Source organism: Lissotriton helveticus, chromosome 2_1, assembly GCF_964261635.1.
Source record: "Lissotriton helveticus chromosome 2_1, aLisHel1.1, whole genome shotgun sequence".
NCBI lineage: Eukaryota > Metazoa > Chordata > Amphibia > Caudata > Salamandridae > Lissotriton > Lissotriton helveticus.
Genome location: NC_136059.1, coordinates 2,125,122,143 through 2,125,410,500, shown reverse-complemented (window position 1 = coordinate 2,125,410,500; position 288,358 = coordinate 2,125,122,143). Strand labels below are relative to the sequence as shown.

Genomic DNA, 288,358 nt, shown 5'->3' with positions numbered 1-288,358 from the left:
CACTGTCTTTCCTCGGGTAAACCTTGAAATCCAGGACCTTATCCCAGTGTCTAAGTTCAACCAGTATGTAATCAATGAGGGAATTTTGCCATTCTCTATCAAAGGTTGATAGACCCGGTCTATCTGATTTTGTCCTCCCGTTGCAAGCCCTCAAAGACAATGAGAGGGAAAAAGAATTTACTTGAAGAACCAGCGGCGTCAATGCTCTAACAGGTACTATCTGTGGTTCTGGGATACGCCAATACTGGTCCTCGTTGGCTACTCCATCTAAATCTGCGCTGCTAAGAGGCTCAAATTGGCAGTTAAAATCACCACCTACTATTAAGACAACTATTGGGTCGAGGGTCGTGATGAACTGCCTTAATGGGTCAGTGGTTCCAGATTCATGCAAACTCTGCATAGGTCTCGAATAAATGTTAAGTAGGGCAATTTGTGTGAAATCTGGAAGCGTTAAAAGAACGCATTGAACATCGTGTGAGTTAGTTGCTATATGGGCTGCTTTGGCACCCAAGTGTGTACCCACCCAGGTGCTTAAACCCCCCGATTGTCTACCCCTGCCCCATGATGTAGCCAGTATATTAAAAGTGGCAAAACCGGCAATTGAGGTCTCTTCCAGTGCCCACATCTCCTGCATTAAGCAAATGTCACACTTTTCTATAAACAGTCCCCACTCCGGGGAAGATAATTTGCTTTTAATTCCCGCCAAATTCCAGGAGAGAATTTTAATGTTACCACCCGTTACCCTAGCCCTTGTTACACCTAATACCCTCGTGCAGCTGGTTTCCCCAGCATTGGAGGTTTTACCAGATTCTTCCTCTCTAGTGCGCATTGTCCACTTACCCCCCTGGGTTTTTTCCTGAACCCCTCCCTTTACCAATTTAGATGAAACACTGCCAACACTACCTGTATGGCGGGGGATTGAGCTCCACAATATACGGCCACATAGCCACTCCCCGTAGCCTGCCCCGCATTAGCCCTTGGTGCCACCCTGCCATCTGCACCCTCTTGTTGGGTATTCATTGGGATAACATTTACCTCAACATTGGATCCCACTCTAGCTACTCTTGAGCCCTGGCCATCAATCGTTGGGAGTGTAGGCGATCTGATCCCAAGCCATCAATCCACTTGATCTAGGGTACTAAATCTATTGCTTTGGGGAAACGTTGCAAGTATAGGGGTAAATGTATTTGCACCCTTCCAATTTACTGCCCCCACTTGGTCTCTATGGCGAAACATATCCTGGACCTCAATTTCGGCTGCGATTAGGCTGTGGAGCAGGATAAAAGTAGGATAGGTGTAGGGATTGAATTTGCGTATCAGACCGTGCTGGAGCCCAGTTGAAATATATTCCACAGCACGGCTGTTCCTAAAATTAATTATTACGCAATCTCCCTGGATAGTTTTTTGCCTAGGCCCCACCCAATCTACTCATCTTGCAAACAAAATTTCGCCAGGGACCTGTAAGGGGAGTGGCCTATTGAGGTTGAGCCACTGCATGCATTTATTTTTGAGCTCATTATAATCCTCTTTTTTCCCCTGGCTCAAAGCTGGGACCCCTGCAAGCACCACCACATATGGTAATGACCCTGGGGGTAGATCTATACGTGGTAGAGCTTTTATTAATCCTTCTTGGGGCATATTTCTGCTTGCTCGCAGTTGTTGATTCTCAAGCCCACTCACCCCCCCAGTCACCCCCTCCTAATTAAGCCATAATTATTCGTTACAACAATATCCCTTGGTCTGGCTGGAGGGTCCTTAGGTGGTACCACCAAAAGAGCTGGATCAGGTATATTATTACTAGTAGGCAGGGCATATTGTATACCATCTCCGTTATGTTGCAACCTATCAAGGTTTCCATTCGCCCCTGTATCCTGTAAACCATCCTGCACCTCAGCGGATTCGTGCAATGAATCTAGGTGGAGGAGTATGTTTTCTATCATGGTAAGTCTTTCATAGATAGGGAGACAAGTCTTTGTAAAGATAAGTTCCAATTTGGCCCAAAAAACAGCTCCCAGCTCAATAGGACTCACATCACTGAAGCTCGTTGTAGGTATAGCCGCTTGTGCAGTGAGCGGGCTTGCAACTGGGCTGTTTAGAGTTCTTGTACTTTGTCCTTCCCCCTCATTATTCCGTTTTTGGATTTTCGCTTTCCTATTTTTCAGAGGGGCACCCCCGCGCTTACTTTTAGCAACCGGATCTACTACAGGATTTGTGGCCTCCAGTTTGGAACTCTGTTTAGATCGTGTTTTTGGCCTGGGGATCAGCGATACTAGCTGTTCGTGGTTGGGGTCAGATGTGCTTCGATAGGCCGGAGCAGCATCCGTAATATCAGAGGATATGTGTGAATCTTCAGTGGCTTGTAATAGATTACTCCCATTGCCGTTATCTCTTATCACGGCAGCCTCAATCCCATGTTGGTGGTTAGGCGACACTGCATGTACCAACATACCTAGAGAGGACCGCTTATCAAAGGCAGGCTCCAGCGAAAGCCTTCTTTAAGTCAATTCTATTTTGCGGGCAAGCACGGATGATGCCCTCGTGAGGAATTGATCCAGGGTGACCACTAATGTCCCGCCAGGAATGGACTTTCTCCTGTTTGCTGCCTTGGAGGTAGTCATGACAGTGTTGGAAGGTAAGGCAGCTACTTCAGCTCTTACTTATAACATTTGTAATGTATAGAATGTCATTCTATCCAGCTGCCAATGAAGATATTTGTGCACTAACCTGATTAGGAGATGTTAGGGGGGGTAGCCCCATCCCGTCCTCAACCGGCCTCTTCCGGGCTCAAACGGGCCCGCCCTTGGCCCGGGCTTTGCCCGGCGGGCGCCTGCGCGCGTCCCACGATGCGGGAGCCTTGCTGGGTGAAGTACTAATTGGAGGAGGAGCCAAGCGGGCGTGCACAGGTGTGTTGTCTCCCAGGGCTCCTGGACCTTGGAGTCCCCTTCTGCACCTTCAAACAACCAGAAAAAGTCTCCCTCTGCGAGCGGCTCCCGCGAGAGGTAATGAGGCAAGTGGGCGGGTGAGCACAGGTGTGTTGTCTCCCGGGGCTCCTGGACCTTGGAGTCCCCTTCTGCACCTTCAAACAACCAGCAAAAGTCTCCCTCTGTGAGCGGCTCCCGCAAAGCGGGGGCCGCGAGAGGTAATGAGGCAAGTGGGCAGGCAAGCACAGGTGTGTTGTCTCCCGGGGCTTCTGGATCATTTTACGAATCCCAAATTACGATATTTTGCGCTTTGCAGTTTGAGATTCGCAAATCGGGATGTATTTAAACAATTGCTAACGTTTAGCAATTTCCTAAAAATCGCAAAAAAATCTCAGAAACATGTTTTGCGATTACTTAATTGCGAAAATCACAAATTAAGAAATCGCAAAGGCGGGAATCTGCAATACAGGTGCAGCCTAATGACATCACAACCAGGAAGTGGGAGTGATTTGCTGCACCTGATTGCCTGAGCCACAGTCAGAGGCTGTTTGGAGAGTGTGAGGAGTCAGTACAGCAGAGAAACAACCCCAATGGCGTCCCAGAAGCAACATGAGGGGAAGGAGGGTGAAAAGAGGAAGAGAAAACACATTCTTTGACAAGGAGCAGGAGGTGCTCATAGAGGAGAAGGTTTGTAGTCATGAGCTCCTCTTTTGGAAAAAGGCACTGCGTGTCCCTGAGTCTAGGAAAAGAAAGATTTGGCTGGACATTCAAGAAAAAGTCAATGCTGTGGGTGTGACTCATTGCACTGTGGAAGAACTGCGAAAGAGGTGGTATGACATGCGGCAGAGGTCGAAGGAGAGGGTGGCAGCCAGACTGAAGGAGGCGAACAAGACCGGGGGAGGATCATCCGCAGCAGAACAGCCAACACCCCATGAGGAGCTGGTAGAGTCAACTCTCCTGCCTGAAAGCGTCAGTGGCGTGGCTGAGATCAGCAGCTCCGACCCGGCAACCAGCAGCCAAGGTAAGATGCATGCCAAATATATCTGCACAGAACCCCCATCTCATGCACACTTTCAAGATTGCACAAAATAGAAACAACATATGTCACTCCGGTCCACTTCTTACAGCACACCCAGCAATGCATCATAGAGACTAGTTAGATGTATGATAGTGTGTCCATGACACATAGGAAATCAAATGCAGCATGTGGTTCAGTCATAAGGGAATACGACAGTGTCAGAAGTTAGCCAAGACAAATTGTAGAAACTTTTGAGTGCAAAATGCAGACAATGACACAAATGTATGTATTCCCCTTTACATCCAAAGCACAATCCAGGGCACTTGATGACAGTGCAGAGGGAGATGACTTTGCAAATCCTGAGGACCAGGCTGATGATGGGGACACAAGTGGAGATACAGAGGACACAACAATCATGCGCAGGAAGCACACACATGTGCCCCCACTACCTCCATTTGAGGATGACATAGAGGCCAGAAGAGAGGACAGTGAGCAGAGAGATGCAAGGCAGGGTGGGGCAGGAAACCCCACAAATGAGTGCGCTAGGAATCGAAAGATGCAGGTCAAGGCCCAGGACCAGCACTGCCACCGATGAGGAGCACAGAGTTTTTGCAGGTCTTGAAAACAGCATGCTTCAAGTACAGCGCCAGCAACAGAAATCATTGCGCTCCATTAACAGGCCGCTCAACACACTCAACAAAAATCAGCGCTACATGGGGGAGGGCATTATGGCCATGGAAGGTGCCATACGTGACCTCGATGACACTCTGAAGCAAAACCAAGACGCCAGGGACAGGGTTGCCCAATGTGCGAAATCACGGCTGCATAGCTACACAAAGGCGGTGAACCGCCTGTGCACCACCACCAGCAACTTGACCCATCGCAGCATTACCATACAAGTAGAAATGTCACACTGCTGCCAGGACATTGCAAGAGGCGTGGAACAGGTCACCAGTGCAGTTGAGCAAATGCAGATGGCTAACTCCGGTGACACAGCACTCATGGTCTCTGGGGAGAATAGGAGACATCAAGTAGGAGTAGCAACACTCCAACATTGCCAGAAGCAAGAAGGCGCCGTGGCAGACAGGGTGCAGTACTTAGGTACCCAATGGAGGGATTTCAGCCTGGAGACCGACCAGCAACAATCCGTCACAGGAGGAGGTGAGCTGCACAGTGAACTTGTTGCGTCAATGGGTGATGCAACCCATTAATACATATTGAACACTTTTTGGTGAACTACCTGCACTGTGTGCATAACATGTGCTTGGTACAGCAACAGTGAATGTGTGAGAACCATGAATAAACACAGCACTGATTCCAATCAATATTTTGCCTCATGTCATCCTTACTCACCTAGAAGTAGTTTTGTGTGATCTCAGCCCATCTCTGACGTCCGGACAGCTGCCCCAACTCCTGATGCTGATCTGCCAGAGGGAGCAGGGCAATCGTCATCCGATGTGTCTGTATCGCTAACATCAATTGTGGTCCCTTTCCTCAAGGCCATGTTATGGAGCATTGCACATCTTGGCATAATTTTACAGCAAATCTCAGGGCTGTGTTGCAGTGCTCCTCTGCTTTTATGCAGGCACCGGAACCGGCTCTTTAGGATTCCAACCTCTGCTATGACCCCTTGAAAACTCCCTGAGGCAAGGAGGTGCAGGGAGCACAGGACCTGCACATGGGTGGGAATTGTTTGGGTCTTGCGTGTTGGGTGATCTAAATAGGGCTTCAGCTCCTCAATCAGGTCCAAGATGGTCTGTGGGTGCAGCCTGTACTTGTCATGGATCTCCTATTCAGTTTGCTGGAACAGACTGATGCGCAGCCTGGAGATACTTTCCTGTCTCATTCTCCTCTGTGCAAGAACCCGAATATGCAGCCTCCTGGCTATCACATATAGTGTTGCCATTGTGGAAGGATCTGTTACATTGTGGGCTGGTTTAAGTACCTTGCACCTGGTTACCACCTGCATGCAATTGATGTTAATTGCGATTCCTTATTTTGCGAATTTGTGGATTTCGCAAATTGCGATTTTTTCATACATTTCCTTGGGATTTCTTAAATTGTGATTTCCTTTTTACGTTTTTCACAAACTGAGAAAATCGCTATTTAGGAATTTGCAAAGAAATGTTTGCGATTTTTTCGTTTGAACTGCGAATGTGTCTCATACATCTCGAATAGTGAATTTTTAATCGCAAACGCCGTTTTTAGCGATTCGCAGCATTCGCGACAAAAATTTGTTTCATACATATGCCCCTTAATGTTGCGTTACTATCCTTTTCTTTTTCTTTTCACACGTAGTGTGGCAACGCTCATATGCCTTAGCAGAGAAGCCGCCCCTGCCTGCATCTTGCATAAAGCTTTATTTCTAGAGACCCCTAACTACCTTTCCCAAGGGATAACCATCTTAGGTAGTCCATGGTTCCTCAGAAGTAAGGAATATCTGCTCTGTAAAAGTCCAGGATTTAAGAAAACTCAATTACTTACACAGTCATTCTGAGGAAGTTCCCCAAATGTCTGTAACAACATTCCACCAGTTATCAGAAACTGTTTAGACATCTTCCAAAAGAAACTAACCCAATGTCAATTTCAGAAATGATTGCTTCTCTATACATTGCTAAGTGTACGTAATGACTTTGCACTTTATTAGAATGATACTCACCCGCACTCGTTTATGAATTACCTTAGCGTGCCGCTATAGTTGTCTGGTATATGTTTAAATGTGTTAATAGTACCTTTTGGCACATTTAATTTCTTCTGTCTCTTTATGTGTATATAAATTCCCATATTACCATTTATATTTGAAATCTTATGTTCCTTTACTATGTTAAGCTCTCAGACACCCTCAGGTCACGATCACAATGTATAAAAACATTTCATAAATAATAAATACAACTGCACACTAGATGGACGCTCCAGTAGAACTTTGCCTTAATTCTGAAGTACAATCCATACATTTTATCGTATGACATTTTATGTGCTATGGCAGGACCTCCACCCTACCACCCACCCCCTCCTCGCGACATATTTACAAGCCCCTTGAAAACCGGAGCATTCATTTATTTTAACGCTCCAGTGGCGCACAGTTCAGGTCCAGATCTGCAAGGCTACGCAAACCCACCTTGGATGGCTTTTCATGGCCTTGTAGATAAGGTGTAAGGCCACGCTGCACAAGTTCCTGAGTAGCTTTACATTGCAAAGGGGAGGCAAGACATGGGTGTTGCTGTGGGTGTTCACAGACAATACCCATGGATTTTACCACTGCCCCAGTTTTACAACATAGCGTGGATCTAGGGCAGCTCCAGAAATGTATGCCCCCCCATAGTAGGTGCAACGAGGAGAAATGTTTACATTTCACATGGTTTTTCCTCTTTCAATGTGTGCTGCATTCGGCAGCACACATAGAGGAATATTCACAATACCCCAGTGGCACTTTAGCACCACCGGAGCATAACTTTTATGTTGTTCCTGAGGTGCAATGTACCGGCCCATATTACAAAGCCACGCAAAGCCACCCTGTGTGGCTATAAAATGCCTTGTAAATATGGAGTAAGGCATTTACTCTGCATGGAAGGGATGTTCCATGGGTGTTGCTGTGGGTGTTTCCATGCAAAATCCATGGTTTTTGACACTGCCCCAGATTTACAATATGGCATAAATCTGGGGCAGCGCCAAAACTAATGCCTTCCCAAAGCAGGCATGTTTTCCTCTTTCCACGTGTACTGCAGACATAGAAAGAGTAAAGCATCTCCTTTGATTGTTTTAGTGCAGGAAGGTGCCCCTTCCTGCACAAAACCAATCATACCATCAGGGTCACACGCTGATGGGACGAGCAGTGTGCGACCTCATTCGGACATACTGTTTATACAGGCTCCCTTGAGCCGGTGGAGGTGACGACCTCAAGACAACGCACCTGCGCGCCTTAAGAGGTATCTGGACCTACGAATATTTTCGGCAGCCCACGCAGCAACCCCGTGCACACGCCTAATCCCTGCTGATGAGCGTTAATGAACGCGAAACACGTGTCCAGGGATGGCAAGCACATCAGTGAATACCCTCAAGACTCAAGACTTGGGTAGAAGCGCACCTGCTGATACCGACCACATCGACCATCATGCTCCGGGGTCACACGCTGATGGGACGAGCAGTGTGCGACCTCATTCGGACATACTATTTATACAGGCTCCCTTGAGCCGGTGGAGGTGACGACCTCGAGACAACGCACCTGCGCGCCTTAAGAGGTATCTGAACCTACGAATATTTTCGGCAGCCCACGCAGCAACCCCGTGCACACGCCTAATCCCTGCTGATGAGCGTTAATGAATGCGAAACACGTGCACAGGGATGGCAAGCACACCAGTGAATACCCTCAAGACTCAAGACTTGGGTAGAAGCGCACCCACTGATACCGACCACATCGACCATCATGCTCCGGGGTCACACGCTGATGGGACGAGCAGTGTGCGACCTCATTCGGACATACTGTTTATACAGGCTCCCTTGAGCCGGTGGAGGTGACGACCTCGAGACAACGCACCTGCGCGCCTTAAGAGGTATCTGGACCTACGAATATTTTCGGCAGCCCACGCAGCAACCCCGTGCACACGCCTAATCCCTGCTGATGAGCGTTAATGAACGCGAAACACGTGTCCAGGGATGGCAAGCACACCAGTGAATACCCTCAAGACTCAAGACTTGGGTAGAAGCGCACCCGCTGATACCGACCACATCGACCATCATGCTCCGGGGTCACACGCTGATGGGACGAGCAGTGTGCGACCTCATTCGGACATACTATTTATACAGGCTCCCTTGAGCCGGTGGAGGTGACGACCTCGAGACAATGCACCTGCGCGCCTTAAGAGGTATCTGGACCTACGAATATTTTCGGCAGCCCACGCAGCAACCCCGTGCACACGCCTAATCCCTGCTGATGAGCGTTAATGAACGCGAAACACGTGTTCAGGGATGGCAAGCACACCAGTGAATACCCTCAAGACTCAAGACTTGGGTAGAAGCGCAGCCGCTGAAACCGACCACATCGACCATCATGCTCCGGGGTCACACGCTGATGGGACGAGCAGTGTGCAACCTCATTCGGACATACTATTTATACAGGCTCCCTTGAGCCGGTGGAGGTGACGACCTCGAGACAACGCACCTGCGCGCCTTAAGAGGTATCTGGACCTACGAATATTTTCGGCAGCCCACGCAGCAACCCCGTGTACATGCCTAATCCCTGCTGATGAGCGTTAATGAACGCGAAACACGTGTCCAGGGATGGCAAGCACAACAGTGAATACCCTCAAGACTCAAGACTTGGGTAGAAGCGCACCCGCTGACACCGACCACATCGAACATCATGCTCCGGGGTCACACGCTGATGGGACGAGCAGTGTGCGACCTCATTCGGACATACTATTTATACAGGCTCCCTTGAGCCGGTGGAGGTGACGACCTCGAGACAACGCAACTGCGCGCCTTAAGAGGTATCTGGACCTACGAATATTTTCGGCAGCCGACCCAGCAACCCCGTGCACACGCCTAATCCCTGCTGATGAGCGTTAATGAACGCGAAACACGTGTCCAGGGATGGCAAGCACACCAGTGAATACCCTCAAGACTAAAGACTTGGGTAGAAGCGCACCCGCTGATACCGACCACATCGACCATCATGCTCCGGGGTCACACGCTGATGGGATGAGCAGTGTGCGACCTCATTTGGACATACTATTTATACGGGCTCCCTTGAGCCGGTGGAGGTGACGACCTCGAGACAACGTACCTGCGAGCCTTAAGAGGTATCTGGACCTACGAATATTTTCGGCAGCCCACGCAGCAACCCCGTGCACACGCCTAATCCCTGCTGATGAGCGTTAATGAACGCGAAACACGTGTCCAGGGATGGCAAGTACACCAGTGAATACCCTCAAGACTCAAGACTTGGGTAGAAGCGCACCCGCTGATATCCACCACATCGACCATCATGCTCCGGGGTCAGACGCTGATGGGACGAGCAGTGTGCGACCTCATTCGGACATACTATTTATACAGGCTCCCTTGAGCCGGTGGAGGTGACGACCTCGAGACAACGCACCTGCGCGCCTTAAGAGGTATCTGGACCTACGAATATTTTCGGCAGCCCACGCAGCAGCCCCGTGCACACGCCTAATCCCTGCTGATGAGCGTTAATGAACGCGAAACACATGTCCAGGGATGGCAAGCACACCAGTGAATACCCTCAAGACTCAAGACTTGGGTAGAAGCGCACCCGCTGATACCGACCACATCGACCATCATGCTCCGGGGTCACACGCTGATGGGACGAGCAGTGTGCGACCTCATTCAGACATACTATTTATACAGGCTCCCTTGAGCCGGTGGAGGTGACGACCTCGAGACAACGCACCTGCGCGCCTTAGGAGGTATCTGGACCTACGAATATTTTCGGCAGCCCACGCAGCAACCCCGTGCACACGCCTAATCCCTGCTGATGAGCATTAATGAACGCAAAACACGTGTCCAGGGATGGCAAGCACACCAGTGAATACCCTCAAGACTCAAGACTTGGGTAGAAGCGCACCCGCTGATACCAACCACATCGACCATCATGCTCCGGAGTCACATGCTGATGGGACGAGCAGTGTGAGACCTCATTCGGACATACTATTTATACAGGCTCCCTTGAGCCGGTGGAGGTGACGACCTCGAGACAATGCACCTGCGCGCCTTAAGAGGTATCTGGACCTACGAATATTTTCGACAGCCCACGCAGCAACCCCGTGCACACGCCTAATCCCTGCTGATGAGCGTTAATGAACACGAAACACGTGTCCAGGGATGGCAAGCACACCAGTGAATATCCTCAAGACTCAAGACTTGGGTAGAAGCGCACCCGCTGATACCGACCACATCGACCATTATGCTCCGGGGTCACACGCTGATGGGACGAGCAGTGTGCGACCTCATTCGGACATACTATTTATACAGGCTCCCTTGAGCCGGTGGAGGTGACGACCTCGAGACAATGCACCTGCGCGCCTTAAGAGGTATCTGGACCTACGAATATTTTCGGCAGCCCACGCAGCAACCCCGTGCACACGCCTAATCCCTGCTGATGAGCGTTAATGAACGCGAAACACATGTCCAGGGATGGCAAGCACACCAGTGAATACCCTCAAGACTCAAGACTTGGGTAGAAGCGCACCCGCTGATACCGACCACATCGACCATCATGCTCCGGGGTCACACGGTGATGGGACGAGCAGTGTGCGACCTCATTCCGACATACTATTTATACAGGCTCCCTTGAGCCGGTGGAGGTGACGACCTCGAGACAACGCACCTGCGCGCCTTAAGAGGTAATTGGACCTACGAATATTTTCGGCAGCCCACGCAGCAACCCCGTGCACACGCCTAATCCCTGCTGATGAGCGTTAATGAACGCGAAACACGTGTCCAGGGATGGCAAGCACAACAGTGAATACCCTCAAGACTCAAGACTTGGGTAGAAGCGCACCCGCTGACACCGACCACATCGAACATCATGCTCCGGGGTCACACGCTGATGGGACGAGCAGTGTGCGACCTCATTCGGACATACTATTTATACAGGCTCCCTTGAGCCGGTGGAGGTGACGACCTCGAGACAACGCAACTGCGCGCCTTAAGAGGTATCTGGACCTACGAATATTTTCGGCAGCCGACCCAGCAACCCCGTGCACACGCCTAATCCCTGCTGATGAGCGTTAATGAACGCGAAACACGTGTCCAGGGATGGCAAGCACACCAGTGAATACCCTCAAGACTAAAGACTTGGGTAGAAGCGCACCCGCTGATACCGACCACATCGACCATCATGCTCCGGGGTCACACGCTGATGGGATGAGCAGTGTGCGACCTCATTTGGACATACTATTTATACGGGCTCCCTTGAGCCGGTGGAGGTGACGACCTCGAGACAACGTACCTGCGAGCCTTAAGAGGTATCTGGACCTACGAATATTTTCGGCAGCCCACGCAGCAACCCCGTGCACACGCCTAATCCCTGCTGATGAGCGTTAATGAACGCGAAACACGTGTCCAGGGATGGCAAGTACACCAGTGAATACCCTCAAGACTCAAGACTTGGGTAGAAGCGCACCCGCTGATATCCACCACATCGACCATCATGCTCCGGGGTCAGACGCTGATGGGACGAGCAGTGTGCGACCTCATTCGGACATACTATTTATACAGGCTCCCTTGAGCCGGTGGAGGTGACGACCTCGAGACAACGCACCTGCGCGCCTTAAGAGGTATCTGGACCTACGAATATTTTCGGCAGCCCACGCAGCAGCCCCGTGCACACGCCTAATCCCTGCTGATGAGCGTTAATGAACGCGAAACACATGTCCAGGGATGGCAAGCACACCAGTGAATACCCTCAAGACTCAAGACTTGGGTAGAAGCGCACCCGCTGATACCGACCACATCGACCATCATGCTCCGGGGTCACACGCTGATGGGACGAGCAGTGTGCGACCTCATTCAGACATACTATTTATACAGGCTCCCTTGAGCCGGTGGAGGTGACGACCTCGAGACAACGCACCTGCGCGCCTTAGGAGGTATCTGGACCTACGAATATTTTCGGCAGCCCACGCAGCAACCCCGTGCACACGCCTAATCCCTGCTGATGAGCATTAATGAACGCAAAACACGTGTCCAGGGATGGCAAGCACACCAGTGAATACCCTCAAGACTCAAGACTTGGGTAGAAGCGCACCCGCTGATACCAACCACATCGACCATCATGCTCCGGAGTCACATGCTGATGGGACGAGCAGTGTGAGACCTCATTCGGACATACTATTTATACAGGCTCCCTTGAGCCGGTGGAGGTGACGACCTCGAGACAATGCACCTGCGCGCCTTAAGAGGTATCTGGACCTACGAATATTTTCGACAGCCCACGCAGCAACCCCGTGCACACGCCTAATCCCTGCTGATGAGCGTTAATGAACACGAAACACGTGTCCAGGGATGGCAAGCACACCAGTGAATATCCTCAAGACTCAAGACTTGGGTAGAAGCGCACCCGCTGATACCGACCACATCGACCATTATGCTCCGGGGTCACACGCTGATGGGACGAGCAGTGTGCGACCTCATTCGGACATACTATTTATACAGGCTCCCTTGAGCCGGTGGAGGTGACGACCTCGAGACAATGCACCTGCGCGCCTTAAGAGGTATCTGGACCTACGAATATTTTCGGCAGCCCACGCAGCAACCCCGTGCACACGCCTAATCCCTGCTGATGAGCGTTAATGAACGCGAAACACATGTCCAGGGATGGCAAGCACACCAGTGAATACCCTCAAGACTCAAGACTTGGGTAGAAGCGCACCCGCTGATACCGACCACATCGACCATCATGCTCCGGGGTCACACGGTGATGGGACGAGCAGTGTGCGACCTCATTCCGACATACTATTTATACAGGCTCCCTTGAGCCGGTGGAGGTGACGACCTCGAGACAACGCACCTGCGCGCCTTAAGAGGTAATTGGACCTACGAATATTTTCGGCAGCCCACGCAGCAACCCCGTGCACACGCCTAATCCCTGCTGATGAGCGTTAATGAACGCGAAACACGTGTCCAGGGATGGCAAGCACAACAGTGAATACCCTCAAGACTCAAGACTTGGGTAGAAGCACACCCGCTGACACCGACCACATCGAACATCATGCTCCGGGGTCACACGCTGATGGGACGAGCAGTGTGCGACCTCATTCGGACATACTATTTATACAGGCTCCCTTGAGCCGGTGGAGGTGACGACCTCGAGACAACGCAACTGCGCGCCTTAAGAGGTATCTGGACCTACGAATATTTTCGGCAGCCGACCCAGCAACCCCGTGCACACGCCTAATCCCTGCTGATGAGCGTTAATGAACGCGAAACACGTGTCCAGGGATGGCAAGCACACCAGTGAATACCCTCAAGACTAAAGACTTGGGTAGAAGCGCACCCGCTGATACCGACCACATCGACCATCATGCTCCGGGGTCACACGCTGATGGGATGAGCAGTGTGCGACCTCATTTGGACATACTATTTATACGGGCTCCCTTGAGCCGGTGGAGGTGACGACCTCGAGACAACGTACCTGCGAGCCTTAAGAGGTATCTGGACCTACGAATATTTTCGGCAGCCCACGCAGCAACCCCGTGCACACGCCTAATCCCTGCTGATGAGCGTTAATGAACGCGAAACACGTGTCCAGGGATGGCAAGTACACCAGTGAATACCCTCAAGACTCAAGACTTGGGTAGAAGCGCACCCGCTGATATCCACCACATCGACCATCATGCTCCGGGGTCAGACGCTGATGGGACGAGCAGTGTGCGACCTCATTCGGACATACTATTTATACAGGCTCCCTTGAGCCGGTGGAGGTGACGACCTCGAGACAACGCACCTGCGCGCCTTAAGAGGTATCTGGACCTACGAATATTTTCGGCAGCCCACGCAGCAGCCCCGTGCACACGCCTAATCCCTGCTGATGAGCGTTAATGAACGCGAAACACATGTCCAGGGATGGCAAGCACACCAGTGAATACCCTCAAGACTCAAGACTTGGGTAGAAGCGCACCCGCTGATACCGACCACATCGACCATCATGCTCCGGGGTCACACGCTGATGGGACGAGCAGTGTGCGACCTCATTCAGACATACTATTTATACAGGCTCCCTTGAGCCGGTGGAGGTGACGACCTCGAGACAACGCACCTGCGCGCCTTAGGAGGTATCTGGACCTACGAATATTTTCGGCAGCCCACGCAGCAACCCCGTGCACACGCCTAATCCCTGCTGATGAGCATTAATGAACGCAAAACACGTGTCCAGGGATGGCAAGCACACCAGTGAATACCCTCAAGACTCAAGACTTGGGTAGAAGCGCACCCGCTGATACCAACCACATCGACCATCATGCTCCGGAGTCACATGCTGATGGGACGAGCAGTGTGAGACCTCATTCGGACATACTATTTATACAGGCTCCCTTGAGCCGGTGGAGGTGACGACCTCGAGACAATGCACCTGCGCGCCTTAAGAGGTATCTGGACCTACGAATATTTTCGACAGCCCACGCAGCAACCCCGTGCACACGCCTAATCCCTGCTGATGAGCGTTAATGAACACGAAACACGTGTCCAGGGATGGCAAGCACACCAGTGAATATCCTCAAGACTCAAGACTTGGGTAGAAGCGCACCCGCTGATACCGACCACATCGACCATTATGCTCCGGGGTCACACGCTGATGGGACGAGCAGTGTGCGACCTCATTCGGACATACTATTTATACAGGCTCCCTTGAGCCGGTGGAGGTGACGACCTCGAGACAATGCACCTGCGCGCCTTAAGAGGTATCTGGACCTACGAATATTTTCGGCAGCCCACGCAGCAACCCCGTGCACACGCCTAATCCCTGCTGATGAGCGTTAATGAACGCGAAACACATGTCCAGGGATGGCAAGCACACCAGTGAATACCCTCAAGACTCAAGACTTGGGTAGAAGCGCACCCGCTGATACCGACCACATCGACCATCATGCTCCGGGGTCACACGGTGATGGGACGAGCAGTGTGCGACCTCATTCCGACATACTATTTATACAGGCTCCCTTGAGCCGGTGGAGGTGACGACCTCGAGACAACGCACCTGCGCGCCTTAAGAGGTAATTGGACCTACGAATATTTTCGGCAGCCCACGCAGCAACCCCGTGCACACGCCTAATCCCTGCTGATGAGCGTTAATGAACGCGAAACACGTGCCCAGGGACGGCAAGCACACCAGTGAATATCCTCAAGACTCAAGACTTGGGTAGAAGCGCACCCGCTGATACCGACCACATCGACCATTATGCTCCGGGGTCACACGCTGATGGGACGAGCAGTGTGCGACCTCATTCGGACATACTATTTATACAGGCTCCCTTGAGCCGGTGGAGGTGACGACCTCGAGACAATGCACCTGCGCGCCTTAAGAGGTATCTGGACCTACGAATATTTTCGGCAGCCCACGCAGCAACCCCGTGCACACGCCTAATCCCTGCTGATGAGCGTTAATGAACGCGAAACACATGTCCAGGGATGGCAAGCACACCAGTGAATACCCTCAAGACTCAAGACTTGGGTAGAAGCGCACCCGCTGATACCGACCACATCGACCATCATGCTCCGGGGTCACACGCTGATGGGACGCGCAGTGTGCGACCTCATTCCGACATACTATTTATACAGGCTCCCTTGAGCCGGTGGAGGTGACGACCTCGAGACAACGCACCTGCGTGCCTTAAGAGGTAATTGGACCTACGAATATTTTCGGCAGCCCACGCAGCAACCCCGTGCACACGCCTAATCCCTGCTGATGAGCGTTAATGAACGCGAAACACGTGTCCAGGGATGGTGAGCACACCAGTGAATACCCTCAAGACTCAAGACTTGGGTAGAAGCGCACCCGCTGATACCTACCACATCGACCATCATGCTCCGGGGTCACACGCTGATGGGACGAGCAGTGTGCGACCTCATTCGGACATACTATTTATACAGGCTCCCTTGAGCCGGTGGAGGTGACGACCTCGAGACAACGCACCTGCGCGCCTTAAGAGGTATCTGGACCTACGAATATTTTCGGCAGCCCACGCAGCAACCCCGTGCACACGCCTAATCCCTGCTGATGAGCGTTAATGAACGCGAAACACGTGTCCAGGGATGGCAAGCACACCAGTGAATACACTCAAGACTCAAGACTTGGGTAGAAGCGCACCCGCTGATACCGACCACATCGACCATCATGCTCCGGGGTCACACGCTGATGGGACGAGCAGTGTGCGACCTCATTCGGACATACTACTTATACAGGCTCCCTTGAGCCGGTGGAGGTGACGACCTCGAGACAATGCACCTGCACGCCTTAAGAGGTATCTGGCACTACGAATATTTTCGGCAGCCCACGCAGCAACCCCGTGCACGCGCCTAATCCCTGCTGATGAGCGTTAATGAACGCGAAACACGTGCCCAGGGATGGCAAGCACACCAGTGAATACCCTCAAGACTCAAGACTTGGGTAGAAGCGCACCCACTGATACCGACCACATCGACCATCATGCTCCGGGGTCACACGCTGATGGGACGAGCAGTGTGCGACCTCATTCGGACATACTATTTATACAGGCTCCCTTGAGCCGTTGGAGGTGACGACCTCGAGACAACGCACCTGCGCGCCTTAAGAGGTATCTGGACCTACGAATATTTTCGGCAGCCCACGCAGCAACCCCGTGCACACGTCTAATCCCTGCTGATGAGCGTTAATGAACGCGAAACACGTGTCCAGGGATGGCAAGCACACCAGTGAATACCCTCAAGACTCAAGACTTGGGTAGAAGCACACCCGCTGATACCAACCACATCGACCATCATGCTCCGGGGTCACACGCTGATGGGACGAGCAGTGTGCGACCTCATTCGGACATACTATTTATACAGGCTCCCTTGAGCCGGTGGAGGTGACGACCTCGAGACAACGCACCTGCGCGCCTTAAGAGGTATCTGGACCTACGAATATTTTCGGCAGCCCACGCAGCAACCCCGTGCACACGCCTAATCCCTGCTGATGAGCGTTAATGAACGTGAAACACGTGTCCAAGGATGGCAAGCACACCAGTGAACACCCTCAAGACTCAAGATTTGGGTAGAAGCGCACCCGCTGATACCGACCACATCGACCATCATGCTCCGGGGTCACACGCTGATGGGACGAGCAGTGTGCAACCTCATTCGGACATACTATTTATACAGGCTCCCTTGAGCCGGTGGAGGTGACGACCTCGAGACAACGCACCTGCGCGCCTTAAGAGGTATCTGGACCTACGAATATTTTCGGCAGCCCACGCAGCAACCCCGTGTACATGCCTAATCCCTGCTGATGAGCGTTAATGAACGCGAAACACGTGTCCAGGGATGGCAAGCACACCAGTGAATACCCTCAAGACTCAAGACTTGGGTAGAAGCGCACCCGCTGACACCGACCACATCGAACATCATGCTCCGGGGTCACACGCTGATGGGACGAGCAGTGTGCGACCTCATTCGGACATACTATTTATACAGGCTCCCTTGAGCCGGTGGAGGTGACGACCTCGAGACAACGCACCTGCGCGCCTTAAGAGGTATCTGGACCTACGAATATTGTCGGCAGCCGACCCAGCAACCCCGTGCACACGCCTAATCCCTGCTGATGAGCGTTAATGAACGCGAAACACGTGTCCAGGGATGGCAAGCACACCAGTGAATACCCTCAAGACTAAAGACTTGGGTAGAAGCGCACCCGCTGATACCGACCACATCGACCATCATGCTCCGGGGTCACACGCTGATGGGATGAGCAGTGTGCGACCTCATTTGGACATACTATTTATACGGGCTCCCTTGAGCCGGTGGAGGTGACGACCTCGAGACAACGTACCTGCGAGCCTTAAGAGGTATCTGGACCTACGAATATTTTCGGCAGCCCACGCAGCAACCCGGTGCACACGCCTAATCCCTGCTGATGAGCGTTAATGAACGCAAAACACGTGTCCAGGGATGGCAAGTACACCAGTGAATACCCTCAAGACTCAAGACTTGGGTAGAAGCGCACCCGCTGATATCCACCACATCGACCATCATGCTCCGGGGTCAGACGCTGATGGGACGAGCAGTGTGCGACCTCATTCGGACATACTATTTATACAGGCTCCCTTGAGCCGGTGGAGGTGACGACCTCGAGACAACGCACCTGCGCGCCTTAAGAGGTATCTGGACCTACGAATATTTTCGGCAGCCCACGCAGCAGCCCCGTGCACACGCCTAATCCCTGCTGTTGAGCGTTAATGAACGCGAAACACATGTCCAGGGATGGCAAGCACACCAGTGAATACCCTCAAGACTCAAGACTTGGGTAGAAGCGCACCCGCTGATACCGACCACATCGACCATCATGCTCAGGGGTCACACGCTGATGGGACGAGCAGTGTGCGACCTCATTCAGACATACTATTTATACAGGCTCCCTTGAGCCGGTGGAGGTGACGACCTCGAGACAACGCACCTGCGCGCCTTAGGAGGTATCTGGACCTACGAATATTTTCGGCAGCCCACGCAGCAACCCCGTGCACACGCTTAATCCCTGCTGATGAGCATTAATGAACGCGAAACACGTGTCCAGGGATGGCAAGCACACCAGTGAATACCCTCAAGACTCAAGACTTGGGTAGAAGCGCACCCGCTGATACCAACCACATCGACCATCATGCTCCGGAGTCACATGCTGATGGGACGAGCAGTGTGCGACCTCATTCGGACATACTATTTATACAGGCTCCCTTGAGCCGGTGGAGGTGACGACCTCGAGACAATGCACCTGCGCGCCTTAAGAGGTATCTGGACCTACGAATATTTTCGGCAGCCCACGCAGCAACCCCGTGCACACGCCTAATCCCTGCTGATGAGCGTTAATGAACACGAAACACGTGTCCAGGGATGGCAAGCACACCAGTGAATATCCTCAAGACTCAAGACTTGGGTAGAAGCGCACCCGCTGATACCGACCACATCGACCATTATGCTCCGGGGTCACACGCTGATGGGACGAGCAGTGTGCGACCTCATTCGGACATACTATTTATACAGGCTCCCTTGAGCCGGTGGAGGTGAGGACCTCGAGACAATGCACCTGCGCGCCTTAAGAGGTATCTGGACCTACGAATATTTTCGGCAGCCCACGCAGCAACCCCGTGCACACGCCTAATCCCTGCTGATGAGCGTTAATGAACGCGAAACACATGTCCAGGGATGGCAAGCACACCAGTGAATACCCTCAAGACTCAAGACTTGGGTAGAAGCGCACCCGCTGATACCGACCACATCGACCATCATGCTCCGGGGTCACACGGTGATGGGACGAGCAGTGTGCGACCTCATTCCGACATACTATTTATACAGGCTCCCTTGAGCCGGTGGAGGTGACGACCTCGAGACAACGCACCTGCGCGCCTTAAGAGGTAATTGGACCTACGAATATTTTCGGCAGCCCACGCAGCAACCCCGTGCACACGCCTAATCCCTGCTGATGAGCGTTAATGAACGCGAAACACGTGCCCAGGGACGGCAAGCACACCAGTGAATATCCTCAAGACTCAAGACTTGGGTAGAAGCGCACCCGCTGATACCGACCACATCGACCATTATGCTCCGGGGTCACACGCTGATGGGACGAGCAGTGTGCGACCTCATTCGGACATACTATTTATACAGGCTCCCTTGAGCCGGTGGAGGTGACGACCTCGAGACAATGCACCTGCGCGCCTTAAGAGGTATCTGGACCTACGAATATTTTCGGCAGCCCACGCAGCAACCCCGTGCACACGCCTAATCCCTGCTGATGAGCGTTAATGAACGCGAAACACATGTCCAGGGATGGCAAGCACACCAGTGAATACCCTCAAGACTCAAGACTTGGGTAGAAGCGCACCCGCTGATACCGACCACATCGACCATCATGCTCCGGGGTCACACGCTGATGGGACGAGCAGTGTGCGACCTCATTCCGACATACTATTTATACAGGCTCCCTTGAGCCGGTGGAGGTGACGACCTCGAGACAACGCACCTGCGCGCCTTAAGAGGTAATTGGACCTACGAATATTTTCGGCAGCCCACGCAGCAACCCCGTGCACACGCCTAATCCCTGCTGATGAGCGTTAATGAACGCGAAACACGTGTCCAGGGATGGTGAGCACACCAGTGAATACCCTCAAGACTCAAGACTTGGGTAGAAGCGCACCCACTGATACCTACCACATCGACCATCATGCTCCGGGGTCACACGCTGATGGGACGAGCAGTGTGCGACCTCATTCGGACATACTATTTATACAGGCTCCCTTGAGCCGGTGGAGGTGACGACCTCGAGACAACGCACCTGCGCGCCTTAAGAGGTATCTGGACCTACGAATATTTTCGGCAGCCCACGCAGCAACCCCGTGCACACGCCTAATCCCTGCTGATGAGCGTTAATGAACGCGAAACACGTGTCCAGGGATGGCAAGCACACCAGTGAATACACTCAAGACTCAAGACTTGGGTAGAAGCGCACCCGCTGATACCGACCACATCGACCATCATGCTCCGGGGTCACACGCTGATGGGACGAGCAGTGTGCGACCTCATTCGGACATACTACTTATACAGGCTCCCTTGAGCCGGTGGAGGTGACGACCTCGAGACAATGCACCTGCACGCCTTAAGAGGTATCTGGCCCTACGAATATTTTCGGCAGCCCACGCAGCAACCCCGTGCACGCGCCTAATCCCTGCTGATGAGCCTTAATGAACGCGAAACACGTGCCCAGGGATGGCAAGCACACCAGTGAATACCCTCAAGACTCAAGACTTGGGTAGAAGCGCACCCACTGATACCGACCACATCGACCATCATGCTCCGGGGTCACACGCTGATGGGACGAGCAGTGTGCGACCTCATTCGGACATACTATTTATACAGGCTCCCTTGAGCCGTTGGAGGTGACGACCTCGAGACAACGCACCTGCGCGCCTTAAGAGGTATCTGGACCTACGAATATTTTCGGCAGCCCACGCAGCAACCCCGTGCACACGTCTAATCCCTGCTGATGAGCGTTAATGAACGCGAAACACGTGTCCAGGGATGGCAAGCACACCAGTGAATACCCTCAAGACTCAAGACTTGGGTAGAAGCACACCCGCTGATACCAACCACATCGACCATCATGCTCCGGGGTCACACGCTGATGGGACGAGCAGTGTGCGACCTCATTCGGACATACTATTTATACAGGCTCCCTTGAGCCGGTGGAGGTGACGACCTCGAGACAACGCACCTGCGCGCCTTAAGAGGTATCTGGACCTACGAATATTTTCGGCAGCCCACGCAGCAACCCCGTGCACACGCCTAATCCCTGCTGATGAGCGTTAATGAACGTGAAACACGTGTCCAAGGATGGCAAGCACACCAGTGAACACCCTCAAGACTCAAGACTTGGGTAGAAGCGCACCCGCTGATACCGACCACATCGACCATCATGCTCCGGGGTCACACGCTGATGGGACGAGCAGTGTGCGACCTCATTCGGACATACTATTTATACAGGCTCCCTTGAGCCGGTGGAGGTGACGACCTCGAGACAACGCACCTGCGCGCCTTAAGAGGTATCTGGACCTACGAATATTTTCGGCAGCCCACGCAGCAACCCCGTGCACACGCCTAATCCCTGCTGATGAGCGTTAATGAACGCGAAACACATGTCCAGGCATGGCAAGCACACCAGTGAATACACTCAAGACTCAAGACTTGGGTAGAAGCGCACCCGCTGATACCGACCACATTGACCATCATGCTCCGGAGTCACACGCTGATGGGACGAGCAGTGTGCGACCTCATTCGGACATACTATTTATACAGGCTCCCTTGAGCCGGTGGAGGTGTTGACCTCGAGACAACGCACCTGCGCGCCTTAAGCGGTAATTGGACCTACGAATATTTTCGGCAGCCCACGCAGCAACCCCGTGCACACGCCTAATCCCTGCTGATGAGCATTAATGAACGCGAAACACGTGTCCAGGGATGGTGAGCACACCAGTGAATACCCTCAAGACTCAGGACTTGGGTAGAAGCGCACCTGCTGATACCGACCACATCGACCATCATGCTCCGGGGTCACACGCTGATGGGACGAGCAGTGTGCGACCTCATTCGGACATACTATTTATATAGGCTCCCTTGAGCCGGTGGAGGTGACGACCTCGAGACAACGCACCTGCGCGCCTTAAGAGGTATCTGGACCTACGAATATTTTCAGCAGCCCACGCAGCAACCCCGTGCACACGCCTAATCCCTGCTGATGAGCGTTAATGAACACGAAACACGTGTCCAGGGATGGCAAGCACACCAGTGAATACCCTCAAGACTCAAGACTTGGGTAGAAGAGCACCCGCTGATACCGACCACATCGACCATCATGCTCCGGGGTCACACGCTGATGGGACGAGCAGTGTGCGACCTCATTCGGACATACTATTTATACAGGCTCCCTTGAGCCGGTGTAGGTGACGACCTCGAGTCAATGCACCTGCGCGCCTTAAGAGGTATCTGGACCTACGAATATTTTCGGCAGCCCACGCAGCAACCCCGTGCACAGCCTAATCCCTGCTGATGAGCGTTAATGAACGCGAAACACGTGCCCAGGGATGGCAAGCACACCAGTGAATACCCTCAAGACTCAAGACTTGGGTAGAAGCGCACCCACTGATACCGACCACATCGACCATCATGCTTCGGGGTCACACGCTGATGGGACGAGCAGTGTGCGACCTCATTCGGACATACTATTTATACAGGCTCCCTTGAGCCGGTGGAGGTGACGACCTCGAGACAACGCACCTGCCCGCCTTAAGAGGTATCTGGACCTACGAATATTTTCGTCAGCCCACGCAGCAACCCCGTGCACACGTCTAATCCCTGCTGATGAGCGTTAATGAACGCGAAACACGTGTCCAGGGATGGCAAGCACACTAGTGAATACCCTCAAGACTCAAGACTTGGGTAGAAGCACACCCGCTGATACCAACCACATCGACCATCATGCGCCGGGGTCACACGCTGATGGGACGAGCAGTGTGCGACCTCATTCGGACATACTATTTATACAGGCTCCCTTGAGCCGGTGGAAGTGATGACCTCGAGACAACGCACCTGTGCGCCTTAAGAGGTATCTGGACCTACGAATATTTTCGACAGCCCACGCAGCAACCCCGTGCACACGCCTAATCCCTGCTGATGAGCGTTAATGAACGCGAAACACGTGTCCAGGGATGGCAAGCACACCAGTGAATACCCTCAAGACTCAAGACTTGGGTAGAAGCGCACCCGCTGATACCGACCACATCGACCATCATGCTCCGGGGTCACACGCTGATGGGACGAGCAGTGTGCGACCTCATTCGGACATACTATTTATACAGGCTCCCTTGAGCCGGTGGAGGTGACGACTTCGAGACAACGCACCTGCGCGCCTTAAGAGGTATCTGGACCTACGAATATTTTCGGCAGCCCACGCAGCAACCCCGTGCACACGCCTAATCCCTGCTGATGAGCGTTAATGAACGCGAAACACGTGTCCAGGGATGGCAAGCACACCAGTGAATACCCTCAAGACTCAAGACTTGGGTAGAAGCGCACCCGCTGATACCGACCACATCGACCATCATGCCCCGGGGTCACACGCTGATGGGACGAGCAGTGTGCGACCTCATTCGGACATACTATTTATACAGGCTCCCTTGAGCCGGTGGAGGTGACGACCTCGAGACAACGCACCTGCGCGCCTTAAGAGGTAATTGGACCTACGAATATTTTCGGCAGCCCACGCAGCAACCCCGTGCACACGCCTAATCCCTGCTGATGAGCGTTAATGAACGCGAAACACGTGTCCAGGGATGGTGAGCACACCAGTGAATACCCTCAAGACTCAAGACTTGGGTAGAAGCGCACCCGCTGATACCGACCACATCGACCATCATGCTCCGGGGTCACACGCTGATGGGACGAGCAGTGTGCGACCTCATTCGGACATACTATTTATACAGGCTCCCTTGAGCCGGTGGAGGTGACGACCTCGAGACAACACACCTGCGCGCCTTAAGAGGTATCTGGACTTACGAATATTTTCGGCAGCCCACGCAGCAACCCCGTGCACACGCCTAATCCCTGCTGATGAGCGTTAATGAACGCGAAACACGTGTCCAGGGATGGCAAGCACACCAGTGAATACCCTCAAGACTCAAGACTTGGGTAGAAGCGCACCCGCTGATACCGACCACATCGACCATCATGCTCCGGGGTCACACGCTGAATGGACGAGCAGTGTGCGACCTCATTCGGACATACTACTTATACAGGCTCCCTTGAGCCGGTGGAGGTGACGACCTCGAGACAATGCACCTGCGCGCCTTAAGAGGTATCTGGACCTACGAATATTTTTGGCAGCCCACGCAGCAACCCCGTGCACACGTCTAATCCCTGCTGATGAGCGTTAATGAACGCGAAACACGTGTCCAGGGATGGCAAGCACACCAGTGAATACCCTCAAGACTCAAGACTTGGGTAGAAGCACACCCGCTGATACCAACCACATCGACCATCATGCTCCGGGGTCACACGCTGATGGGACGAGCAGTGTGCGACCTCATTCGGACATACTATTTATACAGGCTCCCTTGAGCCGGTGGAGGTGACGACCTCGAGAAAACGCACCTGCGCGCCTTAAGAGGTATCTGGACCTACGAATATTTTCGGCAGCCCACGCAGCAACCCCGTGCACACGCCTAATCCCTGCTGATGAGCGTTAATGAACGCGAAACACGTGTCCAAGGATGGCAAGCACACCAGTGAATACCCTCAAGACTCAAGACTTGGGTAGAAGCGCACCCGCTGATACCGACCACATCGACCATCATGCTCCCGGGTCACACGCTGATGGGACGAGCAGTGTGCGACCTCATTCGGACATACTATTTATACAGGCTCCCTTGAGCCGGTGGAGGTGACGACCTCGAGACAACGCACCTGCGCGCCTTAAGAGGTATCTGGACCTACGAATATTTTCGGCAGCCCACGCAGCAACCCCGTGCACACGCCTAATCCCTGCTGATGAGCGTTAATGAACACGAAACACATGTCCAGGGATGGCAAGCACACCAGTGAATACCCTCAAGACTCAAGACTTGGGTAGAAGCGCACCCGCTGATACCGACCACATCGACCATCATGCTCCGGGGTCACACGCTGATGGGACGAGCAGTGTGCGACCTCATTCGGACATACTATTTATACAGGCTCCCTTGAGCCGGTGGAGGTGACGACCTCGAGACAACACACCTGCGCGCCTTAAGAGGTAATTGGACCTACGAATATTTTCGGCAGCCCACGCAGCAACCCCGTGCACACGCCTAATCCCTGCTGATGAGCATTAATGAACGCGAAACACGTGTCCAGGGATGGTGAGCACACCAGTGAATACCCTCAAGACTCAGGACTTGGGTAGAAGCGCACCCGCTGATACCGACCACATCGACCATCATGCTCCGGGGTCACACGCTGATGGGACGAGCAGTGTGCGACCTCATTCGGACATACTATTTATACAGGCTCCCTTGAGCCGGTGGAGGTGACGACCTCGAGACAACGCACCTGCGCGCCTTAAGAGGTAATTGGACCTACGAATATTTTCGGCAGCCCACGCAGCAACCCCGTGCACACGCCTTATCCCTGCTGATGAGCATTAATGAACGCGAAACACGTGTCCAGGGATGGTGAGCACACCAGTGAATACCCTCAAGACTCAGGACTTGGGTAGAAGCGCACCCGCTGATACCGACCACATCGACCATCATGCTCTGGGGTCACACGCTGATGGGACGAGCAGAGTGCGACCTCATTCGGACATACTATTTATATAGGCTCCCTTGAGCCGGTGGAGGTGACGACCTCGAGACAACGCACCTGCGCGCCTTAAGAGGTATCTGGACCTACGAATATTTTCGGCAGCCCACGCAGCAACCCCGTGCACACGCCTAATCCCTGCTGATGAGCGTTAATGAACGCGAAACACATGTCCAGGGATGGCAAGCACACCAGTGAATACCCTCAAGACTCAAGACTTGGGTAGAAGCGCACCCGCTGATATCGACCACATCGACCATCATGCTCCGGGGTCACACGCTGATGGGACGAGCACTGTGCGACCTCATTCGGACTTACTATTTATACAGGCTCCCTTGAGCCGGTGGAGGTGACGACCTCGAGACAATGCACCTGCGCGCCTTAAGAGGTATCTGGACCTACGAATATTTTCGGCAGCCCACGCAGCAACCCCGTGCACACGCCTAATCCCTGCTGATGAGCGTTAATGAACGCGAAACACGTGCCCAGGGATGGCAAGCACACCAGTGAATACCCTCAAGACTCAAGACTTGGGTAGAAGCGCACCCACTGATACCAACCACATCGACCATCATGCTCCGGGGTCACACGCTGATGGGACGAGCAGTGTGCGACCTCATTCGGACATACTATTTATACAGGCTCCCTTAAGCCGGTGGAGGTGACGACCTCGAGACAACGCACCTGCCCGCCTTAAGAGGTATCTGGACCTGCGAATATTTTTGGCAGCCCACGCAGCAACCCCGTGCACACGTCTAATCCCTGCTGATGAGCGTTAATGAACGCGAAACACGTGTCCAGGGATGGCAAGCACACCAGTGAATACCCTCAAGACTCAAGACTTGGGTAGAAGCACACCCGCTGATACCAACCACATCGACCATCATGCTCCGGGGTCACACGCTGATGGGACGAGCAGTGTGCGACCTCATTCGGACATACTATTTATACAGGCTCCCTTGAGCCGGTGGAAGTGATGACCTCGAGACAACGCACCTGTGCGCCTTAAGAGGTATCTGGACCTACGAATATTTTTGACAGCCCGCGCAGCAACCCCGTGCACACGCCTAATCCCTGCTGATGAGCGTTAATGAATGCGAAACACGTGTCCAGGGATGGCAAGCACACCAGTGAATACCCTCAAGACTCAAGACTTGGGTAGAAGCGCACCCGCTGATACCGACCACATCGACCATCATGCTCCGGGGTCACACGCTGATGGGACGAGCAGTGTGCGGCCTCATTCGGACATACTATTTATACAGGCTCCCTTGAGCCGGTGGAGGTGACGACTTTGAGACAACGCACCTGCGCGCCTTAAGAGGTATCTGGACCTACGAATATTTTCGGCAGCCCACGCAGCAACCCCGTGCACACGCCTAATCCCTGCTGATGAGCGTTAAAGAATGCGAAACACGTGTCCAGGGATGGCAAGCACACCAGTGAATACCCTCAAGACTCAAGACTTGGGTAGAAGCGCACCCGCTGATACCGACCACATCGACCATCATGCTCCGGGGTCACACGCTGATGGGACGAGCAGTGTGCGACCTCATTCGGACATACTATTTATACAGGCTCCCTTGAGCCGGTGGAGGTGACGACCTCGAGACAACGCACCTGCGCGCCTTAAGAGGTATCTGGACCTACGAATATTTTCGGCAGCCCACGCAGCAACCACGTGCACACGCCTAATCCCTGCTGATGAGCGTTATTGAACGCGAAACACGTGTCCAGGGATGGCAAGCACACCAGTGAATACCCTCAAGACTCAAGACTTGGGTAGAAGCGCACCCGCTGATACCGACCACATCGACCATCATGCTCCGGGGTCACACGCTGATGGGACGAGCAGTGTGCGACCTCATTCGGACATACTATTTATACAGGCTCCCTTGAGCCGGTGGAGGTGATGACCTCGAGACAATGCACCTGCGCGCCTTAAGAGGTATCTGGACCTACGAATATTTTCGGCAGCCCACGCAGCAACCCCATGCACACGCCTAATCCCTGCTGATGAGCGTTAATGAACGCGAAACACGTGCCCAGGGATGGCAAGCACACCAGTGAATACCCTCAAGATTCAAGACTTGGGTAGAAGCGCACCCTCTGATACCGACCACATCGACCATCATGCTCCGGGGTCACACGCTGATGGGACGAGCAGTGTGCGACCTCATTCGGACATACTATTTATACAGGCTCCCTTGAGCCGGTGGAAGTGATGACCTCGAGACAACGCACCTGCGCGCCTTAAGAGGTATCTGGACCTACGAATATTTTCGTCAGCCCACGCAGCAACCCCGTGCACACGCCTAATCCCTGCTGATGAGCGTTAATGAACGCGAAACACGTGTCCAGGGATGGCAAGCCCACCAGTGAATACCCTCAAGACTCAAGACTTGGGTAGAAGCGCACCCGCTGATACCGACCACATCGACCATCCTGCTCCGGGGTCACACGCTGATGGGACGAGCAGTGTGCGACCTCAATCGGACATACTATTTATACAGGCTCCTTTGAGCCGGTGGAGGTGACGACTTCGAGACAACGCACCTGCGCGCCTTAAGAGGTTTCTGGAACTACGAATATTTTCGGCAGCCCACGCAGCAACCCCGTGCACACGCCTAATCCCTGCTGATGAGCGTTAATGAACGCGAAACACGTGTCCAGGGATGGCAAGCACACCAGTGAATACCCTCAAGACTCAAGACTTGGGTAGAAGCGCACCCGCTGATACCGACCACATCGACCATCATGCTCCGGGGTCACACGCTGATGGGACAAGCAGTGTGCGACCTCATTCGGACATACTATTTATACAGGCTCCCTTGAGCCGGTGGAGGTGACGACCTCGAGACAACGCACCTGCGCGCCTTAAGAGGTATCTGGACCTACGAATATTTTCAGCAGCCCTCGCAGCAACCCCGTGCACATGCCTAATCCATGCTGATGAGCATTAATGAACGCGAAACACGTGTCCAGGGATGGCAAGCACACCAGTGAATACCCTCAAGACTCAAGACTTGGGTAGAAGCGCACCCGCTGATACTGACCACATCGACCATCATGCTCCGGGGTCACACGCTGATGGGACGAGCAGTGTGCGACCTCATTCCGACATACTATTTATACAGGCTCCCTTGAGCCGGTGGAGGTGACGACCTCGAGACAACGCACCTGCGAGTCTTAAGAGGTATCTGGACCTACGAATATTTTCGGCAGCCCACGCACCAACCCCGTGCACACGCGTAATCCGTGCTGATGAGCGTTAATGAACGCGAAACACGTGTCCAGGGATGGCAAGCACACCAGTGAATACCCTCAAGACTCAAGACTTGGATAGAAGCGCACCCGCTGATACCGACCACATCGACCATCATGCTCCGGGGTCACACGCTGATGGGACGAGCAGTGTGCGACCTCATTCGGACATGCTATTTATACAGGCTCCCTTGAGCCGGTGGAGGTGACGACCTCGAGACAACGCACCTGCGCGCCTTAAGAGGTATCTGGACCAACGAATATTTTCGGCAGCCCACGCAGCAACCCCGTGCACACGCCTAATCCCTGCTGATGAGCGTTAATGAACGCGAAACACGTGTCCAGGGATGGCAAGCACACCAGTGAATACCCTCAAGACTCAAGACTTGGGTAGAAGCGCACCCGCTGATACCGACCACATCGACCATCATGCTCCTTGGTCACACGCTGATGGGACGAGCAGTGTGCGACCTCATTCGGACATACTATTTATACAGGCTCCCTTGAGCCGGTGGAGGTGACGACCTCGAGACAATGCACCTGCGCGCCTTAAGAGGTATCTGGACCTACGAATATTTTCGGCAGCCCACGCAGCAAACCCGTGCACACGCCTAATCCCTGCTGATGAGCGTTAATGAATGCGAAACACGTGTCCAGGGATGGCAAGCACACCAGTGAATACCCTCAAGACTCAAGACTTGGGTAGAAGCGCACCCGCTGATACCGACCACATCGACCATCATGCTCCGGGGTCACACGCTGATGGGACGAGCAGTGTGCGACCTCATTCGGACATACTATTTATACAGGCTCCCTTGAGCCGGTGGAGGTGACGACCTCGAGACAACGCACCTGCGTGCCATAAGAGGTATCTGGACCTACGAATATTTTCGGCAGCCCACGCAGCAACCCCGTGCACACGCCTAATCCCTGCTGATGAGCGTTAAAGAACGCGAAACACGTGTCCAGGGATGGCAAGCACACCAGTGAATACCCTCAAGACTCAAGACTTGGGTAGAAGCGCACCCGCTGATACCGACCACATCGACCATCATGCTCCGGGGTCACACGCTGATGGGACGAGCAGTGTGCAACATCATTCGGACATACTATTTATACAGGCTCCCTAGAGCCGGTGGAGGTGACGACCTCGAGACAACGCACCTGCGCCTTAAGAGGTATCTGGACCTACGAATATTTTCGGCAGCCCACGCAGCAACCCCGTGCACACGCCTAATCCCTGCTGATGAGCGTTAATGAACGCGAAACACGTGTCCAGGGATGGCAAGCACACCAGTGAATACCCTCAAGACTCAAGACTTGGGTAGAAGCGCACCCGCTGATACCGACCACATCGACCATCATGCTTCGGGGTCACACGCTGATGGGATGAGCAGTGTGCGACCACATTCGGACATACTATTTATACAGGCTCCCTTGAGCCGGTGGAGGTGACGACCTCGAGACAACGCACCTGCGCTCCTTAAGAGGTATCTGGACCTACGAATATTTTCGGCAGCCCACGCAGCAACCCCGTGCACACGCCTAATCCCTGCTGATGAGCGTTAATGAACGTGAAACACGTGTCCAGGGATGGCAAGCACACCAGTGAATACCCTCAGGACTCAAGACTTGGGTAGAAGCGCACCCGCTGATACCGACCACATCGACCATCATGCTCCGGGGTCACACGCTGATGGGACGAGCAGTGTGCGACCTTATTTGGACACACTATTTATACAGGCTCCCTTGAGCCGGTGGAGGTGACGACCTCGAGACAACGCACCTGCGCGCCTTAAGAGGTATCTGGACCTACGGATATTTTCGGCAGCCCACGCAACAACCCTGTGCACACGCCTAATCCCTGCTGATAAGCGTTAATGAACGCGAAACATGTGTCCAGGGATGGCAAGCACACCAGTGAATACCCTCAAGACTCAAGACTTGGGTAGAAGCGCACCCACTGATACCGACCACAGTGACCATCATGCTCCGGGGTCACACGCTGATGGGACGAGCAGTGTGCGACCTCATTCGGACATACTATTTATACAGGCTACCTTGAGCCGGTGGAGGTGACGACCTCGAGACAACGCACCTGTGCGCCTTAAGAGGTATCTGGACCTACGAATATTTTCGGCAGCCCACGCAGCAACCCCGTGCACACGTCTAATCCCTGCTGATGAGCGTTAATGAACGCGAAACACGTGTCCAGGGATGGCAAGCACACCAGTGAATACCCTCAAGACTCAAGACTTGGGTAGAAGCACACTCGCTGATACCAACCACATCGACCATCATGCTCCAGGGTCACACGCTGATGGGACGAGCAGTGTGCGACCTCATTCGGACATACTATTTATACAGGCTCCCTTGGGCCGGTGGAAGTGATGACCTCGAGACAACGCACCTGCGCGCCTTAAGAGGTATCTGGACCTACGAATATTTTCGGCAGCCCATGCAGCAACCCCGTGCACACGCCTAATCCCTGCTGATGAGCGTTAATGAACGCGAAACACGTGTCCAGGGATGGCAAGCACAGCAGTGAATACCCTCAAGACTCAAGACTTGGGTAGAAGCGCACCCGCTGATACCGACCACATCGACCATCATGCTCCGGGGTCACACGCTGATGGGACGAGCAGTGTGCGACCTCATTCGGACATACTATTTATACAGGCTCCCTTGAGCCGGTGGAGGTGACGACCTCGAGACAACGCACCTGCGCGCCTTAAGAGGTATCTGGACCTACGAATATTTTCGGCAGCCCACGCAGCAACCCCGTGCACACGCCTAATCCCTGCTGATGAGCGTTAATGAACGCGAAACACATGTCCAGGCATGGCAAGCACACCAGTGAATACACTCAAGACTCAAGACTTGGGTAGAAGCGCACCCGCTGATACCGACCACATTGACCATCATGCTCCGGAGTCACACGCTGATGGGACGAGCAGTGTGCGACCTCATTCGGACATACTATTTATACAGGCTCCCTTGAGCCGGTGGAGGTGTTGACCTCGAGACAACGCACCTGCGCGCCTTAAGCGGTAATTGGACCTACGAATATTTTCGGCAGCCCACGCAGCAACCCCGTGCACACGCCTAATCCCTGCTGATGAGCATTAATGAACGCGAAACACGTGTCCAGGGATGGTGAGCACACCAGTGAATACCCTCAAGACTCAGGACTTGGGTAGAAGCGCACCTGCTGATACCGACCACATCGACCATCATGCTCCGGGGTCACACGCTGATGGGACGAGCAGTGTGCGACCTCATTCGGACATACTATTTATATAGGCTCCCTTGAGCCGGTGGAGGTGACGACCTCGAGACAACGCACCTGCGCGCCTTAAGAGGTATCTGGACCTACGAATATTTTCGGCAGCCCACGCAGCAACCCCGTGCACACGCCTAATCCCTGCTGATGAGCGTTAATGAACACGAAACACGTGTCCAGGGATGGCAAGCACACCAGTGAATACCCTCAAGACTCAAGACTTGGGTAGAAGAGCACCCGCTGATACCGACCACATCGACCATCATGCTCCGGGGTCACACGTGATGGGACGAGCAGTGTGCGACCTCATTCGGACATACTATTTATACAGGCTCCCTTGAGCCGGTGGAGGTGACGACCTCGAGTCAATGCACCTGCGCGCCTTAAGAGGTATCTGGACCTACGAATATTTTCGGCAGCCCACGCAGCAACCCCGTGCACAGCCTAATCCCTGCTGATGAGCGTTAATGAACGCGAAACACGTGCCCAGGGATGGCAAGCACACCAGTGAATACCCTCAAGACTCAAGACTTGGGTAGAAGCGCACCCACTGATACCGACCACATCGACCATCATGCTTCGGGGTCACACGCTGATGGGACGAGCAGTGTGCGACCTCATTCGGACATACTATTTATACAGGCTCCCTTGAGCCGGTGGAGGTGACGACCTCGAGACAACGCACCTGCCCGCCTTAAGAGGTATCTGGACCTACGAATATTTTCGTCAGCCCACGCAGCAACCCCGTGCACACGTCTAATCCCTGCTGATGAGCGTTAATGAACGCGAAACACGTGTCCAGGGATGGCAAGCACACTAGTGAATACCTTCAAGACTCAAGACTTGGGTAGAAGCACACCCGCTGATAGCAACCACATCGACCATCATGCGCCGGGGTCACACGCTGATGGGACGAGCAGTGTGCGACCTCATTCGGACATACTATTTATACAGGCTCCCTTGAGCCGGTGGTAGTGATGACCTCGAGACAACGCACCTGTGCGCCTTAAGAGGTATCTGGACCTACGAATATTTTCGACAGCCCACGCAGCAACCCCGTGCACACGCCTAATCCCTGCTGATGAGCGTTAATGAACGCGAAACACGTGTCCAGGGATGGCAAGCACACCAGTGAATACCCTCAAGACTCAAGACTTGGGTAGAAGCGCACCCGCTGATACCGACCACATCGACCATCATGCTCCGGGGTCACACGCTGATGGGACGAGCAGTGTGCGACCTCATTCGGACATACTATTTATACAGGCTCCCTTGAGCCGGTGGAGGTGACGACTTCGAGACAACGCACCTGCGCGCCTTAAGAGGTATCTGGACCTACGAATATTTTCGGCAGCCCACGCAGCAACCCCGTGCACACGCCTAATCCCTGCTGATGAGCGTTAATGAACGCGAAACACGTGTCCAGGGATGGCAAGCACACCAGTGAATACCCTCAAGACTCAAGACTTGGGTAGAAGCGCACCCGCTGATACCGACCACATCGACCATCATGCCCCGGGGTCACACGCTGATGGGACGAGCAGTGTGCGACCTCATTCGGACATACTATTTATACAGGCTCCCTTGAGCCGGTGGAGGTGACGACCTCGAGACAACGCACCTGCGCGCCTTAAGAGGTAATTGGACCTACGAATATTTTCGGCAGCCCACGCAGCAACCCCGTGCACACGCCTAATCCCTGCTGATGAGCGTTAATGAACGCGAAACACGTGTCCAGGGATGGTGAGCACACCAGTGAATACCCTCAAGACTCAAGACTTGGGTAGAAGCGCACCCGCTGATACCGACCACATCGACCATCATGCTCCGGGGTCACACGCTGATGGGACGAGCAGTGTGCGACCTCATTCGGACATACTATTTATACAGGCTCCCTTGAGCCGGTGGAGGTGACGACCTCGAGACAACACACCTGCGCGCCTTAAGAGGTATCTGGACCTACGAATATTTTCGGCAGCCCACGCAGCAACCCCGTGCACACGCCTAATCCCTGCTGATGAGCGTTAATGAACGCGAAACACGTGTCCAGGGATGGCAAGCACACCAGTGAATACCCTCAAGACTCAAGACTTGGGTAGAAGCGCACCCGCTGATACCGACCACATCGACCATCATGCTCCGGGGTCACACGCTGAATGGACGAGCAGTATGCGACCTCATTCGGACATACTACTTATACAGGCTCCCTTGAGCCGGTGGAGGTGACGACCTCGAGACAATGCACCTGCGCGCCTTAAGAGGTATCTGGACCTACGAATATTTTTGGCAGCCCACGCAGCAACCCCGTGCACACGTCTAATCCCTGCTGATGAGCGTTAATGAACGCGAAACACGTGTCCAGGGATGGCAAGCACACCAGTGAATACCCTCAAGACTCAAGACTTGGGTAGAAGCACACCCGCTGATACCAACCACATCGACCATCATGCTCCGGGGTCACACGCTGATGGGACGAGCAGTGTGCGACCTCATTCGGACATACTATTTATACAGGCTCCCTTGAGCCGGTGGAGGTGACGACCTCGAGAAAACGCACCTGCGCGCCTTAAGAGGTATCTGGACCTACGAATATTTTCGGCAGCCCACGCAGCAACCCCATGCACACGCCTAATCCCTGCTGATGAGCGTTAATGAACGCGAAACACGTGTCCAAGGATGGCAAGCACACCAGTGAATACCCTCAAGACTCAAGACTTGGGTAGAAGCGCACCCGCTGATACCGACCACATCGACCATCATGCTCCCGGGTCACACGCTGATGGGACGAGCAGTGTGCGACCTCATTCGGACATACTATTTATACAGGCTCCCTTGAGCCGGTGGAGGTGACGACCTCGAGACAACGCACCTGCGCGCCTTAAGAGGTATCTGGACCTACGAATATTTTCGGCAGCCCACGCAGCAACCCCGTGCACACGCCTAATCCCTGCTGATGAGCGTTAATGAACACGAAACACATGTCCAGGGATGGCAAGCACACCAGTGAATACCCTCAAGACTCAAGACTTGGGTAGAAGCGCACCCGCTGATATCGACCACATCGACCATCATGCTCCGGGGTCACACGCTGATGGGACGAGCAGTGTGCGACCTCATTCGGACATACTATTTATACAGGCTCCCTTGAGCCGGTGGAGGTGACGACCTCGAGACAACACACCTGCGCGCCTTAAGAGGTAATTGGACCTACGAATATTTTCGGCAGCCCACGCAGCAACCCCGTGCACACGCCTAATCCCTGCTGATGAGCATTAATGAACGCGAAACACGTGTCCAGGGATGGTGAGCACACCAGTGAATACCCTCAAGACTCAGGACTTGGGTAGAAGCGCACCCGCTGATACCGACCACATCGACCATCATGCTCCGGGGTCACACGCTGATGGGACGAGCAGTGTGCGACCTCATTCGGACATACTATTTATACAGGCTCCCTTAAGCCGGTGGAGGTGACGACCTCGAGACAACGCAGCTGCGCGCCTTAAGAGGTAATTGGACCTACGAATATTTTCGGCAGCCCACGCAGCAACCCCGTGCACACGCCTTATCCCTGCTGATGAGCATTAATGAACGCGAAACACGTGTCCAGGGATGGTGAGCACACCAGTGAATACCCTCAAGACTCAGGACTTGGGTAGAAGCGCACCCGCTGATACCGACCACATCGACCATCATGCTCTGGGGTCACACGCTGATGGGACGAGCAGAGTGCGACCTCATTCGGACATACTATTTATATAGGCTCCCTTGAGCCGGTGGAGGTGACGACCTCGAGACAACGCACCTGCGCGCCTTAAGAGGTATCTGGACCTACGAATATTTTCGGCAGCCCACGCAGCAACCCCGTGCACACGCCTAATCCCTGCTGATGAGCGTTAATGAACGCGAAACACGTGTCCAGGGATGGCAAGCACACCAGTGAATACCCTCAAGACTCAAGACTTGGGTAGAAGCGCACCCGCTGATATCGACCACATCGACCATCATGCTCCGGGGTCACACGCTGATGGGACGAGCACTGTGCGACCTCATTCGGACTTACTATTTATACAGGCTCCCTTGAGCCGGTGGAGGTGACGACCTCGAGACAATGCACCTGCGCGCCTTAAGAGGTATCTGGACCTACGAATATTTTCGACAGCCCACGCAGCAACCCCGTGCACACGCCTAATCCCTGCTGATGAGCGTTAATGAACGCGAAACACGTGCCCAGGGATGGCAAGCACACCAGTGAATACCCTCAAGACTCAAGACTTGGGTAGAAGCGCACCCACTGATACCAACCACATCGACCATCATGCTCCGGGGTCACACGCTGATGGGACGAGCAGTGTGCGACCTCATTCGGACATACTATTTATACAGGCTCCCTTAAGCCGGTGGAGGTGACGACCTCGAGACAACGCACCTGCCCGCCTTAAGAGGTATCTGGACCTACGAATATTTTTGGCAGCCCACGCAGCAACCCCGTGCACACGTCTAATCCCTGCTGATGAGCGTTAATGAACGCGAAACACGTGTCCAGGGATGGCAAGCACACCAGTGAATACCCTCAAGACTCAAGACTTGGGTAGAAGCACACCCGCTGATACCAACCACATCGACCATCATGCTCCGGGGTCACACGCTGATGGGACGAGCAGTGTGCGACCTCATTCGGACATACTATTTATACAGGCTCCCTTGAGCCGGTGGAAGTGATGACCTCGAGACAACGCACCTGTGCGCCTTAAGAGGTATCTGGACCTACGAATATTTTTGACAGCCCGCGCAGCAACCCCGTGCACACGCCTAATCCCTGCTGATGAGCGTTAATGAATGCGAAACACGTGTCCAGGGATGGCAAGCACACCAGTGAATACCCTCAAGACTCAAGACTTGGGTAGAAGCGCACCCGCTGATACCGACCACATCGACCATCATGCTCCGGGGTCACACGCTGATGGGACGAGCAGTGTGCGGCCTCATTCGGACATACTATTTATACAGGCTCCCTTGAGCCGGTGGAGGTGACGACTTCGAGACAACGCACCTGCGCGCCTTAAGAGGTATCTGGACCTACGAATATTTTCGGCAGCCCACGCAGCAACCCCGTGCACACGCCTAATCCCTGCTGATGAGCGTTAAAGAATGCGAAACACGTGTCCAGGGATGGCAAGCACACCAGTGAATACCCTCAAGACTCAAGACTTGGGTAGAAGCGCACCCGCTGATACCGACCACATCGACCATCATGCTCCGGGGTCACACGCTGATGGGACGAGCAGTGTGCGACCTCATTCGGACATACTATTTATACAGGCTCCCTTGAGCCGGTGGAGGTGACGACCTCGAGACAACGCACCTGCGCGCCTTAAGAGGTATCTGGACCTACGAATATTTTCGGCAGCCCACGCAGCAACCACGTGCACACGCCTAATCCCTGCTGATGAGCGTTATTGAACGCGAAACACGTGTCCAGGGATGGCAAGCACACCAGTGAATACCCTCAAGACTCAAGACTTGGGTAGAAGCGCACCCGCTGATACCGACCACATCGACCATCATGCTCCGGGGTCACACGCTGATGGGACGAGCAGTGTGCGACCTCATTCGGACATACTATTTATACAGGCTCCCTTGAGCCGGTGGAGGTGATGACCTCGAGACAATGCACCTGCGCGCCTTAAGAGGTATCTGGACCTACGAATATTTTCGGCAGCCCACGCAGCAACCCCATGCACACGCCTAATCCCTGCTGATGAGCGTTAATGAACGCGAAACACGTGCCCAGGGATGGCAAGCACACCAGTGAATACCCTCAAGATTCAAGACTTGGGTAGAAGCGCACCCTCTGATACCGACCACATCGACCATCATGCTCCGGGGTCACACGCTGATGGGACGAGCAGTGTGCGACCTCATTCGGACATACTATTTATACAGGCTCCCTTGAGCCGGTGGAAGTGATGACCTCGAGACAACGCACCTGCGCGCCTTAAGAGGTATCTGGACCTACGAATATTTTCGTCAGCCCACGCAGCAACCCCGTGCACACGCCTAATCCCTGCTGATGAGCGTTAATGAACGCGAAACACGTGTCCAGGGATGGCAAGCCCACCAGTGAATACCCTCAAGACTCAAGACTTGGGTAGAAGCGCACCCGCTGATACCGACCACATCGACCATCCTGCTCCGGGGTCACACGCTGATGGGACGAGCAGTGTGCGACCTCAATCGGACATACTATTTATACAGGCTCCTTTGAGCCGGTGGAGGTGACGACTTCGAGACAACGCACCTGCGCGCCTTAAGAGGTATCTGGACCTACGAATATTTTCGGCAGCCCATGCAGCAACCCCGTGCACACGCCTAATCTCTGCTGATGAGCGTTAATGAACGCGAAACACCTGTCCTGGGATGGCAAGCACACCAGTGAATACCCTCAAGACTCAAGACTTGGGTAGAAGCGCACCCGCTGATAACGACCAAATCGACTATCATGCTCCGGGGTCACACGCTGATGGGACGAGCAGTGTGCGACCTCATTCGGACATACTATTTATACAGGCTCCCTTGAGCCGGTGGAGGTGACGACCTTGAGACAACGCACCTGCGCGCCTTAAGAGGTTTCTGGAACTACGAATATTTTCGGCAGCCCACGCAGCAACCCCGTGCACACGCCTAATCCCTGCTGATGAGCGTTAATGAACGCGAAACACGTGTCCAGGGATGGCAAGCACACCAGTGAATACCCTCAAGACTCAAGACTTGGGTAGAAGCGCACCCGCTGATACCGACCACATCGACCATCATGCTCCGGGGTCACACGCTGATGGGACAAGCAGTGTGCGACCTCATTCGGACATACTATTTATACAGGCTCCCTTGAGCCGGTGGAGGTGACGACCTCGAGACAACGCACCTGCGCGCCTTAAGAGGTATCTGGACCTACGAATATTTTCAGCAGCCCTCGCAGCAACCCCGTGCACATGCCTAATCCATGCTGATGAGCATTAATGAACGCGAAACACGTGTCCAGGGATGGCAAGCACACCAGTGAATACCCTCAAGACTCAAGACTTGGGTAGAAGCGCACCCGCTGATACTGACCACATCGACCATCATGCTCCGGGGTCACACGCTGATGGGACGAGCAGTGTGCGACCTCATTCCGACATACTATTTATACAGGCTCCCTTGAGCCGGTGGAGGTGACGACCTCGAGACAACGCACCTGCGAGTCTTAAGAGGTATCTGGACCTACGAATATTTTCGGCAGCCCACGCACCAACCCCGTGCACACGCGTAATCCGTGCTGATGAGCGTTAATGAACGCGAAACACGTGTCCAGGGATGGCAAGCACACCAGTGAATACCCTCAAGACTCAAGACTTGGATAGAAGCGCACCCGCTGATACCGACCACATCGACCATCATGCTCCGGGGTCACATGCTGATGGGACGAGCAGTGTGCGACCTCATTCGGACATGCTATTTATACAGGCTCCCTTGAGCCGGTGGAGGTGACGACCTCGAGACAACGCACCTGCGCGCCTTAAAAGGTATCTGGACCAACGAATATTTTCGGCAGCCCACGCAGCAACCCCGTGCACACGCCTAATCCCTGCTGATGAGCGTTAATGAACGCGAAACACGTGTCCAGGGATGGCAAGCACACCAGTGAATACCCTCAAGACTCAAGACTTGGGTAGAAGCGCACCCGCTGATACCGACCACATCGACCATCATGCTCCTTGGTCACACGCTGATGGGACGAGCAGTGTGCGACCTCATTCGGACATACTATTTATACAGGCTCCCTTGAGCCGGTGGAGGTGACGACCTCGAGACAATGCACCTGCGCGCCTTAAGAGGTATCTGGACCTACGAATATTTTCGGCAGCCCACGCAGCAAACCCGTGCACACGCCTAATCCCTGCTGATGAGCGTTAATGAATGCGAAACACGTGTCCAGGGATGGCAAGCACACCAGTGAATACCCTCAAGACTCAAGACTTGGGTAGAAGCGCACCCGCTGATACCGACCACATCGACCATCATGCTCCGGGGTCACACGCTGATGGGACGAGCAGTGTGCGACCTCATTCGGACATACTATTTATACAGGCTCCCTTGAGCCGGTGGAGGTGACGACCTCGAGACAACGCACCTGCGTGCCTTAAGAGGTATCTGGACCTACGAATATTTTCGGCAGCCCACGCAGCAACCCCGTGCACACGCCTAATCCCTGCTGATGAGCGTTAAAGAACGCGAAACACGTGTCCAGGGATGGCAAGCACACCAGTGAATACCCTCAAGACTCAAGACTTGGGTAGAAGCGCACCCGCTGATACCGACCACATCGACCATCATGCTCCGGGGTCACACGCTGATGGGACGAGCAGTGTGCAACATCATTCGGACATACTATTTATACAGGCTCCCTAGAGCCGGTGGAGGTGACGACCTCGAGACAACGCACCTGCGCCTTAAGAGGTATCTGGACCTACGAATATTTTCGGCAGCCCACGCAGCAACCCCGTGCACACGCCTAATCCCTGCTGATGAGCGTTAATGAACGCGAAACACGTGTCCAGGGATGGCAAGCACACCAGTGAATACCCTCAAGACTCAAGACTTGGGTAGAAGCGCACCCGCTGATACCGACCACATCGACCATCATGCTTCGGGGTCACACGCTGATGGGATGAGCAGTGTGCGACCACATTCGGACATACTATTTATACAGGCTCCCTTGAGCCGGTGGAGGTGACGACCTCGAGACAACGCACCTGCGCTCCTTAAGAGGTATCTGGACCTACGAATATTTTCGGCAGCCCACGCAGCAACCCCGTGCACACGCCTAATCCCTGCTGATGAGTGTTAATGAACGCAAAACACGTGTCCAGGGATGGTAAGCACACCAGTGAATACCCTCAAGACTCAAGACTTGGGTAGAAGCGCACCCGCTGATACCGAGCACATCCACCATCATGCTCCGGGGTCACACGCTGATGGGACGAGCAATGTGCGACCTCATTCGGATATACTATTTATACAGGCTCCCTTGAGCCGGTGGAGGTGACGACCTCGAGACAACGCACCTGCGCGCCTTAAGAGGTATCTGGACCTACGAATATTTTCGGCAGCCCACGCAGCAACCCCGTACACACGCCTAATCCCTGCTGATGAGCGTTAATGAACGTGAAACACGTGTCCAGGGATGGCAAGCACACCAGTGAATACCCTCAGGACTCAAGACTTGGGTAGAAGCGCACCCGCTGATACCGACCACATCGACCATCATGCTCCGGGGTCACACGCTGATGGGACGAGCAGTGTGCGACCTTATTTGGACACACTATTTATACAGGCTCCCTTGAGCCGGTGGAGGTGACGACCTCGAGACAACGCACCTGCGCGCCTTAAGAGGTATCTGGACCTACGAATATTTTCGGCAGCCCACGCAGCAACCCCGTGCACACGCCTAATCCCTGATGATGAGGGTTAATGACCGCGAAACACGTGTCCAGGGATGGCAAGCACACCAGTGAATACCCTCAAGACTCAAGACTTGGGTAGAAGCGCACACGCTGATACTGACCACATCGACCATCATGCTCTGGGGTCACACGCTGATGGGACGAGCAGTGTGCGACCTCATTCGGACATACTATTTATACAGGCTCCCTTGAGCCGGTGGAGGTGACGACCTCGAGACAACGCACCTGCGCGCCTTAAGAGGTATCTGGACCTACGGATATTTTCGGCAGCCCACGCAACAACCCTGTGCACACGCCTAATCCCTGCTGATAAGCGTTAATGAACGCGAAACATGTGTCCAGGGATGGCAAGCACACCAGTGAATACCCTCAAGACTCAAGACTTGGGTAGAAGCGCACCCACTGATACCGACCACAGTGACCATCATGCTCCGGGGTCACACGCTGATGGGACGAGCAGTGTGCGACCTCATTCGGACATACTATTTATACAGGCTACCTTGAGCCGGTGGAGGTGACGACCTCGAGACAACGCACCTGTGCGCCTTAAGAGGTATCTGGACCTACGAATATTTTCGGCAGCCCACGCAGCAACCCCGTGCACACGTCTAATCCCTGCTGATGAGCGTTAATGAACGCGAAACACGTGTCCAGGGATGGCAAGCACACCAGTGAATACCCTCAAGACTCAAGACTTGGGTAGAAGCACACTCGCTGATACCAACCACATCGACCATCATGCTCCAGGGTCACACGCTGATGGGACGAGCAGTGTGCGACCTCATTCGGACATACTATTTATACAGGCTCCCTTGGGCCGGTGGAAGTGATGACCTCGAGACAACGCACCTGCGCGCCTTAAGAGGTATCTGGACCTACGAATATTTTCGGCAGCCCATGCAGCAACCCCGTGCACACGCCTAATCCCTGCTGATGAGCGTTAATGAACGCGAAACACGTGTCCAGGGATGGCAAGCACAGCAGTGAATACCCTCAAGACTCAAGACTTGGGTAGAAGCGCACCCGCTGATACCGACCACATCGACCATCATGCTCCGGGGTCACACGCTGATGGGACGAGCAGTGTGCGACCTCATTCCGACATACTATTTATACAGGCTCCCTTGAGCCGGTGGAGGTGACGACCTCGAGACAACGCACCTGCGAGTCTTAAGAGGTATCTGGACCTACGAATATTTTCGGCAGCCCACGCACCAACCCCGTGCACACGCAAAATCCGTGCTGATGAGCGTTAATGAACGCGAAACACGTGTCCAGGGATGGCAAGCACACCAGTGAATACCCTCAAGACTCAAGACTTGGGTAGAAGCGCACCCGCTGATACCGACCACATCGACCATCATGCTCCCGGGTCACACGCTGATGGGACGAGCAGTGTGCGACCTCATTCGGACATACTATTTATACAGGCTCCCTTGAGCCGGTGGAGGTGACGACCTCGAGACAACGCACCTGCGCGCCTTAAGAGGTATCTGGACCTACGAATATTTTCGGCAGCCCACGCAGCAACCCCGTGCACACGCCTAATCCCTGCTGATGAGTGTTAATGAACGCGAAACACGTGTCCAGAGATGGCAAGCACACCAGTGAATACCCTCAAGACTTGGGTAGAAGCGCACCCGCTGATACCGACCACATCGACCATCATGCTCCCGGGTCACACGCTGATGGGACGAGCAGTGTGCGACCTCATTCGGACATACTATTTATACAGGCTCCCTTGAGCCGGTGGAGGTGACGACCTCGAGACAACGCACCTGCGCGCCTTAAGAGGTATCTGGACCTACGAATATTTTCGGCAGCCCACGCAGCAACCCCGTGCACACGCCTAATCCCTGCTGATGAGCATTAATGAACGCGAAACACGTGTCCAGGGATGGCAAGCACACCAGTGAATACCCTCAAGACTCAAGACTTGGGTAGAAGCGCACCCGCTGATGCCGACCACATCGACCATCATGCTCCTTGGTCACACGCTGATGGGACGAGCAGTGTGCGACCTCATTCGGACATACTATTTATACAGGCTCCCTTGAGCCGGTGGAGGTGACGACCTCGAGACAATGCACCTGCGCGCCTTAAGAGGTATCTGGACCTACGAATATTTTCGGCAGCCCACGCAGCAACCCCGTGCACACACCTAATCCCTGCTGATGAGCGTTAATGAACGCGAAACACGTGTCCAGGGATGGCAAGCACACCAGTGAATACCCTCAAGACTTGGGTAGAAGCGCACCCGCTGATACCGACCACATCGACCATCATGCTCCGGGGTCACACGCTGATGGGACGAGCAGTGTGCAACCTCATTCGGACATACTATTTATACAGGCTCCCTTGAGGTGGAGGTGACGACCTCGAGACAACGCACCTGCGCGCCTTAAGAGGTATCTGGACCTACGAATATTTTTGGCAGCCCACGCAGCAACCCCGTGCACACGTGTAATCCCTGCTGATGAGCGTTAATGAACGCGAAACACGTGTCCAGGGATGGCAAGCACACCAGTGAATACCCTCAAGACTCAAGACTTGGGTAGAAGCACACCCGCTGATACCAACCACATCGACCATCATGCTCCGGGGTCACACGCTGATGGGACGAGCAGTGTGCGACCTCATTCGGACATACTATTTATACAGGCTCCCTTGAGCCGGTGGAAGTGATGACCTCGAGACAACGCACCTGCGTGCCTTAAGAGGTATCTGGACCTACGAATATTTTCGGCAGCCCACGCAGCAACCCCGTGCACATGCCTAATCCCTGCTGATGAGCATTAATGAACGTGAAACACGTGTCCAGTGATGGCAAGCACACCAGTGAATACCCTCAAGACTCAAGACTTGGGTAGAAGCGCACCCGCTGATACCGACCACATCGACCATCATGCTCCGGGGTCACACGCTGATGGGACGAGCAGTGTGCGACCTCATTCGGACATACTATTTATACAGGCTCCCTTGAGCCGGTGGAGGTGACGACCTCGAGACAACGCACCTGCGCGCCTTAAGAGGTATCTGGACCTACGAATATTTTCGGCAGCCCACGCAGCAACCCCGTGCACACGCCTAATCCCTGCTGATGAGCGTTAATGAACATGAAACATGTGTCCAGGGATGGCAAGCACACCAGTGAATACCCTCAAGACTCAAGACTTGGGTAGAAGCGCACCCGCTGATACCGACCACATCGACCATCATGCTCTTGGGTCACACGCTGATGGGACGAGCAGTGTGCGACCTTATTCGGACACACTATTTATACAGGCTCCCTTGAGCCGGTGGAGGTGACGACCTCGAGACAACTCACCTGCGCGCCTTAAGAGGTATCTGGACCTACGAATATTTTTGGCAGCCCACGCAGCAACCCCGTGCACACGCCTAATCCCTGCTGATGAGGGTTAATGACCGTGAAACACGTGTCCAGGGATGGCAAGCACACCAGTGAATACCCTCAAGACTCAAGACTTGGGTAGAAGCGCACCCGCTGATACCGACCACATCGACCATCATGCTCCGGGGTCACACGCTGATGGGACGAGCAGTGTGCGACCTCATTCGTACATACTATTTATACAGGCTCCCTTGAGCCGGTGGAAGTGATGACCTCGAGACAACGCACCTGCGTGCCTTAAGAGGTATCTGGACCTACGAATATTTTCGGCAGCCCGCGCAGCAACCCCGTGCACACGCCTAATCCCTGCTGATGAGCGTTAATGAACGCGAAACACGTGTCCAGGGATGGCAAGCACAGCAGTGAATACCCTCAAGACTCAAGACTTGGGTAGAAGCGCACCCGCTGATACCGACCACATCGACCATCATGCTCCGGGGTCACACGCTGATGGGACGAGCAGTTTGCGACCTCATTCGGACATACTATTTATACAGGCTCCCTTGAGCCGGTGGAGGTGACGACCTCGAGACAACGCACCTGCGCGCCGTAAGAGGTATCTGGACCTACGAATATTTTCGGCAGCCCACGCAGCAACCCCGTGCACACGCCTAATCCCTGCTGATGAGCGTTAATGAACGCGAAACACGTGTCCAGGGATGGCAAGCACACCAGTGAATACCCTCAAGACTCAAGACTTGGGTAGAAGCGCACCCGCTGATACCGACCACATAGACCATCATGCTCCGGGGTCACACGCTGATGGGACGAGCAGTGTACGACCTCATTCGGACATACTAATTATACAGGCTCCCTTGAGCCGGTGGAGGTGACGACCTCGAGACAACGCACCTGCTCGCCTTAAGACGTATCTGGACCTATGAATATTTTCGGCAGCCCACGCAGCAACCCCGTGCACACGACTAATCCCTGCTGATGAGCGTTAATGAACGCGAAACACGTGTCCAGGGATGGCAAGCACACCAGTGAATACCCTCAAGACTCAAGACTTGAGTAGAGGCGCACCCGCTGATACCGACCACATCGACCATCATGCTCCGGGGTCACACGCTGATGGGACGAGCAGTGTGCGACCTCATTCGGACATACTATTTATACAGGCTCCCTTGAGCCGGTGGAAGTGATGACCTCGAGACAACGCACCTGCGTGCCTTAAGAGGTATCTGGACCTACGAATATTTTCGGCAGCCCACGCAGCAAACCCGTGCACATGCCTAATACCTGCTGATGAGCATTAATGAATGTGAAACACGTGTCCAGGGATGGCAAGCACACCAGTGAATACCCTCAAGACTCAAGACTTGGGTAGAAGCGCACCCGCTGATACCGACCACATCGACCATCATGCTCCGGGGTCACACGCTGATGGGATGAGCAGTGTGCGACCTCATTCGGACATACTATTTATACAGGCTCCCTTGAGCCGGTGGAGGTGACGACCTCGAGACAACGCACCTGCGCGCCTTAAGAGGTATCTGGACCTACGAATATTTTCGGCAGCCCACGCAGCAACCCCGTGCACACGCCTAATCCCTGCTGATGAGCGTTAAAGAACGTGAAACATGTGTCCAGGGATGGCAAGCACACCAGTGAATACCCTCAAGACTCAAGACTTGGGTAGAAGCGCACCCGCTGATACCGACCACATCGACCATCATGCTCGAGGGTCACACGCTGATGGGACGAGCAGTGTGCGACCTTATTCGGACACACTATTTATACAGGCTCCCTTGAGCCGGTGGAGGTGACGACCTCGAGACAACGCACCTGCGCGCCTTAAGAGGTATCTGGACCTACGAATATTTTTGGCAGCCCACGCAGCAACCCCGTGCACACGCCTAATCCCTGCTGATGAGGGTTAATGACCGTGAAACACGTGTCCAGGGATGGCAAGCACACCAGTGAATACCCTCAAGACTCAAGACTTGGGTAGAAGCGCACCCGCTGATACCGACCACATCGACCATCATGCTCCGGGGTCACACGCTGATGGGACGAGCAGTGTGCGACCTCATTCGGACATACTATTTATACAGGCTCCCTTGAGCCGGTGGAGGTGACGACCTCGAGACAACGCACCTGCGCGCCTTAAGAGGTATCTGGACCTACGGATATTTTCGGCAGCCCACGCAACAACCCCGTGCACACGCCTAATCCCTGCTGATAAGCGTTAATGAACGCGAAACATGTGTCCAGGGATGGCAAGCACACCAGTGAATACCCTCAAGACTCAAGACTTGGGTAGAAGCGCACCCACTGATACCGACCACAGTGACCATCATGCTCCGGGGTCACACGCTGATGGGACGAGCAGTGTGCGACCTCATTCGGACATACTATTTATACAGGCTCCCTTGAGCCGGTGGAGGTGACGACCTCGAGACAACGCACCTGTGCGCCTTAAGAGGTATCTGGACCTACGAATATTTTCGGCAGCCCACGCAGCAACCCCGTGCACACGTGTAATCCCTGCTGATGAGCGTTAATGAACGCGAAACACGTGTCCAGGGATGGCAAGCACACCAGTGAATACCCTCAAGACTCAAGACTTGGGTAGAAGCACACCCGCTGATACCAACCACATCGACCATCATGCTCCGGGGTCACACGCTGATGGGACGAGCAGTGTGCGACCTCATTCGGACATACTATTTATACAGGCTCCCTTGAGCCGGTGGAAGTGATGACCTCGAGACAACGCACCTGCGTGCCTTAAGAGGTGTCTGGACCTACGAATATTTTCGGCAGCCCACGCAGCAACCCCGTGCACATGCCTAATCCCTGCTGATGAGCATTAATGAACGTGAAACACGTGTCCAGGGATTGCAAGCACACCAGTGAATACCCTCAAGACTCAAGACTTGGGTAGAAGCGCACCCGCTGATACCGACCACATTGACCATCATGCTCCGGGGTCACACGCTGATGGGACGAGCAGTGTGCGACCTCATTCGGACATACTATTTATATAGGCTCCCTTGAGCCGGTGGAAGTGATGACCTCAAGACAACGCACCTGCGTGCCTTAAGAGGTATCTGGACCTACGAATATTTTCGGCAGCCCACGCATCAACCCGGTGCACACGCCTAATCCCAGCTGATGAGCGTTAATGAACGCGAAACACGTGTCCAGGGATGGCAAGCACAGCAGTGAATACCCTCAAGACTCAAGACTTGAGTAGAAGCGCACCCGCTGATACCGACCACATCGACCATCATGCTCCGGGGTCACACGCTGATGGGACGAGCAGTTTGCGACCTCATTCGGACATACTATTTATACAGGCTCCCTTGAGCCGGTGGAGGTGACGACCTTGAGACAACGCACCTGCGCGCCGTTAGAGGTATCTGGACCTACGAATATTTTCGGCAGCCCACGCAGCAACCCCGTGCACAAGCCTAATCCCTGCTGATGAGCGTTAATGAACGCGAAACACGTGTCCAGGGATGGCAAGCACACCAGTGAATACCCTCAAGACTCAAGACTTGGGTAGAAGCGCACCCGCTGATACCGACCACATAGACCATCATGCTCCGGGGTCACACGCTGATGGGACGAGCAGTGTACGACCTCATTCGGACATACTATTTATACAGGCTCCCTTGAGCCGGTGGAGGTTACGACCTCGATACAACGCACCTGCGCGCCTTAAGACGTATCTGGACCTATGAATATTTTCGGCAGCCCACGCAGCAACCCCGTGCACACGCCTAATCCCTGCTGATGAGCGTTAATGAACGCGAAACACGTGTCCAGGGATGGCAAGCACACCAGTGAATACCCTCAAGACTCAAGACTTGGGTAGAGGCGCACCCGCTGATACCGACCACATCGACCATCATGCTCCGGGGTCACACGCTGATGGGACGAGCAGTGTGCAACCTCATTCGGACATACTATTTATACAGGCTCCCTTGAGCCGGTGGAGGTGACGACCTCGAGACAACGCACCTGCGCGCCTTAAGAGGTATCTGGACCTACGAATATTTTCGGCAGCCCAGGCAGCAACCCCGTGCACACGCCTAATCCCTGCTGATGAGCGTTAATGAACGCGAAACATGTGTCCAGGGATGGCAAGCACACCAGTGAATACCCTCAAGACTCAAGACTTGGGTAGAAGCGCACCCGCTGATACCGACCACATCGACCATCATGCTCCGGGGTCACACACTGATGGGACGAGCAGTGTGCAACCTCATTCGGACATACTATTTATACAGGCTCCCTTGAGCCAGTGGAGGTGACGACCTCGAGACAACGCACCTGCGCGCCTTAAGAGGTATCTGGACCTACGAATATTTTCGGCAGCCCAAGCAGCGACCCCGTGCACACGCCTAATCCCTGCTGATGAGCGTTAATGAACGCAAAACACGTGTCCAGGGATGGCAAGCACACCAGTGAATACCCTCAAGACTCAAGACTTGGGTAGAAGCGCACCCGCTGATACCGACCACATCGACCATCATGCTTCGGCGTCACACGCTGATGGGATGAGCAGTGTGCGACCTCATTCGGACATACTATTTATACAGGCTCCCTTGAGCCGGTGGAGTTGACGACCTCGAGACAACGCACCTGCGCGCCTTAAGAGGTATCTGGACCTACGAATATTTTCGGCAGCCCACGCAGCAACCCCGTGCACACGCCTAATCCCTGCTGATGAGCGTTAATGAACGTGAAACATGTGTCCAGGGATGGCAAGCACACCAGTGAATACCCTCAAGACTCAAGACTTGGGTAGAAGCGCACCCGCTGATACCGACCACATTGACCATCATGCTCCGGGGTCACACGCTGATGGGACGAGCAGTGTGCGACCTCATTCGGACATACTATTTATATAGGCTCCCTTGAGCCGGTGGAAGTGATGACCTCGAGACAACGCACCTGCGTGCCTTAAGAGGTATCTGGACCTACGAATATTTTCGGCAGCCCACGCATCAACCCCGTGCACATGCCTAATCCCTGCTGATGAGCATTAATGAACGTGAAACACGTGTCCAGGGATGGCAAGCACACCAGTGAATACCCTCAAGACTCAAGACTTGGGTAGAAGCGCACCCGCTGATACCGACCACATTGACCATCATGCTCCGGGGTCACACGCTGATGGGACGAGCAGTGTGCGACCTCATTCGGACATACTATTTATATAGGCTCCCTTGAGTCGGTGGAAGTGATGACCTCGAGACAACGCACCTGCGTGCCTTAAGAGGTATCTGGACCTACGAATATTTTCGGCAGCCCACGCATCAACCCGGTGCACACGCCTAATCCCAGCTGATGAGCGTTAATGAACGCGAAACACGTGTCCAGGGATGGCAAGCACAGCAGTGAATACCCTCAAGACTCAAGACTTGAGTAGAAGCGCACCCGCTGATACCGACCACATCGACCATCATGCTCCGGGGTCACACGCTGATGGGACGAGCAGTTTGCGACCTCATTCGGACATACTATTTATACAGGCTCCCTTGAGCCGGTGGAGGTGACGACCTTGAGACAACGCACCTGCGCGCCGTTAGAGGTATCTGGACCTACGAATATTTTCGGCAGCCCACGCAGCAACCCCGTGCACAAGCCTAATCCCTGCTGATGAGCGTTAATGAACGCGAAACACGTGTCCAGGGATGGCAAGCACACCAGTGAATACCCTCAAGACTCAAGACTTGGGTAGAAGCGCACCCGCTGATACCGACCACATAGACCATCATGCTCCGGGGTCACACGCTGATGGGACGAGCAGTGTACGACCTCATTCGGACATACTATTTATACAGGCTCCCTTGAGCCGGTGGAGGTTACGACCTCGAGACAACGCACCTGCGCGCCTTAAGACGTATCTGGACCTATGAATATTTTCGGCAGCCCACGCAGCAACCCCGTGCACACGCCTAATCCCTGCTGATGAGCGTTAATGAACGCGAAACACGTGTCCAGGGATGGCAAGCACACCAGTGAATACCCTCAAGACTCAAGACTTGGGTAGAGGCGCACCCGCTGATACCGACCACATCGACCATCATGCTCCGGGGTCACACGCTGATGGGACGAGCAGTGTGCGACCTCATTCGGACATACTATTTATACAGGCTCCCTTGAGCCGGTGGAGGTGACGACCTCGAGACAACGCACCTGCGCGCCTTAAGAGGTATCTGGACCTACGAATATTTTCGGCAGCCCAGGCAGCAACCCCGTGCACACGCCTAATCCCTGCTGATGAGCGTTAATGAACGCGAAACATGTGTCCAGGGATGGCAAGCACACCAGTGAATACCCTCAAGACTCAAGACTTGGGTAGAAGCGCACCCGCTGATACCGACCACATCGACCATCATGCTCCGGGGTCACACACTGATGGGACGAGCAGTGTGCAACCTCATTCGGACATACTATTTATACAGGCTCCCTTGAGCCAGTGGAGGTGACGACCTCGAGACAACGCACCTGCGCGCCTTAAGAGGTATCTGGACCTACGAATATTTTCGGCAGCCCAAGCAGCGACCCCGTGCACACGCCTAATCCCTGCTGATGAGCGTTAATGAACGCAAAACACGTGTCCAGGGATGGCAAGCACACCAGTGAATACCCTCAAGACTCAAGACTTGGGTAGAAGCGCACCCGCTGATACCGACCACATCGACCATCATGCTTCGGCGTCACACGCTGATGGGATGAGCAGTGTGCGACCTCATTCGGACATACTATTTATACAGGCTCCCTTGAGCCGGTGGAGTTGACGACCTCGAGACAACGCACCTGCGCGCCTTAAGAGGTATCTGGACCTACGAATATTTTCGGCAGCCCACGCAGCAACCCCGTGCACACGCCTAATCCCTGCTGATGAGCGTTAATGAACGTGAAACATGTGTCCAGGGATGGCAAGCACACCAGTGAATACCCTCAAGACTCAAGACTTGGGTAGAAGCGCACCCGCTGATACCGACCACATCGACCATCATGCTCCGGGGTCACACGCTGATGGGACGAGCAGTGTGCGACCTTATTCGGACACACTATTTATACAGGCTCCCTTGAGCCGGTGGAGGTGACGACCTCGAGACAACGCACCTGCGCGCCTTAAGAGGTATCAGGACCTACGAATATTTTTGGCAGCCCACGCAGCAACCCCGTGCACACGCCTAATCCCTGCTGATGAGGGTTAATGACTGTGAAACACGTGTCCAGGGATGGCAAGCACACCAGTGAATACCCTCAAGACTCAAGACTTGGGTAGAAGCACACCCGCTGATACCAACCACATCGACCATCATGCTCCGGGGTCACACACTGATGGGACGAGCAGTGTGCGACCTCATTCGGACATACTATTTATATAGGGTCCCTTGAGCCGGTGGAAGTGATGACCTCGAGACAACGCACCTGCGTGCCTTAAGAGGTATCTGGACCTACGAATATTTTCGGCAGCCCACGCAGCAACCCGGTGCACACGCCTAATCCCAGCTGATGAGCGTTAATGAACGCGAAACACGTGTCCAGGGATGGCAAGCACAGCAGTGAATACCCTCAAGACTCAAGACTTGGGTAGAAGCGCACCCGCTGATACCGACCACATCGACCATCATGCTCCGGGGTCACACGCTGATGGGACGAGCAGTTTGCGACCTCATTCGGACATACTATTTATACAGGCTCCCTTGAGCCGGTGGAGGTGACGACCTTGAGACAACGCACCTGCGCGCCGTTAGAGGTATCTGGACCTACGAATATTTTCGGCAGCCCACGCAGCAACCCCGTGCACAAGCCTAATCCCTGCTGATGAGCGTTAATGAACGCGAAACACGTGTCCAGGGATGGCAAGCACACCAGTGAATACCCTCAAGACTCAAGACTTGGGTAGAAGCGCACCCGCTGATACCGACCACATAGACCATCATGCTCCGGGGTCACACGCTGATGGGACGAGCAGTGTACGACCTCATTCGGGCATACTATTTATACAGGCTCCCTTGAGCCGGTGGAGGTGACGACCTCGAGACAACGCACCTGCGCGCCTTAAGACGTATCTGGACCTATGAATATTTTCGGCAGCCCACGCAGCAACCCCGTGCACACGCCTAATCCCTGCTGATGAGCGTTAATGAACGCGAAACACGTGTCCAGGGATGGCAAGCACACCAGTGAATACCCTCAAGACTCAAGACTTGGGTAGAGGCGCACCCGCTGATACCGACCACACCGACCATCATGCTCCGGGGTCACACGCTGATGGGACGAGCAGTGTGCGACCTCATTCGGACATACTATTTATACAGGCTCCCTTGAGCCGGTGGAGGTGACGACCTCGAGACAACGCACCTGCGCGCCTTAAGAGGTATCTGGACCTACGAATATTTTCGGCAGCCCAGGCAGCAACCCCGTGCACACGCCTAATCCCTGCTGATGAGCGTTAATGAACGCGAAACATGTGTCCAGGGATGGCAAGCACACCAGTGAATACCCTCAAGACTCAAGACTTGGGTAGAAGCGCACCCGCTGATACCGACCACATCGACCATCATGCTCCGGGGTCACACACTGATGGGACGAGCAGTGTGCAACCTCATTCGGACATACTATTTATACAGGCTCCCTTGAGCCAGTGGAGGTGACGACCTCGAGACAACGCACCTGCGCGCCTTAAGAGGTATCTGGACCTACGAATATTTTCGGCAGCCCAAGCAGCGACCCCGTGCACACGCCTAATCCCTGCTGATGAGCGTTAATGAACGCGAAACCCGTGTCCAGGGATGGCAAGCACACCAGTGAATACCCTCAAGACTCAAGACTTGGGTAGAAGCGCACCCGCTGATACCGACCACATCGACCATCATACTTCGGCGTCACACGCTGATGGGATGAGCAGTGTGCGACCTCATTCGGACATACTATTTATACAGGCTCCCTTGAGCCGGTGGAGTTGACGACCTCGAGACAACGCACCTGCGCGCCTTAAGAGGTATCTGGACCTACGAATATTTTCGGCAGCCCACGCAGCAACCCCGTGCACACGCCTAATCCCTGCTGATGAGCGTTAATGAACGTGAAACATGTGTCCAGGGATGGCAAGCACACCAGTGAATACCCTCAAGACTCAAGACTTGGGTAGAAGCGCACCCGCTGATACCGACCACATCGACCATCATGCTCCGGGGTCACACGCTGATGGGACGAGCAGTGTGCGACCTTATTCGGACACACTATTTATACAGGCTCCCTTGAGCCGGTGGAGGTGACGACCTCGAGACAACGCACCTGCGCGCCTTAAGAGGTATCAGGACCTACGAATATTTTTGGCAGCCCACGCAGCAACCCCGTGCACGCGCCTAATCCCTGCTGATGAGGGTTAATGACCGTGAAACACGTGTCCAGGGATGGCAAGCACACCAGTGAATACCCTCAAGACTCAAGACTTGGGTAGAAGCGCACCCGCTGATACCGACCACATCGACCATCATGCTCCGTGGTCACACGCTGATGGGACGAGCAGTGTGCGACCTCATTCGGACATACTATTTATACAGGCTCCCTTGAGCCGGTGGAGGTGACGACCTCGAGACAACGCACCTGCGCGCCTTAAGCGGTATCTGGACCTACGGATATTTTCGGCAGCCCACGCAACAACCCCGTGCACACGCCTAATCCCTGCTGATAAGTGTTAATGAACGCGAAACATGTGTCCAGGGATGGCAAGCACACCAGTGAATACCCTCAAGACTCAAGACTTGGGTAGAAGCGCACCCACTGATACCGACCACAGTGACCATCATGCTCCGGGGTCACACGCTGATGGGACGAGCAGTGTGCGACCTCATTCGGACATACTATTTATACAGGCTCCCTTGAGCCGGTGGAGGTGACGACCTCGAGACAACGCACCTGTGCGCCTTAAGAGGTATCTGGACCTACGAATATTTTCGGCAGCCCACGCAGCAACCCCGTGCACACGTGTAATCCCTGCTGATGAGCGTTAATGAACGCGAAACACGTGTCCAGGGATGGCAAGCACACCAGTGAATACCCTCAAGATTCAAGACTTGGGTAGAAGCACACCCGCTGATACCAACCACATCGACCATCATGCTCCGGGGTCACACGCTGATGGGACGAGCAGTGTGCGACCTCATTCGGACATACTATTTATACAGGCTCCCTTGAGCCGGTGGAAGTGATGACCTCGAGACAACGCACCTGCGTGCCTTAAGAGGTATCTGGACCTACGAATATTTTCGGCAGCCCACGCAGCAACCCCGTGCACATGCCTAATCCCTGCTGATGAGCATTAATGAACGTGAAACACGTGTCCAGGGATGGCAAGCACACCAGTGAATACCCTCAAGACTCAAGACTTGGGTAGAAGCGCACCCGCTGATACCGACCACATCGACCATCATGCTCCGGGGTCACACGCTGATGGGACGAGCAGTGTGCGACCTCATTCGGACATACTATTTATACAGGCTCCCTTGAGCCGGTGGAGGTGACGACCTCGAGACAACGCACCTGCGCGCCTTAAAAGGTATCTGGACCTACGAATATTTTCGGCAGCCCACGCAGCAACCCCGTGCACACGCCTAATCCCTGCTGATGAGCGTTAATGAATGTGAAACATGTGTCCAGGGATGGCAAGCACACCAGTGAATACCCTCAAGACTCAAGACTTGGGTAGAAGCGCACCCGCTGATACCGACCACATCGACCATCATGCTCCGGGGTCACACGCTGATGGGACGAGCAGTGTGCGACCTTATTCGGACACACTATTTATACAGGCTCCCTTGAGCCGGTGGAGGTGACGACCTCGAGACAACGCACCTGCGCGCCTTAAGAGGTATCTGGACCTACGAATATTTTTGGCAGCCCACGCAGCAACCCCGTGCACACGCCTAATCCCTGCTGATGAGGGTTAATGACCGTGAAACACGTGTCCAGGGATGGCAAGCACACCAGTGAATACCCTCAAGACTCAAGACTTGGGTAGAAGCGCACCCGCTGATACCGACCACATCGACCATCATGCTCCGGGGTCACACGCTGATGGGACGAGCAGTGTGCGACCTCATTCGGACATACTATTTATACAGGCTCCCTTGAGCCGGTGGAGGTGACGACCTCGAGAAAAAACGCACCTGCGCGCCTTAAGAGGTATCTGGACCTACGGATATTTTCGGCAGCCCACGCAACAACCCCGTGCACACGCCTAATCCCTGCTGATAAGCGTTAATGAACGCGAAACATGTGTCCAGGGATGGCAAGCACACCAGTGAATACCCTCAAGACTCAAGACTTGGGTAGAAGCGCACCCACTGATACCGACCACAGTGACCATCATGCTCCGGGGTCACACGCTGATGGGACGAGCAGTGTGCGACCTCATTCGGACATACTAATTATACAGGCTCCCTTGAGCCGGTGGAGGTGATGACCTCGAGACAACGCACCTGTGCGCCTTAAGAGGTATCTGGACCTACGAATATTTTCGGCAGCCCACGCAGCAACCCCGTGCACACGTGTAATCCCTGCTGATGAGCGTTAATGAACGCGAAACACGTGTCCAGGGATGGCAAGCACACCAGTGAATACCCTCAAGACTCAAGACTTGGGTAGAAGCACACCCGCTGATACCAACCACATCGACCATCATGCTCCGGTGTCACACGCTGATGGAACGAGCAGTGTGCGACCTCATTCGGACATACTATTTATACAGGCTCCCTTGAGCCGGTGGAGGTGACGACCTCGAGACAATGCACCTGCGCGCCTTAAGACGTATCTGGACCTATGAATATTTTCGGCAGCCCACGCAGCAACCCCGTGCACACGCCTAATCCCTGCTGATGAGCGTTAATGAACGCGAAACACGTGTCCAGGGATGGCAAGCACACCAGTGAATACCCTCAAGACTCAAGACTTGGGTAGAGGCGCACCCGCTGATACCGACCACATCGACCATCATGCTCCGGGGTCACACGCTGATGGGACGAGCAGTGTGCGACCTCATTCGGACATACTATTTATACAGGCTCCCTTGAGCCGGTGGAGGTGACGACCTCGAGACAACGCACCTGCGCGCCTTAAGAGGTATCTGGACCTACGAATATTTTCGGCAGCCCAGGCAGCAACCCCGTGCACACGCCTAATCCCTGCTGATGAGCGTTAATGAACGCGAAACATGTGTCCAGGGATGGCAAGCACACTAGCGAATACCCTCAAGACTCAAGACTTGGGTAGAAGCGCACCCACTGATACCGACCACAGTGACCATCATGCTCCGGGGTCACACGCTGATGGGACGAGCAGTGTGCGACCTCATTCGGACATACTATTTATACAGGCTCCCTTGAGCCGGTGGAGGTGACGACCTCGAGACAACGCACCTGTGCGCCTTAAGAGGTATCTGGACCTACGAATATTTTCGGCAGCCCATGCAGCAACCCCGTGCACACGTGTAATCCCTGCTGATGAGCATTAATGAACGCGAAACACGTGTCCAGGGATGGCAAGCACACCAGTGAATACCCTCAAGACTCAAGACTTGGGTAGAAGCACACCCGCTGATACCAACCACATCGACCATCATGCTCCGGGGTCACACGCTGATGGGACGAGCAGTGTGCGACCTCATTCGGACATACTATTTATACAGGCTCCCTTGAGCCGGTGGAAGTGATGACCTCGAGACAACGCACCTGCGCGCCTTAAAAGGTATCTGGACCTACGAATATTTTCGGCAGCCCACGCAGCAACCCCGTGCACATGCCTAATCCCTGCTGATGAGCATTAATGAACGTGAAACACGTGTCCAGGGATGGCAAGCACACCAGTGAATACCCTCAAGACTCAAGACTTGGGTAGAAGCGCACCCGCTGATACCGACCACATCGACCATCATGCTCCGGGGTCACACGCTGATGGGACGAGCAGTGTGCGACCTTATTCGGACACACTATTTATACAGGCTCCCTTGAGCCGGTGGAGGTGACGACCTCGAGACAACGCACCTGCGCGCCTTAAGAGGTATCTGGACCTACGAATATTTTTGGCAGCCCACGCAGCAACCCCGTGCACACGCCTAATCCCTGCTGATGAGGGTTAATGACCGTGAAACACGTGTCCAGGGATGGCAAGCACACCAGTGAATACCCTCAAGACTCAAGACTTGGGTAGAAGCGCACCCGCTGATACCGACCACATCGACCATCATGCTCCGGGGTCACACGCTGATGGGACGAGCAGTGTGCGACCTCATTCGGACATACTATTTATACAGGCTCCCTTGAGCCGGTGGAGGTGACGACCTCGAGACAACGCACCTGCGCGCCTTAAGAGGTATCTGGACCTACGGATATTTTCGGCAGCCCACGCAACAACCCCGTGCACACGCCTAATCCCTGCTGATAAGCGTTAATGAACGCGAAACATGTGTCCAGGGATGGCAAGCACACCAGTGAATACCCTCAAGACTCAAGACTTGGGTAGAAGCGCACCCACTGATACCGACCACAGTGACCATCATGCTCCGGGGTCACACGCTGATGGGACGAGCAGTGTGCGACCTCATTCGGACATACTATTTATACAGGCTCCCTTGAGCCGGTGGAGGTGATGACCTCGAGACAACGCACCTGTGCGCCTTAAGAGGTATCTGGACCTACGAATATTTTCGGCAGCCCACGCAGCAACCCCGTGCACACGTGTAATCCCTGCTGATGAGCGTTAATGAACGCGAAACACGTGTCCAGGGATGGCAATCACACCAGTGAATACCCTCAAGACTCAAGACTTGGGTAGAAGCACACCCGCTGATACCAACCACATCGACCATCATGCTCCGGTGTCACACGCTGATGGAACGAGCAGTGTGCGACCTCATTCGGACATACTATTTATACAGGCTCCCTTGAGCCGGTGGAAGTGATGACCTCGAGACAACGCACCTGCGTGCCTTAAGAGGTATCTGGACCTACGAATATTTTCGGCAGCCCACGCAGCAACCCCGTGCACACGCCTAATCCCTGCTGATGAGCGTTAATGAACGCGAAACACGTGCCCAGGGATGGCAAGCACAGCAGTGAATACCCTCAAGACTCAAGACTTGGGTAGAAGCGCACCCGCTGATACCGACCACATCGACCATCATGCTCTGGGGTCACACGCTGATGGGACGAGCAGTTTGCGACCTCATTCGGACATACTATTTATACAGGCTCCCTTGAGCCGGTGGAGGTGACGACCTCGAGACAACGCACCTGCGCGCCGTAAGAGGTATCTGGACCTACGAATATTTTCGGCAGCCCACGCAGCAACCCCGTGCACACGCCTAATCCCTGCTGATGAGCGTTAATGAACGCGAAACACGTGTCCAGGGATGGCAAGCACACCAGTGAATACCCTCAAGACTCAAGACTTGGGTAGAAGCGCACCCGCTGATACCGACCACATAGACCATCATGCTCCGGGGTCACACGCTGATGGGACGAGCAGTGTACGACCTCATTCGGACATACTATTTATACAGGCTCCCTTGAGCCGGTGGAGGTGATGACCTCGAGACAACGCACCTGCGCGCCTTAAGACGTATCTGGACCTATGAATATTTTCGGCAGCCTACGCAGCAACCCCGTGCACACGCCTAATCCCTGCTGATGAGCGTTAATGAACGCGAAACACGTGTCCAGGGATGGCAAGCACACCAGTGAATACCCTCAAGACTCAAGACTTGGGTAGAGGGGCACCCGCTGATACCGACCACATCGACCATCATGCTCCGGGGTCACACGCTGATGGGACGAGCAGTGTGCGACCTCATTCGGACATACTATTTATACAGGCTCCCTTGAGCCGGTGGAGGTGACGACCTCGAGACAACGCACCTGCGCGCCTTAAGAGGTATCTGGACCTACGAATATTTTCGGCAGCCCAGGCAGCAACCCCGTGCACACGCCTAATCCCTGCTGATGAGCGTTAATGAACGCGAAACATGTGTCCAGGGATGGCAAGCACACCAGTGAATACCCTCAAGACTCAAGACTTGGGTAGAAGCGCACCCGCTGATACCGACCACATCGACCATCATGCTCCGGGGTCACACACTGATGGGACGAGCAGTGTGCAACCTCATTCGGACATACTATTTATACAGGCTCCCTTGAGCCAGTGGAGGTGACGACCTCGAGACAACGCACCTGCGCGCCTTAAGAGGTATCTGGACCTACGAATATTTTCGGCAGCCCAAGCAGCGACCCCGTGCACACGCCTAATCCCTGCTGATGAGCGTTAATGAACGCGAAACACGTGTCCAGGGATGGCAAGCACACCAGTGAATACCCTCAAGACTCAAGACTTTGGTAGAAGCGCACCCGCTGATACCGACCACATCGACCATCATGCTCCGGGGTCACACGCTGATGGGACGAGCAGTGTGCGACCTCATTCGGACATACTATTTATACAGGCTCCCTTGAGCCGGTGGAGGTGACGACCTCGAGACAACGCACCTGCGAGTCTTAAGAGGTATCTAGACCTACGAATATTTTCGGCAGCCCACGCAGCAACCCCGTGCACACGCCTAATCCGTGCTGATGAGCGTTAATGAACGCGAAACACGTGTCCAGGGATGGCAAGCACACCAGTGAATACCCTCAAGACTCAAGACTTGGGTAGAAGCGCACCCGCTGATACCGACCACATCGACCATCATGCTCCGGGGTCACACACTGATGGGACGAGCAGTGTGCAACCTCATTCGGACATACTATTTATACAGGCTCCCTTGAGCCAGTGGAGGTGACGACCTCGAGACAACGCACCTGCGCGCCTTAAGAGGTATCTGGACCTACGAATATTTTCGGCAGCCCAAGCAGTGACCCCGTGCACACGCCTAATCCCTGCTGATGAGCGTTAATGAACGCGAAACACGTGTCCAGGGATGGCAAGCACACCAGTGAATACCCTCAAGACTCAAGACTTTGGTAGAAGCGCACCCGCTGATACCGACCACATCGACCATCATGCTCCGGGGTCACACGCTGATGGGACGAGCAGTGTGCGACCTCATTCGGACATACTATTTATACAGGCTCCCTTGAGCCGGTGGAGGTGACGACCTCGAGACAACGCACCTGCGAGTCTTAAGAGGTATCTAGACCTACGAATATTTTCGGCAGCCCACACAGCAACCCCGTGCACACGCCTAATCCGTGCTGATGAGCGTTAATGAACGTGAAACACGTGTCCAGGGATGGCAAGCACACCAGTGAATACACTCAAGACTCAAGACTTGGGTAGAAGCGCACCCGCTGATACCGACCACATCGAACATCATGCTCCGGGGTCACACGCTGATGGGACGAGCAGAGTGCGACCTCATTCGGACATACTATTTATACAGGCTCCCTTGAGCCGGTGGAGGTGACGACCTCGAGACAATGCACCTGCGCGCCTTAAGAGGTATCTGGACCTACGAATATTTTCGGCAGCCCACGCAGCAACCCCGTGCACATGCCTAATCCGTGCTGATGAGCGTTAAGGAACGCGAAACACGTGTCCAGGGATGGCAAGCACACCAGTGAATACCCTCAAGACTCAAGACTTGGGCAGAAGCGCACCCGCTGATACCGACCACATCGACCACCATGCTCCGGGGTCACACGCTGATGGGACGAGCAGTGTGCGACCTCATTCGGACATACTATCTATACAGGCTCCCTTGAGCCGGTGGAGGTGACGACCTCGAGACAACGCACCTGCGCGCCTTAAGAGGTATCTGGACCTACGAATATTTTCGGCAGCCCACGCAGTAACCCCGTGCACACGCCTAATCCCTGCTGATGAGCGTTAATGAACGCGAAACACGAGTCTAGGGATGGCAAGCACACCAGTGAATACCCTCAAGACTCAAGACTTGGGTAGAAGCGCACCCGCTGATACCGACCACATCGACCATCATGCTCCGGGGTCACACGCTGATGGGACGAGCAGAGTGCGACCTCATTCGGACATACTATTTATACAGGCTCCCTTGAGCCGGTGGAGGTGACGACCTCGAGACAATGCACCTGCGCGCCTTAAGAGGTATCTGGACCTACGAATATTTTCGGCAGCCCACGCAGCAACCCCGTGCACATGCCTAATCCGTGCTGATGAGCGTTAATGAACGCGAAACACGTGTCCAGGGATGGCAAGCACAGCAGTGAATACCCTCAAGACTCAAAACTTGGGTAGAAGCGCACCCGCTGATACCGACCACATCGACCATCATGCTCCGGGGTCACACGCTGATGGGACGAGCAATTTGCGACCTCATTCAGACATACTATTTATACAGGCTCCCTTGAGCCGGTGGAGGTGACGACCTTGAGACAACGCACCTGCGCGCCGTAAGAGGTATCTGGACCTACGAATATTTTCGGCAGCCCACGCAGCAACCCCGTGCACACGCCTAATCCCTGCTGATGAGCGTTAATGAACGCGAAACACGTGTCCAGGGATGGCAAGCACACCAGTGAATACCCTCAAGACTCAAGACTTGGGTAGAAGCGCACCCGCTGATACCGACCAAATAGACCATCATGCTCCGGGGTCACACGCTGATGGGACGAGCAGTGTACGACCTCATTCGGACATACTATTTATACAGGTTCCCTTGAGCCGGTGGAGGTGACGACCTCGAGACAACGCACCTGCGCGCCTTAAGAGGTATCTGGACCTACGAATATTTTCGGCAGCCTACGCAGCAACCCCGTGCACACGCCTAATCCCTGCTGATGAGCGTTAATGAACGCGAAACACGTGTCCAGGGATGGCAAGCACACCAGTGAATACCCTCAAGACTCAAGACTTGGGTAGAAACGCACCCGCTGATACCGACCACATCGACCATCATGCTCCGGGGTCACACGCTGATGGGACGAGCAGTGTGCGACCTCATTCGGACATACTATTTATACAGGCTCCCTTGAGCCGGTGGAGGTGACGACCTCGAGACAACGCACCTGCGCGCCTTAAGAGGTATCTGGACTTACGAATATTTTCGGCAGCCCAGGCAGCAACCCCGTGCACACGCCTAATCCCTGCTGATGAGCGTTAATGAACGCAAAACATGTGTCCAGGGATGGCAAGCACACCAGTGAATACCCTCAAGACTCAAGACTTGGGTAGAAGCGCACCCGCTGATACCGACCACATCGACCATCATGCTCCGGGGTCACACGCTGATGGGACGAGCAGTGTGCAACCTCATTCGGACATACTATTTATACAGGCTCCCTTGAGCCAGTGGAGGTGACGACCTCGAGACAACGCACCTGCGCGCCTTAAGAGGTATCTGGACCTACGAATATTTTCGGCAGCCCAAGCAGCGACCCCGTGCACACGCCTAATCCCTGCTGATGAGCGTTAATGAACGTGAAACACGTGTCCAGGGATGGCAAGCACACCAGTGAATACCCTCAAGACTCAAGACTTGGGTAGAGGCGCACCCGCTGATACCGACCACATCGACCATCATGCTCCGGGGTCACACGCTGATGGGACGAGCAGTGTGCGACCTCATTCGGACATACTATTTATACAGGCTCCCTTGAGCCGGTGGAGGTGACGACCTCGAGACAACGCACCTGCGCGCCTTAAGAGGTATCTGGACCTACGAATATTTTCGGCAGCCCAGGCAGCAACCCCGTGCACACGCCTAATCCCTGCTGATGAGCGTTAATGAACGCGAAACACGTGTCCAGGGATGGCAAGCACACCAGTGAATACCCTCAAGACTCAAGACTTGGGTAGAAGCGCACCCGCTGATACCGACCACATAGACCATCATGCTCCGGGGTCACACGCTGATGGGACGAGCAGTGTACGACCTCATTCGGACATACTATTTATACAGGCTCCCTTGAGCCGGTGGAGGTGATGACCTCGAGACAACGCACCTGCGCGCCTTAAGACGTATCTGGACCTATGAATATTTTCGGCAGCCCACGCAGCAACCCCGTGCACACGCCTAATCCCTGCTGATGAGCGTTAATGAACGCGAAACACGTGTCCAGGGATGGCAAGCACACCAGTGAATACCCTCAAGACTCAAGACTTGGGTAGAGGGGCACCCGCTGATACCGACCACATCGACCATCATGCTCCGGGGTCACACGCTGATGGGACGAGCAGTGTGCGACCTCATTCGGACATACTATTTATACAGGCTCCCTTGAGCCGGTGGAGGTGACGACCTCGAGACAACGCACCTGCGCGCCTTAAGAGGTATCTGGACCTACGAATATTTTCGGCAGCCCAGGCAGCAACCCCGTGCACACGCCTAATCCCTGCTGATGAGCGTTAATGAACGCGAAACATGTGTCCAGGGATGGCAAGCACACCAGTGAATACCCTCAAGACTCAAGACTTGGGTAGAAGCGCACCCGCTGATACCGACCACATCGACCATCATGCTCCGGGGTCACACACTGATGGGACGAGCAGTGTGCAACCTCATTCGGACATACTATTTATACAGGCTCCCTTGAGCCAGTGGAGGTGACGACCTCGAGACAACGCACCTGCGCGCCTTAAGAGGTATCTGGACCTACGAATATTTTCGGCAGCCCAAGCAGCGACCCCGTGCACACGCCTAATCCCTGCTGATGAGCGTTAATGAACGCGAAACACGTGTCCAGGGATGGCAAGCACACCAGTGAATACCCTCAAGACTCAAGACTTTGGTAGAAGCGCACCCGCTGATACCGACCACATCGACCATCATGCTCCGGGGTCACACGCTGATGGGACGAGCAGTGTGCGACCTCATTCGGACATACTATTTATACAGGCTCCCTTGAGCCGGTGGAGGTGACGACCTCGAGACAACGCACCTGCGAGTCTTAAGAGGTATCTAGACCTACGAATATTTTCGGCAGCCCACGCAGCAACCCCGTGCACACGCCTAATCCGTGCTGATGAGCGTTAATGAACGCGAAACACGTGTCCAGGGATGGCAAGCACACCAGTGAATACCCTCAAGACTCAAGACTTGGGTAGAAGCGCACCCGCTGATACCGACCACATCGACCATCATGCTCCGGGGTCACACACTGATGGGACGAGCAGTGTGCAACCTCATTCGGACATACTATTTATACAGGCTCCCTTGAGCCAGTGGAGGTGACGACCTCGAGACAACGCACCTGCGCGCCTTAAGAGGTATCTGGACCTACGAATATTTTCGGCAGCCCAAGCAGTGACCCCGTGCACACGCCTAATCCCTGCTGATGAGCGTTAATGAACGCGAAACACGTGTCCAGGGATGGCAAGCACACCAGTGAATACCCTCAAGACTCAAGACTTTGGTAGAAGCGCACCCGCTGATACCGACCACATCGACCATCATGCTCCGGGGTCACACGCTGATGGGACGAGCAGTGTGCGACCTCATTCGGACATACTATTTATACAGGCTCCCTTGAGCCGGTGGAGGTGACGACCTCGAGACAACGCACCTGCGAGTCTTAAGAGGTATCTAGACCTACGAATATTTTCGGCAGCCCACACAGCAACCCCGTGCACACGCCTAATCCGTGCTGATGAGCGTTAATGAACGTGAAACACGTGTCCAGGGATGGCAAGCACACCAGTGAATACACTCAAGACTCAAGACTTGGGTAGAAGCGCACCCGCTGATACCGACCACATCGAACATCATGCTCCGGGGTCACACGCTGATGGGACGAGCAGAGTGCGACCTCATTCGGACATACTATTTATACAGGCTCCCTTGAGCCGGTGGAGGTGACGACCTCGAGACAATGCACCTGCGCGCCTTAAGAGGTATCTGGACCTACGAATATTTTCGGCAGCCCACGCAGCAACCCCGTGCACATGCCTAATCCGTGCTGATGAGCGTTAAGGAACGCGAAACACGTGTCCAGGGATGGCAAGCACACCAGTGAATACCCTCAAGACTCAAGACTTGGGCAGAAGCGCACCCGCTGATACCGACCACATCGACCACCATGCTCCGGGGTCACACGCTGATGGGACGAGCAGTGTGCGACCTCATTCGGACATACTATCTATACAGGCTCCCTTGAGCCGGTGGAGGTGACGACCTCGAGACAACGCACCTGCGCGCCTTAAGAGGTATCTGGACCTACGAATATTTTCGGCAGCCCACGCAGTAACCCCGTGCACACGCCTAATCCCTGCTGATGAGCGTTAATGAACGCGAAACACGAGTCTAGGGATGGCAAGCACACCAGTGAATACCCTCAAGACTCAAGACTTGGGTAGAAGCGCACCCGCTGATACCGACCACATCGACCATCATGCTCCGGGGTCACACGCTGATGGGACGAGCAGAGTGCGACCTCATTCGGACATACTATTTATACAGGCTCCCTTGAGCCGGTGGAGGTGACGACCTCGAGACAATGCACCTGCGCGCCTTAAGAGGTATCTGGACCTACGAATATTTTCGGCAGCCCACGCAGCAACCCCGTGCACATGCCTAATCCGTGCTGATGAGCGTTAATGAACGCGAAACACGTGTCCAGGGATGGCAAGCACAGCAGTGAATACCCTCAAGACTCAAAACTTGGGTAGAAGCGCACCCGCTGATACCGACCACATCGACCATCATGCTCCGGGGTCACACGCTGATGGGACGAGCAATTTGCGACCTCATTCAGACATACTATTTATACAGGCTCCCTTGAGCCGGTGGAGGTGACGACCTTGAGACAACGCACCTGCGCGCCGTAAGAGGTATCTGGACCTACGAATATTTTCGGCAGCCCACGCAGCAACCCCGTGCACACGCCTAATCCCTGCTGATGAGCGTTAATGAACGCGAAACACGTGTCCAGGGATGGCAAGCACACCAGTGAATACCCTCAAGACTCAAGACTTGGGTAGAAGCGCACCCGCTGATACCGACCAAATAGACCATCATGCTCCGGGGTCACACGCTGATGGGACGAGCAGTGTACGACCTCATTCGGACATACTATTTATACAGGTTCCCTTGAGCCGGTGGAGGTGACGACCTCGAGACAACGCACCTGCGCGCCTTAAGAGGTATCTGGACCTACGAATATTTTCGGCAGCCTACGCAGCAACCCCGTGCACACGCCTAATCCCTGCTGATGAGCGTTAATGAACGCGAAACACGTGTCCAGGGATGGCAAGCACACCAGTGAATACCCTCAAGACTCAAGACTTGGGTAGAAACGCACCCGCTGATACCGACCACATCGACCATCATGCTCCGGGGTCACACGCTGATGGGACGAGCAGTGTGCGACCTCATTCGGACATACTATTTATACAGGCTCCCTTGAGCCGGTGGAGGTGACGACCTCGAGACAACGCACCTGCGCGCCTTAAGAGGTATCTGGACTTACGAATATTTTCGGCAGCCCAGGCAGCAACCCCGTGCACACGCCTAATCCCTGCTGATGAGCGTTAATGAACGCAAAACATGTGTCCAGGGATGGCAAGCACACCAGTGAATACCCTCAAGACTCAAGACTTGGGTAGAAGCGCACCCGCTGATACCGACCACATCGACCATCATGCTCCGGGGTCACACGCTGATGGGACGAGCAGTGTGCAACCTCATTCGGACATACTATTTATACAGGCTCCCTTGAGCCAGTGGAGGTGACGACCTCGAGACAACGCACCTGCGCGCCTTAAGAGGTATCTGGACCTACGAATATTTTCGGCAGCCCAAGCAGCGACCCCGTGCACACGCCTAATCCCTGCTGATGAGCGTTAATGAACGTGAAACACGTGTCCAGGGATGGCAAGCACACCAGTGAATACCCTCAAGACTCAAGACTTGGGTAGAGGCGCACCCGCTGATACCGACCACATCGACCATCATGCTCCGGGGTCACACGCTGATGGGACGAGCAGTGTGCGACCTCATTCGGACATACTATTTATACAGGCTCCCTTGAGCCGGTGGAGGTGACGACCTCGAGACAACGCACCTGCGCGCCTTAAGAGGTATCTGGACCTACGAATATTTTCGGCAGCCCAGGCAGCAACCCCGTGCACACGCCTAATCCCTGCTGATGAGCGTTAATGAACGCGAAACATGTGTCCAGGGATGGCAAGCACACCAGTGAATACCCTCAAGACTCAAGACTTGGGTAGAAGCGCACCCGCTGATACCGACCACATCGACCATCATGCTCCGGGGTCACACACTGATGGGACGAGCAGTGTGCAACCTCATTCGGACATACTATTTATACAGGCTCCCTTGAGCCAGTGGAGGTGACGACCTCGAGACAACGCACCTGCGCGCCTTAAGAGGTATCTGGACCTACGAATATTTTCGGCAGCCCAAGCAGCGACCCCGTGCACACGCCTAATCCCTGCTGATGAGCGTTAATGAACGCGAAACACGTGTCCAGGGATGGCAAGCACACCAGTGAATACCCTCAAGACTCAAGACTTGGGTAGAAGCGCACCCGCTGATACCGACCACATCGACCATCATGCTTCGGCGTCACACGCTGATGGGATGAGCAGTGTGCGACCTCATTCGGACATACTATTTATACAGGCTCCCTTGAGCCGGTGGAGTTGACGACCTCGAGACAACGCACCTGCGCACCTTAAGAGGTATCTGGACCTACGAATATTTTCGGCAGCCCACGCAGCAACCCCGTGCACACGCCTAATCCCTGCTGATGAGCGTTAATGAACGTGAAACATGTGTCCAGGGATGGCAAGCACACCAGTGAATACCCTCAAGACTCAAGACTTGGGTAGAAGCGCACCCGCTGATACCGACCACATCGACCATCATGCTCCGGGGTCACACGCTGATGGGACGAGCAGTGTGCGACCTTATTCGGACACACTATTTATACAGGCTCCCTTGAGCCGGTGGAGGTGACGACCTCGAGACAACGCACCTGCACGCCTTAAGAGGTATCTGGACCTACGAATATTTTTGGCAGCCCACGCAGCAACCCCGTGCACACGCCTAATCCCTGCTGATGAGGGTTAATGACCGTGAAACACGTGTCCAGGGATGGCAAGCACACCAGTGAATACCCTCAAGACTCAAGACTTGGGTAGAAGCGCACCCGCTGATACGACCACATCGACCATCATGCTCCGGGGTCACACGCTGATGGGACGAGCAGTGTGCGACCTCATTCGGACATACTATTTATACAGGCTCCCTTGAGCCGGTGGAGGTGACGACCTCGACACAACGCACCTGCGCGCCTTAAGCGGTATCTGGACCTACGGATATTTTCGGCAGCCCACGCAACAACCCCGTGCACACGCCTAATCCCTGCTGATAAGCGTTAATGAACGCGAAACATGTGTCCAGGGATGGCAAGCACACCAGTGAATACCCTCAAGACTCAAGACTTGGGTAGAAGCGCACCCACTGATACCGACCACAGTGACCATCATGCTCCGGGGTCACACGCTGATGGGACGAGCAGTGTGCGACCTCATTCGGACATACTATTTATACAGGCTCCCTTGAGCCGGTGGAGGTGACGACCTCGAGACAACGCACCTGTGCGCCTTAAGAGGTATCTGGACCTACGAATATTTTCGGCAGCCCACGCAGCAACCCCGTGCACACGTGTAATCCCTGCTGATGAGCGTTAATGAACGCGAAACACGTGTCCAAGGATGGCAAGCACACCAGTGAATACCCTCAAGACTCAAGACTTGGGTAGAAGCACACCCGCTGATACCAACCACATCGACCATCATGCTCCGGGGTCACACGCTGATGGGACGAGCAGTGTGCGACCTCATTCGGACATACTATTTATACAGGCTCCCTTGAGCCGGTGGAAGTGATGACCTCGAGACAACGCACCTGCGTGCCTTAAGAGGTATCTGGACCTACGAATATTTTCGGCAGCCCACGCAGCAACCCCGTGCACATGCCTAATCCCTGCTGATGAGCATTAATGAACGTGAAACACGTGTCCAGGGATGGCAAGCACACCAGTGAATACCCTCAAGACTCAAGACTTGGGTAGAAGCGCACCCGCTGATACCGACCACATCGACCATCATGCTCCGGGGTCACACGCTGATGGGACGAGCAGTGTGCGACCTCATTCGGACATACTATTTATACAGGCTCCCTTGAGCCGGTGGAGGTGACGACCTCGAGACAACGCACCTGCGCGCCTTAAGAGGTATCTGGACCTACGAATATTTTCGGCAGCCCACGCAGCAACCCCGTGCACACGCCTAATCCCTGCTGATGAGCGTTAATGAATGTGAAACATGTGTCCAGGGATGGCAAGCACACCAGTGAATACCCTCAAGACTCAAGACTTGGGTAGAAGCGCACCCGCTGATACCGACCACATCGACCATCATGCTCCGGGGTCACACGCTGATGGGACGAGCAGTGTGCGACCTTATTCGGACACACTATTTATACAGGCTCCCTTGAGCCGGTGGAGGTGACGACCTCGAGACAACGCACCTGCGTGCCTTAAGAGGTATCTGGACCTACGTATATTTTTGGCAGCCCACGCAGCAACCCTGTGCACACGCCTAATCCCTGCTGATGAGGGTTAATGACCGTGAAACACGTGTCCAGGGATGGCAAGCACACCAGTGAATACCCTCAAGACTCAAGACTTGGGTAGAAGCGCACCCGCTGATACCGACCACATCGACCATCATGCTCCGGGGTCACACGCTGATGGGACGAGCAGTGTGCGACCTCATTCGGACATACTATTTATACAGGCTCCCTTGAGCCGGTGGAGGTGACGACCTCGAGACAACGCACCTGCGCGCCTTAAGAGGTATCTGGACCTACGGATATTTTCGGCAGCCCACGCAACAACCCCGTGCACACGCCTAATCCCTGCTGATAAGCGTTAATGAACGCGAAACATGTGTCCAGGGATGGCAAGCACACCAGTGAATACCCTCAAGACTCAAGACTTGGGTAGAAGCGCACCCACTGATACCGACCACAGTGACCATCATGCTCCGGGGTCACACGCTGATGGGACGAGCAGTGTGCGACCTCATTCGGACATACTATTTATACAGGCTCCCTTGAGCCGGTGGAGGTGACGAACTCGAGACAACGCACCTGTGCGCCTTAAGAGGTATCTGGACCTACGAATATTTTCGGCAGCCCACGCAGCAACCCCGTGCACACGTGTAATCCCTGCTGATTAGCGTTAATGAACGCGAAACACGTGTCCAGGGATGGCAAGCACACCAGTGAATACCCTCAAGACTCAAGACTTGGGTAGAAGCACACCCGCTGATACCAACCACATCGACCATCATGCTCCGGTGTCACACGCTGATGGAACGAGCAGTGTGCGACCTCATTCGGACATACTATTTATACAGGCTCCCTTGAGCCGGTGGAAGTGATGACCTCGAGACAACGCACCTGCGTGCCTTAAGAGGTATCTGGACCTACGAATATTTTCGGCAGCCCACGCAGCAACCCCGTGCACACGCCTAATCCCTGCTGATGAGCGTTAATGAACGCGAAACACGTGCCCAGGGATGGCAAGCACAGCAGTGAATACCCTCAAGACTCAAGACTTGGGTAGAAGCGCACCCGCTGATACCGACCACATCGACCATCATGCTCCGGGGTCACACGCTGATGGGACGAGCAGTTTGCGACCTCATTCGGACATACTATTTATACAGGCTCCCTTGAGCCGGTGGAGGTGACGACCTCGAGACAACGCACCTGCGCGCCGTAAGAGGTATCTGGACCTACGAATATTTTCGGCAGCCCACGCAGCAACCCCGTGCACATGCCTAATCCCTGCTGATGAGCGTTAATGAACGCGAAACACGTGTCCAGGGATGGCAAGCACACCAGTGAATACCCTCAAGACTCAAGACTTGGGTAGAAGCGCACCCGCTGATACCGACCACATAGACCATCATGCTCGGGGGTCACACGCTGATGGGACGAGCAGTGTACGACCTCATTCGGACATACTATTTATACAGGCTCCCTTGAGCCGGTGGAGGTGACGACCTCGAGACAACGCACCTGCGCGCCTTAAGACGTATCTGGACCTATGAATATTTTCGGCAGCCCACGCAGCAACCCCGTGCACACGCCTAATCCCTGCTGATGAGCGTTAATGAACGCGAAACACGTGTCCAGGGATGGCAAGCACACCAGTGAATACCCTCAAGACTCAAGACTTGGGTAGAGGCGCACCCGCTGATACCGACCACATCGACCATCATGCTCCGGGGTCACACGCTGATGGGACGAGCAATTTGCGACCTCATTCAGACATACTATTTATACAGGCTCCCTTGAGCCGGTGGAGGTGACGACCTTGAGACAACGCACCTGCGCGCCGTAAGAGGTATCTGGACCTACGAATATTTTCGGCAGCCCACGCAGCAACCCCGTGCACACGCCTAATCCCTGCTGATGAGCGTTAATGAACGCGAAACACGTGTCCAGGGATGGCAAGCACACCAGTGAATACCCTCAAGACTCAAGACTTGGGTAGAAGCGCACCCGCTGATACCGACCACATAGACCATCATGCTCCGGGGTCACACGCTGATGGGACGAGCAGTGTACGACCTCATTCGGACATACTATTTATACAGGTTCCCTTGAGCCGGTGGAGGTGACGACCTCGAGACAACGCACCTGCGCGCCTTAAGAGGTATCTGGACTTACGAATATTTTCGGCAGCCCAGGCAGCAACCCCGTGCACACGCCTAATCCCTGCTGATGAGCGTTAATGAACGCAAAACATGTGTCCAGGGATGGCAAGCACACCAGTGAATACCCTCAAGACTCAAGACTTGGGTAGAAGCGCACCCGCTGATACCGACCACATCGACCATCATGCTCCGGGGTCACACGCTGATGGGACGAGCAGTGTGCAACCTCATTCGGACATACTATTTATACAGGCTCCCTTGAGCCAGTGGAGGTGACGACCTCGAGACAACGCACCTGCGCGCCTTAAGAGGTATCTGGACCTACGAATATTTTCGGCAGCCCAAGCAGCGACCCCGTGCACACGCCTAATCCCTGCTGATGAGCGTTAATGAACGTGAAACACGTGTCCAGGGATGGCAAGCACACCAGTGAATACCCTCAAGACTCAAGACTTGGGTAGAGGCGCACCCGCTGATACCGACCACATCGACCATCATGCTCCGGGGTCACACGCTGATGGGACGAGCAGTGTGCGACCTCATTCGGACATACTATTTATACAGGCTCCCTTGAGCCGGTGGAGGTGACGACCTCGAGACAACGCACCTGCGCGCCTTAAGAGGTATCTGGACCTACGAATATTTTCGGCAGCCCAGGCAGCAACCCCGTGCACACGCCTAATCCCTGCTGATGAGCGTTAATGAACGCGAAACATGTGTCCAGGGATGGCAAGCACACCAGTGAATACCCTCAAGACTCAAGACTTGGGTAGAAGCGCACCCGCTGATACCGACCACATCGACCATCATGCTCCGGGGTCACACACTGATGGGACGAGCAGTGTGCAACCTCATTCGGACATACTATTTATACAGGCTCCCTTGAGCCAGTGGAGGTGACGACCTCGAGACAACGCACCTGCGCGCCTTAAGAGGTATCTGGACCTACGAATATTTTCGGCAGCCCAAGCAGCGACCCCGTGCACACGCCTAATCCCTGCTGATGAGCGTTAATGAACGCGAAACACGTGTCCAGGGATGGCAAGCACACCAGTGAATACCCTCAAGACTCAAGACTTGGGTAGAAGCGCACCCGCTGATACCGACCACATCGACCATCATGCTTCGGCGTCACACGCTGATGGGATGAGCAGTGTGCGACCTCATTCGGACATACTATTTATACAGGCTCCCTTGAGCCGGTGGAGTTGACGACCTCGAGACAACGCACCTGCGCGCCTTAAGAGGTATCTGGACCTACGAATATTTTCGGCAGCCCACGCAGCAACCCCGTGCACACGCCTAATCCCTGCTGATGAGCGTTAATGAACGTGAAACATGTGTCCAGGGATGGCAAGCACACCAGTGAATACCCTCAAGACTCAAGACTTGGGTAGAAGCGCACCCGCTGATACCGACCACATCGACCATCATGCTCCGGGGTCACACGCTGATGGGACGAGCAGTGTGCGACCTTATTCGGACACACTATTTATACAGGCTCCCTTGAGCCGGTGGAGGTGACGACCTCGAGACAACGCACCTGCGCGCCTTAAGAGGTATCTGGACCTACGAATATTTTTGGCAGCCCACGCAGCAACCCCGTGCACACGCCTAATCCCTGCTGATGAGGGTTAATGACCGTGAAACACGTGTCCAGGGATGGCAAGCACACCAGTGAATACCCTCAAGACTCAAGACTTGGGTAGAAGCGCACCCGCTGATACGACCACATCGATCATCATGCTCCGGGGTCACACGCTGATGGGACGAGCAGTGTGCGACCTCATTCGGACATACTATTTATACAGGCTCCCTTGAGCCGGTGGAGGTGACGACCTCGAGACAACGCACCTGCGCGCCTTAAGCGGTATCTGGACCTACGGATATTTTCGGCAGCCCACGCAACAACCCCGTGCACACGCCTAATCCCTGCTGATAAGCGTTAATGAACGCGAAACATGTGTCCAGGGATGGCAAGCACACCAGTGAATACCCTCAAGACTCAAGACTTGGGTAGAAGCGCACCCACTGATACCGACCACAGTGACCATCATGCTCCGGGGTCACACGCTGATGGGACGAGCAGTGTGCGACCTCATTCGGACATACTATTTATACAGGCTCCCTTGAGCCGGTGGAGGTGACGACCTCGAGACAACGCACCTGTGCGCCTTAAGAGGTATCTGGACCTACGAATATTTTCGGCAGCCCACGCAGCAACCCCGTGCACACGTGTAATCCCTGCTGATGAGCGTTAATGAACGCGAAACACGTGTCCAGGGATGGCAAGCACACCAGTGAATACCCTCAAGACTCAAGACTTGGGTAGAAGCACACCCGCTGATACCAACCACATCGACCATCATGCTCCGGGGTCACACGCTGATGGGACGAGCAGTGTGCGACCTCATTCGGACATACTATTTATACAGGCTCCCTTGAGCCGGTGGAAGTGATGACCTCGAGACAACGCACCTGCGTGCCTTAAGAGGTATCTGGACCTACGAATATTTTCGGCAGCCCACGCAGCAACCCCGTGCACATGCCTAATCCCTGCTGATGAGCATTAATGAGCGTGAAACACGTGTCCAGGGATGGCAAGCACACCAGTGAATACCCTCAAGACTCAAGACTTGGGTAGAAGCGCACCCGCTGATACCGACCACATCGACCATCATGCTCCGGGGTCACACGCTGATGGGACGAGCAGTGTGCGACCTCATTCGGACATACTATTTATACAGGCTCCCTTGAGCCGGTGGAGGTGACGACCTCGAGACAACGCACCTGCGCACCTTAAGAGGTATCTGGACCTACGAATATTTTCGGCAGCCCACGCAGCAACCCCGTGCACACGCCTAATCCCTGCTGATGAGCGTTAATGAATGTGAAACATGTGTCCAGGGATGGCAAGCACACCAGTGAATACCCTCAAGACTCAAGACTTGGGTAGAAGCGCACCCGCTGATACCGACCACATCGACCATCATGCTCCGGGGTCACACGCTGATGGGACGAGCAGTGTGCGACCTTATTCGGACACACTATTTATACAGGCTCCCTTGAGCCGGTGGAGGTGACGACCTCGAGACAACGCACCTGCGCGCCTTAAGAGGTATCTGGACCTACGTATATTTTTGGCAGCCCACGCAGCAACCCCGTGCACACGCCTAATCCCTGCTGATGAGGGTTAATGACCGTGAAACACGTGTCCAGGGATGGCAAGCACACCAGTGAATACCCTCAAGACTCAAGACTTGGGTAGAAGCGCACCCGCTGATACCGACCACATCGACCATCATGCTCCGGGGTCACACGCTGATGGGACGAGCAGTGTGCGACCTCATTCGGACATACTATTTATACAGGCTCCCTTGAGCCGGTGGAGGTGACGACCTCGAGACAACGCACCTGCGCGCCTTAAGAGGTATCTGGACCTACGGATATTTTCGGCAGCCCACGCAACAACCCCGTGCACACGCCTAATCCCTGCTGATAAGCGTTAATGAACGCGAAACATGTGTCCAGGGATGGCAAGCACACCAGTGAATACCCTCAAGACTCAAGACTTGGGTAGAAGCGCACCCACTGATACCGACCACAGTGACCATCATGCTCCGGGGTCACACGCTGATGGGACGAGCAGTGTGCGACCTCATTCGGACATACTATTTATACAGGCTCCCTTGAGCCGGTGGAGGTGACGACCTCGAGACAACGCACCTGTGCGCCTTAAGAGGTATCTGGACCTACGAATATTTTCGGCAGCCCACGCAGCAACCCCGTGCACACATGTATTCCCTGCTGATTAGCGTTAATGAACGCGAAACACTTGTCCAGGGATGGCAATCACACCAGTGAATACCCTCAAGACTCAAGACTTGGGTAGAAGCACACCCGCTGATACCAACCACATCGACCATCATGCTCCGGTGTCACACGCTGATGGAACGAGCAGTGTGCGACCTCATTCGGACATACTATTTATACAGGCTCCCTTGAGCCGGTGGAAGTGATGACCTCGAGACAACGCACCTGCGTGCCTTAAGAGGTATCTGGACCTACGAATATTTTCGGCAGCCCACGCAGCAACCCCGTGCACACGCCTAATCCCTGCTGATGAGCGTTAATGAACGCGAAACACGTGCCCAGGGATGGCAAGCACAGCAGTGAATACCCTCAAGACTCAAGACTTGGGTAGAAGCGCACCCGCTGATACCGACCACATCGACCATCATGCTCCGGGGTCACACGCTGATGGGACGAGCAGTTTGCGACCTCATTCGGACATACTATTTATACAGGCTCCCTTGAGCCGGTGGAGGTGACGACCTCGAGACAACGCACCTGCGCGCCGTAAGAGGTATCTGGACCTACGAATATTTTCGGCAGCCCACGCAGCAACCCCGTGCACACGCCTAATCCCTGCTGATGAGCGTTAATGAACGCGAAACACGTGTCCAGGGATGGCAAGCACACCAGTGAATACCCTCAAGACTCAAGACTTGGGTAGAAGCGCACCCGCTGATACCGACCACATAGACCATCATGCTCCGGGGTCACACGCTGATGGGACGAGCAGTGTACGACCTCATTCGGACATACTATTTATACAGGCTCCCTTGAGCCGGTGGAGGTGACGACCTCGAGACAACGCACCTGCGCGCCTTAAGACGTATCTGGACCTATGAATATTTTCGGCAGCCCACGCAGCAACCCCGTGCACACGCCTAATCCCTGCTGATGAGCGTTAATGAACGCGAAACACGTGTCCAGGGATGGCAAGCACACCAGTGAATACCCTCAAGACTCAAGACTTGGGTAGAGGCGCACCCGCTGATACCGACCACATCGACCATCATGCTCCGGGGTCACACGCTGATGGGACGAGCAGTGTGCGACCTCATTCGGACATACTATTTATACAGGCTCCCTTGAGCCGGTGGAGGTGACGACCTCGAGACAACGCACCTGCGCGCCTTAAGAGGTATCTGGACCTACGAATATTTTCGGCAGCCCAGGCAGCAACCCCGTGCACACGCCTAATCCCTGCTGATGAGCGTTAATGAACGCGAAACATGTGTCCAGGGATGGCAAGCACACCAGTGAATACCCTCAAGACTCAAGACTTGGGTAGAAGCGCACCCGCTGATACCGACCACATCGACCATCATGCTCCGGGGTCACACACTGATGGGACGAGCAGTGTGCAACCTCATTCGGACATACTATTTATACAGGCTCCCTTGAGCCAGTGGAGGTGACGACCTCGAGACAACGCACCTGCGCGCCTTAAGAGGTATCTGGACCTACGAATATTTTCGGCAGCCCAAGCAGTGACCCCGTGCACACGCCTAATCCCTGCTGATGAGCGTTAATGAACGCGAAACACGTGTCCAGGGATGGCAAGCACACCAGTGAATACCCTCAAGACTCAAGACTTTGGTAGAAGCGCACCCGCTGATACCGACCACATCGACCATCATGCTCCGGGGTCACACGCTGATGGGACGAGCAGTGTGCGACCTCATTCGGACATACTATTTATACAGGCTCCCTTGAGCCGGTGGAGGTGACGACCTCGAGACAACGCACCTGCGAGTCTTAAGAGGTATCTAGACCTACGAATATTTTCGGCAGCCCACGCAGCAACCCCGTGCACACGCCTAATCCGTGCTGATGAGCGTTAATGAACGCGAAACACGTGTCCAGGGATGGCAAGCACACCAGTGAATACCCTCAAGACTCAAGACTTGGGCAGAAGCGCACCCGCTGATACCGACCACATCGACCACCATGCTCCGGGGTCACACGCTGATGGGACGAGCAGTGTGCGACCTCATTCGGACATACTATTTATACAGGCTCCCTTGAGCCGGTGGAGGTGACGACCTCGAGACAACGCACCTGCGCGCCTTAAGAGGTATCTGGACCTACGAATATTTTCGGCAGCCCACGCAGCAACCCCGTGCACATGCCTAATCCGTGCTGATGAGCGTTAATGAACGCGAAACACGTGTCCAGGGATGGCAAGCACACCAGTGAATACCCTCAAGACTCAAGACTTGGGCAGAAGCGCACCCGCTGATACCGACCACATCGACCACCATGCTCCGGGGTCACACGCTGATGGGACGAGCAGTGTGCGACCTCATTCGGACATACTATTTATACAGGCTCCCTTGAGCCGGTGGAGGTGACGACCTCGAGACAACGCACCTGCGCGCCTTAAGAGGTATCTGGACCTACGAATATTTTCGGCAGCCCACGCAGCAACCCCGTGCACACGCCTAATCCCTGCTGATGACCGTTAATGAACGCGAAACACGAGTCTAGGGATGGCAAGCACACCAGTGAATACCCTCAAAACTCAAGACTTGGGTAGAAGCGCACCCGCTGATACCGACCACATCGACCATCATGCTCCGGGGTCACACGCTGATGGGACGAGCAGAGTGCGACCTCATTCGGACATACTATTTATACAGGCTCCCTTGAGCCGGTGGAGGTGACGACCTCGAGACAATGCACCTGCGCGCCTTAAGAGGTATCTGGACCTACGAATATTTTCGGCAGCCCACGCAGCAACCCCGTGCACATGCCTAATCCGTGCTGATGAGCGTTAATGAACGCGAAACACGTGTCCAGGGATGGCAAGCACAGCAGTGAATACCCTCAAGACTCAAAACTTGGGTAGAAGCGCACCCGCTGATACCGACCACATCGACCATCATGCTCCGGGGTCACACGCTGATGGGACGAGCAATTTGCGACCTCATTCAGACATACTATTTATACAGGCTCCCTTGAGCCGGTGGAGGTGATGACCTTGAGACAACGCACCTGCGCGCCGTAAGAGGTATCTGGACCTACGAATATTTTCGGCAGCCCACGCAGCAACCCCGTGCACACGCCTAATCCCTGCTGATGAACGTTAATGAACGCGAAACACGTGTCCAGGGATGGCAAGCACACCAGTGAATACCCTCAAGACTCAAGACTTGGGTAGAAGCGCACCCGCTGATACCGACCACATAGACCATCATGCTCCGGGGTCACACGCTGATGGGACGAGCAGTGTACGACCTCATTCGGACATACTATTTATACAGGTTCCCTTGAGCCGGTGAAGGTGACGACCTCGAGACAACGCACCTGCGCGCCTTAAGAGGTATCTGGACCTACGAATATTTTCGGCAGCCCAAGCAGCGACCCCGTGCACACGCCTAATCCCTGCTGATGAGCGTTAATGAACGTGAAACACGTGTCCAGGGATGGCAAGCACACCAGTGAATACCCTCAAGACTCAAGACTTGGGTAGAAGCGCACCCGCTGATACCGACCACATCGACCATCATGCTCCGGGGTCACACGCTGATGGGACGAGCAGTGTGCGACCTCATTCGGACATACTATTTATACAGGCTCCCTTGAGCCGGTGGAGGTGACGACCTCGAGACAACGCACCTGCGAGTCTTAAGAGGTATCTGGACCTACGAATATTTTCGGCAGCCCACGCAGCAACCCCGTGCACACGCCTAATCCGTGCTGATGAGTGTTAATGAAAGCGAAACACGTGTCCAGGGATGGCAAGCACACCAGTGAATACCCTCAAGACTCAAGACTTGGGTAGAAGCGCACCCGCTGATACCGACCACATCGACCATCATGCTCCGGGGTCACACGCTGATGGGACGAGCAGTGTGCGACCTCATTCGGACATACTATTTATACAGGCTCCCTTGAGCCGGTGGAGGTGACGACCTCGAGACAACCCACCTGCGCGCCTTAAGAGGTATCTGGACCTACGAATATTTTCGGCAGCCCACGCAGCAACCCCGTGCACATGCCTAATCCCTGCTGATGAGCGTTAATGAACGCGAAACATGTGTCCAGGGATGGCAAGCACACCAGTGAATACCCTCAAGACTCAAGACTTGGGCAGAAGCGCACCCGCTGATACCGACCACATCGAACATCATGCTCCGGGGTCACACGCTGATGGGACGAGCAGTGTGCGACCTCATTCGGACATACTATTTATACAGGCTCCCTTGAGCCGGTGGAGGTGACGACCTCGAGACAACGCACCTGCGCGCCTTAAGAAGTATCTGGACCTACGAATATTTTCGGCAGCCCACGCAGCAACCCCGTGCACACGCCTAATCCCTGCTGATGAGCGTTAATGAACGCGAAACACAAGTCCAGGGATGGCAAGCACACCAGTGAATACCCTCAAGACTCAAGACTTGGGTAGAAGCGCACCCGCTGATACCGACCACATCGACCATCATGCTACGGGGTCACACGCTGATGGGACGAGCAGAGTGCGACCTCATTTGGACATACTATTTATACAGGCTCCCTTGAGCCGGTGGAGGTGACGACCTCGAGACAATGCACCTGCGCGCCTTAAGAGGTATCTGGACCTACGAATATTTTCGGCAGCCCACGCAGCAACCCCATGCACACGCCTAATCCCTGCTGATGAGCGTTAATGAACGCGAAACACGTGTCCAGGGATGGCAAGCACACCAGTGAATACCCTCAAGACTCAAGACTTGGGTAGAAGCGCACCCCCTGATACCGACCACATCGACCATCATGCTCCGGGGTCACACGCTGATGGGACGAGCAGTGTGCGACCTTATTCGGACATACTATTTATACAGGCTCCCTTGAGCCGGTGGAGGTGACGACCTCGAGACAACGCACCTGCGCGCCTTAAGAGGTATCTGGACCTACGAATATTTTCGGCAGCCCACGCAGCAACCCCGTGCACACGCCTAATCCCTTCTGATGAGCGTTAATGAACGCGAAACAAGTGTCCAGGGATGGCAAGCACACCAGTGAATACCCTCAAGACTCAAGACTTGGGTAGAAGCGCACACGCTGATACCGACTACATCGACCATCATGCTCCGGGGTCACACGCTGATGGGACGAGCAGTGTGCGACCTCATTCGGACATACTATTTATACAGGCTCCCTTGAGCTGGTGGAGGTGACGACCTCGAGACAACGCACCTGCGCGCCTTAAGAGGTATCTGGACCTACGAATATTTTCGGCAGCCCAAGCAGCGACCCCGTGCACACGCCTAATCCCTGCTGATGAGCGTTAATGAACGCGAAACACGTGTCCAGGGATGGCAAGCACACCAGTGAATACCCTCAAGACTCAAGACTTTGGTAGAAGCGCACCCGCTGATACCGACCACATCGACCATCATGCTCCGGGGTCACACGCTGATGGGACGAGCAGTGTGCGACCTCATTCGGACATACTATTTATACAGGCTCCCTTGAGCCGGTGGAGGTGACGACCTCGAGACAACGCACCTGCGAGTCTTAAGAGGTATCTAGACCTACGAATATTTTCGGCAGCCCACGCAGCAACCCCGTGCACACGCCTAATCCGTGCTGATGAGCGTTAATGAACGCGAAACACGTGTCCAGGGATGGCAAGCACACCAGTGAATACCCTCAAGACTCAAGACTTGGGCAGAAGCGCACCCGCTGATACCGACCACATCGACCACCATGCTCCGGGGTCACACGCTGATGGGACGAGCAGTGTGCGACCTCATTCGGACATACTATTTATACAGGCTCCCTTGAGCCGGTGGAGGTGACGACCTCGAGACAACGCACCTGCGCGCCTTAAGAGGTATCTGGACCTACGAATATTTTCGGCAGCCCACGCAGCAACCCCGTGCACATGCCTAATCCGTGCTGATGAGCGTTAATGAACGCGAAACACGTGTCCAGGGATGGCAAGCACACCAGTGAATACCCTCAAGACTCAAGACTTGGGCAGAAGCGCACCCGCTGATACCGACCACATCGACCACCATGCTCCGGGGTCACACGCTGATGGGACGAGCAGTGTGCGACCTCATTCGGACATACTATTTATACAGGCTCCCTTGAGCCGGTGGAGGTGACGACCTCGAGACAACGCACCTGCGCGCCTTAAGAGGTATCTGGACCTACGAATATTTTCGGCAGCCCACGCAGCAACCCCGTGCACACGCCTAATCCCTGCTGATGACCGTTAATGAACGCGAAACACGAGTCTAGGGATGGCAAGCACACCAGTGAATACCCTCAAAACTCAAGACTTGGGTAGAAGCGCACCCGCTGATACCGACCACATCGACCATCATGCTCCGGGGTCACACGCTGATGGGACGAGCAGAGTGCGACCTCATTCGGACATACTATTTATACAGGCTCCCTTGAGCCGGTGGAGGTGACGACCTCGAGACAATGCACCTGCGCGCCTTAAGAGGTATCTGGACCTACGAATATTTTCGGCAGCCCACGCAGCAACCCCGTGCACATGCCTAATCCGTGCTGATGAGCGTTAATGAACGCGAAACACGTGTCCAGGGATGGCAAGCACAGCAGTGAATACCCTCAAGACTCAAAACTTGGGTAGAAGCGCACCCGCTGATACCGACCACATCGACCATCATGCTCCGGGGTCACACGCTGATGGGACGAGCAATTTGCGACCTCATTCAGACATACTATTTATACAGGCTCCCTTGAGCCGGTGGAGGTGATGACCTTGAGACAACGCACCTGCGCGCCGTAAGAGGTATCTGGACCTACGAATATTTTCGGCAGCCCACGCAGCAACCCCGTGCACACGCCTAATCCCTGCTGATGAACGTTAATGAACGCGAAACACGTGTCCAGGGATGGCAAGCACACCAGTGAATACCCTCAAGACTCAAGACTTGGGTAGAAGCGCACCCGCTGATACCGACCACATAGACCATCATGCTCCGGGGTCACACGCTGATGGGACGAGCAGTGTACGACCTCATTCGGACATACTATTTATACAGGTTCCCTTGAGCCGGTGAAGGTGACGACCTCGAGACAACGCACCTGCGCGCCTTAAGAGGTATCTGGACCTACGAATATTTTCGGCAGCCCAAGCAGCGACCCCGTGCACACGCCTAATCCCTGCTGATGAGCGTTAATGAACGTGAAACACGTGTCCAGGGATGGCAAGCACACCAGTGAATACCCTCAAGACTCAAGACTTGGGTAGAAGCGCACCCGCTGATACCGACCACATCGACCATCATGCTCCGGGGTCACACGCTGATGGGACGAGCAGTGTGCGACCTCATTCGGACATACTATTTATACAGGCTCCCTTGAGCCGGTGGAGGTGACGACCTCGAGACAACGCACCTGCGAGTCTTAAGAGGTATCTGGACCTACGAATATTTTCGGCAGCCCACGCAGCAACCCCGTGCACACGCCTAATCCGTGCTGATGAGTGTTAATGAAAGCGAAACACGTGTCCAGGGATGGCAAGCACACCAGTGAATACCCTCAAGACTCAAGACTTGGGTAGAAGCGCACCCGCTGATACCGACCACATCGACCATCATGCTCCGGGGTCACACGCTGATGGGACGAGCAGTGTGCGACCTCATTCGGACATACTATTTATACAGGCTCCCTTGAGCCGGTGGAGGTGACGACCTCGAGACAACCCACCTGCGCGCCTTAAGAGGTATCTGGACCTACGAATATTTTCGGCAGCCCACGCAGCAACCCCGTGCACATGCCTAATCCCTGCTGATGAGCGTTAATGAACGCGAAACATGTGTCCAGGGATGGCAAGCACACCAGTGAATACCCTCAAGACTCAAGACTTGGGCAGAAGCGCACCCGCTGATACCGACCACATCGAACATCATGCTCCGGGGTCACACGCTGATGGGACGAGCAGTGTGCGACCTCATTCGGACATACTATTTATACAGGCTCCCTTGAGCCGGTGGAGGTGACGACCTCGAGACAACGCACCTGCGCGCCTTAAGAAGTATCTGGACCTACGAATATTTTCGGCAGCCCACGCAGCAACCCCGTGCACACGCCTAATCCCTGCTGATGAGCGTTAATGAACGCGAAACACAAGTCCAGGGATGGCAAGCACACCAGTGAATACCCTCAAGACTCAAGACTTGGGTAGAAGCGCACCCGCTGATACCGACCACATCGACCATCATGCTACGGGGTCACACGCTGATGGGACGAGCAGAGTGCGACCTCATTTGGACATACTATTTATACAGGCTCCCTTGAGCCGGTGGAGGTGACGACCTCGAGACAATGCACCTGCGCGCCTTAAGAGGTATCTGGACCTACGAATATTTTCGGCAGCCCACGCAGCAACCCCATGCACACGCCTAATCCCTGCTGATGAGCGTTAATGAACGCGAAACACGTGTCCAGGGATGGCAAGCACACCAGTGAATACCCTCAAGACTCAAGACTTGGGTAGAAGCGCACCCCCTGATACCGACCACATCGACCATCATGCTCCGGGGTCACACGCTGATGGGACGAGCAGTGTGCGACCTTATTCGGACATACTATTTATACAGGCTCCCTTGAGCCGGTGGAGGTGACGACCTCGAGACAACGCACCTGCGCGCCTTAAGAGGTATCTGGACCTACGAATATTTTCGGCAGCCCACGCAGCAACCCCGTGCACACGCCTAATCCCTTCTGATGAGCGTTAATGAACGCGAAACAAGTGTCCAGGGATGGCAAGCACACCAGTGAATACCCTCAAGACTCAAGACTTGGGTAGAAGCGCACACGCTGATACCGACTACATCGACCATCATGCTCCGGGGTCACACGCTGATGGGACGAGCAGTGTGCGACCTCATTCGGACATACTATTTATACAGGCTCCCTTGAGCTGGTGGAGGTGACGACCTCGAGACAACGCACCTGCGCGCCTTAAGAGGTATCTGGACCTACGAATATTTTCGGCAGCCCACGCAGCAACCCCGTGCACACGCCTAATCCCTGCTGATGAGCGTTTCTTTTGACATAGGGCAGTGCAGCTAGCAGGTTTGCAGAGCTGCTCAATGGGAAAATATTGTAAATATGTCCCACAGAACGAAGAAATTGTGCAAGGGAGCCTGAGTTAGCATACTGCTACAACCTTTGTGCCAGTGCTTGTTGAAAGGAGAGGAATGCACTGTATCTTGTAAATAGGGTGCATTTCTGTCCTTTGGAGTAGGCGTAAGCCAGCGCAGCAAAATGACCTGTAGCTCTGCCCTACGCAAATTCATTGAAATATGCCCCTCTGTGTCTCTGCTGAGATCAGGCAGCGGAACTCCCCCAGAAACAGACACATTATTTAAATTATTTCAAACTCCAGTAGGGCCTATAAAAAGACAGCACACCTCTCAACTTTGGTTTACAGGTCGACCCGACCGTTGTCCCAGAAACAGGGACCTGTATTTAAAATTAACAAAAGCATAGGGACACCGGGATAGTTTTCTCAAAACAGGGACTGTCCAGGGAAATCCGGGAAGTCTGATCATCCCAGCCCTAGTGCAAACAGGGAAACATAAGCATGCACAGCTCATATGTCAGCACATATACACAGCTGCAGAGCTGGCTATCCATCTCATGTTGCATACCTCACCTCTGTCCACCATAAATCAGACCTTTAATCTGGTCTGCACACATTTTGCATGCTAACATTTGGAAACTCAGACATATAACCATAATGTAGCAACTACAAGTTCCAGAAGGCAAAGTTTTCTTGAAAAAGTTCCAGGAATGGCTGCATGTGTTCCTCATTACACGCACCAATTTACATTTGATCCTGGTTTGTGCTGCAGACGCAGTCTCAAGAATTCGACTCTTTGTCAAAAATAATTTGCTTTTAGTTCATAAGAATTGTATTATTTTGTTTAACGTAAACAAATAACACAGTTTGTGAAATAAATGATTTCCTTCGGAGATAAACAGGCGTCTAATGGCTTGGCTGTCCAACTTCAAGCGTCTGTGTTTATGTTTTCGGCTGACAGAGAACTGGAGCCAGGCATTACATCATTTTGAATTGGACAGAGCGATGTACGGCTTCTTGCCCATAAAAAGCAAGTGCCTTGATATGTATGCCATGAAAAGGCGCTATCTACGAAGGCTTTACCAATGAGAACACATGCTGTGGGGAAAATGTCACGTAGAAGCCAAAACGAAAAAAATCCGCAGCATGAAACTGAGATTATACAGCATAGCCAGCAACTCCATTTCCTAATCATCTGCAGTTTGTGCTATATTGATTCATTTTATTGTCTGGTATGTTGTTGTGTTATTTTACGCAAGAATATGGAATTGTGCGGCATTTGCAGTTTGCTTTATTTCTTGTAGGGCTCTCGCCAGCTGAGAAAGCTCCTTTATTTCTCGTTGGATGGCCTACTACACCTGTCGGCACTAAATAAAATGTTCCCTGCACTTGACAATTGCTGTTTTCGTTGTAAACACCAGGGCTAGGGGGGTTGGCTACACATCTTTTATTCCTGCCCTGGATTAAGCCCCTTTTGGTTTAAATTAGTATCAGTCTTCAATGCGGCTTTGGGGATACCAATCGAAATAGATCCAGCTTTGCTACTCTTCGGTTTCTTACATATCAGAAACAGAGGTTCTTGGCAAATGCTTGATCTCTGATCTCTGATTTGGCAATAGTGGCACACTTGTAGGATTCCACTTTGTTAAGAATGGCTGTGCAAAATGACCAGAACTAAGCACTTCGATGAAGCCTGCGCCAAAGGCGTTGTCGGTTTAAAGGGATTTTTAGTGCCTCCTGGCAGCATTTGCACTCAGTTATAAATCAGGGCTCTGCGATCTAGTTCAGTTCAGTACAGCTTTAGATCTTGTTAAGCTTTACTGTCAGTTGGCTAGGGCTGCCAACTGTCCTGTAATAGTTTCTATGTTAATACGTATTAGGATCATGTGGGATGGTGACAATCGCTCTCTTTATGAGCCTGCTGAAGCACTTTATAATATTTTCAGGTAATCATTGTACTGTATCTTATCTAACTCTCATGCACTTTGTTCCAATATATGGCTATTTTAGCGTCGTTATTTAATCCTCTCGTTATTTTATTGACTTTGCACTGTATGGTACCTCTAAGAAATACTAGAAATGAAAATGTTTCTATTTTTACTTATATGCACCTGTTTAGGGAATCTTAATAATGCATCTCTGAGTTTTAGCTATAATTAAATGTATACCCATATATACCTCATTGTATATTCATATTCATATGAATTTTGATTGTTGATTGTAATATTTCGGATCTGCTCAAATAAAAATATTTTAAAAGAGAGAGAATGCTCCTTCCGATTTTTTCTGCACTGTTCGCTTTTCATCGCAGGCGATGCTCCAGAACGCCTGTGCTGTATTGTAGTATTGCAGTTTGACAATACTAAAGTACAGTACCGTGAGCCGTATACACAGCTACTGAGGGGGTTTTAAATGTTAAAGGTACTTCTAATATCTTTACGATCAATTTCATGTTCTATGCAGGAAAGGTGGACATATCTGCATACCTGGACAGAACTCCGATTAGAATAGAATTGACAAAGAGTATTCACCTGAGCTGAGTCACACAAATATTTCACAAACATGGGGGGATATTTGCAAGAATTGTCGCTTCGCATAATTTTTTTTACAGCTGCCATATACGCCAAATCCTAATCACATGCTAGCGCTGAACATCACTGTTAGATGTGGGGGTCTCAAGTTGGCAGAGGTAGGTACCAATGTCCAAATAGGGACTCTTGCTTCGAGGCTAGGGTAAGGGGGATACACTCTTTAGATAACCCCTGCTCACCCCCTTGGTAGCTTGGCACGAGCAGACAAGCTTATCAAAGGCAATGTGTAAAGTATTTGTACCAACACTCACAGTAACACAATGAAAACACCACAAATGGACTCCACACCAGTTTAGAAAAATAAAGTATCTTTATCTAAACTACACAAGACCAAAACGACAAAAATCTAACATACACTGTTCCAAAATAAGTCTTTAAAAAGAGTTCAAAGGGTTGCACCAAATAATCCACAGTTGCGTCACTTTTTAGTCCAAAGTGCCTGTAGGTGCGACAAAAGTTCCTAGCGGCAACTGCAGCGTCGAAAAACAAGCGATACGTCATTCCTGAGGCCCTGGGGAGGGGATGCAACAATCCCGCTGCACGCAGCGGGCGTGTTATGACTAATCCGGTCTGTATGGGGAGCGATGCGATACCTTGTATGGATTCCGGGCCACAGGTTTCTCCGGTAGAAGCGTCTCCCAAAGGCACGATGCGACGATCTTCGGTGCGGCGGCGATGCGCGGTGCATCATTGATCGTCTGTCACGGTCCCTCGATGTGTTGACACTGCGACGATGTTCGCAGCGACGGGTTGCGGTCCGCAAGCAAGCGGTGCAGCGGTTTCTCACAGCGACGACAGGCTCTGCGACGATACTCGCAGCAACAGGAATCTTCCCACACTGGGGCGATGCGCTCCGCAAGCGAACGATGCGTCGGTTCTTGCAGCGTCAAAAGGCGCAGCGACGATCTTCGCGGCGAAGGGAATTCACTCGCACTGTCGACAATGCGCTCCACGAGCGATGCGTGCAAATTGTAGATCTTCTTTTCTTCTTGCCAGCGCCCCAAACAGCAGGCAGCAACCTCCATAGGCCCCACAAATGGATCAAGCACTCTAGGCAGGTCAGAACTCACACATCAGAGTTCAGGGGGGAATCTGGGGGTAAAGTCCTTTTGTTCCTGTGACTTCCTAACAGGAGGCCAGCTCTTCTCAGGCCCTTGGAGATCCTTTTAAGCAAGGGGACACAGCAACAGCAAAGTCCTTCCCCTCTCCTTGGCAGAAAAGCAACTGCAGGTCAGCCTTACAGCAGGTCAGTCCTTCTTCTTTAGTCTTCCAGCTTTCTCCTTGGCAGAGGTTCCTTCTTGATTCCAGGATGATCTAATTTTCTGAAGTCTGGGTAGCCGTTTTTATACCAATATTCTCTTTGTTCTCTGAGGGCAGAGAGGCCTTGGCCTAGTCCAAACCAGTTCTGGTCAGTCCTGTAGCACTTTGTTTACCTGACTCCTTCTTTCCTTCGAGAGAGAGGGGCAGGGTCGTCAGCCACTCAGCAGGAGGTGGAGCCAGCATTGTGGAAGGCAGGCACAGCCCTATTCAGGCCCAGGTGCTATACCCTCCCACCACTCAAGATGCAGATTAAGCTATTCAGCCCGGGATGACTAACTCAGCCTCTGGGAGCCACCATAGCCCCTGTCACTCTCAGACCAGACAGTCAATTCACAAACAGGCCAAGGCACACAGAAAGGTCAGACAAGAAAACAGCCACTTTCTGAAAGTGCTGTTTTCAAACACAGGATTTAAAAACCATCCCTCCTAAAAGATGGCTTATTACATTCTGAGTTCAGGGATACCAGACTTTAATTTTCAATCTTGCTCCTAGGGGAAGATATGCAGGTAAACATTATACACAGCATTCCCCATTATAGCCTATGGGCAAGATAGCCTTTCAATAATGAAAAACGAAATTGGCAGTATTTCACTATCAGAACATGTTACCTACACTAGTACATGCTCTACCTTTCACCTACACTGCACCCTGCCCAGGGGGGTACCTTGGGCCTTCCATAGGGATGTCCAATCTGTACAGAAAGGGAAGGGTTAGGCCTGGCCAGTGGGGACACTGGTCAGGTCAGTATAGCAGTTAGCAACAGCACACAGGCACTGTGGTGGCAGGTCTGAGACACCATTTTAGGGCTACTCATGCGGGTGGCACAATCAGTGCTGCAGGCCCACTAGTAGCATTTGAATCACCAGCCTTGGAACACTCAGTGCACTTTACTAGGGACCTACTGGTAAAACAAATATGCCAATCATGGATAACCAATCACAATAGTAATTTATACAGAGAGCAAATGCACTTTAGCACTGATCAGCAGTGGTAAAATGGCCAGAGTCCTATTGCCAACAACCACAGGTCAGAAACAACAAGGGAGGAAGAAGCAAAAAGTTTGGGGATAACCCTGCAAAAAGGGCCATTTCCAACAATCACTTTTCTACGTCTAGCATGACCCTTTATGCCATGAGGGTTTTGTATTGTTCCTATAGGGTGCCATTTGGGAGACGGGTAAGTTTAGCCTCACCGGGTGCTGCAGTGCCATTTGAGTGGAGGGAAGCGGAACTCACCTGGCTCTAAGAGCTCACTTCCAGTTAGTGCACTTCCCATTAATTGCACCATTGGACGGGACCCACAGCGGTTGAAGCTGCTGGTAGGGCATGGGAACCCAGAGTTGCATATGGTGTTAATATTGTAGCACTTAACTGGTGATTGCTTTTTAAAACAATTTCATCTTTTTAAACCTTTAGTTACCTTTGCACCGTGGGGGTTTTGTATTGTTCCTAAAGGCTGCCATTTGCTGGGACTTGAGTCTCCGCCTACGCGGTCTGCCGTGGCTTTCCGTTTGAGCAGAAGTAAGCAGAACTCACCTGCCTCTCGGAGTGCACTTCCGGCTGGGTTAACAGACTAGTACACTTTCCATAAATTGCACCAATGGGCCGGACGTGCATTGAATGTGTGCAGCAGGTGCGCCGCTGGCACCCCGAAGGTGCGCCGTTCTGCACTCATCCCCATCTGGACCGCACCTAGTGCCAGAAACCCTTGCTCTCCCTATCGAAAATATTCACAGTCCTGAAGATGTACTAAAGAACAACTTCCTGCCCTGCAAGGGAATGAGAAAAATGAGTGCACACACCCCATGAATTTTAAAACACTAACCAAGGAGGGTAGGTTTACTTGTACTGGCTGCAACCATCAATGTAGATCCTCTAAATCAGTTAGCCCTCAAGTTTTGACCCCTTCCCTCTTTCAAAGCCAATGTGGGATGACCCACACAGGGTTCCTGATTAGCATCAGATCTCTAATTAAAAACAAAATCGAATTCTCCGAATTCATCTCCCAACAAATGCCAGATTGGGTATTTATCACAGAAACCTGGGCCAAGGAATCATCAGACCTGACCTGGTTGAAGCAGTCCGACAGAATTATAATCTTTCGAGATTAAATAGATTAGGGAAAAGTGGAGGTGGGCTAGCAATCATTTAAAAGGATTCTTTTTCTGCCATATAAAAGCCCTGTCAACAGCCTCGGGCGTTTGGGGAGCATTATCCTACACTATTAAAATGTCCTCAACAGAGTCTTTTGCAGGAATTTTAATTTATCGACCACCGGGAATCAGATCCGCCTTTATCACAGAGTTCACTGACCACATAGTGCCTTATCTGTGTAAATGTAATTTTACCTTACTGGGAGATTTTAATTATCATATTGATAATGCCTCCTGCAAGGTTTCACAAACATTCAAAGAGGTTATGTTGAGTTGTGGTTACTTGCAATCAGTAAACTCTGCCACCCAATGTGCTGGACATATTTTGGATTGCATTTTTACCAACGATCAGTGTATTAGGATAGGGAAATTCCTCCCTCAGTCATGGTCAGATCATCAATGCTATACCATTTTCTTTAATGCTTCCAATAACTAAAAAAGTTGACATAAATGAAAACAATAAAATGTTCAAAAGAAACTTTAAAAACATCAATAAGGAAACCTTCTCTCAGGCCCCAATTCAAAAACAATGAACAGAATGTAGTGACCCCAATCAGGTGGCTATAGCATATTCCAACTGGTTAGGTGCAGCAGTTGACTCTCTGGCGCCTCTCAAATAAATGTTTGTGAGTAGAAAATAAACACTTCCCCTGGTTCTCAGAAAAACTCAAGCTATTTAAGCAATCCTGACATCACCAAGAACGCATCTGGCATAAACAATATGACATATCGAGAAAAAAACGCATGAAGTTAAGCTGGCAGAAAATCAGCCATTAGAGCAGAAAAAGCAGGTTTTTATACTCAGATGACATTGTCTCTCTTCAGACTGATTGATAATTCATCAGCGCCCTCCTCCTCGGGCCATCATGAGAGCACACAAGCTTCCTGTGATGTATGGTTGATTATTTTCACTCTAGAACTGCTAAAAGGTACTCCTCTTTGGAGAAGAGTAATGCCATGGCCCCCAACGAGGACCAAAATACTAACCCCTCAGCTATTAGCCTCCCAAGCTTTTGGGAAGCGACCACTGCCTTTCCGCCTTTCTTCCCCTCTTGAATGAACAGACCGACCATCTTCTGAAAGGGTTTAAATCTGGCTCCCTTCTAGAGGCATGCTCCCCAAAGTTGATGAGGCTCGGCAGGTAAATTATTGTTGTCCATCTAACAGAGACTCTGAACTTAGCCATTCACTTGTTTGGAAAACAGTGGTCATTAAGCTTCTATTAAAAAAATACAATCTTGATCCCAAAGACTTTAACAATTATCAACCAATTTCCTCACACAAATGAGTGCATATTTGGAGCAACATCATCTACTGGATCCTTCCCAGTATGTATTCAGAACTTGCCATGGAGCAGAAACTGCTTTAATAACTGCAATTAATAATATATGCATTATGGTTGATGCTGGACAAACCGTTTTGTTGATCTTTTTGGATTTGTCCTCAGCTTTTGATGCCATCTCCCCCAACAAGTTGATCAATCAGCTACATCAAATAGGGGTCTCTGGATGTGCATTGAAGCTTCTGGCCTCCTTCTTGACTGACAGATCACAAAAGGTTAAGATGGCTCAATTCAGGTTAGACTTGATTCTAAACTGTTGTGGAGTCCCTAAGGGGTCCACCTTAAGCCCCACACTATTTAATATATATGTTTCTCCACTGGCATCATTGATTAGATCTCATGGGCTGGAGGTAATATCCTATGTAGATGACACACAGATTATTGTGTCCATCACACAATACATAGAAGCCTCAGCCCCCAATTTTAATAACTGTATGAAGTCGGTCCAACTCTGGATAAATCTGCAAGAAACCTTGGTGTCATAGTTGACACCAGTCTGTCTTTCAACCTCCAGGTTAATAAGGCTGTATCCTCTTGCATTATAAGGACCCTCAGAGAGATATTCCCATTTATTTTCCTTGGCGCACGGAAGCAAGCTGCTCTATCACTAATTATATCAAAGTTGGATTATTGTAACACCCTTCTTTTAGAATCTAACAGGGCCAACATCAATAAATTCCAGCTGGTTCAGAATGTGACAGCAAAACTGGTACTAGGCATTCCTCAATACCATTCAATCTCCGCTGCCATCAAGAATGTGTATTGGCATTCAGCGCAAAAAATAATTTTATTTAAAGCCTTGTGTATTGTGCACATGGCACCACACACTTCAGGACTAGAGGGAATCAGGAATATCTACCACCGGTTTGTCCCTATCAGAAAATTGCGATCAGCCAATACAAATCGTCTGGTTGGTCCAAGATACAGAAGGTCCCGATGGGGAGGAAGAGCTTTCTAGGTCGCAGCGGCCAAGCTTTGGAACACTCTTCCTTTACCCATTTCCAGCTTAGAGTTACATCTTCCTTTTCGCAAGTTCTTGAAGACCTGGCTCTTTGCCTTGGAAATGTGATCTTTCATACTCTGCTCCCACCAGTTAGCCGTAATTGCTTTAGTGCCTAGATGCCCTAGGGTATTTGTTTGGCCTATATAAATTATTAATTTATTCATTCAATAAGAGGTTGTATGCCAAGGATCATCAAAGGCACCCCACTATTTTGACCCTTCACAAACCACAGGATAATTGCACACGTTGTAAGATGGTAAATGACAGCTTTGCAAACGCCTTGCACGACACTCCATTTATGTAAGGAATTGGTACTGTAATGCGTATTTAAAACTGAAAATGACACATGCCTGTAGCGAGCCTACCTCCTTTGGAGCACATGTGCTGCTTTGGAGCACATGTGCAGTGCCAGCCATTTAATCACATGAAGGGACATAATTTAGAGAGAGTTGCTGAGCTCCTATGTAACGCCTTCATTGGTAAAGCTGTGCTCCGACAGTTTGAAAAAGCAGAGCTGCACCTTATGTACAAGAATGTTACCCACCCCTGCATTACCCCTAGTGCAGGCCCAAATGAATCTGCGTAGGGCCAGCCAGAGTAGGCACCGTAGTGCTATTTTGCTAGGGTGCCTGCGCTGCAGGGGCAATTGTTCATCTGCAGGAAGGGACACCTTCGTCACACAAGCAATTTGTGCAGGAGGTATGCTATATATATATGTGTGCAGCAGTAAGCAGCACACATGGAGATATAAAAATACAAGGGGAAATATTACATTTCTCATGGTATCTCCTGATTCAGACCAGGTATTTCCTGGTGGATTTGTTGGCACAGCCCCATACCATGTGAAGATGGGACAGCATCATACAGCAGTGGGTGTTGTGGTGTAACACCCACTGCAACACACATTTCACACCTATTGCACGCAAAGTGCTGTGTGAGTAGGGGCCCTATTTACATGCTGGTGTTAAGCCACGTTAAGTGGCATAACATTCTCTTGTAAATAAGGTGAAGGACTGAACTCCACAACATCTGAAAAAGTTATTTACTGATGACGTTGACTCTTTGTAAATGTTCCCCTAAGTTTCAGTACATGCATTTCAATATATGTCAACTCCATGCTTACCAGAAATGCATTTCACTCATTTATGGTAATAGTGAAAATAGTGATGGTCTCATTGTAACACAGAAACGACTGGTTCGCAAATATGTAAATGCCCTATAGCCATGGTATATCTTAATAATTTATTTTGCCCAAGACAAGTTAGTACAAAATATCATGGTGACCCTTTTTTCATGGTCCCTAACAGTTAAAACGTAACATGAGACACATCACATTGCAGTTACAACTATGGACTTACGTATAGGTCCACCAACTGTAATGCCAATATATTCCAGCATGTTTGGCTCCCTGCCCCCAAGATATTGCCAACAATGTTGCAGTTTTTGGGTCTCCCTGTCCACATCATGGACCCTCAAGATCTGCTGCTGGATTTTCTCCCATCAGCTTTTCCACACCTTAACAGGGTACCCTTGGATAACTCGGCCACCAGCTTCAAGCAAGTTATATGTTATGTTATACTATAATGCCTATGTAGAGTGCACGGATACTCAGGAGTGTCCCGGCACTGGAAGCTAACTTGAAAACAGAGAATCTGAGATTAGTACGCTTAGTTAAATAGTAGGGTCTTTTTGGGCAGGTAGTGCACCACCAGCCACTGAAAAGTGTCCAACTTCCTGGAGTTCATGTGTCTAGACACTTTGGGCTTGGCAGTATCCCACCCACTTAAAAATGATTTAATCTAACTAAACCCCTAAAACCCAAAATACAGACTACTCCAAAAGTCAAACACCCAAGTCGTAACAGTAGACTTGACAATAAACTACACAAAATAAACAAACAATTGGACACAATAGCCACAACTGGGACAGCAGACTCCACAAACTCCAAACTACACTCTCCTGCTCCACCCACACCACCATTCCCAAGCACAGACAGATAAACTGTGAGTAAATGTGAAAGTAACTTTGCAGTTTCTGATTTCCTGCTTGCAATATCCATTACATCACTTCCTTTGCACCATTACATCATTTTGTATGGGGATGCAGGATGTTTTCAGGCGATGAGTGCATTTTTTTCACGCTATCGCACTTTACCTCTATTGAATTAGAGGGCTTGCTATGTTTTTCACTGTAGATATTTTGCGTATGCAACAGAGTGTCTTTGCTTGGGAATGCGGCGGGTAAAATCATTCCTGCTGATGTATCTAGCTTGGTTAATTTCAGCGCTAGGGAAGACATTTATAGCAATTATTTATTCTGATGTGCTATTGATGTTCCTAATGACAGTGCATGCTGTGTTCTATATGATATGTGTTGTAATGTTGCCACTGTTAGCTCATTTATGAAATGTGTGTAAATAATCATATACATGTGTGTGATCATCTGTGTCATGGTTCTTAAAATTGATTCATGCTCAAACACATTTGTTAGCCTTTTGCACACTTTTTCATAGGTAGTATGCGTGGCTGTTATTTTATGCCTACCAATCAGTATGTATGTGGTTCCATAGATGATGCAAGAGACAACTAATGCAATGGCCACACCTTAATACATTTAAGACAACTCTGTGCAAGGGCAAATAGGTACATATAGCACTTTGGAGGCCTTAGGTAGTAGTGTCCAACTATTGCCTGCACACAAATGCAAGGGTGTGTATGGATGGGGCTATGTGAATGATTGCATGAGTACCATATGTATACAAAGGCCATATCCCACACAAAAGTGACAGTGTGGACATTTGTGGGCACCAAGACCATTATTATTGGCGATTGTGGTATGGTTTATCACCATGAATGCCTTAGATACTATTGGATGACAGTATGTCCACTTACATGTCTTCATATCTACAGAATGCAACAAGACAGTGTATCTTGTGCATTGCATTGGGAGTACAAATGCAACACAATGGCATAGGCAATGTTTAATAGTTAGCATTCGTCAAGGTTAATGGAGCTAAATATCTGATTGTGACATGTCTACAAATGTTTATGAATGTCATATCTTAACTGTAGTTGTGTAAGTGTGTTTCCATGCACATCCTATGTGGGATACTGCAATGTACTCCTAATAAAGTGGACTCTACCGCTAAGCACAGGCATCAGATTGAAGACACAGCAAGCATCAGGAGTAGCACACACACAGCTGTTGCCCACCATCTATGTGGCGACATCAAAAACATAGTAGCTCCCAATGGTTACCCATCTGCATCTTGTAGTTGGCATGCACTAAATATTTTCTGATACTGGAAGATCTTATAATTTGTATTATATACTCTGCTAGGTGACTAGTCTGTGTGGCAGACATAAGTTCAACAAATATTGTATGCATGAAGTGTAGTGTGCAAATAGGATAAACATGCTTACCAGGTGTTAGTGCTGTGAATGTTTATTCATAGACAGAGGCATGTTTGTCACTATACAACATTTTGTGCATGACTTTTGTTAAATGTTAGTCAGAGAAGAAATGAGTGATGATACTATCCCTATGCCTTGTTGCTGATGAAGTTGCAGGTTGCATCGGCCCCTCTTCTCTTTCCTCCCCATCATCCAGCATTTCTGGTTCCACATTGTCCTCTGGCGAAGGCACATTTGTCCTGACACATATGTTGTTCAGAATGCAGCATACCTTGATTACCTTGCAAACCATGGGTGAGGAGTATAGTAATCGACCCCCAGATGCATCAAGACAGCGGAATCATGACTTGAGGACACCAAAAGTCAGCTCCACAAAAGACCAGGTGCGACCCAGAGCTTGATTGTATGTCATCTATGCTTGGGTTTGTGGATTTCTTCACCGGTGTCATTACCAAATGGCATCAGTGAATTCGCTTGGTCAGCTGAGAGAAAGAAAATAGGTGTTACATTAGTCAGCACTCATGATGAGGGTGAAAAGTACATTAGTCGCCATTGTGGCCTATGCCAGCTTTCTACATTCACCTTGCACACGGTCATGTACATGGAAAGAAAATGCGTCATTTACATGCAAGTGACAATTTGTAATGGCAAATGAGGAACAACGCAGCCAAGTGAGGTGTCCTCTGTGATGCCTCCATTTCTTGATATTCAGCTAGTTGGCAATGCCTTGTAGGCTTGGATTAGTCACCGATGACAATGTTTACTTTGGCATTTATTAGGCAATTGACTGACAAGATTTTGGCATGGGTACCATGCCTAAATTTAAACCTTTATCTTTACAATTACATGACAAATGACAGTAGCTGTTGGAGTCTTTTCCTTCTGGCACCTAGCTTTTTTACATTTTTGATAACATCTACATTTTATTATGTGTCAGGCATGGGAATGAAAGTGGATGTACGTGAACATGTGGCATGTTAATCTACACATGGTAGTGCACAGAGTCCACTGTGGGGACACTATACAGAAGTTAGTATATGTGTTGTGAGCTTGAACAGAACAGTTGAACACGTAGACTGCTTATACTACAATGCAAGGCATGTTGCTAGACAGTGTAGGCCACAGCTTTGACAGGAATCAGTATCCATTCATTGTGTGTCTGTGCTAGCAGATGCAGTGAAGCTTTTCACCATGATACTCATGACATGCCCTTAGAAACGTTGTTGTTTGCTGGATATCGTTTGTGCATGAGGGGTCACCTTGCTGACCAGTCTGGGAGCTTGGATGAGAACAGTAGTGATCTTGGCAAAACACTTTTTAACCTGTTATGAACATTGGTTGTGATGTGATGCTGCATTGTTGATGCAAACTATTGTGGTGTTTATGTATGGCCAAGTTTCTTTCTCAATATCACAGAAGTGTGATATATCTTCTCTCTTCTTGCCCATGGCAATGACTTGTAGTATGCAGGCTTCACACTGAGAATGCTTTGCTTTCCCAATGTCTATTTGTGCCTAATCATCATCATAACTTTATTTCAATCATAAAAATCCTAAAAAATTGATGGAAAAAAGACAAGTTAAGATGCATAAAAACATAAAAGCGTAAAAAAGATACAAATCTTCTATATATACAGATAAAAAATACAATAAAAAGGTTTCATACAAGAAATTTGTAGCCTTTGATCCATAAAGCTTGCCAATATTTGGCCAAACCGAAGACTATTACTCTGCGAGTATCTGAGGCTAAATTTCTCAGTACATCAAGGTAATGGCCTGGGCTGACAAGCCTACACAGGGGAATTATCCACTTACCCCTCAGGATTTTATAATGGTAACAAAAAATAACAAATGCACTATGGATTTGGGGCTTTCTTTACTAGCTGGACATTTCTCATCAGTGGGACCATTTGAACACCACTTATTAAAAATAGTTTGGTGGGAAGAGATGTGTACCTAAATTGAAGACATTATTTACGTGCAAGGGGTGGAACAATTTCATCACTGGTTTCCTCAAACAACGGAATAGGTTTAAAGTTCATAAATTCCTGGGTCAGAGTGTCCACTTGTTTAGTTACATTTTTCACTAAGATATACTCTTAGTAGAGAGTTTTTACTCTGCTCTTTGGTATTAAGGACAGCTTCTCAGGGTTGGACCAATAAACCTCCATCCCTAATTTCCTCAATAGGTCTCCCAAGGTTCTAAACCAAGGGGTGGTAGTTACCTGGGACTGTTTCAGAAGTCCCATGAATGCAACTCGGTAAGGAGCAAGCTCCTCAGTAGACCACAGATGATGCCAAAACATTAGGTGCTTGTAATCCAACTTATGTTGTGGTAAATTAATATTACTTTGTCCCTGCAGTGACAAGGCACTAAGAAATATTTTCAGTGATGCAGGCCTAGCTGTGCTATGTACCAAAGTACTGATTAGAATACTGGCACTATTATCTTGGAAATGGGATAAGCTAAAAAAATCAGGAAACCACTATTTTTAATAGTTATTAAAAATCATATTCATTTGTGAAGTTGGATTTTAAATATGTATAAAGGATAAGTAGATTTTAGAAATGTACGTTTTACCTGCCTGTAGTTCCTGAATGGTAATTTGCATAAACTTTCCAGCTTCTCCCAACCTATACTGAGCCTGGGACTAGGTGTGAAAGAGATGTGGAATTACTCACAGTAGAACATAATAGGCAGACTTGAATGGGTAGAGATGACTCCTCTGACCTTAATAGAATATGCTGTGAGGAGCATGTCTGCTGTCTGTTGACACCACAGTGTCAACTCCTGCGCAGCAGTTCAGTCTGGAGTACGTGTAAATGCATAGTACCCTTAAAAGGGAGCAAACAGGATGCCCGGACATTTCTTGTGTATCCCCTGCCTGATTGCTGAAAGACCCTGCTTGTATCCTACTAGAGGCCTGTATCTGGGTTTGCTGTGAATGCGGTGCCTGCTTCATACTGTATTTTAGCATCAGATGTAGAAGGACACTAGTGAATACCATAGTACACTCCCCTACACACCTACAACCATCAGAGCCCAAGTTTATTGTGGCCGAAGACTTTTGCCATCTTGAAAATGACATGACATGTGTCTTTTTTGAAATATTTGTAGTAAGGCAAACAGGAGCTACTGAACATTTAGTAGAGTGCCACAGGGAACTTTTATCCCAAGAGTTAGAGAGTGCCAAGGATTCATCCCCACCCAGTAGCTGGTGAGTGGCCTAAATGTGGCATCCCAAGTCACTCCATCAGAAAACTGCTGGACTTGCACAACTATACCAGGCAGACTGCACCTGCTGCACTCTGTATCTTTGACCGGTTAGAAGGACCTAAGGAGGTTAGACCACCCTCCCAATTTAAATCCAAAGACAACTCTCTAATGATCGTAAGGCTGATCCCTGGATGACTACAGAAACATAAAAAAGGTGAAGAGGGCATTCCTGTAAAGAATCTGAGTTCACCAGTGAAAACTGGACATGTACTGAACCTTGTTGCTGCAATCTCTTCCTGACACCAGGAGATTCTCTTAGTGCTCCATGGAGGTCTTTGGGGCCCTGGAAATATATTGTCCTGTGGTTGTGCTAAATAAGTTTGGGAACTTTCAAAAACGTTTTCTTCAGAGCATTAGAGCTTCACTGGGACCAACTGTAATAAGTGTTTTGACCGGCAGTTCCACAGAGTCTCATTGAATTTTTCTCTTATGTGGAGAAAAGGTTTTACCTCAGAAAATTTTCAGATTGAGACATAGACATTTTTTCGAACTTCCCTTTTTCCAGGCCCAAGCGAGGCCATCCTACTTGGTCTATCCATCAATCAATCAATACCATTTGTAGAGCGCACTACATACCCACAAGGGTTCCAAGGCCCTGAGGGGGGGAGGGGGTGCTGTTACTACTGGTTGAACAGCCAAGTCTTGAGTTGTCTTCTGAAGGTTAGAAGGTCTTCGGTTTGGCGTAGGATGAGGGGGAGGCTGTTCCAGGTTGTGACGGCGCGGTGGGAGAAGGATCTGCCTCCGGCTGTGGCTCTACGGTGTGGTACTGAAAATTCTGGACCCGTGTTAAAAACATCGTCGTATCATGACGATTATTGTATCAGCAGACCGAGAATGACGAGTATACTATATGCGAGTATTTTTGTCGCATTCGAGCGACAACATCAATATGAAACTAGAGATTTCGTTCTGAACCCTTGGGTTCCATTTTGTATGTGGCAGCCATTTTGTGGTTGCCCTCACATAGGCCGACGACTAAGGCCGAATGAGTCTTTTTAAACACGTACACCTTTAGCTGACTTCTGTGTGACCTGGGCAAGTTGACTCCATTGCCCGAAGCCAAACCTGTTCGGTCAGTCCCTTCCCCAGTGGCCGAACGAGATTAGGATCAAAGCACAGCCTAACATAAGCCTTTCATTGCACACAACTATGCCTAATCTTACACACACCTGTCTCTGTTTCTTGCTTTATGACCTGCTTTACGATGAGGAGGTGCCCGATTTTATTAGGGGTCCGTCGATATCTGATGAAAAGTGCAGGCCTTGCCGGGTAATTGATTGTGGGCTGGACAAACTGAAGTATGGGCGTGTCATCATGACTCTGCTTTTTCTTTGTCGTGAAAATATGTGAATGGTCAACTGTAAAATATGGAATGTTTGCCTGAAGCATAATATTTTGTATAAACAGGGACGGCTGGCTTTGTAAGATTGAGCAGTCTCCTGAGAACATGCACCGTGTTGTACTTCTAGGATACCTGTTACTGGCTGCAGCCAATAAATCTGATCTTTGACGTCACCAAAAAGTCTCTGCGTTTCTGTAGTCTGAGACAGGAGAATCCGGAGTCTTCGGGTGTGTCCCCTGGCACCGCTGGGTTCTAAAGAACCCTGTACTTCATTTGGCGCCCAACGTTGGGCGATTTCAGCGGTACCGGTCCAAGCCTGAGGTTCGTGAGGAGCTTCGTGTGAAATTCTGGAGGAAGGCCAACCACTTCATCGACCCCTGCACGTCGTTTGTGGTCCGAAAGTCTTTGCTGCGAGGTTCCCCGCTTTCCGACGGCTACGAAGGACTGCTGCCCTGACTATCGCCCTGTCTTGGACCCTTTGACGATTTGCAGAGCGAGATGATAGACGAGTCTTCTGGTGACGTCATCGATACCTCAGTTAAGTATGAGTGGAGCGTCTCCCAGTCCTTAGTTTTGGTTCTTAGTTTTTGGGTATCCCCTTGGGATCTTTGATTTGGAACTTTCAAGTACCAAAGCCGAGGGACTCGTGTATTCACGAGACTATCGTATTCGATAATCCTTTGAAGTTTGAAGCTAGACTAGTGAGCGAAGATGTCTGGTCTTAGCAGACTTGGAAATTTGTTTTGTTGTGGTCGAAATAGGGATTCCCGATTGGAGGACTCGTGTCCGGTTCCTCCGATTGGAACTCCAACCTATGAGCTATATGTGAAGCACGGCGTGGGCCCCATCACGTATAATGAAGTATGGATCCGATACACCCGGAAAGATGGTGTCCTGAAGTGGCCCCACTATGGTAGCTACGACACCGAGATTTTAGATAATCTAGAAGTTAGACTTTTCAAGAAGAATGTCCGGCCGGCGATGTTTGACTCTTTCCGCCTATGGCGAAAGGAAGCCAAACAAAAAGAAATTAAATTAGCGAAGAAAAATAAAAGGGAAAAGGGTATCTCGATAATGCAAACTGCTATGCAGTATAAAGATAACGAAGAAGAACAAGCAAGTGAGCAGTTGCACAGGCAACGAAAAATGGCGAATGATAAAACCTACCCAGTTTTGTCTCCCCTCCAGCAAGATGTAGCGAAGGAACTTGAGAAAGATCCTTTAATGTCACAGTTGTTGAGTTCGCCACCTCCCTATGCGCAGAGTGCTACGGCACCTCCGCAACATTTAGTTGTGCAACCTCCGGTTGTTGTGCCTCAAATTCTTCCACAGCCAGCACTTCCACAGCCGCCAGCTCCTCTTCAGTTGGCTCTTACTGCTATGGCGCCGCCTCCTCAAGGGCCGCCAACTTTGATACCTGCTCCGCCTTTACATCCTACAACTTTTTCGCCTGTTCTCGCTGATTCTTCTGTTCCTGCTCCTACATTACCCTTTTCTCAATCTGCTTTATCTCGACTTCTCCTTCTGTTCGACAGAGAATGACGGATACCGTTACCAGTCTTTTGTCTCCTTTCTTTTGGTCATTACCCCTGTTTCAGAGCGTAAACAGTTGCGTAGTCAACTGCCTGATTCTAGAGAGCGGGAGGTATTGGGTCATATGGCGCATAAATGGGTTACTCGCCCTCTAAAATATGACGTAGATTCTGTCATGCATGTCTTCCATTAATGGGAAGCCCCGAAGCAAAGATATGTTTTTGATAAGATGTGTACTTTCCTTCGTGAGGAATGGGAAGATGGTGATTTGGGACAGACTCCGCCTGAGTTGTCCCGTGTACAGTCCGAGTTTGCAAAGGGAACTATAGTGGGTTCCGATGTTGAGAAAGCGGTTGCGACATTGTTGTCGTTTAGAAGAGAGGACACTTCTCAGTCGTTGTTTGAGCCTGATCCCTCTGTTAGGAGGAAAGCGCGACAATATCCAATGAGAGAGGTTCCTCCGGTATGGAAGGATGAAATATCTGCTGGTGCAAATAATAACCCCCCAGCTGTGCCAGCACATTTTCAGCGTGTTTGGGTACATGTTCCATGGAAGCGAGCTGAAGTTTTGGCTCTTAAGCAGACCTTACCTGACCCCCGTAAAAATCCTGCAGGGTATTATAAGGAATTATCACAGACTGCAGACTCATGTATAATGAACTTAGCTGATATAGACATGTTGTTTGGAAATGTGGTTCCACAGCCTTTATGGGGTTTGATTCGTCACACGGATCATGCGCAAGAATTAGGCGACACATGGGCTAATATTAACGCTGCAAATGACAGACAAGTAGGCGGTGCTAAACCTGAGCCTTTAGTAGCAGAACTCCCTGGTAAGATCGTTACTTACATGGAACTTTAATGCCTGCGATGCGTGTGAATTGGTATAAATTGTCTGCATGTAAGCAGAAGAAAGATGAAACAGTGTCTGATTTCTTCACTAGGTTTGAAGAGACGTTTATCGACCATAGTGGTCAAGATATGAGCACCGAAGGTGGTCAACGGTTGTTCGTTGATAAGTTTGTGCACAACCTGCTTCCCGAGCTGTGTAAGAAGTTGAAAGATGCAGAGAGTTCTTGGGCCGTTTCCTCCTCAGCACAGATATTGGCTACTGCACAGTATTATGAAAATAGAGATAAGGATGAGAAGGAAAGAGCAGACAAGAAAACTAAAGAATTGAAGACAAAGGTTCTTTTACAGCAGGCGTATCCGCCTCGTAGTAACCAGCGTGATTATCAGCAGCCTCAGCAGTTTCAGAGAAACTCGCAAAGGTTCGAGTATCCTCAACAGCGTTTCCCTGTAGGTCCTAATCAATGTGCATATTGTAAAGAGGAGGGTCATTTTAAGAGTAGCTGCCCTGCGTTGTTACAGCGCATGAATGGTGTTTCTAGCGCAAGAGGTCGAGGTGTTCAACAAACACCTAGAGGTAGAGGACGTGGAGGTTTCCCCCAGAACGCGCGTCCATTTCCTCCTCAAAATTCAATGAATAGTTTTGATCAGAAGAATAACGCGTCTGGTAGAACGACTCAGTACTATGCTGATGACTACTATGCAGAAGATGATAATATGGAAGGTGATGATTGCTAGGACAACCATGGACAAAGAGAGGTAGTTGTTTCAGTTCCAGTAGATCAGAGTGGACCTTATGTTGAAGTGATTACATCAGGTGTGTCAGAGCCTTTTCTGTTGGATACTGGTGCTATGAAGAGTACTATTATGAACTCTAAACTCCCTGGCGCACCTTTGTCTAGCGAGACGAACGTTTCAGTAGGTTTATCTGGCACCCCGGTTAGGAACCCGATTTCTAGTCCTATGTCCCTTTCTGTTGGACCTTGTGAATTCGAAGCACCCCTTATTCTGACGACAGGTTGTGGTGAGAACTTGTTGGGATTGGATCTGTTGAAAAGATTATATGCAACATTGCATTGCTCTCCTTCAGGAGTACAACTTACACTAGGTAAGAAAGTGGTCTCCCCAATGTATTTGTCGAAGGATAAACTTCTGGCAGAATTGGCATCTCTTCCTGATTCTATTTGGGCTACTGGTCCTAATGATGTGGGTCTTTTCGAAATACCGCCATATGTCGTGACATTGAAAGCAAATGTTAAAATGCCACGAATTCCCCAGTATAAGATCTCTCATGAAGGTGAAAAGGCGTTATTAGCGATCATTTATGATTTGATTGAAAAAGATGTGGTTGAAGAAACAAGAGGTAATGTTTGCAATAGTCCTGTTTTACCTGTCTTAAAACGCACTGACTCTTCTCAGCCTCCCGTCTACCGATTTGTGATCGATCTTAGAGAGGTGAATAAGATCGTTGTGCCACAATTCCCTGTTGTCCCTGACATCACCGCCTTATTAACTATGATTCCGGCTTCAGCCACGTGGTTTTCGGTGATTGATTTGAAGAATGCTTTCTTCAGCATCCCGATCGCCAAGGAGAGTAGGGATATTTTCGGCTTCTGTTTAGGAGGTCGAAGCTTCCGGTTCAAGCGCGCTCCTCAAGGCTATTGTGAGAGTCCGTCGATCTATAGTCAGGCTTTGAAAACACAGGTTGATAAGATTGTTTTACCAGATGGTGCTACACTTATTCAGTACGTTGACGATTTGTTAATCGCTGCAGATACTGAAGAGATTTGTAAAGAAGCTACCTTATCGTTGTTGCGTCATTTGTCTGCTTTGCATCACAAAGTGTCTCTTTCAAAATTACAGTATTGTCGACAAGAAGTGACCTACTTAGGTCATCTCTTATCAAAGGAAAGAAGGAAATTGACCCCAGAGAGAATTCAGGCGATCACGAAAATAAGTGTGCCAGTTACACAGAGAGAAGTGCGTGCTTTCTTGGGTATCACGTCATATTGCAGACAATGGATACCGAATTTTTCTTTGCTGGCCAAACCGCTAGTGACATTGACCTGTAAAGACACGCCAAATCCCCTTCCGTGGTCTGAAGATTGTCAGAAAAGTTTTTCAGAATTACGTAATGCGTTGTGTTCGTCTCCTGTGTTGGGTACCCCCAACTACAGTAAGCCTTTTATACTATATGTCCATGAGAAAGAAGGTTGCGCGTTGTCGGTGTTGACACAGTCTTTTGGGGACAAGCAGCATCCATGTGCGTATTTCTTGTCGACTTTGGATCCGGTAGCTAGAGCTTTGCCGAGTTGTTTGAGAGCTACTGCGGCAGCAGCTGTTTCTATTCGACAGTCTGCTGGTTTGGTGATGAACAATACGTTGATCGTAATGGTTCCACATGCAGTGGACACTTTGCTAAACAGGACCAAGACACAGCACTTAACTAGTGCTCGATTGTCTGGTTATGAGTTGACACTTTTAGCGAGCCATGTAAACATAAAAAGATGCAACACGTTGAATCCAGCTACGTTGTTGCCGATTGTGGCAGAAACAGATGTTCCTGAACAGCATGATTGCTTTCTTAGGACAGAGGAAGAAACGAAAGGGAGAGTAGATCTTAGGGACACTCCTCTTGTGAAGTGTGATGGAACTTTATGGGTGGATGGTTCATGCTTCAAGCTTCCGAATGGTGATACGACTGCGGCATATGCTGTTACGACTTTGCATACGATTGTTGAAGCTGCACGTATCCCACACAATTCAGCTCAAGCAGCAGAGTTGATTGCACTTACGAGAGCGTGTGTGTTATCAAAAGGAATGAAAGTGACCATATATACTGACAGCCAGTATGCGTTTGGCGTGGCTCATAGTTTTGGACGATTGTGGAAAGAACGTGGATTTCTGACTTCGCATGGAACCAAGATACAGCATGGTCAGTTGGTGAATGAACACCTTGAGTCACTTACTTTGCCGTTGTGAGTCGCGATTGTGAAATGCAGTGCACAGAAGAAGGTTACTGACGACGTTGGTTTGCTGATGAAGTCGCAAAAGAAACAGCAAGGGATGTGATGAGTCGAATGTATGTTGCAGGCCCTGCAAGATGGGTTGGTGACGTGGGAATGTGTGAAGATACGATAGAGAGTGTGAAGTCTATTCAAGCTGAAGCTACAGAGAAGGAGTTGAATGTCTGGAGAGAGAGTACGGGTAAATTGGATGCAAATGGTTGTTGTGTTGAATTGTCAGAGCATCAGCGATGGTTGTTACCCGATGCGTACGTGCTTGCAGTGGTTACAATGGCGCATGGAAGGGCTCACATCAGTGTGAAAGGGATCTGTAAGTTGTTGGCTCCAGTATGGCAAAATGCTGGAATTCCCAAGTATGCAGAGAATGTGGTCAAGAATTGCATGGTTTGTCTGAAATACAATCATGGTAGGGGAACTCCAACTCCAGCTGGTCATTTTGCACCTCCAACGTATCCGTTCGAGGTTTTGCAGCTAGATTTCATCCACATGGAGAGGTGCAACAACTTGAAATACGTACTCGTTGTTGTTTGTGCCTTTTCGAGATGGATAGAAGCATATCCCCTGAAAGACAACACTGCCTTATCCACAGCTAAAGCCCTTGTCAAAGAGTTTTTCCCTAGGTTCAGCTTGCCGAGAATAGTCTGGAGTGATAATGGGAGTGAATTTGTGGGCCGAGTGATAAAGAGAGTATATGAAGGGCTAGGTATACGCCAAAAGTTCCACGCTGCAAATCACCCCCAATCAGCTGGTCTAGTGGAGTGCTATAATGGCACCCTCAAACTTAAACTGGCCAAAATACAAGCAAGCTCTGGTCTTAAATGGCCTGATGCTCTACCATTAGCACTTCTATCGACAAGAATGACTGTGCATTCGCGAGTGGGACTTAGTCCATACGAAATCGTGTTTGGCTGCCCGGCCAACATATGGGGAGTGCCTAGGCCGACGAAATTCAGTGAGATTGAACACCCTGTACTGCTTGATTACTTATATGATTTGACGGCTAAATTGCGTGTTTTACACCAACAGGTTCACGATACTCTGCCTCAGGTCTCTGAAGATCCAGGTCATATCATCGATCCTGGTTCATGGGTCTTAGTTAAAAATGTCCAGCGGACAAGAAATTATCAGTCCCGTTGGACCGGCCCCCACCTAGTCGTCTTGTCAACGAGATCAGCCATGCGAGTGGAAGGAAAAAGGAACTGGATCCACGGCGTACACTGTAAGAGGGTCCCTTTGCCTCTGCCGTACGACCGGTGGGTCCAGGAGGGAATTGCTGACTCTGAGACTGAGACTGTGCCTCGTTTTCTGCCTTTCAGCGATGCACGTGTAAAAGGAACAAGTTCTGAACGTGAAAGTGACAATATCTTGCAAGAAGCTGTGTCACCCTCCATTCGATTGGACACTACCGAGCCTGAACTTTTGTTCCAAGACCAGACATTATCTGGAAAAAGCCATTATAATCTGAGGCCAAGAACTATGACAAATACATTTTTTTCTTTGCTATTTTTGAAAGTGCAGCTCTCTCATCTGAGAAACTTTTTTATTTTTGTTTTTCGAACCACCATCCGGGTTCAGCTGTAGGGTCACGGGCGACAAGTCTTTGGAGTGCAAGCCAAAGACACAAGGTCGATGGTTCTGGTTGGTTCTTGGACGTTTCCCTTGGACTGACAGGCGCATTCCTTAGCACGGAACACCCTACCTCCGCGAGCAGCAACGTTAGAGGATGGAGTTTTTCGAGATGGAGAGACCTGCCAAAGAGATGAACTTTAAAGCCAAAATCAGACCCCCCAGGATATAGCGGCATGGATTAGCAAATTTAGCGGCACAAAAATGGGAATTTAGCGGCACAAATATGGAAATTTAGCGGCAATTTTGCGGCATTTTATTTGGACATTTTTCCTACAACAAACACAGATATCTTCGTTTTTTTAGTTATTTAACAACATGAAGCTATGTATGTATACTAATGTAAGCATTCCTCCATAGAAACACTCTTGATTGTGGGTTTAAGTAATTCCCTTTTCCTACAGCTTGAGGCCCGCATAAGGCTCGAGTGCCCCCTTCTACATGGGCATGCCATCAATATTTATATATAGGTACCCACCCTCACGTGCCCGCGCTCGTCAAACCGGGCGCCTTGGAGTACAGTACTCGAGGTGCTACAAAGCAAAAATACTTTATGGCCCCAACACGTCGCACATCTTTACAGGCCCACGGATGGGCTTGGGTGTCATAACTTTCCTTCCGGTCCGTTTCCGATGAAATTCTGAGTTTTCCGTGTTTTGGCTTGCCTGGAAACATGGAGGCACGTTTGCATCATATTTCAAAGACAGAACAAAATATAAGTAGGTAGCTTTCCAAATTAAAACACCAAGGGGCAGATTTATGAAGGCCTTGCGCCGCCGGTGCGTCATTTTTAACATGGGAAAAAGTGACGCACCGGCGGCGCAAGGCCTTCATAAATCTGCCCCCAGGTGATCGTATTCTTTGATTGTAGAAAATGTTGGGGGAGAGGATGTGGCATAACGGCAAGAGCTGCCCATGTTGGAACAGGTGAACCAGGTTCGAGTTTCGGCATCTGCTCAACATCCTGTGATTCAGGGCACATAACTTAATCTCTCCATCCCTACCCAATTTTTTTTTTTTTTTTAACGAAACTGGTGATCACTTATAGCGTTCTACTTCTAATATCTTCGGTCGTGGTCGCGATATATTAAAAAAACAGCAAAAGAAGAGGGAAAAGACGATGGGGAGAAATACTGAGTTATTAAATGATAGAAAGACACACTAAAAGGGTAGAGCATGATCGAGTGACTGTCAGCGGATGATAACGAAAAGAGATTGGAAGTCGTATTGAGAAAAGCTGCGAAAAGCTGGAAAGAAGAATAAGATGCAGAGGGAGGGGGTTCGGAGTGCTCAGCACTCTCCTCCCTCACTGCACACACAGAGGCACGAACAATCCCACCACACCTCCCAAAATAGCCCTTCTCAAAATAAGGAAAAAAACAGCAGCAGCTTTTTTATTTCAAAGAGTAAACACGGAGGCTGCGGGGGTCTGGAGGTTATGGTTCTTAATCAACCCCGCGCACACTTCCCTCCGTAAAATAAACCAGAAATGCATCCCTGGAGCCCATCCAAGAGTTAACCCTCGCAGGCCCACGCATCTGTTTAATGCCCCATTAAGCCCTGAAAGTTATTCTTTTGTTAGTGCTTCTGTGTCCTTCCCGCCCGCCCAATAAACAATGTAAGTCAGACCCCCTCAGGATATAGGCGGCTTTTGTAAAAATGCCGCGATTCCTACAAAAGTGCCGATTTCGCGGGCACTTCTGTAAAAATCGCGGCATTTTTACTAAAGTGCCAATTTCGCGGCAAATCGCGAAATCGCGAAATCGCGATATCCTGGAGGGTCTGCAAAATGTGTATAATGACTAGAAAACGTTTTCTGATATTATGCATTTTCATGTTGTTTAGTGTAATGATGTTTTTAATAGGATATGTTTTATTTTCCTTTCGAGTGATGTTTGCACCCACTACACAGCCCATACCTCCATATACTGTTTCCTCGCATTCTTTTCACCCTCTACCTGAACATGAGACCGTTAGGAGAATAGAGTTTATTAATAACTCCTTCGTTCAGCTATTGCACCAACACCAATTAGTAGTGAACACGACTAACTGTAGGGTGTATGGTCTTATGCCCCATACAACTGAAAAAGTTATTCCTTACCTGGTCCTGCCTTTCAGCCATAATGGTTCTGTATGGGCATACAGAACAATGTTCATCTACGCTCGTGAAGTCCACCCCCATACTCGCAAAGGTTCGAGTATCCTCAACAGCGTTTCCCTGTAGGTCCTAATCAATGTGCATATTGTAAAGAGGAGGGTCATTTTAAGAGTAGCTGCCCTGCGTTGTTACAGCGCATGAATGGTGTTTCTAGCGCAAGAGGTCGAGGTGTTCAACAAACACCTAGAGGTAGAGGACGTGGAGGTTTCCCCCAGAACGCGCGTCCATTTCCTCCTCAAAATTCAATGAATAGTTTTGATCAGAAGAATAACGCGTCTGGTAGAACGACTCAGTACTATGCTGATGACTACTATGCAGAAGATGATAATATGGAAGGTGATGATTGCTAGGACAACCATGGACAAAGAGAGGTAGTTGTTTCAGTTCCAGTAGATCAGAGTGGACCTTATGTTGAAGTGATTACATCAGGTGTGTCAGAGCCTTTTCTGTTGGATACTGGTGCTATGAAGAGTACTATTATGCACTCTAAACTCCCTGGCGCACCTTTGTCTAGCGAGACGAACGTTTCAGTAGGTTTTTCTGGCACCCCGGTTAGGAACCCGATTTCTAGTCCTATGTCCCTTTCTGTTGGACCTTGTGAATTCGAAGCACCCCTTATTCTGACGACAGGTTGTGGTGAGAACTTGTTGGGATTGGATCTGTTGAAAAGATTATATGCAACATTGCATTGCTCTCCTTCAGGAGTACAACTTACACTAGGTAAGAAAGTGGTCTCCCCAATGTATTTGTCGAAGGATAAACTTCTGGCAGAATTGGCATCTCTTCCTGATTCTATTTGGGCTACTGGTCCTAATGATGTGGGTCTTTTCGAAATACCGCCATATGTCGTGACATTGAAAGCAAATGTTAAAATGCCACAAATTCCCCAGTATAAGATCTCTCATGAAGGTGAAAAGGCGTTATTAGCGATCATTTATGATTTGATTGAAAAAGATGTGGTTGAAGAAACAAGAGGTAATGTTTGCAATAGTCCTGTTTTACCTGTCTTAAAACGCACTGACTCTTCTCAGCCTCCCGTCTACCGATTTGTGATCGATCTTAGAGAGGTGAATAAGATCGTTGTGCCACAATTCCCTGTTGTCCCTGACATCACCGCCTTATTAACTATGATTCCGGCTTCAGCCACGTGGTTTTCGGTGATTGATTTGAAGAATGCTTTCTTCAGCATCCCGATCGCCAAGGAGAGTAGGGATATTTTCGGCTTCTGTTTAGGAGGTCGAAGCTTCCGGTTCAAGCGCGCTCCTCAAGGCTATTGTGAGAGTCCGTCGATCTATAGTCAGGCTTTGAAAACACAGGTTGATAAGATTGTTTTACCAGATGGTGCTACACTTATTCAGTACGTTGACGATTTGTTAATCGCTGCAGATACTGAAGAGATTTGTAAAGAAGCTACCTTATCGTTGTTGCGTCATTTGTCTGCTTTGCATCACAAAGTGTCTCTTTCAAAATTACAGTATTGTCGACAAGAAGTGACCTACTTAGGTCATCTCTTATCAAAGGAAAGAAGGAAATTGACCCCAGAGAGAATTCAGGCGATCACGAAAATAAGTGTGCCAGTTACACAGAGAGAAGTGCGTGCTTTCTTGGGTATCACGTCATATTGCAGACAATGGATACCGAATTTTTCTTTGCTGGCCAAACCGCTAGTGACATTGACCTGTAAAGACACGCCAAATCCCCTTCCGTGGTCTGAAGATTGTCAGAAAAGTTTTTCAGAATTACGTAATGCGTTGTGTTCGTCTCCTGTGTTGGGTACCCCCAACTACAGTAAGCCTTTTATACTATATGTCCATGAGAAAGAAGGTTGCGCGTTGTCGGTGTTGACACAGTCTTTTGGGGACAAGCAGCATCCATGTGCGTATTTCTTGTCGACTTTGGATCCGGTAGCTAGAGCTTTGCCGAGTTGTTTGAGAGCTACTGCGGCAGCAGCTGTTTCTATTCGACAGTCTGCTGGTTTGGTGATGAACAATACGTTGATCGTAATGGTTCCACATGCAGTGGACACTTTGCTAAACAGGACCAAGACACAGCACTTAACTAGTGCTCGATTGTCTGGTTATGAGTTGACACTTTTAGCGAGCCATGTAAACATAAAAAGATGCAACACGTTGAATCCAGCTACGTTGTTGCCGATTGTGGCAGAAACAGATGTTCCTGAACAGCATGATTGCTTTCTTAGGACAGAGGAAGAAACGAAAGGGAGAGTAGATCTTAGGGACACTCCTCTTGTGAAGTGTGATGGAACTTTATGGGTGGATGGTTCATGCTTCAAGCTTCCGAATGGTGATACGACTGCGGCATATGCTGTTACGACTTTGCATACGATTGTTGAAGCTGCACGTATCCCACACAATTCAGCTCAAGCAGCAGAGTTGATTGCACTTACGAGAGCGTGTGTGTTATCAAAAGGAATGAAAGTGACCATATATACTGACAGCCAGTATGCGTTTGGCGTGGCTCATAGTTTTGGACGATTGTGGAAAGAACGTGGATTTCTGACTTCGCATGGAACCAAGATACAGCATGGTCAGTTGGTGAATGAACACCTTGAGTCACTTACTTTGCCGTTGTGAGTCGCGATTGTGAAATGCAGTGCACAGAAGAAGGTTACTGACGACGTTGGTTTGCTGATGAAGTCGCAAAAGAAACAGCAAGGGATGTGATGAGTCGAATGTATGTTGCAGGCCCTGCAAGATGGGTTGGTGACGTGGGAATGTGTGAAGATACGATAGAGAGTGTGAAGTCTATTCAAGCTGAAGCTACAGAGAAGGAGTTGAATGTCTGGAGAGAGAGTACGGGTAAATTGGATGCAAATGGTTGTTGTGTTGAATTGTCAGAGCATCAGCGATGGTTGTTACCCGATGCGTACGTGCTTGCAGTGGTTACAATGGCGCATGGAAGGGCTCACATCAGTGTGAAAGGGATCTGTAAGTTGTTGGCTCCAGTATGGCAAAATGCTGGAATTCCCAAGTATGCAGAGAATGTGGTCAAGAATTGCATGGTTTGTCTGAAATACAATCATGGTAGGGGAACTCCAACTCCAGCTGGTCATTTTGCACCTCCAACGTATCCGTTCGAGGTTTTGCAGCTAGATTTCATCCACATGGAGAGGTGCAACAACTTGAAATACGTACTCGTTGTTGTTTGTGCCTTTTCGAGATGGATAGAAGCATATCCCCTGAAAGACAACACTGCCTTATCCACAGCTAAAGCCCTTGTCAAAGAGTTTTTCCCTAGGTTCAGCTTGCCGAGAATAGTCTGGAGTGATAATGGGAGTGAATTTGTGGGCCGAGTGATAAAGAGAGTATATGAAGGGCTAGGTATACGCCAAAAGTTCCACGCTGCAAATCACCCCCAATCAGCTGGTCTAGTGGAGTGCTATAATGGCACCCTCAAACTTAAACTGGCCAAAATACAAGCAAGCTCTGGTCTTAAATGGCCTGATGCTCTACCATTAGCACTTCTATCGACAAGAATGACTGTGCATTCGCGAGTGGGACTTAGTCCATACGAAATCGTGTTTGGCTGCCCGGCCAACATATGGGGAGTGCCTAGGCCGACGAAATTCAGTGAGATTGAACACCCTGTACTGCTTGATTACTTATATGATTTGACGGCTAAATTGCGTGTTTTACACCAACAGGTTCACGATACTCTGCCTCAGGTCTCTGAAGATCCAGGTCATATCATCGATCCTGGTTCATGGGTCTTAGTTAAAAATGTCCAGCGGACAAGAAATTATCAGTCCCGTTGGACCGGCCCCCACCTAGTCGTCTTGTCAACGAGATCAGCCATGCGAGTGGAAGGAAAAAGGAACTGGATCCACGGCGTACACTGTAAGAGGGTCCCTTTGCCTCTGCCGTACGACCGGTGGGTCCAGGAGGGAATTGCTGACTCTGAGACTGAGACTGTGCCTCGTTTTCTGCCTTTCAGCGATGCACGTGTAAAAGGAACAAGTTCTGAACGTGAAAGTGACAATATCTTGCAAGAAGCTGTGTCACCCTCCATTCGATTGGACACTACCGAGCCTGAACTTTTGTTCCAAGACCAGACATTATCTGGAAAAAGCCATTATAATCTGAGGCCAAGAACTATGACAAATACATTTTTTTCTTTGCTATTTTTGAAAGTGCAGCTCTCTCATCTGAGAAACTTTTTTATTTTTGTTTTTCGAACCACCATCCGGGTTCAGCTGTAGGGTCACGGGCGACAAGTCTTTGGAGTGCAAGCCAAAGACACAAGGTCGATGGTTCTGGTTGGTTCTTGGACGTTTCCCTTGGACTGACAGGCGCATTCCTTAGCACGGAACACCCTACCTCCGCGAGCAGCAACGTTAGAGGATGGAGTTTTTCGAGATGGAGAGACCTGCCAAAGAGATGAACTTTAAAGCCAAAATCAGACCCCCCAGGATATAGCGGCATGGATTAGCAAATTTAGCGGCACAAAAATGGGAATTTAGCGGCACAAATATGGAAATTTAGCGGCAATTTTGCGGCATTTTATTTGGACATTTTTCCTACAACAAACACAGATATCTTCGTTTTTTTAGTTATTTAACAACATGAAGCTATGTATGTATACTAATGTAAGCATTCCTCCATAGAAACACTCTTGATTGTGGGTTTAAGTAATTCCCTTTTCCTACAGCTTGAGGCCCGCATAAGGCTCGAGTGCCCCCTTCTACATGGGCATGCCATCAATATTTATATATAGGTACCCACCCTCACGTGCCCGCGCTCGTCAAACCGGGCGCCTTGGAGTACAGTACTCGAGGTGCTACAAAGCAAAAATACTTTATGGCCCCAACACGTCGCACATCTTTACAGGCCCACGGATGGGCTTGGGTGTCATAACTTTCCTTCCGGTCCGTTTCCGATGAAATTCTGAGTTTTCCGTGTTTTGGCTTGCCTGGAAACATGGAGGCACGTTTGCATCATATTTCAAAGACAGAACAAAATATAAGTAGGTAGCTTTCCAAATTAAAACACCAAGGGGCAGATTTATGAAGGCCTTGCGCCGCCGGTGCGTCATTTTTAACATGGGAAAAAGTGACGCACCGGCGGCGCAAGGCCTTCATAAATCTGCCCCCAGGTGATCGTATTCTTTGATTGTAGAAAATGTTGGGGGAGAGGATGTGGCATAACGGCAAGAGCTGCCCATGTTGGAACAGGTGAACCAGGTTCGAGTTTCGGCATCTGCTCAACATCCTGTGATTCAGGGCACATAACTTAATCTCTCCATCCCTACCCAATTTATTTTTTTTTTTTAACGAAACTGGTGATCACTTATAGCGTTCTACTTCTAATATCTTCGGTCGTGGTCGCGATATATTAAAAAAACAGCAAAAGAAGAGGGAAAAGACGATGGGGAGAAATACTGAGTTATTAAATGATAGAAAGACACACTAAAAGGGTAGAGCATGATCGAGTGACTGTCAGCGGATGATAACGAAAAGAGATTGGAAGTCGTATTGAGAAAAGCTGCGAAAAGCTGGAAAGAAGAATAAGATGCAGAGGGAGGGGGTTCGGAGTGCTCAGCACTCTCCTCCCTCACTGCACACACAGAGGCACGAACAATCCCACCACACCTCCCAAAATAGCCCTTCTCAAAATAAGGAAAAAAACAGCAGCAGCTTTTTTATTTCAAAGAGTAAACACGGAGGCTGCGGGGGTCTGGAGGTTATGGTTCTTAATCAACCCCGCGCACACTTCCCTCCGTAAAATAAACCAGAAATGCATCCCTGGAGCCCATCCAAGAGTTAACCCTCGCAGGCCCACGCATCTGTTTAATGCCCCATTAAGCCCTGAAAGTTATTCTTTTGTTAGTGCTTCTGTGTCCTTCCCGCCCGCCCAATAAACAATGTAAGTCAGACCCCCTCAGGATATAGGCGGCTTTTGTAAAAATGCCGCGATTCCTACAAAAGTGCCGATTTCGCGGGCACTTCTGTAAAAATCGCGGCATTTTTACTAAAGTGCCAATTTCGCGGCAAATCGCGAAATCGCGAAATCGCGATATCCTGTAGGGTCTGCAAAATGTGTATAATGACTAGAAAACGTTTTCTGATATTATGCATTTTCATGTTGTTTAGTGTAATGATGTTTTTAATAGGATATGTTTTATTTTCCTTTCGAGTGATGTTTGCACCCACTACACAGCCCATACCTCCATATACTGTTTCCTCGCATTCTTTTCACCCTCTACCTGAACATGAGACCGTTAGGAGAATAGAGTTTATTAATAACTCCTTCGTTCAGCTATTGCACCAACACCAATTAGTAGTGAACACGACTAACTGTAGGGTGTATGGTCTTATGCCCCATACAACTGAAAAAGTTATTCCTTACCTGGTCCTGCCTTTCAGCCATAATGGTTCTGTATGGGCATACAGAACAATGTTCATCTACGCTCGTGAAGTCCACCCCCTACGTTCTGTAAAAGATAATCAAAAGAATAGTGCTCTAGTTAAGGGTATAGTAGACATGATTGGAGAAGCTACCTCCTATGAGACTACCCCGAGAGATGAGACACTAGCGTATATTGGATGGAACGTAACCGGATATGGAGTTACTCTGAGTGAGAACCAGCAAGCAAAAAGATCCTCCCCGATTTGGATTGTACCCTATCAGGGTCACCTATGTCTGCAAGGTAATGGCAAGAATCCAAGAGCTCAGTTAGAAAAGAGTACCTGCACGGAGACATATGTTTTTGCATCTCAGAATTCCCCTTCGTTCCTAGCAGCTAAGGGTACCTATTTCATCTGTCATGATAGAGCCTACACATGGTTGCCCCCTGACTTCTCGGGCACATGTTTTGTTTCGTTCCTGTTGCCTCCCACCTACACAGCTGCGGCAGATTACCACAAGACAAGGATAGTTAGAGGTGTTTTCAGTAAAGAAGACACTGCAGGACAAGAATTGGGAGACTTCTTTAAGGGGTTTCTGCCGTTCTGGCGACCAATGGTTAACAGCAGGAAAATAAGGCAATTGACGAGGGTGGTTGAGTCCACCGTAGTTGAAACTGCCGGTGCCCTTAGTAACTTGACTGCTGAGCTCCAGTCGGATCGTCTTATGACTCTTCAGAACAGGGTTGCACTAGATGTCATACTTGCAGACCGAGGTGGGGTATGTACAGTGATCCAATCCAGTTGCTGTGTTTTCATTCCAGATAACGCTCCGACAGTGTACCAGGCCAAACTACATAAGATCTCTGAATCTATTCATGTGGATAAAGGAGATTGGTCGTTAATGGGATGGTTCTGGGAACTAATATCCGCCTGGGGATGGAAGATTCTGATGGTCATTGGGATGATTTTAGCCATTCTTTTCCTGTTCTGTCTCTGCGTACAGTGTGTTCCGGCTATATGTGGCCTCTGTGCTGCATTATATGTAAGGAAACCTGTATCGAGGGATGAGCTAAGTAATAGGATGATGCTTCGGCAACATCTCAATATATGAATATAGACCTGGACTCAGATTAGCGTGAGTGTAGGTTAATTGCCTATGTAAGGGTAAAAGGAGGTCTGTGGTACTGAAAATTCTGGACCCGTGTTATAAACATCGTCGTATCATGACGATTATGGTATCAGCAGACCGAGAATGACGAGTATATTATATGCGAGTATTTTCGTCGCATTCGAGCGACGACATCAATATGAAACTAGAGATTTCGTTCTGAACCCTCGGGTTCCATTTTGTATGTGGCAGCCATTTTCTGGTTGCCCTCACATAGGCCGATGACTAAGGCCGAATGAGTCTTTTTGAACACGTACACCTTTAGCTGACTTCTGTCTGACCTGGGCAAGTTGACTCCATTGCCCGAAGCCAAACCTGTTCGGTCAGTCCCTTCCCCAGTGGCCGAACGAGATTAGGATCAAAGCACAGCCTAACGTAAGCCTTTCATTGCACACAACTATGCCTAATCTTACACACACCTGTCTCTGTTTCTTGCTTTATGACCTGCTTTACGATGAGCAGGTGCCCGATTTTATTAGGGGTCCATCCGATATCTGATGAAAAGTGCGGGCCTTGCCGGGTAATTGATTGTGGGCTGTACAAACTGAAATATGGGCTTGTCATCATGACTCTGCTATTTCTTTGCCGTGAAAATATGTGAATGGTCAACTGTAAAATAAGGAATGTTTGCCTGAAGCATAATATTTTGTATAAACAGGGACCGCTGGCTTTGTAAGATTGAGCAGTCTCCTGAGAACATACACCGTGTTGTACTTCTAGGATACCTGTTACTGGCAGCAGCCTATAAATCTGATCTTTGACGTCACCAAAAATTCTCTGCGTTTCTGTAGTCTGAGACAGGAGCATCCGGAGTCTTCGGGTGTGTCCCCTGGCACCGCTGGGTTCTAAAGAACCCGGTACTTCAACGGATGCGTGGGACAGTGGCCAGGGAGAGGTCTGGGGAGCAGAGTTTCCTGTTGGGTGCGTAGAAGGAGAGTCGACTGTTGAGGTAGGCCGGGCCGTTCTTGTGCAGTGCCTTGTGTGCGTGGATCAGGAGCTTGAAGGAGATTCTTTTGTCGACAGGGAGCCAGTGCAAGTTCCTGAGGTGGGGGGTGATGTGGTCGTGGCGCGGGACGTTGAGGATCAGGCGTGTAGAGGCATTCTGGATTCTTTGCAGTCTGTTGATGAGCTTGGTCGGTGTGGCAGCGTAGAGGGCGTTTCCGTAGTCGAGCCTCCTGATGACTAGGGCCTGGGTGACTGTTTTCCTTGTGTCCGTCGGATTCCATCTGTATATCTTGCGGAGCATACGGAGGGTGTTGAAGCAGATGGAGGAGACAGCATTGACTTGTTTGTTCATGGTGAGCTTCGAGTCGAGTATGACTCCCAGGTTGCGTGCGTGGTTGGTGGGTGCGGGGCTGTCCCCAGTGATGCGGCCCACCAGGAGTCTTCCCATGCTGAGGGGTTGGGCCCAAGGATGAGGATCTCCATCTTTTCTGTGTTCAGCTTAAGGTGACTGTCCTCCATCCATTCGGCAATGGACTTCATTCCCTGGTGGAGGTTGGATTTGGCGGTGAGGGGGTCCTTGGTAAGGGAGAGGATCAGTTGCGTGTCATCAGCGCAGGAGATTATGTTGAATCTGAACTGTGCTACATCGCGGTCTGCCTCAAATTGCAAATTCATATCTCTGGTTCCATTTCTTGGCAATATCTGTCAATTAGGTGTAATTTTGCTTTTTATCTTGTTGTCTCCTATTTGTGAATTGGAGTGGAGTTTTATGGAGTTGTGTTTTTAATTTTTAATTCTTTTAGTACATTTAAATGATTTCTGAACTTTTTCTCAGTTAAGCCTGTCTGCTCTATGCCATAGCTATTAGGGGTTGAGCTCAGGTTTAAACTACTGAAACCTTTGACTCGGCCTCATATGTTAGTGACTTGAGGAGGACTATCATCCACCTCAATTATTTAATCACTTTCTCACACCTCTTCTCTTGGCCCAGCTTTCACTACCTGGGCACAGCAGAAAGATAAATCAAATGGGCTATGGTGAAGTCAAAGCACTTACAAGCAATACTCAGAGTAGCTATAAATTTGTGAAATTGCATTTTAAAGCAGGAATGCAGGGACATGTATTAAAATACATTAAGACAGACCCCAATATGTGGTACTTAGCAGGGCTGGCTGTGAGGACACTTCATTTAGAGAAAGTAATGGCACTAGTTAATGCCTCCTCCAGCCTAATCTAGATCATTAAGACTGCCAGATGATAAGATGGCAACAGTGATGAAGCGTACGTTGAGGAAATCTTTCCTACTCTAACTCTAACTTTAACTGACTTTACTATGACAGTGTAAAACCTGCAATGTCAGGCATTTAGTGCATTTGGCATTGACACCTTCTAGTCTAGGTTAACACTCTTGGTTGTTTTTCATCTCTGTCCATCATCTTTTGCACTCTTTGTAAATCTGATGCAAGCTGGTCAAATGATAATTTAGAAATAATGCTGGCATTGTGTACTACTGATGAAATATTTATCGATTTATTGGGAACAGATAATCGCATCCTTGACCCATTCCAAGATTGCCAGTTCATCCTCTAGACGGTCTTTATTTTCGAAGGCCAGGAATGCTTTACTGAGACTTTACAGCACTCACACAGAATGAAAAATTCTCCCAATCAAAGATGTCACCCATTGTCTCTGACTTGCCTTCATCTTCAAATCAGGCTTTAATGTCAAAGGCTCGAATGGATTCTTCAATAGAACTTTCTAGCTCTCACATGGAATGGAACCTCTTCCTAACAGAGGCGTTTTAAGGCATGGGTAAAGTCGGCACTTGCTCAGGGCCTCCAACATTAAGAGGCCTCCTGATAAAGTGAGTGGGATAGCTGAAATTCCTGCCATAATAATGGTGCTCAGAAACAAAAACTCCTTTTCTAATTTGATAGTCAAGCATGTTTAATCGAAACTTAGGGTCACATTTACTAAGGGTAAAGTAACCCACCCGCAAAAGTTATTTTGCACTGGAAAGGTGATCTTTTCTCAGTGCAAATAGTGATTTGCACTGCATTGAACCACTTTGGGTCATTGGACCATTACTTTGGGGTAACTTGAGGTGGATTGCAGCAAGGATCGATAGATTATGAGGCAAACCTCCATATACTAAAATAGCCAAACCGGGTTTTGCATAAAAAATAACACCTCTTCGAAGCAGTTGCTAACATAGAGAAGGTTTTTTTTCTGCAAACATTCAACACATTACGTGTGCTGCTCTGTAAAGCACATATACAAAGTTTGGAATGTTCAAGATTTCGTCTAGGCCTAGCATTTTGTACTGGAAGGGTATGATTCCAGTACAAATCCTCATACCTTTGCACCATAGTGTGAAGGTTGGACACTAGCTCAGTGGGGCTGAGCAGCAGTGGAATATTTTAAATAACTATGGTCCTACACTTCTTTCTCTCCCTTGCTCAACTCAATGCAGGAACTTTGGTTTCTGCCCTGCTCTAAAAAACAAATTGGCTCCATAGTGTGCATGCTTGCCCTGCCAGCCTTTACCCTCACACTTTCTGGCATGTGATGGCAAAAAAATCAAACAATTATACTTGTTTGATTTCTCTCTCCTTACATCACCTCACCTCTTCTACCTTAATCATCTCTCTTTACCTCCCTATATAGGTCTCTATGTACCTTCAACCTCTCTCTCTAGCTCAGCTATCTCAACCTTGTCTTTGTCTACCTCACCTCTATCTAAATATACACAATATACGTTACTCACCTTCTCTCTTTATATATATATATATATATATATATATATATATATATATATATATATATATATATATATATATATATATATATATATCTATGTAGCCATATAACATATTACCCACTGGCGGTCACCAGTAAGTAGTTAAATTAGGACCATATTTCATGTGCTTATAACTTTGGCGTCCTTTGATGAATCTTGATGAAATTTTCTAAAAAGTTTCTCTTTTCCATTCAGCTGCTATCTTGAAAGTTTGGGGCTATTTGGTCAAGGCGGGATGAGAAAAAAGGGGGGTCCCAATACGTGTTTTCTCCATGCAATTTCCATAGGAAACTTTAGGCAAGGCTACAGGTCAAACTGCGGAACGGAATTACGCCAAATTTGGGAGGGATAAATGTATTCGTCCAAAAAGCACGCTTTTGTTTAATGAGGTAAAAGCGTTCAGTAGTTTTTAAGAAATATCAAATTTTACAGATATTGATATTTGAGAATTCTGACATCTGATTGGCGGTGGCGTTACGAGCACGAGCTTGCGGCTTATTGGCTGTGAACGGTTGAAATTAGGAAGTGTTGGCAGCCATTTTGTGACTCAGTTGAAAGGAGTAGGGGGAGCTAAACTGAGAGCATATTTTCTGTAAATTCACATTATCTTTCTCAGTCATGTGAGAATGAAGTCTGACATTCTCAGTAAAACATGAACATCCAACAAGGGCAGAGACTGTCAGTTGATTCCTTTGTGGTCTACTGCAGCTTCCCAGAGTGTTCTAAAGAACAACTAGAGCGCTAACAGTCCTACTTATGACAAACGTATTGCACACCTGAAGCCATCTTGATTGGAATAAAGTGGTAACTCTTAAAACATTTATTTAGAAAGGAACAAAATTAGGGGGTTCATTTTGCCATAGAAAGCATGATTAGTGCTGCAGAAAGAAAAATGAGGGCACATTTTGAGTGACTTCTCAAATCCTCTTCTATTTCATTAAACACGTCTGACATGCAGACTGAAACATGCTCTTTAAATTCCAGCAGCAGACTTCCCTGGTGAGCAGTAGCTTTACTACAATGATCTAATAAGCAACTAGAGTGCTAACATTCTGAATTTATGACAAACGTGTGACACATCTGAATGCCTTCTTGACGGAATCAAAGTAAAAAACTGAAAGTATTTCCTACTGAGGAGACTGTAGTAAATTAGGAAATTAGGAAACTTCATAACAAATAAGTCTACCAAGATGGCCACCAGAGACAAAAGAGCCCAAATGTAGCACAAATATCACCCAGATGTAGCCCAATGACAGAATGTCCCAGAGTGCTCTAAAGAACAACTAGAGCTCTAACAGTCTTACGTATGACAAAGGTATGGCACACCTGAAGCCATCTTGATTGGAATAAAGTGGTAACACTTAAAACATTTATTTAAAAAGGAACACAATTAGGGGGTTCATTTTGACATAGAAATTATGGTTAGTGCTGCAGAATGAAAAATTAGGGCACATTTTGACTTCTCAAATCCTCTTCTATTTCATTAAAAAATTCTGGCCTGCATACTCAAACATGCACTTTAAATACCAGGAGCAGATTTCCCTGGTGAGCAGTAGCTTTACTACAGTGATCTAATGAGCAACTAGAGTGCTAACATTCAGAATTTATGGCAGATGTGTGACATATCTGAATACCTTCTTGATGGAATCAAAGTAAAAAACTGAAAGCATTTCCTACTGAGGAGACTGCAGTAAATGAGGAAATTAGGAAACTTCATAACAAATAAATCTCCCAAGATGGCCACCAGAGACAAAAGAGCCCAAATGTAGCACAAATATCACCCAGATGTAACCCACATGTAGCCCAATGACAACAGTGTGCAAAACCCTTTTTCTGGTGATTGTTCAGTTTTATATAGTCCAGACTTGTCAGGTATTGGAGTGCTCTACATGGGCATTGGTTACATCACACAAGAAAAAATTAATTTTGGTTGTAGACATGGGGAGATTAGGGGCTAGATGTAGGTAATTCTATTTTACCGATTCATAAATACCGAATTTTACCGATTCGGTATTTATGAATCGGTAAAATAGAAGGGGGGAGATTTAGGTAAATTCGGTAGTTGAATTACCGAATCTGTAAAAATCGGTATTTACCGAATCAGTAAATACCGATTCGGTAATGCCCAATGATTCCTATGGGCCTTGAAGCCCATAGGAATCAATGGGCATTACCGAATCGGTATTTACCGATTCGGTAAATACCGATTTTGCAAGGGTGCAGGGGGTGTCACTTTGACACCCTCTAGCACCCCGAATACAGGCATGTGTGCCATGTGGCACACAGACATGCCCTAAGGGCATGTCTGTCTGTCACATGGCATAGGTGTGCATGCACACATGTGCATGCACACCTGGATTCGGTATTTTACCACCCAACTAAATTGGGTGGTAAAATACCGAATCGGTAAGGCCTTTGGGACTCAGAAGAGTCCCACCTACATTTGGATTTACCGAATCGGTAAAATTACCGATTCGGTATTTTACAGAATCGGTAAATTTACCGATTCTGTAAAATAAATGCACCCACATGTCAATTATTAAATACCGGTCGGTAATGGCCGAAATCGCTCCTACATCTGGCCCTAAGTGATTTGACCCGAATCACAGAATGTCGAGCTGAAGCAAAAACTCCAACCTGGTTACCCAGTTGCAAAGTCTGCATCTCAAGTAACATCACATCCTCTCCCCTAAGTGCAAAATTTAAACAAGTGCTCAACTGGATAAAAAAACATAAACATAACAAATATTTTAAAAGTGCTTTGTCGCTATTTGAATACTCAGAAAAGATGTCCTCATTTTAATTTTTTTAGAGCACTAACCATAATTGTGATGCAAATAAGACTCTCTCATATATGTAATTTCCAAAGGAAATGCTCTGGGTATTACGGTTTTGATTACTTCAGGTGTTCCACACTTTTGTAGTAAATATAGAATGTGAGCAATCTAGTTGTTCATTAGGATACTGTTGAGAGGCAGAGGCCAGGGGCACGGAATCTGAAAATTGAAGGCAGATAGTAGGGTGCAGAGGCAGCAATTTGACCACACTGGGCAGGCAGGAAGGGCTGTGGCAGCACAACAGACTATGGAGGGCAGTGGAAAGGGGGGCAGGGGCAACATACCAACAATACAGGACTGGCAAGAGAGGCTGTTGCAATACATTAGACCATTGTGGGCAGAAGGAAGAGGCAGTGGTAGTACAACCATACATGCCAATTGACTCGATTCAGCCAGGATATGTCCAATGTTTTTAATCCCAAATGGACTTGATTTGATCTGTCTCCTGTCTATAATCTCCTCTTTTTCAATGTTAGTCAAAGGGGAAAATCAATACCCTAGTTTGTTTTCAAAATCTCCCTCCTACCAAGTGTTCAAAATGTTAGCAAGTATGGTACATTGGATCATGGAAGGCAGGAGGAATTGAGGTAGGGACATGGACTCGGATAACAGAGGACAGGAGGGATATGGAGAGGTACACCAAACTGACCCTACAGGGCAGGCATCAGGGTTTGCAGAAGCACAATACACCACCCAGGGCATGCGGGATGGGAGTGCAGCACAACAATCCATAGAAAGCAATAGGGAGGGGACAGGACCATGCACATGGACAACAGAGAACAGAGGGGAAAGAGGCAGTGGTAGCTAGCTGACCATAATGGACAGACAGGAGAGAAAGCTGCAGCATAACAGACCATAAAGGGCAGGAGCGAGGGATCAGGGGCATTAAAATGGAACAGACAAGCTAGGAGGGAGGGAATAGGGGTCTGCACATGGAAACAGAGGGCTGGGGGCAAGGGGGCAGGGCAGGAGCAGCAAGATGACCATGGAGGTCAGGCAGGATGGGCACTAGAAGCAAGACACACCATGGAGAGCAACAGTGAGACTATAATGGCATACACACAGACCATGGAGGGAAGATGAGAGGGGGTCAGGGGCAGCTAGCTAACCACACAGGGAAGGTGGGAGGGGCCGTGGCAGCACAGAAGACCATGCATGGAAGGGAGGGTTAGTGGCAGCACAATGGCTATGATGGGCAAGAAGGAGGGTGCAGGGGCATGCTCAAAGGACCATGGAGGATAAAAGGGAGGGTCGGGGCCTGGGCACAGACAAGAGAGTTAAGGGGAAGGGGCCTCACAACAGACCATGCGGGGCAGGCAGGAGGAGCAGTTGCAGAACAACAGACCAGTTAGGGCAGAAGGGTGTGGCAGTAAAATGGACCCGGGAGGACAGGAGGAAGGGGATAGGAGCACGGAATGTGGACAGGCAGGGTGGAGGTGGCAGGGACAGGTTACAGTCAGCTGATAATGTTAGGCAGGTGGGAGGATAGTGGCAGCTCAACAGATCACTCAGGGTACATAAGAGTGGCAGGTCCATGGATTCATACAACAGAGGATAGGAAGGAGGTGGATGGGGCAGCAAGCAAACTGTTCAGAGAAGGCGGGAAGGCCAGTGGCAGAACAACAGCCACACAGGGCTGCAATAAGGGAGCAGGGACATGGACTTGCACAATGGATGGCTAGGAGGAGGGAATGCAGGAGCCACAAGCTTGGGTGGGGGCAGCACAATGCCAGACCCTGCTTCCAACCCCCCACCATCCATTGTGATATACATCTTACTTAACATTAAAAAAACTGGAAATTTGCTGAAAAAAACAAAGATTACAGGGACGGTATAGTTAGACTCAGATTTCACTCATACACAACCAGTGAAATTCAGCAGTTATAGTTACCTGATCTAACCATAACTTACGCCCCCGAAATGTACTGCTAATGACCTCAGACATTACATCATTCATGACACGGTCAGTTACATCACTCATGACATCTTAAATGAGCTGTGAATGGAATGTAACTATAATCGCTAGAACTTTATTTAGTGATAGTGTGTATATATTAACACCCCCTTTTTTTCTTTTCTTTTGTGTAAGAACCATTACAATACGCAACATGCCCAGATTAATATGGCCAATAGCCTTTCACTTTAAAGTATTGTGTAGTCCATTGTTTATGTTGATGTTTGCAAACCTAAGTATGTTTATTATGAATAAGTCACGTCAACGAACATACAGGTATGGCGGTCATGAGGCAAGATATGCTGAAATGACATTGTGTGCATATTAACACTTGTTTTCTTTTCTTTATTGCATCAATTCCTGAATTTTCACATCGTGACCAGGCCAATATGGCTGCCAGCTTTTTGGATTAAAGTAATATGTAGTCCTTTGTTAATGTTGGCAACTGGAGGCATTTGTACATTTAAATAAGGATGCTCCAATGACGTCTTGTATCGTTATCAAGGTTCGGACAAGCCGAAACGCGTGGATCATGTCCTTTGCAGAATAAATACTTCTAAACTACAACCTGAGTGCTGATTCCTTCCTTGTAAGAGTGAGAGGAGATTAAATATATAGATATAATAATAAACAACCACGAGTTTCAGGGACATTATAGTTAGAAATTAGCATTTAAAAAAAACCTCAGAAATTCACTGAAAAATCACAGGTTTCATGGACATCATAGTTAGTTGGACATTTCACTCGTACAAAACAAGAGAAATTCGGCCGTTATAGTTAGTTGTGCTAGCTATAACTCGCAACCCTACAATCCACTGCTGATGACGTCACATATTACATCACTCATGACATGGTCAGTGACATCACTGATGACATCTCAAATGACATCACTGATGACATCATCCACGTGATCATGTGATGCACCTCCTCACATCCTAAAATGCAGACAACCATTCTCAAAACCATAGACACACCAATACTAGCACAGCTACAATATTCTGTGCACTATGCATGCAGACCTCTAATCAGCTACATAGCTTTGATACAGTCTTTTAAATACTCAGTTAGTACCTATACAGTCTAGTAGTAATCCTTCTGTCTGTCCCATGCAGTTCTCCATTCATCCATCCAGCACAATCTACACATCCTATCACTTCACCTAAACCTAAGCACTTACACATTTAGCAGGCACTCTTTTTGCAGCACTGAAATTACTCCAGTTATTAGTCATCTAGCCACTAATACAAGTGCAGGTACAATATTTTGTACACTATGCATGCAGACCTTCAACCAGCTACATACTATTGATACGCTCTTCTAAATATCCAGTTACTACCTATGTAGTTTAGGAATCCTCCTGACTGTCCCATGCATCTCTCCAATCACCCATCCAGCACTAGCTACTTATCCTATTACTCCACCAATACCTAAGCACTTATAATAACTGAAAAACATGTTTAGCATTTTTTGATATGTACTACTGTCAAGTTAAGATTAAGTAATCCAAACACTATCAATGCACAACTACAATCAACTGTGCACTATATATATATAAACCTCTAACCAGCTACTTAGTAAAGTACTATCCATGCAACCTAGGAATCCTCCTGTCTGTCCCATGCACTTCTCCTATCACTCATCCAGCACTATTTACGAATCCTATCACTCTGCAATACTTAAGCACTGATAAATTCAACATGTACTCTCTATGTAGCACTGAAATGTTTCTAGTTACTAGTCATGTACCTAAGGCATGGCCTAGTCAGTAAAACTAGTACAGCTACAATATTCTGTGCACTATGCATACAGACCTTCAATCAGCTGCATAACATTGATACAGTCTTTTAAATACTCAGTTAGTACCTATGCAGTCTAGGAATACTTCTGTCTGTCCCATACACTTCTCCATTCAACCATCCAGCACTATCTGCGTATCCCATTACTCTGTCAATACCTAAGCACTAATAAATTTAGCATGCACTCTCTTGGCAATACTGACATTACTCCAGTTATTAGTCCAATACTTAAGGAATGGCATAGTCACTAACACAAGTGCAGGTACACTATTATGTACACTATGCATGCAGACCTCTAACCAGCAACATTCTATTGATACGCTCTTCTAAATACCCAGTTAGTACCTATTAAGTCTAGGAATCCTTCTGTCTATCCCATGCACTTCTCCATCCACCCATCCAGCACTATCTACGTATCCTATCACTCCACCAATACCTAAGCACTTATAAATTCAGCACGCACTTTCTTTGCAATACTGAAAGTACTCCAGTTATTAGTTGTATACTTAAGGAATGGTGTAGTCACTAACACAAGTGCAGGTACAATATTGTGTACACTATGCATGCACACCTCTAACCAGCTACAAACTATTGATACGCTCTTCTAAATACCCAGTTAGTACCTATGCAGTGTGGTAATCCTCCTGTCTGTCCCATGCATTTCTCCAATCACCCATCCAGCACTATCTACTTATCCTATTACTCCACTAATACCTAAGCACTTATACATTCACTATACACTCTGTTTGTAATACTGTAATTATTCTGGTTACTAGTCATGAACTTATGGAATGGCCTAGCTACTAAAACAAGTACAGCTATAATATTGTGTGCACTATCCAAGCAGACCTCTAACTAGCTACATACTTTTGATAAACTCTTCTAAATTACCAGTTAGTACTCATGCAGTGTAGGAATCATCCAGTCTGTCCCATGCACTTCTTTAATCACTTATCTACCACTATCTACTTATCCTATCACTCCACCAATACGTAAGCACTTACAAATTAAGTGTTCACTCTCTTTGCAGCACTCTCATCATTCCAGTTACTAGTGGTATTCTTATAAAATGACCTAGGAACCAACACAAGTACACATACAATATGCTGTGCATAATCCCTACAAATCTCTAGGCAGATACATACTATTGGTCCACTCCATTAAATACTGAAGTAGTACCCATGCAGGGTAGGATACCTCCTGTCAGTATCATGCAATTCTTCAATCACCCATCCAGCACTATGTTCTTATTGTATCAGTCTGCCAATACCTAAGCACTTATGGGGCAGATTTACAAGCACCCTGCGCCACCAGTAAGTCACGTTTTGTAACGTAGTGATGGAACCAGGCACTCCTTCATATTTACAAGGAGAGGAAAAGACACCCTGCGTTGCAGGGGCATTCCATAGGTGTTGCTGTGGGTGTTCCCACGCAACACCCTTAGAACAAGACACATCTCCAGATTTATGGGAAATTGTAAATCTGGAAATGTGTGGGAATGCTGCGACATCCTAGAGTTGGTGTAGCAAGGCGCCTGCTGCTGCTGCTGTCCAGATGCCATTTTGTTTGATATTTTTTGAAAAACACCAAAAAAAACAAGCAGAAAGCATTCTTGGAGGAAAAGAGATGTCGCTCTAAAGATGCTCCAACAAGAATGATTAAAATGGGTGGTGTCCTTCAATAGTTACAGTGGGAAATGTTATGAACCAATAAAATCTTTGTTTTTTTAGGTCACATGGGATCCCCGCACTCTGCGCTCACGAAGCAGGCACCTGACGGGACTTTGTGAAAATATATTTAAAAAAAATATAAGTTTATTATAAGTACAAATATATTATTTTTATAAATATCTTAGATAACCTCTTGCCCTACTATGTATATTAAAGACACATACATATCATTTTAGAACATAAAGAAAATTTGCGGGAGTTGCGCACCCAGCATGCCCCAGCACGTAGATGACGTCACGCGGGACCCGCCACCGCGCAAGCATCGCGTACCGTAATGCGCATGTGTCGCGAATGCGCGGGAGCAGTAGTCGTGGACTGGTCGCATACCAATCGCGCACATCACATAATATTAAATCTATATGATGTAAATGAAAAAAACGCAGCCATCGCACACCATACGCGGATCCAATATGAGTTTTCTAAAATGGCGGCTTGAATCCGCACACCCACCGCGATGTGAACGCTTTGGGTGCGCAACTCAGAAAATTTTTGGGGAAAAAATAAATAAAAACAAGAAAATATTATAATGATATTAAAATAAAAAAATAAAACAAAAACATTAAACAATATTTCAGTTTGAATTTAAAAGTGATGTCACTGACCATGTCAAAAATGATGTAATATGTGGCATCATCAGCAGTGCATTGCAGGCGTGCAAGTTATAGTTAGCAGAACTAACTATAACGGAGGAACGGAGGCATTTTAATGGCGTGAAAGCTCCAGCTAACTATAACAGCCCTGAAACCTATGGTTTTTTCACTGAATTTCCAAGGTTTTTTAAATGCTAATTCCTACCATAACATGTCTGAAACCTAGGGTTTTTTCAGTGAATTTCAAAAGTTTTTTAAGTGATAATTTTTAAATGTAATAATAGGTAGATGTATTTTTTTAAATGATTTTCTACAGTTTTTTACCTGTATATTGTTACATATTTTTTTAATAGAAATGAAAAAAAACATTTTAAACATATTGAAACTGAAATATTGTTTTTTTTGTTTTATTTGTTTATTTTAATATATTTATATTATTTTCTTTATAATTTTTTTTCAATTTTTTTTGGGGGAGTTGCACACCCAGAGCCGACCCTTCACAATCGATGCGCGGATTCTATCCGCCATTTTAGAAATGTTGTAAAGGATCCGCATACTGTGTGCAATTGGTGCGTATTTTCAGAGATGTGCGTGGTTGCTATGCAACGGGTCTAAGACTCCAGCTCACGCGTATTCGCGACACATGCGCATTACTGTACGCGAGGCTTGCGCGGTGACGGGTTCCGCGTGACGTCATATACATATTGGGCGCGGTGGGTGCATGACTCTGCGCATTTTTTTAATGTCTAGAATGATATATACATGTCTTTAATATACATATTAGAGCAAGACATTATCTAAGGTGTTCATAAAAATAATATATATTTTTACTTGTAATAAACTTATATTACTTTTAAGTGCAATTTTGCAAAGTCGCGTAGGGTGCGTGCTGCGTGTGTGCACAGTCGGCGGATCCCATGTGACCTGAAAAAAAAAGATTTAACTGGTTCATAACATTTCCCATTGTAACTATTGAAGAACCCCACCCATTTCAATCATTCTTGTTTGAGCATCTTTGGAAAGTCATCTCTGTGCTTTAAAGAACCCTAATTTCCCCATTTTTTCTTTTTTTTTTAAAGAACATGGCTTCAGGACAGCAGCAACAGGAGGATGAACATTCTTTGGAAGAATAATTTTTGCCAGAAGCTCCACGTCCTCAAAGACCAGAGTCAGTGGTATGGAAATTCTTCACCTTTCCAGCAGGACAAAAGAAAGTAAATGCCACGAAGGTCACCTGCCGGATTTGTGACCGAGTGTTATCTAGAGGCAGTGCTGAAAAGAAATATTCCTGTGGTACAGCTTCGATGTATAAACATCTGAAGACTATTCATCTGGAAAATCTGGCTCGGGAGGAGTGTAGAAGAGCGGAAAGAACCTTCCACCTGCAGTTTCTAGTACTTCTGAAACATCAACTCTGCTTTTCCATCCGACATACGGCCTGAGTTTGCTTTTCTTGAACAAGACATCGTCAAGTGCAAAAAAACGTATTTGTTTTGGGGAGCAGTCTATCGAAGCAGTTCGTGCTGCACAATTGAACCATCGTTGCTAGTTATTTGCTTGCTTTTTTGGGGGGAATGCAACATAATTTCTGAAGTTTGCTGTTTTTTTCATTCTTTTTTTTTTTAAAACACCCAAAAAAATACAAAATTGTTCAGTAAAATACAAAAAAAAATATAAAAGAAGAAAAAAAAGTTCTTCTCAGGTTAAAGAAAGAACTATATTTGTATGATAATGTGTGAAAGTTTGGTTGAATATATGTGTAGAGCATAATTGACTGAAAGAATGCATTATTAGTGTATGGTGAATGTATGCAGTATGTATGAAGTGCAGAACTATAAGGAAGTGCTGCAGCGTGACACTGTAAGCTCTTTAGCTGCACTGTGCTGTGGTACTTCTGATGCACAGGGATGTGACACATTTACATAAATATGTTGCAACTCTGTGCTTCCCTCTGCGCTGCTACACAAACTGTAGATATACAGTGACATAGGCATCCTTGCACCATGGTGCAAGGATGTTTGTGTTGTGGGGAGATTGTTTTTGTGCAGGAAGGGACACCTTCCTGCACAAAAACAATCAGTAAAGGCATTTTCCTCTTTGAATGTATGCTGTGCAATGCAGCATACATTGAAAGAGGAAAAACTTAGGAGAAATGAAAACAATTCTCCTTGTTGTGCCTTGCTACACCAACTGGAGTAGGTGCAGCATACACACACATCTCCAGCTTTATGATTTCTGATAAATCTGGAGATGTGTCTTGTTCTATGAGTGTTGCGTGGGAACACGCACAGACACACCTATGGAACGCCCTTTCAATGCAAAGTGCTGTGTATGAAGAGGTCGTATTTACAAGGAGAAGAAAATCTATGCAGGGTGCCTTTTCTTCTCCTTAAGGAGTGTCTGGCGCCATCAGTACGAGACAAAAAGTGGCTTATTGTTGGTACAGGGTGCTTCTAAATCTGCACCATAAGTGCTTAGATATTGGCAGAAAGATACAATAAGAACATATTGCTAGTTGGTTGATTGAAGAATTGCATGAGAGTGACAGGAGGTAAAAACAGAGATATCTCTCCAAAGAGGCTCCAACAAAAGTGATTGAAATGGTTGCGGTCCTTCAATAGTTATAATGGGAAATGTGATGAACCAATCAAATCTTTTTTTTTCTCAGGTTACCTGGGATCCTATAACAGAGGGATTCCAACACTACATAGGTATTAACTGGGTATTTAGAAGAGTGAATTAATACTTTGTAGCTTGTTGCAGGTCTGCATGCATACAATATAAAGACATTGACTTGTACTAGGGTTAGTGGCTAGGCCAATCCTTAAGTATATAAGTAATAACTAGAGTAATTTTAGTACTGCAAAGAGAGTGCAAGATAGATTTATAAATGCTTAGCTTTTGGCAAAGTGATAAGATACATACATAATGCTGAATGTGTGAATGGACAAGTGCTTGGGACAGACAGAAGGTTTCCTAGACTGCTTAGTTACTAACTGAGTATTTAAAAGAGTGTATTCTATGCAGGTGATTAGAAGTTTGCATACAAACTGCACAGAATATTGCAGCTGTACTAGTTTTTCCGTTTAGGCTTTCCTTTCATATTTGACTAGTTAATAAAAATAATTTCATTGTTCTAAAGAGAATACATGCTTACAGTAAGCACCACTGTGCTGCGTTGCAGAGAGGTGGTCCAGGTCGTGCCCCTTTTTATATCTCTCTGCAACGCAGTTCTGTGGAGCTTCCTGGACATATGTATTGGGCTAGTTGGAGTCTAGGGACCCGCAGGATTCAAGGTGACTTAATCTCCCAACATAAAAAGGCCATAGGGCGTGTTTACACAGTGGTGAAGGGAGGGGATAGGGCCTGATGTGACATGTGCAAACACACCTTGTGCCGTGTTTTAAGTGGAGGAATTAATTCCCCTTTAATCCTGAAAGTCCCTGGGTCCTACTAGGCCTCCATGTCCCTCTATTAAATACCATTGAACTGCGTTGCAGAGAGGTGGTTCAAGGCCATGCCCCATTTTGCACCTCTCTGCAATGCAACTCTGTGGCACTTACTGGACATACCTGGTGGGTTATTTGGCCCCCAGGGACCCTCAGGATTCAAGGGCGCTTTATCCCCTAACTTAAAAAGCCCACAGAGAGTGTTTGCACACATGTCATCTCAGTCCCCCCTCTTTCTTCACCAGTGTGCAAATGCAGCCTATTGTGTGTTTTAATAATTTTAATCCTCCTGCTCTATTATGTACTAGGAGCTTACAGAGGAAGTCATGCTAATTACAGGGGTACCCCAACACATAGTGTTCCCTAGTGTATGTAGGTGTTTTTAATGTATTCTAAGTGTCTTTTAGCATACCACTAGCTCTAGGCCTGGTTAGTCAGTGTGGAATAAAAAGAAGGATTTCTAGACTGAATAGGTACTAACTGAATATTTAAAAGTCTGTTTCAATGCTATTTAGCTGATTACAGGTCTGCATACATAGTGCACTGAATATTAAAGCTGTACTAGTTATTCTGATTATGCTATTCCTTAGATACTTGACTAGTAACTGGAATAATTTCAGAACTGCAGACAGTATATGTTGAATTTAGAAGTGCTTAGATATTGGTAAAGTGATATGATACATAGATAGTGCTGGATGGGAGATTATGAAAAACATGGCACAGAGAGAGGGATTCAAGCATTGCATAAGTATTAACTAGATGTTTAGAAGAGTGTATTAATGGTATGTAGCTTGTGAAAGGTCTGCATGAGTAGTATATAAAGAAATTCACCTGCACCTGGGTTAGTGGCTAGGCCAATCCTTAAGTTTATGACTAATAACTAGAGTAATTTCAGTACTGCAAAGAGAGTGCAAGATAAATTTATAAGTGCTTAGATGTTGGCAAAGTGATAGGATACATACATAGTGCTAGATGGGTGAATTGAGAAGTGCATGGGAGAGACAGAAGGTTTCCTAGACTGCATAGGAACTAACTGAGTATTTAAAAGACGGTATCAATACTTTGTAGCTGATTGGAGGTCTGTATACAAAGTGCACAGAATATTGTAGCTTTACTAGTTTTTTGATTAGATCATTCCTTAGGTACTTGACTAGTTACTAGAATAATTTCACTGTTGTAAAGAGAATACATGCTGAATGTATAAGTGCTTAGGTTTTGGCAGACTTATAGCATACATAGATAGTGCTGGTTGGATAATTGAAGAAATGCATGGGATAGACAGGAGGATTCCTAGATTGCATAGGTATTACTTGACTTAATAGTTAGTTAGAGGTTTATACACATAGTGCCGAGATGAATGTAGTAGTGCATTGATAGTGTTTGCATTACTTAATCTTACCTTGATAGTAGTATATTAAAAAAAATGCTTAACAATTTTTTACTTGTTTTTTTATAATTTACATTTCTGAAAATGTTGTACTTTACAATTAGAATCTGTGAAAGAGAAGACAAAATACAGTTATAATATATAATATAATACTCTTTATAACACAACATAATTTTAACAAATATATAAATTATCGTGTTTGCCTTTTTTGCTGTTCTCAGAATATATTGAATTTCACTACAAACAGTGATTTCACTGTTACTCATCACTTAACAGCGGGCAAAAAAAAATTATCAATAAGATTGTTTAAAAAAACAAATCTATTTGAAAAATATTTTCAATATACTCAACTATTTCTCAATATTCCATAAAAACATCAACAATACCATACCATATAATACAAATCACACATAAATAAAATGCTTCTTTCTAAGAGAATGTTCTTACTTCAATATGAAAAAACTGAAATAATAATTCAATGAACAATTCTTTTTAATTTCCATATACTTTAAATGATGTTCTTTAAAAATATATGCTGTGAGAATGTCCTAGAAAGAGTCGTTAATTCAAATAATACCTTTCCTCTAGGCCAAATGAAATCCTTTATACTGAAATTGTCCAATAGTAATCGTATTAATACATTTTAACATATTCTTAATAGACGGAATTATCAGCCTGATTCATGTACGGGCTGTTTTGCGTGGCCCTAATAGCGAATCATAGCGACTCGCTATTGAGGACACGCAAAACGGTATTCATGTAGGAATTGCTAATAAAATAGCGATTCCTACATGTTCTTTATTTGCGAGTAGCAATTTGCTACTCGCAAATACTCCCCATTCATTCCTATGGGCCAAGAGGCCCATAGGAATGAATGGGGAGTATCCCTTATTTGCGAGTAGCAATTTGCTACTCGCAAATAAGATAGCGACTGAAAGGGTGCCAGGGGTGTCCAAAGGACGCCCTGTAGCACCCCTAAAATGCACATTTGGACAGGTGTTGCGCACACACATGTCCAAAGGACATGTGTGTTTGCAACATGCAACTTAGAAAAATGCTTTTAAAAGCATTTTTCTGAGTTTCTGCTATTTACCGACAGGTCTGACCTCTCGGTAAATAGCGGCCCCAAAAGTGCTAAATCGCAATTTCAGGATGTGTCATGAATAGAATTTGAGGAATCTCTAATAGAGATTCCTTAAATGCTATTCCTCGCATATTTGCGACTTCTTAAATAGCGATTTTTGCATTTGGTATCATGAATACCAAATGCAAAAATCGCACTCGCAAAGGGCCAGATTCTCAGAATCTGGCCCTTTTGCGAGCGCTATTGCCTACATGAATCAGGCTGTATGTTCTTAAAACTTTATTTTTAAAAATATTAGGTAAGAATTTGGTAATTCATTAGGCACAAGTTGTTTAAAAACCAATTGAGCATCATTACAATATGTCCATCCTTTATTGCATTTTAAATAGACACTGTCATGTCCAGATGTTGTAGAAGGACCATCATCGAAAATTATTGCTACTACTACAAAAGTTCTTCCTGATACTGATAGTTGACTTGCTACAAAATGATTAATTAAAGTTTCCAATTTTCTTCCATCAGCTGTACAACGTTGTATCATTAAAATTATATATTGTCCAAATCTTTCTATAAATAATATTGATAAAATTTCTGGTTTGCATTGACTACACACCATGTTTTGATTTGCTGCTTTAACTAGTTTGTTGAAAGACACTGTTTTACAGTCTGGTAATATCAAATATATAAATCTTTCAGTATCTATGTTAGTGCTACATGTAAACATACATTGTTCACATTCATGTTCCCATTTATAACGAAGGCCAAAAAGATTTTCAATTTCTATTCCTTCTTTTTCCAATTCAACAAGCATATACATTCCTGAGCATCATGCTGAATATTCTGCGTAAATTGTGTAGAACCACAACATATATCTAAAAGATTACGAATATCACAAACACTTTTCTATTTTCAGTTCTCAATTTTTCATAAATACATTGCAACAAGGAACAAAATATTTTTTCATGATTCTCCATAATTTTCTGTTGCAAACTTTCTAGAAAAATAACAACATTGACCACTACATTAGCATAGCAGTTGATACCTGAACTATTTTCTAACTGATACCCAATAATCTCTTCAATGGTGTCCTTTTTCTTTTTGCTTGCAATTTCAACATTATCTTGATTTTTTTCCTTCTCTATAACTTCACTAAAGATATTCTCATATCTTCTTTTTTGACCTACTACACGCTTTTCAAATACAGGATATTCACCTAAATTGGGAGCATACTCTCTTCTTAACCGATTATACTCTTTTACACAATTTGCATCTGCACTAATCTTTCTCTCATCAAAACCAATCAAATACAATCCAGATAAAGTTCTGACTCGGGACAAAGCAACATATGCCATACCCTCTTTAAACACGGTATTTCCAATGTTTACCAAAGCATTATCTACACTTAAACCTTGAGATTTATGAATAGTCACTGCATATGCCAGAGAAAGAGGAAACTGTTTTCTACGAACATATACATCTTTAACAAGCAAAAAACGAACTGAACAACAACCAGTCTGTTTTACTTCTTCAATCTGATCAAATTTGATTTTTAAAAATTCAATTCCATCTCTATTTTGACAATTAACAAAATCAACAACTTTACCCATTGCTCCATTTACTAAATCTCCACATCCAAATTACGCCATAAAATTACCCGACAGTTTACACATACATATTCATTATTTTCTAAACCAGCAGTTTTAGATATAGATTTTTCTAAAGAATCCAATTTTGTTTTCAATTTTTCCGTCAAAATAATAGTGATCCCTTCATGCTCTATTTTATCAATAGTTTACATTTGTATTATTAGTTAATTTTCCAGCTTCAAAAGTTGTTTATTGAATATAGAACACTAGGGCACTGTTGGCATTAAGCAGATTATAGATTTATTTTCTGCAATTTTCATATTTTTTTTTAGGAACTATGGGGCATATTACCAAGGAGTGCGGTAGGCGAATATTGACGCGTTAGCTGCCGTTTTCGGCAGCTAAGCGGCGATAATTCTATCGCCCTATTCACAAGCTGTAGCTAACAGCAGTTAGTGACAGCTTGTAGGCGATAGCGAGCGGTTTGGGGCCCGCTTCGCATGTAAGCGATATTTATCGCTAATGACATGCAAAGTGGACGTACCCAACCCGTTAGCGACTGAAAGCCGTCGATAACGACGCTATAGCCTATTAGCAAGGCAGGCGTAGCGATGGAAATATTCGCGCTAAGCGTGAATATCTCCAAAAACTAACGCCTGCCCAGACCAGTTCTTAGCCATGTTATCCAATGGAGGTGGATAACATGGCTAAGAGCATTTTGTCGCTAATGCGTGAATATCGCTGTATTCTCAGCGATATTCACGCATTTCGCTGCTATTGCTTGGATTTTTATCGCTTTTGAGATAAACCTTGCTAATAGCAAGTTATCTCAGTGATAAAAAAACGGTGAGGTGCGGAGATAAAAATATTGCCGCTAAGCCTACTTAGCGATAAATATCGCTATTTGTTGGTAAAATTCCCCCAAGTTTTGATTTGTAAACAGGTTTATAAGTAGTCGACTTTGCAAAGCTTGTTTCCATGTTCTATCAGTACTCCAATTCTTATATTTTGAAGAATAGTTCCATAATCAACATAATTTGTCTGTCGCATATTTGTAATGAGTTCTTTGTATTCAAAATAAGACAAGGGGCCAGATATAGGTAACTCATTTTTACCGATTCTAAAATACCGATTTTTACCGAATCGGTATTTTAGAAAAGGGAAATGATATGTAGGTAAAAAATCGGTGAAAAATACAGATTCGGTAAAAATCGGAAACCCCAACCCAGTATTTACCGAATCAGTATTTACCGATTCGGCAAATACCGATTCGGCAAATCACATGCAAACCTATGGGCCCGGATGCCCATAGGAATGAATTGAATTTACCGAATCGGTATTTACCGAATCGATAAATACAGAATCGGTAAATACCGAGTCGGGGATACAAAATATCAGGCAGTTGATGTATCAACCAATCAGGTGCCTACACCCCGCCCCTCAGCCAACCAACAGAGCAATCTACCAATCCTGTGCATCCACCCCACCCCACAACAGGGAAGTGGCCACACCCATGCAGGTGCAGAGTACCTGATCACATAGGAGAGCAGTTACACAGAGACAGGCTGTTGTGAAGCTGAGCTCTGCAGGACAAACAAATGGATTCCCAAGACTACCAGAGGGAAGGTGCAGAGAGGAAGAGGAAGATGAAGTTCAGCACTGGTGAACTTCAGGTGCTGGTGGAGGAGGTTGTCAAGCACTACCCCAAAATCTTTGGAAAGCAGTCTCTGCAGGTACCAGAGGCTGTGAAGAGGAACACCTGGCTGGGGATCCAAACCAAAGTAAATGCAATAGGAGTGACAACCAGGGAAGTGGATGATCTCAAGAAGAGATGGTATGATCTAAGGATCATAACCAAGAAGAAATTGGCAGCCAGAAGTAAAGAGGCCAATGCTACAGGTGGAGGGAAGAACAGGGTACCTGCTCTCACGGATCTGGAAGAGCTTGTGGAGTCCACACTGGAGCCAGAGTCCGTTGTGGGGATTGGTGATGCAGACAGCTCAGCCCGAGCTGCATCAAAGAAAGGTAAGGGACATGTCCATTATTCCTCACCCCTTGCCTGTGTCCCTCCCCCAATGTGGCTGTGTGTTGAGGAAATCCAGTACAGACTTCACTATTCACCTGCAATGCATTATGGGAGTGGTAGTCATAAGAATACCCATCAGAGCAGTCAACATGAAATAATGTCAGGCATGCCACACAATACAATTAGAGTCGTGGGAGGAGCAGGAAATAGTGATATTATAATGTGATTTAATAGTGAATTACACGGTGAAAGCACCACTAAGACACTGTCCATATCTGTCCACAGGAGAGACATCACGCAAGTCAATGCAGGAGACTTGACTACGGCAATATCCTACACTTGGGTTCAAATAAAGCTGTCATAAACCGCTTACAACTGGTCCAGAACTCAGCGGCAAGACTACTTTGCAACATCCCAAAAACCTCCAGTGTGTCCAATCACCTGAAAGACCTACATTGGCTCAGGGTGGAGAGCCGCATACGGTTCAAGGCCATGAGCTATATGTTTAGGATCAAACCCGGTACCGCCCCTAAATATGTACAAACCCTGGCAACCCCTTACATCCCGACAAGAGTACTACGTTCTCAACATACTGCAAACTTTTCCATCCCGAAGTTCAGGCTAGCGAGAATGGGAGGAAGATCTTTCGCTGTCCTAGGGCCCACACTCTGGAACAAACTCCCTATCCACATCCGCAAAGAAACCAGTTCTGTCACTTTCAGGAAGCATTTAAAGACCTGGCTTTTCCAGAAATAATCCATCAGTCACAAATCCCACGCAACCGTATTCGCTTCTTTCCTGTCATCGGCGCCGGGAAACCCTTGTTGGGTAGCTGCGCGCCATACAAATGTAAAAAATAAAATAAAATAAAATAGAGGGAGAAGACACATCCCCAAAGGGATAGGAGTGAGCAAGAAGGCAGGGATGCAGGGCCCAGCACTGGAACACCTACAGCACCCTGCACACAAGCAGCTGCCACACCAGAGGCAGACACCATGCAACTTGAAGCATCTCCTGTGCTCCTTGACTCACCACAACATGAGTCACAACAACTTGACACACCAGCAGACACAGAGGTGTCAGACATCTGCAGGCCCAGGAGGCATGACGTTCCCCCGCTAAGGATCCTACAAACATCCTCCGAAGAGGAAAGGGAGTGTGAGGAGTCAATAGAGTCAATGGCAGGAAATGCACCAGGTCTTACATCCACTCCTGTCAGTCGATCCGGTGGAACAAGACGTCGTAGGGTCCGGGAGGCAAGCGTGAGTGGCCGTGATGAGGGTGTCTTCCGTGGGCTTGAGACCACAATGGTCAAGGTGCAGCGCCTGCAAGCAAAAGCTATTAGTGCAGTGCACAGACAAATGCGCCATATGAACACAAATTTGGATAACATGAACAAGGGAATAACATCAATGGTGGACAGCATGAGGGACATGGCCAATGGAGTCATGGACATGTCACAGTGTGTAATGTCACTCTGTGAGGAACTACATGAGGACCGCCCCCAAAGGCGCAGGGCGAGGCATTGCATGCAACAGCAGACAAGGGGCATGCACCGTCTTGCAACTACGACTTCACTGCTGTGTCGCCGTTCAGTTGCGATGCAGGAGGGGCTGGTGCACTGCTGTACTGATCTAATGAGGGGGATGGGGAGAGTCACTACAGCAATGGAAGTGCTGCTGACAAACCAGGCAGCCACCACAGGAGCAGAAGGTTTAGAGGAGACAGATAACACTAGTAGCAGGAGCAGCACCCCTATCCCTGAAATACGGAGGAGCAGCAGACGCCAGACTACCGGCGCTGCCACAGCAGAATTGGAACTAAGCCAACCTCACGCATCACGCAGTGCTGTTCATGGGCGCAAGCAGTGAGTCTGCCAAATTCAGTTGGACATGTGAGGGTGAGGTAACCCCCGTCCACCCAGTAGTGCTAGGCACACTAGTATGTTACAATTGTGTCTTCGAACATTTAACGTAGTGCCAAATAAACTACGTGCATTGCAGTACAACACGTGCTTTGTCTCTATACTTACTCAAAAGTAGTTGTGTGTGATCTCTGCTCGTCTCTGTCTTCCGTCTGTGGGTGTTGGTACTCCTACTGTGTTGGCTGCTGGTAGTGCCTGCTCATCGTCATGGTCTTCATAGTCCTCCAATTCCACCTACGTGCCATTCTTAGTTGCGAGGTTGTGCAACATTGCACAGGTTGCAATGATCTTACAGCATGTTACTGGTGAGTACTGCTGTGCCCCCCCAATGTTCCAGGTGGATTTATGTGCCACATTGTATTGTCTCTGGCTGGGGGTTGTGGGGTTGAGGTAGGGTGTCAGGGCGAAGGAACAGAGTGCATATGCACTATCCCCTAATGTGAAAGAAAACAATACATTACTCACAGGCACACATTGACATACATCTGCATCATCTATCAAGGGAGTGTCACACAGTAATTTACCTAGCAGGTATCCTTCCCCGAATTCCCCCGCTGTCAGGTGGGTGTAGATCCCGCTGTTTTGAAATATATAGTCGTGGGTGCTTCCTGGGCACCTGGCAACTATATCTGTGATCATGTACATGGCATCACAGTTAACTTGTACATTAATTGTGTGTGATGAGTGGGATGTGGGTCCCATCAATGCAGCCAATCACGTGTGGGAAATTTGCCATGAGGTAAAAGTCAGTCTTGGTCCTGAGCAAGTCCGCATCAGTGTCTGGGAAGTGGATGTAATGCTCCATTCTTTGCATCATGGCATCTAGGAACTTTCTGAAAAAACGCGACAGGCAGCTCTGGGACACCCAACCTACTGCAGCAACAACACTCTGGTAACTCCCAGATGCAAGCAGGTGTATGCTACAGAGCACCTGCACATGTGGTGGGGTGGCGTGGGCCCTTGGTTTTGGGTGGTCCAGGAGTGGGTGCAGGTCCCTGATCAGGTCCATGATGGTTTGGGGGTGCAGTCTGTATCTTTCCAGTATCTCTGGCTCTGTCAATTGGAAGAGTGTAATCCTCTGCCTGCAGACCTGCTCCTCCCTTCTCCATTCCCTCTCACCTGCTGCCTGTAGCCTTAGCCGTCTGGCTATGATGTAGAAAGCCGCCATTCTGGTTCCAGAGTTGCATTTTGGGGCCCTTTTTATAGGCTGCACCTGATTACCACCTGCTTTCAATCCATGTTAAATACCGATTCATAAATACCGAATTTTCTGAATATTCGGTAATTTATGGGTCACCTACATCTCAATGGTGTTGTTTTTTCCATTTCTTCATTTCCGATTCGGTAATGTTACCGATTCAGTACATGTACCGACTCAGTATAATTTCCGAATCGGAAATTTTACCGATTCGGAACATTTATCGACTCGGTATATTTTCCGATTCGGTAAATTTTCCGAATTGGTGCTTTTACCGATTCGGAAAAATTTCCGAGCCAGTAATCTACCGATTCGGAATTTTTACAGATTATGTAAATTTTGGGCAACCTACATCTCAATGTCCAAATACCGGTCGGTAATGGCCGAAAATACCGATTTTCGACCGTTACCGACCGGCATTAGGCTACCTACATCTGGCCCCAAAAGTTAACGTTTCCAACACTTCACAAAGACTTTCTGGTGTCTTATGCACAAGTGTTTTAAATACTGGTTGTCCTTTAACGGGAGTAAGTTGCATTAGATCTCCAAAAATTATCACATGTTTTCCTCCAAGTAAGACATCGTACTCTGTTTTAAGAATTGGCTGCATTCTTAAATGCACAAAAGCAAGCATTAAGTTCGAGACCATGCTTACCTCATGAATAATCAGAAGTTTCATTTTCTTTAGCACTCTTGAAACTTCATAGCAAGCTTCTGCAAATAGTTTGTTATATTCCAATTTATTTTCATGCTCTACAGGTAGCATAAGTAAACAATGTAATGTAATTCCTTTAATGTTGTGTGCTGCCAACCCAGTTGGAGCAGTTACAACACAAGACAAATGAGAGTCAGTTGTTTTCTGTAGATAACTGGTCAATACTTTAATTAAGAAATTTTTCCTGTTCCAGCTTGACCACTGACATGCATTCGGATAGGTTGAAATGATGTGCATGTACATACTTTCTTTTCATGAAGAAATCCATGGTCAATCTGTTGTCTCACTTGCTGATATATATTTTTCTGTTCAACATTTAGTAGTTCTTCCAAGTTTCCTAAGTCCATAATATCTTCTTGAACTTGATGCACTGCTGTTTCCACTTCATTCATTGCAATTGCCACTTCCTTTTCAAGAATTGGTTGTCCTAGTGGATCTTGACTCAGTGGAGCAGAACTTTGACTGTCTTGAGAACTGTCTCTAGCAATCTCAACTGCAATAGTAGCTTCTTGATCAATTTCATTGTTCAACATTTTGAGAAAATTTGGAAAAACAGTACATTCTATGGTATCTTTACAAGCATTGAAGGAATCTTCATAGCTCTGAAAATCTCCAAGTAATTCCAATTCTGTACGGCATGGTTTGAAGAGTTGCAAAAGTGCTAAAGAGTAAAATTCCCTTTTATCAGGAGTATCACAACTCAGTTTTCTGTGATTAATCACATTTCCTTTCTTTAGTTTCACCTAACATCCTTGGGAACCAATCACTGCATATTTTCTTTCATTTATGTTTTCTGTAGTATTCCGTTTAAAAGTGTAATATTGCAGCACTTCATAAAGACATATGTTCTCAAGATGATGACTTCTATTTGGATAATATGTGTCCAACATGTTTGTTTTGACAATATCTGTACTTTCCGGTTCTTTTTCTGCTAAATATTTGATTTCTTGTACAGATTTAAGTACTCGATTTCGCGTTGGAGCAAGACCTAGACTCACCCAAATGATTCTTCTAGATTTTGAGTATAAACTTGCAGGTGATAACCGATCATAGCATTCATACGCACCAATTTATCAATAGGAACATATCTTTAAACTGAAACTGTACAATTTCTTACCAAGACTCTTCTTGTGAGAAATTTCTTCCCACATTTCTTTTAACTCCGTCTTTTATGATTTTGTAATATAAGATGTCACATAGCGGGCAACAGCAATGGTATTATCCACAACATACTGAATATCCATATTAGCATTCCACATTGAGAGAATAACTGGATTATAATCATTGATATACTTTGATTCTTCACTTTTTCTCAAATTGTACGTATTTTTGGGAGATTTTCTAGTAATCGTATGTCTCACAGCTGACATAAAACTGTTTACTCTTCCTTTGGAAATTACAGGACGTGGAAATCCAAAACAACATTTGGTATAAAACTTTTTCTTAGACTTGTACTTTCTCGACAGTATTTTCCACATCGATGACTTTGGAATTGTAAGACTTGTTACCTTAAGGTGTTTTCTTCTTTTCTTTTTGGTATAGCACATGTGGCATATTCTTCAATAAAAGACAAAACAGTGCCATCGGAATCAGTTCCGAATTTGGGTGCATCCTTGATCCATAACAGCATATGTATATGAGGAGCACCTCTAGCTTGATACTCCTTTCTCCCCAAAAAATCCACAACTTATTTAAGAGGAGGATTCTTTATATTGCAGATAAAAGACATCATAGTTTCAAACCTAAGATTGAAATATCTGCATATATTAACAGGATCCAAAGAGCACAATTCTCCAAGTGTCTTGTATTCAATATTTTTTATATTCGAATTTGCTTCTCGAAAGAATTTGAAGTAAATCATCACAAGCAAATTCAGCACGGCTTAGGGTAACAAACCATGTAGGAGTTCCTAAGTTCCTTAGCATGTATTTAAGTTCTCCATGACAATGGTACCAATACTCATTAGTACCAGGCTGACATGCCATCAAATTAATCAGCTGAGATTCTAAATGATCGTCTCTGATGTACTTTATCCATGAATTCCTTTGCAGAAACATTTTGAAGATGTACTCCTGTTTTTATTGTGTGCTTAACTGCATATGAAAGTCCAGACAAGTTAGTCTCAAACAAAAGATGAAATATATATGGGATCCAATGTCAAAATCTTGGATCTTCTGCATACAATCTTGTTGTCCGATATTTAGATGCAGGAATCTGCACTGATCGTTCATCACATATTCCACCTTTTCCAGTTGGAAACAGCTGCGGAAAATAATGAGCTTCCAAACTTTTTTCCCATACTCTCATGGGAGTCCCCTTTGTTTTTTTCATTTGGAATAATTCAACAGTATTCCCCATCACTTCTTTCGAATGAAGTGGATGTACACTATAATGTGCATAGATTTCTTCACTTTTGGACATGTCCACTTTTTCAATTTGACCACTTGACGTTTCAGTATCACCTCCTAAAAGTATTTCTTCTTCTTCGACATATACATTTTTGTAGTATTCATTGTTTTTTATCAGATATAATGTTGCCTTTTGCACTTTCCTAACATCCACTGATTCTTGCCAGATTTTCTTACTCTTAGAGGCCAATTCTGATCTCGGTCAGAAGGGCACCAAATCGGGTTCGGCATTAGCGGATCCGATTCGGAGGCTGATTTTCTGTCCGAGTCATACACAGGTCCGGACGTCGAAGTACATGGCGAACAAGCGCAAAATCTCCATTCGAATAGTTTCCGGGTCCGAATCTCTCCTTACGACTCGGTCACAAGCAAACTGTGGCGCACAATGGAGACGTTTCATGACCCAGCTAATATGATGCTCGATTTGGACAGCCGGATCGAGTCGGAGCGTCCGGCTTGCAATAGCTCCTGGAGTTGGACTTCGGGGGTCCGCGTCTGACCCCCCTTCACCAGCAGCCTTACGACTCGGACACAGGGGAAGACCCATGGGTCTCCCCAACACAGGAATGTATGGTGCGGATGACACTGACATGTACCCACTGTAGGGGGCGCACTTGTCCGTGACATACCCATTCAGTCAATTGGAGCCCATGTACGTGTCGTACAACCGACCCAATTGACTTCTATGGGAGTCCGACCGAACCGAGTCCCACAACATACGGACGCATCGTACTCGTTCGTCGGACTGCAGGAGTCCGGATCGGTCAGAAAACACCCTGGTTCCGGCTCGGTCGGAGTGCTTTCCGTCCCAGATCGGAATCGGCCTCTTAGCATTAACACCATTAACTAGAATAACTAGTCCTTCACTTTCTACATTCTCTACACCAATAGTTTCAATATTTTCTTTGAATCTAGAGGTAAATATACAACTCTTCCTTTTAATCCTCTCTGTAAAGCTGTAGAAGGCATTTTACCTGTTTTAGGCTCCATACTAACAATAGCTTGAAATGGGCGCACACATTGAATCAGAATAAACTCATACGTATTTAAATCTATCAGTTCTGGATGAATAGTTACCAACTCTAGATTATTATGGACAGCTCTAGTGGGCATTTTATTCTCGTCTAATTTGTTATAACAATATTTACAAATACACTGATCAGAACCCAAATCAAAACAATTCTCTACCAACAAATAGGTTGCAAATTCCTTCCACTTATCATTATTTTCTCTGTCACTTTTTACATTCATATCAACAGTTCTAGTTTGATTTTTATAATGAGTTCACCGGCAACAAATACAAGAATAATTTGGCCTTTCACCTGAAATCACTTTAAACTTTGTAATTTGTTCTTCAACATTTTTTGTAATAGTATGTTGCACATTCTTTTCATCATTGTCTTCTATTAATGTGTCAGTTTCTGCACTCTCTTGTTCAGGACCAAAGTAAGGAAACTCAATTTCATCACAAACCTTCTTCACATCTGATACTGACCCACGCAAAAGAGCACTGTTCAACTCATTTACCATTAGTGCTGGACTTTTTGCATAATACAATCTTCTCACTAACTTCCGCATTGGAGAATGATGTACTACTAACATTCTAAACTGATGAACAACACTTTGACATACTTTCCTAGAAAGACAAGCCAGAGAATGACCTTGCAGACCAGTAATTTTTCTCTCTCTGCAAGTATCTAGGGCCAGATGTAGGAAGGCTATTACCAGTCAGTAACAGCTGAAATCGGCCGTTAGCAATTGGTAATAGGCTTTTCTGATGTAGATGGCCAATTTACCGATTTGGTAATTACTGAATCAGTATTTACCGATTTGGTATTTACCGAATCATCATTTACAGATTCGGTATTTACAGAATCGGCAAATGAAATGTAGGAAGCACTTTAAAGAGTGTTCCTGTGCTTTAAGGATTCGTTATTTACCACCAACTATTAGTTGGTGGTAAATAACGAATACCTTTGAAAATGCAAATTTGTGCATTTTCAACTGTGCCATGTGACAGACATACATGCCCTTAGGGCATGTATGTGTGCCACATGTGCACACAAGCATTATTCAGGGGTGCACCTGCCACCCTTGACCCTTTCCCTATTTTACTGAATCGGTATTTACTGATTCGGAATTGACATTCATTCCTATGGGCCTCCAGGCCCATAGAAATGAATGGCAATTACCGAATTGGTAAATACTGATTCGGTAAATGCCGAATCTTAACGATTCGGTAATTTTTGCCGAATTATTACCTACATAGGATTTACCGATTCTAAAATACCGAATCGGTAAAATTCGGTATTTTAGAATCGGTAAATCCTATTTAGCTACATCTAGCCCAATGTCCTTGCAATATCTTAATCTTTTGTTTAAAACTTTTTTTACTATACTGTCGTAAAAAATTGCGTAAAATATCAATAGATTCCTGTCCTATACTACAAATACTACTGCAATCCCAAGTATACACTAGGGTTTTTGGACGTCTCCCTAGAACTTCATCAGCTATTAGTTCTTCTACATTTCTAGAAACCATCTTTTCTTTCTCAATAAGACAACTATTTTTAACCTCATAAGCTCGACCACTGGTATCAACTGCATGCAATAAAATATTGGTCTGAAAATAACTCTCTTCATTAAAGAAAGACTCTTAACATGAACTGTGTTTCCATTCACCCAAAAAAATGTCACAAAAATGAGTTCTGTTAATTACTCATTTGTTCTTACTTTTGGCCTTCATAAAATGGAATGGTTTATCTAGTGTTTGAATTCTGTTTAAAACTAAAATGAATAATTTCCTTTTTAATTCAAAAGTCTTTTCAACAATAATTTCAATATCCTTCTTCTTTTTATAAAATAGTGCTCTTTTTAAATATTTTTTCATATCTTTCAACAAATTAAAGACAACTCTACTGTAAAACATCTTTTTTTCTTATGTCTTTATACTGACTCTGCCTTCTGTTACCATACATTGTGTCTTTCAAATGTAATTTCTCATTTTTTCCTTTTTTTTATCATATTCTTTTTTCTGGTCGAAGCATTCTTTGTACTTTCCATAATCTGCTAACTGTTTCTAGGCTTCGAAAGTTTTGTAATAAATTCTTTTGTTCTCTTACTAGAAGATTTATTCTTTTACTGCACATGTTGTTCATCCAATACTTGTTACATTTTCTTCAAATAGTAGTCCTTTTTCTGTTATTTTCTCATTTCTGTTTTTTTAGTCATGATAAGTTTATATTAATGATGATAAACTATGTCTGTAAAATATATATATATGTATCTATATAAAATTATTTCAATAAATCTATAAAATATATTTTCTATTACTAAACAAACACATTGTATATTAAAACCATTTAAACACTTCCCTTTTGTAATAACAAATAATTTACTGAAGCACACAGCTACTAACTGAATAATTATTACAAAGAATATGTTTTTTACAAATGCATGCACAGTAAATGGGTACCTAGAGTAGTACTAGTTCACAGCAAAGTATACTATTGCTTGTGTGAATGCTGACTCATTCTCCAAGAGCATAGACAGTGAGTAGGTTCACAGGCTGGTACTAGCTAAGAGCCTAAACAGTGACTGTGTTCTCATAGTGCTAATAGTTATCATCACAATAAGTTTATAAGCACTTATATGTCTGCAGAAAGATTAAATAAGCACATGCTTCTGTCAGAATGATTCTAAGACTAGACACAGACTCACAGTGTGATTGCAGAGAGGCAAGACCAATCCCTGGACTTTAGTAGGAGAGACTCAGTAGTCTGGAAGGGGTTAGGGGACCGCATACATTGTGCTCAATTGACTGTTCCACTGCTTCTCTGAATACCTGATTCATTTTCCAAGTGCATACACAGTTACTGGGTTCTCATAGTGCTAATAGTTATCATTACAATAAGTTTATAAGCACGTATATGTCTGCAGAGGTTAAATAAGCACATGCTTCTGTCGGGATGATTCTAAGACTGGACACAGCTTCACAGTGTGATTGCAGACAAGCAAAACTATTCCCTGGACTTTAGTAGGAGAGACTTAGTAGTCTGGAAGGGGTTAGGGGACCACATAAGTTGTGCTCATTTGAGTGTTCCACTGCTTCTCTGAATACCTGACTCATTCTCCAAGTTTATACACAGTGACTGGGTTCTCACATTGCTAATAGTTATCATTGCGATAAGTTTATAAGCACATATATGTCTGCAAAGAGATTAAGTAAGCACATGCTTCTGTCAGGATGATTCTAAGACTGGACACAGACTCACAGTGTGATTCCAGACAGGCAAAACTATTCCCTGGACTTTAGTAGAAGAGACTTAGTAGTCTGGAAGGGGTTAGGGGACCGCTTACATAGTTCTCATTTGAGTGTTCTACTGCTTCTCTAAATGCCTGACTCATTCTCCAAGTGCATAGACAGTGACTGGGTTCTCATAGTGCTAATAGTTATCATCACAATAAGTTTATAAGCACTTGTATGTCTGCAGAGAGAATAAATAAGCACATGCTTCTGTCAGGGTGAATCTAAGACTGGACACAGACTCACAGTAGGATTGCAGACAGGCAAGACTATTCCCTGGACTTTAGTAGGAGAGACTTAGTAGTCTGGAAGAAGTTACGGGACCGCATACATTTGACTGTTCCACTGCTTCTTTGAATGCCTGACTCATTCTCCAAGTGCATAAACAGTGACTGGGTTCTCATAGTGCTAATAGTTATCATCACAATAAGTTTATAAGCACTTATATGTCTGCATAAAGATTAAATAAGCACATGCTTCTGTCAGAAAGATTCTAAGACTAGACACAGACTCACAGTGTGATTGCAGAGAGGCAAGACCATTCCCTGGACTTTAGTAAGAGAGACTCAGTAGTCTGGAAGGGGTTAGGGGACCGCATACATTGTGCTCATTAGACTGTTCCACTGCTTCTTTGAATGCCTGACTCATTCTCCAAGTGCATACACAGTAACTGGGTTCTCATAGTGCTAATATGTATCATCACAACAAGTTTATAAGCACGTATATGTCTGCAGAGAGATTAAATAAGCACATTCTCCTGTCAGGATGATTCTAAAACTAGATACAGACTCACAGTGTGATTGCAGACAGGCAAGACTATTCCCTGGACATTAGTAGGAGAGACTCAGTAGTCTAGAAGGGGTTAGGGGACTGCAGTCATTGTGCTCATTTGACTACAGCACAGCTTGTGTGAATGCCTGAATCATTCTGCAAATGCATAGGCAGTGACCGGGTTCTAATACAACTAATAGTTGACAACTGGATAGAGTTTTAAGTAGTTATGTATCAGCCAAGAGATTAAGTAACCAAATGTTCTGTCGGAATGGTTGCACAAGTGGACACAGACTCACAGTGTGATTCTAGACAAGCAAAACTATTCCCTGGACTTTAGCAGCAGAGACTCACTAGTCTGGAAGGGGTTTGATGATCGCATACATTCTACACATTTAACTAAAGCACTGCTTGTGTGAATGCCTGAATCATTCTGCAAATGCATAGGCAGTGACTGCTTTCTAATACTACTAATAGTTGACAATGGATAGGTTTATAAGCAGTTATGTGTCAGCTAAAAGATTAAGTAACCACATGCTTCTGTCAGAATGGTTGCACATGTAGACTCAGACTCACAGTGTGATTCTAGACAAGCAAAACTATTCCCTGGACTTTAGCAGATGAGACTCACTAGTTTGGAAGGGGTTAGATGATCGCATACATTCTACATATTTGACTGAAGCACTGCTTGTGTGAATGCTTGAATCATTTTGCAGATGCATAAGCAGTGGCTGCGTTCTAATACTACTAATAGTTGACAAAAGGATAGGTTTTTAAGCAGTTATGTCTCAGCTAAGAGATTAAGTAACCACATGCTTCTGTCAGATTGGTTGCACAAGTGGAAACAGACTCACAGTGTGATTCTAGACAAGCAAGGCTATTCCTGCACTTTAGCAGAAGAGACTCATTAGTCTGGAAGGGGTTAGATGAATGCATACATTCTACACATTTGACTACAGCACTGCCTATGCGAATGCCTAAATCATTCTATAAATGCATAAGCAGTGACTGGGTTCTAATACTACTGATAGTTGATACCGGGATAGGTTTGTAAGTAGTTATGTGTCAGCAAAGAGATTAAGTAACTACATGCTTCTGTCAGAATGGTTACACAAGTGGACACAGACTCACAGTGTGATTCTAGACAACCAAGACTATTCCCTGCACTTTAGCAGAAGAGACTCACTAGTCTGGAAGGGGTTAGGTGACCCCATACATTCTACACATTTGACTACAGCACTGCTTGTGTGAATGCCTGAATCATTCTGCAAATGCATAAGCAGTGACTGGGTTCTAAAACTGCTAATAGTTGACAACAGCATAGGTTTTTTAAGCAGTTATGTGTAAGCAAAGAGATTAAGTAACCACATACTTAAGTTAGAATGGTTGGACAAGTGGACATAGACTCACAGTGTGATTCTAGACCAGCAAGACTCTTTCCTGAACTTTAGCAGAAGAGAATCACTAGTCTGGAAGGGGTTAGGTGAACGCATACATTCTACACACTTGACTACAGCACTGCTTGTGTGAATGCCTGAATCATTCTGCAAATGCATAAGCAGTGACTGGGTTCTAATGCTACTAATAGTTGACAACAGCATAGGTTTTTAAGCAGTCATGTGTCAGCAGCAAGGAGATTAAATAACCACATGCTTCTGTCAGAATGGTTGCACAAGGGGACAGAGACTCACAGTGTGATTCTAGACAAGCAAGACTATTCCCTGGACTTTAGCAGAAAAGATTCACTAGACTGAAAGGGGTTAGGTGAACGCATATTTTCTACATATTTGACTACATCACTGCTTGTGTGAATGCCTGAATCATTCTGCAAATACATAAGCAGTGCATGGGTTCCAATACTACTAATAGTTGACAAAAGGATAGGTTTTTAAGCAGTTATGTGTCAGCAGAGAGATTAAGTAACCACATGCTTCTGTCAGATTGGTTGCACAGGTGGACACACAATCACAGTGTGATTCTAGACAAGCAAGATTATTCCCTGCACCTTAGCAGAAGAGACTCACTAGTCTGGAAGGGGTTAGGTGACCACATACATGCTACACATTTGACAACAGCACTGCTTGTGTGAATGCCTAACTCATTCTGCAAATGCATGAGCAGTGCCTGGGTTCTAATACTAATAATAGTTGACAACAAGATAGGTTTTTAAGCAGTTATGTGTCAGCAAAGAGATCAAGTAACCACATGCTACTGTCAGAATGGTTGCACAAGTGGACACAGACTCATAGTGTGATTCTAGACAAGCAAGACTATTCCCTGGACTTTAGCTGAAGAGACTCACTAGTCTGGAAGGGGTTAGGTGACGGCATATATTCTACACATTTGACTACAGCACTGCTTGTGTGAATGCCTGAATCATTCTGCAAATGCATAAGCAATGACTGGGTTCTAATACTACTAATGGTTGACAACAGGATAGGTTGTTAAGCAGTTATGTGTCAGCAATGAGATTAAGTAACCACATGCGTCTGTCAGAATAGTTGCACAAGTGGATACAGACTCACTGTGTGGATCCAGACAAGCAAGATTATTCCCTGTGAAAATTGGGTTAAATTTTTTAACTATACCTCCGTAGACACTTACAAAAAACATTCTCATCACAATACCTTAACTCAACATATACATTTCCAATTTAAAACAAACACCTAAAATTATGCACTATAATACTAATGCACATATGCACACAATGAAACAATCAATCATAATCAGCAATCTCTATTGCATAACACAAATAATAGTATGCAAACTATATATTGAACTACATTTAAATACATTACAAAAAAGTGTAATACATATTTATCACGAACTCCAAATTTTATGAATTATATTTTATGAGTAAAAAGATAGGCACCACATAGACCATCTGCCAAATAATTAACTCACCTTTTAAATTGATTTGTAGATTATGAAATATCTGAATCACACAACAGATTTTCTTATGCACACAATGAATGTACTACACTGCTCTTAGCAAAATCAAAAAATGGCAAAAGTTCCCTCTCATTCTGCAGACGTATACCTGTAAATATCAAATCACATTTCTTTCCACAATAATTCAAAAGCTAAGACACGTTTCTGTTGGTTACACATTTCAACCCTTGCCAATTGACATAACTTTCATAACTTTATCCCCATTCTGCTTAATGCCTGTTACCATAGTAAAAGTTCATGGAACACTCAACTGTACACACAGGTCATAAGTTCAGAAGACAATGTTACAAATTCAAACAGCACGTGAGCTTAATTTTCCAAATTACAAGCTTATCTTATCTAATGTACCTTTCAAAAACGTTTTACTAATCAATAAGAAACATGCTTTTAAAACCAGAGACATGCACCCTATGTTTCAGTGTATAATGTTCTCAAACAGCCAATCAATGACCTTCTTTTTTTAAACCTGCATCTTGTCCACTATTTTAGAAAGCTCTTATTTTACAAACTGCCTACTTCACATACAGACATCTTCTGAGTGCATCCAGACCTTCTTTCAAGATGCTTATAGTGTGGATTGTGGGACACAGCTATATTTTCTCGTGCAAAAGGTATGCTGAAAGTAGAGGTATTGTCAACGACCTTAGTTTGCCAAATGTAGACATTAAATGGATTGGACAGAGAGGATTAAAGTGGCACCAATTAATGCCATTGGTTAAATACTTTTTGCATCTCCAGCACCCTAACCTCATAATTGTGCACTGTGGTATCAATGACATAGGCACAATGACTGGGGTAGGTCTGGAAATGCTAATAAAGAACACTTTTGCAGAATTGATGTTACTTTTCCCCCAAACTGCCTTTGTCTACACTAACATATGCCAAAGACAGAAATGGAACTGGTCCAATTATTTTTGTCCACAGATTGAGAAAGCTAGGAAACATGTCAATAAAGTGGTTTCTGCCTATCTCAGAGATTTTAGGATGGGGTCCATTGACAACAACAATCTGCATTTTAATATGGATAGCATCTATAGGAGAGATGGTGTACATTTCACAGATGAGGGTAACAGAGTCTTTCTCAACAACTTTAGACTCTGCATAGGTACTTACTTGTAGGTACCAAAATCTCCCAATAAACACAAGAGCTCTTTTTAGAGCCACCCAAAATCGAAACATATAAGCTTGAATTATATTTGAAAAATATTAAGGTTTTTTTTTTTGGAGTCACGTGCGTTCACACCAGGGAGCTGCACCGGGAGTCGTGCACCCAGCACGTTCACACCAGGGGGCCATGCTGGGAGTCATGCATCCAATGCATTTACACCAGTGGGCCACGCTGGGAGTCACGCACCCAGCACGTTCACACAAGGGGGCTGTGCTGAGCGGCCCGCTAGAGTCGCGTCTACAAATTTTTCCGGAAAAAAGAATTTGCTCCTACCACTAATTTATATTCTTTCTGTGGACCCTATCCCCGGTGGAGACCGTGGGGGGAGCCCCAATGCCCCCACGGTCTCGCCCGTCCTTCGGGAGCCGGCATTGCTTTTCCACATGGGGAGCTGCTAACATGCAGCTCCCCGAGTGGAAAAGCAATCTGGTTTGCATTTTGGAAGAGAGAGCAGCTTTTCTGCCCTCTCTTCCAAAATACAAACCAAGTTTGCTATGGCAGGGCTGGAGCCGGGAGGCTCCTGCTCTGCCAAAGAAAACAGCAGTGTCCTGGGGGTGAGCACCCTGAGACACTGCAGGAGCCGGCCATGGGGGGTGGCCGTCCCCAGTGTCATCAAGGGCTTCAGGAGGGGGCCACGCGGCACCTCCCAATATTTACAAAGGCCCAGGGAGTGGTGGTCCCTGGGGCTTGGTGGTCCATCACAGACCCCCATTTGTATTAATTACAGCCCTGGGGAGGTGGTGGTCCACGGGGGTGTCTGAGGGGGCTCCAGCCCCCCATACAGATTTTTTTTAAATCAAAGCCCCGGGGGTGGCCGTCCCTGGGGCCCCTGGGGGGCCGTGTGCCACCCACGAATATATTAATAAAATCCCCGGGGAGTGGAGGTCCCCGGGGCTCGGGAGGGGGCTTGAATGCCCCGCGCAACATTAAAAAACAAAGCCCCGGGGGAGGCGGTCCCCAGGGCAGTGTGGGGGGATTGGGCCCCCACACACTTTTGCTTTTCTGCCCCCGGGACCTAGCCCACCCGGGGACTTTATTTAAACAAAGCCCGGGAGTCCGCGCTTCGTTTTTTTCATTTTCGCAGTTTTATCCACGTACCCAGCGTGCATCTCGGTGTTTTAAACAAAAAAAATTTTTAGCCCTGGAAGTCCTTGTAGGACCATCTAAGCAGACCTACGGGGTCAGGGTGTTTCAACCTTGCTCACTCTCCTTGTTTTCTGCCTTAATTTTACTGCCATCTTGTGCCTCACTACTACCCCTTTCCTAAATCGTTTTTGGCCACTTTAGGTGTGGCAGGGTATACTCAGACATGAGTCCCTTGCTCACTGCTCCATCAGGATTCAAGCAAGCCGGGCCGACGACGGCTGAAATGCCAGAAACCGGTCCCCGGAAGCTTGTCTCCTTTCTGGTGAAGAATTGGCTTGGTAGTTTGGTCTGCCCTGTTCCCATGATGCACTGGGCCAGGGTCAGACTAATTTGCATATAGCCAGGTTCTGAGCTGGGATGGGGCAGTGAGCTAAATAACGGTGATGGATCAAGCCCTGATCTTTGGACTGGGTAAGAGTGGTCTGCTTAATTCAGACACTCTGTTCATCACCACCCCCTTTTCAGAATCGTTTTTGGCCACTATAGGTGTGGCAGGGTATACTCAGACATGAGTCCCTTGCTCACTGCTCCATCAGGATTCAAGCAAGCCGGGCCGACGACGGCTGAAATGCCAGAAACCGGTCCCCGGAAGCTTGTCTCCTTTCTGGTGAAGAATTGGCTTGGTAGTTTGGTCTGCCCTGTTCCCATGATGCACTGGGCCAGGGACAGACTAATTTGCATATAGCCAGGTTCTGAGCTGGGATGGGGCAGTGAGCTAAATAACGGTGATGGATCAAGCCCTGATCTTTGGACTGGGTAAGAGTGGTCTGCTTAATTCAGACACTCTGTTCATCACCACCCCCTTTTCTGAATCGTTTTTGACCACTATAGGTGTGGCAGGGTATACTCAGACATGAGTCCCTTGCTCACTGCTCCATCAGGATTCAAGCAAGCCGGGCCGACGACGGCTGAAATGCCAGAAACCGGTCCCCGGAAGCTTGTCTCCTTTCTGGTGAAGAATTGGCTTGGTAGTTTGGTCTGCCCTGTTCCCATGATGCACTGGGCCAGGGACAGACTAATTTGCATATAGCCAGGTTCTGAGCTGGGATGGGGCAGTGAGCTAAATAACGGTGATGGATCAAGCTCTGATCTTTGGACTGGGTAAGAGTGGTCTGCTTAATTCAGACACTCTGTTCATCACCACCCCCTTTTCTGAATCGTTTTTGGCCACTATAGGTGTGGCAGGGTATACTCAGACATGAGTCCCTTGCTCACTGCTCCATCAGGATTCAAGCAAGCCGGGCCGACGACGGCTGAAATGCCAGAAACCGGTCCCCGGAAGCTTGTCTCCTTTCTGGTGAAGAATTGGCTTGGTAGTTTGGTCTGCCCTGTTCCCATGATGCACTGGGCCAGGGACAGACTAATTTGCATATAGCCAGGTTCTGAGCTGGGATGGGGCAGTGAGCTAAATAACGGTGATGGATCAAGCCCTGATCTTTGGACTGGGCAAGAGTGGTCTGCTTAATTCAGACACTCTGTTCATCACCACCCCCTTTTCTGAATCGTTTTTGGCCACTATAGGTGTGGCAGGGTATACTCAGACATGAGTCCCTTGCTCACTGCTCCATCAGGATTCAAGCAAGCCGGGCCGACGACGGCTGAAATGCCAGAAACCGGTCCCCGGAAGCTTGTCTCCTTTCTGGTGAAGAATTGGCTTGGTAGTTTGGTCTGCCCTGTTCCCATGATGCACTGGGCCAGGGACAGACTAATTTGCATATAGCCAGGTTCTGAGCTGGGATGGGGCAGTGAGCTAAATACCGGTGATGGATCAAGCCCTGATCTTTGGACTGGGTAAGAGTGGTCTGCTTAATTCAGACACTCTGTTCATCACCACCCCCTTTTCAGAATCACTACTACCAAGGCACAAGATGGCTGCCAACAGTTCCTGGTTTAGAGTGTTCACAGCCAATTAGAATGCTGCTCGTGATCAGCAAAATGCACGGATCCTGATCTGCACGGTGTGCGGATCCTGATCTGTAGGGTCTGCGGATCCTCCGCGGCCATAGATATCAAAACGTTTTTAATTTTGATTTTATCAGCAACTACTACACGAATTTACACCATTTAATAAAAAAGGATCTTTCTGAACCAAGGGCTATCTTTTTGCCAAATTTAGTGTAATTCCGTTCAGCAGTTCGGGCTGTAGCCGTGTCTAAAATTTCCTAAGGAAAATTGCATGGGGAAAACACGCTTTGGGACCCCCATTTTTCTCAGCCCCGCTTGCTAAATCACCCCGAAACTTTAAAGATAGGAGTGGATCGGAGCGGGCCACAAGTTTTGAAAATTTCACGAAGATTCGTCAATCAGCACCAAAGTTATTGGGAATAGAATGTTGAGATTTTCCTATGGGAACAAGGTCCTAACTATAACTACCTACTGGTGACCGCCAGAGGGACCCCACAGCCCCGGGGACCGCCACCCCGGGGCTTTTCTGAATTATGGGGCTGCTCTCAGCCAACCCAGCCCCGGGGACTGCCACCCCCGGGGCTTCTAAATACATGGGTGGGGGGCTCAAAGGCCCCCCAAACCCCAGGGACTGCCAACCCGGGGGCTGTACATTTTAACGTGGGGGGGCATCCAAACCCCCCCAAGCCCCAGGCACCGCCAACCCCGTGGCTTTAATTAAAAAAAAGTGTAGCGGGGTCACATGGCCCCACGCTGCCCCGGGGACCACCACCCCCGGGGCTTTTTTTACAAATAAAGAACCCTATGATTGGGGGTACACACCCCATGGACCGTCAACCCCTCGGGTCACTATGTTTTTTAATTTGGGGGTCCGTTATGGTCCCAATGGACCCCCCCCCCTGGCTTTGAAAATGTTAGGAGGAGGCCCGCGTGGCACTCCTCCTGGAGCCCCAGGGCCGGTTCCTACAGTGTCCCCGGGTGCCCACTGTACTTTGCTATGGCAGGGCGGGAGCCTCGCGGCTCCAGCACTGCCATAGCAAACTTGGTTTGGATTTTGAAAGAGAGAGCAGGGAAACCTGCTCTCTCTTTCAAAATGCAAACCAAATTGCTTTTCCACATGAGGAGCTGCATCTTAGCAGCTCCCCATGTGGAAAAGCAAAGCTGGCTCCCGTGGGATGCGGGGAGCCGGCGGGATCGTGGGGGAAATATATATTTTTTTTAAAAAGCAAAGGCCGGCCCAGGGGATGGGGTCTCCAGGGCCATAAATGGCCTAAGGAGGGGGACACGGAAGCCCCCCTCCAAAAAGAATTTTAAAATGGCCATGCCCCGGGGGATTGGGTCCCCCGGGCAGATTATGGCCTTGGGAGGGGGGCCACGTGGCCCGTCCCAGTTTTTTGATTAAAAATAAAAATTGGGGGGCAGGCCCTGGGGATGGGGTCACCAAGGCCAAGAATATTAGGAAAAGAAGGGGGCCACACATCCCCACTCTTTAAAAAAAAGACCAGAATCGCACCAGAAGCCATGCCCCCTCCTTTCAGCACTCCTCAAACGCGCACCCTGGTGTGTTTGCAGATGGGGAATGAATTCCCCTGGAATACTAGGGGTCACTGGGGGCCAACTAGCCCACCAGCAACCTCCAGTATGCGCCAGGGGGCAGCGTTGCAGATATGTGTTCTGAGGCCACGCCCCTTTTTACACCTCTCTACAACACAGCTCTGTGGTGCTTAATGGGGGTAGCTGGTGGGCTAGTTGCACCCCAGGGACCCTCAGTGATCAAGGGGAGTTCATCCCCAACTTAAAACGCACCACGGGGTGCCTGGTGGGCTAGTTGGCCCCCAGGGACCCTCAGGATTGAGGAGGTATAAATTCTCCAACTTAAAACCTGCCACAGGGCGTGTTTGCAGACATGTCACCTCAGGCCATGCCCCCCTCCTTCACCATTGTGCAAATGCCCCCTTGGGGAGTTGTAAGTTGGGGAATGAATTCTCTTTCCATACTGAGGGTCCCTGAGGGCCAACTAGCCCAACAGGTATCTCCAGTATGTGCCAGGGAGCTGCATTGCAGACAGGTATTCAGAGGCCACACCCCTTTTTACACCTCTCTGCAATGCAACTCTGTGGTGCTTACTGGAGGTACCTAGTGGGCTAGTCTGACCCTAGGGGCCCTTAGGATCCAAGGGGACTTAATCTCTCAACTCAGAACGGCCACAGGGCGCGTTTACACAGCGGAGAAGGGAGGGGACGGGGCCTGAGGTGACATGTGCAAACACGCCATGTGGCGCATTTTAAGTTGGGGAAATAATTCCCCTTCAATCCTGAGGGACCCTGGGGGCCAACTAGCCCACCAGGTGCTTCCAGTATGCGCCACTGCGCTGCGTTGTAGAGAGGTGGTGCAGGCTGTGCCCCTTTTTACACCGCTCTGCAACGCAGCTATGTGGAGCTTACTGTAGGTACCTAGTGGGATAGTTTGAACCTAGGGACCCTCAGGATACAATGGGACTTAATCTCCCAACTTCAAACTGCCACAGGGCACATTTACAAAGTGGTAAAGGGAGGGGACAGGGCCGGAGGTGAGGTGTGCAAACACTCCCTGTGGCGCGTTTTAAGTTGTGGAAATAATTTCCCTTCATTCCTAAGGGACCCTGGGGGCCAACTAGTCCACCAGGTGCTTCCAGTAAGCGCCACCGCGCTGCGTTGCAGAGAGGTGGTCTAGGCTGTGCCCCTTTTTACACCTCTCTGCAACGCAGCCATGTGGCGCTTACTGGGGTACCTAGTGGGCTAGTTGGACCCTAGGGACCCTCAGGATTCAAGGGGACTTAATCTCCCAACTTAAAACTGCCACAGGGCACGTTTACACAGTGGTGAAGGGAGGGGACGGGGCCTGAGGTGAAGTGTGCAAACGCCCAGTGGCACGTTTTAAGTTGGGGAAATAATTCCCCTTCAATCCTGAGGGCTCCACGGGGCCAACCAGCCCAAGGTGCTTCTAGTAGGCACCACTGCGCTGCGTTGTAGAGAGGTGATCTAGGCCGTGCCCCTTTTTACACCTCTCTGCAATGCAGCTCTGTGGTGCTTACTGTAGGTACCTAGTGGGCTAGTTTGACCATATGGACCCTCAGGATTCAAGGGGACTTAATCTCCCATCTTAAACCTGCCACAGGGTGCGTTTACACAGTGGTGAAGGGAGGGGATGGGGCCTGAGGTGACGTCTGCAAACACGCCCTGTGGTGCGTTTTAAGTTGGGGAAATAATTCCCCTTCAGTCCTGAGGGACCCTGGGGGCCAACTTGTCCACCAGGTGCTTCCAGTAAGCGCCACATAGCTATGTTGCAGAGAGGCGGTCTAGGCAGTGCCCCTTTTTATATCTCTCTGCAATGCAGCTCTGTGGTGCTTACTGGAGGTACCTAGTGGGCTGGTTGGACCCTAGGGACCCTCAGGATTCAAGGGGACTTAATCTTCCAACTTAAAACGGCCACAGGGCGCGTTTACACAGTGGGGAAGAGAGGGGACAGGGGCTGAGGTGACGTGTGCAAACACGCCCTGTGGCGCATTTTAAGAGGTAGTTTTAATCCCCCTGCCCTATTATATACTAGGGGCTTACAGAGGAGGTCATGCTAATCATAGGGAGACCCCAACGCATAGTGTACCCTAGTGTATGTAGGTGTTTTCACTGTATCCTAAGTGTCTTTTAACATAGCACTGGCTCTAGGACTGGTTAGTCAGAGTCAGTTACCACCGGTACCCGTCTGAAAAAGTTGAGGTTACAGGATGATTTTGCAACAGGGCTTCTTTCTGCTCTTCTGATTGTTCTTTCTGCACGCTTTCCTTCTTCCTGCACTTTTCTTCGTCTTTGAGGACTTCTGTTGCTTCTTTCTGTATTCCTTTTTTTTCTTTCTGTGCTTTTTTTCTTCTTTCTTCACATTTCCTATCTCTGTAGGCATAGTTAAAAATTTGCATTTAAAAATCCTTTGAAATTCACTGAAGAAACCATAAGTATCAGGCACGTTATAGTTAGGAATTAGCATTTAAAAAACCTTTGAAATTCACAGAAAAAACCATAGGTTTCAGCGGCGTTATATTTAGCTGGACATTTCACTCGTACAAAACCATAGAAATTCCTCCGTTATAGTTAGTTCAGCTAACCTGTGGAACCTATGTACCACTTGCCACATAGACAAGCGATCACATATACAACAAAGTCCGTCTTACATGTTATCAATTTAGGAATACGCCAGATTTTTTTATCATTTCAAGTGTCACTTCCTGTACATTTTCATTGTGTTTGCATGCCTTGCAATGCCCACATTTCTTGAAGCCTTTGCTTTGATTTAGCCAATTCGAGCTTCTCTGCGTTAGATGGCTATGTACAAGTTTGTACACAGTTACGTTTACGTTCCTTAAAGGAAAATGGGATGCATTTCAAAAATAAAAATGAAAAGCTACCTTTTCACTTTTTAAGAGTAGGCAGTGCTCTGCAGAACCATTGCCTGCTGTTATAAATGTTGGTGCCCACATTCACAAAGGGAAAGGGGTCCGTCGGGGACCCCTTCCTGTTTGTGAATGGTTTACCACCAACTTAAAGGTGGTGGCAACTGTGAATGTTTTGAGACCAAATTCCCTGTTGCAAAACATTCCAACATACCAGTGCGACTCACTATCAGGAAGGGACACCCTTAACACGCCCCTTCCCAATAGAGACTTGCAATCAATTTTATTTTGAGTCGGTATTAGGTTACCGACTCACAAAATAGGGTTAGTACATGCCAAAAGGGATTTTACCAGTTGCAAGTAGCCCAATGGGCCCCTTGCGAGAGGTAAAATGCTTAATACATCTTGCCCTAGTTCCTCTTTATTATCGTCTTCCAAGTGAATCGCAATGCGTCTGTGTCTTTAAGCAACAGGACGAAGATCCTCATTTATGTGTAACTTCACTCTCATTGTTTGGAGTTTTCCTAGCCTATGAAATATTTAGGAAAATTGGCTTACAATTTCATGATGAGCATTTACATTGTAGTTCACTTATATCAGTCCCATATCAGCAGCATTATTAAAACTCAGCAAACAGGCACTTGAAGCTGTTCCTTGAAGCATAGATGAATAGGTGCTTGTACCACATTTGTCTTGTATTTCATCATGGCTACAAATGATCCTTGACTCTTGTAGGGCATCGAAGCAACCTATGTGCATACTTTTACCACGTCAATTATGAATGGTATTGAACACCTAGTTAGTTTTAGAGTGACCTGTAGACAATGTCTGAATGTGTTTGATGCTTCTTCATGTCAATTTTTCTTTACTTTGAGCTTTTTCTCAAAGTTGACCAGTCCCACATGTGCATGACTTTCTGAGGTAAACATCAACATCACCCAATTTTTATTGTCACTTTCACTTGATTTAGTCAATGATCAACTTCATTTGGTGTCGATTTGCCTCATTGGTATGACTTCTTGGGCCTTGTGGGAGAATTCGAAAGTCGCCAAGGTACCGTTCAGATGGCCGTTTTCTCTTTACACTGTGACTCACTTACTTTTCTCCTAACCCTGCAAGTCATCACAAAATGGTTCGCTTTACCACAGCTGAGGCACATTTCTCCAATGGCGGGACATTTACATTCATGTGGAAATGACAAGTAGCTGGACCAGGAGTTTAAATAAAAACTAGTCTTGCCTGAAAAGCCAGGTTTTCAAGGCATTCCTGAACATAAGAAGGAAGGTGGCCATTTTGAAATAAAGGGGCAAGTGTTTCCAATTTTGGGCTTTACAAAGCACAATGCTCCTGCCACCCCAGGTGGTCAATCTGTGAATGGGAATTGACAAGTCCTTAGAATACTGGAACGGAGAGTCCTTCCTGTATGGTGCCATCTGAACCAGTCATTGAGGTAGACGTGCCATGTAAGCTGTACAGAGTCTCTTAAAGATTATCCCTTTTCTAGCCAGTGCAAACTATTGATGTCTGACGTGGCTGACTGATATGTAGAAACCTTTATCAGCGGATGTATGACATTACAACGCATGCTTTTACATCGCATGCTTTTACAACGCGGTATTTACAACGAATACCTTTACAACGCATAGTGCTTTGGGGCGCTGGATAGTGAATAGTTTAATTTACTATTCCAACTCCAGTCCCCGTGGATAGTAGGGAAGGTGTTGGATGGTAAATTAAATGTATTCCCTATCCTAGAGTGCCCCCCCCCCAGCGCAATGCGTTGTAATGGTTTGCATTGTAAATACAGCGTTGTAAAGGCACTACGTTGTAAAAGTTGCGTTGTAAGTGTTGTTCACCTTTATCAGCATTCGCGCCAAGGACTTTTACAAGATTCACTATTTGTTCAAAGATTTTTTAGATACATTTTAATAGCGACCATTGCAGTAGTCTATCCTGAATAGCCCTGCTGCAATAACAACAGCTTTTAGCATATTGAAAGGTAGAAATTCAGTGATGTTCTTTACCATGCGATGGGTGAAGAAGGTGGTAAATATGACTTTGTTCACATGCTTTTTATATGTCAGACTGTCATCAATCAATAGTCTGAGATTTTTTGCTATCTTGACCGGTTTCGGAAGGGAACCTAGTTCCTACAGCCACCATTTGGGAGACCAAAAAGTCTGATTATTGTGAAGCAAGATACTTCCATTTTTGAGGAGTTGAGTTTTAGATAATTTTAGTCCATCCAAAGACTTACTGCGCTCACACAGCTGCTAAAGATCTTGTTCATGTCAGGTCCTTATCTGATGGATACCAACAACAACCCAAATTATTTGATTATTGCTGCCAAGGGGGTAACGTAGAGGTTAAAAACATGGGGGCTTAAAGATTAGCTCTGAGGGGCTCCACAAGGCAGCGTAAAGGGTTCCACAGTGACATTTTTGAAAGAGACTGATTGTGTGTGATGTGTAAGAAATTATCTCAGGAGGTTAAGGACTGTACCATGAATCGTTATGTTCTGTAATTGGTGAATTCAGAAGGTAATAATTGACCATATCAAATGCAGCAGATAGATTTAACAGGATAAGGGTGGAGTTACCCTCCTTATCCACTGTGGCTCTGATCTCTTCAGTGGCCACCAGTAGGGATGACTCTGTGCTGAACCCTTTACGGAAGCAACACTGTGTGTCATCAAGAAGAACATTGACTTATAGGAAAGCCGCCAGTTGAGGGTTCATAGCTTTCTCACTCATGACTGATGCACATTGGGTGCCCCTGCCCTCCATCTCAGTCGCTTGTCAATCAGCACGCTCTCCAGTGTGCGTGGCCTTCAGGGCTTGTTCTAAGTTTAGAGTTTCCTTCAGTACTTTTTGTAAAAAAGAATCTGACAGACATCGGGAAATTACTCTGAGATGAGTAGCTTCCTCATCATTAAATTCATTGATTTTACAGTGCTTCACCAGAACATCCAATCTCTTCACAAACTCATCGATGCTTTCACCTGGTATCTGGCGCGTTGACTGAACATGTATCTTTTGTAATTAACGTTTGGCACTGGAATAAACTTGACATTCAAGTCTGTTTTGATTTGTTCGTATGTCACTTCATCTTCTTGTGGTATCTTTTTTCTGGCTTCTTTTACTCCTTCACCAACCATGTCACTCAAATACTTTGTAATCTTTTGATCATCTTTTTCAGATACTCAGATACTTTATAATCTTTTTATTATCTTTAACATCTAAGGCATCTATGAAAGCTAGTTGGCGATTTTAAGAATGCAGCAGCAGTATATACAGGGTATTTAGACAGAATATCAAGAAAAAAATATATCCCCATGCAAAAATATCGAGTCTAAAATATGGTGATATGGAAATACCTTCAGCAAGAATACTGATGTAAAGAATATCGATTTTAAGGTAAGTAATACCGATTTTTAAAATAGAAAACTCATTAATATGATTGCAAAAATATAGTTGTTTAAAATATTGTTTTTTAATTAGTGTTACGTGTTTTAGTATATATTCTAAATGTATGTGATGTAATTTTTTTGTAAAAGTATTGTTTATGTTTTTTAATATATACGTGTTACATTTTTTGTACTTCATTTTATTCAGTTTTGTGTGCTTTAGTTCCGTAGCAGGTTGTGGGTTTATAGGGGAATTGGATGGGAAGTAATTTAATTATAATAAATGAACGACTATTTTTTATTTAATATTATTTATTTAATTGATATTTAATTGTGTTAATTGTGCTTTGAATTGTTTTTAGGTACATTTTATGAGTGGGTTGTGGGGTTTATAGGGATAAAGGGTGGGAAGTAATGTATTTTTTAATTAATTAATAATTAGTTGTTAATTATTATTACTTAATGAATTGATAATTATGTTAATTGTGTACTTTTTTAGGTGCAGGTTGTGGGGTTATAGGGGTAAAGAGCGAGAAGTAATTTATTTGGTTGTGGGGTTATAGGTAAAAAGAGCGGAAAGTAATGTATTTTTAATTGTGTTTATTGTGTAATTACATTTGTTTTAGGTGCAGGTTTTTGGTTTATAGGGGTAAAGGATGGAGAGTAAATTAATTTGAATACATTCATAATGAGTTGCTAAATACTATTAGGTATTTAATTGAAAATTCATTTTAATTATGTAATTTTTTAAAATATAATTGTAAGTGTTTGCTGTGAAGATTATAGGAGTAAAGGGTGGGAAGTTAAATAATTTTAAGAATTATAATTTGGTCTTTCATGAATAATATTCAATTAATTGATACTTAATTATGTTAATTGTGCAAATACATTTTCTTTTAGATTTTAGATGTGGGTTGTGGAGTTTGTATGGGTAAGAGGTGGGAAGTAAATAAATGTTAAGCAATTAGTATTTAATTAATACTCATTAAGAATGTAATAATTTATTATGTAGAATGTGTGAATAATTTTTTGTTAAATGTTATGAGTGTGTTGTGTGTTTGGGGTTTTATTGTGAGAAGTACATTAATTAATAATTCACATTAAATAATTGAAAACAATTTATTTAAATAATATTTATATCAACAGTGCAAATAATTTTTGCGAATTTGTAAAAATGCTATCGGTTGTTTTAAGCTCAAGGGGCACATGCCATGATAGCTCAGCAGTGCAAGCTCAAAGTGTTAGTCAAGGGCCAATTTCATATTTTTTGTGATGTCGCAGAGGCACAGGGTTTACTAGAAGAGATTTCAGCAGATAAACCCTAGGGGCTGGAAGCAAGTATTTGGTTGACAAACCGGGGGGTATGTATTATCGTGTTAGGAATGGTTGATTCATCCCTTGAGGATTGTATTAATATATAACTTTTTACATGGGTGAAATTATAAGGTGCCAGCATTTGGTATAGAAGGGAAATGATAGTATAAGGTGGTTAAGAATTTAGGTGCTGTAATGTTGGAAGGGGAAGTGAGGGTAGGGGGAGGGCTTAATTCAGCTACCTATGCACCAAGTCAGCGTGCTTGTAGAAGGGCGGGTGGCTGGGATGATTTCTGTCAACCACGGGGTAGGCGCGGCTTCTGCCCGGGCGACAATGGGTAATGGTTCAAGGGTTGGGTGGGGAGCATGGGGGAAAAATGAAATCCATATTGAAAATTCATACTCATTTGTTGATTGTTATGCTGATTGTTATGTGAGAGTAAGAAAGAAGAACCTGTCATCTCCATTAGATCTGGGCTGGAGGCTTCTTTCAGTTTTAGTAAAAGGAATATTCTTGGAACACGGGGGCATTCAGAAATTCACTCTTTTTCTGTAATGGCTAATAAGGAAATAGTGAAAGTAGTGTCATTCAATGTCAATGATATCAATAATAAAAGGAAAATGTGGGCTATTGAGACTTGGATTAAAACAGAGAACCCCTCAGTCATTCTAATACAAGAAACCCACATACCAGCAGGGAAAATTTCCTAGTTTGCAATGTTCAGAGCCTGGGCAGCTTATAGGGGTTTCTCTTCATCCTCAGTAGCACATAGGGGGACAGCGATTTTTCTCAATAAACAATTTCAGGCAGAGGTGGTTAACTTGGCAAGCGATCAAAGTGGTAGATGGTGCTGGGTCACTTGTAACGTAGACCATCGACCTCTGACATTTGCTTGTTTATATGCCCCAGTCAAGGATAATCCCCTCCCATATGAGGAACTTTTTCAATCTTCAATCCAAGTCCCGGGAGAATTGATTGCGGGTGGCGATTTTAATTTGCTAATAAATCCCATGGTTGATTCCTCAGCTAAATTAAAAAGTCAGTTAAAATGAAAAACTCTTACAATTATACACAGTTGTAGTTTAATGCTGGATATTATTGACCCCTGGCGATCTGCATTTCCTAATGAAATTGCCTACACTTGTTTCTCAGGGAGATTCCACACTTTTTCACACATTTACTTTTTTCTTATTTCCAGTAATTTTTTTTAAATTTTTTTTAAGCAGAAAATCATTCAAAATGGATTCTCTGACCATGCATTGGTGGTTTTGGAGTTAGCATTGGGTAAAGGTACGGTAGTTAATACAAGGTGGACGTTAAACCGACAATATTTGCTAGAAGAAGACTGGGTATCTTCCAGTAAAACACACATTTTAGAGTTTTTCTAGCAAAATCTTGGCTCCGCCCCATCCCACGTGCTTTGGGATTCATTCAAAGCCTTTTTTCCAGGTCTAGCTAAAGGTAAGGATGCAGAGAATTCAAGAAAAAGGAAGGGACAAAAACACTTTGTAGAGCAAAAAGTGCAAGAATCTTTTGAAAAGTTTCTCTCTAATCCCTCGGCCCTGAATAAACGTCAGTGGGTTCGGGCTAAGCGGGACCTGACTGAAGTATATAATGCCAAAAGCGACACCCTTTTTCAACAGGTTAGGCACAAGACTATGAAGAAAGTAATCATACTGGGAGATTTTTAGCTTGGCAGGCGAGGGAACAGGCAATCAAATATTGGCTCTGAGATGCCCTGCCTCTGGCTCTCGTACGGAGGATTCGGAAGAAATAGGAGAGATAATGGCCCAGCATTATAGGAAGATCTATGGCCAGCAATCATCAATTGATATCTCTGCATTGGAAGATTTCTGTAGGAATACGAAGTACTGGGGATATCCGAGGAGGATAAAGGGCATATGATGAACCCTTTCACAAAAGATGAGTATGGGGAGGTCATCAAGAATCTTCCAATGGCAAAGCCTGTGGTCCGGATGGTCTACCAGCAGAATTGTTTAAAACATTCTTTGGGGTAATTGGGGATTCTTTACTATTAATTATAAACTCAATTTTTGGGGGTGGCCCATCCCTTCATCATTTCGAGAAGGAAGTGTAGTCAGTTTTTTCAAGAAAGGTAAAAACAGCGAAGACCCCAATTCATATCGTCCTGTTACGCTTTTAAACTCTAATTACAAAATAATTACTAAACTTTTAGCAAATCATTTTAATTGTATGGTCTCTTATTTATTCCATCAGGATCAGAATGGTTAATTGCTGGAAGGCAGGTTGGCCCGAACACGCACATTTTGGTGGAGGCACTTGACTCTTTTGATCTCAGAAGATACTAGTCTTGGTGCTGTTTTTTGAGACACCGAAAAGGCTTTTTATTTGCTGATTTGGGAATCTTTATTTTGTATACTGGGCAAATTGCTATCCCCTCTAAAATTAAGGGGCTGGTCGAAAAGCTATATTTGAATGCTGAGGCTAATATTATTATTAATGCAGCCAGTGATGGCCAAGTAATAGTGAAAAGAGGAGCTAGACAGAGATGTCTGCTTTCCCAAGTTTTATTTGCCTTTTTTATTGAACTGCTTGTGATAGCCATTAGAAACAGCAGGGATATCCGCCCCCGCTTCCAAATCTGGATAAAATTAAATTATATGCGGACGACATCATGCTGATCATAAAACCAGAGTAGGGTTTACAGTAAGCTCCCTTCCGGATTTATGAACGGTATGAGGCTTTCGGAGGGTATAAAATTAACAAAAAAAACTGAAGTCTTACTTTGCGGTGGTGGGCCACCTAGGGATTTACACCCCAACATTATCTCATGCTTGAACGCAAATTCGAAGAGGTATTTAATGGTGTATTTTTCACCCTTAATTTCTGAATGATATGATTTAAAATATGTCCCACTACTATGAAAAGTTCAAGATTTGCTTACCCGATGGCATCCTCTTCCATTATCTATCCTAGGCAGGGTGGCACTGATCAAAATGTTAGCAATCAAAAAAGCCTAGTCTATGACTTAGTAGAAGATATGGCTGAAAAAAAATGGATGTGTGGAAAAAAACACAGTTAAGGGGATGGATTTGGAATCTAAAGCTATAACTAAAGGGGAAAATATGTGGAGTTGGAAATCAATGCAAATGTGTGGTGTACAATAAATAAATTAAATTTTAGCACGCTCAAGGGGGCCAATTGGCAAAGGATGTTTTTTTCAGTAAATGGCTACTGTACAGAACCCTGAGTTTTATAGCTAAAGCCTATCCAAATCAATCAGGGCAGTATTTTCAGTGCCACAATCATCCATCGGCCAATTGGACACACATAATTTCACAGTGTCCCCTGATCCAGAAATTCTGGATTGACATTTTAGATTATTTATTATCAGAACGTATATTAGTTAGTGTTCCTAATGCCTTGCTTATATTTCTTTGTTATGACCCAGATCTCTACCTACCTGGTAAAACGATTAAACTTCTTTATATTGGATTGGCATGGCAGTTGCTAGGTCACTTTTGCCTCAAAGGTGGCAATCAGATCTAGTACCATCACAATATGAATGGATCTAGAAAATGGAACAGGTAAAAAAAAGTGAACAAGCATATGCCTTGCGAACGTGCGGGCTGAAGAAGTTTGGCAAGACCTGGGCAGATTTCGTTAATGGGGATGCCTAAATTGAAATACGTATTCTTACAGGGTTTACGCTCTAAAGAAGGAAAGATCTGAGAATATGTTGAAAATGGATGGGATTAGGTGGCATTTGACAATATTTTTAAGGGCAATTGGTGCTTTTAGCTATTGGATTTGATTTGCTGCTGCTGATTTAGGAGCTCGATGAATGTTTATGTTATATTTTAATTCCTGCAAATTCCGATGACATTGATGAATTTTGATGTATGTATGTTGACATTTGGATGTATGAATTTTAAGATGCTAATTTATGTGATATATGGATTTCAATAAAAAAAAAAGAAAAACAGTGCAAATAATTAATAATACTAGTCCATGAAAGCAGAAAAAGTTATTATATTTGGCCAGCTTTGTGCTTAAATGTTTCCTTACAACCACCTAGTTAATCTTCTGCGTAGCACATGAATTTCAATTTGATTTATACTGAGGCATTGCTGTTCGCTGCTTTTATAACCTAGTTGCATCAACCTTTAGGATCCTTTACTCCATATAGAATATGCCATTAATTTGCATATTGGTGGCCATTTCATTCAGTTCTTGGCCACTGACATATAGACTTTCAATGTCACTTTAATTTAATTTTTAATTTAAAAAACACTTATAAAGCGCACTTTTACCTGGCGGTTTCTTGGCGCTAGGACTTTTGAACACCAGATAGCAGCTAAGAGGAGACTAGGCGGGGAAGGCTTGAAGGAAGAGATACGTTTTTAAGGTGTTGCGGAAATCATGATAAAGTGAGATGGAGCGAACGTTGGGGGGGAGAGAGTTCCAAAAAATGGGGCCAAGAACCGCAAACTTCACCCCCCCATCTTCATCTTTAAGCATTTTTTCATGCTGGCGTTGCACTGAAACTCCAGCTGTGGCAGCGTTGATTGTACACTTCGACTGCAGTACACTTGGCACGCATAAGCAGTTTGCTGGACCATGTAAACTCTCTGGAAGAGCGCTGTCAGTGCATGGGCTTCAGATCCCCTATCGCATTGCCATTTGTAGTGCTCTGACAGCCTAGGCAGTTGCCAATAAATATGCCACATATAGAGAGCAACTTTGCACGTCTTTATTCTGTTGCGTGTAAATCAGACTCATCATTCTAAGTCTGCCTTCAACGTATACCTCCAACATTTATGTCACAGGCCTACGGTATACAGCGTGAACCAAAAGAGGTTCAGCATTCTTTTATTACAAGACACTATACAATGTATTCTGCCTTTTTGCTCTAAAGACTGAAGTTCTTTATTTGAACTCCTCACCATTAACAGCATACATGGAGTTATAGCTCTTCCTGGATTGCCTTGTGCTGAATATTATCAGCACCTGTTGTGTGCAGTATATCCTCTCGTCTTCTCTTTCTTAGAGTTACTCCAAACTTGGCTGAGTAGAGTTAACAGCGCTTTCTGCTTTCAAGTTTAATATCAGTAACCATAGATTAGACTCCGAAGAAGAACAGGAAGGGGAGGTGGTGGGAAGCAGGAAATTAGCACTTTGAGGACAGTACAGCAATGCCACATTTTCAGCCTATGTGTGTGACATTTTTTCATTTGAATTGAGCTTTAAAGTGACAGGTCTGTGCTTTATGGCTGACACCTTAACACAATCACAAAGCCTAATCATTGGTGCCCAGCACAATAATGGCTCCTGCCAATGGAACAGCATACTTCTGTAGGTATAGTTAATGCACACAAGGCAGATGAGTCGCTTCAAATTGCAGAAGGAATACCCCAGCAGTATAATTTTCTTCCGTGAGATATTGTTCCACCAGTAATTGTCCTTACACCTACTAATACCTACATTTACTCCACCGCATGTACAGTCAATTTGTGTCTCTATTATGCTCAATGCCCTTCCATGGTGTAGTTGCTGTAGGGATACCGCTGGTGTGATTTTGGTCTCCAGTAGCACCCCGTTCCCTGCCAAAGTGGGGAGGCGGGCTGAGCTGGAGGAGTTAGGAGGGACGAGAGGTGGGGGAGGGTTCAAGAAAAAAAAATTACAATAAACTTACCTTAATACCACCGCCTCGCACTCTTCCTGCTTCTGGGCACAAGCTCTCAGAATGAACTGAGGCCAATCTTGACTTGGCTTCCAAAGTAGAGTCACTGATGATGCAAGTATCACATTTAGCATGACCTGTTAACCGCGGGAGCCCCCAGAGTTTGTTTAGATTGCCTTTTGCTTCTGAAGTTTGTCACTCAGGGTCTGTGGGGGCACTCTAAATGCACTGTGGGGGCTCCCGCGGTTAACAGGTCATGCTAAATGTGGTACTTGCATTGTCTGTGACTCTACTTTGGAGGGAAAAGACTTTACCTATGAGCAAATATCATTAGAGAGAAAACAATTTACTAACTGTAACAGTGTAAATGTCATTTATGCAATTTTCTGCACATGCAATAAAATATATGTAGGACAAATGAAACAGAAAGCCCGCATCAGGATCACCCAACAACGGAGCAGGATTCGATGCAAAACCACTAATGCGCCTCTAGTGGATCATTTCAACGAAACTGGCCATACCGAACATGATGTGAAATGGACAATAATCAATGCCATAAAAATTCCATCAAGAGGTGGAGATGTTCATCAACTCCTGAACAAAGGGGAGTTAAAATAGATTCTAAAGACTAAAAGTATTCATAATGGCCTTAACCGCCATGAAGATTTGACTTCATTATTATGAACTATGTAATCTTTCCTTGAAAATGAAACCAACAACCCCAGGACAACATTTTAACACTATCCTACTCACCAACTGTAACCGGCTAATTTTGTTCAAAATGTTTGCCATACTTCCATGTTTGCCATGTCTCTATGTTTTTGCTTCTTCATATTCATTGATGCCTCAACTCCCTTGATTGCAAGTACACATCACTTTGCCTTCTTCTCTCACACACCTTTCCAAAATGTCCACAGCAGTAGCTCACTTTTCCTACTGAACTACCACCAAGCCTAGTCTCTGTCACATGATCGGCACCACATGACCTATTGAAACATCATGGAGGCTCACCGCGACCGACTTCACAGTCACCCTGAGCATCGCCTCAACTGTCTGCACGGAACCCTATTCACTGTTCCATACCCTTGAAGTACACAATAAGAATGCGGGACTACCGTCCAACACGCCTTCAAGAGACTACCCTTGGCGATTAGCAACCTCATTCCATTACCCACCTCTCTCTCCCCCACAGGTCGGGAATTACCGCCGCTCTACTGAGGTTCCGTGGTTTTCGGGACCGGACTCCATTTTGTTTAAGCTGTTTGTGACGCCATTTTGTGTTGCCCTCACGTAGGCCGTGGAGGTAAACGAACGAACAAAGTTGCATGGGCTACGTTGTTCATGTACGCATTAACTAGGCCTTTTCGACTTGCGAGTGAACTGCAAGACGCCGACCCCGTCACCTGAAACTGACCCTTCCACGAAGCAAATTTCTTTAGCTGATCGTTGTCTGAGATTGCCAATCAATGTTCAGGATATCGTTAACTTTTAGTTTCTTGCACATATCTTATCCTACTCAGCATCTGAATTGTTTCTTTCCTTACGACTTTTCATTACATGGGTAGTGCTTTTAATTATGGGTTTGTCCGGCTTGTGGTAATCAAATTTGGGACAGTCCTAATAATTAACTTGTGGGTTGGTACAATGTAAAGTGAGCTTTTGGAATGTAATAACATGTGTGAAAATGTATTTTATTGGTCAGAATTTGCCGCAGTGGGTGTACATTTGTAAGTAACCAAAAACAGCATAAAAAGTGATGTCTTGCTCTACGACAATTGAGCAGTCTCCTGAGTTGTACACCGTGTTGTATTGCTTGGTTTACTGTTACTAGCTGCAGCTAATAAATTTGATCTCTGACGCCACCTAGAAGTATTCCGTGTCTCTGTTTGCCAGGACAGGGGAACTCGAAGACTTCGGGCTTGTCCCTGACGCCACTGGGTTCTGAAAACCCGGTTCTTCAGTTGGTGCCCAACGCGGGGCGACTTCAGCGGTACCGGTCCAAGCCTGAGGATCGTGAGGAGCCACGTGAGGAAATTCTGGAGGAAGGCCGCCACTTCATCGACCCCTGTATGTCGACGTGGACCGAAGGTGTTTTCTGCGAGGCTTCCCGCTTTCCGACGGCTACGAAGGATTGCTGCCCTGACTGTCGCCCTGTCTTGGACCCTCGATTGATTCTTTGTAGAGCGAGACGATAGACGGTCTTCTGGTGGCGTGACAGATACTTTGGTTAAGTATAAGTGGGTCGCTCCCACGACTTTGTTTTGGTTCTTGGTTTTGATTCGGTTCTTGCAAAAATCGAAGCCGAGGGGCTCGTATATTTACGAGTGTATCGATAGTTGAAAACCCCTTGAAGTTTGAAGCTAGATTAGTGAGCTATAAGATGTCTGGTCTTAGCAAAATTAGGAAATGGTTTAGTTGTGGTTGCAACAGGGATTCCCGATGGGAGGATTCGTGTCCGATACCTCCGGTTGGAACTCCGACTTATGAGCTCTATTCAAAACATGGAGTGGGTCCTATTACTTATAACGAAGTGTGGGTCTGCTATACAAAGAAACATGGTGTTTTACGATGGCCCCAACATGGTAGTTTCGAATTAAATATTTTAGATAATCTGGAAGTTGCGCTATTTAGGAAGAAAGCCGGGCCGGCAATGTTTGACTCTTTCCACCTTTGGCGAAAGGAAGCCAAACAGTGAGAAATTAAGCAAGCAAAAATAAATAGGAAAGATAAGAATATGTCAGTACTACAAGCTGCTAGGCAGTTTAGGGAAGATGGAGAAGAGCGTGCAAGTGAAGTCTCAGATAGACAGCGTTGCATGGCCATTGTTAAATGTTACCCGGCCTTTCCGCCTTCTCCTCCGAAAGTGATTTAAGATCCTGAAAAAGATCCTTTGATGTCTCATTTACTGAGATTGCCACCCCCTTATGTGCAGGGTGCTACTGCGCCTCCATTACCCCCGGTTGTTCCACCCTTTGTTGTTCAGCCTCCTGCTGTTGTTCAGCCACCCGGTGCTCTACAGATGGTTCTCCCTTCTACTGCGCAACCCCCTCTAGGGTCGCCAGCTTTGCTACTGATCCAGCGGGCTATAGAAAATATATCATAAACAACGCTACCCAACTTCATAACCTATAAACAAAATTCTAAACTAAATATGGACCCATTTATAAACCTGATATATTTTGGGCCTACTGAATCAGGTGGTCAGAATAAATCTATATACACATTATCTACAAACTATATACATATTTATACATTTGCAGAAAGAATATTGTCATTAGAATAAAACCCAACCATTTAAACGACCACCATAGGCGACGTGATCTAGCTAATAGTAACCTACACTTCTGAATAACCAAGACCAGCTTGTTTGTCAAAAGTAAGATTTTATTTACTAAATTATGGTATATAAGTTGAAAGTTTTATAAATGAAATTTATTAGCAATAATGCAAGCATGATTGTAAAGAATTAAGAGAAAAATATAATTTAAGCAAATGAATCAAAAATCAAAGTGAATATTTAAAGTTTAGCATTTCTAAAACCTAAGTCCCTAAATAAGCTAAATAGATAGGAATTAAAGTAAAGTTCTTTGAGGATTCTTACGTGCTCCACGCAAAGTCCAGCAGCACTTCACCCTCATCGGAAAGTCAGAAAGCAGCAGCCAGCCCAACCCTAAGGGCATGACTTTTTATACCTTTCTACGCTAACTAAACTAGCAAAGGAAAGTTTTCAGAAATCCTCGACGTCCCATTGGCTGAGAGTGACAAGTGACATGTCACCAAATTCTCAAAAAGTTCCATAAAATCATATTTCATAGAGACCATTGTTCCTTCCACGTGAAGCCAGAAGCTTCCTCATGTTGCAACAAATGTATTAAGTCATTCTCGCAGCGTCCATAGACTTTCATTATACTTCCGCGGATGCCAAGTTAAGGACTGACAAAATGTTCACTTTCGACCTTGGCCATATCCGACAGAATGATGTCAGCTCATCAGTTTTTGCTTTGTGAATGCAGCTTCAATAAACGTTTTAATTCAGAATGGGCGTCTCGTGACTTTCTGCAGAATTATATGTCAGCTCTTTTTCTGCGGTTCAAATGACTAGGCCCAAAAGCAGGCAACTTATGTTTTCTAGTATAAAACAAACACAAGAAAAGTATTAATGTAAGAAATAAAGTAGATTCTGTATCCACCCCATGGTTTACTAATTAATTAACCAACCCGATTAATCAAAATGTTACCTAGCCATTGCAAACAAATAAAGCAGCGTTTATATTTACCAGTCTCCGTTATTCCATGAGACCCATATGCACCTAGAATAGTAGAAATGACATCACACAGACAAGGAAAAGCAAAACAAGCACATGCTTCTTTTAAGTTTGCAGCAGTTAGTAATGACAAAAACGAAAACAATAAATTATTTTATTATTTTGCACGAACAAAAAGATGCAACATTTATGCACGTTTATGAGCACACATGTTAGTCCCCCCACGTGTAAAGTTTAATCTAAGTTGTATTAGCACGACATATCACAAATCATTAATAATTTTATTCATGTTATGGAAATGTGACTTTGCGAGTTTAAACAAAATTTTGTTTTCTATCTCGCTCCATCAACTCCCTCATCTGGTGATTAACAAATCACCACACCAGCACTCAAAATTTTGGTAATTTAAATTTTTAAGAAATCGATTCAAATTCATTTGTATCAGTAAACCTAAAAGTCTGTTTCTGCATAATCTTTGCAATTAACATGACGCTCTCTATGTAACTCCTGTAATTCGATCTCCCTTTCTTCTTCTTTTCTGAGTTTATAGATTCTTTTCTTTTCTTTCAATTGTTTCTTCCTTTTATGTAACAAACAACCTAATTTGGTCAAAATAAAAATGAATACTATTATAATCAAAGGTGCCAAAATCTTGCCAAGAATTGAACTTCCGATATTATGAAACCAGTTTTTAATTGCTTGAAACCTTTTTGAAAGTTTCCCTGTAAAATCTTCTTCTTCTAAAGGAATTATCTCTGAATGCATTTGTGTAATATTCTTAATATACATTTCAATATTCTTACTTTCATCAGGTATATATGTACAGCAATGTTGAACATGTAAAATGCCACAGACTCCTCCCTCTTTTGCTAGGAGTATGTCTAAAGCAAGTCGGTCTTGAATTACCATAGATCTAATTGCAATAACTTCAACATTCACTAATTGAAATCCATCAGCAGTGTCAGTTGATAATCTATCAACTATAGTGGACAATTTTCTAATTCTCCCAGCATTTAGGGTTATACCAACAAAAGGTATTACAGCTTGAAAAATATCTCCCAGAACTTCAGTAAAAGTTTCTCTTTTAGCTCTATTTACATAATTATGAATTTTAAACAATCCTTCTGAATCTCTGTCAACATGAAACACTTTAGGAAAAACAATTCCCACATAACAAGTTCCATACCAATGGTCTGGAAGGTTGTAGTAGGCTTTGTCACCACAAACAAAATAAATCCCAGGAAAGATAGGATCTTTTCCACCTTTAAATCCCCAACCTCCCATAATCTGATAAGTATCTTCACAGTTACTTGCACCTACAAAGTAATTATCAAAAAGTGTGTTATCTCTTCTAATGCAAAGCTTTCCACTAACTGGTTTGTCTATGTGAATTGCAATATTTTCAAGCATTTTGCCATTTAATTTCTCATCCTCTTTTTGCCAGAAGGCTGACTTAGTCTGCTTGACTAATTCATTTCTCTTATAAATTGCTCTTCTCTCCTCAACCATATTCAAAAATTTCTTTCCTTCAGCACTTAATTTACATGTTAGATTATTCTTGTAAGCATACTCATATGTGAGTTCGTTAGTAACAAGGAAATATTCTCTCATTTGTTTTGCTTTCTTATGCTTATTTAAAACATTATCAATCTTAACATTAGCAAAAATTTCATCATAATTTGAATAGTAATATTCTAAACGACCAGTTTGATAAAATAAACTAGTTAATACACTACATGTTACAGCATAAGTGAGAGGAAGCATATTATATGTTACTCCCTCAGAAACAGAAGCAGGTAACTTAACACAGACATAACAGTCTTTTGCATCCATTACCTTGACATATTCACTCAAAAGCTTTGTGAATGTATTACTTGAAAAATCACCTATTGATTTATCTTGATGAATGTTAGGCTGATGATCAATAACTTTTGCAGATGCACTATGTTTAGTTTGGCTAACCAGAGCTTTGCTTGTTAAATTAACTTTGTGTAATTCTCTATTCATTTCTAAAGGAATAATCACAGCTAGTACCAACCAGAGCAGAACTAGAATGAGCAGACACACCAGAGTCATCTTACAGCATCTTTTAAAAACAGAACATCTTGAAGTGTTCTCCTTAACATAAGGCATTTTTGGTTAATTTTAGCAATTTTAGCCTCAGAAATAAAAATAAATTTTAAAAATTTCTAAATTTATATTTACACCCCCCTTTTAAAATATATTTTTCTTTCTCTTAAAACCCTAAACAAGATTTCTTCGACCTTATGTCATACATAAGTTTCTTTCAACTAAAAACAGTTTTTCTTCGACCTTGTGTCAACTAACAAGATTTCTTCAGCCTTTTGCCAATTTAATAATTCTGTACTTCAATCATTGTCACTAATTTCTTGGATTTCGTTTTCTTCTTCACTACTATCATATATGTCAATAACAGGTGGAATTACTAAGTAAGTCCACTCAGGAGACTTGTATTTCTGGTTTGGTCTTATTATCCTCTTCCCTTTTCTCGATATCACTTCAATTTTTCTTCCAACTCCAACTTCTTTTCCAGGACTCTTTTGACTACTGATTTCTTCTACTTGTTCTATTGGCTTTTTGATCAGTCTGACTCTCAATCTTCCACCAGGCCAGTAGTCTGCTTTTCTCACGTACTTCTTCTTTGGTTCAGAATTATTTGATTCTGACTTCCAAGTCCTTTTCTTTCTCTTTTCACTTTCACCTTCCACTTCACTTTCTTCAGTTTCGTAGTCTGAAATTTCAATTGACTCAGGAACTTCTCTATTCGGCAATTTCACTCCTTCAGGAACTTCACTTTGTCTTCCATCACTGGTACTCGGTAATTCGTTCTCCTCCTCTTCCTCAATTACCTCTAACTTCCCAGATTTCGGATTTTTGTTCCTTACTTCAGAGTTTGTTCTCTGCCTTTCGATACTCTCCTGGTCTGAAACTTCTTTTGGTTCAGCTTCTTTGTCTTCAATAGAGACAACCGAATCTTCAGTTATCTTTCCTTTTAACAGATTCTCTTCACCTTCAGAATCTATTTCAATGATTTCTAAGTCTTTTCTTGTCAGATTTCCATTCACTGGTACAGTTTCCAGATGTCGACTTTCTTGTCGATCTTCAGAATCTGGAATTATTTCACCTTCTGTTTCGCCTTCTGCCTCAGAATCAGAATCGTCTGTGGTATCACTTTCAACATCAGAACTCTCAGGAGTTGGTACTGGAATAGTATGACTAGGATGAATCCAGCGTTTCAATCCTCTGCACTTTACAGCATTAGTAGTGATCAAGATTATCTGCCTAGGTTTCTGCCATCTAGGAGTTAGACAATTCCTCCTCCGATGTACTTTCGTTCTGACCCAATCGCCAGGTCTCAGATCATGAGTCAAAACTTTTTCATTTGATTGAGCTTCAGTTCCCACCTGATTAGACACAGAAGTTACCATATCAGATAACCTTTTACAGTAATCCAAAATTGCACTGTCATTTATGCTCAACAGTTTACCTACAGGTACAAAAGCTTGCCTCATAACTCTTCCCATTAAAATTTCATGAGGACTCAAACCTGTCTTTTTATCTGGTGTACTTCTTAATGACATCAAAACAAGTGGAAGAGCATCAGTCCACTTAATACCTGTCTCAAGACACATTTTTCCAATTCTGTTTTTGATTGTTCCATTTATTTGTTCAACTACACCTGATGCCTCTGGTCTGTATGCACAGTGTATTTTCTGCTCAATGCTCAAAGCTTCACAAATTAATTTCATCAGTTTGTTATCAAAATGGCTTCCTCCATCACTCTCAATAGTGACTGGAAAACCGTACCTTGGGATGATTTCTCTGAGCATTAATTTTGCTACTGTAATTGAATCACAATGTCGTGTAGGGAAAGCCTCTACCCATCTTGAGAATAAGCATACAATTACAAGCACATATTTCAAACAGTTGTGTAAAGGCATTTCAATGAAATCTATTTGTAACCTGGTAAAGGGACCACCCTCTCGACCAATTATTCCTGTCCCCACCACTGATTTTCTGTTTGGATTCATTTGTTGGCATGACAAACACCTTTGACAAAAAGATTCAGCAATGGTTCTAAATTTGGTATTGAACCATGTTTCTCTGAAAAGTCTGACCATAGAATCTCTTCCTAGATGTGCAGGACCATGATATAATCTGGCCATGTCAGCAATCAAACAATTTGGTAAGACTACTCTGCCATCTTTGTAAACCCACACTCCATCTTCTTCACGTGGTCTACAATCTGATCTTAACCATAGGTCTTTTTCTTCATCATCTGCTTCGTTTTGTAAATCTCTAATCTCATGCCATGTTTCTACAACAGTTGTTAGCATTAATGAATTTGAATCAGTTTCTTTACTCCTCTCCCGATTGTATGAATAATTTTTCTTTGCGCAGTACTTTGCTGTTTCGTCTGCGAAGGCATTTCCCTTGGAAATATAATCAGTTCCTCTAGTGTGCGCTGCACACTTGACAATGGCAATTTCTTTTGGCAATTGTATTGCTTCAATTAATCTTCTAATGAAAACTGCATTTTTAATTGGTGATCTTGTTGATGTCATGTATCCTCTCTGTGACCAGAGTTGTCCATAATCATGTACAACTCCGTACCCATACTGACTATCAGTAATGATGGTAACTCTTATATCCTTTGATATTTCACATGCACGAATTAAAGCAATCAATTCAGCCACTTGTGCTGAACGAACTCCTTCAAGACATGATGCTTCTTCAACATCTACAACTGTACAAACTGAGTATGAAGCTTTCAAGACACCTCCTTCGGATCTTAAGCATGAGCCATCTACAAAGTAGACAAAATCCGATTCAGACAAAGATCTGTCTTTGATGTCTTTTCTTGGTTTAGTGCAGAATTCCATGACATCTAAACATTCATGTTCTGTTTCAATGTCATCAACAATTTCAGAATCAGGCAGTAATGTAGAAGGATTCAGATTCAAACATCTTGAAATCGAAACATTATCTGCTCCCAGTATGATTTTCTCATACTTTGTCAATCTGCTACTTGTTAAATGTTGAGTCTTACCTCTTGTCAGTAATATTTCAACTGAATGAGGCACAAAAACTTTTACAGGAAATCCCATAATGATTCCTTCACTTTGTTCGAGGCTGATACTTGTAGCTGCAACTGCTTTCAAACAACCTGGTAATGCTTTTGCAATTGGATCAAGAACTGCAGAGAAGTATGCAATAGGTTTCTTTAAATTTCCATGTCTCTGTATTAATACAGATAATGCACATCCTTCTCTCTCACTGCAATACAGTTCAAAATCTTTCTCATAATTTGGCATACCTAAAGCAGGAGCTTGGCATAAGCTCTTTTTCAGGTTCTCAAAAGATTCCATCTCAGCATCATTGAGAATAATTGGATCTTTTACATCTGATTTGGTCAGTCTTTGTAGTGGTTTTGCAATTACTGAAAATCCACTTATCCATTGTCAACAGTAACCTACCATTCCCAAGAACATTCTGACCTGTCTTTGTGTTCTTGGTGGTAACATTGCCTGAATCATTTTTATTCTCTCTATTGTTACTTGTCTTTTTCCTTTTGCAATTCTGTGACCAAGATATTTTACTTCTTGTTTGCAAAACTGTAGTTTTGCTGGGGACACTTTATGTCCTTCTTCTGCAAGGCGATTTAACAGAATTATTGTGTCTGTTACACAATTTTCTCTTGTCTTTGCAGCTATTAACAAATCATCAATATATTGCACCAACGTAGACCTACCTGGTAAGTCTAAATCTTCTAATGATCTTTTTAACAGTTCGTTAAAGATTGAAGGACTTTCTGTATAGCCCTGAGGGATTCTTGTCCATCCAAGGGTCTTACCTTGGAATCTGAAAGCAAAGATTTCATAACTGTCTGGATGTAAGGGAACAGTAAAGAATGCATTGCAAAGGTCAATGACTGTATACCATTCAGCATCATGTGGAATCTGAAATAGAATTACTGCTGGATTTGGAACCACAGGACAACATGGAACGACAATTTGATTAACCTTTCTCAAATCTTGTACGATCCTAAATGTTCCGTTAGACTTTTTAACTCCCATAATTGGTGAATTACAAGAGCTACTTTTCATTTCCTTTAATACACCTTGCTTGATTAATTTTTCAATTATAGGTGTAATACCTTCAATTGTTTCTGTTTTCATTTTATACTGTGGAGTATTAGGAAAATCTATTCCCTGTTTCAATGCAATTTTTACAGGATCTACGTTTTTCATTAGACCCATCTCATTCCCAGTAAAATCCCATATTTCAGATTTCACTGTTTCCTTTAGCTCTTCAGGTAAATCCTTTTCTTCAAATGCAGGAAACAATTTTGTTTCTTCTGCTTCCATCATCATCATTGTCATCCTGTATAAACCATCTTCCTCCATTGTTTGTAACTCAACTCCATCAGGAGAACAATATATTCTACAATTCATTTTACATAGGATATCTCTACCTAATAGATTTACTGGACTACTATTACAAACCACAAATCTGTGTTTATCTCTGTAGTTTCCAATTTCAACTGGTACTGGATCAGTTAAGTCTGTTTTAATTTGTTGATTACTTACTCCGACAACTTGGATGGTATCCCCAGAGAGAGGTAGGTTTTCAATTTCCACTGATCTAACAGTAGAACGGGTAGCACCAGTGTCCACTAGAAAAGTGATGTCTACATCATTAACTTTCCCGTTTACATAAGGACCAGACTGGTCAACCTCAAGAGTGGCTCCAACAACACACTCTTCCTCCTCTCTCGGGCACCGTCAGCAATAATCATCAGAATCACTGTCTTGACTTTCTGCTAATAAAAATTGTTGTGAAGCATTTTGCATTTGAACCTTTTGCTGCTTTTGCTGTTTCTGTGGTTTTATTACCTGTTCACTTCCCTGAAATCCCACGTTTGGATTATATTTTTGAACTCCCCCACAATTCGGAAAAGGTGGTTGTGGCAATTGGTCTTGACGATTATTCACCTGTTGTTGTTGCTGTTGCTGTAACTGTCGTTGAATATTAAATTCGTTTAACCCCTGTTGCATCTGTAGCTGTCGCTGCAGGTCAACACCATTCTGCATCTGTGGATTCAATAAGGGATTCTTTAAGTTTTTAGGAGGATGAGGACACTCGTCCCTCCAATGTCCAATTTCGCCACAATTAAAACAAGGTAATCTTTGCTTTAATTCCTCAATCTTTGGGCTAAATTTCTTTGGGAAATTATTACCTTTAAACTTTCCTTGTATCTGGTTTGTATTTCCAGTTTGAACAAAATTAGTGTTCTTATTTCCCATGCTGGCAATCTGTTGCTCAGCCACCTTTACCTGAGCCCACATGGCTTTCTCCTTCAACTTCTTCTGTTTTACTTCTATTTCATCACTGCAATACTTTGCTTTTCTTAGAATATCATCTACAGATAGTGATTGCCATCCGACAATACTAGTTCTGATCATTTCTCCAATTTCAGGTTTTAGTCCATAAACAAATCTATAGACAAAATGACTCATGTCTTTTTCATCTAATTTTTCATAACCACTGTATTGTTTAAAGATTAACAATAGTCTTTCATAAAAAGAATGAACTGATTCTTTTGTTTCCTGTTCTGTTCTTTCTATTTTAACCCAATCGACTTCTTTGGGTGGAATTTTGTTTTTCATCCAAACAATTACTTTCTCATAAAAATCCATTACAAGTGGATTTGGGGCACCTGTTTCTTTAATTCGCTCAGGTTCTGTTTTTGGCCAACTAATAGATATTTTACATTCTGTCCAAAGATCAGATGGAACTACAATGTCAAAAAATCCATCTAAATCAATCCACAGAACTTTTGACACTTTGATAAATCTATCAACTTGCCTGTACCACTCAACTGGTTTTTCCCTCAATTTTGGAAAGTCATTTGTAAATAACAGAATGTCTTGTCTTGACCAAGGGACATGAACATATCCTCCACCTGCAACTTCTCTCATTGGAAATTGTTTTGACAATTTATCCAATCTTTCATCTTCCTTCTTTTTCGTCCATTTTACTCTCCATTTATTCAGTTCTCCTAGCTTTTTGATATATACAATCAAATCTTTAATGTGAACTATTCTTCCCATTGAGTTCAAACTCTCAATGTCACTTTCTGAAAAGTCTAATCTGTAATGCTTTGCAAAATTCTTTTGTTTACTCACATCGATTTCAAGTTCTGCTGCTAGATCCTCTAATTGATCATATTTATTTTTCGTTTTCCACTGAATGCTTTTGCAAATGAATAGTAGTTCATCATCTCGATAGTAATTTAAACTATCTGGACCAATTGTTCCAATTATTAATTCTTCGATATTCGCTTTTAATTTGGCCACATCAAGTTTTGGTGTGGTTACCCTGACTTCAGGACTCCCTATATCTGACATAGCACCCATTGGTGTTTTTGGAGATAAATCCTCATTAAAAGTTAAATCAGGCATTCTTGATTTAGAAGTGTTTAATTCCGTTAAATCTGAATAAAATTTTTCAGCAGCCTTTTGAATTTCTGTATTTAAAGGAATAGTTAATCCATTTTTGTTTGTATTCTTTTGATCAAATACAGGCTGAACAGGACCAATTGTTACTGGAACTGTGACAGCTTCCATGCCTTTTGTCATTCTTTTAATTAATTCTTCTTTAGATCTTAAATATTCATTATAATCAACATCCTCAACATTTCTTGTCTCTCTTGCATAATCTTTTGGAGGTTCCCTTGCTCTTGGAGTCATTGTAAAATGTCTACCTTCATTTCGAGCATTCTCGAATTCTGATCTTCTAGGAGTTTCAGTGATTTCACAATTATTTGGATAAAGTTTAGGAGTTTCACTAATTGGAGGTGCACTCGGTGAAGTTTCAGTAGAAACCACCGGAGTAGACCATGATCTAGGAGGTCTCAAAGGCTGATTAGGCTGATTCTTTCTAGTAGTTGTATATATTTCTTCCATAACTGCATCCTCAGATTCACTTTCCATAGATTTCCCTGTAGGAGAACCCATCACCATTTCATGAATTAAATACAATCCTTCACTCATGTTTCCCTGTCTCCACATTCGCAATCTATCTTCATGAGTTTCTCTTTTCCAAGATGGATTTTTAGAAGGTCTTTTAATTCCACTAGCTTCTCTTTGTAACTGATACATCTCGTCTTCCCACTCAACTAAAGCTTCAAATTGAGTTGGTCTTGGTTTTGGAACAAGAGCATTCATTTTCTCTCGTAAATTTCTTAAGACTCTTACATTAAATGAACCATCATCAGGCCAAGCTAAAACACCGTCGTTTTTAGTATAGCGTTTCCAACTGTCGAACCATAAGACAGTATGATATCCGTATTCACCTTCCATATACGCTGCAGGTGTTTTATACTTATGAAGTAGTTTACCACCTCGCGTTTCGATTTTCTTGTCAGGTGAAAATAAATTCTTGAATTTCTGAAATAATGTTGTCTTTTTCTCAACATGTTTAAAATGATAACTCATTTTTAAGAGTTAAATCTAATTCACAAAATCGTTCGTAAAATATTTCCGGGATGTTCCGCAAAACAACCAATCCGTGCGCGAAACACACCAACGAGCCAATAACAGTTGAGCTACGTCACTTTTCTACTCAACCAATAAATTTGGAGATTTTCTGAAGGACCAATCAGCTCACTGGCCGTCAGAGACTCAAGAGCCAATCAGAATACAGCTTGTGACGTAGGTCACCCAATCCCAGCGCGGCTCTGTGACGTACACAGCAGCTGCGGTTTCTCGTTTCTCACTCCTGGCGCTTACCCCTCCTTCACAAAATCTTTTCACAGCGCCATTTTAAGGACACTTTTCAGTGTAAATTAATTCTTAACAATGACTATAAAGACAACATCTGTTCGTTTCACTATTTAGGATAGTTTACATACATTCAAGTATCCACACTTCGGAATAGACGGCGCTATTCACACTAAGGATAATATTCAATTGTCAGTAGAGTAACCTTACCCCACCCTTCTAACACGTATAATTATGAACTCGCTTTGCTCTGAACCCACCGCGAAGTGAAAGTTCTAAGAGTTCCACTTGAACATAAAATACAATTCAAACTCGCACTTTTACACGGAAAATTCCCTAATTTCAAACACACATGAAATCCGTACAGGACTCTCACCTGTTTATAGAAATCATGCACCGTTAGCAAAATAACGACGTTATCCGTACAGGGCTCTCACCTGTTTATAGATATGAAACATGTACCCGTACAGGACTCTAACCTGTTTATAGATAATCATGCACCGACGTTAAATTTACCCTTCACTCAAGCTCGGATATAACTAATACTCTCATCACAGTGAGTTTTATGGAAGGCGCTTTGTCCCTATTCTCATGCTGCTCTAATTTCTTAGAAAATCCTCACTATACAAGATTCAGACCTAGCCCTAAAACTGTGCTGCTCGGCGACAACACTATGGTACACGGCGATACCTCTTGTGATACTCGGCGATATCACTACAAACAGAACAGATGGCTTGCGTGACTAATTTCTCGCCACACAATCTATACCGGTATAGCTTACAGATAGGCACGAAAAACGAACTTAACATGTGTTAAAACATTGATCCTATTTCCATACCATAACGCAACCCTTAGCAACCAACATATTACCTTGGTTACCCCTTAGCAACCATCAATTTCTGCTACCAGAGAATTGATCCAGCGGGCTATAGAAAATATATCATAAACAACGCTACCCAACTTCATAACCTATAAACAAAATTCTAAACTAAATATGGACCCATTTATAAACCTGATATATTTTGGGCCTACTGAATCAGGTGGTCAGAATAAATCTATATACACATTATCTACAAACTATATACATATGTATACATTTGCAGAAAGAATATTGTCATTAGAATAAAACCCAACCATTTAAACGACCACCATAGGCGACGTGATCTAGCTAATAGTAACCTACACTTCTGAATAACCAAGACCAGCTTGTTTGTCAAAAGTAAGATTTTATTTACTAAATTATGGTATATAAGTTGAAAGTTTTATAAATGAAATTTATTAGCAATAATGCAAGCATGATTGTAAAGAATTAAGAGAAAAATATAATTTAAGCAAATGAATCAAAAATCAAAGTGAATATTTAAAGTTTAGCATTTCTAAAACCTAAGTCCCTAAATAAGCTAAATAGATAGGAATTAAAGTAAAGTTCTTTGAGGATTCTTACGTGCTCCACGCAAAGTCCAGCAGCACTTCACCCTCATCGGAAAGTCAGAAAGCAGCAGCCAGCCCAACCCTAAGGGCATGACTTTTTATACCTTTCTACGCTAACTAAACTAGCAAAGGAAAGTTTTCAGAAATCCTCGACGTCCCATTGGCTGAGAGTGACAAGTGACATGTCACCAAATTCTCAAAAAGTTCCATAAAATCATATTTCATAGAGACCATTGTTCCTTCCACGTGAAGCCAGAAGCTTCCTCATGTTGCAACAAATGTATTAAGTCATTCTCGCAGCGTCCATAGACTTTCATTATACTTCCGCGGATGCCAAGTTAAGGACTGACAAAATGTTCACTTTCGACCTTGGCCATATCCGACAGAATGATGTCAGCTCATCAGTTTTTGCTTTGTGAATGCAGCTTCAATAAACGTTTTAATTCAGAATGGGCGTCTCGTGACTTTCTGCAGAATTATATGTCAGCTCTTTTTCTGCGGTTCAAATGACTAGGCCCAAAAGCAGGCAACTTATGTTTTCTAGTATAAAACAAACACAAGAAAAGTATTAATGTAAGAAATAAAGTAGATTCTGTATCCACCCCATGGTTTACTAATTAATTAACCAACCCGATTAATCAAAATGTTACCTAGCCATTGCAAACAAATAAAGCAGCGTTTATATTTACCAGTCTCCGTTATTCCATGAGACCCATATGCACCTAGAATAGTAGAAATGACATCACACAGACAAGGAAAAGCAAAACAAGCACATGCTTCTTTTAAGTTTGCAGCAGTTAGTAATGACAAAAACGAAAACAATAAATTATTTTATTATTTTGCACGAACAAAAAGATGCAACATTTATGCACGTTTATGAGCACACATGTTAGTCCCCCCACGTGTAAAGTTTAATCTAAGTTGTATTAGCACGACATATCACAAATCATTAATAATTTTATTCATGTTATGGAAATGTGACTTTGCGAGTTTAAACAAAATTTTGTTTTCTATCTCGCTCCATCACTACCAGCTTTGCCTCAAACTCATTTGCCTTCTACTTCTGTATCTCCGACTCCTACTGTTCTTGTTCCTACACCTCTTTTGCCTCAGAATACTTATTCTCCTGTTATTATGTCTGCTTCTTCTCCTTCTGCACGAAAACGAATGACTGAGACTGTTGCTAATTTGTTGTCTCCATTGTTTGGGTCACTGAATATGACCCCTGTGTTGGAACGTAAGCAAAGTCGTGGTCAGCTTCCTAGTTCCGAAGAGCGGACAGTGTTGGATCAATTGGCTCATAGATGGATTTTAAATGCTTCTAGATATGATTTGCCAGCAGTTATGGATGTTTTCTTTCAGTGGGATCCTCCTAAGCAAAGGTATGTCTTTGATGTAATGTGTACTTTTCTGCGTCAGGAATGGGAAGATAATGAGTTGGGTTCGATTCCGCAGGATGTGCTCGATGTTCAGTCAGAGTTTGCTAAAGGGACGATAGTGGAGTCCGATGTTACAGATGCCGTAGAGACGATACTTGCTTTCAGATCTAGGTTACCGCCTCAGACATTGCACGAACCTGATTCCTCTGTTAGGAGGAAAGTGAAGCAGTATCCTATGAGAGAGGTTCCTCCTGTATGGAGAGACGCAGTTCAGGCTAATGTCAATTTGGGTATTGTGGCTGCAGAGGCACATTTTCAGCGAGTATGGGTACATGTCCCTTGGAAGAGAGCAGAGGTCTTGGCTCTTAAGCAGACCTTACCTGATCCCCGTAAGAATCCTGCTGGTTATTACAAAGAGTTATCGATGCGTGCATTATGAATTTAGCTGACATTGATATGTTGATGGGTAATGTAGTTCCGTAACCTTTGTGGGCAAAGATCCGTCATGAGGATCATGCGCCAGAATTGGGAGATACGTGGCTGAACATTACTGCTGCAGATGGTCGACAGGTAGGAGGTGCTAAACCTGAACCTTTAGTTGCAGAATTACCTGGTAGGATTATAAATTTGATGAAAACTATGATGCCTCCTTTACGAGTGAATTGGGATAAGTTAGCAGCATGCAAACAAAAGAAAGACGAGAGTGTGTCTGATTTTTTCACCAGGTTTGAGGAGATGTTTATCGATCATAGTGGTCAGGATATGAGTACGGAAGGTGGTCAAAGGTTGTTTGTGGACAAATTTGTCTTTAATTTGCTTCCCGAACTTTCTAATAAGTTAAAGGACTCTGAGAGTTCATGGGCTGTTTCTTCGTCGGCCCAGATATTGGCTACTGCACAATATTACGAGAATTGGGATAAAGATGAGAAGGATAAAGCGGAGAAGAAAACAAAAGACCTAAAGACGAAAGTTCTTTTGCAGCAAGCTTATCCGCCTCGTCCGAATCAGCCTCAGTTCCAGCAAACTCCACAGTTTCAGAGATTGTTACAGAAGCCTGAGCCTTATGTTCAGCGGTTCTTTCCCGGACCTAATCAGTGTGCTTACTGCAGAGAGGAAGGTCATTTTAAGAATAGTTGTCCGGCTTTGCTACAGCGTATGAATGGTGTATCTGGTCAGAGAGGTCGTGGTGGTTTTCAGCAAGCTCCTAGGGGTAGGGAACGTGGTGTGTTTCCCCAGAATGAGCGTTTCTTTCCCCCTCAGAATTCTGCGAATTATTTTGATAGACAGAATGTTCCGCCTGTTCAGTCTGCACAGTACTATGTTGAGGACTATTGTGTCGAAGGTGAGAGTGCTGGTTATAATAATAGCTAGGACAGCCATGGACAAAGTGAGGGAGTAGTGTCAGTTCCAGTAGACCAGAGTGGACCCTATGTTGAGGTGATTACATCAGGTGTGGTAGAACGTTTTCTTTTGGATACTGGTGCGACGAAGAGTTATATCATGCACTCTAAACTTCCTGGCGCACCTTTGTCTGGCTTGACCAATGTTTCAGTAGGATTTTCAGTCGCCCCAGTTCGTAATCCGGTTTCTAGTCCTTTGTCCCTTTCCATTGGTCCTTGTGTTTTGGAAGCTCCCCTTATTCTAACGTACATCTTACCGTGGGCAAGGAAGTGATTTCTCCGATGTATTTGTCTAAAGATTGCCTTCCACTGGATTTGCGTTCGCTTCCTGATACGCTTTGGGCTACAGGTCCAAATGATGTTGGTCTTTTGCAGATTCCACCGTATGTTGTTTCCCTTAAGTCGAGTGCTAGGCTACCTCGTATTCCGCAATATAAGATATCTAGCGATGGCGAGAGAGCTCTTTTAGCGATTGTTTATGATCTGGTTGAGAAGGGTGTAGTTGAAGAAACGAGAGGTAATGTGTGTAACAGTCCTGTTTTGCCTGTCCTTAAGCGTACTAATGCTTCTCAGCCACCTGTGTATCGGTTTGTGATCGACCTTCGAGAGGTCAACAAAATTGTTGTGCCACAGTTTCCTGTTGTCCCTGACATCACTGCTTTGTTGACTCTGATTCCTGCTTCAGCTGCTTGGTTTTCAGTTATCGACTTGAAGATTGCTTTCTTCAGTATTCCGATTGCTGAGGGAGTAGAGCTTCTCTTTAGGAGGCTGAAGCTCCCGGTTTAAGCGTGCACCTCAAGGTTATTGTGAAAGTCCCTCCATCTACAGTCAGGCGTTGAAAACTCAGCATGATGATTTTGTATTGCCTTCTGGTGCTACTCTTATTCAGTATGTTGATGATCTGCTGGTTTCTGCTGATGATGAAGAGATTTGTAAAGAGGCTACTCTTTCTTTGTTGCAACATTTGTCTGACCTTCATCATAATGTGTCAACTTTCGAAGTTACAGTATTGCCACCAAGAAGTAACCTACTTGGGTCATCTCTTGCCGAAGGAGGGAAGAAGATTGACCCCAGAACGAATTCAAGCGATTGCACAAATGAGTGTGCCATCCACACAGAGAGAAGTGTGTGCTTTCTTTGGTATCACTTCGTATTGTAGACAGTGGATTCCGAATTTTTCCTTGTTAGCGAAACCTCTGTTAGCACTGACTCTTAAAGATACTCCATATCCTCTCCCTTGGTCTGACGAATGTCAGAAAAGTTTTTCTGAATTACGTGATGCATTGTGTTCTGCTCCGGTGTTGGGTACTCCAGACTACAGTAATCCTTTTACATTGTATGTACACGAGAGAGAAGGTTGTACATTGTCAGTGTTGACGCAACAATTTGGAGACAAGCAGCGTCCGTGTGCGTATTTTTCAGCTACCTTAGATCCGGTAGCTAAAGCGTTGCCGAGTTGTTTGAGAGCTACAGCGGCAGCGGCTGTTTCTATCCGACAGTCTGCTGGTTTGGTATTGGATAATACGTTGATTGTGATGGTCCCACATGCAGTGGATACCTTATTGAACAGGACAAAGACACAGCCCCTTACTAGTGCACATTTGTCAGGTTACGAGTTGACACTTTTGGCTAGTCATGTTCACATCAAAAGATGCAATGTGTTGAATCCAGCTACGTTGTTGCCGATTTCTGTAGAGACAGATGTTCAAGAACAGCATGATTGCTTTCTCCGGACAGAGGAGGAAACAAAGGCTAGAGCTGATTTAACAGATACTCCTCTTAAGAATGTTGATGGTACACTATGGGTAGATGGTTCGTGTTTCAAGCATCCGAATGGTGAGTCGACTGCAGCATATGCCGTCACAACTTTACATACAGTTGCTGAAACAGCACGTATAGCACAGAATTATGCACAAGCAGCAGAGTTGATTGCATTGACTAGAGCGTGTGTGTTGTCAGAGGGAAAGCGAGTGAATGTTTATACTGATAGTCAGTATCCGTTTGGTGTTGCCCATAGCTTCGGACCTTTGTGGAGAGAGAGAGGATTTCTTACTTCCCATGGTACGAAAATTCAGCATGGACAGTTAGTGAATGTACTTCTGGAATCACTTACTCTCCCAAAGCAGATTGCAATTGAGAAGTGTAGTGCCCATAAGAAAGTTGTGGATGATGTAGGTCGAGGAAATGCGTTTGCGGATGAAGTTGCGAAGGAAACGGCGAAAGACATGAATAGTCAAATGTATGTTGCTGGCCCTGCTAATTGGATCATGGCTGGTGGAATGCATGAAGACACAATAGAAAGTGTGAAGATGATTCAGGCTGAAGCTACGGAAAAAGATGTGAGCGTGTGGAGAGAAACTACGGGTATGTTGGATCCAACAGGTTGTTGGGTCGAGTTGTCAGAACACCAGCGACGGTTGCTGCCAGATGCGCATGTGCTCCCAGTGGTTACTATGGCTCATGGAATGGCTCATATTAGTTCGAAGGGAATATGTAAGTTGTTGGCTCCAGTATGGCAGAATGCTGGAATTCCGAAATGTGCTGAGAATGTGGTGAAGCATTGTATGGTTTGTTTGAAGTATAATCCTGGAAAGGGAACTCCAACTCCAGCTGGTCATTTTGCTCCTCCGACGTATCCGTTCGAGGTGATACAGCTGGATTACATTCACATGGAGAGATGCAATAATCTGAAGTATGTCCTTGTGGTTGTTTGCGCCTTTTCCAGATGGATAGAGGCCTACCCCCTAAAGGATAATACTGCCTTGTCTACAGCCAAGGTTTTGCTCAAAGAGTATTTCATCAGATATGGTTTGCCGAGAATTGTATGGAGCAACAATGGAGTTAATTTGTGGGTCAAATCATGAAGAAAGTGTGTGCAGGTTTGGGTATCAATCAGAAATTCCATGCTTCGAATCACCCCCAGTCTGCTGGACTTGTTGAATGCTATAATGGCACCCTTAAGTTGAAGCTAGCTAAGATACAAGTGAGCACTGGTCTTACATGGCCAGATGCCTTGCCGTTGGCTCTTTTGTCAACAAGGATGACAGTGCATTCTCGTGTGGGACTTAGCCCATACGAAATAGTTTTTGGTCGTCCGGCGAATGTTTGGGGTGTGCCTCGTCCTAAAAAATTTTGTGATATTGAGTACCCTATGTTGGTGGATTACTTACATGACTTGACTGCTAAATTACATGTTCTCCACCAACAGGTCTATGACAGTCTGCCGACAGCTACTGCAGATCCAGGCCATACAATTCAACCTGGTGACTTCGTGCTTACGAAGAATTTTCAACGAACTAAGAACTTGGAACCGAGATGGACTGGGCCACATTTAGTGCTTTTGGCCACTAGAACTGCTGTTAGAGTAGCTGGTAAAAAGAATTGGGTACATGCTACCCATCGTAAAAAGGTCCCTTTGCCCTTACCGTATGATAAGTGGGTGAGGGATAGTGTAGCTGATTCAGAGTGTGAAAGAGTTCCTAGATTCGTACCTTTTAGTGATGCGCATTTGACATGGACTCAGTCAGAATGCGAGGATGTTGAAATTCTGCAAGCTGCTGTGCCTTCGCATCTGAAACTCGACACGACGAATCCGGAAATCCTTTTTCAAGAGCAAACTGTGCCTGGCAAAGAGCGCTACAATTTGAGACCAAGAGTGATTAAATAAATGGACAAATAAATTTGAATTTTTTACGTAGTGAATTACACCTTGTCAAATCAAGAGACTTTTTTACCTTTTTCTTTTTCGAGTCACCATCCGGACTCCGCTGCAGGGTCGCGGTACAGCCTTAAGGGGTGAGCCACGTATTGATGAAAGGTCTGTGGTTCATGGTCGTTAGTACGATCTTGACGCACACTTAAGTGAAGAAGGTAATTGCCGTGAGCAGCACGTTAGAGGAGTTTTTTTGAATCTGATAAGGTTGTTGAGAGAATTGATCCTAAAGCGAAAATGTGTACATTGGTTCGTAGCAAATGTTTTTTAATATTGTGTTTTTTAATGCTTTTGAATATTACGTTAGCTTGTGTGGGTTGGATTTTCTATGTTACACAACAGACGCTTGTATCTACATCCCAACCTACTTTTTCTTTTTCTAACGTTTCTCCACATGAGTTTCATACTTTACCTGAACATGAACAGACACGATGATCAGAATTTGTGAACAATCCATTTATACAGATGTTGCATCAGCATCAGTTAGTCGTAAATACTACGAATTGTTGGGTTTGTGGTCTTATGCCGCATACGACAGATAAGGGAATGCCATATTTGGTTTTGCCTTTTTCGCCTAATGGGTCAGTATGGGCACGCCAAGCAATGTTTATCTATGCGAATGAAGCATCTCCTGTACGTTCCGTCAAAGATAATGTGAGTAATAATGCCTTGATACAAGGAATAGTAGATATGATCAGAGATATTTATGCGTATAATGCTATCCCTAAGGATGAGATCCGAGCATATGTTGGTTGGAACAAGACGAGATATAGTATTAGTCTGACAGAAAAAGTGAGACAGAAAAGGTCTCCTCCTATTTGGATTGTACCCAACCGAGGTTATTTTTGTCTGCAAGGTAATGGTCAGAATCCGAGAGCCCAGCTTGGTAAGAGTGTGTGTGTTCACACATATATCTATATGTCCCAGAAATCACCACCGTTTGTGCCAGCCAAAGGCACGTATTTTGTTTGTTACGACAGAGCTTATACATGGTTGCCTCCTGATTTTTCAGGCACATGTTATGTGGCATTTTTGCTTCCCCCTACGTATACAGCTGCTTTCAAATACCATAAGACAAGATATGGTAGAGGTGTTATCGATGCGAAAGATACAGTCGCACAAGAAGTTGGAGACTTCTTTATTGGTTTCCTGCCCTTTTGGGGTCCTATGGCCAATAGTAGGAATATTTGTCAGCTTACGAGAGTGGTTGAGGCCACTATAAACGAGACTGCAGGTGCCCTTAGCAATATTACAGCTGAGCTTCAAGCGGATCGCCTTATGACGTTACAGAACCGTATTGTTTTAGATATTATACTTGCATATAGAGGTGGAGTATGTAAATTGATCGGGTCTAGTTGCTGCATTTTCATACCAGATAACGCCCGACAGTGTACCAAGCCATCTTGAAGTTGCATAAGTCCGCTGAGTCTATACATGTAGACGAAGGGAACTGGTCGTTGATGGGATGGTTTTGGGGACTGTTGTCCAAATGGGGATGGAAGATTCTGATGTTTCTTAGTATGGCTTTAGCGATCCTTTTCTCGTGTTGCTTATGCATACAGTGTGGTCCCGCCATTTGTAGTCTTTGTGCTACGATCTGTGTGAGAAGACTCGTCCCGAGAGAAGTGAAGGATAATAAGACGATGTTACGGCAACACCTTGATGACCTGATGAGAATAGATATAGACTTGGATTTAGATTGACGTGAGTTTAGGTCATTGCCTACGTAATGGCAAAAGGAGGGGCTGAGGTTCCGTGGTTTTCGGGACCGGACTCCATTTTGTTTAAGCTGTTCGTGACGCCATTTTGTGTTGTCCTCGCGTAGGTCGTGGAGGTAAACGAACTAACAAAGTTGCATGGGCTTCGTTGTTCATGTACGCATTAACTAGGCCTTTTCGACTTGCGAGTTAACTGCAAGACGCCGACCCCGTCACCTGAAACTGACCCTTCCACGAAGCCAATTTCTTTAGCTGATCGTTGTCTGAGATTGCCAATCAATGTTCAGGATATCGTTAACTTTTAGTTTCTTGCACATATCTTATCCTACTCAGCATCTGAATTGTTTCTTTCCTTACGACTTTTCATTACATGGGTAGTGCTTTCAATTATGGGTTTGTCCGGCTTGTGGTAATCGAATTTGGGACAGTCCTAATAATTAACTTGTGGGTTGGTACAATGTAAAGTGAGCTTTTGGAATGTAATAACGTGTGTGAAAATGTATTTTATTGGTCAGAATTTGCCGCAGTGGGTGTGCATTTGTAAGTAACCAAAAACAGCATAAAATTTGATGTCTTGCTCTACGAAAATTGAGCAGTCTCCTGAGTTGTACACCGTGTTGTATTGCTTGGTTTACTGTTACTAGCTGCAGCTAATAAATTTGATCTCTGACGCCACCTAGAAGTATTCCGTGTCTCTGTTTGCCAGGACAGGGGAACTCGAAGACTTAGGGCGTGTCCTTGACGCCGCTGGGTTCTGAAAACCCGGTTCTTCACTACCAGTAAGCATCACTCGCTCCTTTCCTTAGGTAAGCATACTATCGGGTTACTCCGTACACCCCCTCCGGTTATACTGACATACGTCATGACTCCACCCCTCCTTTTCTCATTCGCAGAGTTCATATCCTTTCCTTATTCAGCTATAGAGTTCAATATTGGAACCCCAGCTCGTACCAGTGCGTTTATCACAAAGAGGGGCCCTGCTAGCTTTCGCACAATAGGCAGGGGAGCACAGATGCTAGAGCATGAAAGAGATGGAGTGACGCTTCATCTCCCTGAGAGGGTTTTTTCATCAGGGGAAAATTGTGGTCCATGGGCTGGATTATACCACTGTACATTATGACTTTGTTTAGGTCACAAGCCAGCACACAAAAGGCAGTGTACATGAAAAAACATCTGCATGGAGTGGTTTGCACCACTTGCAGCTCCATTTCTCACCATATATTTTGAATTTAAGCATTACCATTAATTACTCTTAAGCCTTTTAATCTGGGAAAGAATTAAAGACACATCATTGCCTTTGATGTAAAAACAACATGAAAGTAGGAAAACAGGGATCAATCATGGCTTTCGCCACTTGACCAAATTGTGTGATGCTGAGTGAATAAAATAGGGGCTAATTATGATGGAGGAGGGACTTCAGTCCGTCCGCCATCGTTTCCTATTTGGGAAAGCCCGCCTACAAGGCGGCAGTCCCACAGAAGGAATTGTGATGCGCCCACCACCAGGTGGTCGCATTGCCTATTTTTTGCATTGAGGCGTGCGCGTTTGGCTGCAGCACACGATGCAAGACAAAAAGGGGTCACCACACATATCCCTGCACTACGTGGCAGGCACCTTGCTGTGCCTGCCACATGGTGCAGGGATATGTAGGGGGGCCAGTGCCCACAGGCTAGGGTCATGGGGGAAGTGGGGCCCTCAACGGGCTCCCAATATCCCTCCCCGCCAGCTTTTCCATGGTGGGTGAACTGCCATGGAAAGGCTGGCTGGGAGGGACATCATAATCCCTACGGCGGTGCCTAGTAGGCACCGCCACCAATGCAGAGATTGAGAGGCCCTCCACCGCACCAGCAGGCTCAAGGAGCCTGTCGGATGCGTGGCGGTTGGTGTTTCCGACCACCATCAGACCGCACGCCATCCTAATATAGTGGGCGGTGAAGGTGTTCCTAATGGTGGTGAGACCGCCACTGACAGTCGGTGGTGGACTCGCTGCCATCATAATGACCCTCTTATTTCTCTGTGCCTTGTTTTCCCTTATCACCACACTGAGAGCACCTCGAAATAGAAAGGTTCAGCATGCACTGTACTAAAGCCTTTCTTGTATTAGACTTTAATATTGTCCCATCTGTGGCAACAACTGCATATTAGGTCACATTTTAGGGTACACCCGATAGTCGTTGCTTGGCTCATTAGTGGCATCATCATGGCAGTGTGGAAAGGATACACATTTTTCTAATTTCAAATACAAAATCACACTTCTGCTGATCATTCTGTGCCCATTGACCTTCCCGTTATACAACACATTTTTGTAATATTGGATGATTTGGCTTATTTTCTATTGTTGCACACTATTTAAGAGGTTCTTACCTGATGCGGCAATATTTTATCACTGTATCTGAAGATATTGTTTGTTACTGACACTATGGGCCTCATTACAATGAGGCTCGGAAAGCCTACCATTCTCGCCGTTTCAAAACCAACAGCCTCATTCCAATGGAGGCTGTCAGTTTTGAAACAGTTTGGACATTCCTGCTGGCTCCCAACCGTCTCAAGGAGCCTGTCTCCCAATCCGAACAGGCACGTAATCCCTGTGGATGGCGTATCTGGCAGGGGTTCCATGCTGGGCTTTTCGACATGGAAAGCCTGTCGGAAAGCTACTTTAGGGGCTCCAAGCAGGGCGCCCTTCATCCAGCGGCCACTGGTTGGGGACCGAGGGTGCCCCCCTGTTCATCCCTGCACTGTATGACAGACACAATGAGGTATGGGAGCTTGTTCTGCAGGCAGTCACCTAACAATTCAGCAGTCGGGATGACCTGTATCTGCAACAGGTTTCAGGCGGACGCGAGTCTGTCTGACATCGAAATAAGGCCCTTTATTTGGGAGCATTCCAATAGGATTTGAAGAAATGTATGTTTGTGTACAGAGTATTTCATTTGTATCTGCTAGATATTTTCCAACTGCTTTGTGTGACTAGAACGGCCGGATATGTCACTTTTAATGATGGTACCAGGGTAAATGTTATGTGGTGACATCATCTGGGCGCCAAAGGGCATGTCACATCACTTCTGCTACCCCAAGCATTTTGGTGAATCAATGTCAATGAGGCTCGCACCACATTTTGTGGGAGTGGCACAGAGTGAGGAGGAAATCAGGCCAGAAGGTAAAGGGAACAGCTGTTGAAATTGCTCGTTAAACAGGCAACTGGGAGCAAGCACATAAGTTGTGTGGGTGAGCAGTGAGGTCTGGTGTTGCGCTTGTCCTGGCTTACCACCAGGATTAGCCCACTGTGACAGGCAGGCTTTTTTGTGGAGGTTACAATGATAACTGAGAAACCCTTGAGACATGGAAAGAGGTACCTTTTTAACCATCAGACAAAGGGGAGGAAATTATCCAATCTCGGGGATAAACAATCTGGAGGTGGTGATTTTGAGAGTCTGATAAGAGGTCAAAGAAATAAGATATCTGCCATAGAAAACATTACGAAAAAGCTGTACAAAGTCATGAACGTTATGGGGATATTTTGGGGTCTCAGTGATCAACTTGATGTCAGAGTTGCGAAGCATGCAGAGGTACAGCTCTACAAAACTTTGAGAGATTAGAGAGTTGCAAGATCTTCAACAGGTTCCTTCTTTCACTATCTTTATATTACAATCCTGTAACGAAACATTGCAAAACATAGGGAGAGCTGCAAAATGTTAGGGTTCTGTTTTTTTTTACTTTGTCGAAAAAGGAGACTATATTATAAATGGGGTACACTCTTTTACTGCGGACAATCTGCTGTCTCCTGACGTGTAGGTTCATCATTATTTCTGAATGTATATTGTTTGCCTTTTAGATCTCCCAAGGTCTTTACATCCCACAATGTTTCCACAATTGTGGTGACTCTTAACGACCTGGAATGAAGAATCTTGATAGTAAAGAGATCAGCTACTTTTAAATATCACCTCCAAAACAAAGAGAAACAAGTCCTAGACCTCCCAATTTTCAGTATGGGGGTGCAAAATATAAAAGAGGCATATGTTGGAGACTCACAGTAAATTGCTAGCCTTCAAAGTACATTCTGTGTTGTAGAGACCAGTGAAGTTTAATGTAATGCGTGGAGAATAACACAATATTTTTTCGCTTGTGTGGAAGGAACTAGGTTTTTTTTTGGATGGTCTGAAGTCTGAACTCTGAGAAACACGATTGTTTTTTAACTTGTTCCTCCTCAGAAGCCAAAATGGAATGCTAACGTTGTAAACCTTTTCATCTACACCACTGCCACACCTGACACAATGACTTTTGGCGATATGGGGCCATATTATCAAGCGGCAGTGCTAATTATCGCTGGCCGCGCTAATATTCCTATCGCCGAGTATCGCTAGAATATTTCGCCATGCTAGCGCTGTATTAACAACCCTTAGCACAATGGCGATTAATATTCCAGCGATATCGGGGGAAATGGGCCAACATCGCTGGAAAACCAACGATGTTGCGAGCAAAATGGCGATTACCTTGCTGATACGACCCTGTGGTCGTATCAGCATAATCCACCCCCAATGTCATGTATACCTGAGTCTGGATTTTAGCAGACATTAAAATCCAGCGATAATGGCCAGTTAGCGCAATTTCTTTTATCGCTACGCCGGCCGGGCCATTCTTGTAAATATCATGAAGCTTCCTTTGCGATATTTTGTCATGAAGTTTTGTCAGGCACGCCTACTTTGCATCTCATTTGCGATGCGAAGTTAGGCATGCTGGAAACGGGCGCTAAGTCAAGGAAACACGCGCTAGCATGTCATTGATGATATTGTGATAAAATTATAGCTGCTTTTTGCCAGGCAACGGACGCTAAAGCGGCGATAATTCTATCGCCAGCCTTTGATAATATGCCCCTTCATTCTCTAAATTTGGAAATCCTTGTTGAATGGGGAGAATGTTTCATTGGTTATTATACTCCCCCCCCCTCCAGATGCTTTGCCAAATCCACCCATCCATTTTATGGCTTCGGTTCCACTCACTCCAGCCCCCTGTTATGTTGTGCTATTTTATGTTATGTTATGTATGCAGATTATCTGTTTAGTAGTCTATAGTTTACTCTTTCATGTGGATGATGACGCAGTTGCAAGTTATTGTGGACTTATTATTGAGTTCTGTTTAATTTTTTGTTGGCTGCTTTTGTTAACAAAGCTGTTGATAAAAGAAAACGAATAACCAGTGCATGAGATACAACTGCATCTCAAAGAACGCAAAATGTTCATATATTCAGATGACAAATTGTTTGAATATAAAAATATTAGTGATTATTTGTCACTAAGCCATATAGTTCAATAGCTGGGTAGGTTGGACATGCAGAAAAAACAGCACATTTAACTGGCAAAATGTATCTATCGTGCCCATTCCAATACTATTCAGTCAAGTAAACTTTATAAACTTTGGACAGTCTTTTGAGTCAAAGTGAAAAACTTGGCCAATTCCAACATGTTCTTCGTAGTCTGCAAATTAGAACAGGACATCGATGATGACTTCTTAACCTGATAAAAATAGTTGTTTTGCCCACGTTTACGTTTGTGTTTGAAGGCACCCATTCAACTTCAGTTCCCAAAACGTTTAACATTAATTAAAAGTTTCTATAAAAAATCTATAGTCGTCAAGACAAAAACCCCAAAGATAGCTCAGAATATGTTGCAATCGCCTTCAACTTGTTGTTCTGCTAGTTTGACGATCTGTGGCCTTCCAGGATAGGGTATCAGACAGCTCTTCAAAACATGAAAGAGAATTGAGAAAAGAGTGAATAGCCAATAACCTTTGAAACATATGCCAGGATCCATTGGAAACTCTAGCTCAGCTGCCAAGGTTTGCTAAAATAATCGCGAGACGGAAAATAGACGGACACTTGCAGTAAGGAAATACAGACAGGGCTCCGGCTGCAGTGAAGTACTTGATGCTGGCGAAGAAGGTGATTGAGTGATGTTGGGCGGCACGCCTGGTCTGAGCAATGCAGGCCTGTTAGTTCAACGATGAGTGATGTGCCATAAATAACCAGCTGAAGGATGCTACAGCCACTGCAAGCTTTCCTCCAGAGATGGACGTCAGCACCAGACTGACTCCAGTGCGGGCAGATGAATAAAAGATGCTACACACATTGGGAACATCATCGGAGATGGGATTTTTTCAATGAAGGGAACATTTCGTTTTCAATAGCCAGCAGATACATCTGTTTCTTCTCTGTGAGCAGAAACCAATCCAAGTCTAGCTGCCACGGTGTTTACGTTGTTTTCCAGATATCTTGATATACGTGCTAGCTCTGTACATTCCAAGATTATTTGAGGAAACCCATATGGTATAGGCAGATCCATGAGCACTCAGCAATAGCTGCAATTGTCAACAGCGGGGCTCTCAATGCTGCAAAAATGCTGACATCGTCAATGGCTTTGGAGTGGGTGAACTTCGTTTACATTTTTAGCATATCCATTTGTGAAGACACAATCAACCAATTTTGAGTGTTAAGCTTGGACAACATTATTTCCGTTTGCACTTGTGGTATCTCAGAGTTACTTTGATACACATATGCTTTACTGTACATTGTTAGCAATTCTGCCCTATGATGTACTGCAGTTCACTCAATGAAGCATGATTGCCCTGTGTAGCAGCTAGTACAGCTACTCTTTAAATATTAAATGAAGAAATTACAGTAATAACATGCATAATAGGTAACTCTGTAATAAGGTCCAATGTTGATCTAAGGGTATAGGTAACATCACATGTCATGAGGCTAAAGGACAAATGGTTTGTAAATGTCACCAGAACCTCGAGATGGCAATATAGGACCGTATTACACATGCTAATCGTAATGCATTTTAAAAAAAAATAAAACATGTTTATTTTGGGTACAGAGCTTGAAAATCTGTTTTCTTCAAAGTGGAACTTGAAACTAATTATCAAGGGGGAATTGCACAAACTGTAAGTACCACATATAATTACCAGGTGCAGCATTTCGACCCTAATACTCTAAACATAAAATGAATATATAAGTAGGATAGTTCATGCAAAAACATTTAAAAAACAAAGATCACACTAAAGTCCAGATTTAACTAAGTCATGCAGCGCAGAAAGCCAACTTGCTGCACTGCATTGCGTGAAAGGGCGATATCAGAAATGTGTCATATTTACAAAGATATGGCCCATTTCTGCTGCCTCCTTACACTAGCACACTGTGTGCTGCCTAGCACCAATGCAGGCATCCTTCATCATGGTGCAGGGGTGCCTGCGTTACATGCAGCATTGTTTTTGTACAGGAAGGAACACCTTCCTGCACAAAAAAATCCTTTAAAGCATTTTACTTTTTCTATGTGTAGTGCGGAATGCATCACACATAGAAAAAGAAATTACTAAGAGTACTAAAAATATTTCTCCTTGTTACACCTGGGTCTGGGAGGCATACAATTTTGACACATTTCCATGTATACAACACTTTAGAAATCTGTGAATTCACTCAAATCCATGAGTGGATGCGTGGATACACCCATACTCCACTCATGGGACACCTCCCTGTCTCGAGGTAACACAAGGCAGCGATAGGCACTGCCTTGCATTGCTCTGGATTTACTGAAGCATGCAGAGATGTGTCAGGTAGCTTTGCATCCTTAGTACATCCCACTAAACGACCCACAGACTGTCACTTTACATATATTCTCTTAAGAAAGTATCCTGTAGCAGTAATCAAGAAGCACAGAGAAAGGAATTCTTCAACGAGGTTTATTCAGAAACAGAACCGTGTGGTTCAATCGTAGTTTTCCAGTACAATGAATTTCAACGGTAAACCCTAGTACTTCCCAGCCTGCTACATATCAAAACATAACATGTTTATTGAGAGCGAGACAGTCACGAGCTGTGACAAGAATTCCACGCTCGTGACAGCAACGCTCCATGCACACAACAGACCTTCTCCCTTTAAAAAAACCCAAATACAAATAAAAAAAAACAAGTTAATTCATGAAAAAATCCTTGAACTTCTCAGGAGGACGATGATCTCGCACTCTCCTGGTCGGAAAACATTTGTGGTTGTGATAGAGCAGGGGAGAGACACAAAATGTTGTGCACCCCTTGTAAAGTTAATCTCTCATAACCATAACAGTATTAACAGAGTGAAGCATGTAAACTAATCAACATTCACGTAAGAGATCGGCACTACACTTGGGGAAACTAATTGCTGTTTGCAAGAATAATATACTAATGAAAGCAAACGAGTCATACTAATATAGAGCTGTGATAATATATATTTGACTAAATATGTGTGTATTTGTGCTTATGTTAAAAGTCTTTTTGTGGCAAAAGAGAATGCAGATGGTGAGTAAAATGAGGCAAAACTCCTGAAAAAGATGACCCACATGCATGCATAGTGCGTGAGAAGTGTGAATGGATGGCCTGTGCTCGGAGTGAGAGATGTCAAGGTCAGCTTGGCCTATGAGCAGGAAATGTGCCAAAGGATGCCTGCCTCTAAAAGCCTGGGAAAGTAAATACAACAAATACAATGATGAAAAAATTATACAAGGAATGAATGACAACACACATTTGAGATGATGTTGTGAGAAAAGCACTGAAGAGTGACATGGCTAAATTTTAAACTGGTTTGAACAAGGAGTACATGAGGAGATCATCACTACCCCTCTAATGGACCAATCAGAAATGACTGTGGACCCTAAAAGTTTCAATTTTGAGTTAGATAGTTTAGGGAGCGCGTGGCGGCGGCAATCAAGATGGCCGCGTCCTGAGGGAGCTCTGTGTTATCGGAACTGTCACTCCCCGCGAAGGGTTATTTACTGAGCTCGGCTCCTGCCTACAACATGGTGTCTCGATGTCGGAAATCGCCAAGATCAGTTTGGCGCGTCCTCCGACCACCAAATTATAAAGACAGGTGTGTTTTTTGACATTTTTTATAATCTCAGAATCGCGTCTGCCATTTTGAATGTTTGTGACGCGCGAGAGAGATTATGCCTCACAGAATGGCTTTCTCCTGAATAACGCTTGCTCTGACTCGGCAAAAACGGCATTACAATGTCTACCCTTACCTCCTCCTTTCTTAAATGTTGTTTCTACAACAACGGCTCCAAATAAGGTGCATTTTCGGCGATGTTGGATGTTTCCTCAGCACTGTTCACAGCATAATTTATCTCAGGAGATGATACTTCTTAGCCTGCATTGGCACTCATTCGCCTCGCTTCATATACTGTTACCCTCATTTACCTACATTTGGTAATATAACTCTTTCACCTTATTTTTTTTTTCAATAAGGCTGTAACCTCTCTGGCACTCTTGTTGTTTGTTCTGCACTCACCTGGCTATTGACTGGACTTCTATTTTTGCTGTTGCCGCTGCTGTTTGTGGAATCTGTGTCCACTCAGCAACGGCTGCCACTTTTATTTTCACTTGTTTTCTTTTTTTTCCTTTCTATTATTTTTTTTTTCTTTGCTCTTTCAGCCATACACCTCAATACGCTCATCTTTACTAGCACCCAGCTTTTTAATCTAGCTTTTTTCGCTAGTGCTGCTTCTTTTGTAATACCTCCAAATTCCTTCAGTCATGGAGCCCTCACAAACGAGTAAATCACATGGTGTCTCCACTTTATCCTCAGGGGTTCGTAAAGAAGGCAAATGTTTGAAGAAAGACCCCTCATCTCCAACCAAGTCTCCTCTTCCGATCACGTTAGAGGACATTATGGATGAACTGCGCCCATTTATGTCAGACACTACCACCTCTCTCCAGCGAAAAGAAGAAAAGTGGTCTGGCCTGGACTCACGTCTGTCAGATGTAGAACAAAAAATAAGCAATGCTCAGGATGATCTAGCAAAAGTTGACTCTCTCACCAAGGAAGTCAATCTTCTGAAAAAAAACACAGAGGACTTGGAAAATCGTAATTGTCGCAATAATTTACGAATTTATGGAATACCAGAGTGTTCAGAGGGATCCGACATGATTCTCTTTTTGAAAACTCAAGTTCTACAAATTGCAGGGCTCCCAAAGACTGTTGACTTTAATATTCAAAGAGCCCATAGACTGGGTCCTCAAAATGCATCCTCAGCTACCAAACCAAGAGGTATCATAGCATATTTTTTGCTATATTCTGATTTAATGTCAATCCTTCACGCAGCTAAACAGCACAAGCAAATGTTCTGGTCAGGACATAAAATCTTCTTAAGTCAAGATGTGTCAAGGTCAACTGCTAATAGATGCAAGGAATTCCTAGATCTTCGGCCAGCGCTGAAATCAATAAATGCGTGTTATGGTCTCATCCATCCCTGCTTCTTTAAAGTAACTTATAAAGACCGAACCTTCTCATTTGATGACCCAGCTGATCTTCGGAAGGTCATTCACACTCATCGAGAAGAGCAGATGGAACTGAGCAAACATCGACTGTTTTTATAAGTGATCTTTTCTTTTTTTTTGGGATTCTCACTAATTTTCCTTTTCAGGATAATGTATTTACCTTCTGTTTGTGTTAACTGTTGACTGTTCTCTTTTTTTTTTGTCTTAGGTTCCTCCTGTGCTATGGTCAAGATCACCTGCGTGTCTCATTCGTATGTCTCCTTGTTTGATATAATCCGTTGATGTGTTTTCCCATATCCTGGTAAGCTTCTCCCTTTTCCTATTTTGGATCCTTTTGTATCTTCTTTGTTTACCTTACCTCGCATGTATTATTTCCTCCCTACTTTTTTATTGCATAAATGTCGATTTGCCCCTGTTCTCCTCTCAGTGATGTGGCTGTCTTGGTTCTTCATTCCCGTCCCCCCTCCACCTTCACTATTCATTGTCCTTTTTTTTTAAACACTAGGACTGAAGCCCCTCGGCTTCTTGTCATCTCCGCTATCTTTTACCTTTTGGGAGATTTGGCTCCCTTCTTCTTTTCCTTTTCCTTTTCCCTCCTTTCCTTTGCGCTCTTCTCTTTCTTCCTTCTCCTCCTAGACTGTAGTATTCCTTCTCTCCTCACTTCCTTCTCTTTTCTTGGCAACTGTTGTCTCTTTTAGCATTCTTCATTCTTCTCTCCTTACTTGATACTCTATTTAATAGTTTTTTTTACAGTGTTTTGGTTCAAATTTCGGATTGGCTGTTTTGGTGGTTACTCACCTCTTCTCTTTATTCCTTTGTTATTCTAAATGTTTCTCTCTCTTTCAATGCATACTTTGATTCTTTTTCCTCTTTCTTTTCTTCCTTCCTCACTGTTCTACGCTTCCTTTGTTCATACTTAAATGTCATTTCCCTTATGAAAGGTCTTAGAATCGTTTCATGGAATGTTAAGGGTCTCCGCAACCCTATCAAAAAACAACATATTTTGTCTCATTTGGCTCGTTTCAAATGTCAATTGGCTTTGTTACAAGAGACACATCTTTCCTTACAAGATGTTTCTTCATTGCATAAACAATGGGTGGTAGAAGCCTTTTGCTCCTCTGCTGTTAATAACAAAAATGGTGTTATCATTTTATTTCACAAATCGTTAACTGTTCAAGTACACAACAAAATTTCTGATTCCAATGGTAGATGGTTATTTCTAGATAGCACTGGAAATAATGTTCATTTATCTTTTTGTAATGTTTATGGCCCCAATGGTGTTGATTTGGCTTTTTGGAATGATTTCTCCTCACTTCTCTCCTCCCAAGCGACTGATGATTTGATTGTGGGTGGTGGTGTAATCAACTAATGGATCCCTTTCTAGACCGTAAGTCACTAACACGCTTTATCCCCAATAAAATGCAAAAATCATTTCACAAATCGATTTCCTCCAGGGGTTTGATAGATTCGTGGAGAATCTCTCACCCAGATTCCCTAGAATTTTCTTTTTTTTCCGCTGTCCATTCCTCACACTCCCGTATTGACTACATTTTTCTCTCACACCATGCCTTTCAATTCATGACCAACTCCGAAATAGGTTCCATTCTCATTTCAGATCATGCTCCGGTAATCCTAGACATGGACTATCCTTCGCCTATTTCTGCTTCTCGTCGTTGAAGCTTCAATAACTCACTGCTCCTTGACCCCCAGTTCACTTATCATTTTAACCTTTTTATGGATGAATTTTTTAAAAACAACTTGAATACAGTCTCAGATTTTCACTTCCTTTGGGATGCCTTTAAGGCAGCTGCTTGAGGTTGTATTCTTGATTTTGTCTCCCAAAAAAAGAAAAAAGCCATCAAACGCGCGTCACACATTCTCCAAAACATTAAGGACCTCGAACATCTTTATTTTACTTCTAATTCCCCTGACACGTTATCCTCCCTCATCAAAGCTAAAATGCAATACAACAAACACTCCTGGGACTCTGCCTCCAATCAACTTCTTAAATGTAATGCCAAAATGTATGGTGGTCGTAACAAAGCTGGCAAGTCACTTGCGATTTATCTCAAAATTAAAAAGCAGAAATCTAAAATTGTTGTTATTAAAGACTCTCAGGGTGTTCCGCAATCCTCGGATGCTAAGATTCTTGATTGCTTTGTTCATTATTACTCTTCTCTCTATACTCCTGAATCTAATCCTTCTCCTGAGCAAATTGATTCTTTTTTTCACTCTCTTCCTCACCCTCCCTCTCCTTCTGTAGACTTCTCTTCCCTTGATTTCTCTATCTCGGAGAAGGAGATTATTCATGCAATCTCTCTTCTTCCCAAGGACAAAACCCCTGGTCCAGATGGTGTTACAGTGTGTTTCTTCGTTCATTTTAAATCAACTCTTGTACCATATTTACTTACTTTAATTAATCACTTCCTCACCTCAGGCGAATCCAACGGTTCCTTTACACAGGCAATGCTTTGCTTACTCATTAAAAAAGATAAGGATCCCTCTCTCTGCAAGAATTATAGGCCCATTTCTCTAATAAATACCGACTGTAAAATATATGCAAAAATCTTAGCTATTCGCATTAATAACGTCATCCCTGACCTAGTGAACATATATCAATCTGGCTTTGTGAAAGGCAGGTCTATTACTGATAATTTGCGCACCCTCCTAAATATTATACATCTTGCTGCCAGGATGGGCTCCCCTGTTGCTGCAATTACCCTAGATGCTGAAAAAGCTTTTGACCGTGTAAATTGGGATTTTATGTTCGGGGCGCTCTGGTGTAATGGTTTCAGTTCTCATTTTATCAAATATATTCAATTGTTGTATTCAGAGCCTAAGACTTCTATCTGGGTTAATGGCGCTCAATCAGATTACTTTTCCCTTCATAGAGGCACTAGGCAAGGTTGTCCTCTTTCCCCTCTTCTCTTTATTCTTGCCTTAGAACCTTTCCTGGAAAAAATAGGAACTTCTTCTTCCTACTCCGGATTTGTTTATAGAGATGTTAAAATTAAATTCACTGCATATGCAGACGACATTCTACTTTATATTTCCAACCCATCTGTCTCATTACCTGCACTTTTCACTTTGCTCCACGATTATTCTTCTGTTTCTGGTTTTAAACAGAATATTGATAAATCCGAAGTCCTTCCTTTGAATAAGTTTTGCCTCTCACATATGTTTGAAGGATCTGGCTTCGAATGGAACCCAAGATTTGTTAAATGCCTGGGCATCCTCTATACTAATACCATTAAAGAAACCATAAAAATCAATCATTCAGATATACTCAAAAAATATCTTCACTCATTGACGGCTGGTCCCCCCTCTTTCTCTCATGGTGGGGTCGATTGGCTACGATTAAAATGATGTTACTCCCTATTATTAATTTTTACCTCTCTATGCTTTCCTTCACCCTTCCTCATTACTTTTTCAAGTCTATTAACCATCTCTTAGTGAAATTTTTATGGAACAATCGTAAAGCTAGGATTTCCCTTTCTCGTCTCCAGCAACCCAAAAACTCAGGTGGCGTCAATTTTCCTAACATTTCTCGTTTTCACTCTGCTTTTACACTTAAACAGGTTTGGCCATTCCTCACTGACTCGGCTTCCTCTCCTTTGACGGCCTGGAGCACCTTAGAACTTGCACAACTTACTCCCTTTTCATTCCTCACGACTACTCGCTTATCCAAACCTCCAATTAGAATCCTTACGCCAGTTTTCAAACACTCTAAAGCGTTAGCTCTTTCGCTTTTTCGTTCATTCTTCTCTTCTTCTCAGCTTCATGTTTTGACTCCAATTTGGTACAATAAACACATTAAACTCAAGAATAGAGCTCTTTTTTGGAAGGAATTGATTGATAAAGGAATAATTACATATGACCACTTACTCAAAGATAACTCTTTTCGAACTTTTCAAGATTTACAAGCCTTATTTAACATTTCCAATACACACTCTATTCACTTCACCTCGCTTACACACACTCTGTCCTCCATTATTCTTCAGAACAAGCCATCACCCCCAAACACGCTCGCCCTTATTTTCCCACCCGACTTTGCTATTCCCTTTCGGGCTTCTGTCATTTACAAGCTATTATCGCAATCTCCTTCTGATAGGACCAAATCCAAAATTGAACTCCTCTGGGAATCAGATTTAGATCAGGAATTTTCACTACAAACCTGGGACTCTATCTGGTCTAAAGTACACACAGTTTCTCGCTCGGCTAGCACTACTCAAACTTTTTATTTCTTTTACAATAGGCTTTTTTTACACCCTCTGACTTATATAAATTTAAAGTACTAGAATCAAAAAAGTGTTGGTCCTGCTCATGTGATGACAGTGATCTTTTTCATATGTTTTTCCGTTGCCCATTGGTTAAATCGCTTTGGTCTCGTATTTGGTCCACACTTAATAATATTTTATCTACTAATGTTCCCTTTGATAGTGTTCATGTTTTTTTGGGTGGGTCTTCCCCCATTTGGAATGTTCATTGCAATGTTTGTAAGTTTATTGATATGTTTAGAGCGATTACATTTCAGATCATCACTACGAACTGGAAAGACACTTCCAAGATTGCCTTTAATTCTTGGTGGAATTTGTTATGCCACCATCACAGACTTGATCGTGCTTTCGCTACAACTGTACCTCTGTTAATCAAAAGAGACTTATTATGGTTACCTTTTACCGAATACCTTTCTTCTCATGATCCTTGATTATTTTTTTTTTAGTCTATATTAATTACATTTTGGTAACCATATGTACTGAGTTTGTAATGCTTGTTGCACCTCCTTCTCTCGTCCTGCTCTTCTTCTCTCTTCTCCTCCTCTCCTTCTTCTCTTTTTCTTTCTTTTCTCTTTCTCACTCTTCTACTATGTTAAAATACCCACAAAAAGCTCTTGCTCTTGGTACAGTTTTCCCCTTTTTTTTACGGGGTAAAGAGTTTAAGGTTTTATCTTTATTCTTTTTTTTCTTTAAAAATGCTCTATTTTTTTGCTCTGCGCACTTAGAGGATTGGGAGAGCTTTACCGACCGGCGCCATCTTGGGAACAGCAGTACTGTGGAGTGGGCTCCCGCGCGCTGACTGCCTGGCACTATGGCAAATAGAGGTCCCCGAAACGCAGCGGCGCAGGCGAAGCTGGAGAAATTTGCCTTCGACAAGACTGCCACACAGCACCCGGAGGGTCGCCCCTCTGCGGGCAAGAGTCAGGAAGGTGAGGGCACCAAACGAGTAACATTGGAGGATTTAATGAAGATGCTGACGAATGTGCAGGCCACAGTGGGAGCAATTTCTACTGACGTTGGGCTGCTGAGAGCGGATTTCCACAAGATGACAGAGCGTGTGGCGCAGGTGGAAGTGGTCACTAAATCGCTGGTGGAGGACACCTCTGAACTGCAATTAGCCACTGAACGACTGGAGGCGGTGGCCAGGAAGCTGCAAGAACGCCTGGATGATCAGGAAGGGAGATCGCGAAGAAACAACGTCCGAATCCTGGGCATACCGGAATCGGAGGGCAAGCGCACGATGGACTTGTACGTGGAAGAGCTCATCACGACGAAGTTGCAGCCGAAGGGGCTCTCCCGTTTCTTTTCCGTTGAAAGGGCGCATAGAGTCCCCGGGGGGACGCCGAAGCCAGGGGCGGCACCGCGACCGGTGCTGGCTAGACTCTTTAATTTCAGAGATAGAGATGCCATACTTCAAACTGCCAGGAACTCCCCCCCTATCAAGATCTTAAACACTACTATAGCATTCTTCCCGGATTATACAGCTGAGGTGGCTCGACGACGAAAGACTTTTATTGACATTAAAAAAAGCCTGTGGGCTAAGGAAATACCATATTCCATGTTATTCCCGGCAAGACTGAGAGTCGTAGACAACCACAAGGCATGGTTCTTCGACACACCAGAGGCGGCGCGGGACTGGCTGGATGGTTGGAGACGTGTAGAGGCACCTAGACGGAACGGCAGGAGTCAGCGAGATGGGGGAACACAGCGTCAATCGGACCAGGTGCCGTCGCAGGGCCATAGTCAGGACCTATTTGCAGAACCAGGTCAGGAGGAGAGGGAGTATTCGGAGGAGTGAGGGCCGGCGATCATGCACCATTTCCTGACTGTGACTCTTGGGCTCCACTCAGAGATGTGTGGCAAAGTAAATTCTGCCATGTTCTGTGTCCCTACGTGTCATCCATCATATGTTATGTGTGCATGATTAATATGCATATGTATTCCCTATGTTCGATTCAAGACGCAATTATAGTTGTGTCCACCTCTAGTATGTCAGTTTCCAGTCCTCGTGAATACTACGAATATCAGGCCTATGTAAAGCTACGTTGCCACGTCTCTCAGTGTGCACGTTATTTCATTGTAAAGTCCCCGTTTCTAGGCCTCAAAAGGGCCTGGACACCAGATTCAGCTCCTGTCTCCTGAAACCTCGCTGAGGAGCGATACAGCCCCCACCTGTATCCTCGACCCTTCACTTACTTCCTGCCTCGCAGTGCCCGGTTCAGCCTGGCTCTGCCTCTGAGTCTGCCAAGAAAATGTTATGATTCCAGTTATCAGTTCAGTCCTCCTTCTCTGCATTCCTAAGCTACTGAACTGCATCAATAGTTTCCGTCATTGTCTAGCCTTCACGTCTCCACGTTAGAGAAATACTGCATTTAATGGTCATTTAATATTCTTCATCACGCACTACATGTAGAATAATGCATGGTCCAGTCTTAGAATCAAGTTAGCCTTTCCCCTCCTGACTTCTAGTTTATATCAACATGTTCTCTAAACATCGGATACTAGATACTGCTTAGGTACATGTCGCCCTGACTCTCCAGACTTCAGTCTCTGCTCCTAGCACAGAGTTCATAGCCCCCAGCTTCTCCTAGTGATACGTCATTGCCAGCTTGCGCGCACCATCAGGTTAGAGGTCCCGGCTCCTTAGGTAGCCCCCTCCACGGTTTCCGCCCCATTCATGACATATTCTGTTACGTTTGCATCACATGTCTATGTATACGCCCTGTTACACCCACTTTCACCCTTATCTTTCGCGACTGCTACGCGTCACGCCTATTGCTCCACCCACTGCTCCGCCTATCATATGTACTGTAATGCAACTGTTTTACTATATATGCTTGTGTATTGTTATTAAATGCTAGCGCGCTCATCCCAGATCCAGCCCCAGCAGCTGCTGGGCCCTGCCATCCTATTCCTATGCAGGTTGTCCTGTTCCTGTCCTTTATGCTGTAATAAACCTGCGAAACTCCTACTACCTCGAATCTTGACTCTTATTTATTGAGCTATCTGTTATTCATTTATACATTCAAAAATAGGGTATTATTTACTTATTTACCACATAATGGCGCCCGAACAGGGACTTGCCCTTTCCCCACGCGCCGGTGAAGCCACGCCGGCCCCCTGACCCTCTGCAGCCGTGACGGAACCATACCGTGCACGTGCAGATATTTCTGCTTCAAGTATCCCTCAGGCCCACGGAGGAGACGGAGGAGGCGGTCCAGCATCCAGACGAGGCGGTGGAGGAATGCGGCGAGTCCCGACCAGAGCCCAAGCCAAGAGTCCAAGGTCCGAGGTATCCGGAGGTCCACCCGTAACTTAAGTCCGAAGTTCGTTGTCCGTCGTCGAAGCAGTCCAGTCCGAGGCCTTCCGTTCTTGCTGCCCGGTGAGTACCGTTACTGGGGTAGTATCTAGACAGGGTCAATTTAATTGACTCTGGTCCGTGGGTTGGTGGTACACAGACCCACAAACGAAGTGTCCACTTCGGTGGATGCGGGTCCTGACGTGTCTCTTTATGAGACCGGTAAGTTTCGTACTGTTTCAGCAGTGCATCTAGTTTCTGTCCTAGTCAGTTCTGTTCTCGAGAAAAGTCATATATTCTGTGTTCCGTATTCCAGGTAGTATTTTGTTCGAACTGTTATTACTAAATGTTTTTCATGTATTTTAATGTCATGGTATGAATGGGGAATAAGTATCGTGTTCATTGTGTATTGTATTGTGTCCAGATTATAGTTCAGTCATGATGCTGCTTGTTCAAAGTTACGTCAGTTAAAAACTAGAAAGGGTTTGTTAGAGGAAGCAGTTCCAGTCCCGCCTAGGGACAGTCCAGGTCATTTTATGTATCAGAAGCATGGCATAAGTGCCATACTATATCTAGATTTATGGGTAGAGTATACAAAACAGTTAGAAGAAAAGTATAGATGGCCCGTATCGGGTACATGGGATGCCGAGTGCATCATGCGAGTAGAAGAGGCATTATGGAAAAAGAAAGCCAGACAATCACAGAAAGATGCCATCGAGCTATGGAGAAAAGAAGCTCATAAAAGAACCGAAAAAGAAATCAGAAAGTCAGAATTAAGTAGAGAATCCTCGGAACGAGCACAAGAAAAAGAACTAATCGAGATAGGTGAACAAGTCAAAGCCGAACAGTCAGACAGACAGAGGAATGCCCTCATTAAGGGTATGTATCCTCTTCTTGCCGAGGGCTTGCCAAAAGCGACCCCGGAGGCATCCAGTAATTTTCCGCCACCACTAGTTCCGATCAAGTTACGTCACAAACCAACCGCAGCTGATATTTTCATCTCGTCCTATTTGGACGACACAGTCCCAGAATATGCAAATCCTGTTCCCGCTCCACCAGTCCCTGTAAATCAGGCACTTCCCGTTCCTCCAGACACCGGGGCACCCTTTGCAGCACCTGCTACGGTTCCCCCGGTCCAGCCCGCCATACAAGTCCAGCCCGCATTCCAATTTCCCACCCTGCCAGGACGAAAAGCATCAGTTGATGATTCTAGTCTAGGGGCCGCAGGAGGAGGTCCTCCTCGAACCCCGCCGCCACATAAGCGTTTAACGGCAGCCGAATTACATATGCAAGCGTCACAACGTACGCCCAGACTGTCTGTTGCAGAAATAAGAAAATCCCTTGCCGAATGCTGCTATGACCCAGTCCCAGGCGAAGATGATATGGTTTTATATTCATTACGCGTAAGAAATGTGGCCGAGTATCTAGTCACCCTACCAGATATGAAGGAAGATCTAGACAGAATATATTGTTTCATCCGTACAGGGGAAGATCCAGAAAGTATTAGTGATGTCATGTCCCAAAGGAAAGCTGAGACCCAGCTCATGATATTAAAGTTTCTGATTAATTGTCTAATAAGAGAACAAGATTACCCGTCCAAAAATCAGGCCGAAATGAAAGCCCTGATGAAGTGGAGTAATAGTATAGCCGAGGGTAAGCACAAGACTATCGGTGCTATGGAGAGTATGTCCAAGAAAATCCGTAAAGAAATAATAAAGTTACACGAACAACGTAAAGCAGCACAAGTAAACGAGAAAGAAAGTAACTCTGATACTGAAGAGTTAGACGACGAGAATTCCGCCAGAATAGCGTATGTAGGAAAACCTAGATTTCCAGATCGCCATTTACGTCTAGAACCCAAGTCTACGTTCCATCATCCAGTACCAGACCAAGGTTCTCTAGAACAAGTATTTCAAGCTACCGATCACATTCTGAAATCACGAATCGGTTACAGTGAGTTAAGTACTATGCATGAACAAGAACTAGCCCGATCAGCAGTCCGATGGATTACTGATTCTACCACTTTTCCAGACGAAATAGTGGCACAAATGTTTCTGAAAATGCCCCCAGCCGAGCAACGACTGGTGGGTATGTATATGATTCAGCACCTCATTACTCTGTATGAGGGTCAACATTCTGATCCAGGTCCGTTACATGATATCCTGAACGAGTTACTCCAGTATAGATGGAGAGGTCTAGGTACCGATTTAATTAGTGTCATTCTAGAACAGCGCCACAAATATAGAACGTTTCTGAACCCGCATTTTGTTCATGTCTCACCCCCAGAAAGTAAACCATTTTACATAGACAGACAGAATCCGTTACGAGAAGTCCACCCAGTTAGAGGAACGGGTGGCGAAATGCAGCGAGTGTTTGTATACACTCCGATCACAAAGATGGAACTTCTGGAGATGAAGAAATTAATTCCCTGTCATGATAAAGATCCAGCAGGGTTCCATAGAGAATTAAAAGACATGCTCCGTATGGGAGAATACACGTATCCAGATATAATTAAAATGTTAAAGGTTCTGTTGCCCGCAGGGGTGTATGAAAAGCTCAAGGAAAAAGACTGGGAGGTGGGAGAGAAAAAGATCGATTGGGCAGTCCTAGAAGCTGAAGATAAGATACGAGTACCAGGTACCGGTCTCGGAGATAAATGTAAAGAATTACCTGAATTATTGATTCAAGTTTTACCCAGATTATTGACAACTAGAAAAGAAGACTGGGATGCAATCTCAGCCTGTAAACAGAAACAAGACGAAGATATTAGTGATTTTTATTCTAGATTCGAGAAATGTTTTAGCATCAACAGTGGCCTCAAGACAAGTAGTGAGTCATACCCTCACCTTTTTGTTACTAAATTAGTCGAGAATTCAAGTTCACCAATTAAAAATCGAGTTCTGAAAGTCGAGAGTACCTGGCAAGCTAATACCCCGTCCCAGATGTTGCAGATGCTCCAATACCACCAGAATAGGATCAGAGAAGAGCAAGAACATGAAAGAAAACGTATGAAAGAGACGAAAATGAAAGTACTAGTTGCACAATCTGTTCCTCAAGACAGTCAGAAGAGGGGTCCAAATCAAGCCAGTCATCCTGCAGCTCCCGTTAAAGGGAATTGCAATTATTGTAAACAGCCAGGTCATTTTATAAACGAGTGTGCAGTTCTGAAACACAACATAGCTACTGGTAAGACTAAAGAAAGACCACGTCCGCCTAGACAAGAACAAGTTTCACAGACTCCTCAGCCACAGAATATACAACAGACAGTTACAGCACCACAGCCTATCGCTGCAACACAGCATGTCACACAGCAGATGTACCAGTATGCACAGTCTGAGTATCCAGAGTACCAACAGTATTCATGAAACAGCCTAGAGAGGGAGGTAGGCTTGCCTCTCATCGAGATACCTGTAGATCAAGAAGGTCCCTATGTTCACAGTCAAGTATTAGGGAAAGACAGAAAGTTTTTGATTGATACAGGGGCAAGTAGGACCACAATTAGTCACGCCGAAGTTCCAGGGGCTCCGCTCTCAGGCTCAAGAAATGTTTCCCTTGGATTTTCAGGAAAGCCTATCGTAAATGAGATCTCAAAGCCAGTTTCTCTAGAAGTAGGTCCATTGTCCCGCACTACTGATCTGTTACTTACTAAGTCATGTCCAGAAAATCTATTAGGCATTAAGACACTGAAAGAGTTAGGTGCAGTTATATGCTGTTCCCCAGAGGGAATACGATTGTTCCTACGTGACTTTAAGGGTCACTATGTATTACGAGATTTTGATTCAAGACTGTCTAATGTTCCACAGCACTTATGGGCGCAAGGTCCAACTGATGTAGGTTACATGCAAATCACACCCTATCGTGTGACTCTCAAGCCAGGTGTAGTGTTACCACGAATCAGACAGTACAGATTGCCACCTGAGGCTGTAGCAGCCTTATCCAAAATTATTGACGAGCTTATTGCTCAAGGAGTGGTTGTAGAAACTGACTCCAATGTATGTAATTCTCCGATCATTCCAGTCATGAAACGTACTGATCCAAATGCACCCCCAGTATATCGATTAGTGATTGACCTACGAGAGCTTAATAAGTGTATTATTCCTCAGTACCCAGTTGTCCCAGACATCTCTTCCCTATTAACAGCCATTGATTCCGAAGCCACGTTCTTTACTGTAATCGACCTCAAGAACGCGTTTTTTAGTGTTCCCATTCATCCAGACAGCCAGTTCCTTTTCGGATTTTGTTTAAATGGAAGGAGCTATAAATTCACACGAGCTCCTCAAGGTTTCACAGAAAGTCCTAGTATTTACAGTCAAGCACTTAAGAGACAACTAGACAACATTCACATGCCAACTGACACTGCCCTGCTCCAGTATGTCGATGATCTACTGATCACAGCCCGTTCTGAACGTGCTTGCGAGCAAGCATCCCTTACAGTCTTGTATTTCCTAGCCGAGATGGGGCACAAGGTGTCCCCTTCTAAGCTTCAATTCTGTGTCCAGCAAGTGGTATACTTAGGACACTTACTGTCCAAGAGGGGTAGGCAGTTGACACCAGACCGTATCCAGTTAATAGCGAGTCTTCCTCAGCCCAAGACCCAGAAGGAGGTACGTGCTTTTATTGGCCTTACTTCTTATTGCAGACAATGGATTCCTCAGTATGCATTTCTAGCCAAACCACTGATACAGTTAACGACACAGGAGGCAGCCGTATCGACTGTTCTCCCTTGGACATCTGAACATACACTTAGTTTCAATGAGTTAAAGAAAGCCCTATGCCAAGCTCCAGTTCTAGCGACACCGAACTACAGTAAGCCTTTTACACTTTTCGTTACTGAACGCGAAGGTACAGCATTATCTGTTCTCACACAAGATCAAGCAGGACAATACAAGCCCTGTGCTTATTTTTCGAGCACATTAGATCCTGTAGCCCAGGCTCTGCCTGCGTGCCTCAAGTCAGTTGCAGCCACAGCACTAGCTATCAGACAAAGTGATTCCATAGTATTAGGACATACCTTGACAGTACAAGTTCCACATTCCGTGGAAGTTCTTTTAAACCGAACACAAACTCAGCACTTGACAATTGCACGTTTAACAGGTTATGAATTGACATTATTCCAGCCACACATAGAAACCAGACGCTGCAACATCCTTAATCCTGCTACACTGTTACCATCAGTTAATTCAAATCCAGTCACATATGATTGCGTGGAAGTAGTTAACATTACGACAAAGCCAAGACAAGATCTGACAGATACTCCGTTACCAGACCCCGACCTGACACTTTATGTGGATGGTTCATGTATGAGAACAAGTACAGGAGAACTAGTCGCCGCGTATGCAGTGACTACTGACACTGAAGTTATTGAGACACACCGTATTGACACCCTGTCCGCTCAAGCAGCAGAGCTAGTTGCTCTGACACAAGCCTGCATACACGCCAAGAACTTGAAAGTTAATGTCTACACGGATTCACGTTACGCATTTGGAGTCGTACACGACTTCGGAGTGCTCTGGCAGGAGAGAGGTTTCATGACTTCTCATGGAACCAAGATTCAGCATGGTCTCCTTATTCAAGCTCTGTTAGATGCCATACACTTACCGACATCTATCGCTATCATGAAGTGCAAAGCACATACGAAAGTTACTGACATTATTTCCCAAGGTAATGATCTAGCAGATCGCACAGCCAAGTTTACAGCACAGACTCCAGACATTCCAGTTAATCAGACACATACTCCAGATCCGACCACATGTATGACAGTTAAGGACCCTACACAAGATGTCATAGACATACAGTTACATGCTACTCCCGAAGAAATTAAGAAATGGTCCGAACAAGGAGGGGTCCAGACAGATCAAGGATGGTTAACGAAGGGTAGAGCCACATGGTTTCTCCCCGACTCATTGGTTCAAGTCATTATTAATACCGCACATAGTCCAGCACATTTAGGAGAAAAAGCTATGTTAGACAGTATCCAGAATATTTGGTTCAACAAACATTTACGAGCTGCAGCCAAGCAGAAAGTCCGTACCTGTATGATATGTTGTCAGTTTAATCCAGGTAAAAGTGTCCCGGTGGAACAAGGTGGATTCCAGCCCCCTGACCACCCTTTTGAAGTCCTCCAGATGGATTATATTCAGATGGAGCGATGTCGAGGTTTCAAGTATGTCCTTGTAGTTGTATGCGCTTTGTCCAGGTGGACAGAAGCATATCCAGTCCCAGATTACACAGCCGCGACCACTGCCAAGCAGTTGGTTCGTGAGTTCTTCCCCCGTTATGGACTCCCTAGAGTCGTATATTCTGACAACGGCCAGCCATTCTCATCTGAGTTGATGAAGCATGTTTCCCTGTTGTTAGGGTACCAGTGGAAGTTTCATTGTGTACGCCATCCTGAAGCAGCCGGTCTCGTAGAGAGACATAATCAGACTCTGAAAATCCGTATCGCCAAAGTATGCAAAGAAAAAGGTGTGGACTGGCTGGTAGCTCTACCAGTCGCTTTATTTTATATGCGCATGGTCGCACATTCCAGATCAGGTCTGTCCCCGTATGAGGTCGTTTTCGGCCGCCCCCCAAATATGTGGGGTACTCCTAGACCCCGAAGTATTACCGATGTTTCAAGTAATATGCTGACAGATTACCTAGCTTCCTTGATGTCTGCCCTCAACTCATGTCGTTCACAGGTTGCCGCCGCATTTCCAGACAATACCGAGGTGGCACCGCATGAAATCGTTCCAGGATCCATGGTGTTGGTGAGGAATTTTGACAGATCAAGTCCGCTGGAGCCTCGCTGGAAAGAGCCCCGACAGGTCCTCCTCACCACCCGTACAGCCGTGAAGTTGGAAGGTCGCAAAGGCTGGGTGCACCTTTCTCATATAAAAAGGTTTTATGGACTGAAACCCGTCTTAAAGAACATTTCCCAGGATTTGAAGGATTGCCAAAGCACCATTTTTAAGGACTGTCCCGCAAAAGACAATGTTACTACACCCCCCCTGTTAGAGAAAACTCCGCAACAGGAGTATAAGTTAAAACTCCGGTCTAGTAAAATAAGTCAGTCAGTTTGATTGTCTAAGTCCTCCCCTAGGTGAAACGGTTAGACTGTTTCTGACATGTATAAAATAGACCCCCATAGTGAGAGAGTCAGTCAAAACTCAATCCGATGTATCGTTTTTCTAAGTTTCATATTATTTCTCAGCATTATGATTTCCTGCACCAGTTATGCATTTTACCTGTATCTTCCAGTTCCTCATGTAAATAAGTCTTCTAATGCTACTATAGAGCACATGTTTAGTGACCTACCTCCCCATGAACTCTCTTACCGCCTCGCTATGCGAAATAATTCCTTTATCCGCATGTTACATTACTCACACCAGACCAGCAATGCCACTAATTGTTGGGTGTGTGGTCGACTCCCCCCTTTCCAGACACCGAAGGGAGTTCTGCCACTTTTTCCTTATCCATTTTCACATAATGGTTCGTGTGGAGCATGGTCCACGTTAACGTCATCCTCAACAGATATGTCTTTTCTTAACAGTACATGTTTCCCAGACAAGCAAGGTCTCCCCCACAGAACAGGTTTAGATCTAGAAAATGAAGTGTATAATTTAGGTAACTATTCTTCGAATTTCATGGTCCTGAATGTTCAGTCTGATACTACTCCAGACTTACCTGCTATTTCTGTATTACCAGTCAAAGGCGAATTATGTGTCCGAAATTATGGTTCTGTACATGTAGGACATAGTGATTGTACTACTATTGTCAAGTATAGTGACAGTGGGAAATCTATTTTCAAAGCTTCACGTCATTCTTATTTTATTTGTGGTCAAACTGCATATGTTCGTCTGCCCCTCGATTGGGAGGGAACCTGTTACATTGCCTTCCTACTGCCACCTGTTTTCCTAGCCCCACCTGATTATCACAGAAACACACATCTAGTACACATTAGACATAGAAGGGAGTCCCCAATTGTCGATTATACTGAAACTGCTCTAGAACAGTATACAGATTTCAATAGAGGTTTCTTCTTCTTTATAGGACCTATCCAGAATAGTAAACTGATCCGTAGGTTAACCAGAACCCTCGAAGCTGTAGTAAATGAGACTGCCTCTGCTCTAGGTAACTTAACCGAAGAGCAATCTGCTATGAGATTTGTCGTTTTACAGAATCGTCTCGTCCTTGACGTCATACTGGCCGATAGGGGCGGGGCCTGTAGAGTCATCGGATCTAGTTACTGCATTTTCATTCCAAATAACGCGCCGTCTGTTTATTCAGCTATAACCAGACTCCATAAAATTGCCCATCTGATACACCAAGATCCAGGCACCTGGACATGGTCCGGTTGGTTCTGGAATATAATTTCCGCATGGGGATGGAAAATATTGTCCTTCCTAGGTATTGCAGTAGCGATCATATTCAGCTGCTGTCTCTGTATACAATGTGGCCCTGCGATTTGCGGCATTTGTGCTACCTCTTGTATTCCTAATCCCAAACCCCGTTCTAAATCCCGTTCCAGGATAATTCGAGACGAGCAAATGATACTATATGAAATGATAGATGGTATCATGAATATTGATGTTTCCTGATGGAAACGTAGTGACAAGGAGGGAATGTGGAAAAGTAAATTCTGCCATGTTCTGTGTCCCTACGTGTCATCCATCATATGTTATGTGTGCATGATTAATATGCATATGTATTCCCTATGTTCGATTCAAGACGCAATTATAGTTGTGTCCACCTCTAGTATGTCAGTTTCCAGTCCTCGTGAATACTACGAATATCAGGCCTATGTAAAGCTACGTTGCCACGTCTCTCAGTGTGCACGTTATTTCATTGTAAAGTCCCCGTTTCTAGGCCTCAAAAGGGCCTGGACACTAGATTCAGCTCCTGTCTCCTGAAACCTCGCTGAGGAGCGATACAGCCCCCACCTGTATCCTCGACCCTTCACTTACTTCCTGCCTCGCAGTGCCCGGTTCAGCCTGGCTCTGCCTCTGAGTCTGCCAAGAAAATGTTATGATTCCAGTTATCAGTTCAGTCCTCCTTCTCTGCATTCCTAAGCTACTGAACTGCATCAATAGTTTCCGTCATTGTCTAGCCTTCACGTCTCCATGTTAGAGAAATACTGCATTTAATGGTCATTTAATATTCTTCATCACGCACTACATGTAGAATAATGCATGGTCCAGTCTTAGAATCAAGTTAGCCTTTCCCCTCCTGACTTCTAGTTTATATCAACATGTTCTCTAAACATCGGATACTAGATACTGCTTAGGTACATGTCGCCCTGACTCTCCAGACTTCAGTCTCTGCTCCTAGCACAGAGTTCATAGCCCCCAGCTTCTCCTAGTGATACGTCATTGCCAGCTTGCGCGCACCATCAGGTTAGAGGTCCCGGCTCCTTAGGTAGCCCCCTCCACGGTTTCCGCCCCATTCATGACATATTCTGTTACGTTTGCATCACATGTCTATGTATACGCCCTGTTACACCCACTTTCACCCTTATCTTTCGCGACTGCTACGCGTCACGCCTATTGCTCCACCCACTGCTCCGCCTATCATATGTACTGTAATGCAACTGTTTTACTATATATGCTTGTGTATTGTTATTAAATGCTAGCGCGCTCATCCCAGATCCAGCCCCAGCAGCTGCTGGGCCCTGCCATCCTATTCCTATGCAGGTTGTCCTGTTCCTGTCCTTTATGCTGTAATAAACCTGCGAAACTCCTACTACCTCGAATCTTGACTCTTATTTATTGAGCTATCTGTTATTCATTTATACATTCAAAAATAGGGTATTATTTATTTATTTACCACAGATGGGCGGCTGAGGGTACATGGAGCCGCCATCGGATTGCAGAGTTTATACCCCGACAAGCAAGTACAATGGGTTGGATAGGGACAAAGCGCTCTGCTAAGTTGGGGGAGGCGGGCGGTTTTAGGCCCGTGCAGCAGGGAGGCAGGGAGGGGGGTGGGAGGGGGTTGTTGGTTGTTTTGGTTCCACTTTGTTTGTTTTATTGTAGTGTTTTCTGGCGCAGCACACGATATAATGCTCTGCATGAGGGTGACATTTTCATTGGTGGCAACACTCCGCTGGGAGGGTTCCTCCTGAACACATACCACATCCAGCTTAATGGCGGCATGCTCAATGGTTACACCTGAACCACACACGGCGCGCACCTCCCGCCCGCCAACACTCACGGCACTCACGTGGAATGTTCGGGGATTGGGCGACAGAGTGAAGAGGGGCCTGGTGCTGCAGTTTTTAAAGCGCTATAAACCGGCGATTGTCATGCTGCAAGAAACCCATTTAGTGGGCACGGCCTCTAGAGCCATGGATAGATGGGGTTATAAATTTATTGCTCATGCGGACTTTTCCTCCGGCTCAAGGGGGACTGGGATCCTTATACGGAAAAACTACCCACTGCTATGTCAGCACACTAAGATAGATCCTCAAGGCCGCTTTGCAGCAGTTACGGTACAATGGGAGGGCCAACTCTTTAATTTTGTGTCTGTCTACATACTGCCTGGCCTACAGGCTGCGGCTCACACCGCCCTGGCTTCCTTCCTACTGGCCCTACCGACAGCGACACTAGTTCTAGGGGGAGATTTCAATGATGTTGTAGATCAGGCGCTCGATAGACACCCACAGGCTGGGACGGTGCGGGGAGGCGGGCGACTCTCCGGTTTGATGGACGCCTTGGGACTGACGGACTGCTGGCGCTACAAACACCCCTACGACAGACACTATACCTTTTACTCGGCGACCCACAATTGCCTTTCTCGGATTGACCACGTTTTAATGTCAGGGGAGGGGCTTCGTGGGGTGGAAGAAGTGTCAATATGCCCCAGAGGAATCTCCGACCACTCCCCGCTACTACTCACATACACGAACCATCGTTCGCATAAATGCCGCATGTTCCCGGTTCATGCAAATTATCTTCAGAGCGCCCCATTGAGAAAGGCTCTCACCGCTACTGCTGAGCACTATTTCCAGGAGAATGCAGGCTCAGTGGACTCCCGAAGTACCCTGTGGGAAGCATTCAAGACGGTGTTACGGGGACAAGCAATTGTGTCGGTAACAGCCCACAGGAGAACGCAACAGCAGGAACTTGCCACCCTGGAGGAGGCCCTTGCAACGGCTATCTCCAAGCAGGACGCTGCTCCTTCTCTAGGAGCTGCCCAGGCAGTCAGGCTGTGCCGAATAGAATGGATGGCATATCAGAAGGAATTGGTTAGGTCCTCGATTCAAGCCACTCGTCACAGAGTCTACGAACTGGGCGATAAAGCAGGAAAGATGCTGGCTTGGCTCGATAAAAAAGAAAGGGCGGGTAGGGTCATTGCTCAATTGACATTGCCTGACGGGGGGTCAACCTCGGACCCCGGCGTCATTGCTGATTTACTAGGCGATCACTACGAGGCGATCTACTCTCCCCAGGCGGGGTTCTCGACAGAGGAGGCCTATGACTATATTAAGGATCTGACGATCCCCTGTCTCTCCCCTGAGTCAGCGCTCCTGCTAGAGGCCGATATGACTGTGGAGGAGGTGAAGGAGGCGACTGCGGCACTGGCGTCGGGAAAGGCACTGGGACCCAACGGTTTCCCGGTAGAACTGTACAAACACACAGCCCAGACGACAGCCCCCCATCTCCTTAACATGTTCACGGACAGCCTGGAGGTGGGTATGCTACCGCGTGATCAGCGTCTGGCCACGATCATCCCGATCCACAAACCTGGAAAGGCGGTGGAGGAATGTAATTCTTACCGTCCCATCTCCCTGCTTAATGCAGAGCCAAAGATCCTGGCCAAATTGTTGGCGCTTCGGCTGGCCCCCCACCTCGCCACCCTGGTACACCCGGACCAGTCCGGCTTTATGCAGAATCGTAGTACCTCACACAACTTGCGACGTTTACAAGCGGTGCTGGCTCGTCGTGACTATATACAGGAACCGGCGGTCTTGCTTTCCCTGGACGCCACCATGGCGTTTGACACTGTAGAGTGGCCTTACTTATTCGCGGTGCTTCGCCACATGGGCTTCGGACCCCAATTCTGTGCATGGGTCCCCCTGCTCTACACTGCCCCCCTGGCTCAGGTAGCGGCTAATGGCCACATCTCCAGGGACTTCCCGTTGTGGCGTGGGACGAGGCAGGGTTGCCCGTTATCGCCTCTGCTGTTTACGCTAATCCTGGAGCCGCTTGCGATCTGGGTTAGATGGGAGCCATCCATTAGGGGTATCCGGTGGTCGCCGACGTGGGAGGATCGGATATCGCTCTACGCGGATGATGTCCTGCTCTATCTCACTTCCCCAAAGAAATCTGTCCTGGTACTGCTCAATGTTTGCGAAAAGTTCGGGAGAGTATCGGGCTACAGAATTAACTGGTCGAAGTCGGTTCTCTTTATACTTGCGGGCCAACCCCCCCCACTGCCGAGTAACTGTCAGTTAACTTACACCACCGCCCCCTTTAAATATCTTGGGGTTTTTGTCACTCCTAGCCCGGACGACTTCCAAGCCCTGAACCTGAGACCCCCCCTGGACCGGTTTATTAGAGATGTCAAAGTGTGGCGCTCACTTCCGCTCACCCTTTTGGGCAAAGCCGCCCTGTTCAAAATGATGGCGCTGCCCCGGTTTCTGTACCTCCTTGAAAACTCACCGTTTCCGGTGCCTCCCTCCTATTTCAAAGCCATTGCAGCAGCGGTTTCTACTCTGCTTTGGGACGGGAAGCCGGCTCGTATTGCTCAGGACAAGTTGGTTAAAGATTGGTACGATGGGGGTATAGCACTCCCTAGTATAGAATTGTACTACTGGGCTGCCCACCTCAAACAGATCAATTATTGGTTGCACGCCTCACAGACGGATCCAGCCTACATGGCAGACAGGCATAATGTTGAGCCCAAGGGCCTGCTGAGACACTTGTATAGCCGCACCATCCCGGCTGAGCTACAGGGCCCCACCCATCACACAATTCAAATTTGGTATAAAGCACACAGACATCTTCAATGTGCGAACACCGTTACACAGATGACGCCACTGTGGGATTCCTACAGGTTAGGTTACATGGGCACCACTAAGGGGTTCAGGGCATGGGACGCTATAGGCATTTCAGTGGTGGGGGACCTCTGGAAAAACCATAAAGTGGTGGATTTTGAATATCTACAGTCCAAATACGGTATGGCTTTGTCCGAACGTTACAGGTTCATGCAGATTAGGCATGCACTGAGGGCGGCCATCCCGGAGGGAACGGAATTACTGGAGGCTACCCCCCTAGAAGATAGACTGTTAACTGAACACATGCCCCAAAAAGCCACCTCATACACATACCGGAAACTAGTTAATAATCTCCCCGACATGTTGTCCAAACTGCGTTCCACCTGGGTGGCGGATGTGGGGGACCTAGATGACTCGGAGTGGCAGGAGGCTCTCTCGTCGCCGCGCGAGACGGCGATACCCTCCAGGCTTAAACTGGTGCAGCTGAAAGTGTTGCACCGTACATACTATACCAGGACGGTCCTGCACAAGATAGGGAAGGCTGAACACGAATACTGTCTCCGTGGCTGCGGAGAAAGGGGGACATTCTATCACACCATTTGGGATTGCGGGAGGTTGGCAGGATATTGGACAGCGGTGCTGCGAACTATCTCTCAGACAATGGCTACCTCCCTGCGGCCCGACCCGCGCTGCTGCTTGCTGAACATATGGGAGGCGACGGACCTAACTCATCGGCAGCAGGATTGGGTGATGTTGGGTTTGATGGTCGCGAAACGCAATGTAGCTAAGCGATGGGGCTCGCCTGTGTTACCCACACTGAGAGAATGGTGCAGCGACATGGATGATGCGATGGTGGCTGAGAGGGCGGTGTTTGTCCAGAGGGGTTGCCCCAGGAAATGGGGTCTGATCTGGGGAGCGTGGAATAGGTATAGGGGAAACATTTGTGACCCACCGAGGGAGGACTCTGATGAGTATGTGTCAGATTGAGGAGTGCAACTAAACTATGGCTGTGGTTGGGGAGGAGTCGTACAGCTTCAAGGACCTCCAGACCGTTGCAGGAGTGGAAGGTGTTGGGTGTGGTTCGGGAGTGTGTCCCTACTTTTGCGGATAACGCCATTGAAGATCTCTGTTTATTTACCCTCTGAATTAACTCAGTGTTTTACTACAGCTGTGCCTTTGCCTACATGAACAGTTTGGTGTTACAGTTTTGACAAAAACAGACCTTGGTACATCGAAAACAGCTTCTTGAGCACACTATGTATATTTGCCGCCGGGCCCTAGGGATGCCGGCTGAAAGGCTGTGTAACTCTTTGCATAGTACATTTACCTACTGAATGCTCGCGGCCGGCCCCAGAGGTTGTAGGCCTTAAGCTGTGTCCTAACAATGCCGTGCAATAAAGGTCTTGAAAAAAAAATAAAAAATGCTCTATTTTGACCTCGTATCTTTTACCAATGTAATGATGTTTTACGCTGTGTAATCTTTTTCAATAAAGCTTTTTAAACTCAAAAAAAGTTAGAAAGTTAGAGAAAAAGGGTATAAAAGAGTAAAAGAGCTTGCGAAAAGAGAGAAAAAGTCGGCTCCATGGATTTTATTTTGCACCACGACATGCTGTCGGTTTGAACAATTTTATGGTGCTAGAGACTTTGAAATATTTTTGGACATTAACTTTGATGGAATAGAGAAGATGATTTTTTGCAGAGATTTTATGTTATAAGGTAGGCATTGAGGAGAATAGAGAGACAGACAGCTTGGGAACCTGTTAAATGCGGCTCAGTCATTCGCCTATGACTGATTGGTAATATGCTTTTCTAAATGATATTTCTTCCTTAACATGTACTAAATAAATGCTTAAATGTTGCTTGTCAAAAGAATGTGCTAATTTCTTTTCCTAAATGAAATAGATAAACTATTGAAAATGTAAACTCAAGTTGGGTTTTATTAATTTAATAAAGTCATGACTGAATTTAATGTTAACAGTTATAAGGAATACTATGATTGAGCTGGTCTTAATCACCATCAACTGACTTTTTCTAGTTGGCCCATCGACCAAATAGCAGAGTACCTTGATGTATTGTTTTCCTCTTAACAGTTTAGATGAATATTTTGAAGTGTATATAATGTATAAAGTATAGATCTTAGGTACCCGCTAACCAGCAGCTCGCCTTCTTTTCACTGATTCAGGGGCAGTGCAGTGTGTGAATGTGTGACTCGCGGTGTTATGGGCCCCACCGATGAGTAAAGATAACATTTGCTCCTGGGTTAAGTGGGATGAGTATTGTGGGTTGTTTGAGAGCTTAGCTGGATCAGATTTCTTGGTAGCAGAGGTCTGGTTGCTATATTTCAGTTTGGAGATTATTGATGTTTTATGTTTAACACTAGATGTTTAGTTTGTATTACCTTATATGTAGTCGGAATTTAAAGACTTCCGGGAAGTAGGAAGTTTGTTGCCCTGAATGTAGGCAGGGGGAACATGTGGAAAGTGAAGTCACACAGTACATTGTCTGAATTCAGAGTGGAACATCATCGTGTGTTATCGTTAGGGACATTTTCCGTATGAAAGTGGTGAATGAATGGCGAAGGCCACCTGTGAAATTTCAGCCTGAAGAACAGCAGTCAATTGTGTACTCTGAATTACGATTATCCCTGAGAAAGTAATAGGTTTTGACCTAAGCTTGAAAGAAGGGTAAAGAAGAGGGAAGTGCTACTTTATCGGCAAAACAAAATTCGGTGGTAGAGAAGAGGTAAGCGCTGTCTACTGGAAATACTGAATTCTTGTAAGTTTAGACAAACTATCTCTTTGGTTTTAGTGAAACAGACAATGAGGATGTGTTTAAGTTTAGGTAGTGGAAAATATATAAATATTGTGCCGATAAATTTTGTAAAGGAGGAGGTCAGCAGAAGCAGGAGTAGAGCTGACATCAGCAAGAGTCACGCTTGTATAGTTCCACATGACTGTGACATATACAGTTCTGATTGGTGAATTGGTGTGAGACGAGCTGGGATAGGTCAGTTAGATTGTGACGTAAACTGCTTTGATTGGTGTTTTGGTGTGGGACGCGCTGGGATAGGACAGAATATTGGCACGGATTGAAAGGAAGTGTACGATCGTATTGAGAGAGAAAAATCCATGAAGATGGATTACTATCATGAGCAAGACAGGGAGAAACCTTCATGGTTAAGAAAATCAAGAATCTGTTTAAAAATGACAAAGAAATAGTCATGAGAGAAGGAAAATTACTTCCTCCACTGAAAACACCAGCATCATATATGATGACGAAATATGGCTATCATACAAAAAAGATGATGGAGTTTTGGCATTTCCAGAAACGGGTTCATTCAGCACAGCAGTGTTACCAAATTTAAGGGAACATTGAATAAACTTGAGCTGAGACCTAGGCCAACACAATTTGAAGCTCTAATGGAATGGGAAGATGAGATGTACGAAAAAGAAAAAGAGAGGTCCCAAGATGGAAACAAAAAATGAGGCAATTTGAGAGGATATTGGGGAACTACACATGAGAGTAGAATGAGAAGAAGAAGGTGTGCTGATATGTGGGATGGTATGTATCCAGTATGAACGGTAGATGAAACTGTAGGGAGAAAATTTACTGAGAAAAGAAATCATCAAGTATCCGAAAAAAGTGGATGTGAAATGGAGGACGAGGTGCTAAAAAGCATTTTGAATAGAAGCCCCTCACCATATTAGTCACCTTCTGCAGCGGTGACTCCAAATGCACCGCCAATGGAGATTGGTGTAACAGAGACCCCAAAAAGACACTTAGAAGTAAAACATACCCCTGCAAAATAAGAATTAGTACAGATTGAAAAATTAAGTGCCTCAGAATTAGAGAGATCAACAAAAGAATTGGTAGAGAAAATTAAGGAATTAACAAAAAATGTAGAAGCTGTAACTGTACCTGTAACTATAGGTCCTGTAAAACCAGTTTTTGAAAATCAGAAAATAGAAGAGCAATTGTTAACCACTCCTTTAAATTTTAGTATCCATAAAGTAAGAGAAAAGATTTACCCAGATCTGAATGAAATTAAGAGTACAACTAGAACAACACCACTAGATTTAACTATCAATCAGAGTCCAATGTATTGGATTCCTATGGGAACAGAGTCAGCAACTGAGACTCCGGAGAAAAGTTTAGCTAGCATAGATTTGACTAAAACTCCAGTAGGGCCAACGGCTGAAGAACTAAATGATTGGGTTAAAACATTACAAAAGAAAGATTCAGAGCCTAAACTTTTAGATGTGGTCAGATTCAAGATAGATATGGAAGAACTGATTATTGGAACCATTGGGACAGAAAAGTTAAAAACATATCAGGATGATGAACTGATATTCATGAGTAAAAGTATAACTTGGGGAGCTAAAAATTCACTTGATAAATTAGAAGAAACAGCAAACGAATTCAGAATAGAATTTGGAAAAATAAAATTATTACAGAATCCTTAACAATTGGATTTCACTGAGAAAGACATTGATAATTTAAACACAGCAGGAAGATTAACTCAGTTAAAAGGATGAATTGTATTAATGAGGAATTGGGGAGATGTAGATTGATGGAGAAGTAGGTGGACAAAGAAAAAGGTAGAGGCCAATGATAAAATATCTTTAGCCTCACTGTTAAAGAAAAGGAATCAGTAGTAGCAACAGAATACCCCATGAGAGAAATACCAGGAGGAGGATATGTGTATGTGCCATGGAGTAGACAGGTTGTATTGTCATTTACAAATGATTTTCCAAGATTACGAGAAAAACCTCTAGAATGGTATAGACAAGTAGACAGGTTTGTAAAAGTTTCGAAGGTGTTGTGGGAAGATTTAGATGGATTATTTGACATAGTTGTACCTGCAGATATATGGACTGAATCTAAAATTACTGTAGGTTGGGCAAAAGAAGAATATCCAAGAGATGCAAAAACTGGTGTTCCAGGTCCAGAAGTAATGAGAAAATATGGCCAGGTTGTAACATTTCTAAAAAATAAAATTCCACTGAAAGAGACAGATTGGTTAATAATCGATATAACAACACAAGAAACCAAAGAATCCGTACATGCTTATTATGAAAGATTGCTTCTAGTTTAAAATAGTGGATATGAAAATCTAAGTGAAAAAGATATGAATCATTTTGTGTAAAGGTTTGTGTTTGGTATGAGACCTGAAATAGGAGATATGATAAGACACCACATGATGTGTTGGCAGTCTAGTTCTGTGGATGATGTTTTGAGGTATGCAAAATACTGTAGTGATGATATCAAAGCTAGGCAGCATAAGCTAAAGGAAAATTCACAAGTGAAAGTTGCAGAACAACAAGAAGCATAATTTAATAATCAGATTAATGATATGGGTCAGACAAAGTTGAAAAGTAATATGAGTAAAGGAAAAGGACAAATGAATATAGATGAGTCTTAAAAGAAATGGCCTTGTCATAATTGCGGAAAGGTAGGGCATTGGAGGAACAAGTGTAAGTTCCCCCCAAAGGTTAATCCGGAAAATAAATCATTGAATCCACAGGTGCAGAATTAGGTAAATCAACAGTTACCACCACAACAACAGGTAGTCACACAGCAGATTCAGGTGCCACTACCACCTCTCCCACAGAGTGTTAATCTTCAGAAAAGCAGTGCAGAGACAGGATTCTATTGAGGAGAGAAGGTAAAAGAATCGCCGCGTGTGACTGCTGTTCCGCAGTATTGGCTGAGATCGGATGGAAATGAGTCCGATGAAAGTTGTTGACGGTGCCTAGGAGAGGAAGTGGAGTGCGTACTTGGCACAACTGTGGAGGTAGATCAATCTGGTCCTTTTGTGAATGGAAAGGTAAATGGTGTAAATGTTACTTTTCTAGTGGACACAGGTGCTACCCGTTCTACTGTTAGATCAATAGAAATTCAAAACCTTCCTCTCTCTGGAGATGTAATCCAAGTTGTAGGTGTAACCAACAGACAGATTAAAGCCCCACTAACACAACCTATAAAAGTGGAAATTAGCTCTTTTAAAGAAATGCATCACTTTGTAGTATGTGACAACAGTCCTGTAAATTTGCTTGGACCCAACATACTCTGTAAGATGAACTGTGCCAATTATTGTTCCCCAGATGGCATTGCTTTCCAAACAGCAGATGATGATAGTCTATATAAAATGACAATGTCAATAATAGATCCAGAAAGGAGTGAAACATTCCCTATGTTTGACAGAGAATTAAAAGAAACAGTTAAAGAAGTGGTGTGGGACTTCACAGGAGAAGAAATAGGGCTAATTAAAGGAGTGAGTCCAGTAAAAATTACTGTAAAAGAAGATGCCATATACCCAAATGTTCCACAATATAAATTGACACCAGAAATAATTGAAGGAGTAACTCCAGTGGTTAATAAAATGATTGAACAAGGAATCCTGAAAGAGATAATGAGCAGTCCATGTAATTCACCAATTATGGGGCTGAAAAAGTCAAACGGCGCTTTTAGGATAGTGCAAGATTTAAGAAAAGTGAACAAAATTCTTGTTCCATGTTGTCTAATTGTACCAAATCCAGCAGTGATACTATATCAAATTCCACACGATGCAGAGTGGTACACAGTTATTGATTAATGTAATGCATTCTTTACAGTTCCACTGTACCCTGATAGCCAGCCAATTTTTGCCTTTAGGCTTGGCGAGCATATTTTGGCGTGGTGCCGAAATCCTCAAGGGTATACTGAGAGTCCTACCACTTTCAATCAGATATTGAAGAAATCATTAGAAAATGTGAACATACCCGGGAAATCTGTATTGGTCCAATATATTGATGACCTACTAGTGGCATCAAAGACCAAAGAAGCTTGTATCTCTGATACTATTGCATTGTTAAATCATTTGGCAGAAGGAGGACATAAAGTGTCTCCATCAAAATTACAGTTTTGTCAACAAGAAAGGCAATATTTAGGTCATAAGATTGGAAAATGGGTGAGGAAAGTGACCTCAGAAAGAATCAAGATTATCAGAGGGATGAATCCACCTAGACAGAGAAGCAAGTGAGAATGTATTTGGGTATGGTTGGTTACCCACCCATACCAGTGGATAAGTGGATTTTCATTAATTGCAAAGCCTTTACAAAGATTGACCAAAGGGGATGTAAAAGACCCTTTAGTGTTGAATGAAACAGAAATGGAAGCATTTGAACAATTGAAAAACAGCTTATGCGAAGCACCAGCGCTAGGCATGCCTGATTATGAAAAATAATTTGAACTGTATTGCAGTGAGAGAGAAGGGTGTGCATTGTCAGTTTTGGAATGGAAGAATGGAAGAATGAGAAGACCCATTGCATATTTCTCAGCAGTTTTGGATCTAGTAGCAAGAGCATTACCTGTGTGTCAGAAAGCTGTAGCTGCCACGAGTGTGAGCTTGGAAGAGAGTGAAGGTATTGTGATGGGTTACCCAGTGAAGGTGTACGTGCCACATTCAGTTGAAATTCTCCTTACCAGAGCTAAAACGCAATACATAACAAATATTCGTCTGACCAGGTATGAAAAGGTTATTCTCTGTGCAGACAATGGGACAGTTGCAAGATGTGTCAATGTGAATCCTTCCACCTTGTTGCCTGATACTTTGGATGTGGAAGTCAAAGATGATATTGATCACAAATGTTTGGATGTGCTTGAGTATTGTACCAAGTCAAGATCTGACATTAAAGATGAACCTTTGGAGGAGTCAGATTATGTGCTATTTGTGGATGGTTCCTATTAGAGAACAGATAAAGGAGCTTTGAGTGCCGCGTATGCTGTACGTACAGTTACAGATGTTATGGAAGCATCTTGTCTGAAAGGAATACGTTCTGCTCAAGTGTCTGAGCTGATTTCTTTGATTTGAGCATGCAAATTGGGAAAAGATGTCCGAATTACTGTAGTGACTGATAGTCAGTATGGATTCGGAGTTGTCCATGATTATGGAAAACTGTGGTCCGAAAGAGGCTATATGACCTCTGCAGGATCGCCAATCAGAAATGGTGAGTTTGTGAGAATGTTACTTGAGGTGATACAGCTGCCAAAAAGTATAGCAGAGGTAAAATGTGCTGCTCACAAAAATGGAGATGATTACATCACTGAGGTCAATTGATTCGCTGATGCCATAGTCCAATATTGTGCCAGAAATTTTGCATCTATAAATCGGGACATGGGAAAAGAACATTTTCTAGTTCTTTAATGCTTACTAACATAATTGAGACTTGGCAGGAAGTAAGACAATTTCAAGAATAGGCAAGTGATGAGGAAAACGACAGATGGATACTATCAGATTGTAGACAAAGAGAGGAAGATGACATTTGGGTATATAAAGATGAAAGACCAGTTATGCCCGATAGCATGATCTCTAGTATGGCTCAAATGTCCGATGGACAGGCACACATTGGCAGGGATGCAATGATTAGACTTTTCAGACAGACTTGGCATAATTCCTAGTTTCGTTTAATAGGGGAAAGTTTATGTCAGAGATGTCCAATATGTCAACATTGAATCCAGGAAGAAAAACTGTAGTGAGTTTGGGAACCATAGGAGGGGAGGGAGGTCCTTTTACCAGAATGCAGTTGGACTTTATAGAGATGCCACCATGTAACAAATTAAGATACGTCCTCGTGATCATTTGCTTGTTTTCACGATGGGTAGAGGCTTTCCCAAACAGGAGAAATGATGAAGTAACTGTAGCAAATTGAAACAGATGGAGGACGTCCCTTCCAAAATGAACTCATACAATTGATATGTGAAGCATTGGGTATTCAAGCAAGTTAATGGAACTATCAAAAACAGACTGGGAAAAATGTGTTTGACCACTGGACTTAAATGGCCTGATGCTTTGCCACTTTTTTTAACGATCTTAAGGAGCATCCAGACATAAAAACAGGCTTAAGTCCTCAAGAGATTCTGATGGGATGAATAATTAGACAAGCATTTGTACCTGTCAACAAAGTGCTATCTATAAATGATGATATCATACTGGATTACTATAAGGGCTTATCTGACACCGTTACTTCTGTTCTTCACCAGGTTGGAACTGATGCGTGTACTCAGGAAAAACATCCAACTCATGATTTGAGTCCTGGAGACTGGGTCCGAATAAAGGTATACAGAAGGAAAAACTGCCTGGTTCCTCGCTGGGATAAACCACGTCAAGTAATTCTGGTTAGCACTTCCACAGTCAAATGTGCAGGTGTGAGACGGTGGGTACACGCTAGCCACACCATCAGAGTACTAGAACCTGAAAAAATTTGGAAGAGGCAGATACAAGTTCAGACTCTGACACAGAGGAGAAACAGACAAAACTCGGGATCAGAAAGATCGACCCGTGAGGCGACATCTAGAGATATCGGATACAAATTCAGCATCAGAAACAGAAACTGAAAAAATTGAAATTCCAGATCTTGAAGATCCACCTGAAAGTCGACATCTGGAAGTAACAAAAGCCAGTTTGGACACTGAAAAGGAACAAGATAAAACTGGTGTTATTGAGAAATCTACAAATCAAACAGAGAATTCATAGAAAAGGAACATAGATCTTGAAACTGGGGAAAAGGAGGTTACTCACAATAAGGATGAGATTCCAAGTACCAGTTATGGAGATGTTCCTTGTAAAAGAACTGAATTAAAGAAAGTAAAACAGGATTCATTAGTTAAACCGGAAATCATAAAGTTCAAAATAAGAGGAAGTGAAATAAGGTCTGAAACTGAGTCTGATGAAAGTGAAGGAGAAACTGCTCTTAGAAAGAGTCCCAGAAAAACAGCTTGGAAAGTTGAAGGAGAAATAATAGAGCCTGTGATTAAAAAGCCAAGGAAAGGAGATAATTGACTGAAATTAACGGACTAAACCCTGCCTGCACGTTTCAGAGGCAGTCATGGCCGACACAGGGAGCAAGTCTGTGCTGTTCATGTGCCTGGGAAATATTTGCCGGTCCCCAATAGCAGAAGCTGTTTTTCGAAAACTTGTTGTAGAGCAAGGATTAACAGATCAGGTTACAAAAGATGATTTTCTTTCGTATGATTACATGTTGAGCATGGATGAAAATAATCTACGAGCTCTGAAAGGAAAAAATGATGAAGTTCAAAATCGCAAATCAAAAATTGAACTTCTTGGAAGCTATGATCCACAGAAATGTTGCATCATTGAAGATCCGTATCATGGAAAGGATGAAGATTTTGAGACCGTCTACCAGCAATCTCTCAGATGTTGTAAATCATTTTTGGAAAATTGTCATTGATCCTTGTTCCGAGTGACGCAGCCGCAAATCTCTGCACTTGCCTAATAGAAGTTACAACAAAAAAATTGCTGCTCCTGAAATTAAGTCTCTTCAGTGGCCATGTCTACATAGGCAGTCATTCACACCCATTTAGGAAAAAAACGGAATCACGAATTAGCCTTTTCCTACACCTTGCTGTGTTTTTTTAACATATTTTGTTTGATTAGATGACAGTGGAAACACCAAGGAGTATAGAGGGAAAATCAAACTACGACGCCCTCCACTCAGTACATCAATACACATCCATGTCGTAGTTTTTACGGCGTTACTCAATTCTAGATCTGTAGACAAAAACTGGGTACACTGTAGGTGTTTCCAGGAGAACTCAAACCTTTAGAGATTCATCAAAATTGTCTCAATCCAACGCCTTTATAAAATATAGCCCCTCTCTGATCCATCTACATTAACACAGCACATGACCCACACACATTTAACACACATAAAAAATGTGGGGGAAGCAAGATGGCACCTCACGGGCGCACCACCAATGGGACCCCTGGTTGGTACTCACCAGGATGGCCCTGTTCTCATCATTGGTGCCATCAAGCCTTAACGAAAACGTGCCTAAACCCAGGGTGGGGAGACAGTGAATGGTGCAATGGACACAACTTATATGTGACAAAAACTTACAACATTGGACATATGACATACAACATATAAGATACTGTGCAAAATAGAACCAAAAACATTTTATTCGTGTTCTAATCTTCGTTGCAACAGTATAAACTCAAATATAAAAAAGAAGAGGAATGTGAATACTACCCATCGATTCACATCCTACTTACAGCCGACATGTTTCATTGCCTTGGTTTTTATCAGGCAATTTCCTCAGGGCAAAACCATTAAATGCCACCGCACAAGCCACTGGCCGTGATGTGCCTTTTATTGGCTGTGATTTTATTTTTTTATGTGTGTTAAATGTGTGTGGGTCATGTGCTGTGTTAATGTAGATGGATCAGAGAGGGGCTATATTTTATAAAGGCGTTGGATTGAGACAATTTTGATGAATCTCTAAAGGTTTGAGTTCTCCTGGAAACACCTACAGTGTACCCAGTTTTTGTCTACAGATCTAGAATTGAGTAACGCCTTAAAAACTACGACATGGATGTGTATTGATTAGATGACAGAACAGCGAAATAAGTGCATTTTAACCATATACAACCCTTTATTTTCTCTTGCATTTCAAATAGCTACGTTGTGAGAAAATAATTGCAGTTTTTTTATTTTTGTACATATATTTAAATGACTCAGAGACATGACAAATTAAACATTTTAGTGTTACATTGACATCTATCAAATCCTAATAAAACAAACAATGGTTTATTGTCCTGACAAAAAAAGTTGATACATGTAAATGGAGATTAAAGAGAACAAGCAAATGAAAAAAACAAGTCAAGAAAGTCAAAAGGGAGGAAATAAAGACATTTTGCAAAAATCAAAGAGAGTGAAACCAAACCTGAAATAAAAATCACCTGAATGGATCTATATAGCTTTGCCGGATATACAAGAAGTTGAAAGGAGTCAAGAGATCGAAAGTGACTCTGGTGAGTGATAAAGGAAATAGAAAATGAACTGTGCTTAAATTAAAAATCAAGGATGACAAATTGAGAGACAAGTCAACAAAATAAAAGAACAGAGACATAATCAACCAAAGGATTTTAAAGGACACATATTTACATGTGCAAAGGGGAGAAAATACATTATAAAGGAGGATCATTTGTGAAGGATACTTATTGAAAAAGAGAAAAAAAATTGCCTGTAAACGATACTAGTAGATCTAGGTGTAGTATTTTGCGTAAATGGTGTAAAATGTGGTTAATTTGCCCAGGATTGTTAATGCTTATATGGCTTATTTTAGCAATACTTATCCCTTTTAATCCAAATTTTGAACATTATTATGGTGAAAAAGGTCACAACAGGAGTGAAAAGATACATGATGTGAAAAATGATGTGAGAATTGCAGATAACACTGAGCTTCACAAAGATAGATCTATTAAAGGTTTCTCAAATAAAGTTTTTGCCTGATTACTAAAAGAGTACATTGAGATTACGGACGCCCGAGACTGCTACGTGTGTATGCAGTTGCCAGCATCTGTATCGAAGGAGTAACATATCATCATCTTCCTTCGACTTATGGAATGACTTGTAGTGTAATCGCTAGTTTATTTTATAAAACAGGCAAGTTAGAATATTATTATTCTGTTGTAGATGAAATTTCTGCTAAAGTTCCTGCAATACCTAGGCTGAACAAAGTGAAACCTGCTAAAGTTTTAGGTGAATTTTTCTTGAAATCAAGTGAATTAACTATAGAGTATGCTTTTAAAAATTCTTTAACATATAAAACAAAGAAGGCGGAGAAGGCACTTTTAGAAATGGTGGAAGAAAGGAGAATTGTATATCAGAGAAAAGCAACTGCTAGTAAAATGAAACGACCCTCATGGAAATTTGATGAAGAAAATTATGGAAAAGGTGATACTAATGTAGCATTGGGAATAGATCTTCCCCAAAAGGGAAAAGTGTGTATTTGACGAGACAATACTGTGTATGATAATTATTTTGTGGGAGCAAATGATTGTAAAGACACCTATAGAATTATTGGGGGATGGGGATTTAAAGGGGGAAATGATCCTGTTTCTCATGGAATTTATTTTATATGTGGAAACAAAGCTTATTATAGATTGCCTGATCATTGGTATGGTACGTGTTACGTGGGTCTCATCTTTCCCAAAAATGTTCATGTAGATTAAATGCAAACACAATTTGAAAATTATCAACGATAGTAGATCGTTTATCAACAAGTACTACCGAAGGCTTTTTAATGGTAAATACTGAAATGGTTGCTATGAGAGCTGTGGTGATGCAAAATAGACTTGTTCTTGATATTTTATAAGCAAAAGAAGGAGGAGTATGTGGAATATTCAAAGTGAAACATTGTTGTACATATATACCTGACAATAGTCAGAAGATTCAAAGATATATTAGAAACATTACTGAATTGCATAAAGACATTATTCCACTGGAGGTTGATGGTGCTCTAGAGAAACTTGGTAAGAGTTTTTCTCTGGTAAAGAAGTGGTTTACAGAAATAGGTAGTTCATTATTAGGAAAAATACTAATACCAGTATAATACTAATACCAGTATTAAGTAGTATTAATATTGAGACTCGGGTGTATCTGTATTAGAAAAGGAAAAGCTGAAAAAATGAAAAATAAATATAGAAAAGAACTTGAAATGGGAGAAATTGAGCTAGAGGAGCTTAAAGAAAAAATGTACGAAAATTCAAAAGGACGAAATATGAGAGATACTAAAGTCTAATTTGAAAAACCTGAAACATGTTTAAAATTTAGTTGGGATGATTTGTGATGATAATCACCAAAGGGGGGAGTTGATGGAGCAGGGGAGGGACAACATTTTTTGTGCAGTCCTTGTAAGGTTAATCTCTCATATTCATAATAGTACTAACAGAGTGAAGCATGTAAACTAATCAACATATACGTAAGAAATCAACACTGCACGTGGGGAAACTAATTGCTGTTTCAAGAATAATATACTAATGAAAACAAACGAGTCATACTAACATAGAACTGGGATAATATATATTTGACTAAATAAGTGTGTATTTGTGCTTATGTTAAAAGTCCTTTTGTGGCAAAAGAGAATGCAGATGGTGATTAAAATGAGGCTTATTTGTACGCTTTTGCTAGGTAACCTTTGATGGGGAAAATTAGAATAGTGGGAGGTAAACAGAAGGGCTAAAATTCAAAATCTAATTGCTATTATGTTTATTTTCGCATTAGTTCCCATTGAGGCCTACACGCCTAGTCTGAAAGGTGGCTGTTTTACTGAATAAATGAAAAAACTCCAGAAAAAGATGGCTCCCACGCATGCGTTGTGTGCGAGAAGTGTGAACAGACGGCCTGTGCTTGGAGTGAGAGATGTCAAGGTCAGCTTGGCCTATGAGCAGGATATGTGCCAAAGGATGCCTGCCTCTAAAAGCCTAGGAAAGGAAATACAACAAATACAATGATGAAAAAATGATACAAGGAATGAATGACAAGCACACATTTGAGATGATGTCGTGAGAAAGCACTGGAGAGTGACATGGCTACATTTTAAACTGGTTTGAACAAGGAGTACATGAGGTGATCATCATCACCCCTCTAATGGACCAATCAGAAATGACTGTGGACCCTAAAAGTTTCAATTTTACGTTAGATAGTTAAAGAAAAAGGGTATAAAAGAGATTGCGCAAAACAGAGAAAAAGTTGGCTCCATGGATTTTATTTTACACCAAGACATGCTGTCGGTTTGAACAATTTTATGGTGCTAGAGACTTTGAAATATTTTTGGACTTTAACTTTGATGGAGCAGAGAAGATGATTGATTGCAAAGATTTTATGTCAGAGGGAGTCATTGAGTAGAATAGATAGACAGCTTGGGAACATGTTAAATGCAGCTCAGTCATTCGCCTATGACTGATTGGTAATATGCTTTTCTAAATTTTATTTCTTCCTTAACATGCTTAAATTTTGCTTGTCTAAAGAATATGCTAATTTCTTTTCCTAAATGAAATAAACTATTGAAAATGTAAACTCGAGTTTGGTTTTATTAATTTAATAAAGTCATGACAGAATTTAATGTTAACAGTTATAAGGAATACTTTGATTGAGCTGGTCTTAATCGCCATCAACTGACCTGACTAGTTGGTCCATCAACCGAATATCAGAGTACCTTGATGTATTGTTTTCCTCTTAACAGTTTAGATGAATAATGTATAATTTATAGATCTTAGGTACCCCGCTAACCAGCTGCTCGCCTTCTTTTCACTGATTATGGGGCAGTGCAGTGTGTGAATGTGTGACTCGCAGTGTTATGGGCCCCACCGATGAGTAAAGATAACATTTGCTCCTGGGTTAAGTGGGATGAGTATTTAGGGTTGTTGGAGAGCTTAGCTGGATCAGTTGAAGTAGGGTAAATCATTGTTAACTGGGTCATTACTGTGTCCAACATCTAAAAACACATTGCTGCTAGAATCCTCTGTTGGGTTTACAACACCTTTAAACAAAGAAATTCTATTACAGTTCCAGACACTCCCACCTTCGACTCTGACAGCATTTCTGAAAACTTCAATGACTCTATTGAGGACTGACCAAATAGGAAAACCCTTGGCAACACCTTTAATGCAAATTAGGTCACCAATCACAATTCCTTGTTTACTCCCAGTTTTTTTTCCATGACTTGTTTCATTTTTTTATGTAAGCTTCAACTCTATGTCGAACTAATTCATAATCTACGTTAGTAAGATTTTTATCTTCACTTACAGTTTTTTTAACCACCAAGAAGCTAGCTTAGTACTGTGTTTGCATCCTCTTAAAAGTTCAAATGGGCTAACTAAAGTAACAGAGTTTGGTGAAGTTCTGTATGATAATTGGATAGCTTCTTTCACCACGCTGTTAAAATGCTCAACTTGACCATTGGCCTCAGGATGGAAAACAGCCATTCTCCTATCGGTAAATCCAAACTTCTCAAAGAAACATTCCATTTCCTTACTAACAAATTGGGGTCCGTTGTCTGTGACAATTTCTTGGGGAATATCTTCTCTACAAAAAATATCATCAAGAAATTCTATGACACTTTGTGAAGTAACCTCTTTAACCATCTTGACTTCTGGCCATTTTGAATAGTAGTCAATAAGAACAATACCAAAACGTTCATGTTGGGTAAAACATGAAATGGACCAATAAAGTCCAAACACAGTTTTCACCACGGACCTAGAGGAAAATCCACAGAATGAGGCTCTGGACACAAAACAACAGCTGACTTGTCACTGTCCGAGCACTTGTCACACGTACGCATGAAATGCTCATCACGTGCATCAATACCAGGCCACCAAAACATCTCTCTAATGCGTCTCCTGGTGAAAGAAATGCCCAAATGTCCTTCATGGGCAATTTCCACAATAGTGTTTCTCAAAGAAAAAGGAGGAATAATTTTGTCACATCTCATAACTAAACCATTCTCAATTGCCAATTCACCACAAACTTTAAAATAGCTCATCATATCTCCTGATAGTTTTCTTTGTTCAGGCCATCCCTGTACTATATGCTTTTTGACCTTATTTAATTCAACATCTGTTGCCATTTCTAGAAGCCAAACATCTTCATGAAAATTAGTTTATTACCCATGCAATAAATTAATATCATGTGTGGTGAATGCTACATCACAATCATCTTCATGACCAACATCTGACTTGCTACAGGTAATCTGGACATGCAATCTGCGTGTATATTGGCCTTCCCCTGTACATATTCTATCTGGTATTGGAAAGATTGCAACCTGGAAGCTAACCTAGAATGTCCTCCATCTGGGGACATCAGGAAAACAAGAGGTTTATGGTCAGTTTTAATAGTGAATTTAGTTCCCCACAAAAAGGTTCTGAAATGTTCAGCTCCCAAACACAAGCAAGTAGTTCTCTTTCTATAACAGAATAGAGTTTTTCTGCATCCCTTAATGCTCTTGAGGCAAATGCTACTATCCACTCTTTTCCATTGTCCCTCTGTAGTAGTACACCACCTAGACCAGTATTTCTGGCATTCACCATGACGATGCAACTTTTCCCACACGCAAATGGTTTTAAACATGGAGCATTATAAAATTCTTCAGATTTTCAAAAGCATTAGACATAGCATCAGACCAAGCACATTTAGCGTTTTTCTTCAGAAAACATCTGAAAGGATCTACCGTGGATGAATAATTAGGTATGAATTTTGCATAAAACTCAAATAGACCAAGAAAAGCCACTAATTCTTCTTTTGAAGATGGAACAGGGGCATTGATAATGCTTTCAACATGTTTACGTTTGGGTTTAATCCCCATTCCAATGATAGTATGCCCAAGATATTCTACCTCCGTCGCCTTGTTCATGCATTTATCAAGACAAAGTAGCTATAACACTTCATAAGTTGTAATCATGTTCCTCATTGTTCTTGCCATACACCAGAATATCATCTTGGAACGCAATGGCACCAGTTAAACCCTCCAAAGTATCTTTCATTAGTCTCTGGAAAACAGAAGCGGCACTGGCAAGGCCAAAAGGCATACAGCAATACCTAAAAAAACCTTCTGGGGTGATAAAAGCAGTTAAGTTCTTTGATTCTTCAGCAAGAACAACCTGTGGTACACACTAACTAGATCGATGCAGGAAAATACTTGCGCACCAGCCAAGGTTGACACCATTCGATGAAAATTTGGCATGGGGTGAGCATCATCCCAGATGGCACTATTTAAACTGCGTAAATCCACACATAACCTGAGTTCTCCTGAAGATTTAATTGAAATAACAATGGGAGAAACCCAAGGAGATGACTCAATGGGTTCAATGATGTTTTTTGTGCACAAACATTTAAGCATGTCCTTTAACTTATTCCTGTAGGAAAGCGGTACATTTCTTACTTTGTGATGGACAGGTACAGCGTTATGATGTAACTTAATGATATGTTCAAAAGCTTGGTACTTTCCTAATTTCCCGCAAAATACACTGGGAAAATCGTAACACCTTGGCTGCGGCCCGAATTCCGCCGCTGTGCTGGACATTCCAATCGCGTTCCTGGCTCGAATGGCCCCTGGCCGTCGCGCGCACATGCCCACCGTGACTCACAGTTTATCTTTACTTCATGAGAAATGTTATGTGAATCTATAGCATAAACATGGGGATTAGCTCTGGGATCGAGTCAGATGCCCAACTGCTCTTGATGTGGCCATCCTAAAAGTGACTGTGCTGATTTTGCAACATAAATTTTACTAAATGTGTGACGACCTGAGGAGGTTAAATGAGCCGTAAAAAAACTTACTAGATCAATTTTGTGTCCTGTGTAACCACCAAGTGACACATCAGGAGGAAAGAGGGTTTTTTAGGCCACTTGCCGTAAAAAATGTCTGATTAAATAATGGTGTACCATGCACGCGAATCTACTAAAAATCTTAGTTTGACACCATCTACAGAGATGAAACATGAAGGAAATATGGTAAAGCCTTCATCTCCACAAATAATATTAACAGTGTTAATTTCATTATCATAGCTGTCATATGAATTATCACAATCCTCTGAATTTTGTATATAATTCACTCATTTGGGAACTGATTCGTAAAATTTCCCAAAATGACCTTTCTTATTGCACTTCGAACAAGTTTTTTCAATTGCAGGACAAACTTTAGAGTTAGCCAAATGTCCATTGCTTCCAAATCTGTAGCAAAGTAATTGGGAATTCGTCTTCTATATTTTGTGCCCCTAAATTTATTGTCAAATTTTGTAGTGTTAGCATTTCTCATGGGAAGTGATTTCTTTTGTTTATCTGTTTCCTTAGTTTCCTTAGTAATGTTGAATACATCGCCTTTGTCACTGCCTCTAATCTCTTTAACAAACTTTTCAGAATGTTCTATAGATTTGGCAAAGTCAATAGCAGAATTTAAAGACAAGCCAGAATTAGTCCATAACCTCTCTTTACCCTTTTTTTATTTGTTCTCATTAAAATTTGGTCTCTGAGAACTTGTTCATATGATATATGCTCAAAATCACATGAAACGGCTAAGGATCTAAGGCCCCGATGTAGGTAAATCTAATTTACCGACTCATAAATACAAATTTTACCGATTCGGTATTTATGAATCGGTAAATTGGAAGGAGGCAGATGTAGGTAATTTTTAATTTACAATTACCGAATCTGTAAGATTCGGTATTTACCGATTCTGTAAATACCGAATCGGTATTCCCCATTGATTCCTATGGGCTTTGAAGCCCATAGGAATCAATTGAAAATACCGATTCCGTATTTACCGAATCGGTAAATACCGAATCCTGGAAGGGGGAACGGGGTGTCACTTTGACACCCTGGAGCACCCCAATTGCAGGCTTGTGTGCCATGTGGCACACAGACATGCCCTAAGGGCATGTCTGTGTGTCACATGGCATAGGTGTACATGCACAGATGTGCATGTACATTGGAATTCGGTATTTTACCACCCAATAGGATTGGGCGGTAAATACCGACTCCTAAAGGGCCTGTGGCACTCTTCGAAGTGCCACCTACATCTTGATTTACAGAATCAGTAAATTTACCGATTCGGTATTTTACCGATTCTGTATATTTACCGAATCGGTAAATATACAGATTCTGTAAATGAGATGCCCCCTACATGCCAAATCCCAAATACCGGTTGGTAACGGCCGAAATCGGCCGTTACCGACCGGTAAATGCCAACCTACATCTGGCCCTAAGTGCTGATACAAAATCTTCAATGGACTCATCAGATTGTTGTTTACATGAGTAAAAAATGAATCTTTCCATTACAACATTTGTCTTTCTGCCAAATCGTAAATTGAGTAGCGAAGAAGCATACTGATAAACATTGATTCTACCAGGATTGACTAATGCATGTAATGTTTTGAATTCCTTTAACCCAATACCTCCTAAACAATGTTTTAATAATGAAAGTTTTTTTTCAGGTTCACAGTCTTCTCCCTCCAATACTTCCCCGTAAGCTAGAAAAACAGGTTCCCAAACTTCCCATGCCATGGGAGGTTTACCTGCAGAAGTAAGGAAAGAGGGGGTGGAAGAATCCCTGACATGGCTGTGTAGATAGAAATATGACACACCTAAGAAACAATAATAAATAATAGAAACTAAATAACAAGTAGCTAATTATGTGTAAATAATGATGAAGTAACTTGAGGCAATGTAAATGATAACAAAAGGGTGTGCGTGTCACGGATGAATAAAGATGAGGCTGTGAAAACACTCAAGAAGGCAGAATGCAGTAAAAGTATGTTGTTTAACATGTACCTTTAAAGTCACGCTGTGTGCATATCGACGAAGAATTCCTTTACGATGTATAATGAATTAATAATGGATAAATGTACCTTTGAAAATACGCAGTGTGCGTATCACCGACAAACGAACAGTGCAGACAACCTTGTTGTCTACTGGGATTGTAAATATTGATGTCCCGGTAAAACAAACAACACACCTTCCCCCCTTTAAAAAAATAACAAAAAAACAAGTTAATTCATGACAAAATCCTTGAACCTCTCAGGAAAACGGACCACTCTCCTGGTCGGAAAACATTTGTGGTTAAAGTAGGGTAAATCATGGTTAACTGGGTCATTACTGTATCCAACATCTAAAAACACATTGCTGCTAGAATCCTCTGGTGGCTTTACAACACCTTTAAACAACGAAATTCTATTAAAGTCCCAGACACTCCCACCTTCGACACCTTAGGCTCTGACTCTGAAAATTTCAATGACCCATCCTCGTCACCAGTGTTATGAAAGTATCCTGTAGCAATAATCATGAAGCAGAGAGAAAGGAATTCTTCAACAAGGTTTATTCAGAAAGAGATTTGTGTGGTTCATTTGTAGTTTTCCAGTATAATGAATTTCAACTGTAAACCCTAGTACCTCCCAGCCTTCTACATAACATGTTTATTGAGAGCGAGACAGTCACGAGCTGTGACAAGAATGCCACGCTTGTGACAGCCACGCTCCATGCACACAGCATATTCTTTTGTCCTCAAACCTGCAAGTGACTCTCCCTTCTATTAAGCTACTCCTCCTCCATTTTAAGGCTGACTTCACCTTATGTTAGCCTTCTGTCCCAGCCCCATCCTGTTTAAGTTAGTGGCTGTAACTCATGATGTAACACAACATCATTCCCTTTCAAGAGTAGATGCAGTGTTCAAATTTGTTTTATCACTTGCTTGGGGCATGAGGTAGTGACAGCTCCACACTCTCATTCTACTTCATCACGGTCTTCTAGGGTCAGCATTTGCCTTTTTACAACAGGCTGTAGTATTTTCTGAAGTGAGACAAGTGGTGATCGGGTGCAGATTTGATGTAATAGGACCCGTTTACCATTGACTTGAGTGACTAACATGGTCATCCCATTGAAGTTGTCTCTTTTTTGTATTAGAACTGGTGCAATAATATTATACTTTATAGTTCACCTCGTTCAATCTGCTTATTCTTTCGTTATGCTTTTGCTGTGCATTGTGCTACAGTGTAGATTGGTTTACTTCTGTGGAATCTATATTTCAGTTATTCCCCTGAACAGTAACTCCACTGTACTCTTTATAATGAATTTTTGTAGAGTGTTGCATTAATGGCTGAGGACTTACCATAAGACTTGGCTGATCAGCACTCTTTAGATTGTACTCTTGAATGTTGGCACCCAAAGCTCTACCTTTGCATTTCCTGGGGTCAAAATGGAATGAACGTCATGTGAGTTACATCTAAGTACTTCAGGAGTTTTGCAAAGTTGGGGGCTGCCATCAATGACCTGAGATTGCCCAGGCTGCAAGCATGTCATCAAGGAGAGACATTGCTGCTGTGACTGCAATGGATGACACCTGGACGACCAGCGGAAATCTTGACCTTCTAGCAATTAGTCTTCAGAGTGGAGTGTTCCATTAATGTCTATCATTAGTTATGCCACACAATGTCTGCTAGGTTCGCTAGGTTCGCCTTGTGGACGTCCTGTTAATATTTTAAGGCGTTCATCTTCCTAAGATAATTGAGAGACATGATGGCTTGCTTGTGCTGTTGCACATGTGGTATGTCTTTACCTTATTGTGTAGTATGGTTTCTATTTTCGAAAAACTAACATTATTGTAAAGTAATATATTTTGTGGCTACTGCTCTTCATTGGCACAGGGTCAACAAAAATTGTATGTTGAAGTTAAGGTATTCCTTGATAATGATTAGAAAATAGCTTGCAGGTTAGGAAGTGTGTGTCTGGAAATGTATATGCTGGTATGTCTCTTTCCCGGGCATGTCAATTATTCTGAAGTTACATTACATCAGATGAATTGCTTATGCCCGTGACACATGGCCGTATCTTGGCCTAATGTAGTTCCACTGATCGCTGGAAAGGCTCATAAAAATCTCAAAGGTTAAGGGATTTCCAATTAGTGACGGCGATATGTTCAAAGGCTAAAAAAGTAGCGACTTTCTTTCATTTACTTAGACAAGACTCGTTCATTTATTCGGTCTGCTCTGGCTAGCACATTAACTCTTTTTCTGTGTTGGTTCTTGGCTAGGTTTATTGTCAATTTGATGCATAGATAGGGGTCAAAGCATGTCCTGTGTTCTTCAAACCCCACATTTTGTTTGTTCTTATGAAATGTAGTTTCATACTCAGGAATCCATGTGAATGGCTGACCTTGATATGAGCATTTTCTGGCAATTAGTGGAAAAGTCTGATTGACAATCCATAGCTATTCCTGAAGACATTTGTACATCACAAGGCCTTCTGATGTATGCATGTTTGCTAATGCTGCAAACATCTCTTGGTCTGATTGCTTTACCTCAAAGATTTCAGGCTGGTTACATATCATCACTGTATGTAAAACATTTTGAATAAGTAGAATTGTCTTTTTAACTGCCTCATGATTTATTTTGATAATCAAGTAGATGTTGAAATTGAGGCACTTCTAATGATACAGCCCAGGTGTGTTGGAAAGGTAGTGATAAACCATGATTGCCAATCCACCTGCATGTGCTGCTACCTTAGGTATAGGTCCATCTTGGACAGTGTGTAGGATCTATTAAGGCAACTGAACATCTCTTTGGTGTCAAGAACAGGGTATCTGTATTACTTAATGTCTGGCTGACACGTCTACAGTGATATGCATACTCTTTGTATCTTGTATAGGGTTCAAAGCAACTTATTTATTTGAGAATTGCTTAGATGAAGTTCAACCGGCCTTAGCAAAGAAGCTGTTTATACAGTTTAGGCATGGAACAACCCCCTACGCACATTTAAAAGCCACTGGAGGGGTGAGGGCAGTGGTCTATTGTCGACTTTCCCTTCTTGTGGCAAAGATGAGGAAACGGAAGTCCATGTCTTATTTTTTTGTCCTGCTTACAACAAAATTAGGTCCAAAGGGTTAATTCAACTCTGTGGGTATATGGGGATTTCACAATACAATGATGCTTTTAGAAGTTTGAAAATGGATACTCACCAGCCTACTGTTTTTGCAGTTTCCAGATACCTGTTTTCGATCTGGTGCATATGAAAAAGGTTTGTGTGATGTTCCCCTATTCTGGCGGGATGTACTTGGGCTTTAGTGATTGGCGTCTATTAGATAGTTTTGAGAACTGTATGAGGATAGTATCGCCTATATTAAATTGCATACAATACAACTTCCCTTATTACAGTTTATTTTAGCATTCTGAAAGAAATACGGGTGTATTATTTGTTCTAGGGTTTTTGTGATGTTAAAACATTTTATCTGAGCGCTTTACATTTTAGGTAAAGGAACAGTTGACAACGTTTGAGGGTTTTACGGATTAGTGCCCATCCCAAGAGACTATGGTTGACATACCAGACCCATTTAGACTCTAGATGGATATAAGTTCTTCTGGAGGTTTCGTCTCTTATAGGAATCTATCTTAGGGGTGCGGTAGCTAACACGTGATTCCTTTCTCTAATGACAAGTAATCCGAAGTGATTTAAGTATATACAGCCTGATTCATCAAGCTGATTTGCGCTCGCAAAGGGCCAGATTCTGAGAATCTGGCCCTTTGCGAGTGCGATTTTTGCATTTGGGATTCATCATCCCAAATGCAAAAATCGCTATTACCGAAATCGCATATTTGCGAGGAATTGGATTTAAGGAATCTCTAATAGAGATTCCTTAAATGCAATTCATCAACCAATTACAAATTGCGAAATTGCAATATTTGGTCGCAATTTACCACCAAGTCTGACTTGGTGGTAAATTGCGAAAATAGTGTAAAAAGCACTTAAGTGCATTTTTTTCTTTTGCATGTTACACACACACATGTCCTTTGGACATGTGTGTGCGCAACACCTGTTCAAATGTGCATTTAAGGGGTGCTACAGGGTGTCCTTTGGACACCCCTGGCACCCTTCAAATCGCTATCTTATTTGCGAGTAGCAAATTGCTAATCGCAAATAAGGAATACTCCCCATTCATTCCTATGGGCCTTTTGGCCCATAGGAATGAATGGGGAGTTTTTCCTTATTTGCGATTAGCAATTTGCTACTCGCAAATAAGGAATGTGTAGGAATCGCTATTTATTTAGCAATTCCTACATGAATACCGTTTTGCGAGTCCTTAATAGCGATTCGCTATGATTCGCTATTAGGGGCTCGCAAAACGGCCCCTTGATGAATCAGGCTGTTAGTGTGTTAATCTTGGCAGGTTTCATCATGAATATTGTACTGTATAGAAGTCCTGTTGCTTTTAGAATTTTGCGTTTTTTTAACTGTATTTAATGTTTTGGTTTTTATCACTATGTATTCATTTGTGATCAATTGTGTGTACTTTTATGGTTCTGAGAAACGAAATAAAGAATTTGAACTGAACTGAACTGAAAAACATAACTACTGTGGACATCCACAGGATTGGAGCTGTGGTCAGTTTAGTGATGTCCAAGCCCAAAAGACTTCCTATTTATTAATATATATCTTCTGCAGTGTCACATGTCGGCCATTGGGTGCGCTCTCTGTTGATATGAAATTGGATATGCATATCTTTTAGCATTTATGGGACTCTAAAAACTGCAGGAAACGTATTATAATGTGGATAGTGCATACCAAATCAATGTCATTTTCATCAGTCGCTTGAGCATTGATATGACATTGCTGGAGAGACAGGGAGGGAAAGTATTGTCTCTTAGGACAGGTACATTCTCCCAATAGGATATTGGTCCATATTTTAGTGTTTCATAATGTTCCTATATATACTGGTAGAGTGGGAAGCCAACAGAAATACAGTGATATGGGATTGCAAGTCTTTATTTATTTTCTGATATTCTGATGTGCCAGTGATGTTGCATGACACTTCAATGCAAATGGGGCGGTGTATGACCTAACTCTTAGGTATCTGGAATCTGTCTTCTTGTCATTGTGGAGGCATGTCCAATTTCATGAGAGTGAATGTACCATGAAGCAAACTTTTGCAAAGTGATTTTGTGTCACATTTTTTCTGCTTGTGAGGTATTGTGAAACTTCTAAGAAATCAGCTTTGTTTTGTTTCTTATGAGAGCCATGTGCTCAACTGTGCAGAGGATCAGCCCTGACTACCTAGTGGGAGGAGGGGAGGGGGAGGGTCATGCAGCATTGCTGGTAAGTACCATTAGAACCAGACACACAAAGGGGGCACCAGCCGCCTCCTCCAGCTGTAGAGAGAAGCCTCACTGGTTATCAGTGCAACCACTGGCCAGCCCACATGCCATAAGGTAAGACATGTGGATGGGTGGGAAGTTCATAGGATACAAAAAGCAGCAGAGATGGAAAGTAAGGGGCTAGCAGGGGCAGGATGCAGGATACTGGGTAAGAGACAGCAGGGCAGTCCTGACACAGGATAAGTTGAGCTCTTTTGTTGCCAGTTGTTATATTCTCTTATTCCTCACTACTGCTAACAAATTATGGAGACAGTTAGGGATCTATGTTTCTCTTGTAATAACCCTATCAGTTACTGGGTCTACTCCTTCTCCATGAGTGCCCCCAAACAAGTTGTTTCCCTGTACTCTAGGTGGGAAAAGACTGTGTCTACTTCTCAGCTCCTCTTCTTACCAGTTCCTCCTGGTTGCTCTGATTGGAGACAATAGTCACGTTACCACCTGCCTAAGTGAGGGGCTAGTACAGTGCGACATGCCAGGTGTAGTAAATGGACTACTAGGCTACTGGGCTGGGAACTCAGCTTGGAAAAAGTTTCAACGTGAACTGTGAAAGATTTCCACAAGCTGTCAACAATCTGTGAGACATTCATGCCACACCCATAGTAGCTTCACTTGCGAATCAAGGTCTTTGTTTGAATAATACATGTTCAAAAAAGAAAAATAGCCTGACTAAAATGCCACTTAACGTGCCATCGTACATAGTGGGATCAGGCAGCTACCCATCAATTACAAGTGCTAGATGGATGGTAATGCCAAAGCCAAAATAGTCAACATCCAATGCAGCTGTTGTAAGAAAAGATTACAAAAATGTGGCTTGGGCAAGACTGAGAGGAGTAGATTCAGGTAAACTGCAGGAAGTAACACTGCCCCTATGCCTATCCTGGGAGGAGGATCATGATTTAACTTTTGGCAGTTTATAAAAATAGACACAATCTGTCCAGCTCCCAATGGGTAATGCTGCCATTCTTTAAAGGCTTCTCAAGCAGCTAACAGTTCGTTGTCCACTATTGTGTTAGTCAACTCACTATATTTTAATAGAAAAGTGTCAAGGAGTAATTCAGCTGTTTCCTCATTGCATAATCGGAGTACTTTTCCTCGAGTCACATAAGAAGCATTCACTTTAAAAAAAAAGTTTGTTTTATATCAACATAAGCCATAATGGCAGCCACCAATCATGACTTTCAAGGACAAGGACAGGGAGATACTGATTTGTTCTGCATAAATGAAACAGAGACGCCAATGTAAAATCAGTATCAACAGTGTCAAACAACAATCTGTATATTGAGGTAAGGACATCTCCTTCATTGGCACAATGAAAATCCAACACACACACAGAAACTGAAACACAATGACTTGCTGAGAACGGACACAGAGAGTAAGATCATTGCTATTCACAAACTAAACTTCTAAAGCTATTGTAGTCCTAAAGGCTCTATTGTACTCCAGCCCAGCATTGAAGAATGCAAGCACCACACATGACCATTCACTGGTACTGCAACACACTCCCATACAACACAATAAAGGCAGGGATATAACATAACACTCAATAGGAATGAAAGTTAAGTACATTTTGCTCAAAATCTTGATGAGCATGCCCTGGAGTATGAGACACAACATGTGTGTTCACCTAGCCAACTCTTGCCCATCTGTGGCTTACCACCGCAGTTGGGCATGGGGTGGAGAGTTAAGATGTCAGTGGCCACCTTACAGAAAGAAGGGGCTATTATTGGCTTTTTAATGTATAAGGGGGTACATTGTTAGCATTTTTTGTACATGCTTTTAAAGCTCTGTCACATGGCCCAAGATTGAGGAGGGCCTGGCCTGGTGGGATTTCTTCTGTGGGGACATGAGTAATACAGGAAAAATGTGATCCTTTCCATTTTGTCCAGTAACTTTTAACCTTCTGCTCACATGATACTGGGTAAAATGACCATAGGATAACAATCCATGCTCAGTGAAAAATCACAAGGGTAGGTGAAAGCAAGAGGTAGAAGGAAAAAGTCCCATCCATGGAACAAGTAGGATTGTGCATGCCACTTCTGACACAAGATGAGCCTCTTGGTGTTATTATATGTCCACATTTCCATGAGGAGCAGCGTCAAGTCAGGTTGATTTGCATATGGCTGGGTCTGGTAGAATGGTAGAATCTTCACTTATGACCGTAAATATGATGCGATGATTCGATCTGCTAACCCCAAAAGATCTGGCGATAACGCATCTGCCCCCAGCTCGGTCTCATCCAGCAACACATCGCTCAACACTGCTGGTACAAGTGAACCAGAACTAGAAACAGGTGACACCATGGATGCCAACAGCACTCCTTTTTTAGTAGAAATGGAGCGAATTCGGAAAGGATACAGGGCTCTACCCCAAAGAGGAACACAAAATCTAAGACCCATAGAGGCAGCAGGGGTGGCAAACGAAGATTATCGCAAAAAAACTAAGATCAGGAACAACAAAGAAACAATAAATGAAAACAAAGAGGTTCAAGTAATAAATCTTTCCTCTTTTCCATTAACTCCTGACATGACCAATCTTCTCTCCAAAGGCCTTAATTTCAATCCATACTCCACAGGTGACATATGTCAAACCAAAATAGATTTCTTTAAATTTGTTCGCAATCTAAAACTTAAAAAACATTTTGCAGGAAAAATACCCAGCGATAGAAATGCAAAGAATATTCCTGATGTCTTATCTAATGATGAATTAACAATAAAAGATGTTCAAGCAATTCATTTATTGTTGTCTATTACTGAACGGGAAGACAGTCCCATGGAAATGGGGCAACTTCTACAAGAGATGAATATTGATACCGACTTGGACGTTGCAAGTGGCCTAAAAAACAAATCTACCTGGACACCAACATTACCAGGTGGTAACAGTGTTGACACTTTTTATAGACAAGTTCTTGAAGACCTGAATAAAATTAACACAAATAAACACAATGAAACCTTTACATTCAAAGACAATTTGACCAAAGGAGAGCGTCAGGCCCTTAGCATACTCACCCAAACTTCATCCATCATCATCCGTGAAGCAGACAAAGGAGGTAATATTGTGGTTATGAACACAGATGATTACAACAATGAAATATTGAATCAGCTAGCAGACCACTCTTGTTATGAACCCATCATAAACAACCCAATGGGTGCTTTGACAATCACCATCAATGACCCTTTACGCAAATGGAAAGAAGATGGTCTTCTGAATGACGACAAGTACTTGTATCTCAAAGTACTCAAACCCACATACCCATGGCTTTACACCCTTCCGAAAATCCATAAGGATCTCCCCTTTCCTCCAGGCAGACCTATTGTCTCTGGAATTGGAGGTCCCACTGAGAGACTTGCAGAATACGTGGATATGTTCCTAAACCCACTTGTAAAAAACCTGCCTTCCCACATACAAGATTCGAAGCATATACTCAGCGTATTAGGCGACTTAGAATGGCAACCTAACACCAACCTTGCACTCTATACTAGTATCAATCCAACTTTAGGCATGTAAGCAATAACTCGTATTCTCTCTAATCGACCGGCGTCTCTCTGGGCACACACTCAAATGCTAATCTCAATGATGAATCTAATCTTAAACAACAACTTTTTCATCTTCCACAAACAATGGTACCAACAAAAACGTGGCGTGGCCATGGGTTCAAAATGTTCCCCCTCTTTCGCCAATCTTTTCATGGGTGCTTTCGAAGACGACCACATCTGGGGCAACCAAGGCAGTCTATATACGGACTCAATTTTATTTTGGGGTCGTTATATAGATGACTGCATTTTACTTTGGACAGGCACAGAGGAACTACTACAGGGCTTTTATGAGTACCTAAATCACAACGATTGGGAACTAAACTTCACCATGAAGTCAAGCAAAACACACATAGAATTCCTAGACCTGGAATTCTATGTGAAGGACAACAAACTACAAAGTAAACTGTACAGAAAGCCCACAGCGTGCAATGCTATTCTGAGAGCTGACAGTTTCCATCCCTTCCACCAAATCAGGTCGATACCTTTTGGAGAATTCCTCCGCGCCAGGCGAAATTGTAGTGATGACAAGAATCTCGAAACAACTGTACTAGACATGGAAACGAGATTTGAAAAATGAGATTATCCCAAAGCAATCCTCTCTCAAGCAAAAAAGAAACTCTCCAAAATAAAGAGAGCTGACACGCTGAAACCCAGAGACTCCCTTTTGGCGAAAGACTCAACAGTGAGAATGATCACTGAATACAATGCACTGCATCAATCACTCAGACGCAGTATGACCAAACACTGGGGTCTGCTCAGAGAAGATTCAACACTCAAAGGAATAATACCCATAACTCCTCAAATCACTTTCCGCAAAGGGAAAACTTTGAGGAATAGACTAAGTCCTACAGTTCCACGAAGCGATTTGACCCCCAACTGGTTAACGCAATGGAGCAACGGATTTTTTAAATGTGGTTTTTGCACCATGTGTAAATGGGCAAAGCACAAAACTAAACACTTCAGTGGTCCGAATAAAGAGACATACGACATAAGAGTAAACATCAACTGTATCACAAAATATGTGGTATACATAATAGAATGCCGATGTGGCAAACAATACGTCGGAAGTACTATCAGAGCACTGAAGGAGAGAATTTCCGAGCACATGAGGGCCATACAAAAACAAGATCCAAAATACCCAGTGGCCCTACATGTGGCCACTTGTCAAACTGACACAGAAGATTTCACATTATCTTTCTTTGGAATTGAGACTGTACCCATGCATGTAAGAGGTGGCAACAGAGAGTTGACACTCAGACGCAAAGAAGCGACTTTGATTATGCGTCTTCAAAGTATTGAACATGGATTAAATTATGACCCAGAGATGCAATTCTTTTTAGGGAACTAAGAACTTTGATCACCATGTGGCCTCATGATCTTTCATCAAATGTGTTCTTTTTGCTTTAGCACTTCAGCTAGCCAGTTCAGACCACTAAATGTACTGTATCATTGTAAATTTCCTACTCCAACTATGTCTCGAATCGCCTCTATACAGACTATATAATCATTTGTGTTCTAGGCTTAACAATATACTTACTGATTAATAACCGTAACTCCACAGAGCTCTAATATATAATGAATATGAGGCAGTAATCTTAAAAGGTGGAATCACACTATTTGACCGTAATTTCTATGACCCTGAATCACAAATATTGAGCTCCACAACTAAATTGCTCCTAATATTTGTTTAAGAAACCGAGTAATCCACCATATGCCAAATCGCAAATAGTGAACTCAACTACTAAATCGCTCGTAATATCTGCTAAAGAAACCAAGTAAACTACCATATGGTTCATTTTGAAGTTTCTCACTTCAAAGATGCACATTCCTAAAGAATAACAATAGTAAATATCACAATATCACACAATACGGAGAATTTTCACCCACACTCGACATATGGGTGTTTTTGTAGAGTATGTCTTCTTAATTTGGCCAACAAAACAACAGACTTCAAGTGAGTTGGCGTTCTAGTTATTTTTAGTATGAGAAGCGCCTCACCGGTACATATTCCGGCCGAGTTTCCAGTCACATGACCGTCCTTGGAAAACGGCGCCGGGAAACACAAGAGGGAGATCTGTAAACAGGAGGTAAGCAAACCATGCTCGCCGTTTTTATACTAGACGTTTTTCGTCCCACGCAACAGATCTACCCCAACACCTCCATCGCTTTCTCTCCCTGTCATTTTTTTCTACAGGTGCACCCGCCTTGCCTCGTTGAATAAACAGTGTTTGCGTTCTCAGAGCAACCTGTTTTCTCTCCTCCCGGTTGATACTTTACTTTATAACTATCGAGGTATGTTTTTTCTAGAAAGTTTGTTTTCGGTTTCTTTTGTCTAAATGTAGATTATCGGACTACCAGCATTTTAACCATACTCGAATTTCATTACATTCCCTGCAGACTTATCAAGTCTCGCGAAGGTTTTTTTGACTCTTATATTGCTGGAAACCTCCGGAAACACGTTTACCCAGTACAGCCTAACCGATATATTTACGCCCTTAACCCATGAGGGTGAGTTCACTTATTGTACATAATATGTTTTTTGTAGCGTTGGTGTCTCCACCTTACATTTTGTTGTTCTATCCCCGGATCATGGGTTAAATTTGTCGATGCTGCCTCACACCTTTAGCAATGATTAATACGGACCTCTCTTGTGAACAGTAACAAGTTTTCCTGCCATATAATTTATATATTCCTTGTTCTTGAGACACGGTAGAATGTAGACGCAATAGAGAGCAGATCCACGGATCAGCACTCGATAATAATCGGAAATTCTTAAAGATAACAGATTTAGACCGCTCCTTGAATCAATACTAGATTATGGTGGCAAATACAAATGTAGACGGAAACTTGGCAAACGTATATAAAAATAGCAATAAAACGAGTAGCCTAAATAGGGTCTCCTCACACCGGCGAAAATTATTTTAAATAACAGAAATGCATAAATGTTTGAAACAGGCATTTCCATTTAATAAAAGTTTAGCTCAAGATATTATCATAATTATGTATATACACTTTATTAGTCACTTGGGATTTCGCATTCTTTTCTCTTTTTTTTACACACTCCACATTCTTTTCACGTCACCAGTATTATTTCTTGCGGCTAATGTTCTCTTGTCTACAGATCATACCGAACAGTCTGATTGCATTCCAGTTCACGAAAGTCACTGAATCAATGATCTTGATGCACTTTGCCACATAGTCACACTATGGCATGCTTTCTTCACAAAGGGTGACACTATCAAGTCACCATCCTATACACTTGCATCACAAGCAAGATTATAAATGTAATCTTTATGTTGCTATTCAGCCCTGAAGATTCCCAGTCTGTTTCCCTGCGATGAAACACGTGTTGGCCCTTATGTAGGAACAATAAACGAAACTATCACACCAACAACGGAACTCTTTGATGCCTCCATTTTGTGATACCTGTTCGCCGAATATCTCAAGTGTTTATTGACTTTGGTGGTGCTCTAATATGTTTTTTCTATTGACAGTACTGAGACCTTAAAAGCACATATCAATTTGTATAGCGCAGGGGCATTGTTGTTTTCTCATGTTTCGTATGGGTCTATCTTGGCCCATCCCTGAACGGTTGTGAGGATTTACCGTTTGCCTCATTGCCTATACTAACTACTAAGTTAACTATTCTATTACCTTACGGGTACTCTGGTTGTGCGCCTGGAATTTCTGGAAAAACTAAATAAACCTCATAGCTGTATAATATATGGCTGGGTCTAGACAGGGGTGGCATGGTGAGCAAAAGAACAATGGATGTAACCTGAAATCACTTGACTGGGAGTAAATATTTGATTTGTTCCGCGTTCCACCTCTCATTTGTTTGTATTTTACATTTCCATTTTTGGCGTGACACCAGAGAGTCTCTGTATGAAGGCAAGTGATCAATGGGTACATTGATTTAATATAAACCTAGTTCAAATGTGAATCTGCTAATATGCTTGAGAGTGAAAACCATCTTATGCTTTCAGAGGCCTTTGAAATCACAAAGCCATTTCTCAGAAGGTCGAAATCTATATCTAGAGCTATATGTTTATTTTAACTTTAGTGGATGGGTGGATGACACTTATATGTCAAATAGGTTCATTATTACCTGCATTATCTTTTTGGGAGGCAAACCAGACATCCCTCATGGTGCTGTAGCAAATCTTTAGTAGGAACAGTGAAATCATTTTTAATAATACATCTGGTGGATGATGGTGAAAACAGATGATTAAGCAGCTCTCTGGTCATCACAAGCATTTTGTTTAGGTTCCACGACACAAGGAAATTAAAACTGACACTTTATTCATTTGAGTTACAATACTCGCCCAGATACTTTCAGCTAGCATGGAGATAACTTGTGCACAACTGAAATAACGCTTAGGTATCATTAAATATTTTGGGGCTTATTTACAAGTCACTTGCGCCACTTTTGCGTCACTTTTCCCATGTTAAAAGTGATGCAAAAGTGGCGCAAGGGGCTTGTAAATCTGCCCCTTATTGTTTAAAAGCTCATTTAGAATCATGGGTCAGAAGTTCATGTGAATTCATCCATAAACAGATTTCATCATTGTCCAATCTTCCAGTTCGAAATTAACTATCTTCCTAATGATGCATGCTTCCTCCCACGGCTGTATTTCCGGAGGATGTCAAGCACACGTATTTGTGTTACTAGTGGGATACAACTCTGGCTGTAAAACGTTGAAAGCACCAGGCTTGAGTATCGCAACTTTGTAAAGACACTCACCTTTGAAAGTGGATCTGTTTACCAGGAGTTAAATGTTAAGTGCAGTCTAGATTAAGGGCAGGAATGCGCCGTGTCTATAAGATACAGCGCATTCCTGGGAACACCCCCAGCAACACCCATTGCACGTCCCTTTCACGCAGAACACTGCGTTAAAGGGACTGATATTTATCAGGCAGCATTAAGTCCAAAAAAGTGGCTTAGTACTGCCTGATAAATATCATGCAGGCTTCTGCGCCATAGAACGTCACAAAAAGTGACCTTCCGGAGGCACAAGGAATCTAATAAATGAGGCCCTAAGGGTCTCATTTATGAGGGTTTGCAATAGGGAAGCGCGCAGGCCTTCCTGCTGCACTTCACTACAGCAGAAGAAAAGGGCAGGAATGAGCCGTATCTATAAGATATGGCGCATTCCTGTCCTTTTCCCCTGACTCGGACTCACTAAGGCTGAGCCAAATAACAATAGAACAAAACAATTGCCAATACTGAGAATAACTCCTAGAAAATCTTTTCAGACAAGTTTATGAATCTAACATAATAGTCTGCTTTTTAAATTGTACCATCCAATGATTTATTCAACTTATTTTTGCCTTCATTATTTTTGAAAAAATTTGATTTTTTGTGCGTAGAAATACATTAACAATACTTGAAAAGACTATGTACAAAAAATATATACATTACAATCCCAACTTACTTCAATCATCATACCAACACAACTCTCCTTTTCAACAAATTTGGCCAAAAACATCCAATCCTCATTCATACATCAAACAATCATACTCCAAACAAACTACAAAAAGGGTCCCAATGTCAACACAACAGAAGAGTAAAACATAATTTCCATAATAAACAAATCACTCCAATTTGTATGTCTTACAACATAATCAAAATCACAGATTTGCCCTCCAATTTACAAAATTATTCAATGTGACCTGGGACCAGGTCGACGCGTTTCGAACCCGAGAATTAATGGGGTTCTCCTCAGGACCAAAAAGACTCTACAGAAAAACAAATCAAAGCAGAGTTTTAGGCTTTTCAACCATATTAGGCCAAATCAATCAGTGTCCCACCGTATCGCTATCCTACCTTAAGTCTTCAGGGTCAACGACCCTCTAGTGTGACTGAAGTGTGTCAGTATCTAAATGCACACAGACAACAAGGAAACAGAAAGCAACATAAATCACACCTTAGCGTCACATTGTCATTAGTGGTCTCTGTACAAATGTCCAACACAGGGTTCAAGACTTACCCCCAGTTTTCTTGTGTCTTTAACTGAATGGGTGACAGGATACCCTGAAATTCAAATGCATCTCATGAGGCCTTGTCCCTTTAAAATGAATGGATAAACCCCCGAAATTGGAAGGTGTGTGCCGCTTACCGGAATGATTCCTGCCACCTCCAAGTACTGCTGTTTGCGTTGCCCGTTAGTTCGATGCCGGCGCTTGAAAAACTGTAGGGAGGGAAGGAGACGGAAGTTAGCTGCCACTCCTTATCTCCCTTAACTCTCTTCAGATTAATCGTTCACGGCGCCAAACGCCATTGCATGGCTTACCGAATTTTGCAAGCGCTTCTTCGTACACAATGCCTTTCTCTAACTTCCACAGGTGGTGCGGCATACGCAATAACTGCGTGTGATTCATCCAAAAAGCTTCTCATTGAAAGACACGTGGGCGGAAGCCGACCTGCCTACCGCAGGACTTGGGACTTTTTTGTATATAATTATAAATTATCGCTGTTTTAGCTGCAGGAAACTGCCACTAAAACAGCGATCATTTTAACGAGGTTCTTGCTAATATGCCCTCCAGTTCGTCCACCTCTTAGTATACATTGACAGCGCTCTGCCACTTAACATATGCAATAATGAAAAAAATAATGTATACCCACAGAGGCAACCCACCAACCTGAACCAGGGGTAGAGAATAATTGTTCCAAACAATAGTTCAGGAAAAGGAATATATGTTTCGACACTTTAACACAGGGAATTCAATTCAAACCAAAGTTATGTTAATTTGGCAAAAAGAAAAGAAGAAGCATAAGAGAGGAGACAAGTAAAAGGAGTAAAAGAAACCAAGGAACACAGGTATTTTTCAAGTAACGAAATTTAGAAAATTATTAAAATACACAATAAGTTTAGAAAAAATATCAAAAAGCTTTTTTATTCATTATACATCAAGTTAATACGCTCATGGGTAGGGTGTTGGTTATTAAAAATTATACAATACTTCAAGATAAAAAACCAAACATGTGGTGAACACAATTTCAGTTCTATAATAGTAGGGTGACAATATGCACTTCAAATCATAAACCCTCTATTATTTTGGTGCCACCAATATGTCAACGGCGTTTCAACCATAGTAAAAACTTGCGGTCATCATCAGGACAGGAGGAATATAGGAGCGTGAATTAGTCTATTTGGATTGTCTGAGGGTCCGATCAAATGTCCCCATCCGAAGTCGATAATTTCATCCGAATTTATTACGCAAAAGGAAATAATCACTTTTGTCTAGCAAGAGTATACTCTTGAGTGGTCCTGCTAATTAACATCAAGCGTTTACCGAGCTGAGAAAGGCAGGACAGCTGACCTTGGCATATAGGCGCGTTTTATCCGTCATCAAGACAAATCTGAATTCGATAGTGTATCCCGTACAAAGTTAGGAGTCTAAACATGTCGAAACATATATTCCTTTTCCTGAACTATTGTTTGGAACAATTACTTAACATATGCAGACAGGAGTTCAATCATTAATTGTTTGGCTCAACTATATTCAAGCCTCTTTTATGAATTCAAGCCCTAAGATTGATTGTATAATATCAAGCTGTATGGAACTATTTGTAAGAAGAAAACATATATGGTCCCCCTTCGCAGGTTCTGTAAGGAATGGGCATCAAGGCATTTAATAATTCTATTGTGAATAAAGAAGTACCTAAACATCAATGTGTTTATCAATCCTTTTCACTTATATTTCAGTGATCTGATGTAATATGTAACTTGTAATTTGTTACTATATACTGATACTCCTGTTATTCCATGAAGATGCTGATATTTAATAATATATGTCTTTACTTTGTGACACCATTCTAGCTTTTACCTTTATCCCTATTCTCTCCACCCCCCTTATTTTGCTTTTCTTTGGTTCCTAGTATTTTTTATAGTTGTGAAATCCGTTTATTCTCTCTACATTTGAAAACCGTATAGTCAATTGTTTTTCATGATCCATTAATATATTTGGCAATCTATCTTGTTCATTGTATTCTTGGGTTCAATAAAATGTTTTCAAACCTAAAAAAAAGACTTAGGGCCCGATTATGATATTGTAGTTAACGGCTCCGACCCTTGGTCGAAGCCGTACCTACGGCATCGTAATTGGCTGTTCAGATTCCTTTTCGACTAACCCATTTTGATGGGGTCGGTCGAAAAGAATTCTGAACCTGATTTCTGAATGACCTCCGACGGGCTCGGGGAGGTCGTCTGCCATTTGGAAAGCCTCCAGTATTCCCTCTGGCGGCTCTTTCCACCTGAGGGATTACAATGGCAGATTCCCACAGCCTTTTGGAAAACCTTCAGTATTCCCTCGGGCGGCTCTTTCCACCTGAGGGATTACAATGGCAGATTCCCACAGCCTTTCTGTGCTGACCTTTCCGACACAGAAAGGCTGTGGGAATCTGATTTTGGGGGCCCCATGGGTGCAAGGCCGCCAGATGGCAGCCTACCCTGTTGATCTCTGCACCCCGGTGGAAGGCACCTAAAGGTGCAGGGATAAACTGCACCTCAGCTCTCTACAATGAGAGCATGCATTCCAGTCGGAATGCATGTTCATTGTAAAGAATAGGAATGTGACCGAACAGTGTTCGGTTGCATCCTAAATGCTGGGTTGGGACTGACGACAGGAGGTCGTACGGTCCCAGTTATCAAATGATGTTGAGTGGACTCAGGTCTGTCCGACATCGTAATCGAGGCCTAAGGCATGTGTAAAAAATAATGATGAGCAGTTGAGTGACAAAGGTGTGACCCAATACTACAATACAATGAGTGAAGTATGCCTTTGTGATTTCTTTGTGACATGACAAGTGCACAAATCTGCTCGTCTTTGCGGGAAAGAAAAATGTGGTAGCATGAAGTCAAATGAGGTATATAAAATATCATAATTCACAACCTGATTCTAGACTAAATAATTAAAGAATGAAAGACATAATACAAGAATGTGGCATTGACTCAGTATTGATCGATTAATAGAGTTACCATTAAGTTTGGAACAGGACTGTGAAAGAGCCTCCCAGCATTTACAAAACACTAGCTATGCAGACTAGGAATCTGAAGTCCCATGAGTTCAACACCCTTATTGTGTATGATACCACTGTAGAAAAAGACTGTGATGAAAGCACAAGTTCTGCTTAAACTCAAATGAGTCACAAATGAAAAGAGAAACATAAGTTGAGAAGCATTTAAAACTGCCTTATTTTTTTGAAGTGACTCATTTCAATAAGCTTTAGGAGAACGACCTGATCTGAACATGTCCGAAGTTATTCCTCTAAATACGTACTGCGTGAAGGTGCAGTACATTTAATATTATACAGGGCACTTCTGAAATTAAATGATTATTGCCATGACTTGCTAACAGAAATAAATAAACTATCACATAGATGAGGTTTTTACCAAGGAGAAAATGTCCTACTTTACTAAAAGGTGTGTTGGCTATATTGATCATAGTTAGAATGGTGCACATGTTGCTGATTGGACAGTACAATGTTTGCTAAGAATCATCTTGGAAAGAGAACCTTCCAGCTGGCGTGGTTGTGGGCATCCCTTTTGTTTTTCTGTGCATAGCAGAAATCATTTTACAGTTGGAATTCACAAACCGGCTACAACTCATATCACACATTGCCTGTGACTGAATAAATCTTTACTAACCCAACACAAAAAACTCACTAAGGGCCCGATGTAGGTCGGTCGGTAACGGCCGAAAATCGGTATTTTCGGCCGTTACCGACCGGTATTACAGAAATGGGATGTAGGGGCATGTGTAACTGATTCGGTAAATTACCGATCGGTAAATTTACCGATCGGTATTTCTACCGAATCGGTAAATCTGAGATGTAGGTGGGACTCTTCTGAGTCCCACAAGCCTTACAGAATCGGTATTTTACCATCAAATCAATTTGGTGGTAAAATACCGATTCCGGTGTGCATGCACATGTGTGCATGCACACCTATGCCATATGACAGGCAGACCTGCCCTTAGGGCAGGTATGTCTGCCACATGGCACCCGAGCCTCTTTTGCGGGTGCCAGAGGGTGTCAAAGTGACACCCCCTGCACGCTTGTGTAATTCGGTATTTACCGATTCGGTAAATACCGAATCGGTAATGCCCATTCATTCCTATGGGCTTCAAAGCCCATAGGAATGAATGGGCATTACCGGTCGGTATTTACCGAATCGGTAAATACAGATTTTTACCGATTCGGTAAATGAAACATCTGGATGTCCCTACATGTCTCCCCTTCTTATTTACCGATTCTTAATTATCGAATCGGTAAAATTCGGTAATTAAGAATCGGTAAATAAGTCCTACCTACATCTGGCCCTTAGTCCTTAAAACTTCTTACTACCTCTATATGCTAACCACCCTTTACCCCCCAAAAATAGTTGCTTATTGTTTACTACTTGGAAACTAAATACTAATGACTTAGGGCCCAAGTTAGAGTTTGGAAACAGGGTTCTCTGTTACAAATGTAACGGAGTATCCTGCCCATTAATCTCTCGGTCCCTCTTCCTCATTGAGAGATAGAAAAACCTTGAGTATTCCATCGGCGAAGCCCCCGTTGGCTCCATTAATTGAATATTTCCTCAGACGGCCTGAAAGAATACCGGACATATTAGGAAGGATATTACATTACCCATCCTATTTAGCGTGGATTGTATCATGTCTCTTTTTCCAGCCTGTCACCTGTAGGAAAAACCTGCCAGTGAAAGTCAGGAAGAGCAAACATAATGACACTCACACCCTGGGAGAAAACTACCAGGGCCTGATAAAAAAAAGTAAACGTGAAAAGTCTGGCGGATGTAACACAGCACATTTGCCCACCCACTTCTCAATCCAAGTCCTTGGCAGAGCTATCTCGCAAGGGGGAGAGGTTGTGTTTAACTTAGAGAGAAGGGAGTAATACAGGAGCTTGATCATGTATGCTGGGCCCTTTGTATGCAGATAGCCTCTGCACTGTCATGCTCAGTAGGTTGTAGAGCCTCTGCACCCTAGGCCTGTCTAATTTCCTCCATTACCAGCCGTTTAAGAGGAATTGATGGGGTGAATATCGACACAGCGATAAACCCCTTCGCTATCAAGTCTTCCCCCCATGCCAAGCCTTTTTTTGGCTATTTGGGGTAGTTTGTGCTTAGGTCTCCATAACGTTTTGTCCACATGCGGTATCAATGTCATATTTGTGTCCTTTTTTCCAACATCGTGAGGATTCTAAAGGTATCAAAGGTTTGTGAATTCCCTTGGAGGGCAAAGAGAAATTATCCAAAATACAGATACATTTTTGGAGAAAAATGGGAAAAAAGTGCTGCAGAAGAAACCCTGATATTTTTGCCCTGTAAATTGAATTAGCAATGGGTTTGCAGTCACCATCTGCCCAACCTTCAGTAACAGGTAGATTTCTTTAGAAAAACTAATATTTTCTACACAGTTTTGGCATTTTACTTGGGACATATGCTAGTGTTCCTATTTTTTGTGCTTTCAACCTGCTTCCAGTAAGTGGTAGAAATGGTTGTGAAACCAATATTAGATCCTGTAAAGCTATGCATTTCTGATCACTGGACCTAATTCTAAATTCAGAAATGGGTCATTTGTGTAGAACCTTCAAGGTTTTTGATTGGAAAGAAACTGTTGAAGTAAAAAAATATTGCAATTGAGTTGAAACAAAAAAACAGACATTTGTGCCTACATTTTCACCTGTAACATATTCTAACTATAGCAGATGTTTGAAAGCAATTAACCATTACATGCAATGGTGCCTTCTGGTTGCGGGATGTATAGGACTTGTAGGGTCTCCAAGAACCCGAGGTACCCAGAGACAATAAATCAGCTTCACCTTGGAATGATCTTTAATTGTGTACGGGGTATACAGCAATTAATCTGGTAATATATATAGGTATCAAGGAAACCTATGTATTTACGAAATGGGAACAGGATATGGAGTTTAGAAGCAGTGGTTATTTGCACATCTCTGAATGTGTGGGAACCAAGACTAGCATGTGAATTAGAGGGTATTTTTTAAAATGACTTCTTTTTACACACTGTCTTACATTTGGAAGACAGAAATGCATATAAATAAAATCTGCAATAAAACCTGTTCTACTATTCTGCGTCCTCTAAGTCTCCTGATAAAAATGGTACCTCACTTTGGAGGGTAGGCCGAGTGCCCGGGACAGGTAACAGCCCAAAACACACCGGGGACACATCACATTTTTCCACTGAAAACGTATCATGTTGCAATGTGCCCAGCTGTGGATTTTGGGCCCTAGCTCAGTCGGCACCTTGGGAAACCAAGCAAACCTGTGCATATTTGAAAACTAGACTCCCAGGGAATTTCAGAATGGGGTGACTAGTATGGCGCTCGCAAGATTCTGTTACCCAGAATACCTTGCTAACCTCAAAACTTGTCTAAAAACATTTTTTCCTCGCATTTCAGTGATGTAAAGTTCTGGAATCTGTGGAGAGCCAGACATTTCCACCCACCTAGCATTCCCCCAAGCCTCCCAATAAAAATGGAACCTCACTTGTGTGGGTAGGCCTATTGCCAGCAACAGGAAACAGCCCAAAATGTAACAAGGACACATCACATTTTTCCACTGAAAGCTGATACTTTTGTTGATACTTTTGTTGCAATGTGTCTAGCTGTGGATTTTGGGCCCTAGCTCAGTCGGCATCTAGGGAAGCCTAGCAAGACTGTAAATGTTTGAAAACTAGACACAACGGGCAATCCAGGATGTGGTGACTTGTGTGGTCTCACCAGGGTCTGTTACCCAGAACCCTTGCAAACTTCAAACTTTACAAAAAAAAAAGAATCTGTCTCACATTTCTATGATGGAAAGTTCTGGAATCTGTGGGATCCACAAACTTCATTCTACCCAGTATTCCCCCAATTCTCTCAATGGAAATGGTACCTCACTTGTGTGTTTAGGCCTTGTGTCCGTGACATGAAACAGCCCAAAACTCAACATGGACACATCACATTTTTCCACTGAAAACATACCCTTTGGGCCCTAGCTCAGCCGGCACCTATGCAATTGTTAAATTTGGGGGTCTCTAGTTGCCACAGGTAGGTACTTGTGACAAATAGGGACCACTGCCTCTAGTCAGGATAAGGGGATTACACTCCTAAAATAACCCCTGCTCACCCCATTTGGTAGCTTGGCACAAGCAGACAGGCTTATCTCAGAGGCGGTGTGTTAAGTATTTGTGACCACATACAGTAACCCAGTGACAACACTACAGATGAACACCACACAAGGTTTGCGGCAACGCCGATTCTCTTCTCCGGTGATGCGGGGCGCTTTGTGTTGTGAAGGGGCAGTGTAGTGTAGCTCCTATTTTCCCAATAGGCTCTGCGCATTGGAATAGTACCTACAGCAGTAAAGGCCTAGGCCAGACGTTAACTAGGTCTACTACTGTCGATACTAGACTTAATTTTTGGGTTTGCCAGCTAAGCTCAGAGTTCGCTAGAAACTTTCTCGAATGTTCAAGGAAGGATTAACTTCCCTGATTAGACAAGAAGGGATTTAGTTTCTGACAACCATAGAACATGACAACTTTGCTCTCCCCTAATCAAGAGTCAATCTCAAGAGTCGTGTGAGCACAAGGCAATTATTTTACTCAGTCAGTACGTGCATTCTTAGTCTCATCAGAATGTAGAGAAAAGGAAGAGACGGGCGTGTTCAATAAAAGATGTTATTTATTGATCAGTCTCTTTTCTCGTACAAGAGAAATGGATCGATATTATTGCGATACTTATAGTTAAGTAAAGTGCATACATTAGAAGCAATAGTATAAAATAATACTGTAAAAACATTGATATGGTTTCTGAGCCATATGATGTTTAAAATGATTAAAATATATTTACATACACATATACATTTGACTAAACGTACTCAACTGGTGTTTCTAAATACGCCTACCCCGTGTACCTGACCTAAGTCTAATACGTGGGCGGGAATAGAAAATTACAGTTTAAGTTAAGTTTGTTTTTGCCAAGTGAATAACTAAAGAATTCTCTAGGAGGGGTTATTCAGTTCTGTACCTGGAATTTAGGATGAATGAGGAATGGTATCTCTTTCTCTGCTCTCGATATTCCAGGCTGCCTGCGAGGGCTGCCCAGAAGCGCCGGTGCTGGGTCTCTCGGCTTGAGATAGCAGCGCGTCTCTCAGCGCGTCAGGAAGGCGGGGCTGCTGCCTGCGGGGTCTGCTCCGGCTCTCTGCTTCGGCAAGTATGGCTGCTCCGTCTTGTCACCACGCGTGTGTTTTGCATAGGGCAAGGTCGGCAATATTTATACCTTAAAGGTGCCGGGATTGACGTAAGGATGGACATAGTTACGTCAATAAAGATGTCATACGACTTGCTCGTTAGCACATTCTTTACTAAAGTTCTCTGTGAAATCAAAACAATGGCCGCACGGATTATCCAGGTTGTCATAGGTTTGATTTGTTATGAGAACGTCATATGCCTTATCAGGGGCTGGAGGAATATCGCTTGTCTAATTAGATCTCAAGCGTTATGACCTAATCAGATAACACGTTCCTGTGCCGTAGTGTGACTGCGTCAGATAACGGTATCTGCATCATGGGGGATTTCTTGCCTCATGGGCTGACTGTTAGTTAACTAGCTAGTAAGTTTAACCAGAATAGGGTCAGGAATAGGGGGATCGATTCAGAACCTATAGAAATACACGACACCCACTCCACGCTAACTATGGTCATATCTACTAATCTATGCATAGTATAACATAGTACAACATACTATAGAGTATAGTGTATACCTTACCACCCCAAAATACATAAATGCATTTTGAAATTTTCAAATATACTGAAAAATTGCAGTCATATATATTGTATGCACATAAGCTATGAATTAAATGCAAAAGTAAACACGCATTGTTATGCATTATTGCTTGTTGGTATATGAGAAATACACATGAAATGGCTCTTAATATGGCTATACAGAAAAAAAGTCGAAACCATTTCATCACATAAAATATATTGTGAACATACCAGTGGGCAGCTAAAGTCTATATAAAGTCTATAAAGTATCTAAAAAAATAGAAATCTTAGTTCTCTAGGAATAGTTTCTTACTTTAAGCAGACGATCAGTGTCCCGGGAAAAAATATATAGAAAAATATTTTAGGGGCTTGCTGAAAAAAGTTGCTGTCCGTGAACTGGATTGTAATTGTTCATGTGACTTTATTTTTAAAGTTGAAGGCCGAATTCAGGGAACGCCGTGTGCGAGTTTACTCAAAAGTCTCTATTTCTGTTCCGGAGAGAACATCATATCATTCAGGCTTTCGAAAAAACTGTCAACAGCTTCATGGGAAAGTTCCACTAAGTCGGAAATAGGGGTAACCATGCATTCGTGCGCATGATTGTCTCCATTGACATTCTGATTTGCATTGCTGACAGAAGGTCGTACCTGTTCGATGCTGCTTTCATCTTGAACTTCACTACTCTTCAATCGCAGTGGTGAAGATTCCAGGAATGCCGTCATCAGAATTGGCAGCCTTTGAGGGCAGCACAGTGCGTGAACCTTGGTAGGAACCAACAGTGTATCTGCATCCACCGGCGCATCCGATTGTAGCGTCAGACAGGTGTCTAACACGCATTCTTCTCCGCATAGCAGACACCTTAGTACAGGTAAAACACACCTTTGCCACATTGGTCGAAATGATAGAAACCAAGTCATGTTTAGGTCTCTAAGCCGGGAGAGTCCCAGGATTTTTGATATCCGGTCCCGGTATCCAATGGCTAGGATCGTATCTTCCATTGTCGTGAGATTTTGTTCTGTGACATGGGTTGCCATAACGAAAAATAAGGACCAGGAATAGGATTCCTGCAATTAGTCCTAGGATCAGGGGAAGTCCGCCAAAAATCGAATGGACGAAATCTGGAAAAATACCCAGTATGGCTTTGAATGGTGTTAATGCCATCGAAAATACTGTCTTAAATACCTTTGAGACCCCAGTGGTATCAGAAATATTTAAGATTTCGCTCAAGATTTCCGCGAAATGTACGGGGGAATTGGTTGATAATAATGTATGTATCTCTGCAGTCGTCCTTGCGACTTGTAGATCATACGTTTCTTTAGATGACGTGAGCCTTGTAGGCGTCTGAAGAAGCACTGTTTTCATTCTGCTTAAAGTGTCTATTCGAATAGAAGTAATTTTCAGACCGGGCCATGCCCTTGCCTCCCTGTCTGGAAAGGAGCTGGGGAACAAAGAACGTCCACAGCACTTGACCTTCGCCGTCGTAGTGACGAGATAAGGAGTCCCGGGCATAAGACTACAGCATCTGCGGTCTACAATAAGAATGTAACTCCCATTATAGAGTCTTTGAAAGAATGGTTCTATTTCAGTTGCAGGTGCGCCTTGCTGGTGACATGAAAGGTTGTATGAATTCCCTTCACAGGCTCCGTGCAAACTAATACCGTTACACAGAAGCGTGCCGCTTAGTGACATAGCACAATTGTTGCCACTAAGAAACACTTTCTGTCCTTTGTTACTGACACATGCATGTGAATAGGGCAGGTTCCAAGTTGTTTTAAGGTACCCCTTTCCCAATTTCTCGTACATGCCAGCCTGTATATATTTTTGGCAGTATTGAAACCTGAAGGTTGAGATTGGAATATTTATGATTCCGTGGATTATCCATTCACTGACAGGTCGTTCTGACATTGTCATTGGTAATCTTTCTAGTTTTTCAATGCTCAAGATTGTATAATCAGCACCCTTCTGCGCCATACCGATTTGTCTATCAGTAAGGTTAAAGATTTGGAATAGTGATGTTGTGTTGATTAAACGCCAAGGCACGTAGCCTGAACGCAGATTTTGTAACGTCCAGCCAAGCTGTACAATAGAACGCAATTGTGACTGACCATGTTGTAATAACAGTAAGTCTTGCGATAATATATCGATTGCTGAAGACACAATGCTGTCCAATGAAAAAATTCTGGAGGACAGAGTCATTAACCCATTGTCCACTACAGAAAGTGATTTTTCCAAATTAATACGGTCAATTTCCCGTATTCTTTCTGCTGTCTCAATTTGAGTAACCTTCCAGGCCTCATTGTATGCTGCATATACAGAGGCTGCTATGAAACGCTTATGACGCTGTTTGCGTGGTCCCAGTATGAAATCACGAAAGTCAGCACCATCAGTAAGTAAAGTTAGGTGTTGCTTAATTTCAGGCAGTGTGGAAGTTTGTAGCCATTGAAGGCATAATTTGCCCACACTGTAGGTTGTTATTATCCCTGGGTGATGTCTTTGAGGATATCTAGGGTCTGGCCTGTTCATTTTGAAACCCTGTGTTTTATTCAGGAATCTATCTTGACAGTTATTTGTATCTGTGGGCCAGATCAACCATTGTTTCCAATCAGGATGTGTTCTGTTTTGGTTAAGTATATGGTTTATGTCTATATCAGAGTTATTGCTAAACATTGTTGGCTTTGGAATAGACAGGTTATTTAAATCTTTGATTTTTGCTAGGCCAAGACAGGTGGTTTGTTGAACCGTGTCATTTAAAAATATCATTTGTTCTGGGATCATGCAGGCTCTAAACAAAGCTTCTAAACCCTGTACTTGCCATTCTTTTGTACCCCAAACACTTTTCAAATCAACATTTTTGTCCCAATAATCAAATCCAAAAGTATTCATTTTTTCAAAGAAAGAATCTGAATATATCAATTTTGTGTTGGTTATCATGGTTTTCATCCCTGTCTTGTTTGACAATTTGTAATAAAATGTTTCAGCATTAGTTATGTTAAAACCTGAAAAATATGAATATTTGTCATAAACGGTTCTAGAGCTCCCTTTTGGAGGTGTAGCACAATGTTCCCATTGATTATAACTTAAAACATTTCTAGGTTGTGCAGATTTATGCACGAAATGGTTACCATAATGGTTATAGCAGTACATGCTGTCATAATTTGTAGAACCCTGCAAATAATCATGTTTTGTAAATTTAGCAGACATTACTAAGTCAGACATCATATTGTTAATACTTTCAAAGTCCCAATCATCAGCAAATGAGTTTGGTTTTGCAAAGTCACTCAAAGAGATCTTAATTTGGTGTGGATATTTCAGGATCTCGACCGGACCATAAATTTCATAGTCAGTGTTGTCCCAGGCTACCCCACCAGGTATTGGAATTGCTGTGAAGTTGGCTGAAGAAAGTTCTGAAGAAAGTTCTCGTTTCTCGACGTGTGAAGATGTGTGTGGTTTGAGGACCAAGTTGATGTTCTGACTTGCTGTGTCCATTTTAGCATATTTTCCCTCAATGAAGCGTCCCAAGGTAAATACCATGATGAGCCAAAGTATGAGGATAAATGCACCAAAACCCACCCAAAATTCAATCCATGGAGAAATCAGATATGTTTCTTTTAGTTGTTTCAAAAGTTCCCTCGCTTTGTCTTTAAAGGATTTTGATGATGGCTGTGTCTTTTGTTCGCTGAAACCGTCAGAGGAATCATCGAAGTTGATGAAGTAACCGGATGCAGTTCTGTCAATTGTTCCAATTGGTTCAGGATTTTTGTTTCTTGCATTTTCACTTGGTACTTCTGTATAGATTGGTGTGTGTCTGCTAAATGTCTTTATTTGGGTTTTCAGAGGTCTTAGTTCTATTGCATTGTTGCATAGTCCTTGTTGTTCTTCTGTAGGCGTTTCGAATGTGATGAGCCTCTTTGATAGGACCTCTGTACTGGTAGCAAACCTTGGTGTTCTGCTACTTATTGGGAGTCCACTTGGCCTAGCGTTGGTTATCGGCCACATGTTGTGGTTTTACCAGGTCGATGGATACAACTCGGTTCTCCTTTTTTCCAGCAAGTGGCGGTAGTACAACTGATCTTGTCCCGTTGACAGACAATACAGGAACTGCTTTTCTGTAAGAAGGCCCAAATTCCTTCTTTACCGCGATCTTCTCCCTGACTAGATCCCCGACTTTTGGAATCCAGACAGGTCTTGCTGGGACAGGTGGTGAATCTTCAGTGGTCGTTGGCTGTTCTTTCAACTGTATGTTGCTCAGGTCTTTTCTTGTTTTGTTTAAGTCCTGCAAAATAGCCAAACGGTCTTTGACATCAAAGCTTTTTTCTGTTACCACTGAAGTCTGACTATCAAGGTCAGAGATCAACATCCTAGTTCCGAATAATAATTCGTACGGACTGAATCCCTTCAGAGAATTTCTTGGCAAGTTATTTAGACTACGTTGGACACTTATTAGATGTTTGACCCACCCAGCTCCCGAACCTAATATCCTTTCTATTATAGATTGCTTTCTGTCTTGGTTTTTTCTTTACACCATCCTATACCCTCAGGAAGGAAGTGAGAAGATTCCCGCTGGGCTGTGCTCATTTGGCCATTCTTTCCCCCCCCCAGGCTGGATTGCCTGAGAAAAAGAAAAAAAAATGGTCGAACGTAGCATGCTCTTAGCGTATATGCCATTTAGACTCGCAAATCTTGTATAACAGTCCGGACGTCAGCCGAGTGCTGTGGATCTACATTATAAGTGGAAACTAGCCTGTATATGTTAATCGCAAGCCATTCTTTTTAGTGGTGATGTTTATCTGCCCTGATACGACGAGGTATTAAACTGCTTCTCTCCCCACTGCGATCTCTGTTGCAGTTTGGGCAGTTTTTTACAAACATGGTGTAGTGCAGGCTCATGCCTGGCCACCAGTACCGTGATTGTAATTCTTCCAGAGAATCTTTTAATTTAAGGTGTCTGAGACCCTCGCCCATGTGTGCGTCTGCGATTAACAAGTTTCTCCTGTCCATGTTTGGAATCACTCTATCCCCCACTCCAGGGATTCGAGCAAAAGGAATGGAGTTTGCATCTATGATGTATGTGTAATTGAGTGGATAGTTGATCGGTAACGCCGAGCAGTCGCCTTTTGATGACGTTTTTACTGCCAGCAATGTTTCGCCGTCAATGTATTTTAATGTACGCTTTTTTCGATCTACGGGAGCCGGTTTACTGGCTGCCGCTGCGGCTGTTTCAGCCAATGAATTCCCTACAACGTGAACGCCATCACGCTGGTGACTCAGTGAGTGTGTCACGTGAGTCTTTGGTAGTTCTTTTTTCAAAAGAGCTACCTGTTCCCAGAGCAGTCTCTGCTTTATTGGTGCATCCGTGTCATCTTTGTAATCGTTCTGAATCCAGGTCTGCAAATCCTTGTTATATGCTTTGACGCAGAAATATGAATCTGACACTATAAGTGTCGGGAATTCGCGATCCGCATTATCTAGCGCCATTTTCAAAGCTAATATTTCAGTTTGTAGTTCTGAATTAGTTTCTACTGAGTGTGATTTTGTTAATAGAGGTCTTAGTTTACCTCCGTGCCACACTTCTTTTGTAATCTCACATGTGGGATTGTATGCATGTTCTCCCCAAACGGAGGGTTGAGCATGTCCGTCTGTATAGATTACACAGGCGTAGTGTCGTAGAGGCAGAATGTCGATTGGCAGAGGATACGTTTTTTCATATTTTAGATTTTTTAATTCTTCTAGTTCTTAAAAGACTGTCAACCAGGCAATACTTGATAATTCATATCCTCCGTACTGGATTTTCAGATGGGCAATTCTGGACTTTTTGAAGTTGAATTTGTAACCCTCTGCAGCGAAACCAAGTATTATGGTGTTCACTCTTTTCAAGTGAGTCTCCAAGTCATCATCTGTTAAGTAAATGTCATCGACATAAGATAATGCTTCATCATCATATAGTTGTAGTAATTCTGTTACTCTTGCTGAGAATACCCCCGGGCTGTTCTTGTACCCCTGGGCTAACCGACAGAATTGTTTTTGAGTGCCATTTACTGAGAATGCAGTTAAATATCTGCTCTCTGGTGCTATGTTTTGACAAAAGAATCCGTTGGAGATGTCCAAGGTTGTTTTGTATTTTTTGCGCACTATGTTATTCATTAGTGCAGCACTGTGTGAGTTTTGCACTGCAAAAGTTTTGCAACATGTGTTAAGGTGTCGGTAATCCAAAACTAGACGGTACGAATTGTCTGGTTTGGAGACCGGAAACAAAGGATTGTTCATTTGTGAGGTGCAAGTTTCAATCACCCCCTGGTATTCTAGCTGATCTAGTATTTCATTTACTTGTTTTTTAGCTTCTTGCTTAATTGGGTACTGCCTTTGTGCAGTAGGTTGTGATTTTAACTGGATTTTGTGAGGAGGAGAATCCTCATCCCATCCTACATGATTTTTATATAAAGCAGGTGCTAAGGCCACTGCCCACTTTCTAGCAAGTGTATATTTTTTATGAATCGGTATTTGATTCGAGAAGGCAGGCATAATTACTTCTTCGCCATGAGGGCACTCCCTGACAAACTCTGGTGGCCAGTCTTTTTCAGCTAGAAGGATGTCATAGCCTTTGGATAGGTTATCCCAAAATAGTCCCCTTATTTTCCTAGTCTTATCTCCCTCTATACGTAATGTTATCTCGTATATTTTGTGGGGCTTGCTAACTCTGGTATCTGCAGTTTCCACTTGAAGATATTCATTCGTGTCCACTGTCTCCAGATGATCCATAAGGACTTTGCGAGCTATGCTCACCTCTGCTGCGCTGTCTAGCATTGTCTGAGCCCATTCTCCGTTTTTCAGTTGTGTCCTCAGTATTCTCGGCATTGTTAACTACCTTGATACTGGCTACCTTCTTTTTTGGAAATTGTGATTTCTTTTTCAGTTGAGCAGGTTCCTTGTCTTTGGACTTGGCGTGCTCTTCTGATCGTCCTCTTCTTTCCGATTTCTGCGAGGAATTCTGAAAAGATTGAGAGGGACGTGTATCAATGTCTTGATATCTATCAGGTTTTTTAATATTATCCCTATTTCTAAGGTTATATCTATTCCCAGAGGGTTCACTCTGAGGTGACCTTTGTCTCGGGTTTGGAGATTTCTCTCTTCGCCTAGGAGACCTTCCTCTGGACTGAAATTTCTTTTCTTTTGGATTGGATTGTTTGTTTCCATCCCAGTTCTTTTTTGGTGAATTATTATTATTATTAAAAAACATTTTTTCTGGACTTGTAGTCAGTTGCGGTTTTACTGGTATTCCACCTAGACTATCTCTGCCTAGTTCTTCATAGGATTCATAGGATTTTTCTATGATTCTGGCAATTTCAGCTGGTTGGTCTGCTATATCTGTCTCTTTTAACCTCTGGCGGATCGCCACGTTTGCTGCTTCACCCTTTATGTTGGCTAGTAATATAGCCGAGACCTGCTTGAAGTCTTTTAGTAATTTCATACCAAGAGTTAAAGCAGGTTCTGGACCATATTCATCTTGAATTTGTTTTAGCACATCTGGTATTACCGAAATGGATGGAACACCGTGCGTTTTTGTGTAGATGGAAGCAAAGACTGTACCCCAAGTGTCACAGTCCTCAATGTGTGGTGCGATTCCCATTGGGAGACATATAGTCAGAATCCTGTGTTTTTCTAATGGGGTGGTGTCAGGAAACACCGCCTCTATTTGGGTAATTTTCTGTGCCAACCAGAATGGTATCTGTTCCCGTTTAGCTGGAACTTTACCTAGGCAGGATTGGATGTTCTGTGGTGTAATTTTATTTGTGTTCCCCTGGTGAGGGGTCAGCTGTGGAAGTTTAATCGCTGGCTGAATTGTTGAAGTCCGCATTACATACTGAACTAATTGTCTGTGAATTTTTAGTAGTTGTTTTAGCTGTATTAACAGCTCTGCTGCAGGCATTCTTTCGATGTCTGGATATGGTGTGTATCCGGCTAAGACCGGCCACGTTGCTCCTGGTCTTCCTAAAGGACCGAGCCTTGTAATGTGATTATTATGTTTTAGGGCGCCATCAAATAAGAGCAAATGCTCTTGGAATTTGAGTGGTACTTCCACCTCCTCGAAAGGAGTGTACTCATTAGGAGGTTCCTCTACTTTGTAATAGTGGAAGTACTTTGTTATAGTATTAGCTGCTGGAAAATGTATCCATGTATAGTATACCTCTGTCTGCCGATATTCGTGTGCCTCGATTACGAATATGACTGTGCCACCTCTAGGTGTCAGTCCATTTTCTATAAGTTTTAAGGTTATAGATCTCCTTTTGGCGACCGGAATGAGTATTATATCCGCGTCTGCTGCTTGCATGGTAGCATCAGCATCTGCTATTTCAGTAGCTAATCTAGTAACCTCTCGTTCTTCATCGCTGTCCATTTTGCTGACAGGATGGTATTATGTTTATTTGCAGATCAGGTTTCTTTATGGAAACAGAGATTAGGTGCACAATATTTTGGAACTGTTTTATCCTTCAACGTTGACTAGACCAAGAACCATACATAGGAGTTCCCTCCTGCGAGGTTTTGGAGGATATTATAACCTTTCACCCACTCCAGACGTCTTTGGAGTATTTGGGAAAAGGGGTCTGAGTGAGAAAGCACGACTGAGTTACTCTAAATGTCTTACGTTAGTTTTATCGCCCTTTCCAAACGCGTTGGGCGCCATGTAGTGTAGCTCCTATTTTCCCAATAGGCTCTGCGCATCGGAATAGTACCTACAGCAGTAAAGGCCTAGGCCAGACGTTAACTAGGTCTACTACTGTCGATACTAGACTTAATTTTTGGGTTTGCCAGCTAAGCTCAGAGTTCGCTAGAAACTTTCTCGAATGTTCAAGGAAGGATTAACTTCCCTGATTAGACAAGAAGGGATTTAGTTTCTGACAACCATAGAACATGACAACTTTGCTCTCCCCTAATCAAGAGTCAATCTCAAGAGTCGTGTGAGCACAAGGCAATTATTTTACTCAGTCAGTACGTGCATTCTTAGTCTCATCAGAATGTAGAGAAAAGGAAGAGACGGGCGTGTTCAATAAAAGATGTTATTTATTGATCAGTCTCTTTTCTCGTACAAGAGAAATGGATCGATATTATTGCGATACTTATAGTTAAGTAAAGTGCATACATTAGAAGCAATAGTATAAAATAATACTGTAAAAACATTGATATGGTTTCTGAGCCATATGATGTTTAAAATGATTAAAATATATTTACATACACATATACATTTGACTAAACGTACTCAACTGGTGTTTCTAAATACGCCTACCCCGTGTACCTGACCTAAGTCTAATACGTGGGCGGGAATAGAAAGTTACAGTTTAAGTTAAGTTTGTTTTTGCCAAGTGAATAACTAAAGAATTCTCTAGGAGGGGTTATTCAGTTCTGTACCTGGAATTTAGGATGAATGAGGAATGGTATCTCTTTCTCTGCTCTCGATATTCCAGGCTGCCTGCGAGGGCTGCCCAGAAGCGCCGGTGCTGGGTCTCTCGGCTTGAGATAGCAGCGCGTCTCTCAGCGCGTCAGGAAGGCGGGGCTGCTGCCTGCGGGGTCTGCTTCGGCTCTCTGCTTCGGCAAGTATGGCTGCTCCGTCTTGTCACCACGCGTGTGTTTTGCATAGGGCAAGGTCGGCAATATTTATACCTTAAAGGTGCCGGGATTGACGTAAGGATGGACATAGGTACGTCAATAAAGATGTCATACGACTTGCTCGTTAGCACATTCTTTACTAAAGTTCTCTGTGAAATCAAAACAATGGCCGCACGGATTATCCAGGTTGTCATAGGTTTGATTTGTTATGAGAACGTCGTTTGCCTTATCAGGGGCTGGAGGAATATCGCTTGTCTAATTAGATCTCAAGCGTTATGACCTAATCAGATAACACGTTCCTGTGCCGTAGTGTGACTGCGTCAGATAACGGTATCTGCATCATGGGGGATTTCTTGCCTCATGGGCTGACTGTTAGTTAACTAGCTAGTAAGTTTAACCAGAATAGGGTCAGGAATAGGGGGATCGATTCAGAACCTATAGAAATACACGACAGCAGCGGCGGTTCTGCAACACGCTTCTCAATCTTAAGTCGCGCTTCCAGCTCCTTGTGACACGCAAATCCCCCACAAAGTCCAGCACAGCTGCAGGCATTTCAGGAAGACTTTTAGGAAGCTGGTGGGTGAAGTCTGCTGTCCCTGAGACTTCAGCAGGAGGCAAGCTCTTTTCCAAGCACTTGGAGATCCTTCACAAGTTGAAAGTAAAGCACACAAAGTTCTTTCTCTTTCTTTGGCAGCCAGGCAACCACTGCTGCCAATCCCCCAAGCAGCACTTCAGCTTGAGATAATCTCTCCTCAGTTTCTTCAGGTTCCTCTCCTCAGCAAAGCTTTCTTCTTGTAGTCCAAAGTGATCTAATTTCTTGGGATCAGGGTCCCAATATTTATATCCCAAAATCCTCTGTTTTCTGAGGGGAGATGGGCCTTTGCCCAGTCCAAACCAGTTCTGCAGCACTCTGTTTACCAGACTTCTCCTTTCCTTTCACAGTGCAAGGCAGGCACATCAGACGCCCCACAGGAGGTGGAGCCAGCATTGTGGAAGGCAAGTACAGTCCTGGAGCACTTTGTTTACAGGACTCCTTCTCTAACAGCCCATTCTGGCCTATGGCGAACAGGTAGCCTTGTAATAGTGAAAAACGAAAATGGCTGTAATTCACTATTAGGACATTCGACACACATCAGGGCTTGTCCTACCTTATACTTACAATGCACCATGCCCTTGGGCCTACCATAGGGGTGACTGATATGAAGAAAAGGGAAGGTTTAGGGACTGTCAAGTGGGGGAACTTGCCCAGTCAGCATGACAATACCAGACTGCACGCAGGCTCTGCAATGGCAGACCGTAGACACATTTTACAAGGCTGCTTCTGTGGGTGGCACAACCAGTGCTGCAGGCCCACTAGCGGTACAAAAGGGGGTGGTGATGGAAGGAGAATCTGAACCAATCAGACACTCACACCCAGTCAAAAGATCTGGGTTTGATCCATCACCGTTCTTTAGCCCACTCTGCCACCCCAGTTCAGACATGGCTATATGCAAATCAGTCTGACCCTGTGCCTCATGGGAACAGTCCAGCCCGAACTGCCAAGCCATGCCTTCCCTGAACCGGAAAAAAGCTTCCGAGGACCGGTTTCTGGCATTCCAGCGGTCTTCAGCCCGGCTTGCTTGAATCCAGTGGCAAAGTGAGCAAGGGACTCACGTCTGAGCATACCCTGCCACACTTATGGCGGCCACAGCGGTACAAAAGGGGGTGGTGATGGACGGAGAATCTGAACCAATCAGACACTCACACCCAGTCAAAAGATCTGGGTTTGATCCATCACCGTTCTTTAGCCCACTCTGCCACCCCAGTTCAGACATGGCTATATGCAAATCAGTCTGACCCTGTGCCTCATGGGAACAGTCCAGCCCAAACTGCCAAGCCATGCCTTCCCTGGACCGGAAACAAGCTTCCGAGGACCGGTTTCTGGCATTCCAGCCGTCTTCAGCCCGGCTTGCTTGAATCCAGTGGCAAAGTGAGCAAGGGACTCACGTCTGAGCATACCCTGCCACACTTATGGTGGCCAAAGCGGTACAAAAGGGGGTGGTTTGCAATTTTCACCCCGAGTGGGCTGGGTATGCTCAGACGTGAGTCCCAGGCTCTCCACACCACTGGAGTCAAGCTATCCAGGCTGAATGAAGGCTGGTAGCCAGAAACCGTTCCTTGGATGCTTGATTCCGGTCTGGAAAAGACATGGCTTGGTAGTTCGGACTGGACTGTTCCCATGAGGCACAGGGTCAGAGCTGATTTGCATATAGCCAGTGTCTAACCCAGGGTGGTGTGGAGTGCAACAAAACGATGGATTTAGGCCCTGATCCTTGTACTGGGTTGAATGTATGACATTGTTCTACATTCTGTCCATCAACTGTGTTTTTTGCAATTTTCACCCCGAGTGGGCTGGGTATGCTCAGACGTGAGTCCCAGGCTCTCCACACCACTGGAGTCAAGCTATCCATGCTGAATGAAGGCTGATAGCCAGAAACCAGTCCTTGGATGCTTGATTCCGGTCTGGGAAAGACATGGCTTGGTAGTTCGGACTGGACTGTTCCCATGAGGCACAGGGTCAGAGCTGATTTGCATATAGCCAGTGTCTAACCCAGGGTGGTGTGGAGTGCAAAAAAAGATGGATTTAGGCCCAGATCCTTGTACTGGGTTGAATGTATGACATTGTTCTACATTCTGTCCAGTCAACTGTGTTTTTTGCAATTTTCACCCCGAGTGGGCTGGGTATGCTCAGACGTGAGTCCCAGGCTCTCCATACCACTGGAGTCAAGCTATCCATGCTGAATGAAGGCTGATAGCCAGAAACCGGTCCTTGGATGCTTGATTCCGGTCTGGGAAAGACATGGCGTGGTAGTTCGGACTGGACTGTTCCCATGAGGCACAGGGTCAGAGCTGATTTGCATATAGCCAGTGTCTAACCCAGGGTGGTGTGGAGTGCAAAAAAAGATGGATTTAGGCCCAGATCCTTGTACTGGGTTGAATGTATGACATTGTTCTACATTCTGTCCATCAACTGTGTTTTTTGCAATTTTCACCCCGAGTGGGCTGGGTATGCTCAGACGTGAGTCCCAGGCTCTCCATACCACTGGAGTCAAGCTATTCAGGCTGATGAAGGCTGATAGCCAGAAACCGGTCCTTGGATGCTTGATTCCGGTCTGGGAAAGACATGGCTTGGTAGTTCGGACTGGAATGTTCCCATGATGCACAGGGTCAGAGCTGATTTGCATATAGCCAGTGTCTAACCCAGGGTGGTGTGGAGTGCAAAAAAACGATGGATTTCGGCCCGAGTCTCTGTACTGGGGTGAATGTATGACATTGTTCTACATTCTGTCCATCAACTGTGTTTTTTGCAATTTTCACCCCGAGTGGGCTGGGTATGCTCAGACGTGAGTCCCAGGCTCTCCACACCACTGGAGTCAAGCTATCCAGGCTGATGAAGGCTGATAGCCAGAAACCGGTCCTTGGATGCTTGATTCCGGTCTGGGAAAGACATGGCTTGGTAGTTCGGACTGGACTGTTCCCATGAGGCACAGGGTCAGAGCTGATTTGCATATAGCCAGTGTCTAACCCAGGGTGGTGTGGAGTGCAAAAAAACGATGGATTTAGGCCCAGATCTCTGTACTGGGGTGAATGTATGACATTGTTCTACATTCTGTCAATCAACTGTGTTTTTTGCAATTTTCACCCCGAGTGGGCTGGGTATGCTCAGACATGAGTCCCAGGCTCTCCACACCACTGGAGTCAAGCTATCCAGGTTGATGAAGGCTGATAGCCAGAAATCGGTCCTTGGATGCTTGATTCCGGTCTGAGAAAGACATGGCTTGGTAGTTCGGACTGGACTGTTCCCATGAGGCACAGGGTCAGAGCTGATTTGCATATAGCCAGTGTCTAACCCGGGGTGGTGTGGAGTGCAAAGAAATGATGGATTTAGGCCCAGATCCTTGTACTGGGTTGAATGTATGACATTGTTCTACATTCTGTCCATCAACTGTGTGTTTTTTGCAGGCCCACTAGCAGCATTTTGATTTACACGCCTTGGGCACACTCAGTGCACTGGACTAGGGTCTAACAAGTAAACCAAATAGTCAAACATGGAACCACTGATTAATACATCAATTTACAATAGGGAGCACTTGCACTGTGGCACTGGATAGCAGTGGCACAGCGCCCAAAGCATCTAACACCAGCAACAATACATGAGGCAACAGCCAAAAATGGAAAGGAGACCCACGCCAATGGTGCCAGGTCTAACACGTGTCCCCTCCAGCTGAAATGTGGGGAGAACTACCCTAACTCCTGGGAGTTCTCATCACTAAGGCTGAAAAATCTGGACAGACCATCAGCATTGGCGTGTTCTGTACCAGGGCGGTGTTCCACCGTAAAGTCCACACCCTGTAGGGAAATGGACCACCTCAACAGCTTTGGATTCTCACCCCTCATTTGCATCAACCATCTGAGGGGCCTGCGGTCTGTCTGAACTCGGAAGTGAGTCCCAAACAGGTATGATCTCAGCTTCTTCAGTGCCCAGACCAAAGCAAATGCCTCACTCTCAATAGCACTCCACCTCTGTTCCCTTGGAAGTAACCTCCTACTGATGAAGGCTACAGGTTGATCTAGGCCCTCCTCATTCATCTGTGACAAAACAGCCCCCACACCATGCTCTGAAGCGTCTGTCTCTACGATAAACTCACTTGAAAAGTTGGGTGCCCTGAGCACGGGTGCTGTGTACATGGCAGCTTTTAGCGTCAAAAGCTTTCTGACAGGTTTCAGTCCAGGTCACCTTCTTGGGCTGCTTCCTGGAAGTCAGCTCTGTCAAGGGTGAAACAATGCTGCCATACCCCTAGACAAACCTCCTGTAATAACCTGTGGGACCTAAGAAGGCCCTCACCTCTGTTTTGGGTGGCTCCCAAGCCAGGATGATTTCAATCTTGGGTTGTAGGTGCGCCACCTGGCCGCTCCCCACTTGGTGTCCCAAGTACACCACGGAACCCTGTCTGATCTGGCACTTACTCGCCTTGATTGTGAGGCATGCCTTCCGCAGCACCATCAACACTTCCAAGAGGTGACACAGATGTTCCTCCTAACTGGCACTGAACACTGCAATGTCATCCAGGTAAGTGGCACTGAACTCATCCAGTGAAACCAACACCTGGTTGACCAACCTCTGAAAGTGGCAGGGGC

At 45.6% G+C, this 288,358-nt stretch overlaps 1 pseudogene; it reads left to right on the top strand.

Moving 5' to 3' along the window:
* The first annotated feature begins 239,659 nt into the window (after positions 1-239,659).
* On the top strand, positions 239,660-240,025 carry LOC144820030 (low molecular weight phosphotyrosine protein phosphatase pseudogene; annotated as a pseudogene).
* Positions 240,026-288,358: the final 48,333 nt, after the last annotated feature.